The following is a 219,637-nucleotide window of genomic DNA, read 5'->3' as shown; positions in this document are numbered from 1 at the left end:
TTTCAATCGTGCCAATAGGCATAGCGTGAAATCTGAGCCCCTTGCCGCCTTAAGGGGTGAAGCGAGGGTGAGCAGGGTGAGCAGGGTGAGCAGGGTGAGCCGAGGGGTGAGCAAGGTTAGCAGGGTGAGGCGACGCGACGTTTTCGTGTCAATTTCGTGTCAGTCTCGCGACAATTTCGTAATAGTACCGGAGTGTGACCGTTTAGGTTACGTACCTGCCTTGCTCCTATTTTTAATGATCCATTTGCGAGCCACAAATCAGCCACGTAAAATGAGCCCCCAAAAAGGTGCCACATCAAAACCGCAGGAAGCTAAAGCGAGTGACTACTACATTATGACGTTCACGTGATTTCGAGATTTCGAGAAGGAACCAAATCTATGAAACTAACGACATTCGAACTTCTCACAGGGCATGGTAATTTTTTCTACTGGACAATCTTGATCTCATTATGCGCTGCACTACTGGGAGGTGAAAGCCATCGGAGGGTCTTGACATTTGTAGTATGTGCATCCTCCACTTGGTTCTGCCCGTACTGATAAGACTCCCGGCCCCTCACTATATTGAGGGGCCGCGATTCACGGATCCACCCAATATACGTACTATACAGTAACAGTCGAAAAGCAGAACCCTGATCTTTGGCATCACGTGAAGGTCGTTTTCGTTCCACTAGTCTGTCCACCGTAAACTTCAATCCCACCGCAAAACATTGCAAACCTTTAAAAACCTTGTTGTTATACCATGCCATTATCCCGAGTATGCGAAGATGCTCGATCGAATACCTGCCGAAGTCCTTAGGTTAATCGTAGAAAAAGTAAGAACACGTCGTCTGTTTGAGTAAAACACTAATATCACCACGCAGATTAGTACACAATCAGATCTGAAGAGTCTTTGCAAGGTGTCTAAATATGTTGCTGAATTCGCGACACCGTGTCTGTATGAATCAATCACCTTGCACGCGGACGAAATGCTGGACTTGGATGATTTAAAACACAAGATCGAGCTTTGTTCCAACGACAATGTAAAGTTCACAAAGAACATTTGCTTTAAGGCTCCGCTGCATTATAATTTAAGAAAACGGTGTCTACACTACGATTCGGAGTTGCCAGAGCATTTAGCTGATGTCATTAATATGGACTATGGAAGTGAAGTATGCCTTTAACGCGTTCCTCTCTTCTAATAAACTCAGGAGGACACTAAAGCAACATGTTAGGTAGACATGAGTCTCGATCCATTTTGGGACTTATCTATGGCACTTATTGACTGGATGTGCACTTTTGGCGACAATAACCTCCAGAGCTTGAGGTATGTACCACACACTTAATTCTAGGACCTGGTACTAACATGGCGCAGTTTGAACTTGGGATGCTGTGTTCCAAATGAGATCTTAAACTATCCTGGAAACTATTGGACGGGGAAACAGAAGCGCATCCAGTCAATATCGCTTCTCATCGATGGTGAATGTCCGACCTTTGCGTGTGTGGAATATCTCGATCTCAAATCATTTACCAGCATACAGTCACTTTCCTAGAAAGGATTAAGTAGAGGCGATCATTTTGACTGTCTTGAAGATTTCATTAAGAGCCAGACTGGGGCTCGAGGGCTAAGATCGTTGACATTAGATCTAGTTGAGTGGAACAGGGCAGAAAAGGGGTGGTACGATCACTAAAAAGCAACTCTGGGAGGGTTTCCTCCCTTTCCTCCCTGCCTAGACAACTTTTTTGCGACTAGAGTTGTCGGAATTGAATCGGACTAGAACAAAGTCCTGTTTCAGTCTTTAAAAACGTTGCTACTTGTAGGCGTCGCCTTTGCTCCTTTCGAATACGAATTCGGCCACTCCTTCAACATGATGAACTTGAGCACGCTGCAACTACGGAACTGCCCTTCTTCCCTGGAACTGTTAGGAGCTCTTCTTGAGCAAGGGATAACTCCCAAACTAAAGTCGTTTGAGTTAATCATTGACTGGGACTGTCTTCATCATTACAGTAACTTTGACGAGGTGCAGACCGAGGTAATTTTTCGGTTTTTGGCCTCTTTCTAAGGCCTGGAAGACCTTTTCCTACTACTCACCCAGCCTCTCGAGTGGTATCTTATAGCTAATAGCATCGCGCACCATCAGTCGACCCTAAAGCGCCTAGTCCTTCACGAGAGGATTATTTCAAATGGCGAGGTTGTGGATAGTGGTATCCCGTGGCACAATTCAGGAGAACTTTTGTTTCACAACTCAAGACTTAGCTGCTTTAGCACAAGTGGCCCAATTTCTGAAATGGTTAGACCTGGCCCCTGTATGGATTCTGCATTGCTAACATTACCCTCTTTAGAAATCGTCTTTCGCTGAACTTCCCGTGAAGCCTAGATGCCACATCTTACACATCAAAATGTCCTGGATAGATCATCACAAGAAGTTCAAAGAAGAGTTCTATAACCCTAACCCAGAACACAGTGGTTTTAATTTTGAGGATTTCGAACTCGTATATGAGAAGGGCGGGAAGTTTCTTTCATATCCGCAGGCAGAAACATTCAACGAGACTGTTGACACCGCCCAAACCTAGCCGTCGAACCGCTCCCCATCTTCTGAGCCCCTGGTGCTCACAATGCAAGAGCCACAGGTCTGTTACTTAGCCCACGGGTGCTCGAATGTGTTGGCTGATTCAGCAATAGATCTCCACGAGAACAAGGAAGATTGAAAACAGGTCGGACTTCACTGGTCCTGCTCAAGCATTGCTGAAATTTGCACGTTGGGCTTTTAGTTCAGAAGGAATACCCGAACTTCGAATTCTTGCTTGGGGAGACTTTTCTAACGACGGTCGTTGGGGCGAGTCTAATGTTATGCTGTGCAGAGATCAGAGCCTCGAGCCGACAGGAACCAACTTTAGAACTCTGAGAGACTCGGACTTTAATTATTGGGATCTAATCGATGAGAATATGGATATGCTATCTGCTTGTTCCCCAGACCATCTTTTGTGGGCGAAAGAGGCCGTATTCTAACACTAGGCGCATCAAAATATGGCAACTGTGCTGAATCCCTTCGGAACTATGGAAGTGGCGAAGATGATACTGATTTGGTATGAATTCACAAACTACCTAAACTTTGAAAGGGTAGGGGTCACTCAGTGGCTATCGGTGGGGGACCATCGAGTGGGAGCTCATCAGGACCATCGGGTGAGGGATCATCGGGACCATCGGGTGTAGATCCCCTCTTGATCTGCCTTAGGTTACGTGACATATTAAGTAGAAATCAGATCGGGACCATCCAATAGGGTCATGTCACACATACATGCCTTACCAAAGTATTTGTGCACCAAGTGTGATAAAGTAGCGGGGTGGGGGCGACCAACAGGGCTGACCGCCTTTATTCCGCCATCTCAATCCTCCGTCCAGATTCCCCCTACTGAATGAGAAATCGAAAAGAGGAGAGCAGAATCAACAGAATGCTTGGCCACACTAATTCCGAAGTGAGAGAACGTGAAATGTGACGCATAGTCGGTATCTATTTACTACTTCCATGTTTGATCTCCTGCAATTATAGTACAATTAAGTTTGGTGCATCTAATCTGCCACATTTGGATCCTTCTGCGCTTCCTGAAGAATCTCCATCATCCGAGCATAGAGGTCCCTATCTTCTTCCTTCCACTTTCTACCGCCTGGAAAAACGGCCCTCCGTAATCTGTTGACCCAGGGGATCAGCCGTTCATGATATGGCGTGAAGTAATCTGTTGCCGTCTGACGGAATATCTCTTCGTCTGCCACAGTGCCTAACTTCAACTTTGCCAGCTCTTCCATATGCACATAGTTCCACTTATCAAATTGCGGAACAACCAACTTCTCGTCTGGTCCGTTGTAATGGATGCATATCCAGAAGAGTACCCAGAAGAAAGACTCTAAATCATGCATGAAAGAGTGTTTCTCATTGTCATGCAGTACGCCAATTGCCATGAATGCTCTTGTGCCTGTCTTGCCCCGTGCTCCCGATGGCCCTTCTCGTTTGTCTCTAACTGCAAGGTCAAGATCTATTAAAAATGCTTGCCACGAAGGGTTGCCATCTTCTTGGTTTATCATGAGATTGCCTGTGGATATATCGCACTAAAGCATCCCTGCCTTTGTGTACAAAGACTCGTGCCCTTCAATGCAACTAGCTAGCGCAGCAAGCATGGCGACGACAGAGCGTGCCTTGTATATTGGTGTGCCATAGTCGCAGACGATGACACGACGGCGAATCCGGTTATGCGTATCAATAATGTGCTCTCGTTTTGTTGGAGAGCTCGAATAAGTGCGTTTCGCAGGTGGCAGGGGTGCGTTGAGTGAGCTAGATGATCTCTTTCTGTGGATAGTATCCGCACTTGATCGGCCCCTTCGGATGGCATCGTCTTTGCTAAATGGTTTGGGAGGCAACATCGAGCTGTCTGCTTTTTTACGTTGAACAAAATAATTAGTCGCTTTCGAAATATCCAAAGCCTTCCGTACGTTGTTTTGGTCGTCGTCACGCTGGCCAGCTACGTGAACCGTCTCATGGCAATAATGTCTCGCAACATTGACCACTCCCTTCTCTGTTGCTTCTTGTAACAGGTCCCTTTCTTCTTCCCGTTCCGGATACTGCCATGAGTCCTTTATGACCAGAGGCGCCTTTGCATCATCGTCAGCGCGATGGGCTTTCCAGCAGGTTGTCGCTCTGCCGGCAACACAATCTACCCGTTTCATCACTTTGTCAAGTACAAGTCGCTCTTTTCGTCCATCGCGCATGATTTCTATGTAACGTTCTCCGTCTGCCTCCAGTATCGTGGGGTCGAATCCCAGCTGTGTTCTTTCCATCAAGAGATATCCTAGTACCGCGGACACGAACTGTAAGCCGTCCTGGTTGACGTCGAAAGGTGAGGATGCGATTCCGCCCAGCCGGTCGAACTCCCAGAGTCGCATGACGGACCCGCAGAGCGTGAAGCCCAGTACGAAGCGGCGAGTGTCCTGAGTGACGAAGACCTCTCCAGCTTCCGCTCTGCTGTCGAACCTTTCAAGGGTTGGTTGGGCTGCGCCAATGGTCTTCGTGGAACATTTCCATGATCTTTTGCAAAGCCCAAGAATTGATCAATTTGCTCTTCGAACCACGTCAAGACGTCAGGCTCTTTTGCTTCGTTTGGCCAGTCACGCCAGCCGCGCCCCTCTGTGAAAAGCGGATTACCTCCCTGCTGGCACTTTGCAAACACTGCCTTGGATATCGAGTCCAGCTCTGCCATACCTCCAAAAAAAGCGTCGACAAACCCAGGCACCCCAATATAGAGCGACGATCCTAGTTCTTCCTTCAAAGCCTCATTCGCATATTTCCTGTGTTCCGAGGAGTTGACAATACTGCTTGTAGCGTTGGACCAAGGGGTTTGATTCAGGAATGGCAGTGGTCGAGGCGGTGTGGATTCAGTTACAGCGGCGTATGCTTTGTCCCAGATGATATCGTCGGATTCGTTATTGATTACTGCTTTCAAGAGAGGTGTGACCCGTTCGATGTCGAAGTCGTCGCTATTGACTGCCGAGTTAAGTCTTGAAAGGTCACCGAAGATATTTTTATTGCCATATTGGAAGGTAATATCCGAGAGACAGGGAGGACTAGCAAGGCTAATATAAGATCAAGTGCTAGATTTTGGAGACCTACGTGAGTTAGAGAGAAAACCATATACAGTCCACTGTACATACCTTCATGACCAATGCGCTGCAACCCGTCCACAGAAGTAGATACCCCAAGTCCCTCACAAAGAATTGAATGAATCGCGAAACACATTCAGCCCGTCCGCAATTGGTTTGTTCCTGATAACCTCTGATCTGGAGAGGCTGGCCATGGCAGGAGGGCGTTGAGCTACTTGCGCTCTGGTAACGACGAAAGCAGGGGAGTATGCGGAATTGAAGTTGACTCCATTTAGTAGGTTGTAGGGAAAGAAAGAAAGATTTCAGATGCCAATGTGGCCTTGACACGGTTGGGGGTGCTGACTGTTGGAGAATCGAAGTAGTGGACCGTGACCGCGACGGGATTTGAGGCTCTGTTGTGGAGCGTCACTCAGCCACAGATAAGCACCATTTGGATGGCACAAGGCTGCAGGCGAGGCTGAGGGTAGGCAGGACTACACGTGTACCTCGGTCAGCAACAACAACAACAACCACCAGTATAATACAAAGCTATACTATGCTGTAGTAGCACTATTATACTTGCAGTATGATATATTGGAGTAACTTTATCGCCATACAATGCCACTGTAGCCAACACTGGCCACTCTACCTTGCCATTTCAATTATCTTCAATCCCCTCACTGATGGTATCTCCGCCTAGACATCTCTCCGATTGACTTCACACTGCTGTGAAATTGACTGTCTTCGATGAAATAGCTGAGAATACAAGTGACGAACGAGTGGAAGGAGCGCGTTCTCGACGCAACTGATGAAACTGCTGCATTTGTCGCCTGTTCGCGGCCAGGACGGGAAGCTAAAGTTGTTGACTGGTTTGAAGGCTCCTTCAACTTCTGCCTCAAAATCACGTTCAACGATAGCGGCCCGGATGCCATTGTTCGGTTCCCAGGGCAAGGACATACAACTTTTTTCGGGACGAAAAGGTCGCGAATGAGGTCCAAATCATCAAATTGCTCCGCGAGCAGACCACGATTCCTGTCCCACGCTTGATAAGCTGGGGCTTCACTGAGAAAAACCCGCAGCAATTTGGACCGTTCATTATCTCAGATTTCGTTGAGGGAGTTCACCTGTCGTTTACACAAAAGATGGCTTCGCCTATAAGCTTAACCAAGGACGAATTCCGCCTTCTTACCTGGTCACGCCCTGAATTGACGCGAATGACGATTCAGCCTCAATCTCTCCAAAGACTTTGTCCACTCGACAATGGCCTATTCCAGCCACGCGCTGATTACAAAGCGAATAACGCTACCTCTTTTTCCAACATAGGGGATTTAGATGCCCTTCCACTCGAGATCATCCATTCGATTTTCAGCATACTTGACTTGCGAAGTCTGACGGACTTCAGAGCTCTCAGCTGGCGCGCCCGTGCACTTGTTGATAGCTTCCCACCTTACAACGAAATAGTCCATCATTCTCCCGATGCATTACGCGCTTTACTCTCCACGCACATGGCTGTCCACTTTACCGCCCAAGATATTTTCGACGCACTCTGCACGCAAGCCTGTTTCGGTTGTGGACAATTTGGACCATTCCTCGACATGTTTACTGGTCATCGACGCTGCATTACATGCGTGGCCTATTCTGATAGACTGTTATCCATGACAGCATCTTCGGCAAAGAGGGAATTCAATCTGAACTCGAAGACGCTGCGCACGTTACCGACCTTATTAAGTCTGCCAGGGCAATATACTGAGAGTGAAAGAATATATCGAAGACGAATATCACTAGTGCGCATGCTCTCAGCTACTGCTGCTAGATCTATGCAGCACGACGACTCGAAAGCCTCACATCGAAGATCAAGGCCATTGCGTAGGCGTCTTCCGCAACCGCCACATTTTCACCCACCTCCCATTTCGAATCAAATGCTGCAACAATTCGATAGTCATGGGCAGAATCCATATCGTTTTATGGCAATGGTTAGATTCCCTACTCTAGATAGAAGGACAGGAAACCTTGACTGGGGAGTGTCTTGCCAAGCATGTCGCCTCGGACCTCGAGATGAGAGACGTGGATATTCAAATTGGAATACTGTCTACTCTGCTGCTGGATATATGGAGCACTTTCAAAAGTGCCAGGTGTCTCAGATAGGGAGAAGGGTGGTGCCAGACTATATTCTTCCTGCTGGGAGGGATCAGTGTAGCTCCGATGCCAGATTTTTGGGATTTCTCAGCAACTTCAAATTTTGAGCCGATTATACCTTGATGACTGTATCCAAGATCCATTTTTAGACCAAATGCGTGATTGCTTGTATATTCTGCTCTATTTATCAACCGGACCAGCCAGCATTCCTTTCCTGGACATCCAGCAACTTAGTACAACTGTCTTGCTCGGCTTTAGAATATAATTCATCAACCGCAATGCATCTTAACGGTGCATCTCATCTTTGCCAGGGTTCGTCATGTGCGTCTTACACATATGAGCTGAGTCCTTCTCCTTCTGCCTTCGTACCGGCTTGCATTTGACGTTGGTGCCAAGGCGTTCCTCGCATTGCTTAAATTCGGAATTTTTCTCGCAGCCGCAAGTGTGCATGACAAACATCTGTACACACATGGTCGATACTGAGACTTGCTTAAGCAGAGTACCGAAAAAGTTTGCTTGGAAGAAATACCTATTCTTAGAAGTGAAGATGTATAATGTAACTTGAGTGAAGAACGAGACGCGAGTTTGCCTATGAAATCCTATGAAAGTCAGCCTTCTTCGGGATACTGTGACGCGATTCAAAAGCACGCACCAGTTGCCAAATCTTATTCAATGCAAGAGAAATTCTTACTTGTCTGGGTATATTTTGTAGGTGCTAATGATCAGATTTTAAGGTGCAGAAGAGCTATTATATACTTGGAACGGTCCAGGTCGGACTTCGAGAAGCTCATGGACAGCGCATATCTACAGGTCGCGCGCGATTGAAATTTCAGCGCGCGCGTGCAGGCAGAGAGAAACTGCATTTAGATTCTAACACGTTAGGTTAGTCGAAACTTAGGATAGATCAATTGGCTACTATCGCACCAAAGGGATGATCGTAAGAAGGGATGTATCATTTCGCGCCGTTGATGCACAATAAGCGCCCGGAGTCCGTGAACCTCAGCTAGATACTCCCGTTTAAATGTTCTGCAAAGTGCTGAGGCAGATTGTGTGTACAGTATTAACAATGATCTTATTCGTTAACTAAACCGCTGTCGAACTTGCAATTCTTTTCAACGCGATACTCATGTTCTGCAACAACATCTCCAATAAAGGTTCGCGCCAATCTACCACAGACCTCGATATCAACACCGAATCGAGGAAACCAAGTGAAGTCTTGTTATTAAACGCGTTCTTTATTGTGTACCCGAGGGCCTCACGCCCGCCAAAGCTATGCATCTTACCAAGGTCGAGATCTTGAATCAAGATATAGATCCCGAGGGCAACACACCCAGTTATTACAGAATGCTGGTGAACAAAAAGCACTTCAAGTACATCACCATCGATCCAGGAATCTACGAAGTCGACGACCTATGTTTCCCACCAATCCTCCTAGAAAAGTTGCCGCCATTTCCCGAAGGCGACTGGAACTGTGGTCGCATCTCGCAAACGGCGGGAAGTCCAACGCCATTCTTCGCAGAGACCTTCAAGGAAAATCTCCCTTCAATCAATCCACTGTGGCACTCAAAGTTCTACCCATACCTATCCTTTGAAATCGGAGAAAGACTCAGGTCGAACGTCTACATGGCATCTTCCCCACAATTCGAGAAACCAATAGTCGCCAAATTTGCGAGATTCCACTGGGAGATCGGGTACTACATCGCCGAGACTCAAGCGTATTCATGGATAGAGGGCCACAATATCGGGCCGGAGTTCTTAGGGTACTTAACTGAAGATGGACGGGTTATCGGATTCCTCATCGAATATGTTGAAGGTCACCACGCTACGATCTCGGACCTTCCTGCCTGTGAGGCCGTTGTCAGACGATTGCATGGATTGGGAGTCCTTCATGGCGATTTAAACAAGCACAACTTCTTGATTTCGGAAAGGGGCGCAATTCTCATTGATTTTGAGACGGCAAAGCAGTCGGAGAATAACGAGGTTATGGAAAGGGAAGTGGAGGGATTAAAAGGGCAGTTGTTGGACGAGTCTGGTAATGGTGGAGTGGTTCTGGAGGCTTAAGAAGTGGTGATGAGGAACCGATTCTCCGCCACTATGGCCTGTAAATGTAGCAGAAAGCCTATAATGATCAACTTACAGTTTGTAACGATTGCTCTCGCGTCCTGAAAACGGATAATGCCACCATCTTCGCTCTCGAATCAACGACGCAGTGGTCTCGGACATTCTTCCACGGTTGGCCCAGGCGCTCTTATGGGGAGCGCCAACTACCACGGTCGCATTCGTTTCCACGATGGCTCTCCTTCATGGCTATTTCGAGTTCCAGGTATTGCCAGCTTTGCAGTTGGTCTTCCATCTTCGCTGGTTGTGTACCTTATTCTCAGCGAATATGCAACTCTGACGTTTCTTGAAACCACCGACCGCAGTACGAGCAACTCGAGTATTCAGTTACGGTACTGGCGTCAGCTTCATCCTCATGGAAGAACTACCAGGGAACCCATGGACAGGCCAAGGAGTTGGCGCTATGCGCTGCTGCCCAACTTGTTCAGGTATGGCCGAAACCAATCACCAACCAATCGCCATATTACTATTCAGGCTTCCATTTTCAACCCCTCATAGATGAGTTAATACCATTGTTAAGAAAAGTCTTCCACTCATCCAGCCTTTTGCAGCAGAAGAATATGCTCCTTTGCGAGTTTCATCACGAAGTTGCAGACCATCGGTGCCGATTATGCTAGAATCACTTATCTTCACGTGACTATTACACTAGTAAAGTCCCCGCCGAGTGAAGTTATCGCGAAAGGGCCCCCACACACGAACAATCGATCATGGCGGTCCCAATCGGCCTTCCATTAACCCATGATACGGCACCAGACATCGGTAGAACGAAGTCTGTCAATTGCTGGAAGCATAGAGCGAGACTTTACGCAGTTTTTTTTTTTCACAAAAGAATATGTAGGTTAAAATCGGAAGCAGGTATGGGACGTAGCGTCTTTACAGGAAAAATTTAGCTTTGTGGGCGTTATACCAAGCTGGTAGCATTTCGAGTCCGTCATTCTTCTGATCAGGCCGACATCAACCTTAGATTCAACAGATTATACCATCGACGTATAAGTGCGTTCCCAAAACCTATCGACTGGTTCATTGAGAAACAAAAGCTAACGCCAAATTTGGGCAGCCGAATCATAAAAGCACTGCAGGGCCACGACAATCGGATTGCAGCTGCCAACTCCAGCGTAAAAGGGATATCCCAATCAGCTCGCCAGGGAACCTAAAACGGCCCCTTGTTGCTCGGACTAGAACGCGACGCAAGAAGCTTCGCTTGGCTCGAGGGAATGGAGACTAATGCCTCAAGGGCAGCATTCCATAGGAGTACAGAGCACTACCGGCCTCGAAAATCGAGATTTTTTAGAAGCTGGCAATAGGGCTGGCTGGTAGAGGCATAAGAATTAATTTCCTTATACTATAAAGACTGCTAAAATGAGAGACCAAATCATAATCAATAAGTTGTTCCGCATTGTCACTCTAACTGAGCTAAAAGACTACAATGTTCCAGCCAAGCCGGAATACGCGTGCGAGAGAGAGCAACAGCACAGACTCCCTCCTGGCTGGGGACCAGACACCACTAATGTGCAGATTGTGCTACATTAAAGCTGTGCGTTATACACATGTGCCTACCTAGGAACGGCTTTACCCCATTTAGGCTGGCCGTTGTGCTTTTGCAGACCAGGCCTTTGAGATCTGTGCTTCTTGGGTTTGATTTTCCATTAGTAGTTGAGAAAACGCGTGTTAAAGTTGGTAGGTAGTAAGGTGGGAGAAAATGATCGACTCGGTGATAAACCACGTTAAATTTTTTTTTAGAAGTGATGAATATTGCGAATAGTACACTGCACTGTACGTCGATCCCGAGACCACGATGTTGCTTGCAGCAAGCGCAAACATTTCCGCGCACGGCAAGTCTAGGTATAGACATAGTCTGTCAAGGAATTGAACTGGATGCCTGGTTCGGACATCGGCGTGTCCTTCAAAAATTCCAGAGGCATCCACACGAGATGCCCTTTAACTAGGTCTAGCTTGCGGAGTATGTCTTTACGTGGCAGGGTCCGATCGTATACATGTCCTGCCTTAGTACCCTTTGCAGGGAGGTATTTGTCGTAATCTTTGAAGGTTTTGACTTCGAGCGCAGGTCGTTAACTGTGAGACACATGAAAGGGAGAGGATATGCTTACCGGAGTTGTCGGGGTCAGCGTGGAATAGCTCGCTGAAAACGTTGGTGTTCTGAGTGGCGCGCGACGTCCACATATGCCAGACCTCGTTACCGAGAGGATCACCCACGAATTCATAGGTGTCGCCTTGGTGAGGATCGTTTGGTATGCCCGGCGGTTGCGCATTTGCCTCTCTTCTGGCGTCTAAATCTTGCGGTGGCAGGAGACCTAGGTGTTCTCTCCACAAATACCGTCGGAGTGTGGCAGCATGGCGCCCCGCTACAAACTCCTGTCCGTTCATTTTCGATTCGAGCGGCTCCGTATCCGTCATGACAATAGAAAGCTCGCTGTCACGAGATCCTAGTTGGGATCTATCGTTTAAATTTGAGCTGCCACAAATGACAGTCCTGTCATCAGCGATCAGGAGCTTTGCGTGGATATACAACTCTTCCTGGACCCAGCTATCTACTTCCCCTATCGTGTTGCATCCCTGGAGCTCATCTTCGAGCTTTGGCATTTGGTACATCGCGTTCTTGGCGACGCTCTGTGTCCTCTCTGTTGCGCGATTAGAGCCAACTGGCTCTTCTGCTGTCTCATGCCTGCGCTTTGCGTTTGTCCTCTTTTCTTCGTCGTAGTCCCCATAATTAGGTATATGCCTACCCAGGTCTCCTCCTTGGTCTCCTGCACTGTGAATCCCTGAATCCGTAGTTTGCTGTGCCTCGGCCATTTGAACTTCCCGGTTTTTGACACCATGCTTTCCCCCATGCGGTTCAAGAGCCGTTGTAGCCCTTAGGCGATCGTAGGAGCGAAGGTTGAAGAAGAAAATGTGCTGAGCAGGGTCCACGCCCTGGGCTCTAATTTGCTCGAAAATAGATTGCTCTCCCCGACAGATGGACTGGTATTGATAATTCATGATTGCTCTCGTTCCCACCTCAGGACCACGTCTTGTTCCCACCGCCACACCATGTCGGAGATCACCTGTGAATCCGGGTATGGCCGGGATAACTGCAATGACACGAAATTTCCGACCTTCTCGCCCGGCTCGCACCACTGCCTCCACGATCGCTTTCCCTATAGTATTTTTGATAGGCGCCTGCTTATCCCCGGTGGCAGTGATAAAAAACTGATTCTCAATGTAGATGTAGTGCTGTGCGTTGCGGATCACTTCACTGTATGCATTCTGAATGCTGTGTTCGGTCAAGATACCACTGGACCAATCGGAGCTACTTCGAACAACTTGAGCATGAACAGTGCCTCGGTTACCCAGAGCCTTGCTGCTCAGTGGAGATAGCGGATGAGAGACGTATTCCCCAACAGGAAAATTCGGTCTCTGAACTCCAATTAGGTCCTCATCACGCCCATCTCGACCTTCCATAATCAACCAATTGTACCTGCCGTCCCGTTTGTACTTATCCCTCTTGATGAGATTCCATCGTAGAACAAAATGTTCTGCAATATCGACCACACAGGGTCCTAGGACCCCCATAGCAACGTCATGCCATGGCATACGTCCATACTCAGCTTTAGACAGCGCGTTAGATTTCCACTCCTCGACATTCTGAAAATCCATCACGCGATTGTTGTTAAAGTCCTGACCTGGCCAGATTTCGTTGAAAATTCCTCCTAGGTGCACATCAACAAGCGGATGTTGATGAGTATCCCATCTCCCAAAGCAGAGATCAAGACCGCCAATAAAGGCTGTGTGATAGTCAATAACCACGAATTTCTCGTGGTGAGCCCAATATAAGGTCCTGTCTGCAGCGTTCTCGAAACGGTTGTGGTCTGGGTGGCGCATGACCACGATATTGCCGTATCCCTTGCTTCCTACAGGGCAGATTCCTTGAAGGACTTGCTTTGTGTGTTTGGAGTTGCATGTAAGAGCAGCCTGGCGCAATGTTAGCAATGTAGGGCATGCCACATCTTGACCTGTATAATAACCTCGACCTCGCGGTAGACTATCACGTATATCTTGACGCCCGCTTCTGCTCTACGCTTTAGAATCTGGTCCAGCCGCCATTCTTGGTTGAAGCATGGAGGTCTTCGCATGAATAACTCGGGAGAAAGCCACCAATCCTCAATATATATGGTCTCTTTCGCGCGCTCTAGAGCAATTGAGACTGCCTGCTACAATCAGATTCACGATCCCGTGTGTGATATTTGAGCTGTACACACCCAGTAATAGTCCCGTCCATCGACATACCACTTGACATCGTTCCCAGGGCGCTCGGGTGCAAAAGATTGAAATGGATGACCGCTGCTAATCCTTGTTCTCTTGTCGTCGGTGATTTTCTCGTGTTTTTCGTCATGACGATGGTTGGGATTGAACTAATCTATTAGGAGAGGCGGAGTAATGTGTGTCTGGTCAAGCATACTGTATTCCCCAACTTTCCAAGCTCGTGTCTGGGCCACGCTAAGCCATGCACAAATTGGGTGCTACTCTGGCGTGCTCACCTTTTGTGACTGAAAGCAACTTTAACATTGTTGATTTTTGGCTGAAGCTTCTCGTGTAGAAATTTGAAAGGATGCTTGAAGTTACTCTTAAGGCCCACAGGGTGAGATGCACAATGAGCCGTGGTTGTGGCTGACATTTTTCTAGGATTAGATACGGCAAAGTGGGTAGATGGGGAGTGTTCGGTTGCTGAGCTTCTTATCAAGAGTATGAACGGGCGGATTGAGAAGAGAATAAGAAGCCAACTAGCCTATAAGGAAGATAGGGGAAACGAAATGAAATGCTGCTTGCACGCGCTATGTGACTTATCGCATAGTGCTGTTTATCTCGCCGTAACGATATGCTAATGTTCCGATGGCAGTGACGTAGAGGCACTAGACGACCACTAACTTAATAATACCGGCTTCCGTCACCATTACGGCTGTGCAACCCCGCTAAACTTTGTTTTACGTCCGGCCATTCGATGGCGCAGTGTGTGAAACTTGAAAGTGTATTGCTATAGCCCGTATAGATGAAAACTATCTATCTTTCCAGCTAGTTATTGCCTTTTGTATGTCTTCTTCAGAATGTGCTTTAATAGTTAACTTACAGGGTGACAATTCTGATATTTTCGACAGTTTAGGTGGCAACTCTAATATTAACCGATTATTCTAGCTTGCAGCACGTGAGAGTACCCTAAGAACTGCAACTTGATTCTAATTTAACCCATACCATTGTTAAGTAATTTAAGTTCTCAGTTAACTGTGGTTAAGATTTAAAGGTATCACGCCACTAGCAGCGTTACGCCACAACTTACGTTGCACCTAGCTAGCCCATATAAAAATCTCTTGCCTTAAATAGTACCGTATTATGCATTTTCTATGAGTTGCAGAGCTGTAACGCATTGCGACTGGATACCAAAATGGGTAAACAGAGCATTTGCGTCTTTTAGGAAATTAAAAGCTCTTTTATATGCACAGGAGATTCAATGATCTCTTTCAAGGACTCACTTAGAGAATAACGAGATATTTAAGGCGTTTAGCATTGCAGCTTGAAGGCGCATCGTAGGATTGTCGATAATGTCCTCAGGCGAAACCTGGAAGTTGAAAGTGCAGAAAGCCATCGATAATTGGGTAGCAGCGATGAGGTCCCCGCGCAATTCGAAATAAGGTGTGTCTATGGTGACACTGACGGGTAATTTATCGTTTTCGTCACCAAAGACGCTACCACAGACCTTCTCCACAATTGATTCCAACGGCCCGCCTGAGATGTATTCTGGATGGAAGAAGTTCCCAGCCCGATCGGCTTTCTCGTTGGCAAGCGACGATGGAAACTTCGGTTGAATTTTTGAGAGGACCGAAAAGATAGAAGCCTCCGGATTCTTAGTAATTTTCAGGATTGTGTCACAGAGTTTATCGAGCATTCCTTGGGCCAAGGACTCAGACACAGCTTCACTTGAGTAGGTGAAATCGATCGAAAACCCATCATCAGATGGGCCCGTCCAGATCCAGATATCAGACACATCATGATCAGGGGTAAAGCTGCCTAGTTTCATTTCAATATTATCCCATATGTCGACGTCACCCATGCCGCTGTTGAAGTTTGTGTGCTGGAGTATGGAGCTGAATCGGGTCCATTTTGGCCAGCTCGTGCATTTTTCAATAATATGTTGGAAGCCGAGAGTTTCGTATGGCGACATATCTAGATGCTGACTTTGAACTTGCCGGAGAAGATCTCTGAAGGTTGACGCTGAGTCTATTTTGACTCTAACAGGAAGAAGGTTCATGCAAGGTCCCACTACCTGATCAATACCTTGGATTGGAGCATTTCTCCCGGTGGAGATCTGCCCAAAGACCACATCCGAGCTGGCAGAGAATTGTGCCAGAACCAGGGACCATGCAGCCTTGAAGATGGTGGCGAAAGTGATGCCTCCTGAAAGTGCGGAATTGACCTGAATAACCTGTTTGAGAGATGTATTGACAGGGTTGCGATAGGCTGGCTTTGTATGGGATAAGATATTGGTCATTGTCGAATCTTTTAACTCTTTTCGCCAAAAGGCTTCCGCATCGGACACCTTCATCACACGTGATGAACCATGAATAAACCTAGAGTATGGCAAACTACTCGAGAAGCTCTCTCCGAGGTAAGCAGCCTTTAGATCTCGTAACAATATTGGTAGTGATATGCCATCGTATTGGGAATGGGACGCTCGCATCATCAATCGGTACTCATCCGGGCCTTGTTTTACTAGAAGAAATCGAATACTGGGATTATTAAGATCCACAGGTCGCCGCATATCGCTCTCCAAAACCGACTGTAAAAACCCCAAGATGTCTAGGGCCTCGTACTGTGTGAACTCAGCTTGGACATGCTTCAAAACGACCTGGAAAAGTTGGTGCTTGTGAGTAACAAACACAGTACGTAAGACAGGATGATGGTCGATGAGCTGCTGACAGGCGGACTGAATTCGTTGCGGATCCGCAGGACCTCTCATATGGAAAATGAAGTAATTGTTATACCCTCTGGTTTTCAGTTGCCCGCATCCTAAGGTCCAGCGTTGATAGTCGGTCGCGGGGAGTACGTCTTCGATTTCGTCAAATTCGCCCACGCTTGGAAGTTGGGGATGAATGATCTTTTCAAGGAATGCAGCGGCATCAGGAACTCTTAGCGATGAGAAGGGGGTGTAAGTTGTTTCTGATCCCTGAACCGATGAGATCGGGGTGGTATTCTTGCCCATGTCATCCAGCTTTGGCGACGTGAAGATCGCTTTCACCGTCAACAGTAGCCCGTTTTCTCGCGCGATGGCAGACAATCTCATTGCAGCAATCGAATCGCCTCCGATCCGCAAAAAGTTAGAGTCCAACCCAATCGAGTCCTCGCTCATATTTAACACCTTAGCCCATAGTTTTTGAAGTCTTCTTTCTGTCTCGGTTGACGGAGCCCGCAAGGCCCCTTGACCAGCTAGCAAATATGGAAGCAGCTGATGGTCGGTCAAGCTTTCACCGATCTTTCGCAGCGCCATCCTATCTACCTTTCCACCGGCTGTAAGTGGTACTTGCCGGACTAGAATATAGGCAGCCGGGATCATGTGGGTTGGCAAAACTTGCTCAAGTTCCGACCGTAACTGGTTCAGAGCAGTGTTCATGGTCTCCGTCACAGGAAGAGTTATCTCGCCCGAAGTTGGGTTATCATTTGAGACTTTCCGGACCTGAATAAACGCAGATATAGCGGCGTCTCTCTCACCCTCAGAGAAGCGAAGTATGTCGACGACTGGAAACCAGCCCGGTGGACTGTATCTCATCACATGGTGTTCAATCTCGCCGAGTTCGATTCGCTGTCCGTGGAGTTTGACCTGGGTATCTCTGCGGCCAACGAAGAGGATGTTCCCATTAGATCCATATCGCACGAGATCACCTGTCCTGTACATCCGTCTGCGCCTTCCTAATCCATCATTTGACCACTCTGGATTCTCTATAAAGGCCGCTGCAGTCTTCTTCACATCGTTGAGATACTCACGTGCGAGGGTTGGCCCTTCGACAAGAAGCTCGCCAACACAGCCGATAGGAGCCAGTTTGTTAGGATCAGTGGCATCGGTAATCCAGATAGATGCACCCACGGACTTGCCAAGGCTCGCTGGGTCCGCATCCAAGCTCAGGCCTGTTGTACACGCGCACCAGATTGCACACTCAGCCGGACCATAACTATTAATGAGATGGAGCACTTCTGACCATGTTTTAATGTTATCCGCCGTGGCATGTTCTCCTCCAAGTACTAGAACCTTCAACCCAGGAACCTCGTCAGGCTGAAGGAACCCAGCAACGGTTGGCGTCAAGAAGATCCAATTGGCTTTAAGTGCATTTATGGACGTTGCCAGTCTGCTCATCCGATCTTCTTCCGATGGGACGCATACACAACCACCTTGCATCAGCGTTGTGAGGATTTCTCCCATGCTGACATCGTAGCTGTATGCTGCAAATTGCATTACCCTGGACTCTGAGTTGATGAGCAACGCTTTGGAATGCTCCCGAGAGCTGCTACAGAATGCTCCGTGCTCCATTACAATTCCTTTGGGTTCGCCGGTAGACCCTGAAGCTGAATGTTGTTAGCTTTGATGCTGAAACGTGGTGGTAAAAGGGGGCTGGGTTACTGAAGACTATGAAAGCCGCATTATTTGGGCTTCTAAAATTAGACTGTTTAGCTTTCGGGTCCGAGAGACTCTCGATAAACTCCCGATCGACAACCAGAACATAATATGCTGACGGGTCAAATAGTTTTTGATGCTGACTTCCTGTAAGAATAACCTTGGCCTCGACATCTTGAATGATATGGTTATTTCGATTTATAGGATACTTAGGATCCAATGACAAGTATGCACCACCTGCTTTCAATACAGCCAAAATCGCTACGATGGTCCATGCTGACTTGTCGAAGCACAATGGAACGAATTGGTTAGGGCCGAGACCTAAAGCACTCAGATGATGGGCTAGCTTGTCCGACAGTTTGTTGAGCTGAGCATATGTAAAACTCGTATCCCAAGAGTCTACGGCCTGTGCGTGTGGTCGTTGGATCGCTTGACGTTCGATGGTGTGATGGATACAGTCCTTGGAGTTGGAAAGCACCGATGTTTCCTTATTCCACTCTAAAACTTCGTCCATGTCATTCTTGCTGAAGACCTCAATACTGTTAACTGTTCGGACACCTGGGATTGCGTCGTTGAGTTTGTGCATGACTTGCTCGAATTGATGGACCATTCGCTGCATCTGACTGGTGGTAATGATATTATCTCGGTACTGGGCAGTGATTCTGACTTTATCCTTATATAGTCTACACTCCAGGATCAAAGCGTACGTGAGTGTCACCATTTCTCCTTTCGCAAACAAGGCACTTTCTTTCCAGAGGTTGCTCTTAATATCTTCGGAGCCTTCCGGTTGGATTACAAGGAGGTTCTGGAAATTGCATGCTTTTTCTGCCTCTGGCCCAATGCGTTTGATATTTTGAAGTCCTGTATGCTCGAACGGAATCATCTCTGTCGCCTGGTTTTGAACTTGGTCCAAGAATTTATCGATGGTTTGGGACCCGTCAATTGACACGCAAACCGGTACAGTGGTAATTGTCGGTCCAGTCATTCTCTCGATGTTGGGTAAAGAAGCGTTCCGGCCCATGAGAGTGGCTCCAAAGAAGACATCATCTGTACTGGCGTATCTAGCCACCAGAAGAGCCCACGCTGCTCTCATTACGGTAGACAAAGTAATATCAGATCCGGCCGGTCTGGTTATTTCCGTAAGTTTGACGATTGATGTTTCTGCAGTAGCTTGAGTGACAGATCTTGGTTCAGGGAAGCTAGAGAGGGATTTGTTTGAAAATTGAGCCTGCCAGAAAGACTTTGCCTCATCTAGATCGATGTTTCTTAAGTGCTTGATGAAGGTAGCATAGGGAGGCGCAGCTGGCTTCACAGGTCCACCTGTAAACAAGTGGTCGAGTTCCTCCATGATAAGCATCAAAGACCAGCCATCATACAGGGAGTGGTGTGCGGTCAAAACGAAGTATCTCTCATCGCCACCTGCATCGATAATCGCATGCCGAGTTAGGGGCTTTCCAAGTTCCATCTGAACTTTCTTGTCGCGGAGTCGGTACGTCTCCAAATCTGATCCTGTTCGCCAGTCAATACTTTCTTCCATCACAAGTTGAATTGTCTGGGATCCAGTATGTGCAAATCGAGACCTGAGAACGGAGTTCCTCTCTGCTGTTCTTTGCCATGCGGCTTTGAAATGGTTGATGTCGACATCTGGTCGTAAACTCAAGGTTATCTGACTCATGTAAGATCCTGGTTGCTTGATCGACAACAACATAAGTCCTTCCTGGAGTGGAGTCACTGGGAAAGCGTCCTCGATGACCTCCTTTGTGATTTGGTATTGTCTTTGTATCTTTCGCAATAGCTCATCCACATTTGCAGATTCTCGAAGTAATACGAAGGGCTCCATCTTTGTATCTTCATTTCCACTCAGTGATAGACTGCTTGCAGCCATGTCCTCTAGACGAGGATTCTTGAATATTTCGGCTACAGTGAGCAATATCTTTTTTTCGCGGGCGAGGGACGTCAAACGCATCGCGGCTATGGAATCTCCACCAAGTCTGAAAAAGCTATCATCGAGACCAATCTTTGTTTCCTGGCTAACTTGAAAAATCGAGGCCCAAAGCTTAACCAGCGCTATCTCCCTCTCAGTATTAGGCGCTCGCTTTTGCCCATCTGCGAGGGAATATTGACTAATCTGAGCCTCTGATAATTGAGCGGCAATTTGACGCAGTTCTCGTCGATTTGTCTTACCTGAAGATAATAGAGGCATTCTTAAAAGGGGCACATAGAATGTCGGAATCATATAGGAAGGCAGAGTCTCCCCAAGCCTTGCTTCTACAGCCACGATCGAAGCCTTTAAATCACGTGACATAGACATGGGGAGCTGTCTCTCTCTTCCTCGTGTGGGTGGTAGAGCTTGGCCCTCCAAAGAGAAGAATGCTGCCAGGTAGCGATTCTCACGTCCTTCTAGTCCAACTTGCTCGACAGCGACATGCTGGATACTCTTCAGGTTCGATTTCATATGGTGTTCGATGTCTCCAAGCTCCATGCGTTGGCCACGAACTTTGACTTGCGTATCCTTCCTTCCAACAAATCTGATGGAACCATCTGCATTGCCCGAAGTATCGTAACATACAAGATCTCCTGTCTTGTACATCCGCCGCCCAGTTGATTGACCATTCAAAGCCGTGTGGCCTGCTGTGCCCTTTGTCGATCGGTTCGTCAATTTCCCATTGATGTATCCGTCAGGATGACCATTCGCTTTTGCTCCATTGGTCCTTCCTCCGTGGATCTCTAGGCCTCGAGACAGCAATTCGGGATTTTCAACGAATACTTGGTTAGTCCGGTCTGGATCGTTGAGATAACCACGAGCTAGGGTGGGGCCTTCGATTAACAGTTCTCCAACACATCCCAGTGGCACCAATTTACGATGATCTTCGGGGTCCACAATCCAACATGCTCCTGCAACAGAGCTGCCAATCAAGTCTGGTGTGTCGCCTCGACGCACATTGTTATTGATTACAGAGAAGACACAAGTCTCCGAAGGGCCGTACCCATTCACCAAGTAGCAATGGTCGACCCAAACCTCTATGTTGTCTGCTCCTAAAGCTTCACCACCTAAGACTAGCGTCTTCAGATCGGGTACTTGGTCAGGGCGAATTGTGCGAATGAACGACGGCGTAAAGAACGCCCAGTTGACATGGAGATCTCTCATAGTCTTGGCAATGCCTTCCAAGCGTTCGGATTCTGGTGCGACACAGACGCAGCCTCCATTGAAGAGAGCTGTCAATACCTCCAGGATGCAGGCCTCAAACGCGTAGGATGAGAAATGTATGACACGAGACTCAGAGTTCAGATTGGTACGCTTTCCATGCTCGGTCGCAGCGATACAGAATGCTCCGTGGTCCATTACGATTCCTTTTGGAGTGCCAGTAGAGCCGCTTGTAAATATTATGTAGGCCACATTGTTCGGTTTGACAGTGGTGCATGCTGCGCCCTCGGATGCTTTGCAGTAGCTCAGGGTCTTTCGGCTGACTATAAATGAGTTTCCAGCTAAGGATCGACTGAGAGCCTCGTATTGAGGTGAGCAAAGAATGACTGAAGCTCGCGTTGCTTCAACGATTTCTTGCAGACGTGAAGTGGGATGGGAAGGATCCATAGGAACATATCCTCCTCCAGCTTTTAGCACCGCAATCATAGCAACCACAGCCCATGCAGATTTAGCGAAACACAGCGGCACCAGCGATTCAGGACCAATATTGAATGCCGTCACCAGGTGATGTGCAAGGGTTGTTGAAAGCTCGTCAAGCTCATGGTAACTCAGGTTTTCATCCCACGAACATACTGCCATTGCACCTGGACGTAGAGCTGCATGCTTAGCGATGACATCATGAACACAAGTATCTTGCAACGGTGGAAGTGATTGATTCCACGAATGCATGTCCTTCGCGTCTTGAGGGCTGTAGAACTGGATTTCCCTCAGCTGCTTAGTACTTGCGTCTTCGGCCAACAATTGTTTGATCACGTGTTCGAGCTGGTGCAAGATCCTCTGCATCTGCGAGTCTGATGTAATCTTTTGATCATATTGTGCCGTAATATCCACTCCATTCTCTTTCAATTGGCATTCCAAGAGAAGTAGGTATGTCGAAGACGCATCTCGTGTGGTAACATAATCGCTCAGCAGGGTGGGATGATTTTCACCCTCTTTGCGCAAGGGCTGGATAGCTAGCAAGCTTTGAAAGTCACAGGCTTTTGCGGCATCAGGACTGAGCGCCCTGATATTCTGCAAACCAAAATGCTGGAATGGTCTCATAGCATCAGCCTGAGCTTGGGTTTCTTCTAGGAAGTCTCCAATTGTGTGTTTGGTGTTGATGAATATTCTGACGGGGACCGTTGCTATGGTGGGACCTAAGACTGTGGCAATGCCAGGCACTGACTGAGAATCATCCCGACCATCTAAAGTCATGCCGAACACAACATTTTCTGGGGAATCGGAATACTGCGCTAAAAGCAATGCCCAAGCCGCGCGAATAATCATTGAAACAGAACTTCCGAGCTCATTGACAGATCTTGGGAGCTTCATGGAGTAGTCCAAAGTATGGTCCGCCAATGGATGTTGATTTGCCAGCAGTTTGGGAAAAGTCGAAAAATTTAGACCAGAAAACTGGTCCTTCCAGAATGACTCGGCCGCCGAGATATCAGCATTGAAAATGTGCTCGACGAATGTTTTGTAAGGTGTGGTGTCTGAGGCGGTCAATTCTCGTAGAGAGACAAGTGATTCGTACGCCTTTGTGACTTCGGAGAAAAGCGTCGAAAGAGACTGGCTGTCAAAAGCGGAGTGATGTGCTGTGAAAACGAAGAATCGCTTTCCTTCATGGTCATCCACCATGGCGTATCTCGTTAACGGCTCCCCATAATCTATGGGACTTGATTTGTCTTCCTTTAAATAAGCTTCCAAAGATCTCGCTGAACGCCACCGAATACTTCCATCTATAACAACCTGCATGGAGCCGATAGTCTTTTCCACATGGATGATTCGAGTGCGAAGAATTGCGTGTTGTTTGTAGATGGCCTCCCAAGCTGCATGAAACTTCTCCACATCCGTCTCGAATGATAATCTGAATGCGCGCTGGATCACATATGTGTCCGCTTGCCTGCTTGATAGTATGATAAGGCCCTCTTGAAGTGGGGAACATGGATAAATATGCTGGACCATATCCCTCCTAACTTTGTACCGTGCCTCGAGCTCTTGAAAGGTCCTCTCGCTCAGCGGCTTCGCGATCGCTGCCATTTCGGAAAGCTTGGGATATTGGAATATGCTCGCAACCGGGATGGTGATTCCAGCCTCTCTGCCGGCAGCTGCCAGGCGCATTGCCACGACCGAATCTCCCCCGAGTCTAAAGAGGCTGTCATAAACTCCAATAGAGCTGCCATCGATATTGAGGACTTGGGCCCAAAGTGAATGCAGTGCCCTCTCCATTCTCGTTCGAGGCTTGCCTTTGTCTTCTTGGAATTCGGATAAGGAGTATAACTTCACTTGCTCGGTGGAAAGTTGAGTGACAATGCGTGAGAGTCGGCCTCTGTCAATCTTCCCGGCAGTTAGTAGTGGCATGGCGTTCAACGGTACATAAATGGATGGAACCATGTATGAAGGGAGAGCATCTGCGAGATGAACGTCCAACCTGACTAGAAGTGTTTTTAATTCCTGGGATATCTTGACCATGAGTTGATTCTGATCGACCTCAGATGCCTTTTGCTCGAATTCCAAGAAAGACGCCAGTAGCCCGCCACCTGGATGTTCCGGGGAATTCGCATATACGACGGCTAAATTCACAAGCTTTTGGTTCGAGAGGTTCAGTTTCAACTGATACTCAATCTCGCCCAACTCCACACGCTGTCCGTATAGCTTGACTTGAGTGTCCATTCGACCTAGGATTTGAATAGACCCATCCCCATTGTACCTTGCTATGTCCCCGCTTCTGTAGAATCGCCGAGGGGGACTCGTCTTTTCGCCTTGCAACCATGTTGGATTCTCAATGAAAGACGCCAACGTTCTGTCTTTGTCCTTTAAGTATTCGCGGGCAATATTGGGTCCTTCGAGGAGGATTTCACCTACTCCTCCGACAGGAACGAGACGGTTAGTATTCGAGGGTTCAACAAGCCATGTCAATAATCCAACAGCTCGCCCGATATTGTCCGGCCTGTCGTCCTTGACCAGCCCTACCCGTAGAGTAGTGGCAAGTGCGCACTCAGCGGGACCATAGAGATTCACCAATTCAAGTTTCTCAGCCCATTCTGTTATATTGACCTTCTTGAGCGGCTCCCCAGCAAGAGCCATGTGCTTTAAAGTAGGCACCTTTTCAGGGTTGAGGAGCGAGGCTACAGTCGGAGTAAGGTGCGCCCAGTTGGCACTCATGCGAACGATTGCTGATTCGAGGTTGTTCATCCTCTCGTCTTCAGAAGGAACGCAGAGAACGCCACCACGGGTAAGGGAGAGGAAGATCTCGGTGATACTGACATCGAAAACGAAGGCGGAAAATTGTAGGGTGCGAGAGTCAAGACCAACATGCATCGCATTTCCATGAGCATGCAATGATGACGCGATCGCTTGATGTTGATGCACTATTCCTTTGGGAATACCTGTGCTTCCTGAGGTAAATAACACAAATGCGGCGTTCTTAGGACCAACCGTAGGACACGCTTTTCCGGCAGGAACGGTTGCAAGTCGAGAAGAAGCGAAAAGGGATTCCTCCACAGTAACAACTTGAGGGACGAGATTAATTAGGCCTTCTCTGTCGAACACCCCTCTGTGCATGGGAGATACAAGGCAGGATAGAGGTCTGGTGTCATTGATAATTCGTTGTAATCGTTGTGTTGGATGTGCGGGGTCAACGGAGACACAGACACCACCGGCTTTCAGTACACTCAAAATTGCCACAATAGCCAGCGCCGACTTCTCAAAACATAGGAATACATGAACTTCTGGGCCAACTCCAAGAGATACCAAATAATGAGCTAATCGATCGGCATATGCTTCGAGTTGGCTGAATGTCAAATCGCGATCCCATGAATGGACCGCAATCTCTTGAGGTCGCTTCAGTGCTTGTTCTGTGACGAGGTCGTGAAGGCAGGCATGGATTGTGTCCGGATATCTCGCATTCCAATCCCACACTTGCTCCCTATGGTGTTCGCTAAAAAGATCCAGCTGTCCGACTCTTTGATCTGGCTCGTCCGTGATGGCATCTAGCGCTTGGCTAAACGTGGAAGCAATGTTCCGCGCATGCTCATTGGAAATCCACTCGGTTCTGTACCAAAGCTCCATTTTCACGGTCTTACTTGAAACCCATACTTGTACGTCAAGATCATACTATAGATTTTGTCAGAAAATGCAATACATGAAATACGGTCGAGAAATAAAATTCACCTCATTTGGCGACCATTGATGAATGGTATTGAAGTCGACGCTAGGATTTTCCCCCGAACTCAGAGGAACTTCCTTGAGAATTGTCATGGAAGTATTGAACAAGCGCTGACCATAAAGACCAAGCACGTGCTGGATCTGCGCCAGCGAGGCATGTTGGTGGGGGAGACTGCTCAAGTAATCTGTCTGTGCTGTCGCAATTATATCCTTCAAGAGACTCGTCTCGGTCAGATTCATACGACAGACCAGCATGTTGATGAATGTGCCGACTATATCCTCGATGCCTGCGACGGGAAGGTCTCTCCCAGAAGTAATGAATCCGAAGCAAACCTCATCTGAGCTAGTAAAAGCTCGAAGAATCAATCCCCAAACGGTGCGAAAGAGGGCAGACAACGTCATTTCTTGACTTTGACAGAACTTGAGCAGGTGATGCGGATTTTTGATCTCCACACTGAGTGATCGTGACTCGCGTCTTTGGGGTTCCCGTGACAAGCTGTAGCTGAGGTTCGGGAGCAGGCAAGGGTTCATTCCATCCAGGTATGTTTTCCAGTATTTGTTATCAATACTGCAGACAATTTGCTGGAGGCTGGCGACGTATGAGGAGTATAAATGTGTGGGTTGAAGTCGGAGATTTCCATCGTACGCTGTGATCAAGTCACGTACAAGGATGGCAATTGACATGCCGTCCACAAGAGTGTGCTCGACGTTCATTCTGAAGAAGAGCCTACCAGTCGTCGTGTGGAGTATTGTAAAATGATGTGGTGGCTGATGACTGGCGTATGCTTCCGGTTGATGGCCATCGAACATGCGGATAGCATGCTCAGTCCGGTCGATATTAGCACGGTCCCAGATTACTACACTCGCTGCCGTATTGTAATTTCGGAGTACGACCTGATCGAATGACCCACTCTGCGACACGCTTTCCACAAAGAAAGTCCGCAAACTTGAGTGACGATCAACAACCTGCTGCCATGCATCTTTAAGCCTTTCGGCACTTAATGCAACGACAGACCGAGGCCTAACTTCAAAGACGGTAGATGTGTTGTAGTTCCCGGTCGATCTGGCCTTGCTCAGGAGCATTCCTTGTTGCATCGGGGAACAAGGATACGCATCTTCAACGTTGGCGATATCCATGACGCCTACTTGATGCAACTTGTCCTTGGTGGAGCCGCGTAGGCTGTCGAACTGGGTAGCTAGAACAAGCTCGTCACGCGTCGTGTCTTCGACTGGAGTAGTGTGCAATGCAACCTCAGCAATTGTTCCGAATCTCAAGATATCTTGCGCACGCAACAGGAGCATGTTATTCCTGCATCGGGCTCCAACAGTCATGGCCAAGATGGAGTCACCTCCAAGACTGATGAAAGATTGATTCCGTCCAACCTTTTCCAACGGGAGGCCCAAAATCTCTGCCCATATTTTTTGAAGACGGATCTCCATTGGCGTAGTTGGGGCCTCTCGCTCAACTCCCAACGTGCAGATCTCCTCGTATGTTTCGACATCCATTTTCTCCACAAACCGCTTCAATGCGACTCTGTCAATCTTTCCAGTAATAGTGAGTGGAACGCTTTTCACCATAATCCATACGCTCGGTACCATGTAAGATGGGATGCGTTTCGCTAAGATCTCTTGAAACTTTGACACCCACGAAGCTGCTTTCCGCAATTCTGACCCCTTTAGAATAGTAATTTCATCCTTACCCTCGTCTGGTTTTGGCGTAAAATCATGCAGCGCAATTACAGCTACTAGGCGTTGCTTGCAAACTCCCACTTTGGGTAGAATTGGCAGGGAATTTCGAATGTGGTCGTCAACTGCCAGGTTTCGCTCAACTTCAGACATGTCAAATCGTTGTCCTCTAATCTTGACCATGTTATCACCTCGGCCAGCGAGTATCAAGCTTCCGTCCGAATTTTGGCGGACCAAATCACCAACCTTGTACCACCGAGAGCCATAACTTGAAGGCTTACCATTCAACCAATCTGGGCGATCTAGAAAAGTTGCCGCAGTTTTTTCTGGGTCATTGAGGTAACCTGCTGCTATCCAGGGTGCGTGGACAACTATATCTCCCACTGCGCCAACAGGTACCTGACGCTCATGATTGCCCACTTCCACCACTCTGCAAACTGCCTTGCAAGGACCAAGGTTCTGTACGTCTGAGTTTGCCGTGAAATTGTCAGGCCTTGCAAGAGCAGGACATTCCGTTGCCGCCCAGCCCACCCACACTTTTGTTTTTTCTGAAGTCCATTTTGAAACAACTTCTAGTGATACAGGCTCTCCGCATAGTATCAGCGTCCTCAAATATTTAACAGACTCTGCTTGGACAGTTTTGATGACGGAGGGTGATAACATGGCCCACGTGATCTGCATGTCGTTGAAAACTGCAGTGAAATCATCATGCTTAGAATAATCACTCGGGATACATAAACATGCTCCCTGCCACAGAGAACATATGGTTTCGATGATGCACACTGACCAAGCATAAGAACTCGCTTGGAGTGCCATCGTGCCTGGACCGAGGGATGTATTCTCGATCCAATGGAGTAACGCCGGAAGATACCCTCCATGCTGTAATAAAGCTCCCTTCGGGTGTCCGGTCGAACCACTCGTGTACTATAAGACAGTTAGGCCACAGCCAGGCAATTAGAGCACGAGAGGTTGAGGAAATGTCTGAAAAAGTAAGAGGAATTGAGTTTGCTGCTGAAACACGTACCATGACATACGCCACATCTTTAGAAGAAACCTTGGGTAAGGGTATAGGTGACCTGGTCTTCGAAGACAATTCCTCCAAAGCAGCTCGGGATACCACAACTGTGGTCTCAACCGAGTCTACTAACAACCCAGAATATTGGCTCGAAGATAACAAGAATTGTGGCTCGATGTCCTGAAGGATTTCTTTCAGCCGAAGCACAGGCTGTGTGGGATCTACCGGAACAAAAGCGCCACCAGCTTTTGAAACTGCCAGTAGGGCGATCACCCACCAACCCGACCTCTCGAATACCAATGGTATTCTCATACCCGTCTTGACACCAATTTGGACCAAATGTCGAGCAAGTCTTGACGACAACTCGTCCATCTCGTGGTAAGTCCATTCCTCGTCCCAGGCACGGATAGCTGGTGCATCTGGCTGCGATCTAACCCGAGTTGCGATCGCTTCGTGCAAAGTTAAATCTATCCATTCCGGGCGATCTCGATTCCATTCATTCACCTGCCGCTGGTGATGCTCACTGAACAGATGTTGTTCTCCCACCGTTTCTTGTGCGCCGCTTAAGACACACGACAAAGCCTTTTCTAATGAGCTGGCAACATTTGCTGCCTGTCCTTTCGACAAATCGGACAGTCGGTAACTCAAGCTCATCCATATGAATTTCGGGGATAACTTGATATCGACTGCAATCATATACTGCGACTCTGGCGTGTCATCCTCGTGATTCCCATTGTCGCTGTCACCATGGACTACGTGGCAGTGCATTTTCTGGTCATTCCTCTGACCATTGCAGGTCGATGACCCAAACGGTCCTAAAGTATTCCGATAGTTGACAATCGTGTTAAAAATTCCTGTTCGCCCCAGCTTGAGAACATCTTCCATATCCTTTACAGAGCAAGTCCTATGATTTGAATCACGTGTGAACGTCGTTTCCACCGTGTCCAAAGCATGCTTAAGGCCACTTTCCCGTGTGAGGCTCATTTGGCAAGGCAAAATTTCTGATGGATCTTCCCTGAATCCAAAACAGACATCGTCAACTCCAGTATAGCTTCGAAGTACCAGGCCCCACGCCGTTTGGAATACTGTCGATAGTTTCAAATCATGGTTTTGACAGAACTCATTCAAGGGGCCCAGGCCAGGAGTTCTGACATCTACTCGTTGTCTCCCATTAAGTTCCTTCACACCATCATTGAGAGTTGGGAAAATGCATTGGTCCTTGTCGTGAAGGCGATCTATCCAGTAATCCAGATCTGGAGAAGAGTCTTGTGGCATGGTTAGCGGAAGGGGATAAGGAATAATTTTGTGTTTCTGGACGAGTTCTGGTACCTTTGGACTTTGGGTGCTCTCGAGTCAACATCACGGGTTGAGCAGTATCAGACTATCCGTCAGGCATTCCTTGTGGATTGCCTTTGCAATCCGCTGGCCGGATTCCAAGCTGCAATCGTGGTGCCGCCATTTGTAACTTTTTTGATGTTACCGTACTTACGGTATTAGGCAGGTCTCTATGATCTTAGTTGCTCGGGTAAGAGAAATGGCATGATGACGCCGCGGAATGTGGCTTCTGAAATCAGTCTTTCTACAGGTTTTAATACGGAAGCCACCTTCTCGGCATGCTTAGTTGCATCATGATGCGCATCCCCTAATCTGACGCCCCGCCCGTGACAAATGAGGGTAACCACGCGGACAATACGCTCAGACCTTGGACTCGGGTTTCCTACGCGATGTTTAAATGTGGTTAGAGTGCATGGTAGAATTTAACCGAAGTCACGGAATCTGAGATGAATGCGAGTGCGTCAAAAGATGTTCAAATTCTCAAGCGGTTTTACTCGCAGCCTGCCGTAAAATTGTCCGAAACGGGAAAATCCGAACATGATCCCAATCCCAGATCCCTTCCTTGACAAAAATGTCTTTTTGAAGTGTTTCCTTCACTATTTCGCGACTTGGTGCGTTCACCACCATGATGGAGCCTATGAATGGCCGAGTTCCTTCAATAACGTGCTCCTCGAATACTGGGCCTGGATACTGTTAGCGCCAAGACAAAGGAGCTAACAGGGGACAAAAGCATGAGGGCGGAAAGAGCCCGAGTCCATACCTGCCCATGATACGAAGCCGCTTTCATGAAGTCGAACAAAGTTTTTGGAGTGTACAGGGCGGATCTGAAGTCGACGTTCAAGCTGTTGTTGTTAGCCCGCCCTTCAAGAAATTGAGACTCCTTTACTTACAACTCCAGGCTTGTCTGCAAGCAAAACAAGCCATTCTGATGTCTTTCCTGCTGCAATTGATGGCGAAGATATTGTACTTAGGACAGCAGTGCGTACAGCTTGCGCCATGGTGAAATCTGTGAGGCCGTCAACCCAAGAGCGGAAGAGTCGGTTGATACTGAGTTGAGGGCTCCCAAATTCACATTTAGTGTGACGTCTTCAAAGTGGAATTCGTCACTTAAATCATTCGAGAATCTCTTAAATAAGTCTGGTTACAGTTTAGAAATATTCCAGGACCCGGAAAAGCGCAATGGTGTAGTAGGACCCCGTATTTCTCCACTAGTGGCAATCCATGGACTTCTTGGCTCTCACACCGTTCCCCTTAATCCCTGTCTGCAGCTCAGTACTGGTCGGATTAAAATATCAAACATCTGCGACCATTATATCGACCTTCTTTATTGAGTATTGATGGGACCATTATAGTCACTGGACAGTGGATCAATGCTAGCTGGTAGCGTTGCTATCTTAAGTCGCCCGTAGGAACGGGCAACAAACAGAAAAGGGGGGATACCATGCTACAGAAATCTGCATCAGAGCATCGCTGCTTTGATTTACCTCCTGCAAAATTCCGAAGTCTTCCCGTATTCCAGAACTCTATTAAGATATCAGACGACAAAATGTCTTCGTACATTTCGCAATGGGAGAATACAGACCCAGCGCCATTCGTTCGAGAGTCCCTACTTGGTGTCTTAGACGGCAAAGTGGGATGCATTAAGGAATCTCAGTTCGTGTCTCGTGACATCGCCCAAAAGGTCGAGGACGAACTCTCTCCTAAATTATCACCATATCTCGACGTCCCGGGGCCAACACTTCTACGAGTAGGAGTTGCGCAATTCGAGTATCAAGCAATATCAGACGACCAGCTGAATCAGCGGTCCAGTGACGGTAATGGTAGGGTTCCCATCCTATCCCGCAAACCTTGACTAAGATTTGAACAGAAAAGGAGCAATACTTCCTGGAAACCAAGAAGCACGAGAAACTTCATGAGAATCTGAGGAAGGTTGTGGGGCAAAACATATGGCGCACAATCATCGACAAAATCGCCTCATTGCTGCCTGAGTACGATGTTGCCGTCGCCTCAGAAAGGACCGGCGAGCAGTACTTCTCAGGAATTTTTCGGGCAATCAACGACTCAACACCCATCCACTGCGACTGGTCACCTTACGACAGCCGGACTGAAGATTGGATCATCAATCAGGTGACTAAGCAGGCAGTTTTCAACCTTTACTTGACACAGGTAAAAGGTGGTAAGACCGAAGTACATGACTGTCAGTGGACTGAAGACGCGATGGAGTTTCGGGATCGTTCGTCTTATGGTTATCTGGAAAAGCTGGTGGAAGGACGAAAGAAGGTTACTATTCAACCACAGCCTGGTGACTTGTGCATTTTCAACTCAAGGAATATGCATCAAGTTTTTCCTGTCGAACCAGAGATTGGGGAGGATGGCAGGTCAGGGCAGCAGCGGGCGAGGTTGACGTTGAGCAGTTTTATGGGGCTGATTCCAGCGAAGTCTTCGGGTGAGCGGCCGAGATTGATTTTTTGGTCATAGATTTAGAAATAAGTTTGCTTTACGCCTCCTAAAAGCGTTTTATTAGACCCACAAAATGATCTAAACAATATAGGCACCAAATGCAAACAAAATACGCTTTGCAACGAGCATATCATCTTCCCTCAACCCAAGTAGCACATCTAATCCAGTACTCTTATCTTTTGTTGCGAGCACAGCACACGACCCATCCCACTGAGCCTTCAATGGTATTCTCATCTCCTCCACGAATCCGCCAGGCCACCATTCATGATCAAAGACGGGTAGGTCAGCACCACTGGTAATGAAAAAGTCCGTCCCTTGGTAGAAATCTGAGAATGATGGGACCAGTTTTGAGACATCTGAGAGAGAAGAAGCGAGTTCCATGGTAGACAAGATGTAGGGCTCCGTCACCGAGGCTACGGTGGCGTGGGTTTGACTGGCTAGATATGGAAGATTGAGCCTAGTTGAGAGATAAGTGATATCTGTCGATTTTTCACTTGGTATTGGGTCGCAGGGTAACGATAGTGGGCTTGAGAAAGCAGCGTAGAGGGTGAGATTTCCAGCGTAACCGGCCATGGGTGGCTTCAGACGGCGTCGCCCGTTTACTGCAATGCCCATGGTAGAAGGAACACTAGATCTCTGGTCACAGATTTTTGACAGGCGAAGTGACCTGGCATAAGAGACAGCACTATACAGTAGTGCAGTCAGGACATCATGGGAAGTGAAGTTGACAGAGCTGGTAATGCACGCAGCTTTGAGCTGCCGAAGTGAATTTGCCGAAAACTTGAAGATATGAGAGGTCATGGGTTCATATTCTTTAATGGCAGCAGTTTCGGTGCCCTTGGAACCCACCAAGATATTGAATCCCAGTTCATTGAGTCTAGGGTCCTTCAAGCCGTGGGGTAGTACGGAACGTTCCATAGACGGGAGACTAGGAGCTTCTCCTGGAATGTGAGGGTTCGCGTGGAGATAGCAATTCTGGGCTAAGAGTTTGATAACCAAACCCAAACCAGCTCCATCAATTACTGCATGATGACACTTGATGCAGAGTAGCAAGCCACCACGAATGAATGTTGCCTGGAGATCGAAAACTGGGGTCGATGGCGTATTGGCAGGAGCAAGAAGCTTATCTGGAAGTTCCGAAACGGGAAAATTGCCTTTCTTCAGACGCTCGTATGTTGGCATGGTCGGATCTTCCACCTCATCATAACTCTTAACTTGTAATTTGAAGTCTCGTTTAATCTCAGAGGTGGGGACCCGGACTTCGACCCGAGAGGGATCCGAGGATTTGGGAACCACATTGCCAGTCAGAATCGGAAGTGCCTCTAGAGTAGTCCTGACCCCAGACTTAATAATATCGATGATCCTCTCTTTTGATGGCGAATCTTTCAAAATAGGAAAGCAGAGTAACCACCGTACATACAGCCGTGGCATGATCTGATCCAGCTCAGAAAGCTCGATGTGCTTAAAGTATTCCATCTTCGATAAGATAAGGGATACCTAAGTCAGTTTGAGTTTTTTTATTCTGAATTGAATTTTATCAAGTATTGACTAGGTGTAAGTTTCGAGTGCAGTCACAATACGAAAGTGGAACGCTTCCTTTAGTAGAATAATTGCTCGCTTGATAAAGTGCCGATCCCGGTTAAGCTAATCATATCACTAAGCCTCTTTAAATGTGGTGCTAATTGGTCAATTCATGGGGCACTGGGAAGCGTTGAGAAAACGAACAATGAGTTGGCTGGAAACTTCTTGCTAAATGCCATATACTTCGAAATTGAGGTCAATTCTCTGTTCGCCACGTGCTTTCTCGCCAATGAAGATCCCTCTGATTTCTTCCACTTCATCCTTCCTCCTCTCTCTTTGCGAGCTTGATTCTCACTGGTAAGCTAGCAGCTGGACCAGCACTCGAATACATAACATTATATGCGGGGTCTCCCATAACCTCTGGAGAATCCTTTGGATACACTGCCTCAATATTAAATATGCGTATGGTGAGCGCTAGTGTGACTCGCATTTCCATCATTGAGAGTTCTTGTCCAGGACAGTCCCGTGACCCCTTTTCGAACGGTCTGTATGCATCCTTTGTCATGGTGGTTACTCTCGCTCCCAAGAAGCGCTCAGGGTCAAACAAATCTGGATCCGCAAAGTTTGCAGGATTCCGATGGATGGGAAAAGCTCGGACTAGAATAGGGAATGGCCCATCCCGGTAGGTTGGATACGCAGTGTTGGTGCTTGGATCTACTAGGCTGAATCCTTTGACCCCATTCCGCATTGTCCCTGCACCCACAAACAAGCGCAATGACTCTTTGATGACCGCTGTGGTGTAAGGCATCCTCTTCAAAAGAGTAGGTTCTGCTTGGATACGGGCGCTGGCATCATCCGGATTCACTCCGAGATACTCGTCATGTTCTTGACGAAGTCGAAGCATGACATCTGGGTTCCTGTATAGAACATAATACAAGTAACATAATGAAGCTGCAGTGGTCGCATGGCTAGATACATATATTAGCACCTTGCCAAACCCTCTACTCAACAACAGTTTACTTACCCAGCAAAGAAGAAGCCTCGAATATTGTGGATAGCATTTCTCTTGAAAACAGGATCCGTCACAAGATTAGCATCTCCAGTATCACCCATCTGTTCGTAGGTGTCTAGTGCCAGATGCACAAGAGACTTTTCAGAAGGTCCAACTTTTCCCGCTCTCCGTTCGCGAAATCGCTGATCAACAACTTCTCCAATCAGTCTATCTAGCTTTCTTTGATAGTGCCTTGCATTCCAGATTCTGGTCGGGCTCAAAAGTCTGATTGGATCAAAGCCCATAGGGGGAATATATTTAGGCATCAGCAAAAAAGCATCCACGATTTCATTGGACTGTTGTTGAGTATTAAAATCTGAAGCCATTGTAACACGTCCTATCACATCAATTGTGAGGCTCTTGGTCAAAGGCAACAAAGGGAATACATCCCCAGTTTCCACGTGAGCTTCCAGTTTCTTGATAAATACTTGAACTCGCTCCACAACCATCGGGGTAAGAGTAGCGAGATGCGTGCTTGAAAAACCTGGGTCAAAGACCTTTCGCCAGAACCTCCATTGCTGGCCCGTCGTCGTGATGATGCTTTGCGTCCCGACAGTATATTCCATCAACCTATACATAGGATGTTTTGGTAGGTTCTTGAGCTGTGTGGCTTGAGCAGCCAAAGCTGGATCAAGGACTATGACCATAGGATCGAACGAGGGCCACAGGTCAAGATAATAGATTGGTCCCAAGTTGTACTCGCGTGCCAGAGTAGCATGAAGCAGATTTATATGGGCGTCACTTGGAAGCTTTTCTTTAATTTTCTTAATGATCGGGAGATGGCCATATAACCAGTGGTGGGGAGGACCAGGCTGTCCGGGTAAGTAGATGAAAATTATTAGATGAAAATTATTTCATAGGGAAGACTCACTAGGCCTGCAAACCGTCGCCTTTCCCTCAGCAGTTTGAACAGAAACCAGAAGCATGTTGCTGTACCTAACGCAAGAACTGTCTTCATCCAAGAGTAGAGTATTGTCGACATTTTCGGGAAGTTCAAGCACGTGACACAGTCAGGCGTATCTCTGCACTTTGGTGAGATACACAATGCTTTGAAGAGGACGTCTGTTGAATTTCCTTGGACCTAGGACGGCAAGAGTTCACAGGTCGCTTTTCGTATTCCCAATGACGTGTCACGCACGGTGGTGTTGTGAGTTGGCCGTATGGATCCACATTGCTACAAAACCCACACAACTCCATGTTCTCGATCGGTAGGCCCGAGCCGTACCGAAATGCCCTTGAAAAGGCTCGTATTCCTATTCCCTCAGATTATTGTTTTGTACCCGTTCTCTTGGCGCTGCGACGACACAAAGGGGAAGGTGAAAGTCTGCCAAATCAAGTATTGAGTACATGACTCCGTCACGCTTAGCCTATCGTACCTGTAACGTAACTGTGGCCTTTGTAGGGACCTACCCCATGCATAAGTCTGGGGGGACTAAGAATATTTGATGCTGTGAAGTCAAATTTGCCCCTCAACTCTATCGGAATGATTCCGGATATTTTAATGGGGAAATTCAAAGATAAGATGGGCAGCATGGTATGCCAAGTGTCACTTGAATTTTCAGAGGGCTACGGGCGCTGCTTCCTATTTTAGATTCGCCGCCTTCGTTAATTTTTTAAGAAGCACTTGGTGATTTTGAATACGGAGACGAAGGAAACGCCAGCAATCTGTCAGCCCAATTCGCGAAGTTATGGAGTCACGTGATATTGTTAATTTGGGTAACTACTCGTTCTATCTCATACAGACTTCGTGGCTGATTTGGCCCATCAAAGGTGTCCTAGGACGATTCTATTCGTGCCGAAATGTTTTGGGGTTTTACCGCTGCACCTCGGCCCTTGCAGTATGCACCTATTCTACAGCTGGGCTTCCTCATCCAGACACTTCCTTCATGGAGCGGTTCGATCGTGCATTGTATCAGACCGTGCAATATCACCCTTCTCTATGCTATGGAATCGTGGACAAGACTCCGGATAGAGAGGCCCACTTCCTGAGATTGAAAGTTGTCTATAAGGAAGATGTCGCAGAATTCTGTGGACAAACTCCGGAAGAAGCAAGACAGAACGATGATGACACTTCAACCATCAAGCTCTTAGAAAAGTCACACGCCCGGATTTTGTCAGAAGGACATTGCAAGCCAGCATGGAGAGTTGTCGTGTTCAAACATGGTGGTCAATGGGGATCTGAATCTCAGCAGCTAGGCCAATCAGTTCAGAAACTCAGCATTGCTTTCCTCGCGAGCCATGCCATTGCCGATGGTCTCAGCCATACAAACTTCCACAAGACTTTTTTTCATTTTTTCAACAGTTCCCAACCGGAAGAATTGGTCTGGCCATATCAGGTACCCAGGGATCTTCGTTGTCCCATACTCTTGGAAGAAGTTGTCGATTTGCAGGCCAGGGACGAAAACGACAACACTCATATAAATTACGACTCCACAAATATATGGTCGGGTGCCAATATGTTTTTGTCATCTATAGAGGAGTATGAGTCAGGTCTCCGCCTAGTCAATCTTCCCCTAGCACAATTGGGCAAAGTCCTGCAATTCTGCAAGTCATGCAAAATTACTTTGACTGGACTGATACATGGCCTTCTGGTCACCTACCTCTCTAGAGCCATTGCTCCTGGGCACATGTTTCGGGCAGTCATTCCATATTCCATGCGACATATAACAAAAGTTGCCGACGATGAGATTTGCAATCATGCCTCAGCTTTAGTGGTTGATTCACCAGACGAGTTGGCCAGCGCAATCCGCACCACTCCCACAAACTCAAGTCAGGAACTTGAACTAATCATCGGCATCGCGACGGACTATCGACGACACATGGCTGCTGAGTTGGCTAGAAGTCCCAAAAACAACGTTTGGGCTGGAATGTTCGGCATTGACGATTGGTATGGACCGTCACTGAGTCAATTGGGGAAGAAGCGAGCGTTGACCTATGAATTGTCAAATTTCGGCAATGTCGAGGTGGTTGAGAGTGACAAATTGCAAGGCGCACCTTTGAGTTTGGAAAAGGTAGTGGTCTCTCAGTGTGGATCAGTGACTGGTCCAGTTTTTTGTTGCAACTGCATAAGTATTCCGGGGGGGCCAATGACGATTACATTGACTTGGCAGAAAGGCAGCGTTGAGGAGGATATCATAAATAACTTTGCAGAATACCTGACGGAACGCCTACGGGCTGGTTTTGACTCCGTGTCCCAGAAGGAATAGATTGGAGCTTTGATATGTGGTTTAAATGTTAATCACTTGACGAGACGTTTTGCATCATTTGAGAGAAAGAATGAAGAAAAATGATGGCTCATAAATAATGGCCAACTTTAGATAATCATTTCGATAGCTAATTCCTCATACCGACCAAGCTGTCTCTTTAGACTCCTGTAAGTTACTTGTGTGAACTGTTTGAAGCGGCAGAATCGTCACGGTCGACAAGTCACATGAGCTCTAAGATCACAATCAGCATTCAAAAACAGTCCGTTGGAAGCATCGAATATTGAATTGAATTTCAACCATACATTTTTCTCCATTGCCTTCTTTACAGCCTCAACACTGGCAGCTTGACAAGCAAACACTGTCCTTGGGGCTTTGGTCTCCTCCGATAGCACCCTTCCAGCGAAAGTGGGCTTCAAACCCAGATCTTGGATATCCCTGGAATCCCTCACTATCACCAAGCTATGAAAGTCAATCTTTTGTCTTGTAATTTTCCTTAGACACAGAAATTCTTAAAATTGACCTGAAAGAGCACCTTACAATTCATGAAGTTGTCTTCTTGAACCAAGGTTCGGAGTTGATCGAGATTGAGTTGCTAGCAGAGAGAAAAGTAGCCCTGAACTTCGTTGAATCTTAGATGACATCTTGACCTCCTGGTAACTTTATTGAATCGATGGGAAAGCAATCCTAAAAGTCCATCAGTTATCTCTTCCCACGGCTGGTACCTCGTAATTTGCAATTTCGCCTTTATTTCGCCATGCAACTAGTGTGTTTCTCCTAGTCCAAAAAAGGTAGCAATGAAGGAAGGAAGGCCCCGCTGCTGTCACACTAAGCCATCTAAACTTAACGCCAACGGATCCTTGTTTCCCCTAACCCCTTGAGGCAGGTGGCCTCATGATGACTTAGGGATAATTACGAGTACATGTGGAGAGTAGTTCTCGTAACGAGCTTACAGAGACATACGGCGCTAAACAAAACTTGGCACAAGATGGCCCACCAAGGCTCGCTACTTCTCCGACGATAATGATAGACTTGTATAGCTCATCAAAATTTAATCAAGGCAGTGAAGGTCAGCTTCAGATCATTACCAAGGCGGCTACTTACAACTATTTGCTCTAAACAGCCTTGTATTGTTGCAAGTTTGTCAGACAAAATGTCCCTAAGCCGAGCACGAAATGAAGACACATTCTGGAGGAGTGACTCCTTGGCTCAAATATCTGGACCTGTAGAAGTACGTAACTGCCACCGTGCCTCTTTCTGGCATAACACTGATTTATCAAAGCCAGCATTGTTGGAGGAAACCTTCAGTGAAAAATTCTCGGCCATATGCAATGCCTTCCCTGATCGAATTGCAATAAAGACTCCTAATTCTCAACTTTCGTACAAGGGGTTGGATGAGCAGAGTGAAGCTTTAGCAACAGGACTGTTGACTCTCAAGATCAAAACAGGGGATCGAGTCGTGATAAGCCTTGGAAACGGCATTCCATACGCTGTGGTCAGCTTTTCCCCTATATCGTGTGATGGTTTCTGGTGACTGATTTTGGTACTAGGTCTCGTATGCATGCTTCAAAATCGGGGCTATTGCTGTTCCTCTAAATCCTGCGTACACCCCCGATCAAGTGATTTCAGCCCTAAACCATATCTCAGCAAGCTGTCTTTTCTTGAGCACAGATATCACTTTACCATACAAACCACCAACATCAACAGCACCTCTTCTAGAATCTCTTCTGGGAAGCACTAGGGAACTGAATTCTTGTCCATTACCTGTCAACTCTCTCAGGCATGTCTTCCTAATAAAGAACTCTATAAATCAAGTTGAAAAGCCCATATTCAAATCTACTATAGATTATGATCAGCTCATTTCCGACAACCATGGTAGACAATTACCCAACCAAGGCCATCTGAGGAACAGCGATATTGCTACCATACAGTTTACATCTGGGACTACATCGGCTCCTAAAGCTGCTTGTTTGAGTCACAAGAGTATCTTGAATAATGGGTTTCTCGTTGGCAGAGGAATGGACTTAACTGAACGGGATATTGTGTGCTGTCCACCTCCACTGTATCATTGCTTTGGACTCGTCCTTGGCCTTTTGGCTGTAATGACACATGGTATTTGTTCCTCGTTCTACAAACGCCCAACCCACTCACTCAAAAAAATATTCGATTGTGAGTAGAGATACCAAGTACTGACAGTTCGAAAGGAGCATGCATCATATTGCCATCAGAAGCATTTGACGCAAGAGAGGTCCTTAGATCAATCGAAAACGATCGACCAACCGCCCTCTATGGTGTCCCGACAATGTTTCTCGCCGAGTTGGAATTGCTTTCCCAAGGGTTATTTTACCTCTACCCACCTCATGTTCATTCACTAACCAAGAGATTTTACAGATTCATTACAAAGAAAGATTTCTCCCATTTACGGACAGGTATCATAGGAGGCAGTCCAATCCCTTCTTCCTTGCGACTCACTCTCCACGAGAAGCTCAACCTTTCGGATTTAGCGAGCTGTTATGGCCTGACTGAGACCTCCCCTATTGTCTGTATGACAACCTCGTCTGACACCCTAGAGCAGAAGCTGAACACCGTGGGCGGAATGCTTCCCCACACCTTTGCCAAAATTGTCTCCCGTGACGACCCCACCCGTACATTACGATACGGAGAAAAAGGAGAGCTTCTGATCTCCGGTTACTGCGTGATGGCGGGGTATTGGAAAGATGAAAGTAGAACAAGTGAAGCTTTGAACGAGGAGAATTGTCCTGGCGAAAAAAAGGAGAGGAAGATTTGGTTTCGCACCGGAGACGAAGCTTTAATTCAGCCCGATGGATACATTCGAATCACAGGCCGCATTAAAGACATCATCATTCGTGGTGGTGAGAACATTTACCCACCTGAGATCGAGAATGTTCTCCTTCAGCACCCTCTGATTTTAAATGCCAGTATAGTGGGGCTACCGGATGTGATATATGGGGAAGTCGTTGCTGCATTTATCATTGTGAAGGGCGATGGGAATGAAGAACACGGTGCGGCTGCGGGATCACTGTCGAAGGATTCTGTAAGAGGTTGGGTGCAGGCGAGATTGAGTAAAATGCTAGTCCCAAAACACATTTTTTGGGTGCTGCAAATGCCGTTGACTGCCAGTGGAAAGATTGAAAAGTACAAGCTGAAGGACTTCGGAGTCCAGTGGTTGAGGGAAAAGGAGACCGGATATGTTGGATTGGAAACATAGATCAACAACTCCGGTCTACGCCGCTTTCTTTGTTTCTGAGCCCTTGGCACACCGTTTCTTCGGCTCCGCGATCAGGCTTTTTTTTTCGTATACTTTCCAGGGATCTGCGGACAGACCCTTAGGGGTAGGGGGCATGCTAGGGGAGCAGGTCCCGTGGCAGGCGCTACGGACCTCCTATAAGGGATATATAGCTAACTAGCCACCCACCTCCTCTCAATCAGACTTCATCACCATCACTCGGACCACCGTACTTTTGTGATCGTGAGCGTGAGCCTCTTATCCTTCTTCTGTAAGCCCTTTCTCTATCAGCCTCTTTTCCTTCTTCTGTGATCCCTTTCTCTGTCACAGCGACAGTGCACCAAGTCGGTACCAAAGTTTGCCTAGCTTACAGCGTCCTTCCTAACATTGAGTTTTTAAATTATTTCAATGCAGCTGCGCATCGAAAGATTGTCCTTCCTAATCTCCTTATTGCCTAACCTGGCAGCGTTTGTTCTCCTGCATCTAGCGTTAGTGTAAGAAGGAGAAGGCTTAACGTACATGCATAGCGAAAGCGACAGCATAGCGAAAGCGACACTTTTACACACCTACGCAACAAACTTCACAACAATTCTATCATAACAAAATATAACAATTGAAACTACTCGGAATCCTCTTGCATAGACATGTCTACATCCTCCTGACACGTGCGCGCATTATGTCCAGTTTGGGCACAGTTGCCACAGCGCCGTGCATGCATTTCCACCCGTGGCTTCCGACATGGTGTTTTGCGAAAATAGCCCGTCAAAGTCGGAATCGGTGCTGTCTGTAGAGCAATCCTCTGCAATGATTTGGCTTTGCCTACCCTCTAATGTCGGTGTTGACGGGGCCATGTTGATTGAGTAACAGATCTAAACGATGGATGGTGAGGAGGCAATTTGGAGGGATATTGCTCTTTACTAGTGGGAGACCGCCTTTTTATATGCTCCTCCATGCATCATGACTTGCGTTTCCAGTCACATCATCTGCGCTAGCCGTCCTGTGGCAGTGCCTCCGACCTGGCCATATGTACCTACAGGGCCGATGAGATGCGGAGCTATCTTGGCCTTGCCATCTAGTAAGAGTACTTAACTATTATCTCAAGAAAGCTAGCTTTACCATTTTTAAAGAGATACGAGCGGTTCAAAGGTATCTCCACCTCAAACACTTGGACAGCGCTAAGATCGAGTACAACGGCAGTGCAAACCCCTTTCCAACTGAACATAAAAGGGGACGGGGAGCATCTAATGACGGCTGAAGTCATTTCAAGCCGCTAGACTCAGAAGAGCTCTTGTAGCTGCGCCATTATCCGCTCGTTGTTATAAGAACATCGCTTCTGCTCTTTAGACTACCTCACTTCTAACTTTCCTCGATAACAACATCCCGCTATTTCTAGGACCTTCTTGACGATGTTAGCTACCGATTCTCACTCAGTGAAACACAGCGACAATGGATGTTCTTAGGTAAAGAATGAGCTAAATAAGCGTTGCATGTTGTTAATAGAGAAATAGACTGCTTAGTAATAGTCCACGGCACTGTCCCCTTAAAGCAAACCTCTGACGACAAGTCATAGAAGAGAAAGAGGGGTCGGACTAGCGATCCCTTATCTATACTAGAAAGACAAGGATTCGATTGCGGTGGTCCTTAGTATAATGCACTTAGAGACAAGAACTAGCTCTATAACGTCTAGCAGGCACATCTCCACGGACTCACGGATGCAAATGTTAAGCAACTTCTAGAGCAGTCCTAAGACTCTTTCTCTATTCCTACGGCAGATGTTAAAGAAGCTAGCGCTGTTCTTTCTAGAAACGGAATGTCCATTAGTCAACGGGCCTACCTTTGTGATATCGAATCCTGTATCTCGGCTCTTAGACTTACTTAGACAATCACTATCGAATGTGCTATAGAGAAGCTACTTGCAGAGAGAGATTGGGTTTTGATAAACCCTCCTTATTAAGATGCCTCGTTAGTTTCTCAGGAGATGACGGTCCTGGAGATTCGGGATTTAATGGCTGAGTCTAAATAGCTAAAATTTAATATAACCATAAACAGCGAAATTATTACTTGTAGCTTGCGCTACTCCGATTTAGTGTGCATAATGTTGTAAAAGTGAGTATTTCTCAAACACATAGGCCACTGAAAATACGCCTTTCGACCTCGGTTAATAAATCTCCGTTGTAACGAAAGGGAAGACGGTACAAATATATTTGCCTCCTACTATTCTAACCTGATGATTCGTTATATAAAAATTAAAGAAACGGAGAGCCCATCTAAATCCCTACCTACGCCTGGCTATTTAAACTTGCCCCTAACCCCTACACTCACGTGGATATCACTTCTAGCCATATCTCCACCCTTCTTTCCTCCATTCCCATCATTAGATAGAACCTTGTAGAGTATCGTCTTTAGAGCTTCATTCTTCTTGCGCAGTTTACTGATTTCAAATTCCGAAGCTCTTAATTTGTCTATAGGAAGTAAGAATGGAAGCGTTCTAGATGATTATAGGAATCTTATCATTAAGTCCTGTATTGTGAATGCAGAGTTGGTTATAGTCTGCACGGAGCGAATTCATCTGACCTATGAACAATTAGACAGCTACTTAGCATTTGCTGCATACCTATTTTGTAAATGAGCTTTTAATAAAGATCCTAGATTGTTTCTAGATGGTGTATTAGCTTTTTTTGGTTTATATTTCATAAAGAAACCAAGTTTCTTACCATGGAGTGCCGAATTTTCTTTCCTGAAGTGTGGATGGCGTGAAGAGGTGATGACTTGCCTTGCGTTTAGACGTCGGATGCTATTAGCTCGCTGGTTAATTCTATAGAGGAAGTTAGCTAGGAAAGTAGGACTCCTGTGGTGGAAGCTCTCACGAAGGCTGGCCTCTAGCCTACTCGCAGTTTGTCCAGCTAATTCGGCTGTTTCATTTTGGATTTCGCCGAAGCATAAATTGCGCTCTCTTTTTTGAAACATTGCGATTAATGCTGAATGCATTAGTGGTTGTTAGGCAATAAATTGAAGAATACCAACATTGTAGTATTATTACTATAACATAGTTTCTAGAAGCCTAGTAATTATTAATCTTTGATACCTTATAGCGTCACTGCTGTCAAGACTTACTGCCGCTTCGCTAGGGTCAATGGTGCTACTATTTACCGACTCTTCCTCTAGGTGTGGATTCAAATCAGATGTCGGTGATCGCTCTTGGTCTTGATTCAAGCCAAGTGTAGACCTTAGAGAGTTTTCTATAGTAGTCCTCGAACTAGACAAATCCACATCTTTTAGTTGTAGTGGCAACGACATGGCGTGAAGTAACCTTGTGTCTGATGAAAGTTAAAAGAGGATGTGAGCCGGACTCAACGTGGGGATTCATTGGTACTTATACTATCTAGCCTAGGGGTAGGGGTATTGAGGCTATGCCCGCATTTAATAAATCCTCGACTAGAGCTGAATAGAACTCCTACCTCCTAGCACCCACATATACACTTCAGCTGCGCTTGTTCAAACGATGACTCATTATGGGTAAAACTCCTTGAATGACTTATGTTTTCAATTCATCTTAGCTACATAGGCATCTAATATAAAACTTGTGACCTTTGAAATATAACAACTCTGTTGTGGTACGAAGTGAACGCCGAGATGATAGAAAAGTGTTGGCTTTCTTCTACATTTCCTAGCTAGACTTAATGACTGCTGTTCCTCAACAACTGTGTCCCATTTACCTAGGACATGTAGTATCGGTGTTTAAATCTGCAGTTGGTAGAATGCTGAATACTTAGGGTGTTCGAGGCTGAACCCGGAGTAGCATACTGCAAATTTCAATGGCGACTAGAGTACGTTGTGCTTGCCATCAGACTTGCCTTCTCGCAGAAAGCTATTTGGATAAGGCATTCCATTTTTAGATTCCCATTTTTCAAACGCCTGCTTTCTTCCCTCTTTGAGGAGCGAGGCGATTAACGCAGCAATGCAGGCACCTGAGCTGAAGCCTATGACTCCATCAAAAGGCCCATATTGTCGTATTATCTCTACAATTGAATCTAAGGCGTTATCTAAGTCAGAAATTGTTTTGTTTTCGTCGAAGAATTTGTTTCCCCCTGAACTATAATCCATACACCACGTCTACATATCTAGACTCTCAAGTTGTCCTCTAGTTGGTGATTCCTTAGGTTCACGTATACTTGGCACTAGGATTCTGCATGGAGCAGTAGGAAAACAGAACCGAACTTCGCATGTCCTGGTATGATTCGTAAATGCTTCCTGTAGCGCATGTTGGAGTCGAGACGTCTTTATGTCTAGAAGCGGTCCAGATTGCCTATAGCCTGAAAGTCAAGGTTAGTCTATGCCCGACCCAAATATTTCTGATTAGAGCAAGTACCATGAATCATGAGAATTTTTATAGTGATAGGTTTCTCCATATTAAACCTTTTAAGCAGCCACTTCAAAAGGTAAATAGATAGATATTGTTCCGCCAGCTGCTGCGACGATTCTTATAGAATTTAGGTCCCTAGAAAGTAACTTTTTCTAGGCTGTACAGAGTAATTCCGTGCTTGTACTTAAATATCGTTGAGGGTAAATTCATAATCAACTCCAGCTCAAGACAGCTATTATTGGGTGGTGTCCATTGGTATCATCGGATCATCGGATCATCGGATCATTAGCATCAAGATCTTGAGGCCATCTAATTGACGCGAGCCGCGAAAGTCGAAATCACTGGTTATATGTTAGGGCCAATCTTTAGATTCCATGCCTTCATCTTTATTTGAATATACAAATTATGAGCATTAATGATATGCTTGACAATGCTGCAGTTTCGGAGATTGGTGCCTGAGGCTAAAATGAAGGGCGTGGATCTCATTCGATGTGGATCTCATTATCGAGGGGGATTATTAGTATCATTCGGATCTCAATATTGAGGGGCATCATTGGTATCATTGGGGTCATTGTTTTGAGGCCACCAATCGTTAACTCAAGAAAATATTGTTTATTGCGCATGGCTGGAGGCCTAGGACTTCTATAAATACTACTACGCCACGCTGTATTGCTTTTCTTGTCTTTATCTCTAATTCTTTATTTACTGCCACTATGGGAGAAAGCACAAAGACAGTAGGGATGACTAGATTGCCCATTGCAGATTGTCTTGAAGAGTGTCCTATTGCTCGTCCTACTCGCCTATTGTCTCTAGGACATGCTCCCTCCTGCGAGAAAGAATTCTGGTCCGCAGGACTGACAGAGATTCCATCATTTGCTTGCAATCCGTAGGACTTATACGAGCCGTTTTTAAAGCTTAGCTTAGGGATGAGGCTAGTCCTCTGCAATGATAGAACGGCAGTGCGAGAGATTAGAGACTTTAACATTGCACCTCTAAACGAATCTCCATACATCTTAATACGGCATAAAAACTTTGTTAATATCTACGAGACATACTTGTTTAAAGGGGAATACTCTGCTATTGTTGAGTATGTAGGGCTTTCCCTCGAAGACCTACTGCAAAAATCCATTTGTTTCTCGGAGACTGAGATAGCATATATTATCAGCCAAGTAAGTCGAGCACTGTCTTCCTCCTATCCTACTAACGTAGTAGGTTTTGGCCGGCATAAGTTTTATCTAGTTAAGGAAACTTAGTCACGTCCGTATATCTACACGAAATATTCAGTTGTCTATAAACGGCGAGGTCAAGCTTAGTAAGCTTCTTAAACCGATGCAATTTCATTGACTGAATACTTGCAGATCATGTGACTTCTCCTAAAGACCACAGCTCGGCAGACATGGATTCTTTGAGGGTTCTCGTGTTACAATTGATGCGTGAGACGGTTGAGACTTTGAACTCTTAATTAGGGAAGTGGTCGGCTGAGGCAATCAGTTTTGTAGAGGCAATTCCTTGGGCCGCTCCTTATGAACTCTCCGATGTTAGTTTTGCAATCTATGCTTCTAATTCCTGCTAATGCTGACTAGCACGTCTTCATCGCCCACTATTCGAGCAGCGCAAAGATCCTAACGCCTCTTTGTATCTTGTCTCGTCTTGATATGTCCAAGGTAAAATTCGATAAAGAGTTTCATTAGAGAAGATCTAGTATATGCGAACAATGAGCTTGACTGGTTTATTTTGTATTCTCATGTCCGATGGAACGTAATCTTCCATATTGTTATAGATGCATAATCGTGAAAATTATTCGAGGTTGAACTTGTACATGGGATTGGGACATATGTAGGAGTTATTAACGGACCGTGCAAATAAATTAGACTTACATACACTAGTTATTCTCAAACATTATTATGGGTTCCTAATCTCAGATCACCTTTGGCAGGCATTTTTAATTAGCTATATTAAGGTTTCGGTGAACTTATCTTCTATCGAGCTAATCCATTATGATCTTTAATCCCCTCTATTGGCAAACATCGTAAGAGCTATCATTTCCAAAATAATGAAGGGTTAATTTCGCTTAAGGAGCACCATGTAACGGTTTGGGCTCGGATGGTTAGTAAATGTGATCTTGCTACCTGAATGGCGGATCGCAAGAGTGGAGAAAGCATAAGGAGGGGCGCCAGGCACTCTGGTGGGTAGACCTCTCTTCCCTATATATGTAGGCCCCCCTCCTCGCGTTTTTAGAAATGGGAGAAATCGGCTAATTTCACCAAATATACGAATCCACATACCGACCCTAATTGCCTGCTACTTCCAGCTCACGGGATACCAACATTAAGCCATTGGTACCAAAACCTTGTCTTATGCCTCAAAGCAGTCAGACTATGGCATCATTCAACTTCAAAATATATGGTTAAGGTGACAATTACCCTCACCCTAATCCGGCTAATGGCTGTTAAGGTAAGAATGCCTAGTATTCACTTCGGAAGTCTTGCTAAAATGAATAGAGAACCCTATTGAAATTGAAGATCACGAAGTAACCTGACACAAGCAGCCGACTTCTGTTAACATGAAAGAATCCTCCTCATCTTGTTCTACTCAATTGTCTAATCTGCCTACTGAATTGCTTTTCTAGATCATGTTCAATATTTCAGACCAACGAACGCTCTCGTATGTATCCTTGCTCTCTAAACAATTTCAAACGTTATTTAAGAGCAAAAGGTGGCCTTTAGTCCTTTACGCTTATACTAGGGAAGGTAGACAGGGTCAGCATACATTGGATATCGACACCATTTGCAACACTATTACTAGTCGCATAAACGAGCATCTAATATCTACTTTAAAACTTATTGAAAGTTATTAGAAGGGCCTATGCACTGCAAGGAGGTGGAAAGACGCCTTTGATTTCTTAGTTAAACTTGATTAAGAGTTACATAACAAGCATTACGATGTAGTGGAGCCACTCCGAAGGTTTTGTTAAAGGGCTCTTGTCGATAGGTTATAGGACGCTTAGGCAGCTACATTTACTGCAGCAGATTTCCTACAAGACGAATTTGGAATCATGATGCAACAATTGGTTCGAGACCGAGTAGCTGTCGGATGGCGAGACATAGTTGGCTAGAGTGTCTTTACATGCTAGTGGAAAGATGTCTACTTTGTGTCTAAGCAATTACAGATCTATCTAAGAAGAAACAGTGACGAACTAGCCGAAGTGGTTAAAGCGACGCTAGATCTTGCCGTACGGGAGCATGAATGGCAAGACGCTTTATGCTAGGCATCTAAACTCATAAGGCCGAATGCAAATACTCGACCGGTGGTACATATTCTGGAAATCATTTGCAGCTACGCTATTTTAGAGGGTTAGTGGGGCGAGGTTAACAGAGTAGTAAGTGTACTTGGGACCGTTAGAGATAACTCAAATGTTAACGAGGAATTTATGAGCACGCTTTAAAACATGTGGGATTATATTGCTCTGTAAGCCTTCCACAACTAGTGGCAGGTTGCCCTCAATCTAGCTAAACACCTTGCTAAATAACTCAAAATCAGAAACCATAACAGCGAAGTAGTACACATACTACAAACCCTCTGGGATGAGGCCGCCTAGAAATACGACTAGGACAGTGCTACCACAGCAACGAAGGAAATAGTACCACTACAAGGCAAACAGACAATTCCCATGTTAAAAAAGGCATGGCATGAGGAATATAGCAAAGGCTGATGGGAAGGTGCCTTCGCTGTGGCATGGAACATAGTTGAGAACGACTGTGATGGTGTAGTGCAAATGCTCAAGACTATGTGGGATATAGCGATCAAAATAGGCTTGTGGTTAGAGGCCTTTAGCATTGCGATACATTTGTAACGTGTACAACTGACGATGAGCCACAATGAGGTAGTAGTCATGCTCTAAGCAATGTGGGACTCGGCCGCGCATCACTAAGGGCTAGTCTCATACGAAGAACTTGCTGACTTAGGGGGTGAGCTAAAGAACATGATCAGCCATTTTGACTCGGAATGGGAGCAGTCCATGTGGAAACAGAGGTGGGGGGAGGTCTTCGCGAAGGGATATCATATTGCAAAGGCATTATGGAGGATGAAGACTAGAACTTGCAACGACTTATTGCTATGGATGATCCAACATTACGTCGGACAAGAACGCGAAGGGAAACGCAGGTCGTATCTTTGCGATTTATCGGCGAAGTGGGGATTAGTCAAATTTGGCAAGTTACCGCTGACTGAGTATTAGTAAGTAAATCAGGACTGTTAGGCACTTTGTCATCTTCTTCTCTATGCGTCTGTTAAGTCATGGAGATGAGAGTCAGTATATAGTCTAGTCCTACATTACATATTACATTTAACTCTTAGATTCAAACTCCTGATTCCACGGTACCTAAGACTGGTCCGAAAAGTCAGCCATACACTTGACCTGCCTAGGTGGCTTGTCATCCCACACAATCCGCAACGATGCTTTCACCACCTTAGAAACATCCATTATTGGGTGGTGTTCATGTATCATCGGATGATTGGATTATTCGGTGGAGGGTCATCAGAATCAACGCTAGCCGCGAAAGTCGAAGTATTGGTTATATGTTAGGGCCAATCTTCAGATTCCATGCCTTCATCTTTACAATGCTGCAGTTTCGATTTTCGGAGATTGGTGCCTGAGGCTAAAATGAAAGGCGTCGATGTGGATCTCATTATTAAGGGGGATCATCAGTATCATTCGGATCTCAATATTGAGGGGGATCATTGGTATCATTGGGGTCATTATTTTGAGGCCACCAATCGTCAACTCAAGAAAATATTGTTTATTGCGCATGGCTGGAGGCCTAGGACTTCTATAAATACTACTACACCACGCTGTATTGCTTTTCTTGTCTCTATCCCTATTTTTATATCTACCGCCACTATGGGAAAAAGTATATCATCGTACATTACGTCAGTATTCTATAGCTTACATATGAATGCTTCTAAATTATTAAATAGGGCAATGCAGAGTGATCGCATTACAATCCTCGTAGGACCTACCGAAAAGAGCTTTTCTATTCCAGAAGCTCTGTTAATGCAGTATTCCCCGCCATTAGGAAGGATGTGTCAATCTGAATTCAAGGAATCTCAGACGTGGATCATCAAACTGCTAGAGGTGAAAATATCGACTTTTGAAGACTTTTTCATTTGGATACATGTCCTCGAGCCGAGCGTAAATGTTGAATCTCTCGAATCTGTTCTTGATCTAGCTATATTCGCCGAGCTATATATAATATGTCATTTAAAGAACCAAACTTCAGATATTCTCCGCGCTGGATTTTTCAATGGCAGGTGGGAGCTTAAGCCACGCGACGTCTCTACGGTTTATAATAATGTACCATCTCGCTCAATTATCCGCGATCTATGCTCTGTGAGCCTGAGTTTGATCAGACGACACACTGACCCCTTAAAATGGAAAAAAGTCTTTGAAAAGCATGCTGAACTTGGCTGGGATTATTTCCGAGAAGTACAGACTGCCTAAGCGCAGTCCATGATCGGCTATGGTGGGCTATGTCGCTTCCACGACTACAGAGATATACACGATGCTAGAAGTCTAAGTATGGGTATGTGCCCATATCCGTATCCCATACTAGGAACCATGTTACGCACCGAATCAAAGCGTCATAACGATTGCGAAAGTCTGCTTAGGGAAGAGGAAGTGGCTCAGCCTGTGCGAGAGCAGCCTCTGGAAGAAGTGTCTGTGGAAGAGGCACTTTTTTAACTAAATTCCTAAATCGATTACGAAAGCTGGTATCTCTAAACGGCGGGAGATGGAGAAGGAAGATAGAGGCCTATATTCTCGGATGAAAGAGGTTCTCTGGGAAGCACGGAGGGACTTGAATGTAGCAGCAGAGATAGCATAATATATAAATGCTCTTGAATTGATTCCTTGTCTCTACCAGCATTATGATCTCGCAGTTTATATTGCGCTACGTGCCTAGCCGAGTTCTAACAGGAGTTGTGTCCAAATCTAAAGCATCACCCTAGAGAGGGTTATAGGAAGTAAATTAGTCATTAGGTTGCGTGGTGGGGCGAGCTGGGTACTTTACTATCATCTAGAAATGAATGTGCATCCGGCGGTTCTTCTAGAGAATTGTGTGTATGGCATGACTCCAGCTCAAGGCGGCCATTATTAGGTGGTGGTTCATTAGTATCATTAGATTATCGCATTATTAGTGGAGGGCCATCAGCATCAAGATGTTGACGCTAGCCGCGTATGTCGAAAGTATTAGTTATATATAGGGACAATCTCTAGTTCTATTCCTTCATCTTCATCTTTACTTAAATATACAAGTTATGAGCGTTAATGATATGCTTGACAATGCTGTAGGCAAGGCACATAAGAATCATGGCAAATCGCTACGCACCTTTTTGGCATCTCTCACAACCTCTAGAGCAATCTTTAGGTTTGGTATAACCGCTTACATACTACTTTAACTTAAATTCCCAGACTACTAGTACGTAGTGGTCCTATTTAGTAAGGAACCAAATGCTAATTAATAAAGCTACAGGCGAGCCTATAGAGTCTTTAATTCGAAATGGAAACTACGTCTGATGTCCCTACAAATGCTTCTTTCGCTAGTACTAGACCCCTATATAAAACACGCATCTAGGTTTAAAAACTACCTCTTTAACCGCTATTTGCATACCATTATGAGGATTTTCATTATATTGTGCTTGATTATAATGCCTATCCTCGTTCTATTAAATGTCGCTTATGGCAAGAACGCGTCTAGAGGTGTAAAGGGGTTAGATCTGCTAAGTATTTTAAACGTTAAGACTCTCGCACACAGACAAGTACTGGGCGCATCTTCTACTTGTAATATTAGTAGTTGTTTTGGTCTGCTATACCCTTCAACAGGAGCTCTAGGATTATTCTAGACTTCGAAGCATCTTTTAAGCATTAAAGAACATTAAAGAATCATCTCTCCTCATCGTTTTGAGATCAAAGGGGCAGCAGCTCTCTGTTGATGAAATTTAGCGGCACTTCCATAGCATTTCTAGTGGCATTAATAGTATACTGATAAATCGAGACTATAGTAGCTTACATTGCAAGCTACTACAACGAGATGCGTTTATAAGCAATCTAGAGGTTGCTGAGACGCGTCTTATATAAAAAGCAAATTGTCTAAAAAATCATTAGACGCTATATGGAAAGGACGAAAGTTACCCCCATTCCTTAGAGCTATGGATGAAATATCTATGTTGAAAGGATTGTCTATCAACACGACTTCTAGCCTTTTCATGGCTGCCTTCTCTGCCGTTTATTAGGGCTAAGGTCAATACAATCTATTACTTCTGTATAGAAGTTGCTCGGTATAACACTGAGATACAGCGGAGCCAACAGCATTTCGATGAGTTCCCTAAGGTGAATTCGGCCTTTGTTCGTTTCAACAAAGATCTCTCAACGCTATCTATAGCTCTTGCGATTAAAGCGCAAGCCCCTCCGTCCTAGACGTTTAAACAAGGGACAACTGCTGCAGATATTATATGGTCAAATGTCTCGATTAGCTGGTGGTAACAGATTATTTAGACAGCTTTCGTGTACTCCCTTGCTGCTTCGCTTACGCTTGGCTTCGCACTTCTAGTAGCAATCGCAGGCTCACTTTCTTAGATTGGATACCTAACTTATGTTGTCCCTTCGCTAAGACGGCTAGAATCGCTCCTAAGTTAGGCCCTAGCGACTATTTAAGGAGTCTTACCCCTTGCAATACTATCTCTCATCACTGCTATGGTTCTAAGCGTACTACGTCTTCTTGCAAATATGCAAGGACTACATTCTTGTTAGAGGGTAGAGAACTACGTTTAGATCTACTACTTCTCTTTCCTTTTTGTGTAGGTATTCCTTGCCGTCTCGTTGTCGGCTGGTATCACCACCATCATTGGACAGTTGCTAGATATAGTTGAAGCAATACTGACGCTGCTTGCCTAGAATTTGCCTAAGGCGTCTAATTATTTCTTCTCGTATATTATGATACACACTTTTATGACCTTCGCCTTCACTCTTATGTAGATTACTAGACTTATAAGCATGTTTGTTCTCTCTCCTTTGTTTGACAAATCTCTAAGGTAAAAGTAGATGAGAAGACAGAGCCTAGGACTTTAAAAATGGGGTACCTTTGTCCTAGTCTTCACAAATATAGCGTGTATAGGTATATTTTCTGTATTAGCTACTGTTGAGATAATACTAACTGCATAGGACTTATCTATTTAGTCATCGCTCCTCTTATTTTAGTCTTTAGCATGATCTACTTTAGGGCGCTTTGGGTTCTATACCGGTTCTACCCTCTAAAGCTCTCTGATTTGGATCTTAGTGCTACCGGCCTGTTTTACCTAACAGCAATTCGTTAGCTAATGACAGGCATATACTTTATGGAATTATGCCTTGCTGGCCTATTCTTTCTCCTCCGCGATGCTAACGGCAATGCCACATGCACTACACAAGCGATAATTATGATTGTTACTATGGCCTTTACTGCACTGTTTCATTTTTCGTTAGATCATAGAAGTGGATTACATTGGCTATCCTCGCGACCCATTTTCAAGCAGCTAACGGCTCAAACCGGAAGTAAAGGCAAAGATATGCGCGTTGCAACAAAGATATTTCAAGATCCTTGTCAAGACGAAACTCTTACTTCTGATCCTCTAGTCCTATGGATTCCAAGGGACGAGCTCGGAGTCGCGGAAGATGAGATTGTCTATACGAGAGAAACTTATAACAGCATTGGGATTAGCTGCGATGGTGCATCTCTCAGTGCACAAGGCAACCTGATACTGGGGGGCCAGCCACCCGATTGGCGTTTAAAGTGAGACGATAGGGCTTCAGCGTAGAGAGCTTTCCACTATAGTATTCAACAATATTTACAGGGGCTCTGAAGTCGGTATCTCTATACGTAACGCGAGTCCCAGGCACGTCATGTAAATAGTAAACTTTAGGAACTTCTGGGGCTTAGCTAGTACTTCGCTCGAACACTTCCGTATGAGATACCTTCGAAAATCAGTTCGAAGAATATTGACGCAGATTTGAATGTCATCTCTAGTATATAAGAGATTTTGTAGTAAGTTACTGCTTTCCTTTGGAATTTGTGACAGCAGTTGCCAGCTACAGCGTCAAAGGGATATCCCAATCAGCTTGCCGGAGAACTCAAAACAGCCCCTGGTTGCTCGGACTAGAACGCGAAGCAAGAAGATTTGCCTGCGAGAAACCAATTCCGAAGATAGTAAAGTTAGCCCTCCACTATGGTCTGAAAGGGGTGCTTGGTTATTGGAGTTATTTATGCAGTTATTTTGTGTAATACGGAAATGGCATTACACATTTCAATATCCGCAAGAGAAAGTTGACCCTTCGGAGATAAAGTGGTGGCATAGCCTTTCTTCTCTCAAAAGGTAGTGGTTCCGAACTGTATTCAATTGTGGTTCACCATGAGGTCTGACCGTGGCCTTCGTTCGTTTCAACTAAATTTACGACCAATTAAGTCGACTTTTCTAATTAATCATGACTTCGATAGCTAACTGCCACAGGTTCGGCCCCTCAGTTAGTATAGCATCTAATGACGTAATTCTTGTTTGGAATTGTCAGGAATTTCTACTGTAGACTGAGCAATAATAGACGGAGCAATAATCTATCAATCTTGCCTCTTCGGACACCAGCCGTCAAAATCCTCACTTCTAATACAGGCAGTCACCTAGTAGCTTGAGATGTCATATCCAGAAAGTGTTAGGGGGGACAGGCTCTTCTCGTTCAAACAATATGTCTGTGTAGTCACCGGCGGTAGAACTGGCATAGGACTCATGTACAACCAGCAGTAACCCCTCGCTCCGTACTGCTTCTAAAATCAGGCAGGGCAACCCAAGCACTCATCGCCAACGGCGCACGAGTCTACATCGTAAGCAGCAACCGCGAGGCGCTCGTACAGACAGCTGAGAGCCACCGGGCCTCCTAAGGCGGGTCAATTATACCGTCCGTCCTCCATTCGTGTCCCTGGTCCAACAGAACACTGACGTAGCCCAGCATTGTATGCGACGTAACCAACAAGGAGGATCTAATGCACCTCGTGGGACAGATCGAGAAACGTGAGCGCTACGGCGTCGACCTGCTAGTCACTGCGGCGGGGTCTGAAGGCGAGCGCAGCACAGCGCCCAAAATGGACGCCAAGGAGCTGCAGCAGATGCTGTTCGCCGAAGACCAGATGAAATGGATTTCGACATTTAACACCAACGTGTCCGCCATGTACTTCACAGTATGTCTTAATTCCCATCGTCCTGTCGCTTATTAAACTGATGCCGTTAGACGGTCGCCTTCCTGCCGCTGCTCCAGAAGTGCAGTAGCGACGGGCACGCGAAAGCCTCCGTTATCGTCGTTGCCTCCATGTCAGGCCTCAAATCCCACCTAAGTGGCTACTTCTCCAACAGCGCTTCCAAGGCCGCCACCGTCCACCTGTCCAAGATGATGGCGTACGAGTTCAAGGACTTCAATGTGCGTGTCAACTGTATTGCGCCTGGCTACTTCCCGTCCAATGACAAGGAAGAGGGTACCGCCCATAAGGGTAGGCCGTCGAAGGAACAAACTCTGTTGGACCCGGCTGGGGAAAAGAAATGGACTGAGAGCGAAATAGCGCAGGGCGTGCTATTCCTTGCAAAAAATCGGTCTGTCACCGGCGAGGTCCTCAATATTGACAATGGCGAGTTCTTGCGCAACCCTGTTCATTAAAACTCTTCGATTCCGACCTAGCAATAAGTATGATCCAGAAGGGAAGCTGGGGTAAGTGTCGGAGAAGGATATTATCTATGCATAGGGGGAATTAGGCCGCAGTTAGTAACTGTTTAGAGCGCCGGCCCAGTGCATTCTACTTCAAATTGCGGTTCTTGTTAGCGGCAGAACCAATGGGATAAAGTAAGTGACAGATCGAGACGAGGAGATTGATGAGAAGAGAGATTTCTCGGATGACGACCCACGTACGCTGTAGAACGATAACAAATCTCGTGGAATATGATCAATCACTGGTACATTTTTATATATTACAAGATCTCTACCTGCTACTACAAAGCCCTTGCGTTTTCTCCCAAGATTTAATGTACGGGTTATTTGCGAATGCATAAGTTGGACCATCAGGTAGCTCAATCCTGCGGATAAAATAAGCGCATTGCCCGTGAATTGGGCCATCTTTCTTTTGTATAAACCTTCATGTTTACGTGACTGGGTGGATGCTTACGAAATGGAAGAAATCAACGAGTGCTCATGATTTATGATGCCTCCAACGCTGGTTACCTCCTTTTTTATCCTTGTACGCATTACTTATTAGCGCCCTGTTTATAGGCAAACTGAATCGTTGGCGTAGGCATACAGCTGCTTGCCTGTGACTGTAGCTTCATCCGTAAACGTTATCTTGTTACAGTAAGTCTTTCTGGACACATCATACTATGAGGCAAAGCGACTTACGATATATGTCTCCGGCATCGCGTTAGCTAGAACCCATATTTTTTGCTATGTAGTCGTTGGATCATGAGACGGTGAAACAGTAAGAAAATACTAAAAATCACCCAGCAACACGATCTATTGTAGGTTTCGGATTGAGTGCAGTGGGAATAGGGCCACTAGTGGCATAGTACATAGCATAGCATACAATGAGACGTCTAAGGTGCTGAACGTCCAACACACACAGCATCAGCAGGCGGACATAGTACTACATTGACGGGATATTGGGAGTGTTGATGTAATCGGTTCGTGACGCAAGAGGTGTTTCGGCCTGAGCTACAAATGAAAGCGTGATGTAGAGGGCGAATTGCTTGTGCGACTTGCCGTTAGCGTGGCCTCATTCTTATCACCATGAGACCATTCACCATTTCTCGATTGACCAGAATCAATCGACCCAATCCGCACCATGCTTTCCGAAGTTTACGATTGATCAGCGTTAAACGGTCCCAACGGGTAATTTAGCATGGACAATTCAAGACAAGGACAGCTATCTGCTGTTTTCCATAAAGTCTTATTTGCCCCACATGAAAATAGAGACCTTGACCATCGTGAGTAGTGCCGTCCATTCGTACAATGCAACAAAATTCATCAAAGGGCAAATTATCAATCCATCAGAACTTATGGCGATACGCCAGCTCCTCGCCGATTTACAATGTGTCGGTCCGGCAACTTGCGGTACCATCTCACTTCTTACCTGAACAGTAGTCTCACGAGGATGGGAAGACGTCTCCTTGGAACATGTTCCCACGAGAAACGTTGATTACCTGTCACATGAGTGGGTAGAAGAAGATAGGCATTACCATTCGTAGAATAATCAAAGATGTTATCAACCACCTCCTGAGCAAGGTGTGACTCGGGCAACGGCTCATCCTTGTTAGAGCGGTTGACACCTGGGCTCTGATGTATCAATTAGCCTGTTTACGCCGTAACATCGGGTTGAAGGGCTTACGCAGCCATCCGACTCATGTATGAGGTTTGAGAGGCCGGGGTCGGCTTTCCATTCGGAGTTGACACGGGAGCTTTCGATTACTGGGTGGAATCGGTTTTTGTTGGCCATGTCATGGGCAGCATAATAAGTTTAACAAGATGGATATATTGGAGGATAGGATTTGCAGGTTTGTTATACTATAAAGCCCGTTGGTGCATCGCCTCGGCCTCCGCGTACTTCCCCTGCTCCTCAAGCGCTACTGCGAGGTTGTTCATGCTGCCGAGCGTGTCTGAGTGATCCTTCCCGAGCACCGTCTCCCTGAGCTTCAGCGTCTACAGATGCATCGCCTCGGCATCCGCGTACTTTCCCTGCTTCTCAAGCGTTACTGCGAGGTTGTTCATGCTGGTGAGAGTATCTGGGTGATCCTTCCCGAGCGCCGCCTCTATGAGATGCATCGTCTGCAGGTGCATCGCTTCGGCCTCTGTGTACTTTCCCTGCTTCTCAAGCGTTACTGCGAGGTTGTTCATGCTGTCGAGCGTGTCTGGGTGATCCTTTCCGAGCACTGTCTCCCTGAGCTGCAGCGTCTGCCGGTGCATCGCTTCAGCCTCCGCGTACTTTCCCTGCAGGCGAAGCAATATTGCGAGGTTGTTCATACTGGTGAGCGTGTCTGGGTGATCCTTCCCTAGCACTGTCTCCCTGAGCTTCAGCGTCTGCTGGTGCATCGCCTCGGCCTCCGCGTACTTTTCCTGCTTCTCAAGCGCTACTGTGAGGTTGTTCATGCCGCCGAGCGTGTCTGGGTGATCCTTCCCGAGCATCATCTCCCTAAGCTGCATCGTCTTCAGGTGCATCGCTGCGGCCTCGGCGTACTTTCCCTGCTCCTTAAGCGCGATTGCGAGGTTGTTCATGCTGGTGAGCGTGTCTAAGTGATCCTTCCCAAGCACCGTCTCCTTGAGCTTAATCGTCTGGCCTCAGCTTCTACGTACTTACCGTGCAGAAGCCTCGTTGCACTGCTGGAAACGCCATCTTTGCATGTTCCTATTAAATGACGTAATATGATTATACATGGGTCGCCGCTTCTTTGAATTGGCCCATATGTATTCTAAAGGATACAGTACGGTAGCGGCTACAGTACTATGTGTACCGTTTGAAATGAAGCCTTGCAATTGATGATGATGGGATTATGTCATCCTTGGCGTGGCAATATCATTTTGCCACCATCCCATCACGGCAATATCACTTGAAGTCGCAGGGCACAGTCCATACTAGCATCTCCTCGTTTACTACTGAAGCCATGCCAGTACGTAGGCTTCCTAACGAAACTGTACTTGACCACGTAACAACAACTTCTACTTTATAAAAACATTCCGCAACGGTCGTTTGGACCAAACAATTCCTTTTCTCACCCTTTGTCGAAATCACTCAAAACAGCTCATAATGGGAGAAACGAATTTTTCACAAGACGTCTGCCTCGGTTGTGACAGGCAGACAGATGGCAAAGCCTACTGTGGAGAAGGCTGTCGTCGCGCCGAGCTCAACTATTCATTTCCCTCATTCCCTGAAGCGCCCCCGCGAGAAGCTGCGCATAGCACAAACCCTTGACGCCTGAATCAGCCTGCCTACCATCTTCGAAGGGCTTGATGAGTGCCTCTCATGTCGCGGCACATAACCTGATTCAAGTTACTTTCATTCCCCTTGATAGCAACATACACACATTGAAGATGTCTCCAATTCTACAAAGCCAGGATGAAACTCAGATTAGCCCCGGCCCTTTCAGCGAACACTATTGTCCGTCCAATCCAACCACAAAATATTCGCTTACTATCTGCATCCACTGTTAAGATGTCTAGAATTAGCGATGCTATGAAGAAGGATCACCGAGAGCTTGAGCAATATCATAACATATTATCAACGCTAAGGACAGCGACGAGGCCACTCGCTGGCAGAATCAGTTTATATAGGAGCTTGCCCGCCACTCCATTAGTGAAGAACTGGTTGTATATCCTGGTTTTGAAAAGCAATTAGGTCAACAACGAAAGCAGATAAAGACCGCGCTGACCATCAAACCGTATGCCCTCACCTTATCTCTAAAGGAATCACCTTTAATTTGCTGATATTAACACGTGACAGGTTAATGAAGAGCTCAAGAAGTTCCAAATCTCAAGGTCGGGTCCCCAGAGTTTCTACCTACCATCAAAGCCATCATGAGCAACCTTTCAGACCACGTCAAAGAGGAAGAAGAGCAGGATTTACCCGCCTTGGACAGGAAACTGAACTCAGAAGACTCAGCAAGCATGGCGAAGAGCTTTGGTCGCAGCAAGGCCATTGTTCCGAGTAGAAGCCGTCCGGTCTGCGCCTGACAAGCCGCCATGGTGATTGCTGTCTATCTGAGTTGTGTGATGCACTATTCGCTGTACTGAATTGATTTGGCGTGACAAGCGTCGTCTTTAAAATGCAGGCTGTCGTCCTGCGTCTCTTTGGGAACTGGCTCTCGTTCTGGACGAGGTCTACCTACGCCGCCGGCTCTTGCCGTATTGCACGATCTCTCCACACAATTGGTAGAACGTCCTCGAAATTAACATGAAGCAATATGAATGCCCATGCCCTCAAGTCCGACGGTCTTGCCACAACTCCTCGCTTCTCCCATGACCATCTATTAAATAACTTCGTTCCGGCAATTCCTCAGCACTGCTGGTTTGCGTGAACCATGTCTTCTGCACCCGAATAGCCTTTCCTTGCCTATCCTTCGCCTCATCGTTCTGGCTATGCAGTTCATACCCCTTGACACCGGCTCCCAACTTGCTTGCCAACTTTGAATTCCCTCTCGCTTGGGCCTAGGCTTGACTCCCAGGGTTTTTGCTTTCGCTCAAGCTGGTGGTTGGCAACATTGAGGGCAGAAATCTAATAACTAGTGGCCGGAAACACATGAGGCCGGCACAGATGATTGCCACATAATCTTCGAGCACGCTCCATAAAACAATGTCGACATTGCGGTCTATTGAACGGGTTAGCATTCTAGGCCAAGTCGCTTTATGAACGAATTTGAATTACATGTTACATCGACAGATGTCCCGTACGCGATGATATATTTAAGTCGGATCATACTTGTGATACAAGCGCTATAATACCAACATTAGTAAGAACGCAATAACAAAGCCAGCCAGATGATTGCACTTACAAAGATCTAAGAGCAAACAGAAAGATCAACGCAATTTTCTTCCTCAAGTTCAAGTTCAAGTCTTTTAGCTCCCAAACAGGGAGCATCATGATGATAAAGTCCTCAAAAATGCTAAACCCAGCAGCCGCGTAGACGAACGCCTGAGAATTGGTGCACCTTCTACGCACTGTAAGATCCCAGACTAATTCGACAGGTACGCACTGGAAGGATACGACCATCCCAAATGCGAGAGTATGGCAAATCATCCACCCTATCGCTATCTTTACAATAAGGCGAAATCGCTTGCTGGGAAAGATGCGAAGGTAGAGGAGTAGGATGGAGAATTTCGCTAGGCTTTGTACGATAACATATAATATTTGGGAGATATAGTAGAGCTATTCTAAGTAAGTATTTGTTAGTAGAAAGGAATGCACTCTAGATCGTACCTTTTAGAGTAGAACTAGGTTTTGAGGTAGAACATTCTAGAAGTGTTTCCCAAAGCTGCGTGTTGCATCTAAAATACGTTAGTATCGCGGCATAGGGGATACTTTAGTAACGAGGCTCTTACTAAATATCAGAATGATAGTCATGGGAATCATGAGGAGCTGTTTAGCATTGTTAACAGCTGTACTACTAAGACTACAATGTACTCGAGAACTCATAGCTGCAAGGGCAATGGCCCAATCATCCCACCACATCTCGCTCGTTACAAGAGCCCTTGAATAAAATCGCAATCCGATGATCACGTAGGTAAAGGCTGAGATGATGATAACATCTCGTATAATCTCTGCGCTTCGTGATGGTATTAGGACACCCTTGCAGATCTCATTTTGAAGGACGGTCGAAGACACTGTCAAGGTCAGGTTTGAACCTTAGCGGGTGGCAAATATGTGTGCAAACATACCGAATTAGTCGGCGAGGTCGCACGACTCTAGGACGCAGAGCGCAAATTCTAACTGCAAGGTGCAATTCGTGCAAAGACAGTTTGACAGGTCGGCCAATTAACACTGCGCGGGTACCAGCAAGTTGACACCGCATTCTTGCTACGGAGGCGTAAATAAAAGATGCCGAGGCACAAGCGGAGGCGGGAACTTACAGTGCACGTAGGAATCTGCGCAAGCGCCTATGATAGATTGACATCTGCGATAGCAGCACCGAAGAGAAGGGCAACAGTCGCGATTATTCCCCGAACACGCATCGTGCATGCATGTTGTCAATTCTGGATACAGAGACAGGGGACACACGCTGGTCATATAAAATTGATGTCGACCAAGCTAATCGCGGACATGTTTGACGAATGGTCAAGGCTGGATAATAGGGACACGGAGGCTAGGCCATTTCAATTGTTCGGACCGAAATGAACGGCATCTACATGTACCATTGCGGTCCATTGCGGCCCATTTAGCTCCATATTTCCCCCATACTATTGTATTTGTAGGGACGGGACAGTGGGAGAATTGGGGAAGATGGGCGAAGATAGACCTATTAGTGAAGACAGTACGTATTCCGCATGAACCAGCACTAGGACTCACGGCCCACCCACGCACAACTGACTCGACTAGTCGCGCCACACCACCTTTCCCCTCACTTTAAGCAACACCGTGAGTCTGGTTAATACCGAGTCATCGTCGGTTTGCTTGCAGGTCCCTCTTTAAACTCGCCTTTGTAGATTAATCCCTGAAACCTGTCAGACAGACATAGTAGTAAGCTTCTTACTTGTAAAGCTTACGAGAAATTACTAGGATTAGTGATATTTGACATACGAGTATCCTGGCAAAAGGGAAGATATTGTAGGGTGCCATAAGCTATCGACCTGTACGTGCACGCCTGGCCAATTATATCTTTAGAAGTCGCTCGATGCTACTACATCTCCTATCACTTGTGAAAAATGAGTAAAATAAATTTTCGCCGTCCTCAAATAAAGAGCCAAACCTTTGACCGAGGTTCCTTACCCCTAGTGAGCATTTTAAAGCCGAGAATTTGTGAATATGACGAGACCTTATAGCCCCCGCAGCCTCTAATGTCTTCTCATTATCCCCTTCTACCTCCTGCATAATCGCTCTCAATGACTATAGTATTTATTATTTGCTGGAATTGCGGGCAGAGGCTTTCGTATTATATCCCAAGGCTTTATACTCTCTACAGCGAGCAGCTCGACTGTGAGGTTATTACTACCTAGATGCGTCGAGGAGAGTCTGTGGTTTACGCAATGGCTTGACGAATGAGTATTATGACTATGAAAGTAGCGCCTGAAGGTAGGTTTGAGTGTTGGTGCCGAGGCACAGATAAGTGCAACGTCGACTTCAAGGGCTACCAAGATCCAGAGTATGAAACCCTCCCCTATAAAGTCTCGTAATAGTATGATATTTCGAAAGTTGGTGATAAGATGGAAAAATAACTCACAGGTGGTATCATAGGTCACGTTCACAATAATATTGACCCAATACGCGCGTATTGTTGATACTAAGATGACACTGAATAGTCCAGTGCGTCAGCTGTTGCCATCATGGACCTATAGACTAAGTATGGTGGCCATACAAAAACCCTAACATGAAAACCCCGCTAAGCGCCCACCTCTGCCTCCTCGGCAACTTCAATCTCCATACTGTTGGAAGCGGAAGAAGGATTACAACAAGATCTACTATGATGTTGACGACGGCAGCGGCCATTTCAAATTTTCGTTGCTCATCACAGTGATGTGGGATTGTGATGTCCCAAAAACCTCTCACGGGGCTAGAGCATTGGCCAACTCCGTCAGCAGTCGTTGCAAGAGGAAAGTACACGGAATCTTCGACTTACTTGCACGCGGTGATGACGCTGATTGAAAATGAGATGATGTACAAGATGACGAAAACAATCGTGCCCCACACAGCGTAGTCGAATGGTGTTCGGATACCAACAGTTGACAAGCGTGTATAAAAGAGGAGAATCGACAGTTTTGTGAAATTTGTGGCTGCTACGAAGATTAACTGAGCCACCCAAGTGACCTGTAGTCAAGGTCAGTTCTGGGATTACTAACTCTAGGGAGGTAGAAGCATACTATACGACCTGGAATGATATCTGCCTCTGGAACGTCCCAAATATGCAGGTCCCATCCGTATTGAGATGCAGCTTCATGATTGATCGTCAGCAGGTCATCACTTAGTGACTCAAAGGACTTACCAAGACATACTGCTATAGTCAAACCAACAGCTGCAATCAAGAAAGGTGTAAGCTATTGATTCAATGTAGCGTGACAATGGAGAATTTACTGAAGCAAATACTATGAACACATCATCCAATCCAGCGGAGTGCACAATTATCAATCGAGTGTACAATCTCATCCCAACTACTACCATCGCAAGCGGTAACAAGAAGCAGTTGACAATCAATAATGCAGGGCCACGCCGATCAGGATCTGTGTAGTTCGGTTTTGGCCAGCTGAGGATCACATCCGGTGGCACCGGTTTGATGTCTGAGAAGGCATCCATAGCGACATGAGTAGAGTATCGTGATGCCTGTGGCCAAATGAATATTGCTCTGCGGAAAGGCAAGTAAAGTGGATGCGAAATAGAAGCATGGGAAAGCTGTCCTGTATCTATATTCCTTTTGGACAGGACACCATACAATTGGTCAAACCCGTCCCTTCCGAATTGCAATTTCAAAACTCCTGTAAACGTTTTGCGTCCGCGTTTTCCATGCACACTCGAGCATACAAGGGCAATCATCCACGCTTTCCGACAACACAGAAAGGGATGGTAGGCTCGTGGCTCGTAGCTTTGGATGAATGATGCAATGTGATTTGGTACGCACTGACCTGCTTCTGTACTCCTCCCCTGTCAAACCTCCACACACTTGATCTACATTGCGGGGAAATTCCTTCCCGAAATACCTAAATGAGGGGTGGGGCAGGCTGCGGGCGGTAACGTTACTCTTGTCAATATGGCCTGCGCCTAGCAGCCAGAGTATTTGTTAATGTGCTAGATGTGTTGCATTAAATTAAGCGGTTTTTGCTGGAATTCGTGCACAGACCTGGTACGAAGAGTTATGGCGTAAGACGGGACGGAGGTTGTTGGTCCGTGTTGATTTGCATACGGTGCCTGTCCGTGCGCAAAGATAAGAGCGGCAGTTACAAGCAATCGTGCGTGACATGATAGTTGCAGCCTATAAGGTTAAAGATTCATTTGCAAACGATGATTGCTGTAGACTCTTGCAATAAATGATACTAGTCATTTGTTGAACGACTTATTCCAATTCTCTGATTGGCTATAAAGCACCCTACACAAACTTTGCGGCCAACATGGCTGGCCCGCGTCCACTTCGGCCGGCCAACTCTGCGTCGCAAAGTGTGTTCAACGAAAGTGCCTGGAATACCAACAAGCCGCTTGCCGTGTCCTTGTCACATGCCACGTGAATTATCGCATTATACGGGACGGGACAGCCTCGGCTACACCATGCGGGCATTAGTCTTGGTTAGAACAGGGGAAACTCAGGTGCTGTCTGATTCGACAGCCAACCACCTCAAACGCGGCAAACTCGATATGCGGTGGTTTCACCATCATGCCGCGTCCCGTCACAGAGCGACTCAAGGCTCCTTTCTTAGCCAGAGCGCCACATCTTTCTGCACTTATATGGCTGTTTCCTGCGATGCCGTTCCTAATCGTTCTTATTAGATATGGCTCTCATCCAAGATCATTTGCCTCCACCAGACTACGCGTCGCGGGCACTACCTCTGATTGCCTTGCAGGTGGTTTTGGTGGTTTTTGCCTCAGTTTTCTATGGCCTTCGAATATACACACGCGCTCGTATTCTCGATACGATAGGCACTGATGACTGGCTCATGGGCGCTGCGCTAGTTAGTTTGCCCCTTCCATTGCTAATCTAGAGCGCTCGTGAGGATGGTAACCTACACTTCGGACCGTGAACTCACTTCTCTGTGTAGTTTTTCAGTTTTGCACTGGCTGTTAATACCTGTGTCGGTACTAAATTCGGCTGGGCCAGACACCTCTCTGCAATCCCGCGGGAAAACCTAAGCCCTATTCTTCAAAACATCTTTGCTTCCGAGATTTTGTTTACTCTCACGACATCACTCGTGAAGATCTCCATCCTCTTCCTTTACCTCCGTATCGCGGTCACTAAGCCCTGGAAAAGAGTGATATACGGCAGCATTGCATTTATTGTCATCTGGACTATCGCGTTTTGCGCTCTTATCATCTTTGTACGTATTAAACGGTAGCGGGTTCATTTAAAGCCAATAAGGGGGATCTAACTGGGTTGTAGCAATGTAATCCAGTGAGCGATTACTGGGATCCGAGTTCTAAGAATTGTTACCCTGCTGAAATAGCTCTTTTCTTGCATGGACTTACCAATACAATTACGGACATTTACGTCTATGTCTTGCCCATGAGACTGGTCTGGAAAACAAACTTACCAAAACGCAAGAGACTTGAACTGGTTGGCATCTTTGGAGCTGGGTTCTTGTAAGTCTTATGCCAACCCTATATATCGCGCTTTTGTTCTTGAATCAAGGATCAAGCTTAGATATGATGCAAACGAACGCAAATGCTAGGGGCTTTAAGTACATTACTACGTTGCTGACTCTTTTATCACTAGGGTCTGCGTTGCTGGTGGGATACGGTTATATTACACGATTGCCACCCAGACGTCTGACGATAGCACTTGGGTGGGCTACTACATGTATACCTGGGAAGCCATAGAGGTGAACCTAGGTATAGTCTGTGCATCCGCACCTCCTCTTAAGGCGCTCACCCAACGCATCCTCCAAAAGCACTTCTCGCCTTGCACGGATAGCACTCCTAGTGTGGGCAATTACCAAATGAGCTCAAGACAGAACCGCCACCGCAATACTTTTAGAGCAAAAACAAAAGGCCCTATTGGGGATGATGTTAATAGTGCAAGAGAGATGGATTGGGTAGATAACGAGAGTCAGGAAAACCTAGCAAAAGTACATCTGTACAAGGTTGATGCGACTCAGCGTGTCTAACATAAACGAAACGAACATTTAATTAGTTGTGAAGAGATATTATTTTAGCTTGGGCCTCGTCTTGATGAATGGATAAACAAGACATCCATAGACTGGAAAATGAGCCAAATGAGGCTTCTCGGTCCAGTTAGTAACCTTTGATAGACGCTGGAGATGTCCAATTAGAGTTTCCCAATCTAACCCTCGGTTTGGAGATCTATTTAGCAGATATCCTGCCGCACTGAAGATTTCAGGTCAGAGATATCTTGGCAATGAGCCACTCATTGCAGTAGGGCGGTTTATGAGCGTCTTTCCTAAACGCCCGCTTGCAATATTCGATTCATGTGTATGAGGGCATCAATCAACTCTTAGTCCCCTTTTCTTATGCCATTTGCTAAAGTCTCCATCTAATGGCAATGAACGATCATTATCCATGCGGATATTTCGAATTCTAAACTCATACTGGATGTAGGTGTAGTTGTAGAAGTCTTGAAAGTTTGCAAGAACTGATTCTTAGAATATATAACGTTTTCAACCCCCCCGCTTTCCGCCCGTCCCAGCCTCCCGTGTCTCACATTCATGTCTCTTCCTCCCAAACACCAATGTGATACATAACCTTAACCCTATAATGCCTCTTCTCTCCGGGGGTGGCCGCTCTGATGGGTGCTATTCCCCAATCTTGTCCATAACCCTCACCCTGACATCCAATCGAACCTGAACCCTGTCATCTCAGTTAGAATCTCACCCTTCCATGAAATTATGACCATTCTCTGCTGACCCCCCCCCCCCCCAAAACACGACTGTGCTGACTTCATACCGCTGACTTGCAACGTGCTGACAAAACCCGTCCTCACTGTTCCAGAACCCTTACAGCGGGATAACAAAAGCCGTAGCATAATTCAAGCCGAGGGATAGGTATTAGGGATCAATAAGTGTGGATAGACGGTTGATCGAAGATGGAACCTGCGATTCATCGTTAGTTATAAGAAGATAAGTTGTGCAGGTATATGGAAGAAGTCTAGTACCTTAAAACCCTCCTTGAATATTGCTTTTAGTCATTGCAATATAAACGCAGCGTAGAAGGGAGGAAAGAAGTCGTTCTTAGTAATGTGAATATTATGAGCCCGCATCATATCATCAATTTGCTGACCAAAGTTGCGCGAACTCTTCGAAAAACCCCACGTCCCCGGGTTTGAAACCCTCGTTCCTTGAAATCCAGATAGTGGCATCTGCTTCCTGCTCCTCCATCGCCGGAGGAGCAACAAATCTTGCTCCTTTCTCTTGAGCCACAAACTCTGCAAACCTGTCAAGGAACGACGCACATTTGTGTCATTGCTTTCAATTGATTAACAAAGACTGTCCTCGCGACTAGGCGCGCCCTGCTAGAAGTGACCGGCGTGCGCGATGACGTCGGGCCTGGCTGTTCTCGGATGAGGAGAGAATATCGGCTTCCTAGCTCAGCGGGTGGGACAGGGTTGGTTGCTCGTGGTGTTCTGGGCACTGCACGAGGTTCGGCGGAAGGGCGGGCTGTATCACAGCTATGGCCGCTAGAAATAGACCTTGCGCTCCAGAAGCTAGGACACAATATTAACCTTGGCTTTTTTCTCGTGAAACATTGACGGGTGGCGTTTATATAGATGCCTACACCCTATCCTTGCCGGAGTCCTTGGGCTACTTTGCTTCAAGAATTTGGGGTGTGTCACTTCACCCTAAACAAATCACCTCATACCCAGCCTACTTTCTCTCAAAACGGACTACTACTGGTCGGCGTGCATGTTCGCAAAAGGGATGGAGTGGAGTCAGTCACGGGGGAAGTTGAAGTTTGATAGCCTTTGTAGTTGTGTTGCTATTTAGCTGAGCATCAGGGCGAGTCAGCCAAGTATATTTCTGCTCCTAAATATAATTTATATCAGATAATCAGAATACTTCCATCATAAAGTGATATTGAACAAGGCTTTTATCCTCCCTGCCCCGCAATGTCAGTATCCGACATCGATCAGCCAGCTCGTAACCAATGATAGGGTTACCACAGAAAAACACGCCGACTTTTCTCTTTTTGTTCTGAAATCCATCACCACTGACAAGTAGCTTTCTCATCCTTTCATAATGATCATCCATAACCTGTGCCAAATCCGGCCGCCCGAAGTTTGTTGGGTTCAGCAAGCCAGTTAGTCGAGATTCAGGATGTTCCTCTGTCCGATGTATTTCTAGGAGGAAGCGAAAAACATGAGTCGAAATGTTCTTTCGCTTTTGTGTTACGTGAGTTATAATTTGAATATCTACCTGGGGATTGTGATGGAGCTGAGAGGACAAGGGACAGCAAATGCTATTCAAAAGGTCCGAAAACCACAATAGCGAGTTCCATTCCTTCACAATCCAGTGAAAGTCGACAGTCCGATTGTTTACGGGTCGCAAACCAGGCGTGTTCTGACCTGTATCGATTGTGGAAACCGTGGCTTGGTTTATATAAGCATCGGGGAGACCCTCAGTCGATGCTAATGGCATCGCGGATGACAGTAGTAACTTGTCCGCTTTAGTTTGCATATCTTTTAATATTCCAGAAAAAGGAGTAATTCCGATGCCAGATCCGATGATGAGGCTATGGTCGAATTCATAGAAGCGCTGAGCTGGAGCACCGAAAGGACCGTCAATACCTACGCAGCGGAGGCTTTGCCCCGTTTCTTTCTGCAAATCTCGTAATCTTAAGCTCCAATTACCGTCTGTTTTAATGTGGATTTGGATAGTATTGCCTTCACAGATGGCGATGGTGAAAGGGTGCCATTGAAAGCATGATAGTTGCGGAACTTGAAGTAGAACGTACTGGCCGGCTTGATATGGCCAAAGTCGGCGTTCTGGGATTGTGGCTTTGATGCAAACCGTCTCGGCATCCAAAACGTTCATCTCTGCTCGAATGCGGTGGAAGCCAACTAGCAGACGGTGGGCTCTTTCTAGGAAGACAAGAAGGGTAGGGAATGCGAGCCAGTATCCAAGCATGGGGAACTGCAGTAAGGCTTCCAGACCATGTGCTATGAGAAACCCAATCATTGGAAACATTAGCAAGTGGACTAGCTGGAAGACCTCAAAGTTCCATTTCCTAACAGGTGGTATGCTGAAGAGCGTTATTATCCAGAATATTCCCAGGGCAGCAATTCCGGTCCATCCTGGAAGGGAGGAAGCGTAGTCACGGTAGGAACGAGGCACGGCATCTTCACCGAAGATAGCGGCAACTTTATCCTGCTGTGCTGGCCTGCTCCCGTACAGAAAGGTGCCCGTTAGATGACCAATGGCGTGCAGAGTGGCCAGGGCCAATGCAACAATAGAAATCTTTATGTGAAACGCGTGAGTTTTGTCCCAATTAATAAAATGCGAGATGGCCGATGATCGTCTTGCGAAAGTAGGGAGATACTTTGACATGGAGACTATGAGGAAAAACATAGTTGGATACACTGAATTCCAATATCAGCACTCTCATTATTTCAGGGGTGATAGATCAGGTTCCAACATACAAGCGCCGGCTGTCGTCTTAGACAACACAACTCCCCATCCCAAAGCGGCGCGCCATTGCGTCTCAATAATGTATTTGACCATTTGCCACGTCCCAAAGGCAACCTGTGTTGACACAACAAATGTGATGAACAAAATTTCAGGACCTTTAACCGCCCAATAGGCTCGGAGTCTTCGCGCCAGAGGGACTGATTTCATATAATTTCTATTGCTTTGCTCGGCTCTCCTATCCGGCTTTAAAGAAGGGACTTTCCATCCCTTAACTACTTCTGCGAGGTCGGATCGAGAGATTGGATATGTGCTCGATCCAATCACACTGCGTAGAAAATGGTGGCGATGCTCATCATCCAGGTCTTTGTGGTGTAGATGATGCGATTTTGCGTCTGGCGCGATCTCGTTGTGGACTTGATCCAGTTTCGATTCAATCTCTTCATAGTCAACAAACCCATCGTTATTTTTATCCAAGTCACTAACGAACTCTTCAACCTCTCCGTCCGTTAAATACTGGGCAGAATCCATTAGCTTAGCAGTGCCGCCGTAATAAATATAAGTTGCAAGCTGCCAAATATAGGATTATACTACTTGCGCCTAACAATGGGTTATATACTCCAAGTTCGTGCCAATACATGCGCATTCCTTATTTCTACGACTTATCTCCTTAACCTTTAAGGACCGGTTGTGGTTAGTGTGTACAGTGTCATGATTTTAATTCGTTGGCAACTCTCCCATACTTGAATGCGTCGGCGTCATCATGAAGTAACTGAACGTTTGACAATTACTGAAGGAATGTTGGATTAAGGTTCTCACGACACGGTAATCATTACCACGAATAGTCGGATCCGAGAATTCCGAGGGAGAGTACTCTGAGATAACTGATATGATCCCACCACCAACGGCGTCACTGCATGACGTCACACCACCACAAACTGCGTTCTGCAATGGTTTACTGATAAAAGCTTCAGCATTGTCGATGTAGACGGAAACAAGTATTTGGATGTGTAGGTGCTGAGAATATGGATTGGCAATTGGGATGGCTCACGTTTATCAGTTACGCTCAAATCGCATCTATCCCCGTTGGCTACAACAATGAGACTCTCATCAAGGCCGCAAGGTCACCAGAGATGATCTCCTCTCTTGTTAACCGTAGTTAATCCTAACGGATCACAGCTTCATACTTCTCGCTTTTCTTTAGCTACGCTGTCTCTAATTTACTTCCACAACTAGTGCAAAACTTATCGCTCGCCCTGCAACCACCTCCACAACGTCTGCAATACTTCTCAGCGTTAACAGCTCCTTTAACACTGCTATATACTGGCGGAGACTCAACACGTCCGGTCTGTGTCCCACTTTCTCCTCCTTGAACTTGCTCAACGCGCTGCCTCTCCTTTGCGATAGCTTCATCGATAGCGGCTTGCGTACGCCTCTCTCTATCTTCTTCGTCGCGCCTTCTTAGCTCGTTTGCCATCTGGTTGTTCTGATGATACTGTTCTTGGCGTGCCACTTCGTGTCTGGCCGACGATCGTGATGCCCCCATGATTATTGCTGTGCCTAGCAGCGGGCTAGCCATCATTGGTCTTCTGCGACGCCCAAACATTTCGAATCCGATAGGGCTATTAGCTCGTCTGTTTTAAGCTCGAGATTCTTATTCAGTAGATTGTAGTAGGAAATCTCAAGAATGCAGTACAAGTTTGTCTTTAATCGCTCGTTTGCTAGAAGCTTACACTAGAGGAAGTAAAGATTCATGCTTAGATCACGTGAAGCAAATTATGACGATTCTTATATAGATATGTTAGTAGCATATGGTAACCTATTGCGTAATGTGAAAGCTGATGCCCATACTTTAGGTAGAATTATCAAGCTGTGAGAATCCGTTGGAATTGACTATACTTACGAATGATGCTTCTTGTCACTCTAAAGAATTCTCAGACGCCATTTAATTTAACCGTGCTTATGATTGGGCCTTCAGTATAAAAGGATGACCTATCTTAGCCCGCATTTACGGTTTACGTTAGCGGCGCGGCATCTTGTAATATTCCCTCATTAGTTGATCTCTCCAGACTGTATGAGGGCGCAGACACTTTCGCTTACACAATTGCCGATTTCTAGTGATTCTGCATCGGTGACTCGACCCGCCACCTACGACACTCCAGACATCTCGAGCTCAAATCGCTCTAGTCAACTTGCTAAGTTAGGCTCAACCATTGCCTAGTTTTGGCCATTTTTGCTTTACGGTAGAGGATTCTTGAGTCTGGCCCTTGGGAATATGGAAATACTGGGTTCACACCCGAACGAAAATACCTGTTGGCATCCATGTAGGTAACGAGTCCCATGTGTATAACTTGACAGCAGACCCATTCTACGGCTTTAAACGTCGACTACTAAGTCCCAATATCACTTCAACTTTTAATGTTAAAACTCCACTATTCAAACGGATAAATTTAGATCATTAGCCATGGGTTCTGGATCAAGAGTTATTTCCGTGGCTTTTCGGCTTATGCAGCTTGTCTCCGCCGCTGTTGTCGCCGGCACCCTAGGACATTATCTACATAACATCCACGAAGCAGGTGTTGGCAGTAACCGTCGAGTCGTGTATGCGATCGCCATCGCAGGCATCTCCATATTCTTCGCCTTGGTCTTAACGCCACCTCTAACCTACTCATTTTATGCCTTTCCCCTAGACTTCGCAATCTTTGTCTGCTGGATGGTCGCCTTCGGACTTCTTGTCAATGTAAGAATTTTTTTTACTCTAATACTGAATATTATATCCTTTCACTAAACTAACATGTTAATAGCTTGTTGGAAGCCGAGGCTGCAATTCAACTTGGTTTAGGACCAACTGGGGCTGGGCTTGGGGTAGATGGTATCGAGTAGGTACAGCAGAACAGGTTGGACATCCTGGATGTAGCAGCTGGAGAGCAGCTATCGCATGGGCTTTTATCGGGGGGATCTTCTGGCTTCTTAGTTTCGTACTGGTGAGATTTCCTATTTTGGGATTCCCACGTTGCCCATTTTCACAAATGACTAATAACCTCGAAGGGCATTATCGTTTTAAGTCGAGTTCGCGGTCGAAAGCACGAAGATTCTACGCATATTAAAAGACAAGAGAAGAGCCACATGGCTAGTGGCATGACGCCCGTATACCCTCATGAGACCGTCAATCGCACGGAAGAAGTTACTCAAAATCAAGAAAGTTTAGGTGGGCAGAGAACATTTGTCCAACCGCAACAAGGGCTTGCTTGTAGCCAGTGCGGAACTCTAGGCAGGTTAGGGACTAGGTTCTGCAGCAACTGCTGTTTCGAGCAAACTGCAACGGAGGCTGTCTAGATGGGAAGTGCGCATGAGACCTCCGAACGCTTCATCTTTCGAAGAGGATCATACCGTCTAGCGGTGTCTGCATCGTACTAGGCGTTTTGACACCAGCCAATTCTAACGTCCTTGCTTCTGTCCTCAGCGTTTCTATATGTAGCTTTTTGCCTCTTAGCCTAAAAAGCCCCATATTTCGCGTTGTTATTTTATTTTAGCTATAACAAATGGTACATCTAGCTCCCGCGGCAGAGAGGTTTTCATGCACGGAGGATCTCGAGGTGAAAAAGGAGCCAATGCAAAGCGTTCTTATCACTTTGACCACTTCACCTAAGTTAAAGGGCCTATCACCAGCTTACACATTTTCACGGCCCTGTGTCTACAACTTTTACCTATTTTCTTTCAAGGTATCTACTACAATGGGACGGCAAACATTTGCCCTGGAAGAGTGCTAATCTAAATTCGGCTGTCTTTCGTCCCAAGCCCCCTTTGTACTTAGCCAAACACCGGTCCCTACTTTCCTTGTGATCCACTATCCGCTTCGGGTACCCGCTCTTGTTGGCCTCCACCCCCTTTCCCCTATCATACGGATCATGAATTGCCTTACCCGTGATACCCCTCAGCTCGGGAACCCATCTCTTGATATATTCTCCCTCGGGGTCCAATTTTTCGCTCTGCAAGAGGGGGTTGAAGATTCTAAAATATGGCTAAGGATCGACTCCTGTAGAGGCACTAAATCCCCAGCCACCGTTGTTCGAGGCAAAATCTCCATCGATTAAGTGCTCAATGAAATACCTCTCAGCAATGCCAATAAATTTACAGAACAGAAATCGATACGGATCATTACAAAGGTTTCCGCTGGGGATGAAAATTCACATACTCTTCTCGCAGAAGTCGTCGATACAGGTATTGGAGTTCCGTCGCACGCAGCAAGCAGTATGGCTATTCCGCCAATTAGCGAACCACCGCCTCCAACTCCTAGAGCATAGAACATATATTGTATAATAGTGGAGCAGATGCACCCGCAGCTGATTTACAGATGGTGTTAGCTGCAACCGCACTTGCTGCACTTGCTGCATACATCAGATACGTATCTTTGAGGTAGTTCAAGGACGCGACAAAGACCAGAAGGATCGGTGCGACCAGGAAGACTATGGCAATTGTCGGCACGATCTAGTGAACACTATTGTATTCCCCACTCCACGCGAACCAAAAGCACAGAAGACCTGTGGTTGTGCTGGACGTAAGGGTTCTGACTACCTATGAGCGTTGTCGGACTCTCTGACATTGTTCGCTTTCGAACTGCCACTGTTAATGTTTGCTGCCAACGGATGACTGGTTCAAGGCTTCCTCAATCCTAACCCCAACTTCCAACCCATCTTCTTCGAATCACTCTCACCTGCTCTACTGACTTTCGAACTCGATTCGCTTGTGTCGGTGAACGAATTATAGGTTGGGGGTATTATCAGTGGAATCATGAACTCGCCAAGAGAACTGGATGATCCGGCGCTAATGGTGTATTTGATGAGGGAATCGTTATTTTCCTTGGCACTATTCGACGAAGGTGACGGGTAAATAAATTTCACGCCGCGCTTCAGCGCGGCAGCAAGATGAGAACGCTGCACGGGTTGATGCGAGTGTGCGGAGTTAGAAGTTTGCGCGTCACGGCTCGGGCCACTACTTGAGGTGGAGCCATAGCCTATCCGGGTTGACGCTGCGGGAGGCATAGGTGGAGAATCCGGTGTAGGTATAACCGATGTATCTTCTACTGATGTCCAAGGACCAGTATAGTTGCTGAAACCTCGGGAAACGGAGTTCAGAAATGAGACCAGAACACTCTCATCCATCAGCTCGTACACAACCATTATCGCACTATCGAGCTGCAGCGGACTCGGCGGTCTAAAATGATTTGGGGATGATAGGAGACGATCTCGGACGTCACCGGGAATATTGACTTCGCGGGGGCCATTTGGCGTGATGTAGGCATCTAACAGCTTCTGCCATAGCATGCGAACATACTCGCACCCCTCGGTCGAAGCCATTATCGTCTCCTCTCCGCAGTTTGCAAGTAGCGCCTCATATTGCTTCCGATACAGCGTAGCATCCATTGTAAACTCCAGATTCTCTAAGCAGTGGTTTTGTGAAAGGTAGGCCGTAAAGGCGCTTAGAGTCCATGGCGGTGGTGCTGAGTTTGCGAGGATTTCTTGTAGTGTCGGTCTTCGAGGACTATATCGTTTCACGGGTATGGCAAGGCTCAAAGGCCTCGATGGCAGGTGCTTCTTAGGTGGCATGAGTTCGTCCTGTAGGACCGTGGAGCACCGCGGCGATGAAAGCGATGTGGCTGTTTCTAGGTGGACCAAATGTTCTTTCTGTCTTTTCGATTTTCTCGTTGTGATCTGTGAAACTTCGCAAATTCCTAGCCAATGTCCTCGATACCTGAACCCCTATCAACTAAGCAACACACGGAGAGTTGAGAGCAATGGAGGCTAACAAGTATGTAAGCGTGGCTCAGCCAGGTCCTATATACATCTCACAGTCGAGGCAGACGACTTGGACCAGCACTTTTCTCCCATTCTGAGCTGCTTTGAGTGACTTCAACAAGGGGACTTGAAGGGAATTGTTTCCGTCAAAACCGACTGTCGAAGAAGGGCTTTCTTAAGTAGAAGTTGTTGTAAGGTAAGAAGCCAAGGCATTAGCATGGCTTAACAGGAGATGCTGGTATGGACTAGGTTCTACGATTCGAGTTTAAGCCGAGGATGACGCGATCCTTGCATCATCAATTGTAAAGCTTCATTCCACACGATAGACTACAGTACTATATCATCTGCCGTATGATAGACACGCCACACTATCCTCTATCGCACTGAAAGACTAGACGTTAAGACCTGAAAAAGCCGCGCCCAGACTCACGGTGGCGCTCAAAGTCGGTGTTATGGGGCAGCCAGGCCTACATCCCCACTCAATATGGCTGGACGGCCCACTCACAGCTCACGCTTCCTCCTTTCTCCTTATCTTTGCCACCTTGCTACCACCACTAACACTACCATCACCATCAGCACCTCTACTTTCTTCCATCACCTCATACACCAACCCCCTTCACCGTTTCTCCTGGCTCTCCCCCTTCTTGTCCCTCGCCGTCCCTTCTGGCGGCGCCTCACGGCTGACGTTGGCAACCTTGTTCTTTCCCCTTCACTCCGAGCGCCACCGTGGGTGATCTGCTATAGTCTCACATTGGTCTAGGATCTGAATTGCATGTAAGGCGCACTAACTCTTAGGCGTTCGTCTACTCAGCTGCTAGGTTCGGGATGTTGTCATCACTACGTTTTGGGAGCTGAAAGACTTGAGTCTGAACTCATAGAAGATAATTGCTCTGATCTTTCTGTTTGCTCTTAGGTCCTTGTAAGTCTGTCTGCTGGTCCTGTTGGCTCTCGTCATGGTTTTTTTGCTAAAGTTTGCACTACAGCGCTTGTATTATCGGTGTGATCCGACTCAAATATATCGCCTCCTGCGGTACCTCTATCGATCTAATATGCAAGTCAAATTCGTTCGTGAAGCGCCAAGAACGGTATCATTTAGGTCCTACTACTTGAGCTACTTGATTAGAATCCATCGAGGAATCTATTTCGGGCGAGACTAAATACATGGATTTCTTCCCAGCTTTAGGGAAGTTGTGGCGTGTGTAATCTTCTGCGAGTCTTCAGATGCCTTTAATGCTCGTTCTTGAAGTATGCGCGATGTTATCAGCAGAACCTCCCGTGCTTTTTTAAGTTCTTGGATCAGCATTGCTTCTTCTTCGCGAAGGGCTTTCATCTCACTTAGCAGTTCCCCATTCTCTCCTTTAATACCCATCATCTCGATCTTAAGAGCCTCTCTTATAGCCACTTCTGCGTTAAATCTCTCACGCCATTCTTTAGCGCTTAGTTGAAAGGAAATTGCATCGCTAGAAGGGTGTTCTCTACTCTTCTCTAGTGCGTCAAAACCTATGCTTGTTGTGACGAGTTGCTTTTCCTGTTCGTAGTCTGCGGCGCCTTCTCCTAGCACAGCCTTAAAATGTACTCCTACTCCGTTACACAGGTCGATATAGGCCCCTATCGAGTGCTTGCTTAGTTGTTTATTGAACAATGCAGCCTTTCTAGCTGTCAAATAACTCCATTGATACAGGTCCTCTAGTTTTGTTATGAGCTTGACATTAGTTAGGAGAATAGTAAGCCTAAGTTGGGAGTCTGGTCATATGACACAATTAGATATGGCTTGAGTACACTTACGAATGTGATTGGCTAACTTCTCCCTGCATTCAGTTCGCCATTTGGCCCTTTCCTGGTTGCTGGTTCGAGGGCAGTTCATTGTAAACTAATTACATATTTCACTGCTGCTATAGCACCATGTTATATTTGCGTGGTCGTAGTGGTTTACTTACGCGTGGTGGCACCTTGCAGCAGAAAATTGAAGTGTGGCCACTGTGATCACGGTATCATCCGGTGGTAACCAGCAGTTTGCTACTATTACCAAACTCATCGTTGTTTTTGAGCGGAGTTTCTCCATGGGAAACGTCTGCCGGACAATGTGATCTTAAACTAAGCATATTACACTGTTAGCTTCTACCCGGGACCCAACAGACAACCTGCTAATTCTCTGAGGATCTGCGCTTTATTAATTGGCCGGGTATTCAAAACAGTCAAGACCAGCAGGTGGATGAAGATTGCCTCGCAATTTAGCCTCTTGTTGGTTGATGTGTAGACGTATGCTCACAAATGGCGAATTACCTGGAAAATAAGAGCAAGGGGTGAGGCGACGCATCGTTTTCGTGTCAATCTCGTGTCAGTTCTCGCGTCAAATTCGTAATAGTACCGGAGTGTGGCCGCTTTAGCTTACGTACCTGGCTTGTCGGTGCTTTCGAGATCATGTATTGGATCTCCAGAGTAGACATTCTCAGCTTTCGCTTGCCAATGCAAGAGCATGCGAGCTGCTGTTGATAACTTCGATATTGAACAGCGACAGACTAGTATACTTGCTGATAGTGCGAGGGGCAAAAGTAAGCAGTATCGCGTGACCAGACCCGGAAGTGCAGCAGAAACGCGGCATTTCAAAAGCTTTGGGGAAATGTCATGATGTCGTCATAAAAAACCGACTCCCTATACATACAGGTACAGACCCGACAACCTCGATACAGATGCATGCAGGCGACAGATCAAGCTCCCCAGAGACCTTCAGTCATCGAATTGGCAGACGCGAGGCCTGGTCGTGACTCGCAAATGATTCCCGCCAAGTTTCCAAGCCGCGGCCTCGCCGTTGAGGTCGTGGCGTTGACCACTTTAGGTGTCGCGACGCTGTTCGTTGTAGCCCGGCTGGTCACTCGTCTCGGTCTTGCCAAGAAATCCACATGGGATGACTTGGTGATTGTCGTTGGCTGGATCTTGGCGCTCGGTGTGACACTTTCGATTGTGTTTGGCGTTGCGAATGGTTTGGGGAGGCATGATGCGGATATTCCACACGAGTCGCGGGACGACTTTAGGAAGTGCGTGTATTCGTTTTCTGTGCTTTATGTGCGTATAATGCCATGTTCCTCTCGTCGTGGGAAGAGGGGGGGAGTGGAGGAAACTGCAAGAAGTGATAGAAGAGAGTCGTGACTAACGATTCATAGAACCCGGCGCTCATGGCGACAAAGACAAGCATATTACTGTTCTATCTACGTCTATCAAAGAATAAGAAATATTTCCGGCTCGCCACATATTTAACGTTGGCGGTGGTCAATATAGCCGGTACAATTCTGACGTTTTTCAGCATCTTCCTGTGTGATCCGATCACCAAGACTTTCAGCGACAGCTCAGGACAAAAGTGTATACGTCTCGTCACTCTTTACTTTGCAGCCTCGCCTACAAACGTCGCAACTGACATTGTCATTCTGATGCTGCCTATACCCATCCTCACTGGCACGCAGCTGCCTCGGAAGCAGAAGATTATCCTAGTTTTGACATTCGCGCTGTGGCTTTTTGTGATGATTGTCGATGTGATTCGGATTAATGTTCTGCAAAATACCATATTAATCATCACAGCTGGGGGCCGAGTGCCAACCTTGACAGATTCTTTCGAAGACACCGCGGATTTTGCATACCTCGTTGCGCCTGCGCTAATGTGGTCCGCTGTGGAAATTAATGCTGGGATCGTCTGCGCTTGCATCCCAACACTGAGGCCGTTATTGAGAAGAGTGGTGCCTTGGCTTACTAAGCGAGTCGGAAGTCATAGCAGTGGCGGGTCGCCAAAGCCGAAGACGAAGCCGACATCTAGGAATCATACTTCAGATGTTCAAAGTACCACAGATGAAACTTCAGGGGCTACGGCGCCCACTGAGAACAGACCGATCCACTCGAATGCTCGTGATTTGGATATCCAGATGGACCAGATGGAGTTTCTTACTCAACCTCGTACGGAGAACAATATCACCGCTAGAAATCAAACGCTGCTCCAAGTTCAATCAGCCGGCAGCGCTGTTTACTTCGGCTTTTTCAACCTTCAACCCCCAAAATGCATGCTGAGGATGTCTGTAGGTGACTCGTGGAAATATTGCAGCGTAGTCACCATCCTGTTCTTCATGGTGGGGTTCTCCTTCGGGCTGCTCAATGCCCTAAACGATCAAATCTCGATTGTCTCACAATATACCACTAAGCAATCCATATCATTACATACAGCGTTTTTCGGCGCCTACCTTATAGGTCCATTCACCGTTGGATGGTACGCCTTAAAAAAAGGAGGGTTCAAAATAATCTTTATCGTCAGCCTCTGCCTCTATGGCATCGGTATCCTAATGCTTTGGCCCTCAGCATCGTTCGTCTCCTTACCCGGCTTCCTCATCTCAAACGTCATCACCGGCATTGGCATCTCGTCCCTGGAGCTGGCTGCGAACCCTTTCATCACTCTCTGCGGGCCCCCGCAGTATGGCGAAATTCGGCTGCTCTTCGCGCAGGCCATGCAAGCAGGCGGGGTAGCCGTCAGCGAGTTGATCGCCAACAAAGGTTTCGCCCCGCTCATACAGAAGAAGATGAACTTAATCCCTGTACAGTGGACTTACTTTAGCGTCGCGCTCTTCGCCATCGTCATCGCTCTTTTCTTCTACTACATGCCGCTCCCCGAAGCAGGCGATGAAGATCTGCAAAAGGAGCTCCAGCCGCACCTCCTGCCGATGAACAGAGCCGTGAGGTCGGCCTCGTCGACGCACATCGGTGGTATTAGAACTGTGTTTTTGACCCTTGCCCTTGGTGTTATGGTGCAATCTATCTACCTTCTCTCGCTGGAAGCCCTTAATATTTGGTACATCGAGGTACTCGCCCCGCCGCCCGCGGAACAAAAGATCCACGGCCTCAGTCTCTCGCCTAGAAACTACCTCCTCTTGGCCTACAGCTTGATGTTCTTCTCGCGCGTTGTAGCCGGCTTGTTATGTCTTATTATGCGGCCGCGGCTCATTCTTCTGCTCTTCCTCGCGGGCAGCCTAGCATTCACGATCGCCTTCGTTGCTCTCCCAGAGGGCAAGTCAGCTAAAGACCCGAACTTGGTCGCCGTGCTTGGAATAATGATATTCCTCTTTCTAGCACCTGTTTTTCCCCTTGTCTATGCTATAACGTTAAGGGGAATGGGGAGGAATACGAGGATCGCGGCAGCAATGCTGACGGCTTCGAGGTGTATAGGGACGGTGGGCCCGTGGATTATATTTGGGGCGATGAGAAATCGGAGTCTGAGGAGGTCATTTTGGGTCATAATTCTTTTGCTTGGCGTCGCGCTGGTGTTTCCGGTATATCTTTCTGTCGTGAGGAAGGCAAGGTTTGTAGTGGATTGGAACTTCAGGGATAGAGAGGGGGAAGAGCGGCCCGAGTCGCAGAGACGGCAGAGCGGAATTCCTGATATAATGAGGCAGAGTGAAGAAGATGAGGACCGAGGCTGGGAAAGGTGGGGACGTTGGGGTAGCTGGGGAGAAGAGAAGATCAGGAGGGCAAGTGCGGTAGGTACGGAAAAGGTGAAAAAAGTTGTGGTTGTGCTGAGAGAGTGGGCTGATTGGTAGCGGATATGTTGCGTCGACGATGACAACAATTATAATTGGTGCCTCCCCAGTCACCACAGGAAATTGTAAATGCCTATTATTACAAGCGGATATAGAGCAATATACAAGAGTAGAGGCACGGAGTATAACTGATGGGCTAGATATAGGTAGGGGTGTGTATTTTTATGTCATAGTTTAATATTTCGTGTGACGTAGTCCATATGCGAGTGAAATGCCCAGGCGAGTGAAACACCACATTTTATAGAATCTAAATAGCTATGTTAAGGTCTAGGTGACAATAAATCAAGTAAAAGAGACTCATATAAGGTAGTGGTTCAAGGTAAAGAGAACACCATTTTGGCGAAAATTAACAAACACGAAGATCCTTCACATACAATTTGCTAGTGATGGTACCTGAGCGCCGTCTGTTTCCACGAACGCTGTTCGCTTACCCCGACCTCGAGTGAAACGAAAGGTTGGCTCCGACGATTATTAGGATAGCAAAAGGATTAGATAGAGAACTCGTATGCCGTCACTACATTTCAGTTTAGGAGCCAGGTTGATGGTCTCCTGCCCTCAATCCACATATTTTATCACTTTGCTGCACAATGTCAACATGTGCCGTGATGGATGTCGGTTTTCAAGGGTTCTCCCCCTTCCTGATTTGCTGCGGTCGCCACGCTAATGCCGACCCTTGCATCTTCACTCATCCGTCAGGTTCGCGTTCACCCTGATTCAGAAATACGAGAGACGCGTCTAGACACGTTCACTTATTTTAAACTGCGACTTTTAAATATCAATCAGCTTTTGTTAGTTGGATACATGTTACGTGCTCGGGTATATATGAGACATTCTAAGATGAGTATGTTCATTTAGTCTAGCACCTACTTCCTGGGCTCACAGGAGAACTCAGCGAATAGCCACAGATGGATTAGTAGATAATATAGTACGTTTGTTTAGACTGCTACTGTTTGACGTTGCTGTCGAAGAGCTTCATCAAGTGTAGCAATAAGCCATCCAACAGCTTTAGCTACTTTTAAGCTGCTCAGTCTTTGTTTATCAATTGAAAGCGATGGGCTAAGTGTTCGTCGTCAACCCACTAAGAGCGGTGACTACATCATGAAGCTCACGTGATTTGGAGATTTGGAGAACGAACCAAATCTCTAAAATCAATGACGTTCGACGGGCATGCAAACTCGTCCTACCTCGCCAAAATTGATCTCATTATTTCTTCTACACTGTAGCAGATGCTATCCGGACTAGGAAATTATAGAGCCTGGAACAGACAGGAGCTTCCTTCCTATTAAAGCTACTTGCTAGTGGGACTACTACAAATTGCTACGGTGTTGCAGGAAATCTGACATCCCTCGGTGTTTCTGTTTCTCTGCTGGCAGAAGCCACTATGGCACTCGACGCTGCGAGCAGGTCATTGTCACCACTCCCTGCTGTCCTTTCTCATGGATTGATACCGGTGTCGACGTTCGGTTTATTGTCTTTGATCTGCTCGACTTCATTATTCCTATGGCTAATGTTCCGTTTGATATCATGGCGGTGCAAATCTGCAGCGAAGGGGCCTATGAATCAGTTCCTGTTCCTTATCTACAACCTCCTCTTCGCTAGTTAGAACTCCATGCCGATTTAAAGCCACTTGCTAAATGTTATTTGCAGATATCCAGCAAGCGCTTGCCTTCGTCCTCAACATTCATGCTTTAAGGCACAATGCAATTGAAGTAGGAACATCGATGTGTTTTGCGCAAGGATGGTTCGTTTTGTAAAGTGATTAGACGAAGTTGAAACTAACGGTAGCTTAGGTTTGTTTCCACTGGAGATCTCGCAAGTAGCGTATTCATATGCGCAATTGCCGTCCACACATTCTTCGGCGTTGTAAAGGACTATAGATTGCCCACCGTGGCTTTCTATTGCTACAGCGCCGGCCTTTAGACATTCGTATACGTGATGGCACTCATCGGACCCCTCGTCCATCGGCATGACTTCTACGTCCGAGCTAGCGCATAGGTATTTCCTTGACCTCCCTTCTCCTACTTCCCAACTGACTCGGCCGAAAGTGCTAGATCAATGATGCCTACCAAAACGAGCGTCTTTGGCTTCACTATTTCTGGATCTTTGTCTGCATGTTTAGCAGCGTCCTGATCTACGCCACCATCTTCATCTACCTGCGCGCTCGCTCCTAGGGGGAGGATATGTCCGGCCAGATGATCCACCGTGTGACACCTCTTATGATCCTCTACCCCGTCGTCTATATCGTCTGTACTGCGCCACTCGCTATCGGTCGGATAGTAGCGTTGGCTGGGAACAAGGCCTCATTGGCGTATTTCTGCGTAGCGGGGTCGATGATCGCCTGCAACGGCTGGCTTGACGTCTTGCTATATTCGACTACAAGGGCGGACATTGTGTTGACGGCATACCCGCCGTCAGATGATATCGGGCTGGAGACTTTCGCATTCATGGGAAAGGGGCACACCTTTGGGACGGTTACCACGGTCGAGGCGGGGCCCGGAGGCGCCAGTAGGCTAGGCGGCGGTCAGTGGAGTCAGGGCAGAGACAGCGTGGAGAACCTGTATGGACTGGATAAGATCAAGGTTAAGGGAGAGGTCACAGTTAGTGTGGATGATGGGAGAGGGATGAGGCACAGGACTAGTACGGCAGAGACGGAGAACAGCTGGGATCGGCCGAGCAGGAAAAGCTCGCAGACCTGAAGATAGAGATTGCATGTAGGTTTACGGAGCATCAAAAACGTAGAGGACATAATCGGATGACTGAATATAATCACATTGCTGGCTTTAGCTGTGTTGGATCCCTCCTGAAAAGGCGCCTTTCCTCTTCCCTCGGGATGAATGTTTTAGCGCCGACAATCTGGATTGCACAGCGTGGGCGGTTACGGCCTGATGGCTATTACAGAAGGACAAACATGCGACTGCTAACTGAGCGTCGGGTACAGGTCTGGTTCAAAGCGAAGCTATCTATCTGTTCGGCGTTACTCAAGATGCACTGCATCAGAGGCCTAAGTCCGCAAGACGTTTTATGAGTCCATCAGTAGCAATATCTGATATGGTTGCAACAGGCTCCCCCTCAGCCTTCACTTTCAAAACACAGCCCAGAGGAACTGGTACCTCTTCCAGCTGGCAGACTTCTTGAGTCTACAAATCATAGCTGAATGATTTCGCTCCTTCTAGAACCTGTTTTGGAAGAGCCATGCTGGCCCCATACGCAGAGACATGCACTTGTTTTAGTCGTCCGCCTCCTCCCGAATCATCAATTGTAAGACAACTCATGCTGACAAGCACCTTGAGACTGGCGCAGAAAAGGAATGTCCACATCCCTCATGTCACGTACCACTCAAGAACGCTTCAGACTCCCGGGCCCATTTTCAGGTTGCTCATTATATTAAAGAGCCACGTTCAAACTGTGTGAGCAGGAAACGAAAGAGCGAAGATGATGAGGAATATGTGCAAGACACGAAGAGAGAGGCTCTGAAGTATGTGAGCAAGAAGGCAAAGACTGAGGATGAGAAGGTGGAGGTGGAGGGGAGAAATGGAGGACCTACGGCATCATAACATAGACAATACTATTGTCGTTCTCTAAGTGCAAATTAAACCGTGACTCGAACTGCAGGTGCGGTTGCCAATTGTGGCTGGCGATGTTGTGAGGAGAGCCATTGATGCGTTGGCGTGGTGTTAATCGTCATCACTCTGAAACTAAGATTACGTCTCAGTTGCGGACGTGAGTGAGAGCGGTAACAAGTTGGCGGCTCACAATTCGAAAGAGCAGCGATCTGCTGTCACCACCCGATGATACCAGCTGTTGACCACACACCCCAGTTTCTGCTGCAAAGTGCCACACGCATAAGTAAACCACCATGGCCACGTAAATATAACATGGCGCTATAGCGGCAGTGAAAAGTGTACTTGATTCAGAATGAATTGCCCTCGAACCAGCAACCAGGAGCCCTCCAACGTTTTCATAATGAGCATTGACACTCCAGAATTAACGCACCTTGAGACGCTCCCGACGGAGATTTTCCACGCCGTTGTCGACCACCTTCCAGTTTGGGAGATCAAAGATCTTTCCCGCGCCAGCAAACGGCTCAGACAAGCCTGTCTGTCGACCCTCTTTCGTCACGTGAAGTTTGAGTTCTCTCAGGCCGGGATTGAAGGACTCAACGACCTCTTGAAGTCAAATGTTTGTGGCTATATTACCTCCTTTACCTACGAAATCACTGAACTGCTAAAGACTGGTATGCATCTCCAGTCGCTCGCTGAGTTTAAGCTAATACTAATCCTGAAATCGAGTAGAAATACTAGATTTTGACCGTTTTAGGTCTGATATTCTAACTCCCGACAGCCACGTAGATCAAGCGAAGATTTTTACGATGTGGGGTATGAAGCAGATGAGTTCCATTCGTACATGGCCATATACAAAACTGTCCACGGCATTGTATAGAGCAGCGCAGCATTGTCGATGAGGGTGCTGACCTGATTTTATCATCTGTCTTCTGTGCACTTCCTTTGTTGCAGGAGGTGAGATTGTCTTTCTCTGAGGTGCTGGAAGATGACGGCTGGCTGTTGATCCCAGACATGGTCATAAAAAATGAGTTTTACAAACACCATCTACAAGTCGTTTCGAGCGCCATTCAGCGTGCTAGAAGGCAGGCGTTGCCATTCATACCATTAGCTTGTTGCACTTCGAGCTTCCATTCTACGATTCATAGTGGGAAGAACCAAATCTAGGCCCTCTATCGGAGTCTCTAAGACAGCTGCTGAAGAACGTCAAGGTCCTGCGCGTGCGTGGGGTCTCCGAACGTGTTCTGGAACTGCTGTCTCACTGCGCATTTGATCTGCATCAGCTTGACATGTGTGGAGTGGTGGCTCCTAAAAAGGTCACCAAGGATTTTTTCGAGACCAACAAGAAATCCATTCGTTCTATTGGCTTTCATGACGTTGGAATTCTTGGGTTGAACCGCCTATATAGCAATACTCCGCTGTCGGCAAGCATGCTTTGCCGTATGCTAGGTGTGCCACAGTCCACGCTATGCCGAGCGGCTGATTGCGGCTGTCTTCTCTGGCGGAAAGAGGGATGGCGGCTGATGTTTGGCGACGACTGCTCGCAGCTTTCCACAGGAACTTCTGCTAAGAGAAAATATGATGAGCTGCAACGAGCTGGACTTGGAAGCCACAGACTCTTGCCAAGCTAGCGTCCCCTTGCCAAATTGGTGTGAAGTGTGGATACTAGGGGTCCTCGGTCTATTATCCATATGAGGTTAACCACAGTGGCGTGGGCGTAGGCGGGAAGCAAATGGGCTCGCGGATTCTAGAGAGTGAACAGAAAGGGGAGACTGTCCGAATCTCTGACGAGAGCACCCATGAAAGCACTTTAACGCACGAAGGTAACCCGCTCTCCAGAATGGCACCGAACCTCCCAGAGTCATCGCATTAGATTTCATGCTGGAAACTGCAAATTTGGAATATGCACTCTACAACTTCGGAGATGGGTTGTTTCGGGATGAGTACGGAGTATGGGTTGTCATCTCAAGGCAGATTGCTTTTCAGACATCTACAAAGGGTTAGCGCTGTGCAAGGGTCCATTAACATTATAAGAGGCCATCAATTCCCTAGCGAGACTTCTTCACTTCACCTCTCATATACTACCTCCGATACCATCAGTAAAACAACTCGCCAACTAAATGGCATTCGAAGGCTATAAAATGCCTACCTTTCGCAATGACAAACAACGTCTCCACTACCTCAGAATCATATCTTCTAGACCTATTATTCCTCAGGATCCTCGCAACGACGACATCTCTAACACTTCTACCGGTGATTTAGAGTCACTAGAAAAGGAGATGGAACGCCTACGTCTCCAAGCTCAAGTTACTCCCAAAGCCACGGCAACTGCCTTGGCTCGTCGTCGGTTCGTAATCTTCCCAGTTTATCGAAGTTATTACTGAGGTCCGGCTAGCATGCTGCTATCACATCGTGGGTGTACCTACTTGATGTATTTATACTCCGGTAGTTCGATATCTGTCCCAAACGGGTCTGTTGAGACATAAGATAGTGGGTGGAGGTCTAGAGTTCTTAGGCAGCTGTAGTGTGTAATTCACTGTGCTTGCTCAAACTCTTGAATGGCCCCGGTTTCTTGAGTTCCGTTTATATGTGTTTTTTGTGCGGAAGTAGCTATTATCGCTTATAGTAGTTACTGAAAAATAATAATAGTGTTTCAATTTTTGTACCAGTCGGAGGACACGAAATACTAATTAGTACATATCAAACAGGCCAAGGTGAGAGGTAGGGAACGAGCAAAGACGAGCAGCGATCTGCTGGCTACCACCTGATGATACCGGTGAACACGGCCCTCAATTTTCTGCTACAAAGTGCCACCACGTATAGGTATGGGTCATGTGGCTGAGTTCAAATTCTATTCTTAATTCAAGTATAGTGTAGCGCTCTTTTACGCTCTTCTAGGACTTTCCATGAGCGACCAATGTCTACCGCTCTGTGCTGTAGGAGCCACATTTGGAGTCATCCATTCGTTCCAGGGTCCATCTAGTGGTCCATCCGGTTGGCGGTGCGCTCTAGCTAGTTAAGCCAGATTCGAACGCACCAAAATGAGCTTAGATTAACACATCCAGCTGTTCTGTGTTAGCTTTTGGTGGATTTCTTCCTACACCCGTCTCACCTAGTGAATCTCGTGGCTAATACGAGTGCAGGAAGCGACCACAATCATCTGATTCTGACATACGACTGAAATCAAGCTGTTCTCTCTCTTTTAGCGGGCGACTGAGTTTAAAGCTGGAAAATGGTCTAGGGTCACAAGTAACATTCCACCCATATAGTGCTGATAAATCAAACTCAGTCATTTGCCCTGTGCCTTGAGGATAATTAGACGCTATGAATGCATCTGGGTATTAGATTGATTATGCTTACAGCCTAACCCTGACCAGCTTTTAAGAACAATTGGAGAATTGGTATCCGTTTGGGCCTTATTCGCAGTTGAAGATGTTAAGTTGCAATGTGAGTGGTGGCTGAAGAATTGGTGTAAAATGGGTTTGCAGTTGAACCTGAGGCGAGACAGGCAAAAGCGATAAGCGGGTAGACTAGATTCATCATAGAGATATCTAATATATAAAATATTGAAGGCGAGAGAATAGCGGCAGTGAAATATGTAATTAGATTCAGAATGAATTGCCCTCAAACCAGCAACTAGGAAAGGGCTAAATGGCGAACTGAGTGCAGGGAGAAGTTAGCCAGTCACATTCGTGAGTGTACTTAGTATATAATAAGCTATGTCTAATTATGTCATTTAGCTAGACTCCCAACTTAGGCTTATAATTCTCCTAACTAATGTCAAGCTCATAACAAAACTAGAGGACTTGTATCAATAGAGTATTTTAACAGCTAGAAAGGCTGTACTGTTTAATAAACAACTAAGCAAGCACTCGACTAGGGCCTATATCGACCTATGTAATAGAGTTAGAGTTCATTTTAAGGCTATGCTCGGAAAAGGTACTGTAGACTATGATCTAGAAATGCGACTCGTTACAACAAGCGCAACTTTTGACGCACTAGAGAAAAGTAGAGAACATCCTTCTAGAGATATAATTACCTTTTAATATAGTGCTAAGGAATGGCGTGAGAAATTTAATGCAGAAGTGGCTATAAGAGAGGCTCTAGAGATCAAGATGATAGGAATTAAAGGAGAGAATGTAGAACTGCTGACTAAGATGAAAGCCCTTTGCGAAGAAGAAGCAACGCAGATCTAAGAACATGAAAAAGCACGGGAGGTTCTACTGATAACATCGCGCATACTTCAAGAACGAGCATTAAAGGCATCTGAAGACTCACAGAGGGTTACACACGCTGCAACTTCCCTAAAGCTAGGAAGCAACCCATGTATGTAGTCTCGTCCGAAATAGATTCCTCGATGGATTCTGATCAAGTAGCTCAAGTAGTAGGACCTGAATGATGCCGCTAGGGAAGTGAGATGTCTTTGTTGGCTCCAAGGTCCCACGGCTTGTTAGTAATAAAATCCAATACGGTCAGGTGCATCCATGTTTTTCATGACTGACTTCCAATCCTCTACAGATTACTGAGTGAAGTCTGTTCTACTCAAAGCGTCTGCCTGAATCTTCCAGACTGGTCTAGCAAGCGTAGTAAACCTATCGCTGAAAGAGTCAATGATTGCCTGTGCATATTTATCATCCTTATCGAGTCTCTGTGCACCTACACCCTGCTCCCCACCAAAGGTTGCATTCCACCAAGCCTTCTTCCAAGCAATGACTGCCACTCTTGCAGATTCTACACTCGGCTGAACATTCTTCGCAATGAGATAGAACGTCGATGCTTCCTTAAGGGTTTGAATACTTCGATGTCGGAAAACTGGGAGAATAGATATAGAAGCTCCATGGTATCCAACGCCTCGATCTTGTGCAATAGTATGACTAATGTCCCTCCATGTCGGATGCGCTGCAACGCTAAAATTAGCTGTGAGCTTGTGAGTCGGCTTGCTTCGGTTCGCTCCCGGTATTTAGGTCGCTTGTGTGTTCGTAAGACTTGGCCATCGCAGATGACGAAATCGAATCTCTGGTTGATGAACGGCCTTTCCAAGCTGAAAGAATCGTGTCCTGGATGTGTGCCAGGGACTTCATCGACGCCAAACTCCTTGGCGAACATCGTGATGTCGTGGTAAAGAACAGATACATGTCAGGTTTCTCTACAACGGGCTCTTTCCGAGATATGAACGAACCTTTTCATTCAGCTCCATATGCACGGCATACACTGACTCTGCCTGGCGAAGGTGCTGGTGGAAGATTGTGATGGGTGAAGGCGTTATAACTGGGCTAGTCTCGATGACTTCAATAGGGCTTTCATCTCGATTACGTGGACTGCACCCTTGTCGATGTCGAAGCTGCGAGAAATAATTAGCTTGGCAAGTCGAGATAAAGAGGATGTTTAACTTACCAGCTTTTCTGGCTCATTTTACTGAAGCAGCGTTCAGGTGAAGGTGGAATCCTAAGGAGTAGGGAACGAAAACATAGAATTTGAACAAGAAACAGGATCTCAGCAACGTGCTGTTTTGATCTTCTCGAAAGAGACGACTCATAATTTGCTCTCAGCTTTGTCCCCATTTGCAAAGAGGTGCACTAGTTAGATGCGATTGTCTCTGTCTCATTTAGGCCATCCAGGGCTGGGATGACCCCAGGTATCTGGATCAGACTCTCGAAGATAATCCAACGCTGTAGAGAAATCACCAGGGGATAATTTAATGCGTCCGCCTTCAATCGGTTCGGTTTGAATCCGTCGTACGGATGCCTCGAGACGGCTGCGGGAGAGTGCATGGGCGCTCCTCCCTGTGCTTGGAGGGGAGGGTGGCAGCTCGATCAGACTCCCAGGGGGTCTGACTTTAGGCGACGGTGACACGCCTCTCATGCCATCCCTTGCAGACATGAAAAACGAGACGATAATGTATATACTTTGTGTGCTCGGAAAGAGTCAATCTGGAGACCGGTTGTGTTGTTATGACGCTTGATACGCGACCGGCAAATTCCGCGTCACACTCTTGGAGTGGAAAGCCTGGCGGTTTCTTGGCCAATCGGCAAACATCTTTCACTTGCACCGGTCCTCTCGAAACAATATAGCAGCATCATTTACAACGGTAACATATGTTGATATAGGAGAATCTTTGAAATTATTACTATCTTTCGTCTCAACGACTTGTTCACTGCGCGGTCAAAACCAGCACACGATACGACATCTATGGACACTAAAGATGATGACCCCATTCCACATTTTAACGCTAAAGTTGTGCCTTTTTCTAAACTCCATCTATTTTCGGGGTACGTACCCCTGTCGCGGCCCCGTTCGCTTTTGGGACCCAGGTCTGTGAGTGTGTGTTTATGCGTAGCGGCGCATATAAACACTCTCTTCTGGTCCAACACTTCAAAACTTCTGATTCTTTTCATCCACGATATCAACGTCGCTTTGAATCTACATCCTTTACGGATGCGCCTTCACGATGGATCACCGACCATTGTACACCGTCACCCAATTTCGGACCCATTATGGGACGAAAAAGTCCGATATAACGGTGATGTGTAACGGCACATGTTTTCACGTTACCTAGTTGAACAGAAAACTTCCAGGAAGCACCTAATATCAAGGACCAGTATCTCCAATACCTGGACGCTTTGGAGGCTGATGATCTCAACGTTACTGTGGAGGACTTGTACGATTAGTCTTTAGACCCTCTTTCACCTGTGTTCCGACGGATTGACTCGAATCCGACGAACGAACAGACATTTACCCTTCACGATTACTTCAATCCAGTCACGTTGAAGTATAAGCTCCACGTTGCTGATGGGATATTGGCTGCGAGCCCAGATGACGATAATAATGCGAGGCCGCGTCATCAAGGGGTGGACCTGGCTCCCTCCGATCTCTCTTTCTCATGGCCACCATTTCGTCCATCAGAGATATCGATATGCAATAAGGATCCAAAGGACGCGCTCACCCAATTTCCTAGAATGGTGCTTGCAAATAACGAGACTATCTGCTACTTCAAAGCGGATGTTAGCGAGAAGCTCTTCATGAACTCAACGCCAATCTACGTATTGATCAGTTAAATGTGGAGGATGGTTTACGTGTTCCACGTATTTTGGGCCTTGTCCAAGGGGAAGACGGCTCTTCTTACATGGGATTACTGCTCTCGTATATCGACTGTGATGGCAGGACGCTGGAAGGCGCCGTCCGTGCTGACACCCCGAAGCACTTGCGACAGCGCTGGGCGGATCAAGTCATTAGCACTTTGAAGCATCTTCATGAAGCTGGCATTGTGTGGGGAGATGCAAAGGCAGCAAACGTTTTGGTTGACAGAAACATGGATGCATGGATCATTGACTTTGGAGGTGGTTTCACAGAAGGCTGGTTTGATAGGGAGAAAGCAGGGACTGTTGAAGGTGACATTCAAGGATTGGGGAGGATAGTAGATTATATTTTTGGCAGAACTAAACACTAATTAGAGCGAAGCTCTGGACAAATGTTGATTGGTCGACTCAAAAAGTGCCAGAAGGTTATTGCTAACTGTTTGGAATTTGTTAAGCTCATTTTTCAATCCTTCAAACTCGTCTTTGAACCCCTCAGACTTCTCGGACTGTTCAAGCTCCTTTTCAAGATCGAGAGGTGGAAGGCATCCGATAGTCCTCAAAAGCGACATGCTAGACTGGCGGGCGCGATTGGCGGGGTCGGCTGGACTCATAACCTCATTCCATTCTATCAATCTTTTCGCGAAGGTATGTGGTCCGTTAGTAGGTGGTGCCGAAATTGGATAGTACGAACGTTGAAGGACATTCCTACAGTTCACTCTCGCCACGAGCGGATAACCTGGGGTAGTTACTTACCCCGCATTACTCATGCCATACAAACTGGCTGACGACAGCCATTCGCCCAGGATACAGCCCAGCGACACTTCGTCACTTCGTCAGCGGACTGGGGTTGCTACAGAACCATCTTAAAGCTCTTAATCCCTTCCCCGTTCAACCTCTGATGTCCCACGGCTGCCGCGATATTAATAAGGGCATGGAAGTTTCGAAAATGAACCTGAACGAAGATTCCCTCCTCACCCAATCAGGCGCCTGCGATATCCCTCCTAGGTTCTTAGCGCGCGCGTTGTTAATTCCATCCCAGAAGCCCTGTATAATCACCACCTCCCTTCAACTGTCCAGTCCCCCTAACTCATATAACCGTATCGCTATGCAGATATTGACATGTTGCTCTTCCCGCTTGAAAAGGAGACTGCCAGGGTCAATCACAAGCAGGGGAGAGATCAAAAGACTGATTTCAATTCGTTCCCTAGAATACATTGTGGTGATCTGATCTGTAACTAGTAAAAGTACACTAAATCTTGATAAACAACCAGAAAGAAAAATCGCAACAAGCACGAAAGCCTATGAACTGCAGACAGTCTGAGCAGTGAGGGAGTTGTTGATCAAAGTAACAGCTCCATTGAGTGCACAGAGAGTACCTTTATTACTCGCAGCATTGGTCAGACCAATAGAAGTATGCGCCAGAATATTTCCGGTCATTGCACTTGACTCTCCAATAGTAGCAGATGAGCCAACAATAAAATAAACATTGCAAGCTTGTGCGCCGTTGATCAACACGACCTTGGAGCTACCGGCAGTTGTTAAGGTTGTGTCGATGAGGAAGATGAATTGCCCCATGGTGTTCTTAGCTCCGTTAAGTGTCAGAGTGGCCGAATTAGTGGCTGCCGCCGTGGGGAATTTGTAGACGCCTGGAGCCAATGCTAAGCCTGCGAGGTCCGATGATGGGAGAGCTGTAGCGGTAGAGGCAAGACCTCTAGCATTGTTGTATGCGGAAAGACAAGCGGCTTCTGCGGCGCAAGCTGCTTTCCCACCCGCTGATGTGGTTCCGGTACACACTCCAGGGAGGAAGCCGGTGATTGATGTTCCAGGGCAGGTTCCGCAGTCGCCGGTGATGCGAGTGTTGCCTGTGCTAGTGAGAGTCGTGGCTGCGATTGCTCCGTATGTTTTGGCAGCTCCCAGGGCAATGGGGGAACCGCGCTCGACTATGGAAGGGTGGGCTAGGATGGGGCTGAATTGTGTGATGGCGAGAGCAAAAAGGGCGAGCCTGCCATTGCTGAAAATGGTACACTTCATACTAGGAAATGGCTTTGAAGTGTTGGTGATGATAGGTGGATGTGGATGGAAGAAGAAGACCGATGAGGAAGAGCAATTGTGATCGTAAAGTGAGAATGGCTTGAGGTAGACTGCTGTAGATAACTTGAATTTCATTAAAGGGACAAATCTATATATACCAAATTGCTAAAAAAAATATCTCGATACCATAAATCAATTCTCCATCTTTGAAAATTATCAAAATGTAATGGGCATTGCTCTGACCCTGATAATCAGAGGACCACGTCGCTACTCCACCCCGCCTTGCAGATGATGATTTCCCGCTAGGGACGGCCGCATCCGAGTATATGCACGGTTAACGCCTCCAATCCACCCAGAGACGATATTGTTCCACACTAGGGCGTGTTGAGCTACATGAAAGCTTTTTTTCGGTGATCAGCTTCGATATAACCATACTCACGACCTGCGTTGGGCTTTCGTTCTGCCTCGGCCAGCACATATTGATGGGAGTGATATTCTGAGACATACATGAATATGACGCATCATTATGGTAAATGGACGGTGATGGTGAGCATCTCCAAATAACCTGCTTCGGAATTATATTATTACCAGTGCGGAGGTGAAGATGATAACCCACAAAGCACATTGACTCGTCACAACAGCCTTGAAGGCATTTACGTATGTTTGCGTTACCAACATATTGTCCATGTTAAAACGTCTTTTCTCTACTGGCAGCCTTACTACGGTTTCGAGGGAGCGGTTTGGATAGTATTGCCGTAATTGTCACGACTTTTCGAATTTGTGTAGAGGTAAGGAAGGAGTAGTTGTGAGGTAGTAGCAGGAAGTTGTGAATGCGCCCGAGTTTCATGAAGTCTCGCATTGTTATGTCCCAAGGCACCACTAGATAATGCAGATCATCCCGTTGTCACAAACACTAGACCCACTGTACTGCAGGGGGTCAAGATAGACCGCTCCTTTACCTGGTAGACTTGAGTTGGTATATGTCCAGGGTGGAAAGGCTTAAAATGCTTTGACGATCGATAATAGTTTAAGCCGCAGAAACCAAGCCGCCTAAGCCATCCGGGTGGCAACAATCCATGCACGAAAGCAGGCAGTTGCGGACGGGCTGGATGTATTTCGCGATTCATTCAATTATCTGTGCGCATCGCCTCCTTTCGACATTAACCAGGACGGATTACGATTTGTGTCGGCGATACTAGGATATCTCTGCGTTGACAAAATACAGCGGTATTTCGACCCCACCATAATCGAAGGCACTTATGGTCATAAAGACTCAAGGCAGTATCCGGAACGGAGGAAAGGCTGTTGCAAGAAGCAACGGAGAAGGGAGTGTAGTACACGGCATGGGGAAAAAAGTAGACAGATTGTCCTTGAAATTGAAACTGTAATAGTCCAGTTACTATGCTTCATTCCGCGTATTCCTGCAGCACCTCCACAGAAACCTGCTGAAACTTAATGGAGGTTGAAAGCAGGTTGATCGGCTCTTCGGTTGGTGTGGATGTTATTGAAATGGGACGTTGCAGCAATAGAATATATCTGTGAGCGAGGGTTGAAACATCTTATGTAGAGGCGAGTAGCATTTGTCAAGCTGAGCTCAAGAGGCGGAAGGTAGTGGTTGTCACCCATCAATGTGATATGTCCCTCCCCCGTATCACGAAATCCTCAAGAGCGCGTTGAGCAGTGATGATCTGATTATTTCAAATGCTGTAGTAGGAAACCCTTACAAGATGTCCTCTTATCTCCAACCTCCCTTCCAGAGCCTCCCAGGCGAGCTCGGCTGTCGCGTTAAGGCGCATATCAACCGAATCTTGGCAGACCAACATTCGTCCGCCGGTTAAATAAGAAGTTCTCGAAAGCCGCAATTGGAACAAATGTTGAACACAGCTCCTACAGAAGACAGTATCTCGACAGTTGTGCAATGCAAGCCCCTTAGCCGAGATAGGGAGTGTGAAGTATGGATAAGGATGGGCGGGACGGTGGAGAGTAAGACTGGTCGAGCTGTAGCCAAGATGATTTCTATGATAATTTTAGACTCTGGTAGTTCGGTGTCTGTCTCAAATGGGTCTGTCGAGACATGAGATAGGTGGGGAGGTCTAGAGTTCGTAGGCAGCTGTAGTGTGCAATTCACTGTGCTTGCTCAAACTCTTGAATGGCCCGGCTTCTTAAGTTTCGTTTATATGTGTCTTTGGTGCGGAAATAGCTAGCTATCAATGGTGAACTCAATTTATTGCTCCAAAGTACCATCACGAACAGATGAATATCCTATAGCAAAGGTTGCTTACTTATAAAATCGAGACGCTTTACAGTATGGATCACTGACAAAATGGCAGCGCTCTTGTAGATTTTAAAGCCCATTAAGTTATTCGGCATTAGATATATTTCACAGGTGAACCATCAGTAGCAATATCTGATATGGTTGCAACGGGCTCCCCTTCAGCCGTTCCTTTCATAACACGGCCAAGAGGAACTGGTAGCTCCTCCAGATAGCAGACTTCTTTAGTCTTCGAATCAGAGATACGAACTTGTTGTAGTCGTCGGTCTCCTTTCGAATCATCAATTGTGAGACAGCTCATGCCTCGATCGCAATCACCAGTCTCCAAGCTTCGTTCAATAGCTACCCCAGTCTCAGGGTCCCAATAATAACCCTCTTTTGCCCACCTCCATATTAAGTAGAATCTTAGCTCTTTGTCCTTTGGCTTGACGATCTTCCACTCGCTTTCCATCACTTTCATGCCTGCTTTTTCGTACATATTATCCTTGCAAAAAATCCTCCAAGCATCGCTGGCATATAGCCCTACACCTTTAAGGTGCGGGACTTCTGATCAGCTTGTATGGATCCCCCCCACATCTTCTTTCTTATCTTCCCTGCTTAAGGAAGATCTATGAGCCATTTTTTGGGTAATTCGATGAGCCACCACGCACGACGCAGAAGTCTGAGGTCCCTAAAGTACATTTTGATTTCGTCGTAGCTGGCATTCGCAAGTATTTCTGGCTTGGGGTATTCCTTTGCTTGTAATTGTTCGACTTCACATCAACGTCAACCGCCTCGCCCATTGAATAAGGCTTCGATCATCTGTCTTAGGGCAGATCCATCTAATTAAATTTTTCTCCTAGTCAAAGCAATAACCCTCCTCCCAAATCTTCCCAGAAGCGATGGACACGAAACTCCACCGACCCCGAAGCAGCCGCCGGAGATCCGCCTAACCCAAGAGGAAAGGATGGCAGAGGACGGGCGAAGACTACAACGCCGGCTCGAGCAAGATGCCGCAATCACAATTCTCCTACAGCCGTCCCCGCCAATACATATGAGACGAGCACATTGCCGGGCAAAGAATGTTTCATCACAAATGCGTTGCCAAGAGGAGATAGCCTGATCATGGCTGATTACCGAATTGCCCTTGTGAGCCATAACCTCGAGTATTTCCACATATCGTGCCTAGAGAATATGATCGATCTTCCATTGCTAGCGCCGTCTCAATTTAAGCTCGACAAGGGTGGTTATCGGTGGAATAGCGGCCGGCCTTGGACATGGGGCCTGATGTTGCGGAAATGGTTCCAGCATAGCGGGTGCGTCGACCTCGCCAGGATTGCAGAATACATTGACGCGTACGACAGGTTCAAGGCAGAGCTCAAAGCTTTTAGTACACCTCATACCAAATGGCAGCTAACTCACTTAAACCAGTGTACTGCCGATAGAGGATCTTGCGGCTGTCCGCCCGAGCCGGAAGGGCCAGGATCACCGCCAACGCTGGAGGACTACAAAACGGGAGACACCAAGGCATGCTCCATCAGTGAGGTCCTTAAACATCCATATGTGGGAATACTATCCACGAAGATCGTTATCCACGGTCCCCTGTGTCCTAGCTTCTTGGTGGTCCCAGAGCAGGAATCAAAGGAGGCTGAGCCTGATAACGACGATGGCTCGCACCTCCGGCTGAGGTCCGTAAGCGATACCCCTCGCGAATGACGACGAGAAAAGTAGAATGTTGCTTTTCTCGTCGTCATTCGCGAGGGGTACAGCGCCCGCAGGTGACGACGTATAAGCAATGAGCCCACCTCCAGGCTTTCGGTGGCGTACATTTTAACCTGAAGCTCAGACTCGCAAGCTTATCTCAGAGCGTCCGCCGCTAGTCCTCTCGGTGGTTTAGTCTCCCGAAGTCTGCTTGGTTCTCGATCAAGTAACAGATATCAACATGCGAAGCAGGCTATCCTAGCCCCTAGAGCTAGAGTGCCATAGCTGAGCAGGGTTTATATGGTATGTATCTTCCGATAAGCAAGTAATTATCACATACGACCATAGACTCAACAGAACTGGGCATCCCGTCCGCTCTGCCATTCAGTGGGTTAATACTCTTAATCGTGCCAATAGGCATAGCGTGGAATTGCCAGGGCCGAAATGTATGGCCTTCTTGTGACCGCCATCTTTCATGCTGATGCTCAGGTTCTCAATATTGAGTTACGGAATGCAATAAAAGTGATAAAATCCGAGAGTCAAATGATCATGCGAAGACTCATAAAAAATAGCGTCTGGTGTGATTCGGTAAAATCGTGGGAAGAGGAGGGAGGGAGCGTATATGATCTGGTGGGGGGAGGTTAAATATGGACCTTAGCGGATTTAGGTAGATGGTGGTGCGTATCAGTAACAAGCGTCGTAATTTGTACTCTGAGATTGACAAGGGTCAACCAGCAAGGGTACGTCGGTGCTGTTCAGTAAGTAGTAAGTTATGAGTTCTCCTAGTCAAGAGCGAACAATCCAGCTCAGCAAGGTCTAACAGCGCCGAAGATTTAACAATCCGAAGCTTGGTAGACTTGGTATTCGTGCTCTCTGAAACAATAGTTGAGTGTGCTGATGTGCCGAGCCTTGTCTGCGCGTCAGGGACAGCTGTGGTTGCACCGCGGCGCGTGGTGGCGCTCTCGTAGTAGCAATGGGGATGGTGATGGCCAGACTTGTGCTCCCCCCACATGGTTCGGGACTTTAGAGGGGCAAAGATAGTGATACTCGAGTACAGCATATCCGTCTCCCTTCTCTCCGCCTCCCAATTCCCATTATGCCGGCGCAGCCAATCTCGCGCGCCCATACATGTCTCGGAGCTATACGACGTCCGATATCCGAGTAACGTACCAACACCAAGGGAAGGGATCGCGTCGCGTGCAGGGCGGACAGTATGCGAAGACGGAGGCGTAGCACAGAGTCCTGCTGAGGAGAGTAATGATTGTTAGTCCAACAGCTACAATGTGAATACTTTGTTCGTATGCTCAGAGGAGCTTTGATAGGTGGTGTGCCGTATTTGAGGGAAAGAAAAGATGAGGAACCTGATGTGAGAGGACCCTGTCTCGGATGATCGCTCTATATCGAGACTAGCGACGGCAAAGTGGCGTGTAGTGGCGTGTAGAGCCCACAAAGCATTTGACAACGAGCTATGTCTCACCTCGAGATCGTTCAATATCATGCCCATGAACGAAATTCGCATAAAACCAATAGACTTATTTGCTGCACCAGCTAAACCGAAATTATTTCACCGGTCAAGCTGCCGATCAGGCAAATGCTGTTACACCAATTGCTTATTATCTTTGATTTGCTTGAAGGAGTGTGCGACATATCGCGTAGAAATCAGGTCGGGACCTCTGTTGAATTCTCACCCCGTGCCCTTCACGAAACCAGCGACGCAGCCAAGCGGAAAAAGAGAATATAGCGGTGGTTTTCTTCTCTCGTATCCGTTTCGTTGACAAGATCTGGGGAACGCAAATTGATATTGCAGTGGCGGTATAGTTCATGTATTCGTTGATGTGTTTCATGGGAAGCGCGGATCGCATTCCGAGCAAGGATCAAGACAGTTCAAATCGGCGGCACTTGCAGAAGTAAGCACCCAAGGCAATGCATTGAACGAGTTGAACACTCATGGGTATGGTACTTACCTATATGGAGTTAACTCCGCCCGCAGGGACTCATAGTGTCTTTTTCAATTAGCGGATTTCATACTCCTGAATCGGGGTATTGCCTTGTCTCTCTTTGATACAGGGCAGTGGATCGTTTCTGCACTGGGCTCCAAGCCCCGCATTATTGTCTCTCAGAAATCGATAACCACAGATCAACCAAGCAGATGCCAGATGCAGAAGTGTCAACAGGGATCTGGTCCATGTATGTTATGCAGGAGACGACAAAGCTTGGGAATCTCCCAACAGGGTAGGGCATCTGCCGATTGTCGTACGATCCTCACATGGGCCAGAACCTGGGAGAACAATTAGTCTAGGTTGTCTGGTCCTAAAGAAGAATGAAGATGCCAAGCTACGAATATGAGGCTAGCCGATGTGCACAGTGCTGCCTCATTTGCGATATTTGAAGGAAGGGCCATGCACCACTCGGCCTGCAAGGCGATCTATTCTCACTGCATGCAACGGCGACCATTATTGCCTTCCAATTGCACGTCGTCAGCCTCGGAGCTTCAAGAGAGACAGATGGAGTATATACACGTAGGGAATACTCGCCCCTGGAATATAAAGTACTTGTTCAACAATTCAAACTTTCCATATCGAAGAGCAGATGCACATCACTGTCGAACTGTTGTTTGGTTCCTTTCGTCGCTCACGTCGCCAGTGATCATCTGTTGCCTTGGCCTTCCTTCGTGCTCTAGAATAAGTGAATAGACTCCAGTCTCTCGCGGGAGATGTTTCAGCCGCAAGCGATCCCTTTCTCGTCCCTTGCTTATGCCGCGTCAGTATCAGGCAATAGCCTACCCAGCGACTATAATTTCCAGGCTGCGACGTTGAATCTAGGATTAAATTTTACTGATCTTGGCTCCTTCGGGAGTCAGATACAGCGCTACAACAGCACCTTGGATAACCCACCAACCGCGGACGATATGGCCACCCTAGAGGCGCCGGCGAGAGGGTATCAACCAGACTTGAAAGTAAGGCTGCAGCTATTCGCTTTGGCGTGGAGTTGTGCTAATTGAATTACAGGGACCTTTGGTGGGGGGGGAGAAGAGCACTCACGATATCAGAGACGAACACGCAAAGGCCGATCCAGGCTATATGGCCAAAGCTTCAGTAGGCCGTCCCAGCTGTACATAAAAATCACTACTGACTACTTAGCAGCAGTTATGTCAGACCTACAGTCACTATCGACCGTTGCTCGACGATGCCAACTGTCGATGGCGATGTCCGTATTCTCAAACCTACATCAACCTGCTTTTCTCCATTTTAGAATCGTAGCTTTTGATATTGGGCCCGGTAAACTCAGATGATGGTAGGACCACGCGCTAACTGCTTTAGCTATGAACTTCCCCTACCTCGGGACTTTCCACAATCTTGGGAGCAAGGACCGGATAGACGAAGAGTATGGGAGCATGAACCTAACAGGCTCTATTGAAATGTGGTGCGACCATCGGAAATGGATCTTTGAGGATATTAGGGGTGAAGTAATCAACCTATTGACGGATCTCGCTGCCATACACGTGGGGCCACAATCAGATGCAAACTCACTGATCCTTCGGCGCTTCAACGACGAGGAGGTTTCTAGCGCCATAATGTACTACTTCAGACTTTTTGCCAGTGCTTTTTTGAAGGCTATCTCTGTCACTAACCAAGGCTTCATTCCAGACGGGGTCGGCAACTTCTGCAAGGACATGCTAGAGCCTCTGAACATAGAGGTTGAGAATCTAGGGGTGACCATTTTGATTGACGTCCTCATGAATCCAATGAGTATCGCCGTCGAGATTGTCTACCAGGACAGGAGTGGCACACACGTTAATAGTCATCTTATCCGGGCCGAGGATGATAATGGCATTCCAATCAACCCTGCTGGACCCACCGTTCACTTTCTTTACCAACCTGGCCACTATGACATCTTATGCAAGTATACCAACGCTTCCCAATCTCTACGACAGCATCAGATCATCGATAGCGCGTCCGCTGCTAGTAATATCCGGTTTAACCGTGGTGGCGTCTTCAATCGTGCTATGGATCCATCGCCGATACCCAACTTGAACTCGTTTTACCTGCCCGGTACAGTGAACATACCTGGCCTGTCTCTGGCAGCTCTGAGTAATCATGGCTTTCCCTCGACATATACCCCCCTCGGCGACTACGAGCCTATCTTGACACCCACCTATCCATTCGATACATCAGTGTCGACACCAAACATGCAGTATGTCCCACCTATATCAGCGGTATCTCCCCACGACTCTGGCACGCCAATCGTCCCGGCTGCTGCTCCTTCAGTCCATAGCGCACCATCACAACCACAACGCACTCGCAATCTTCATGTTGAAGTTCCTCTGTCTAGTTTGGGCAACCAGTTTCGGCACTCCAAGTACGAGTACGAGAGCGACTGGAACGACCCATCGGCACCGATCTTCCAGACAAGCATGTTCAAAAATAGTCACTATAATACTGCACATTACAGTAACCCTAATTTCCAGCCGGAAGAATGGAGTCCGGATGACGAGGAGACGAGCCATGCATCGAGGAGATTTGACGAATCACAAGTCGACGTCCACGTGACACTAAAGTAATCGAAGCGCCTATAGTGGGCTTTCATTACTTATGGGGAATCAAAACGTCCACACCCTATGTGTCACGCACATCTCAAGTCCCCATCAGATTTTAGAGCTCATTTTGAAGATGTGCATTGTATTGGAGAACCGCGTTCAAACTGTGTGTCTAGAAAACGGAAGAGCGAAGACGATGAGGAAAATATGCAAGACACGAAGGGCGAGGCTTTACTATGTGAGCAAAAAGGCAAAGAATGAGGATGAGAAGGTGGAGGGGAGAAATAAGGGATCTATGACGTCATAAGATAGATAATACTATTGTCGTTTTCAAATTGCGATTTAAACTGTGGCTCAAATTGCGGGTGCGGCTGCCAATTGTGGCTAACAATGTTGTGAGGGAAACCATTGACGATGTTGGCGTTGTAGTTGGCGTTTTACAAATCGTCGTCACTCTGAAACTAAGATTACGTCTCAGTTGCGGATTCAATTGTGGCTCAAATCCCACGTGCGGTTGCCCTCTATGCCCGTGAGTAACAGTGTTAATAAGTTGACGGAAATAATGGCTCACAATTTGAAAGAGTAGCGATCTGCTGGCCACCACCCGGTGATACCAGATGTTGACCACACACCTCAATTTTCTGCTGCAAGGTGCCACCACGTGTAAGTAAACCACTAAGACCACGTAAATATAACATCGTGCTATAGCGGTATTGAAATATGTAATTAAAATAAATTGCCCTCAAACTAGCAACTAGGAGAGGGCCAAATGGCGAACTAAGTGCAGGGAGAAGTTAGCCAATCACATTCGTGAGTGTAATTAGTATATAATAAGCCATAACGTAACGTATTTCACATGCGAGTTTCCTCGACGGAGTGTCTTGGTAATGCACTGAATTATAGGTATGCAACCTGTGCGTCTGGGAATGCGGATGTAGAGGCAGACTGACCTTAGGCCCTCACAGATCTACGCCAGCTCACGAGTCACGACAATATTGATGCGGTTCATTGTTGCCTCCATAGTAAAATATTGAGAAAATCCTTGAAACTATACTGTATACATTCAATCCAGTGCATTCAAGCCGTATCTGAGAATGGATATCGAGCAGCGTCCAGTTGCTGAGAAACACTTTCTCAATACCACTGTACACAAAATCTCGTGGAGCGGATTGACTGTCGCCATCAAGGATCGCAGGACCGGACAAACCAGAAATATTCTTGATAATGTAGAAGGTCTTGTAAATTCTGGTATGCATCGCCCTGATGTCCATATGCACCCACGAACTGACCCATCTTTAGGTGATTGCTGCGCCGTCATGGGGCCATCGGGTTGTGGCAAGACAACGCTCTTGAATGCTCTTGCTAGGCGACCTATTAATGCTACTGTTGACGGCCGAGTCTGTATCAACAGTACACAACTACCAGATGCTGCGTTCCGTCATGTCACGTCATTTGTGGAGGACCATGATACCTTTATTGGGTCATTGACTGTTCGTGAAACACTGCAATTCGCCTCAAAGCTGGCAGGCATAACGTGAGTAAGCTCTCGATGACCATGAAATATACTTATGGCGAATAGATCTTTCAGACATGAATCTCAAGCCCGCATCGATACACTTCTCAAATCCTTTGGTCTTGTTGACCAAGCCAGTGCGCTTGTTGAGAAGGGGATTTCAAAAGGCCAGAAGCGACGGCTGGCAGTTGCTGAACGGCTCGTCACTGGTCCAAAGATTCTTTTCCTCGATGAGCCCACCAGCGGGCTCGACTCAGTGCCAGTTTTCACATTATCAGCTACCTACGCGACCTTGCAAAGCGCAACAATCTCATCATTATCTGTTCTATTCACCAACCGTCCACGTCAACGTTTAATCTTTTCAACAAGTTGCTACTACTATCGGCGGGGAAAACACAGTACTTTGGCGCTAGGAGCGCTGTGATTGACTACTGCGAGGGCATCGGTGTAACAATCCCTCAACGAGTCAATCCTGCAGATTTTCTGCTTGAGTTAGTCAATATTGACTTTTCACAAGACATAACCGCAGCTTCTCAACGCATTGCGGACCTGCAGTCTCTCTGGCAAGCATCTAACAGCGCTCAGCTTCTTTGCGAGTCAATACTGGCTACTGATCGTTCGTCCGAGGGTTTGAGCATCCAAGCCGACGACAAGCCCGGTATAGGCGGCCAGCTGATGACCTTGTTGCAGCGAAGCTTTCTCAAGGCATACCGCGATATCATGGCATACACGTTTCGGCTCGTCATGTATATGGGCTTGGCTATCCTGATGGGAACACTCTGGCTGCAGTTGGACCGCAACCAAGACTCCATCCAGCTTCTGATTAACGCGCTCCTTGTTAGCTGCGGATTCATGGCGTTCATGGCAGTGACATACGTCCCCGCTTTCATTGAAGACCACTAACAGTACATCCATGAGCAACGCAACGGTTTATACGGGGCCACCCTGTTTTCAGTGTCCAATTTCTTGGTTGGCATGCCGCACCTGTTTCTCTTCTCCATCATGTTTTCCATCATCTTCTATTGGCTCTCTAACTGTCAAAATTCATTAACGGCCTTCCTTACCTGGGTCACTTGGCTTTTTTTCGACTGACTAGCCGCCGAAGCCGTGGTGGTTCTTGCTATCTCGATTGTTCCGAATTTGGTTGGTGCTCTTGTACTAGTTGCGTTCATTAACGTTTTGTGGTTTGCGACTGCAGGCGCCTTGGTGCCGCCTGAGAAACTGAATTCATTCTACAAGTATGGGTTTTATTACTGGAACTTCCAGAACTACGTCTTCCAGGGCATGATGGTCACCCAGTTCGACGGAGAGACATACGACTGTGGCAGTGGATGTCACTGTAGATATGACCCAATACCGACAAGCCAGTGTCATATTGCCGGGGAAACTGTTTTGAATCAGTTTGGGTATAAGACGGAAAATCAGAAGCAGAATATCGGAATTGTGATTGTAATCATACTGGGACATAGACTGGCATCCTGGGCCATACTCAAACTCAAGCATTGAGACATTATATGATAGACTGATTACAGAAGAAAGTAAATTCTCAAAGTGTGTCCCAATAACGGCATAGGACCGCTGTCAGATTACATTAACAATCAAATATATCAGTCAATCCAATCAATTCAAATCAGACTCGGTATTTTTAACAGATTAATCAATTCAGACTCGAGCCTCAAAAGATCTGATTGATCTGACAGCAGCGCTGTAACTGCATGGAATGGACCCTGTAACATCTAATCCTTTTATGTTCCAGTTCGTCAACGGAGCTTAAAAAACCCCCGGAATCATTCGCCACCTCACAATGCGACAATACTCGTCCCACGTCCCCCGTACTTTTCTCTGCATCTCGCCTCATCACGTAGACACCGATGTATGTACCTATCCTGGATACACCTGACCGTCTTTGCTTCCCCAGCGGTATCATTCAGGTCCTACTACTTCGGCTGTTTGATCAGAATGCATTGAGGAATATATTTCGGACGAAACTACATACATGGGTTGCTTCCCAGCTTTAGGGAAGTTGCGGCGTGTGTAACCCTCTATGAGTCTTCAGATGCCTTTAATGCTCGTTCTTAAAGTATGCGCGATGTTATCAGCAGAACCTCCCGTGCTTTTTTATGTTCTTGGATCCACGTTGCTTCTTCTTCGCGAAGGGCTTTCATCTCAGTCAGCAGTTCCGCATTCTCTCCTTTAATTCCTATCATCTCGATCTCTAGAGCCTCTCTTATAGCCACTTCTGCATTAAATTTCTCACGCTATTCTTTAGCGTTAAGTTGAAAGGTAATTATATCGCTAGAAGGATGTTCTCTGCTCTTCTCTAGTACGTTAGAAGCTGTGCTTGTTGTAACGAGTCGCGTTTCTTGTTTATAGTATGCAGCGCCTTCTGCTAGCACAGCCTTAAAATGTACTCCTACTCTACTACATAGGTCGATATAGGCCCTAGTCGAGTGCTTGCTTAGTTGTTTATTAAACAATAGAGCCCTTACAGGTGTTAAAATACTCTATTAATACAGGTCCTCTAGTTTTGTTATGAGCTTGACACTAATTAAGAGAATAGAAAGCCTAAGTTAGGAGTCTGGCTAAATGACACAATTAGACATGGCTTATTATGTACCGAGTACACTTACGAATGTGACTGGCTAACTTCTCCCTGCACTCAGTTCGCCATTTGGCCCTTTCCTAGTTGCTAGTTCGAGGGCAGTTCATTATAAACTAATTACATATTTCACTGCTGCCATAGCGCTACGTTATATTTATGTGGCCATAGTGGCTTGCTTACGCGTGGTGGCACTGCACCATAAAATTGAGGTGTGTGGTCAACATCTGGTATCACCAGGTGGTGACCAGCAGAAAATTGAGGGCCGTGTTCACCGGTATCATCGGGTAGTAGCCAGCAGATCGCTGTTCGTCTTTGCTCATTCCCTACCTCTCACCTTGGGCTATTTGATATGTACCAATTAGTATTTCGTGTCCTCCAGCTCGTGCAAATATGAAGCAGTTTTATTATTTTTCAGTAAATCGCCATTTTGAAGAGCCCTGCCCATCCTTCAGTTTCAAATTCGTCAACTATTTCTACGAAAGGAGCTTTCCTGAGAGCTCCATTAACTTCCGCCTAACCTAGATCCACTGATAGTCCGATAGGCCCTCAGCTGATGATCTGCCCACCATCATATCTGACTGCGTTCGCCTTCACAGGCCGGCCCAAGGTTGCTGACGCTAGTGAGTGTACTCCAGGCACCTCCTGCCTCCCCACAACTGCAGTCCGCCCAATCTTCTCAACGACTGGCATTCTAATCATGCACTTCCTGGATTATTCTGGGATTTCTCGACGGGGATAAACTCGAAGAGAAAATCCGTAACGGGATTGTCGCTTCTGGAGACATTGGTCGACCACTCGATGAGAGGGTAATGCGGAGGCACCAGAGGACCCGCGGCGAGGATGGCTAAGGAGAATCTGGAGGCGGTGGTTTGCATCAGCGTTTTGGCTCAGTTATTTTGTGATTTCCGAGCGCGAACCAAACTTGTAGAATTCTATGGGGCCACGGCCTTTACTTATGCCGTGGCCCGTAGGCTACTCTACCGTACGAAACTACACCCGTACACTACACGTCTCAGAATGTGGGTGCCTTATATGCCTGATTCTGCAGGCCAGAATTACAATTTGGAAGAAGTGTGTCACGTGATAAGGCAAAGAACAGCATCATATTGTTGCACGACTTAAAAGAGGGTCGGAAATATGAAAACATGTACATACGCCATACTAGAACCTGCATTGCCTGAGTTATTAACTCCTCCATTTTCATTATTTTGCTGCTGCGGCGACATTGTCGTGGTGGTGGAGAGCAGAGGACACAGTGGATGAAATGTGAGAATGGCGATGGTGATAAGTAGCAACCACTGGAGGAGACGGAGATGTGACACCAAATAAATAATTCGAGTGAGCATGAAGGAAAATGGGGAGGAAAGGTTGTATCTTATGTTTTCCATGGTGAGGACGGGAGGTAAGGAGGTTGTGCAACGAGGCGGGAGTGTGCATATGATTTGAATTGACTGTCGTGACTTGAGAAGTCAGGAGCAAACAGACTTGAACGTAGCACGCTTAGTTGCTTCTGTCAATAAGACCTATCGCCCTTTGCCCACCTGATATTAACTGGTTTTGGTCCACCCCGCGGAATGTATCTAATGCCGAGTCTAGAAATGTTCAAGCACCACCGTCGTACAAGGACTCAGCCACAGCAACCACCCGCAATTTGAGTCACGGTTTAAATCGCAACTTAAAAAGAACAATAGTATTATTTATCTTATGATGTCGTAGATCTCGCATATTCCTCCTCTACCCTCTCATGCTCACCCTTTGCCTTCTTGCTCATACAGCTCAAAGCCTCGCCCTTCGGGTCTTGCACATTTTCCTCGTCATCTTCGCTCTTCCGTTTCATAGTGACACAGTTTGAACGTGGTTCTTCAATACAGTGAGCATCCTGAAAATGGGCCTAGGAGTCTGAAGCGTTCATGAGTGCTACGCAACATAAGGGATGTGGACATTCCTTTTTTGCGCTAGTCTCAAGGTGCTTGTCAATATGATTGATTAGCGTAGGCTTCGTCATCCATTGCAGCATCCTTCGTGATGGAAGAAGGCTCTCATCGGCTATACAGAATGGACAGTAACCTGCGATTGCAAGCGTATAGCGAAAAGTAAGGAGCCCGCATCTTATTGTTAGATTTTCAAGATGCCATTTGCAATGATTGCTCCAGTTATCCTTACTGTGGCTCCATTTGCAACATGCATAGCAGTACTCTGCAAATGGGAGCTTTTGGTTCCGAAGCTGGCGGGAGTAGGAGCTAGGCTGTTGACTCAGGGTATCTCGCTGCTCGCGTTAGCGGCAATTATGTATGTGCTTTGAGTGTATGGGAAGACTCAACCTAAATCAGTTAGCTTTGATTAACTTGGAATTGCATTTTATGCTTACTCTGCAATAACCTTCGGATAGTTGTTAGAAGGGCATGCTCCATTAACAGGCCATTCATTAGGTCGATATGCCACTTGGTTATCATTACTGCATAAGCTGTAGACATCTTGTAAAACAGCTTGCCCTGCTTTGCTTTGTAGGCCTTTGGCAACAAACAATGTATTAGCAATACGATCGCGTTCTAGCATAAGGTGGTGGGTCAAAGGAAATGTGCCTCTTAGTTTTGGTAAAGTTTCATCATCCTCTTGTTCCAATTGCCTTTGAGCCTCTTCATCGAAACTACTAGAGAACCACTTCTCTCTATTTGATGCGCGAGCTGATCGGTATAGCATACTTTTTTGAGTGTATAGCTTCTGTCGCTCTTTGAACTAGGCTGAGCCTTTGTCCGGATTTAGAGGCATCTTTGCCGTCGCCTCCTTAATGTGCATATTGAGCTCTTAGACTTTAGCGCTTTAATGAAGCTCATCTTTCTCTTTGCGAGTAAGGTCTCTAGGGGCGTTCTCGTTACGTTGATGACCTATGCTGCATAACACCTCGATGTGCTTAGTAGTTTCTATAGATTTATCTTTGTTAGAGTACAAAGAAAATATATCTTCTTTTACAAGCTTTGATCTGTAGTATTCATTATATACAGCATCGCTTTTCTAACCTAGAACCTGTTTTCGTACCTATGGATCTTAGCACAATTAGAAGACTCTAGGTATTGTATAGATTAAGCTTACCTTTAATCTTATTTGCAACCCTAGCGCAAATTGCATGGATCTTCACAGTGTCCCTATAGCTAGCACGTTTTCCAAGAGAGACGATTTGATCTTAGAGAGTTGCAAAGGTCAGTGCCCTACTTTCGTGTACGCCATTTAAAGATGCCATCCGAAGTACAGGACGGTCAAGGGCTTCTTCTTTCCATCCTAGAGTCTACGAATCTCTCCCTACTGGCAAGCGAGCCTTCAAAAGTTTTTCTAGAGTGTCGTAGAATTTAAATGCATTATTAGCCATTGCTATAGCAAAAAAAAACATTACTCCGTTATGTTGCAAATCGTCTACTGACTCCATGACCATTTCGAGGCTATGTCTAGTAAGCATTGCTCAATAACTACTAAGAACTTACGTACTTGTCATTCTCATCATGACGCCTTCCTTTTAAATATCGCTGAACTACTTCAAGTTTAAGAGTAAAACTGCCATTGGCGCATCGCAACAAATGAACTCGGCAATCCTAATTAGTTAGTAAAGTAGCGCTCTATATATAGACTCGAGACATACCTTATAAACAATTGCTTCATTTGTCCCCCTATAGCAACTTGATTCTACACAGGCACCACCTCTTGCGCCAGTATTAGCAAAGAAAATCAAAGCAAAAGATATCTAGACTCTATAGCGCTCCTGTAGATAGTCATGATCATCATAACACCACAGATGTGTTATTAATACTGTTAGGTCTTTGTTAGTGACTAAGTATTTGTCACGTTTCTTTGTGCTCAGACCAATCTTAGCCTTTAAAGAACCCTTAATATACTAGATAAATGTTAATTAATTCTCGATAGGGGCGTGTAGATCATACATTAGCAACATTACGAGAGATGTTCTTGTCAATCTTAGATTTTGTAATGCGAGCATAGCTAACATATCGGTGCTACATATTAACAATACTGTGGACTGTTAGAAGTTCCTCAATTCGACCATATCGTGATAAAGCATAGTATTTAACAAAGTTTTTATACAGAGCCCTGTTATGTTGTAGCACTGACTCAATCTGTATACCCTTTGCAGCAAGAAAACTAATATCTCTGTTAGCACTATACACAGTGTGATTAAGTCTAACATACTTTTGGAATAACTCCCCCACGTCTACGTGCTTAGCTTTAGTAGCGCTAGAGAGATAACGTTGTTCAACTTAACTTAATACGTTCTGTTCTTTAGATGTTTTCTCCTCAAAACAGCCTCGCGACTGTGCTAGAGCAGCTTGTCCTTCTTTAGAGAGGGTTTTCCGTCCCATAGTACTAGTGAAGTCCTTGAAATTGAATGAAGAATGTTGTAGATGGTAGACTGCAGAATGTAGACATGGCGGGAGGGTGCCTTTTATACCATTTTCAAGCTCACCCTCGCTCACCCTCGCTCACCCTCGCTCACCCCCGCTCACCTTCGTTCACCCAGGTACCAGATTATCCATGGCCATCCAAAGTCGCGGTGCATCGCGTTCATCGCGTCTTAATACGAGACCCACTTCGTGCGTGTTGACGTGGTCGCCATCAGGTAGCTGAGGGGGACAACCGGATCATCGTGAGGCATCAAAAACTTAAGGGCGGCGACGCTCACCCGCTAGTCCAAATGGCACCGTCCAGAGTATCAATCCACTTCAAGCTTGAGATCGGTGGATTAGTAGTTGGGTGGGTGACCACCAGCGAATACCCACTGTTGTATGTTTTTTTTTTTTTTTTTGCTGTTTTGATATGTTAGAAAACCCCCCTGCCCCTCCCCCCACAGCAGTCCCTAAACCACCCAGCGCGCGAGTCTTGAAAGAAAACCTCTTTTTAGAACCCCTCTAGGAGGAGCAGATTATAAAAGCAGTCGACGGGCGGTAGAGGTGAACCAAGGCAAGGGGTTGAAATAACTTGAGGAAAACTGAGAGTTGCATCTGTTCGTTGATTGTGGGATATGTGAGTACCGGGTGGTGCGTGGATGTGGATATTGGAGGAGGAATTCTTTTGTTTTTACTACTATCTTCTTACCGTCTCCTATTCTCACCGTCTCCTAGTCTCACCGTCTCCTATTCTCACCGTATCCTATTCTCACCGTCCCCTATTCTCACCACCTTCTCACCACCATCTCCCATTTTCAGCCCCACCCCTTCCCTCGCTCGCAATCCACCCCCCGCGCCCCCCCCTCAAACCCATCCCTCCATCCCACCGCAACGTTCCCCCAAACTTCTCCCCGTAGTTTGTTTGAAACCAAAAAGATTCGGTTATCCGCAAGGGACCGACCTGTGGAGGGAAGTCCGAGAAGAATGGAGAGTGGGATGGGGTGGTGCTTATATAATTTTTTTCTTTTCTTTTGATGGTGCGAGGTCTGGGTTATCGAGAGATGAGATCCTATCTATTCATCCTTTTGATATCGCCATCTCTTCTATGTCTTACGTCTCTATCTCTACCTCCCCCCCGACCTCCATCTGCATCTTCCCCCATCTCCCCATCTCCATCCCCCTCTCACGATCCAGACCCAGACCCCCTTCCTTGGCAACGGCGCGGTACCTCCCGCCCTCACCCCCCAGTCTAGTCCCAGCACGCCATCTCCCACCATCTCCCACTACCGAAGCCGATCCCCGATCAGCGCGCCGATCACCATTTCTTGCCGGGGCGGGTTATTTCTTGTTTCTTAGTCTCTGTACGTACCGACTCTCGCAATCTAGCTGGGAGGAGGGAAGGGAAGGGGAGGGGATGATCGTTGCGTGATGGGAAGGGATGGGTGTGCACGGTAGAGGAAAGTGCTATCTGTGAGCACGGGCAAGGTGTTGGAGGTGGTTGGTGGGGAGGGGGAAGTTGAGGCTCAAAAGGGAATATGAGATGGTAGTAGATACTTACTGATAATAGTGTGGTAGTAGGAACATCCGTGGTTTTGTTATTGTTAAACTACTTGTAGTATGCCAGCCATGAAATCTAAACGCCCTTGCTACGAGTTTCTTTCTCAGCATCCGACGACTTATCTGCGAGGAGCAATGCCCAGTCGAACAGGAAGATGGATGTGAGAAAGCGGGTGCTGCGTGGACTGGTGAGGGGGAAGAGAGGCAGGTGAGGAGATATTGGAGTGGTGAGAATGGGCGGTGGTGAGAATAGGAGGTGGTGAGAACACAACAACAGTAACAAAACCCACCCCACCAACAGCCGCTCCCCCTCCCTCACCCATCACCCCCGCCCGCACCACCAAGTCCCCTAGGTTATGGCAATTGCGTTCTACTCCCTCCTTGCTTAATTGCGTTCTACCGGCCTACGGGCGCTGTTTTTATATGTTGATTGATACTGCTGCAGGGGCGGGTTCTGGTTTTCTCCCGTTTCGCGGCGGGGAGGGGGGAGTGGGATGGGGATGGGGAATGCGTTCCTTTTCACGGGGGATTTTTTTTGGGGAAAAAAGCTACAGCGACGGCGGTGGTGGTGGTGGTAATTGTGTCCATGGGAGTGTTTAGTATAGTATATAGACTTCATTACTTCCTTCCCTCCATCTATCTTTCCCATGGTAAACTATCTCACTTCACTTACTCCCCGTCTTCCCCATCCCCCCCATACCCCGCCCGAAAAATAATACAAAAGTAGAAAAAAATGGCAAAAAAAGAAGTGTTCGTTAATCGAGGTGATCCCCGATTCGCAGTAAGTTTGCGGCTTCTGTGGATCGAACACAGTGCCTCCAGATATCGAACCGAAGTTAACTTCAGTCTGGCGCTCTCCCAAGTGAGCTAAAGCCGCTTGAGAATTATTGGGGTAGTGATGTGTATTCCGCACTATAATTAACCGGTAGGCCATTTCCGTCAGGTCATGCATTTTTTGGCCAGTGGTATGGCGATGGTGCGCGGTAACTTCGGAGAAACGCTTTGGTGGTCGTGGTTGGAGAGACGTGACTGGTCAATTACCCGAGCCCACTCCACGGCCCTACTTTTCTCACCCACCAGCTCGCGCACGCACTCACCACCACTACCACCACCACCCCAAAAGTCCAGACACACACACACACACACACACCACTTCTGGGCGCTCACGCCTGTCTTGGCAGTAAACTTGGCAACCGCCTTTTACTGCCGAAGTGGATCCGGTGGTTGTTTGTTTCGTGGGTGGATCGGCTTCTTCTTCGTGGGTGGAGAGTGGGAGTGGGATGGGAATGGAGGCGTCGTCGTGGTGTGGGGTTGTGGGTATTGAGTGAGATGGACCGCAGGCGTCCACGTACTTAGTTGGGCGGTGCTTGCGGAGTATCGGTCGGCTTATCGCACTGTTAGCTGGGGGTTGGGGGTAGGGGGAGGAGGGGGGGGAAGTGAGTGCGTGAGTTGAGTGTGCTGGATGGAAGTGATAGAAGTGAGGGACACGAGGGGTGTGCAAGGTAGACGCGAACAGCACAGCACAGCACAGGGTTTACACGAAGATACGAGGGGGGATGGGATGCTACTGTACTTCCAACTGTACGTACATCTGACAGTGTAAGTAAGTACAGTAAGTGCGAGTACAGCAAGTGCGAGTACAGTACTGCCAGCACAGTGGAATGGGCCGAGGCGCTCCCTCGCTGGCACTGAGTGATTGATTGATGCGCTGGTAGTGGTGGTGGTGTGGACTCTCTCGCTGGCAGTGATTGATCGATGCGCTGGTAGTGGGTGCTCGTGGCAGTGGTGGTGGTGTGGGATCAAACTTCGCTGGTGGAAGAGATAGAAGTTGTGGACTCGGTGGATAGAACTTGTGGACCAGAACAAAAGACATGAAACAACCGCACGCTTCACTCCTCTCCAATCGACGCCATCGCGATGGAGTCGACTGACGGGGCTGGCTATGAAGTGGACGCGCGGGTTGGGTGGAGGGGGTGGAGTTTTGTGTGCCGCGCGGCACGGGGGGGGACCCTTGGTGTCTTACTGGGAGTGGGAGTTGGATGGGTGGCTGGTAGGGCGTGGTGATTGTGCGGTTGTGGGGAGGGGGGATGTTTGAGGTGCATGCATGCATGGTTAAAAACCGAAAATTTCTTCTTTTCTTTGCAGTAGTGAGTTTTTCGTGAGTGAGTGAGTTTTTTAGGAGGGGAGGGGGGTTGGTTGAATGTACCGTTGTCGTGGGAGACGTGGTCGTGGTCGTGGTCGTGGCGTGGTCGTGGAGTGAGTGAGGGTATTCGCGGAATTATCCGTGGAGTGAGTTGCGTGGTTGGCGGTAGACGACGACGGCATGGCATGGTCAGTCAGTGGTGGCCAGTTAGGAGTATCAGTCGCAATTGCCAGTCACTAACCAGTCAGCTGTACGGGGTGTGGTTGACAGGAGCATTGTCAGTCCCAATTGCTAGTCCCAATTGCCAGTCAGTGGCCAGTCAGTCACCGGTATCAGTGTGGTCGACAGCAGCATTGCCAGTCAGTAGCCGCCAGTCAGCAGTACCAGTCTTTACATGTCAGTTGTCAGTCGTCCGGACCAGACGGATAGACCAAAGAAACACTGACCATGCCATGCTGTCAAAGGGTAGAAAGAAGCTTCTAGACTAGAACAAAGAAGAATTTTCCCTCGAGTAAGAAGACCCAGAGGACTTGTCAGTATGGTTATATGGTAAGGTAGACCCTTGGTACGGGAGGTTATATGGTGGTTGGCAGTGGTCAGTGGTTGAGGTTGGTTGAGATCGGTTTATATGGATGGGCGGTGATGGACATGAACCAGTCCACTTGCACTACTCTCGAGTATGCTCAGTATAGGGTTAGAGTATGGAATGTCCCGCCTCTCCACTTCTTTGATCTCTACCACTTGCAACAAAGGATGAAGGATGAAGGAAGCACTTTTTTTATAGAGGGTACTGATTGAGTACTTTGCTGACTGTACGCTTCCTTTGATACTGATTCCTCACTATTCACTGTTCATGCCTCTCATTCCTCCCCCATGGATCCCTTGATGATCCCTCGATCCCACACCATGCCCTATGTCGACTAGTTCTCGTATTTAATACTGCACCTGTTGATGCTCATATCTTGTTTCTCTGTATCACCTGCTTTGAACAGGGCTTCGTACAAGACTAAATTACAGCTTGATTACACTTGCTAGATGTAGTTGTGATTCGCTGGGGATCAACGACAATCATTCGTACGCGCAGGGCCTGTATACCGCCCATCCTATCCAAATTCCCCCCATCCCATCCAATCCCATCCATCTCACTCACCTCCCTCCCATCCCCCCTTGTTCAACCTTGGCACCATGCCTCACGCGTACCTGACGCGTACCTGACGCTAACATGCACTACCATGCACTAACACATGCACTAAACCTCTTCAATACCCACACCCGGTCGACACCTGGTCAAACACCCCGACCACTCACGGAAGTTCCTTTTCTTGTACTTTCCACACAACTCACAGTGCATAATGCACACTGTAATGCATACAACTAGTACTTTGCTTACTCACATTTGACAAAGTAACTCGCTCATTTCACCCACGCTATCCATGTTTCAGGGTCGCCCTCTCTTTCGCTTCCCCTCCAATCACAGCCCATCCTACTCAGGCACAGACCCACTTAAACACCACTCCTACACTAATCTCCCGTTTAATCTTGCACGAACTGCTAATCTGGCCCATCACCGCCCATCGCGCTCATCTCGACCATCTCGACCGTCCAGCCCCTTCCACCGTCACTCATTCTACCCATTCAGCCATTTCACCCATACCCATACCCATGCCCTTGCACGGTCCAGAGTCAGTTTGCTAAGGTTACATGGTCTATGATCCCAAGGACACAAGGACCACCCACACAAGCCAACACGAACCACTCATCCACACCACACTGCACCTACAATGCCACTTTCCACTTGAGTAAGGACTGTCTTTAAATACTACCCTCCCCAACCCCCCCCAGTCCACTTCCCTTCTTCACCTTTCATCACCTCTACGGAAACAAAGGATTCAAAAAGTTGCGAAACGAGACCGCCAACTGATATTCACTCATTTGAAGCAATAAGACAAATCCCGCTGGACGAAGCACAAGTTCCAAATCCACACTCCTTACCACCCACGAAATTTAACGATCAATCAATCCTATATCACGAAAACAACTACCCCTAAACCACATCTCAAAATGCATTTCACCATGCGCATCGCCTCTCTCATCCTGGCCTTCGCTGCCTCCTCCGCCGTCGCCGACCAGTGCGCCTCCGGCTCCACCCTCGACGGCGGCAACTACTTCTGCCAGCTCGTCGACGCCATCCAGTACTCCAACGTCGGCCACGCCGGCGCCTACAACAAGGTGACCTCCATGGGTTCCGACGGCAAGTGCGCCACAACCCCCGTCTCCTACTCCGGCTCCCTCGCCCCCCTCGACGAGGAGGTCTCCCTCCACTTCCGTGGCCCCATCACCCTCAAGCAGGTCGCCGTCTACACCAAGACCTCCGGTTCCTCCAAGAAGCGCGACACCCACTCCCACAGCCGCCACGGCCACAAGGCCTTCCACGCGCGCGCCCTGAAGGAGACCGTCGAGAAGCGCGCTGACATCGTCACCGCAACCATCGACGGCGTCGTCCAGACCTGGGAGAACAACTACTTCGGCCCCGGCGGCGCAAAGGCCACTGACGCCCCCGTCGCCGCTGTTGTCAACGCCGCCGCAGCCGCCGTCCCCACCCCTGAGGTCGCCTCCTCCGCCGCAGCAGCCGGCGCCCCCGTCGTCGCAGCCGTCAAGCAGAAGCAGGCCGCTGACCCCAACGCCGCCTACACGCGCAGCGGATACTACGACGCCGCATCGCAGACCCTGGACGGCCTGACCTTCCTGGGCAACTACGGCGGTTCGGGATCCGGCGTCTTCGACAACGTCTTCGGCAACTCGCTCTCCTACCTCAACTCCGCCGGCACCGGCGGCGCCGCCTCCGCCTCCGTCCTCGCCGACGCCCTGATCGGCAGCAACAAGGAATTCGCCATCTTCACCGACAACGAGTGCGTTGAGGGTGACAGCTGCGGCTACACGCGCCCGGGCTCCGTCGCGTACCACGGCTTCGATGGCGCGGATAAGGTCTTCCTCCTCGAGTTCGGCATGCCCGCCGATGGGTCCTCGGGTTTCAACGCTGATATGCCCGCCGTCTGGATGCTCAATGCGCAGATTCCCCGTACCCTCCAGTACGGTGAGGCGAGCTGCTCGTGCTGGACTACTGGATGCGGAGAGTTTGATATTGCTGAGGTCTTGATGTCGGGCGATAACAGGTGCAAGTCTACTCTGCACACCAACGCTCCTGGTGGAAGCTCGGATTACTTCGCTCGCCCTACCAGCGGAACCATGAAGTTGGCTGTCATCTTCAATGGTGCTGATGGAACTGCCAACATCCAGAAGCTGAGCGATGACGCTACCTTCCCTGCCAGCTTGACCTCGGACCAGGTCACCACCTTCCTCAACTCGGTGACGGGGAGCTTGTTGAGCACTTTCAGCGTTGCTGCTTAAATCACTTCTTTGAAGAGTGATGGGTAGCTGGTGATGCCTGTTCTTGCTTTTGCTTTTGATATTTTACTTGCATGCGACAACTTGCCTTTTTGCCGGGGAACGCGGGAATGGTGGCGGAACGGGCCTGGTGTCTTGATACCCCCCTCACCGTTTTTTTTTTGAAATTTTCTCCGCGCGCGTTCTATCCACGGTGTCTATCCGGGATGGGTTTTGGATACAAACAGGACGGATTGTATGTAGGAGGTGGAAAGTTGATGATGATATAGGCCCGGGGAAAGGGATATGGGGGATGGGGATGAAAGGAGGTGGAGAGATGGTGGTGGTGATCTGTGAAAGCTTCTTCTCGACACGTGCGAGACATGTGGACTTGTTTATATCCCCATGAGGAGGGGCTGCAGATTTTTACACTATAGTTGTTGAGAGTTGAGGGAATGAGATGAGATAAGAATTGAAGAAAAGTTGCAAAAAATATATAAAAAAAACACCCATGTCTCTTCTTCGTGCATGCATGCAATGTAATTGTGAAGTCCCCATATACATGAACAGAACCCTCATGCGTCAACATCAACACCAATTACTCACCCGATCCCTCCCTCCCATGGCCCCCGGAGTCATCATTCCCCCCCTCTTGCAACCCACCTATCTACTAACCCCATTAATCACTCACCTCTATATCAACCAACTCCCCTCTTCCCCCCCGGCGGCGTCCCATCATCATCATCATCATCATCATCACTATCCCTTGTAATGTTAAGCGGTGTTGTATGACCTTGGAAAAGGCGTAGTCACCGCGATTCTAGAATGGTAGTGCGATGTCAATGTTCCTTCCCCCGCATCACCTCGCATCACATCCATCACATCCCACAAGCACGTAGCGGTGCGGAAATCTATCCCCGCCATCCCCCATTCCCCATCCCACCCAACCGACGACAGGTAACCCCCCCCCAACCAGCCAACTATTTAAAATACCAGCAGTGCGAATGACGAACACCCCTTGCAGAGCATATTCAAATTCGTCGGCATGAAGGATAGGGAGTTCTGTGACTGGGTGGATGCGGGGTTGAGGGTTCTGCGACGGTGGTTGGAGAGGAGAGGGTTATAGGGGCGGTGGTTCTTCTCACCACAATCAGCAGTTCTCGTCACCGTATACCCCATCCTTCCCACGGCCAACATGTCACGACATCAACTAATCAGTGTACAGTTCAGCACTTCCCATCTCGTAGTCAGCGCGGTGCGAGGTTCAAGCCCAACGACACAAGTAGCTGTGGCGTTCGCTGCCGTCAGGTTTGTGTGGAGACTTGTCTTATCCTTCTCATGCTCGATGATGCTTGTTTTCGCCTCGTTATTCTCATCATCATCCCCTATGGAACTTTCTTCTCGGCCCGACGCTTCTTACCCGCCTAGCGACATGGGCGGAGGGTGCGGTGGGGGTTTCGTTCGGTTTTTTTTTGGGTCACTTTTTGTGTTGGTCTGCGATTTTTTATCTAGCTGTTTATCCCATCCCCCACCCCTTTTTCTCCATCTCCCACGACCCAAACGCCTCGCCATCAGCGCATTACATCGGCAACCCTGAGAGAGCCGCTGCAAGGCGTCATTACCGGACACTTTGGCTTTTCTTGGTGACGCCGAGGATATGAAGAGCGTGTGCACGATGCACTTGTTGATGAATATGCTATCTTAGATTAGCTATATGTCCACAGGACTTCGTCAATACATTATTATCGTTTCCGTCAGCAAACGGGTGGTTACGTGGATACACTCCCGTTGTGAGACGAGGTGGTTGAAGGGGTGTGGGAAGGGGTGGGGTAGTGGTGAGAAGACGTGTGTGGTGAGAAGAGGAGGTGGGTGGTGAGAATGAGAGATGGGTGAGAAGGCGTCGTGGTGAGAATGAGCTGTGCTGAGGACAGGAGATACCGGCACCATTAGCACAAGGTAGATGAATTACCTTAGCCCGCGTTCTGCTTATCTGTTTTGAGGAAATTGATGACGATGACGATCTTTTATGCCTTAATCTTTGAAAGAGCATCGGTCAGAGCCTTTCTTTTTGGTTTTATCTAAGTTTTGCGAGCTCGGCGATGATGTCTACATTTCTCATGTCTGCGAACGGGATAGAGGAATGTCATACACATTGTCGTCATTCTCCTTATCGTGATTGTCGGTGGGGTTGTCATCGCTTTTAGTCGGACTTGATGGGTTGCTTGCCGACGATGGCCGGCGAGGTAGCGTTTACTCATTTCTCTCGAATCTACGCTGCAGGAGGAGAGTGGCCATCCTTCCCATCATATCGCCGTTCTTTCTATCCATCTCATTCACTCTCCGCTACCTCACACAGCCTTAAAGGTCATCGTTAGGGGAAAAGAATATCATCATCATCATCACCCGACTCCGAATAAAGGTAAGTAGAACCCCCACAACAAAGACTTAAGATCATGGTAAGAAGGGAAAGGGGATTCGCGACCAAAGAGAGATGAAGGGGCGTCTCGATCGCACACAGCCCAAAAGCTCCACCAGACATGGGATAATCAAAAAATGAATTCTGGTACGAGACATGATAAATGATGACGACGCGCACCCCTGACCTGGGCCTGGATAGGAAAACCAAGAAAGACGTCGAAGACGCATTCGAATAGATGGACGAACACACGGAGAAGAGAAGCATGCGTCCTTATCGTTTCTCGATGAGATACTACGGGGAGGGGCGGCTGGGATGAGAAGTTGGTTTGTGGGGAAGGGGTGGGTGGGAATGGGTGGTGGTGAGAATGGGCGGCGGTGGTGAGAGTCATGTCTCTCACCACCACTACTTCTCCTGTCGCCTCTTGCTGTCGCTGTACTCATCAACCTTACCAAACTAATCGTCGGGAGATATCTTGAGTTTTGGAACCAACTCCGACTACGAGGACGTTATGTCATAATCGACGATTTTCTTGAAATGTTGGTAAAGGTTGTTTGAGGATAGAATAACTCTCGGTAAGTAAGCATATGGTGCCCGAGGAATATCATTCCCACGCCGCATTATGGAAAGAACGCAATGAATACCAAATTAATATGTTATAAAATGTAATTAGACCCTGCACTACCTGTATACATGTACCTTACGTCAAAAGATTAGCTCGACTTAGCTCGAGGTTATAACCATTTAGACTGAATCTAAATAGCGTGGAACCATGTGATAAATCCCACCTTCCCAGAAACTGGCGTGAACACCTTCCTTCCTCCTCCCATCACCATCTCACCGAACTCCCATCGCCAAAATGGACGCCTCTTCGCCCGCCTCCACGTGTACGATCAGCGAGGAAATTCATGAGATGGAAACCAAACCTGGAGGAGAGACAAGCACCATCACCGCGCCCAACACCGCCGCCGAAGGAACCATCGACCATGTTCTTGACATCCTGGACAAATACTCCCACCCATTCATCCTCGTCGGCCATGTCGCACTCCGCTGGATGGGCTGCTCCTCCAGCGTCGACGCTGGCTTCGACCTCGTCCTGCGCACGTCCCAACTCCCCGCCATCGTCACCTCGCTCGTTGAAACTGGTTTCTGGACCATCTTCGACGGCGTCAAAACGCTCGAGGTCTTCAAGTCCGACGCGGCATGGCAGGATCTCGAAAACATTGAGGAGAAGATGCTAATCGAGTATCTTTGCGACGCAGACACTGTCCTGAAGTGGGAAGGCATCGAAGGCATCGGATTCTCGTACATGCGGTTATGGACCGAGGAGGCCTATCACATCAACATCGATGCATGCCCGCTCGTCGAAGTCCCCGAGCTGTATCCGTGGAACCCGTTTCTGGTGGAGGAGGAATTCCACCCCGCCCTCCGCCGCGACGACGGATGGTTCTATGGCCCCCGCATCCTCGACGATGCAGCCGCCAATAGCGGCGCCGACGGCATATTCAACACGATATACCAGCGCACCAAGGGCGCCGGAAACACTTCTCCCATCAACATCCTCAGTATCCCCGCCTACCTCGACGCGCTTGTGTATCACACGACACACTACACCACCTTCAAACTCGGTCTCGCCTCCGTCGCCGACGTGCAGATCAACAATCTCACGAAGGACCTCTTCCTCGAGCTGCCTCACCAGATGAACCCGCTCTTATTCCAGGTCGACACAGAGACGGAAAACTACCTGCATCCCTACTTCGCAGGATGGAAAAGGATGCCGCGTTATGTCATGTCGCTCTCGAAGGGGCGCGTGCCGGTGAATGCTTGGGATCCGAAGAGCTACCCCTAGGACCTCATTTCGCCGTTCGTCCGGATGGGTAGGGCGTCGCGCGATTCGCGTCAAGCACTCGGATCATCCTCAACTTGCGCGGCTCCGGAGTAGGCACATGCGTCCCCGAGCTGAAGCACAGAACAATCATGTCTCGTCACGTCCTCTGAATGACTCGGATCCAGTCACCCCTTGAACTTCATCCACCCCCCATACTTCGGAAGGGCGTCATGTCGGAAGACCTGCCCCAAGCATCGACACATCTCTCAAGATCATGAGTCCGAAGCAGTTACTTACGTTCTCGCATGCTGACAAAATAAAACAAAACACTTACTCTGTCTGCCGCGTGCCCCTCGCAACAAGACGCTGGAAATCCACTCGTCGCTATATTATGCTGCCCGTAAGCATCACTCAGAGAAGAAGCTGCCTGGGGAAGGACGGAAAGGCTGGCAATGGAGAACTACCTCAGAAATAGTGACCTCAGAAAGGATGACCTTCGAAGGAATGATCTGGAGAAGATTGACCCTTGGCAATGATGGTCTTGGAAGGAATGATCTCGAAAGGAAACACACTTGGAAGGATGGCCTCGGAGAGGATAGCTTCCGAAACGATTGACTGGAAATGGAAATGGAAACAAATTGTATTGTTTGTTTTTATAATAATAAATAAACAATAACGAATAACAATGAACTCACCTGAAATGTTCCACCTTCCATACATCCACGTCCCAAGTATCTAAAACACACAAGCACATCCTTCTATTTCCTCCCCATCCCCCCACCCTACAGAAGCATTAAAGGCTTCACCACGGCACAGCATAGAGTATATCAACGCACCTCTAATAAAAGCATCACTGTCACCACAAAACCATGTAATTACCTCCCACAAAGCGACATCGGTGCTCTCCAAACGTGTGTGTGGACCCAACCTTCTGTCATAGTACGTACTACCCCCACGGCGACGGCGCTAACAGCTGCAGGATCTGATAATTTTTTCTTATCAGATGGCGTATACCCGACCGGATCGCCTAATAAGCACTCCACACAGCCAATTATGAGACACCCCCATCCATGAAAGCCCTATTCAAGCTGTCAACCGGATGTATGATCCTGGTTTTCTCGTGCGTGGTTAATCTCTGGGGAGGCTAATGTTACAGCTACCGTAATGTAGCTACTATACGAAATGCGATCCGATGCTGCTTTAAGATCCTCAGACCTCCCTCCCAAAGCCAGTCCAGGAAGGCACATGTCATGGAGGTGCAATTCCAACCCCCGCCGCTGACCGGGACAGAGCCAAGACGGACGACGGCTCGAGGGGCGTGCAGCTAATCCAATCTAATCAGATGCGACCCATCCCTGCGTAGCTGATCCAATCTAATCAGATCTTTCGCGACATGCCCCCCTATCATCAGCAGGGAAAGGTGCTCAGTTTGGCCTGGCTGGGGAGCTAGTGACCATGGCCAAGGGGAGGTAATAACCAGCTCGAGAATGTGTCGGGAGCTCGAGGAGGTGGGTCGAAGTGTGTGTGTGTGTGCCGTGGTGCCGCCAGGCTGTTCGAAAGCCGAACGTACTTGCGTTTGGGAATAAAAATTCGAGGGATTTTCAGTTTCGTGTCTTTCTTTCAACTAGAGATAGATTTCTTGAGTCTGTTCGTTGTTTCTTATTTGAGTGTGCTTGTTCACTGTCTTTCCTACAAGTGCGCGCATCATGTCTTCTAATACAACTACCATCCGCCGCCTCCAACAGACCACGCACCACCTCAACGATGTCGCCGAGCCAACCACCCTCTCCCTCGTACACGGCGGCGCCGAACCAACCCTCGTCGACCTGACTCTCGGCGAGCTTCTAGACGAGCAATGCGCGCTGCGCGGTGACAAGGAATGTCTCGTCGTTCCCTGGACCGGCGCGCGATGGTCATACACCCAGTTGCAGCATAAGAGCAGGAGTCTCGCGAAAGCCATGCTGGCACTGGGAGTGCGGGGGGGTGATCGTGTCGGGATTCTCGCGGGCAATTGCGAGGAATATGTCAGTGTGTTTTTTGCGGCGGGGTATGTGGGGTGTGTGCTGGTGGTGTTGAACAGTACTTATACGGCTACGGAAGCACAGTATGCGCTGGACCATTCTGGTGAGTTTGGCAGAGACGTGTTGGAGGACATTGGTTAATTGGTGATTAGGTTGCAAGCTTCTGTTTGCACAGGAGGAGTATGGCAAATTCAATAACACACAGCTCCTTTCTGAGGTCACCTCGAATCTCTCGAACAGAAATAATCTCGGTAGTCTCAAGAGCCTCGTCATGATAAAGGGACCCCTGAACGGCTTCCCGACTTACGACGAACTAATCGATGCTGGGGCCCTTATCCCGAGTGAAGTCCTCAAAGCAGCAAGCATAATGGTCTCTCCCCATGACATTTGCAACCTTCAATACACCAGTGGCTCAACCGGACAACCTAAAGCCGCAATGCTGACGCACCAGTAAGTCAATCTCCCCATCGCCCATCAAACCAAGTTAACACCCCCAGCAACATGATCAACAACGCCCACTCTATCGGCCACCGCATGTCCTTCACCCCCGCCGACATTCTCTGCTGTCCTCCCCCCCTCTTCCACTGCTTCGGCCTCGTCCTCGGCCTCCTCGTCTGCATCACCCATGGCAGCACCATCGTCCTCCCTAGCCCCTCCTTTTCCGCCCCCGCCGTGCTCGCTGCGGTCGCTGCGGAAAACTGCACAGCGCTTCATGGCGTTCCCGCCATGTTCGAGGAACTTCTTTCCCTCCCGCGGCCGGCGTCCTGGTCGTGTCCCAATTTACGCACCGGGATAGTGGCAGGTGCACCGGTGCCGGTGGAGTTGATGGAGCGAATGGTGGGGGAGTTAAATATGAAGGAGTTCACCAGTAGTTACGGCCTTACTGAAGCTTCACCAACCTGCTTCAATGCTCATGCGGGTGATTCCATCCACCGCAAACTCACAACCGTAGGCCGTGTCTTGCCGCACCTGAGATCAAAGATCATTGATCGCCACGGCGCCATTGTCCCAGTCGGCACGCCCGGCGAACTCTGCATGGCCGGTTACTCACTACAGAAGGGGTACTGGAACAACCCCGACAAGACGCGGGAAGTCATGATCCGGGATGAGCAGGGTGTAGTGTGGTTGCATACGGGTGATGAGGCCGTATTTGATGCGGAAGGGTACTGTACCATCACCGGAAGATTTAAAGATATTATAATAAGAGGTATGTCGCTCGTTCAACTCCATTCCATCCGATCAAACACTAACCATCACGAAGGAGGCGAGAACATATACCCCCTAGAAGTGGAATCCCGCCTCGTCGCGCACCCCTCGGGGCTCATCACCCGCGCGGCAGTGGTGGGGATCCCGCACCCTAAGTATGGGGAAGTGGTAGGAGCCTTCCTTCTCCCCGCACCTCCGTCTTCCCCATCGTCGTCATCGCAAGAGGAGGAAAGACCGACCGACGATGACCTCCGCGCGTGGGTCCGCGAGGTGCTGGGGAGGCACAAAGCGCCAGCGCATATTTTCTGGTTCGGGGATGCGGAGACGGGGATGAGTGAGGTGCCGCAGACGGGGAGTGGGAAAGTGAAGAAGCATGTGCTGAGGGATGTTGCGGGGAGGATTGTTGGGGGGCGGTAGGGGCTGGGGAAGGGGGATGAGTGCGAGGTTTGATATTTATAGAGGTGGGGATTTGGAGATGGGCGACGGGATTGTGGCTACGGTTTATATGATGATACATGTTGATACATAGACGGGGTTGGGTACGAAAAGTGGCACGTATTCAAATTTCATTCATTCTATCTGCCTCCCCTCACATGTCTAAATCATCCCCTACCTGACCCCGCCGTCACCAAGCGTACTGCCTACCAATCATCCTCATCTCTCCCCCCGTGCCCCGCATTCATAGCACTCTGCCTCGCTCTCAACGCCTCCGCCAACCCACCCGCCAAACTTGGCGTGCTCCTGCCACTTCCTCCTCCCTCATTCCCACTCGCCATCCCTCCCGAATCCCTCTGCCCGGGTAGCGCCGCGGCCTTGCGTCCTCCAGCAGCGGGACGCTTGGCTGGAGGAGCAGGAGGCTTGGGTTTCCCGTTTGCGGCCGAGGGCCGGGCAGATGGTGGGGGAGGTGGAGGAGGGGTTTCTTCCTTGAGATAGGCGGACGGAGCCCAGCCTTCGCGGCCGTTAATTTTCGCTAACCACCAACCTGGGGGTCATGTTAGTTTGTCTGTTCGAGGAGAGGGATGGGAAAGACATACCATTATTCTCCTTCTGCACAATATCCACCACCTCATCCTTCTTGAAGCTCAACTCATTCGCACTCTGTCCTTCAAAGTCATACATCGCTCGGAAAATCGGGCCCGCAGGCGTCGCAGCCGGGGGCGGTGGTGGCGGAGGCGGCGGTACCGCACGTGCCGCAGGCGCCGGCGCCGCATGGGATGCAGCTGCAATAGCACCATATTGCGACAGCGAGATCTCCTGCGGCTGCTGCGGGAGCGCGCGCGTACGCGACGCGAGCTGCTGCGCCAACGGGTTATGCGCAGCGACAGGCGCGTGAGCGATAGGGTTCTGCGCGACAGGCTGATGTGGTACGGGGTGTGCCACGGGCTTGGTGCTGCGCGCTACGTTTGCGAATTTCGACGGCCGGCCGTCTGGACCACCGGGGCGGATGAGGCGGCCCTTGGTGAAGGGCTTGGCGGGGATGGGCTTCCCCTTGGGGAGAGGGCGGGAGACGGAGTTCGGGGGCTCGCCAGACTGGGTGTGGATAGCGCCGCTCTTGTAGAAGTCCTCGCGCTGCTGGGAGTCGCGTAGGACCTTGATGTCTGTCATCTTGCCGGGCTTCTTGGCGTATGCAATGTGGTCAGAGATCTTGAGGAGGGCGGAGCCGCTGCCGGGTGAGGCGCGCGTGAGGTGCGTGAAGAACTCGGTTTTGAAGACGCAGCTGAGTAAGGGGTCTGCTTCTTGTGGGGACCCGATGCCTAGGGAGAACCAGTCGTCGCGGCTTGTCGATAGGCCGATGAATTTAATCGAGCCCAGGGGAATGGCGCGCTCAGCGGAGATTTGGACCTGCTTGTTGACAACAGCCTGCAAGACGACGTAGAACCGGCTCTTGGTTAGGACGAAGATGCGCGGGCTAGGCTTACTAGAGCGTCCGAACTTGGACTCGAGGACCTCGCCACGACACGAAAAGAGGATGACTTCGTTGCCGGGGATGTTGATCGCGTTGCGGATGCGCGCGCCAGGCCCGCTCCCAGCGTTGCAGCCCAAATAATCGCCCATGAAGCGTCTCGAGCCGAGCAGACTCATGCGACGCCTCTCCTTGCGGCCCTGCAGAAGTTTGTGGCCCCTCTCGCGCATCTCGAGGAATTCCGCCCCGACACGCTTCTTGCGCCATACCCTCTGGATGCGAGTTGCGGCTTCGGAGCGGATGCGTAGGTATGCTCGCCATACTCTCTGAATGCGGATGGCCATGTTGTGCCAGTATCGGTCGCGCATGTGCTCTAAAGCGAAGAGCGTCTCTGGCGCCTTGATGAACGCCTTTGTTACACCAAATTGATACTCTTCGGCGGGGATGCTGGTGTCCTTCAGGATCTGCTTGGCGCCGGACTTTGAGTCGCCTGTCCAAGTATACTCACCAGCATATGAGCACTGTGGCGACAGGAGGTAAAAGCGCTCGACAAACTTGTCGTAAGTCTGACGATAGGCGAATCCAGCACGTCTGATACGGACGTTCTCCTGCAGACCAAGGTACTTGATCTGATGCATGACGTTTGGCACATTATATTCAGAGAACGACTTATTTTCGTTGGGCTTGATCGTACGGATGTAAGACGGTGTGGCTTTCATGAGCGTGGCGACAAGTTCGTTGGCTGACGTCTTGATCTTGTCTCCAGCCGCTGGGGGCTGTCGCCTGTCATCCTGGTTGACTTCGTTGGGGAACAATGTATGCACAAACTCGTTCTGGCTTTGCGCGAAGAGGTTCAACAGGCCCTTGAGAAGCTGGTCCTTGTTCTTATCGGTAATACCTTCAACTGTGTAGCTCACATCACCAGCATAATGCTTGACGATGAAGTTGCCCTGGCGAGGAGTGAGATGGGGGTTCGACATTCCGTTGATGCTCTGCATGAACGTCCTATCCGAAGCTGCGGGGTCCGCATGTGCAGTTCTGGTCGCATCCTTCATGGCGGAGAAGATTCCTGGTGGCCTCGTACCCTCAATCAAGTCGCAGACAATCTTGTTGTCAAAGTATTGGATAGGCGTCCACTTAATCTGCTCGCGGGCATATTCCTCTTGCTCCGTCTTCAAGGTAAGCTGGATAAAGATCTGTTGCAGCTTCTCGTTGACATAGTTGATACAGAGCTGCTCAAAACTGTTCTTCTCAAAAATCTCGAAGCCGTAGATATCCAGAATACCAATTGAGTTCGAGGTTGCGCCGCGAGCCTTCAACGACACGTTGACACGCTCGACAATCCAGTCAAACAGATTGTTATAGAGAGCTTTCGCCAGTCCATCTCTGGTAGCTGCTGCCTGTGCGGGGTTGGCGGGAGACTCAATAACCTCGCCATTTCTTGGCGTCAAGATGCGGATCGTGATGGCGGAAACGACATGCGCTGCGTCAACTTCCAATAGATAAGCCAAGAAATCTACCACAGATTGGTCTGCAATAGCAGCATATCCATCCTTATCCTCGACAAAGTGGATATTACCCGTCCATAAGATCGCCGCTAGGATGCGGAAGATCTCGTCCTGCTCTGCCTGAGACAGCCCGATAATCTTCATCGCATTCAGCGTATCTTGGAATTCTGCCAGGTCATCAATACCATCAACGTCAAAGCATTTCGACTTGCTAGTATACACGTATGTCTCCGGCTTCTGCACTCCGAATGTCTCGCGATACTTTTGTGATGCTCCTTTCGTAAATTGGTAAAAGATGTGGAAGTTGCGCTCGTTCATAATTTGCCCAACCACTCTGGATTTCTCCAAAAGATAATTCGTAATATCCGCTCCGACGGGCTCGCCGGCAGAGTTGAACTGGAGCTGGAGGTACTTTCCGAATCTCGACGAATTGTTGTTTCGCAGTGTTTTCGCATTTCCAAACGATTCCAGCAGAGGGTTTGTTGCCAGCACCATATCCTTAATCTCCTGGATCGACGAGTCCTTACCTCCTGACACGTTGGCGATATACTGCATAATGCGCTTTGCCGCCTCTGTCTTCCCCGCACCAGACTCTCCGGAAATAATGACACACTGATTATCTTTGTAGGCGTTCATGTTATAATATGAGGACTCGGCAACTGCGTATACGTGGGGTGGCATCTGCAGTGGTCAGCGGCGCATTTCAAAATTCGGAGATCTGGCCCACCTCCAATCGATTCTTCCCCTTATAGCTATCCAACACGGCATCTGTATAAATACCCACTTCGGAAGCTTGTCAGCACCCTGTGTAAATAGCTGTTGGCGCAATACTCACAGTCTCGAAAGGGATTGACTGATACCAGCACATGGCCGATGTAAGTCTGTTGGGCGCGTAGGTCAGAATTCAAACGTCCGCTCAGGGAGGATGCTTAAACGAACGTAAATCTCTCCATTCTCAAAGCGCTTCTTCAAATTCTCGTTGATAGCTTCGTTCGACACTTTGCTCAGTAGCGTCAAGTCCGAGACTCCGACCTCCTTCTTCTTGGTCGTATCGAATGCCGCCTTCTTGATGTTGGGCTTCCCTCCCCCTGCCCCACGGCCGCCTGACGGCGCATTGCCTGCGGATTTATCCTTTGGTCGCCTACTTATCCCCTAATAAAACAGGCGTGTCAGAAAGAAATGTCCGCATCGAGACCGGATCGGGGGTTGGGGGGCCAATCTCACCATGGTGTAGCCTGGGAGGCCTCAAGTCTGTCGCGAAGTTCCGTGAAGTTGCAAAGCCAGAAGATTAAATGAGGGTATCGAAAGAGTGAATGGGAATAATCTGAAAGAGTAACAATAGACAAGAAAGACGAAAGTGCGACCAAAGCGAGTCGAGTCAAGAATCAATAATATTTTTCAATGTATGGGGGGGTTCAGTCGTCATTGTCTTCGAGTTGCTTATCGGTTATTTCCGTGCGCGGTTTGGTGGTTTGGTTAACGGAGGAAGGTACGCAATGGTGCGTATGTAAGCAAGGCTCCGCCACACTTTGGATTTTGGGGATAGGCACAGCCGCATCCACGTCGGTCATAGTATCTCCACAATATATCATCGCCATTGCCACATCTAGAGATTATATAGTGCCAGGTACACTAGGCAAGCATCTCAGCACAGAAAAAGTCACGAAAGGCCATCTATTTTTTGGGGGGGGGGCAGGGGCGTGATTTAAAGGTCCTGAGGACACAGCTCTCTTTAATAACGTCTCACAGTAAGGCATAGTCACATGAGAGGCTATCTATTTGTTGGGCGATTTGAAGTTCTAAGGACACAACTCTCTCGTAGCTTCCCACCACAGGGAAAGTCGAATGAGAGGCCATCTAGTAATCAAGTGATAGAAAGTTCTGATAACACAATTCTCTCTCATAGCGTCTCTCTTGGATTCTTACTTAATCCCCTACTAACTCTCATAAATCTGTGGCAAGCCTTCGCATCAGGATATGTAGTTTATGATATAACGAAGTTGCTAGCCTTTTTTCTGTTACATATCTCACGTGAACCGGAGGAGAGAGAAGCTGTGTTGAGTCTCGCATTGGAGGCCCAATATTGCAGGGGTTATATGGGCTACTGGTCTCCCAGCCTCACCAGCTACCCTCTTCAAATATGGCCTACCGCGAGGATATGAGTATTTGTCTTATGTCATATTCCTCATATGCTACCTATATACTATGGGGACCTTGGATCCGCAGTTGATAGGCTCAAACAAAAATGAAGCTAATGCCGCATACCGGGTTACGGGAATCCCTATAGACTACAAGCAGAAGCAAGTCAAGTCCCTACTCCAAACGGTCTTGCAACTTGACAAGGCTGGGAACTCGGTCAAACTCAGGTCGATCGCTATCAGTCCGAACCGGAGGACCAGGGTGGCTACAGTATGCTTTAGCTGCCTGCCGATACTCCTCCCCCCAAGGGCCGATGGAGAATGGCATTTTCCTATACCCACTGAAAATAATAGTGAAAATAGTAGCACTGATGATGACGACGATATAATTCCCCAAGAGCAAATCATTACAGTTGATTCACATTTCAAAGGCATCACAGTACTTCGATCTTTCAGTAAGTTAGATGAACACAAGATAGAGTACGTATAAGTCAATATTCAGATATATATCGCAAATATCTAACAACGCGTAGCATTATTGCAATCTCAGGACTTAGGGGACATGCATTTGGGTCATTTAAAGCGCGAGATGGGCAACATATGTGGTTGTGTGACTCACTACCCCGAGGTCTTCTAGGTGCCCAAATCATGATATACGGCTACGACACTCAACTTCATGGCAGTGCTTCTTTTCAAGATATTAAATCATTAGCGAGCTCGTTCCGAGCAAGCATCGCTGCTCAGAGGGCACCAGGCTCGACCAATTCCCAAATGAAAACAGTGCCCTTGATATTTATAGCCCATAGCCTTGGGGGATTAATCGTTAAAGAGGCAATGATACAAATGAAGAACGATAAGAAACACCAGGACGGCGGTCTTTTCTTTAGCGTCCCAAGCCAAGGCATGGAGGTAGCTTCTCTTGTACCAATGGTTGCAGGTCAGCCAAACCAAGCTCTACTTCACACTCTCGGAAAGGAGTCACATTTCCTTCGAAATCAGTCTCGAGACTTCCCTAAGGCATTTGACAGAAAAGATTCAGAAATATTCTGCTACTACGAAACCGAGATGTTGCAAACAGCAAAATTTGTAAGCTCAGTACGCTGTTTTTACTTTCACGCACTAACATTCAGAAGATAGAAAACAATGTATGGAATATGGGGGGACCGCTTTGCATCTTAGTTGATAGCTCTTCCGCAAGACATACCCGCCCGTGGGAGAACGAAGCCCATAATTGCATAGGAATGAAGAGAGATCATTCAACGTTGGTTAAATTCACTCCGAACGATAGCGACTATGACGAAGTTCTTGCGAAGCTAAATTGCATGACGTTAACTGCTATGAGCACTATCCCTCGTGGTATCAAAGGGCAGCTGAATCTAAAAAAGTTAACTGAAAAGGAGAAAAAGGCTATCGAAGACTCATTGAAGTTCAATTAGAAGAAGACGCGGTTCTTTAATATCGAGACAGCAACTAGCACAACGTGCGATTGGCTGTTTTCCACACCTGAATACGACTAGTGGCTTGACAGTAATCTTGTCTCCGAACATAATGGTTTCATCTAGATTAAAGGGAAGCCAGGATCTGGAAAGTCGACGATTATGAAGCTCGCTGTCGAAGCCGCTACTAATGCGGCGTTGCCATCTACAGTTATCACGTTCTTCTTCAACGCGCGAGGAGCTGAACTTGAAAGGTCAATACTAGGAATGTACCGCTCAGTCTTACTCCAATTAATCTCGAAAACCCCAACTATCCTAGATGACCTCTCACATCTACTCTCCTTCAAGATAAAGCATAGCGAGGTCTATGAGTGGAATATTGGCGAGCTCTAGGCGATTCTAATTACAATTATGAAGACACCTCAAGAGTATCCAGTTATGTGGTTTATCGACGCACTTGACGAATGCAAGGACGATGAGGTGCTTAAATTAGTCAAATTCTTCGAGAACATCGGGCATACTGCAGTGTCATTAGGATCACCTCTGCACATATGCCTATCGACGCGCCACTATCTAAATATCCTGATTCGGTGGGGTGTTAAATTAACCCTCGAGAAGCAATATAGCCATAATCAAGACATTATGACATACATCGACAGCGAATTCAGAGTGCCCTACAGCCCACACGTAGCTCTTATTAAGTGTGAATTGTGCAGCAGATCATCGGGGGTATTTATATGGGTTAGGTTGGTAGTAGAACTCTTAAACATGGCATTCCGTCGTGGCGAAGGCAAGCCTGCCCAATTACAACAACTACTAGACAGTGTCCCCAAGGAGCTCGACGACCTGTTTACCAACATCCTAAAATCAGACCCCAACTCGAAGTACAAATCAATTCTGTGCTTTCAATGGGTCTTGTTCGCTAAGAGGCCACTGAACCCAGAGGAGCTATACTTTGCCGTTCTAGCAGGAACAGAGCCAACAGCAATAGAAAAATGGGATGCTGACGAAATTAATTCCGAGGGCATTGAAAATTTTATCCTCAATATCTCGAAGGGGCTCGTAGAAGTAACCAAGATGGATAGAACTGTCCAGTTCATCTATGAGTCCGTATGCGACTTTCTTCTTCTTCATGATGGCTTCACCAAGCTCGAACCCAACTTTGCGATCAATGTTAGGGGATTCAGCGAGGAACGACTAAAACATTGCTGCTATCAGTACATGACACTGGGCGTGTTTAAGGATAACCGTTGGAGCCCTACGCAGCCAAGACTGACCCCACTACTTAATGGACTGAGGACAAAGCCGAACCTAAAGGATGATATTTTGCGCCACTTTCCATTCGCGTGGTATGCTGTTCGGTACGTCTTCGCTCACGCTGAAGTCGCCCAAAGCTGCGATATAGACCAGGGAGGGTTTCTCACTGATTTCGAAGCCCCTGATAGGACATCAATTCAAAAATGGATGATGGTGTATAATGACTTCAGTTATAACCCCAGAGGTAGCCCTACAGTCTATCATCCAAACGACAGTCTAATCTACATACTATCGAACGAAAATCTACCTGACCTCCTCCTGAACTTAATACAAATCAAGGGAAATGTCAATGATGTAGGAAGACAACACGGCAGTCCCCTGCAACTAGCAGCAGGCAAGGGATACCTCGCAGTTGCCCGGCATCTCATCGCCGCAGGCGCAGATATCGATTTTCCTGGAGACAAACCTAGGTTAGCTCCACTCCTTTCAGCTATAGATTCTGGTCACATAGACGTTGCACTGCTACTACTCGAAAATGGTGCCCGCCATGATATTGTATCCTACTGTTGCGGCAATAATGATAGGTGCACCCAGACACCACTCATTATGGCCGCAACAGTAGGATTGACGGCCGTCGTACAAAAACTACTACATTTAGGGGGTGATGTAGACATAGAAGGTGGCAGAGCACTGCAGCAGGCGGCTTCTAGTAAAGGGAACTGGCAGATAGTTCGTCTGCTTCTCCAGTTCCGGGCTGATGTAAACTTCGTGTGTGAGATCGATGGGATCGCACTACAGGCTGCTGCATTTGCTGGAAAATATGAGATTGTTCAGCTGCTTCTACAATCAGGGGCCGATGCAAATAGCGGAGGTGGCCATGATTATAGCAACGCACTGTATGCAGCAGCTGTCGGTGGGAGTGTGCAGGTTGTAAAGCTCCTTCTTCAGTGGGGAGCTAATGTGAATAGCGGGAACAGAAAGCTCGGCAGCGCACTGGAGGCGGCAGCTCAGCATGGGAATGCTTTGGCAGTGCAGATGCTTCTTGACACAGGAGCTGATGTGAATAGCATAGGTGGGACTTACAGCAGCGCATTGCAGGAGGCAGCTTACCATGGGCATGAGAAAATAGTCCGGATGCTTCTTCAAGCAGGAGCTGATATAAATAGAGGAGGCGGCAGATATTATGGAAACGCACTCTCGGCGGCAGCTAGCTGCGGGAAAAAGCACATAGTGGAGCTGCTTCTTCAAGCAAGAGCTAATGCTAATTACATGCGCGAGGGTTTTGGCAGCGCATTGCAGGAGGCTAATAATCGCGGCTACTCAGATATCGCTCAACTTTTACGGCAACATGGCGCGAAAGAGGCGGAAATTTAGTATATGTCAAAGTTGATCAGGTGCCTTTAGTAGAAATAGTCACATCTCATCCAACTCATGTCTATTCCGCGAATGTGTTTGCGTGAAGCAGTTGCCTCCTGCTACGATAAAAAATTCTCGATATGAACCAGCAGCAATGGTGCTGTATCGAATCAAACTAAGAATGAGTAGAATTATGAACCGACATAGGTTATCTACAACTAGTCGCCCCATCTTAATTCCCTGTCAAAACTTAACAGCCCACCGTTTCTGCTCACTATCTTCCCCTAGCTCTAGAGTACGGGACTCTTGAACGTGGCAGCAAGGTTCAACTTCCGCCGATATCGATATCTCTAGCCCAGAGCTTTCGTCCACAGTATGGGACAAGGACATTCCTTCTTCGAGCACCGATCATTCGGAGATGAAGATATTTGCGCTGAGGGCGGTGTTACGCTGCGGGCGGAACTAGGATCTCGATCCTTTTCCAAGATGACGCACCACGTCGTTAATTTGGGCCAATCTAAACTATGATCTATTCAAGTAACTGCAACCCCGCGTTGGATTAAAGAGACGTCGTAATCCCGATAATAAGCACAGCCTGAAATAAAACCCATTAATATTCTTCCTCAAAGTGAACACTCAATTTGGTCTCATTACAAAGATGGCTCAAAATTTCCAAACCAAGCTTTTTATCAACAACGAGGTCAGTGCATACTCGCCATTACCATTGCTTGCATATAGTCTAATACCTACAATTTCTCTAGTATGTGTCTGCTAAATCTGGCACTTACGTGGTTGTTCGTAATCCCGTTGATGACTCGATCGTCACGGATGCGGTACACTCTGGTGGCGAAGAGGACGTAAACGATGCTGTCGCTGCAGCACAAGCAGCCTTCAAAGGCCCATGGAGCATAATGCCCGGTTCTGAGAGGGCCAAATGCATGCTAAAACTTGCTGACCTTTTGGATGAAAATTTCGAGAGTCTGATGAAGCTAGAAACTATTGCAATGGGCCAACCGGTAGCACTGGCCGCTCCCTTGGGCAGTCTCATGGGTTCTACCTGGCGCCATTATGCTGGGTATTGCGATAAGATTCCCGGAGAACTAGTTCCCGAGGGCGATGACAAGACGTACAAGCTGATCCGGTACGACCCTCTCGGAGTATGCGCTGGTATTGCGGCATGGAATGCTACACTCTACATGCTTTGTATGAAAATCGCACCAGCGGTTGCTGCTGGGAATACATTCATCTTCAAATCCTCGGAAAAATCACCTCTGGGCTCACTTCCGGTTGGGGAATTGATTGTCCAAGCTGGGTTTCCTCCTGGCGTTATCAACCTGCTGAGTGGTGATGGTTCTACAGGAGCCCTCATGGCATCGCACATGGGCATCAAGAAGATTAGTTACACCGGATCCGTCTCATCCGGCAGGAAAGTACAAATCGCGGCAACGAATAGTAATCTCAAGCGCGTTACTCTAGAACTTGGTGGTAAATCCCCGTCAATCATTTTCAAAGACGCCGATCTCGAGAATGCACTTGTTCACTCCTCCCAAAACTTCCTTTTCAACTCCGGTCAAGTCTGCATTGCTGCAACACGGATTTTGGTTCAGGAAGAGATTGCCGAGGAGTTTACTAAGGGCTTGAAGGCCCGATTCGACATGTTCAAAGGGGCACTTGGAGACCCTGCGCTTCCGTCAACGTTTCTAGGTCCCTTAGCAGACACTGCACAAAAGGACCGAGTTGTGTCATTCTTTGAGCAAGCGAAGAAGGACGGTGTTGAGTTTCTCGCTGGCGGAAAGTCGAAGGGGAATTACATCGAGCCAACAATCATGAATAACCCTCCTCTTGAATCTTCGGTTTGGAGGGATGAAATATTCGGCCCGGCTCTAGCAATTCGAACCTTTAAAACCGTGGAGGAAGCAATTGAACTCGCGAACGATACAACTTATGGACTAGCTGCTTACTTGTTCACGAGGGATATCCCGCTAGCTCTAAGGGTCAGCAAGTTGATTGAGGCTGGGACTGTATCAATCAACGCGAGCATTGGGGGAAACATCGACATGCCTTTCGGAGGGTGGAAAGAGAGTGGGAATGGAGGAAGAGAAGGTGGCCGTGCTGGTCTAATGAGTTATCTGGAAGCAAAGTCCATTACCATCAACATGCAAGGTGGTACAGGTTAAGAAAATAGTCAGGCAAATGTTATTTGTTGAGATTCTATAATGGAATCGGATACAATGCTACACAAAAGGAGTTTAAAGTTACATAGCTAAATTAGTATGCAGGAGTTTTGAACAGTAGTTTCATGATTGTATAAGTTACTGAAAAGAGAAAGGGGACTAAAGTATCTCAGTTCGTAATCGAGATCCTACGAGGATAGTCCCCTCCTTATTCTCAATCCGAAGACCTTTGGCTATTCCGCTTGCATTCACACTTACAACAAGCCCATTTAGGTCCCATGTGAAGTCGACTAGTCCACCACCTCTCAGTCGCAGTCCTTTAACAGACCCACCGCCCCATCTCGTAGGAATAGCTGGTCCCAATACCACTGTCCGATTCTCCACTGCATTGCCATTCGGCAAATCCACAACCAGCATGCTTAGCATTGCTCCCACAATCCCGAAGTTGGCATCGATTTGGAAAGGCGGATTCTGTCCGCTGTACATACTCAAGCCATTCGAGGCAAAATTCTCATCAATCGCATATCTGAGCTCAAAATAAGCCTCATCGGTATTATTCAATCTGGCCCAGCAAGCTGATCGCCAGACTTTCTCCCAACCTGCGTTTGCGTCGGCATATCCTGGTCCTCTTGAGTAAAGGGTTGTAGCCACAGCATCCTGAATAGTTGTGTTCGTGTATCCCCCAAGGAAGGAGGACATACTATAACCAGGGTACCATCCGACGAGATTAGAGAGGTGGCGATGGGTATCGTTCTCAAAGTCATAACCAAAAGAATCCGGGATCTTCCACTCTTTGACTTGGCCCCAGGTACCGATATGCAGGCCATTATCGAGAGTTTTCAGGGCGGTTGTGACGTTAGCAATGAACTCCTCCTCGGTATCTGGAAGCAAAGCCTCCGTTGACCTGATATCGGTCAAGAGCTGGTGAATTAGTTGCTGATAGTGCGTGCATGCGAATGTAGTAGGACCATGTTCCGCTGAGTTGCATGGGTTCACCACAAGGCTGCCGTCATTAAAGTATTTGTCTGGTTGAAGCTGGGAAAGCCAGAACTGGGCGACGCCTTTGAGGAGCGGGTATCCTTGATCTCGATACCAGGTAACGTTTTGCGAATAGGAGAAATGATCGGAGACATGCTGCATCATCCATGCGGCAGCGACTGGATAATTGGCCCATTGAGCATCCTCCTTCATGCCTGTGTGCCCGAAGATGTTCATTTCATCGTGCGTAACCCATCCTGGAGCCCCATATAGAAGCTGTGCGGTTTCGGTCCCTCGAGGCACCCAAGTATTCTGGATGTAGTTCCAGGTCGAGGCTTGGAGACGCCCCAGTCCAGTCTGATCAGCGCCCCAATGATTCATTTGGAAGTTGATATTGGAGTGATAGTCTGCACTCCATGCAGCTCCAATTGTCTCACTCCATCTCCCTGCTAGATTTGTAGGGAGGGAATTATCTCTCGAAGAGGAGATAAAGAGATGGCGTCCCAGCGCAAATATTGTAGATTCGAGATATGGGTCGCCTAGGCCGGAAGAGTTATACTGGCTAATAAGAACTGATGTTTCTAGACCGGATGACCCTGCAGAATCTGGAAGCTCCAAGGTGAATTGGCCCACCAAGTCATGGTAGTCTGTAATGTGGGCTCGTCGGAGTGTGCTTTCTGCCTTTGACGCTGCCGGTGACGTGACTGCTGAGATAATTGGATCAAGCAAAGAATGAGTGTCAATTGTATCGGATCCTGGAATTGCAAATGAGAAGTTGCTTTCGGCGTTGCCAGCCAGTTGGTCATAATTCGTAGCAGCACCAATTACGAGACTAAGTGTCCGAGTTTTAGAATCGGATGGTATAATTAGCGATGAGCCACTGCACAGAGGTCTCGTGTGAGCGCCGCGATGAAGCATGGATTTTCCTGTTCCAGTTATTAATTGGGCTTTCCCTTCGTACTGCATTCCTTGAGGAGGACCGGCCTGGGTAACGCCTGACAGAATAACAGAGGTGTCATTTCGTTCGCAAGATGCAGAATAGGGCGCAGATGTAAGCTGATTCTCCAGATAAATGGTAATATTGGGAAGAGCAGCGTTAGATGAAAGGCTGTAGACACAAATCTGATCGGGATAGGAACAATACACAGTTGATTTATAATCGTTCCCATTGTCTGCAGTATAGGCCGTAGTGTGGATGCCCGTGTTGAAATCGAGAGACCGATTGTAGCTGGTTGCAGAGCTCACGCCATTGATGACAACTGATAAATTGGCAAACACCTGGTAGCTTCCATAATTGTCTCCATTTCCAAGAAGCTGATCGACGTCTGGAATCTGTCAGCGCAGGCTACATAAAGACTAATAATGGAAGGCAAGGTTTCAGAATGGAGAGCTTACTTCCTGTGCCTTTCTGGAAGATTGAATCTCTAATTCCCGGAAGGTACTCATTAAGAGGGGATGTTGGGTTTCCGCCAGTGTATGTCTCATGGCAAATATTAGTTTGATCCTTATAAAGTGTTCATCACACTCACAGATGATTCGAATGGGCCACCGGACCAAAGCGAGTCAATGTTGAGAACCACTTTTTCTGCTCCGGGAGGACCAAATGGCATAGCTTGAATTCGTCAAAAATCTGAAAAACTGCCAAATTATTGACTCTCATACCTCCTAGCCTGCCATTTCCAACGGGGTACGTTTCTTTGATAAGATGTTGAAATGTGGCTGGAGTACTCGACCAGAACCCCTTGCCCGCAACCATTGGCAACGCAGCCGGGGAGAGCACAACCAGCCATGAAAATGACTTCATCATTACAGTAGTATTTCAGGCAGCGTGTAGAAGAGTAGCACGAAACGAACAAACAAGGCTACAGCGCAACCGAGTCAACTACAGCTCAGAAACCGACGCCTGGAGTTAAGGAAAATCTCAGCTCTTAGCTACATTACTAAAGATAAGCCCGAGGTGGAATCTACGAGTCTTTTATATTTCCACTTGAAGATCGTCGTCCGATACTACATACAGGACGACGTTGCATGTTGTGGGGGAAACGCGGGGCAGAGGAGACGGCGGCGGGGTTGTTCCGAAGCTTGTTATCATTGTTCCGAAATGGAAGGTGGGATAATTCTTCCGCCTGCTTTTTAAACATGTTGCATGCCCAGCGCGCGGCTATATCGGCATCTGTAGAGACTGTTTGGGGGGGTATATTAGCAGCATGGGCGTTGGTCAGAGTATAGTATGCATGAATTATTATTGCATGTTTCAATAAATAGTATAAAGCAGTGCAAAGCTGCTGGATTCAGCAGCCTAAACACCACCACTACTACTTGAAAAGTATAATATAATGTAGTACAAGTCAAAGTCGATCCGATGCCTTTAGTTGAAATACTCACACCTCATCCAAGTTATATCTACTCTAGCAATTGTGCTCGCGCGAAGCAATTGCCACCTGCTAGAGTATATTTTCCTCAGGATGATCCACCTGCAACGGTCCTAGCCGGAAGTGTGGTGACGACGAGGCAAGGGTGAGCGGGGAACTAAGGGCTTTATATCCTGTTAGCCACGCGCATTCTGATATACCCCGCACTAGAAAGTACCATACTATAGCTTCCAAAAAAGGTAACTCGCCATTAAACGCTCGAATGCTCTACGTGCTCTTTGTCCGTCTTGTTCGCAATCACCTCTGCTTCGACCTGCTGTGGGCTGTCACGTATGTGTCCAATACCTGCCTCCCTAGACAACTTCTTGAAATGTCGAGGTGCAACCTTTAAGCTGTAAAGTTCATCGAGTTTCTCAAATGAGATGCCCTTTCTAGTTGTTAGTTTCGAAAGACTTCATGTCCTGCGAATGGATATTAGAGACCGAATGACTTACTTTCGTCTCAGGGTACAGGTACCACCCTCCAATAGCTGCTATCAGTCCAGTCCCAAGGAAAATGAAGCCCACTTTTCCTCCAAGATTCCCTGCGTCTGGGTTTATCTTTAAGGTCGCAGTTAGCACCCAAGAACGGCTGCTCTAATAAGGCCAAGAAGTCTGTGGACTTACCATATAAGGGACAGTAAACTGCATGATCAATCCCCAACACGCGTTGGTGATCGTGATCAGACCTTGAGTTGCCCCGCGAAGCCGCATAGTTGCAATTTCAGATGCAAGGACGAACCCAGTAGCACCAATTGAAAGTTGGTAGATGATGGCCCACAGATAGATGAAAGCCACAATGCCATAACCTGCTTGGACCTGATTAGGCACACACCCCATAATTCCAATCATCAGTAACATGAAACATAGAACAAATTGAGGCCAAACTAGCAATACACGTCGTCCAAAGATCTCGGTAAGTGGGAACGCAGCCATGCTCGCTATAAGCATGACTACATACAGCGCAACCGAAGCATTGAAATAATTAGTAATCCCGATGAGTTCTAGGAAATATGTGGCATAACCAATCACGAAAGTCGCTCCAATCATTTGCTGTGCGCTGGCAGCAAAAATTGCAGTTAACGTGCGCTTGCGGTTTATGCCACGGAAGCATTCGGCTTCGGCGGATACATTAACACCTAAGATAGTGTTACGTTTAGCAGCAACACCGCCTTGCAACTCAGTTGTAATTCGTATCTCCTCTTCCATGCGGAGGACTTCTATGTCATAAAATGCTGAGTCGGCACCCTTGAAGCCATAGGCGCGGCGGAGGGCATTCTTGGCATCGGTGGTGCGATTCTGGCGAACGAGCCAGTATGGTGATTCAGGAAAAAAAGGCCAGACGACAGTAAGGATAACTATGAGTTTTGTTGTTAGTTTGATTATACTAATGGAAAGGAGCGAGCGCCGTAGGGGAATGTTCGGGGCTCCTCGATGTTGGATGACTTACGTGGGAATATATACATGGCAACGACAGGAAGCCACCACTGCCTTCAAAGTTAAAGTCAGCGTCATCCCTCAATCGTGTGCAACAGAGGCCTACCATTTACCGTCTATGCCGCTGCTTCCTTTCGATACCACGACGCTGAAGTCAATTAGCATTTTAGCAAAGTTCTTCGGTCTCGAGGAACGTACATGGCAAATTGTCCAAACACAATACTAGTGTTGAAGAAACAAAGAAAGAAGCCACGGAGTTCAGGACGACAGGTCTCGCCAATCCATAAAGGAGCTATAGTGAACATAATACCAATGGCAATACCTAGGCAGACTTGTTAATAATAGCTCGTCAATCGGTATGATGCACGAAGAGTAACCTACCATTAACACCACGTCCAGCTAAATGTACCTTCCAATCCTTAGATAGTTATTGAAGCAGGACACCGGCGACGGATATAATGGACGCAGCAAGGATCCCAGGTTTGCGTCCAAACTTCTCTAGCATAGGTGCAAAGATAAAAGTAGCCACGATTTCACACGCAGGAGCAATGGAGTTCCAGGCTGAAAGGTAATAAGCTGGGATCAAATGGCTCCCATCTGGTTGAAGAGTTCCGAACTGCTCTCGAAAAGCAGGCAGAGCAGCTAGCTGACCACCGGCTACGATATCAAAACCTTGCATTATGACACCAGTGGAAATCCAAAAAGCTATGTATAAGGTTAGTTATCAAACACGGGACTTGTAGTAACCATGTACACTCACCCCAGAAAGCGAAGCGTGATTGCGACCTGAGAATTTTCCATTTTTGCTCCGGATTGACGACTGAGTAGTCGACACTGCAATGAGACGGCGTTAATATTGTCACATAAAGGGGTTCGTTTTATGCGCACCCTTGAACCAGAGTCATCGCAACGAGGTTGAGTAATGTCTGATTTAGTTGTCTTAGTATCAGCAAGTTAGGAGTTTGAAGTTATGAGAGGATGGTCGCTGTCCGAGACTTAATAATTCAAGCATTAGAAGCTGATGATAGCGTTATTATAGGTAAATCATAGGACTTACTTGTTCCTGAGGAGTCCATGTATCATATTGTTTCCCCATGAACCCCAGACTTGGTCAAGTTAGCCATGCAGTCGGGTCTGGTAAGGTCAGCCAGTTCGCTGGGAAGAACGCGGGGTAAAAATTGGCTAAAGAAATGTGGGGTTGGCTATGACCTGGCGTAACGCCTAGAACGGCCCCATCGCCACAGTTCATTCATAGAATCCTGGGCCAGTGCGGAGATCTCGCGGAGAGAGATAAATCCTCCGCGAGGGCCCATAATTTTGAAAACGCGAGTCATCTTGACCTGTCCCATCGCGGAGCAACAGACGGCCACCGCGATGCAATTTCCAGTAGTAGCTTCTAGCTGAGTCGATTGAATACTCACGCACATTAGTTGATGCAGCAATACCAGCATCACGTGTATTGAGCTCAAGCCACTTACAATAGCTAGTCGAGTTCTAAATATTCACTATAAGCACCTACGTCTCTCCTTGAAGACTTCAGAGTAGATTAAGTTTAAAGGTCGAGGGGGCAGTTAGAGTATACTTCATTTTCAAGCGGCCGACATTTCATAGTGCTTTAAAAACGAGTCCTGGAAGGCGAGCCACTATGCCCCAGATACAGATCGAAGCAAAGACAGCAAATCGCATCTTGACAAACCTCCAAACCGTCCACTACAGCCGGCCAACGATCCATATTACCGCGCCCTGTTGGATAAACGATCCGTGTGCCCCAGGATATGATCCAGGTACTGGGCTATATCACGTCTTCTTCCAATGTAAGTGTCTCTACGCAATGCTTTGTCGCAACGAGTTATTCGTAGCTAATACAATTACTTTATTGCCATAGGTAATCCTTATGGCACTGAATGGGGAAACATGTCGTGGGTTCATGTAACTAGCAAAGACCTTCTAACCTGGAATAACATGCCAACCCAGCCCGCACTAAGTCCAGGTAAAGGGTATGATCAAGATGGGGTCTTTACGGGTTGCTTTGCTCCTGTTGCGAATGCAAATAACAAGCAACTGACGGTTTTCTATTCCTCCGTGTTCAAGTTGCCTTTTCATTGGAGCACGCTGCCATACCCACGGAATGCAGCAGGGTTGGGCATAGCAACATCGGATGATGGCGGATCAACATGGGCAAAATCACCCGATAATCCAATACTAAATGGGGAACCTCAAGATGTTGACGTGACAGGTTTTCGCGACCCGTATATTGCAAATTGGCCTGCTTTGGATCGACTTCGTGGGAAGAATGGGAAATCGCTTTATGGTCTTGTCTCTGGCGGTATCGCGGGTTTAGGTCCGACTACATTTCTGTATGAGATCCAGCCAGAAGCCTTAGGGCAATGGGACTATCTTGGTTCTTTGGTGGATTTATCAATCAGTTACCAGCCCTCTGAGAAGTGGGGTGGTAATTATGGTATCAATTGGGAATGCACTAATTTCATGACACTCGAATCCAACTCGGTATCGCGGGAGTTTCTCATCATTGGCGCAGAAGGGGAAGTTGAGCGTGATCACATTAACAATTCCATTTTCCCTGCGGCTACTTCCCCGAGGACAGTAAGGCAGCAGGTCTGGATGTCCGGCAACTTGGTTAAGAAAGGAGACAATATCAAGCTCCAATTCAAATTCGGCGGCATTCTCGACCATGGAAGTTACTATGCGGCAAACTCTTTCCTCGACCCTCTGTCGAATAAGCAGATAGTGCATGGTTGGATCCCCGAAGAGGATTGCACGGATGAACATGCTCGAAGAAAGGGATGGAATGGTGCTTTATCCATCCCACGCGAAGTGTTCCTTCTCTCGATCCCAAACGTCATTAGCGCACTCAGCAGCCAAATTTCTGAGATTACCTGCGTGGAACGTCAGTTAGAACCGAACGATTCCACAACATTACACACGCTAGGCATCAGACCCATCTCAGAAATGAGCCGTCTGCGCGATAATTGTTTCTGGTCCTATGAGAAGAATGAGACTTTCCTGCCTCGACCAAACTCAATACAGCATGAACATCTAGCCGTTACCTCGACCCCAACATGGGAGCTCCAAGCTACAATATCAGTAGCGACAGGTTGTGAAACTGTAGGATTTCACCTGCGCTACAGCAAAGACTTATCGATTCGCACCACTGTGTTTTTCTCTCTCCTCGCCGAAACGATCACCGTAGATCGCAGCGCCTCAACATCATACAAAGACATCAATAGATTCCCAGAGAAGGGACCCTTTACTCTCTTTAAAACCCGAGACCCATCTACGGGTGAGGAGGAACAAGAGCGACTTCGGATCCGTATCATCTCGGATGGAGACATTCTCGAAGTCTATGCCAATGATCGCTTTGCACTTGCAACAATGGTGTATACTTGTGATTATGAGGGCAATAATGGTATCGCTGCATTTGCAACGGGGTTGGACAACAGTGCAATATTCGAGAAGATTAGCCTCTGGGACGGATTAAATGGCATGGAACCGTTGGGCCAAGTACAGCTTAAAAATTAGAGTTTTAGAATAAATAATTAAGATATACCAAATCCCGTAGCTTTTCCTAGCAGCAGATTTTCATGGTGCCTTTCTTCCTACTACCCGGCTACAAGTTTCTCCATCAAATCGTTCCTTAGCAAAGACAAAGATGCGCTTCTCTCAATGACACGCTCATCAACATTTCTTATTAAGGCAAAACACTGGTATAGCTCCGGAGAACTACTGGCATACAAACAACTAGTGCTTGCAGCTTTCATAGCAGCCATAGTGTTCGTAAATATGCTATTATAAGGTTATTTTTATTTTTGGTAATAGATATTTGAGACTGCTGCGAAGGGATAACATCTCTTACCTTGCAAATATTGTCCACCTATTCACGATGCAGCCGTGGAAAGCGGCTATGATACTTGGCATGAGTTGAACATACGACGCAAAGAATTTTTGGCAATGATCAAGGAGTTGTCCATTCGCAATCCCATCTTCCATCACCTGGTATACTGCAGGCCAGTATATTGCAACCTTGCAGCAGTAATACTGCACGCGCAGGAAGTTACGGAGCGGACATTCATCTAGCGGAACTTCAAACGTCGTAGTGGCGAAATCTAGATGGAATCGAATTACTTCCGGTAGGTAGTTATACCACTCATCCAACTGTAATTCAAGCTCGACTGCGATTCCTGGCGCATAGCATATTGTTCCGTTTGCACCTCGTCCAATCGCAGTGTTACATCTGCGTAACATGCGTCTCATAGAAATCTCCGCGAGGAAATACGATTGGACTTTATTTATGTCTGCACTAGCTGTTGATGATACGCTTGAAGGAGACAATACTGCGAGAGGGGACCCAACCCCAATGTCATATTGGCATGTGTCGCTGCAGTCTGGAAGTCCGACGTGTTCATCTAGGGTCCATATGCCGCTATTTGCAACATCAAAATTCACGCCAAGCTCACTAAACGTTTTAGAAAACTGCAAGATTAGGTAGGAGTGACCAAGCTCACCTTTCGAGCAATAAAACAGCCCAATAAACTCGAACTGCCTGTTCGTGGGTCTCCGGAGTGCATTGCTCTATGCTAGCACAACTATAGTTTCAACATTAGTCCATACTAAGCGTCATCTATGCAGTATAAATGCACCTACCTTTTGAGAAGATTTTGTATCTTGGAGGACGCAATAAGGCAGTAGTTATGTGCCTGATAAGGCTTGAGAAGACAGCAGTGGTAGATGCTGATTAGAACTAAACATTTTACGCTAGTTAACTCGCAGTCTGACACGACTATTGGCAACATTGTCATTGCAGCCTCAAAGTACGAGCTGTGTGTGCTTTCGATGAGCTCGCCATTGGAAACAATTTCCTGGGCCAAGAGTCCAACTGCAGCCACTAGTAGGACAAGACATGAATTGGGAGATGGTGTCAACGGCCCGGATATGATGCTAAGGTACTGTTTAGAAAATCCAGGGCTTAGGATTGGATACCAGATATGGACGTTCTCAAAGAAAGCCGCTAGGGCGCTATAAACATGGGTATTAGGCCACATTATAAGTAAATATTCTAGAAAACGTAGTAGCTTACCTAGCAGCTTGGTGATGCTGGACAAAGCATAACCGAGAAGCGCCAGTAGCGCCCAGGGATGCCAAAGGAATCCTTTCTAGCCTAGTAAGCTCATCGACAATATCCTCTCCTAGGCCTAAGGCAGCCATCATGCGTCGCGTGTTGAGCAGTTTATATGGGGTATTTCCAAAATCAGTTAATTGTTCTCTTGTCGTCGTGGAATCCACTGCTCCGCTAGTTTCAGGTAGGGGCCTCGGCGAGGAGCTACCCTCAAGAATACTAGTTAGGTGATCGAGACGTTGACGGATGGTAGAAAGCTCAACTTCATATCTGCTAGCGTTACGTTAGCACTTGTTCTACTCGTGGAAGAAAGACACTAGTATTAAGCATATTTGCAAGAAGAGATTGGCAACCTAAGGGCTTTCATACCTAGTTTCTGGAGCTGCTACAGGCTGTGGGTAGTGGCAGTTGACGTTACGAGACTGGCAGTACGAGCATGAGGGCCTCTGGCTGTCACATTTTGTCCGTCTAGCACGGCATGTATTACACGCAATGGCTGATTTCTTTCTTGTCCTTGTTCGGAGGGTCGGTCGAGATCGTGGGGCCACAGGTTGCGACAGTGGTGGAGAAGAACAGCCTCGGGGACTAGTTGTATTGCTCCGCTGGCCATCATATTCATGGGGTGTATCCTGCTCCATCATTTTCATACTGAGGACTATCGGGGTTTGCTTCCGAGGTGAAGGGACAAATATTCTGCAGGACGAGAAGGCATCAGCGGGTAAAGGCAGGATGTCCGCGAGAAGTTAAATATACTGGTGTGGTAGACGACTGCCAAGCGGGGTTAATGTCTCCGAGCAGGGTTACCCCGCAGTGCCCCAAGTTTTGGATGTGGGGAAATGCCCCACCCACTCCTCACTTCGCGGAAATAGGGATGGTTGCTCCGATAACGATGAGATGTCCGGACGCTGTCGCGCTTCTCCCCCCTTCCAAGACGCCGGCTACAGAATTAGAATCCCCACACCAGCGCTGGTATGACTTCAAATCGGCTGCACTCGCGTCTTTCGTTGCGGTATCATGGAGTGGATTCACAGGATCCTCGTCTTTGCAACTTGCATCAGCGAAGTGCATGTGGTCATGTAAGTCAATGGCGGGCGACTCTCAGCCCACTTTCTGAAAAGTATAACTATCATCATTGAACTCCCCTTTCGACTTTCCTCTCCCATTCATATTCTCTCACACATCGAGTAAATTATCATCGAGTCCTCGCTGCTCTACAATTTACCATTCACCAAGAGACAACTCCTCTATTTACAAACATGTCAACCTCCGCCTTTCTTGATGGCGACTTGATGTCGGCTGCAGCGCAACGCAAGGTTGCGCGCAGTGCTCGAATTTCCAGCTGGGATCAATCCGGGCTGAACGAGGACGCCTTTATCGTCCAACCAGGCGAGACTGCCATTTTGTGTGATATTGAAGGCCCGGGCAAAATTACTCACTTGTGGTTTGTTCAGGCCTGTCGCCGCATTCTTGGTCCCGGACTGATCCCATACTCGAAATCGGGCGTTGCCATGATGGAGATCCACAATGCTCTGGGTCTGAACTACGAAGACAATGATCCAGATTATTACCGAAAAATTATCATCAAGATGTACTGGGATGACTCCGAGACGCCTAATGTCATAGCACCCATCGGAGATTTCTTCTGTTTGGGTCATTCTATGGCCGCCAATTTCCAGTCTACGCCATTTACCGTCAGTGTTAAGCCGTCGGAAGAGAAGAAATTCGGTGGAAATGCCGCGTTCAACTGCTATGTCCCTATGCCGTTCAACAAGCGTGCAAGAATCGAGATTGAAAACCAAGGCGAGAACGCCTACATCCAATACTTTTACATCGACTACGAGCTTCGTCCAGCTCCGTTCAATCCCTCAGAGATCCTCTACTTTCACGCACACTGGCGACGAGAGAACCCAACGAAAGGGTGGGCTGCACAAAACACACAAACGAACAGCCTCGAAACCCAAGTGCCTAACTTGGACGGCAAAGGCAACTATACCATTCTCGAAACCGAAGGAGCAGGCGCCTTCATCGGATGTAATCACTCTGTGCTGCATTTCCAAGGGACGTGGTGGGGCGAGGGCGATGACATGATCTTTATCGATGATGACACTTGGCCCCCAAGCATGCACGGCACCGGTGGTGAAGACTACTTTAGTCAGGGATGGGGCATGCAGAAGAATGCGTTCCCATTCGGCCGGATGAGGATATGACCCTTCAACCTCGTGGATCTCATGAGTCTCTACCTCATAAGTAGGCTTTATCACATCGTCGCCATGGAGCTCTGCTTTCTCATACTGTAAACCCGACTCATTATGCGTGATAGTTGTTTTTTGACCCCTTTTCCGAATGTAAAGAAGAAAGATGAGGATGAGCGCCAACACGGCAATGGAACCGACGACTGGGCCAGCTATCCAGGCTTTGCTCGTTGTTGATGAATGGGGTGTGTCGGGGTTATCGTTGGGGATACCATCGGGGATATCGTCGGGGATGCCATCGAGGATGTCATCGAGGGTGTCGTCGAGGATGTAGTCGAGGAGGAGGTGGTGGCGGTGGCGGTTGATGCGCGCTCTGGCGGTGAAGATGCTGAGCCTGTAGTTGATACGGATGCCGTTTCTGGAACGATATAAACAATTGTCGTTATTTTGCCATCTGTCATGGTGAGGGTGACCGTGGAAGTAGCAAGTGCTAAGTTGCAGTAACTAAGAACCTCTCCAAATTGTGGGAGAGGGGAGCTTTCATCCGATTTAAATCTATTTTCCGCAATACATTTCGTGCAGGCGTTATAACTTGTTATGAAAGCAGAATCCGGGCCGCAAAGTGCAGGCGACCTTACCATGGTCTGGGCCACAATACTAGCATTATCTAGCCATTATGTGAGAGATAATCGACAATTTGAGACTGGGGACTCATTGCAAATAGCATAGCAGACAGCTGGGGCGGTAACACCATCAGCAGGGAGCCCACCAGCAGCGGGGTTCTGGATAGTACCACCACCACTACCAGGGAGCTGGATGGTAACATCACCACTAAGAGGGCGCTTGGCGACAACATCACCACTATCAGGGAGCTGGGTCGTAACATCACCACCACCAGGGAGAGCACCAGGGAGGGGCTGAGACATCAGAGGTGAGTACAACTACACACCTATATCAGGGGATGACTATGAAGAGTGACCAGAAGAAGAAAATCTCCTAGTAGGTGACAACAGTAACCAAACTACTTGAATACGTGTCGTGGCTATTTCCTCAATATTTGGCAGTATATAGATAGATATTAGTTCCTCGGAGAAGGGTGGATATAGTTGATCTTTAAAGCTTGGAGAATCACAGCTGAATAGCCTTGCCGTAAATCCTATATATATCTTAAAATTCAATCCAACTATGTCTTAGGTAGGGTGCTTCGAGTGGTGTCAACTCGCATATTGTGGCTACACTAGTTATTGCCATAAACCTCACCGGTCGTAGCAATGCACCAGCCACAATTGCTGTGTATGGTGATAACTGGTTTAGTCACAATATGGGAGGTGCAACCCTACGAAATATTAGACATGTCTGCATAATGTTTAGTCCCAGAAAGGGAGTAGTAGACAATGATTGAGTGCCAAATGAAGAGTCGTGGGCTCAGAATGCGCGCCCAGCAATGTGGCAGACAGTTCTGAAAGGTATGGTATGACAAAGCGACGCACTCGTTGGCGGCCAGATGGCGATAGCGACGGCCATGGGGATTGCACGCGTCCGCCACGGGGGTTGTAGCGGCGACGGTACCCCTTTTACGGCAAGCAACCTATTATTTTCATGAGATAAACTCTTGAGAGCCAATGGGTTGTAAGATGCTAGGAACAACCGACAGGAGCGGCCTGGTACCTGCCACGACGGATCACGGCACTTAATAAGGTGAGCGACGAAAAACCGTGAGATCTATCCCGGTTCTCGTGCGAGCCTTTGGGAGCCTTGCACAATCAAACTTTATCCTTGCTGTACCTGTCAAGCAATCTATCTCGTGATAGCCGTCATCGTGCAGCGCAAACACTGCTGTGGGTTCAAAGCGGGCCACTAGGGAGCATCCGTCTCACCTCCCACGGCAGCGTTTCATGGCATTCGGATCGGATAGATCACGACGATGTTTATGCGACGAAACGAATAGAGTTTGCGCTGGGCGGCAAGATAATCTCAAATAGATCAGTCATCAGACTTCCGACATCAGACGTCAGACTTGCCAGGAACTTCACACGTGGAGAACCAGGCACCGGCCGAAGCCACGACCTCATTGGGGAAACAAGACGCTATTTCGTCTAACAAGGCCCCAATGAGCAAACCAACAACTCCCAACAATTCCCAAAATAACCAAATACCAAATAACCAAAGAACCAAAATAACACCAGCAATTCCCCTTACTCCATTCAGTACCGTCCTCAAGGAGTGGGTTTGAATATTGGCCCTTGGCTTGTCTCGTTGCTACCCTAGTGGTCGTGATTGACCGTGATACAGCGGTCTCGCGAATTCAACTGGACCGCGAAGCGCCCATCCCAAGCCACGAGTGGACTGACCCATGCAACATCAGATCCTCGTCCCACCAGGGACCATTCTCCTCGTCCCATATAGTTCATGTACTCTTGAACCTCCTCTGCTCTTCTCTTGACATGACATGACCCCATTGATGATTTATTTCTTGCTCTCGACGATATCGATTCCGTATCTTTCGGCTCCCGCTATTCGAACAACAATCGCCTTCCCCTTTCGTGCGCATTGACAGCATCTTCGAGACCCCAGCTGCCGCTGCAACCCCAAACACTCGGCACGCTGCCAGACCGAACTTCTCATACACTCCACGTCTCATCGCCTGGCGCACACACCCCTTCACGACCTTGATGAACCACGATCTATACCCACATACAGAATTTTTCGATTGATCTCTTGCGAATGCTACAGCGCGAAACCTTGGCTTAGGAACATCCGAGTAAACGGCCAGTCACGGCGTTGCGCCAGGGTCGCAAGACGGGACAAGCCTGTCAGGAAGAGCAGCAAAGAGGGTTTCCGAGGAACCCCATGCGCGGACCCCTCCATCGCCGTAGACTATACCATATCCCGTGTCTCAAGATAGTATTGGTCCTGATTTAGCCCCGTAACCAACTGGCCGCGGTCCCGAAACTTGTGACAGGAACCTTTATTATCAGACGCCCTCCCCGTTGGTCGCATCTTTCTTGAATCTTGGTGATACCGGCGATATTTTGGGTTTCGTGGGCCAGTGTTTACATTCTTTGTCCTTTACTTCGTCGACCCCAGTGGTCTTATTCTTAATCGCCAAGGAGTGCCTTGATAGTCGCTCTCTAGGTCGATTCTGATTTCTCAACTATACTTTTTGGATACCCTGAACATACTCAGGGAGCAGTCGCTGGACGACATTAATACGAAACGACAGAGCAAGATATAGAACGCAGTAATTATGGGGTTTTTGGAAGCTGTGAAGAATCAGCTGTGGGGGACGAAGTTGGTCTTCAACGTCTTGTTCCATGGCGGTCACATCGGCTTATTCGCCTTGGGATGGTGAGTAGTTTTCCTCTGGCGTGGGAGTTGAGTAGCATCTAACGTTTTACAGGTACAAGCAATCAATGGACGAAAGGTTAGCGGGGCTGAATACATTGACATACTCGGTGTGGTTATCACGAGGCGCGGGTCTCGTTCTATCGGTCGATGGGGCCATGATTCTGTTACCGATGTGCAGGAACATATTACGATGGGTCAGACCAAAGGTCCGGTTCCTGCCTCTCGACGAGTCGCAATGGTTCCATCGCCAGGTCGCATACTCGATGCTGGTATACACGGTCATCCACGTCTCGGCCCATTACGTGAACTTCTTCAACGTCGAAAAGACACAGATTCGTCCCGTTACCGCAATCCAGATCCATTACGCTCAAGCCGGTGGTATCACAGGACATATCATGCTCCTCTGCATGCTTCTTATGTACACAACTGCACATGCGAAGATTCGCCAACAATCTTTTGAGACCTTTTGGTATACGCACCATCTATTTATCCCGTTTTTGCTTGGATTATATACGCATGCGACTGGATGCTTTGTGCGAGACACCGCGGATCCTTTCTCTCCATTTGCCGGAAAAGACTTCTGGGACCACTGCGTTGGGTACGAAGGATGGAGATGGGAGCTTTGGGGAGGCGGCCTCTACTTCGCTGAGCGCCTCTACCGTGAGATTCGTGCGAGAAGAGAGACGGAGATCATCCGCGTCATTCGCCATCCATATGGTAAGTAATACAATCGTTCATTACCAAGTTCCTACTAACGCCTTATCAGACGCCATGGAGATCCAATTCAAGAAGCCATCGATGAAGTACAAGGCAGGCCAATGGCTCTTCCTTCAAGTTCCTTCAGTGTCCCGCCAGCAATGGCATCCCTTTACCATCACCTCCTGCCCATTCGACCCCTACATCTCCGTCCACGTCCGCCAAGTCGGTGATTTCACCCGCGCCCTCGGAGACGCCCTCGGCGCCGGTCCCGCCCAAGCCAAACTCTACGACGGCGTCGATCCCAACGGCATGTACGAAGTCGCCCTCCAAAACGGACAACAGATGCCGAAGCTCCGCATCGACGGCCCCTACGGTGCTCCCGCCGAAGATGTCTTCGACAACGAAATCGCCGTCCTCATCGGAACCGGTATCGGTGTCACCCCCTGGGCTGCCATCCTCAAGAACATCTGGCATCTCCGCAACAGCCCAAACCCGCCAAAGCGTCTGCGCCGTGTCGAGTTCATCTGGGTCTGCAAAGACACCACTAGTTTCGAGTGGTTCCAAACCCTGCTGTCCTCGCTCGAGGCTCAGTCCTTCGAGGCTGCTAGCATCCCAGGCTCCTCTGGCACCGAGTTCCTGCGCATCCACACCTACCTTACACAGCGCCTCGACGCAGATACCGCACAGAACATCGTGCTTAACAGTGTTGGCTCTGACGTTGACCCGCTCACTGAGCTCAAGACACGCACGAACTTCGGGCGTCCCGACTTTCACCGCCTGTTGACGGGGATGCGTGAGGGTATTATGGACCGCACGTATATGAGTGGGCTGGAGGGCACGATGAGGACGGATGTCGGGGTGTACTTCTGCGGACCGAGTGCGGCGGCTAGGGGGATCAAGAAGGCGTGTAAGGAGGTTACGACGCCGGATGTTAACTTCTCGTTTTGGAAGGAGCATTTTTAAGCGATCTATTTTGTTATTGTCGAGCGTGCTCTATGCGTGCGAGCTATTTAGCACGGTATATGAAATAAAGCTACGTCCAATCATGAAATTTGACTGTTTTTGACATTTTGATTGGTATTATGTATAACTATGTATGTTCGTTTATCTCCATCAGCAATAGCAATGCTTCATCAAAGCATGTAGCTGTAATATATCGACACCGTCCTGGCCTTTTGATGTTGGATGCGCCAATTCAAAAGCAAAGCAACCAAGCCAATACGCCCGCACCTAGCTGGACGGTCCTCTGAAGCGACTCTTATTTCCTCCAAGAAGTCTTCTCGTCTTCCCCAGCTCTGTCAAAGAGCTGAGCCATCCACGCTTCTGTCCCCTGACCTTGGTAGCATACTTCACATCACAACCTCTCCAGCCATCCATTCACCCCCAGCTCTTGCGCATTTCATTGCATCCATTAACAGAACCCACTCAATTAGTGTGGTGCATAAGCGCCATCACGGATTTAAGCGCCTTAACCACCTCCTCATCTGCAAAGTAGTCAGCATATATACCCACACAACGCCAAAGATCGCCACTTACGGTGTTCTTTTTTCTTCGAAAACTTGTCTTCCGAGTGAAACACATGCTCCTGCCTCGTCCTGAACCGTTTCACAGCCCTCTCCTCGTCTTTTGCAAGCGACATATTGGACCATTGAGCGAAGAACTATGAGATTTGTCAGAAAAGTGCAATGGCAGATAAGACGTAACGAAGTCCTCACATTAGCAAGCGCCTTGAACTCCTCGTTGAGATTTGCCTCAACATCGTTCGCCCTGCTCAAAGCGGCGTAGTACTCCGTTTCCAACCCCTCCCAGTCAAACTGGGGAAGCACGTGCGGATCAACCTTTTCCTTTTCACGGTGCGCCTCCTTAGGTCCATCATCTGAATTCTCAGAGCTGCCATCGTCGCTCTCCTGGCTTGGGCTCTGCGGCACTGGGTATTGAGATGGCAGGCTGGGCGCGGGGCCGAGGGGAGGAGTTTGAGCAGACTCCGCCCTGGTGCGAGGGGTGGCTGGTGTCATCAGTTGGCCTGGGGTTTTGGGTTTCTGGGCGGTTGGAGGGGATTCTTTGTTCTTGGGATCGGGTTGGGATGCTTGGACATATGGCTCCTTGTTGGCATCGTACTGCGTTTCCTCTACTTGGATTGTGGGGCTCTCATCCTGGGCCATTGTGATGTGGGTTGGGGTTTGTTTTTCTGGAGTTGAGAAAGTAGCAAAGCTGATACCGGCTTGGAAGACCAGGTAATTGGTTGGTAGCTTCACATTCAGAATTATTTATTCTCAAGTCTTGATCTTATGGTGATATGTCGTGGTGATTGACCTTGCAGTTCTATTTATATGTGAGCCTCGCAGCGAGGCTATTGATAGGCAGGTACACACGCCGTATCACGTGCAGATAAGATAAGATTAATCGACCCAGGTTACCATCGTGACTACCTTCAGACGATGCGTGAACGACCCATAGTCTCCGAATCTCCAAGCAACTGAAAGACACACCTCAAAGCCGAATATATCAGCTCCGAAACACCATATATAACGATGCTATCTCCTCGCTGAAACTCAATCACATCGCAGGCTGTGCCTATCGACATACCTACAAGGCCCGACACCGCCTATCTCCTCATCCCACCTCGAGCACATCCCAAGGCTTCACATCCGCAAACCTACAAAATGGACGGCAAAATTCACTGCGACATCTGCTTCCGCCCCGGCAGCCGCAAACTCCCCTTCCTCTGCGCCACCGACGCCCGAAACCAACTCTACGAGTCCCGCCTCCGCCACGCCGAAGTGCTCCTCCAAAACGACGCCCTAAGCCAGAAAATCGCAGCCCTCACCACCGAAGACCCCTCGTCCTCCTCCCCCTCCGAGGGGAAAGAACACACCTATAACCCCCCCTCCACCGAACCCCCCACAGATGACCGCACCCCCGAACAACTCGCACTCGCCCTCTCCGTCACCCTCTCCGAGCGCGACGCCTCCGCAGCACGCACAGCTGAAATAATCCTCAAAGCCGACACCCTGCGCCTCTCCCTCACGCATGCGCGCGCCTCCATCGCAGCCCGCAAAGCCGCCCTAGCAGCACGGCAGCGGGCTCTCGAAAAAGCGCGGAACGGCCTCGCAGCCCGGCAACAAAGAGCTTTGGACGACCTTGCTAAGGCGTCGAAGATGAGTACCTATCGCTGGAACCACGCGCATGCTTTGACGGTGCAAGCAAGGGCGTTTCTGTGTTACCAGGCTGCGGAACTTTATGGACTGCAGAGGGTGAGGGTTAGGGGCGGGGCGGGGGCGGACGAGTATACAATTGGAGGGGTGAGAATTGTGGATTTGAGATATATGAATAATGCGTCGGCGACGCTGATTAGCACAAGCCTTGGACATGTGGCGAATCTTCTCGTGCTGGTGAGTCGGTATCTCTCTGTCCGGTTACCGGCCGAGATCACGCTGCCGCACGCGGATTACCCGCTCCCTACTATCTTTTCGGTAGCCTCGTCTTACACCGATAAACCGGTTCCGTTTCCTGGCACCCCAGCCCAGACACCTTCACCGAGCGCGAGTCGTCTACTAACAGCCCATGGACGCTCGCGCACACCGCCGCCGCTGGATAGGAATATGCCCCGCCCGCGACCGCTGTTCGTCAAGACCCCGCTGCCGAGGCTAGCAAAGGAGGATCCGGGGGCTTATACGACGTTTGTAGAAGCCACGGCACTGTTAGCGTACGACGTGGCTTGGTTATGCAAGTCTCAGGGCATAGAACTCGGCTCCGGGGCAGTGAGTAAAGAAAAAGGCGTCCCCTTCGAAGACATGACAGCCATAGGGAAAAACCTCTATAACCTCCTCATTGGAGGCAGGGCGCCGCCGGCGGCGCCCTCGGCGGCGGGGGTGCCTACCGTGGCGAGCGGGGATAGTGGGAGTGAGGGGCTTGGGTTGGGGAGGTATAGTCATGGGGCTAGGCATTCGAATTTGGTGGGGAAGGGGGGGGAGGAGCTGGTGAGGGGGTTTAGGTTGTTGGGGCCGGTGAAGATGGCGGATAGGCTGAGGAGGGATTTGTTGGCTGAGGTTGTGGGGGCGGGGTGGGAGATGGTGGAGGGGGAGGTGGACGAGGAGCAAGCGGATAAGGGTGGTAAGGGGGACAAGGGGGGTAACGAGGGAGAGAGGGGCGCTGGCGGGAGCACCAGCAATGTTGGTAGCTCTAGAGATGGTGAGGGTGAAGGGGAGGGGGAAGCTCGTGGTCCGGGCCTTTTGGGGGAGAGCTTTGCTAGCCTTGAGCGCTCACCTGAAGCTTCTACACGCACCGACGCGAAGCGCGGCTCTAACGGGTGGATGAAGCTTAAACCGCGACCATCGACCTAGAACCAGCTCAGGAGAAGGTGCGGTCGCTCGTGATAGCGGGCGCGCATATATCTCTACTGGATGTACCATACATCCGTTTATACATACCATTTTACCACCCCCTTCCTCTACATCTTTTATTACACCTTAATCAGCCCCCCCGCCTTTTTTCTATCCCCAGCCCTACGGAACCTTACATCTTCCCCCGCGGGCAACCGCATCTAGATGCGTTCTCGTGCGCTGGATGAAGATTATCCAGGCTTTGAGCAGTGTTTGTACGTGATATCGAGAGGGTGCGGTGAGGAAGAGAGGTGTAGTGGGATAGGTAGGTACAGGTGCGGGATCGAGGTGCGTGCGGGAAGGAGGTGCAGTATGCAGCAGCTGCGTCTGGGAGTGTGTTACAGCGGTGGTCGTGATGGAGGGGCTTGAGGGTTCTCGACGCGTCGGTGGACAAACCGGTGAGTGAGTGAATCGCATCGCAACACGAGGAAGCGAAACAGCTACCCGGAGAGCTATGCCAAGCTCCTCCTCCTTCTACACAAACACCGGCTATCGACGTGAGATCGCCAGGAGCTCTCTCTCTCTCTCTCTCCTGTATCTCCCCGGGTCCAAACGCGCACCCGAGGCTGGAGGCTGGGAAGGGCGTGCGTCACTGAGTGGACGAGAGAGGGATGCGTGGTGGAGGGGAGGTTGGAGGTACCTGGGTGGATGCGGGTGTGTGGTGGGGGGGTGGGGTGGGGGGACGGTGATAGGGGGGTGGGATGTGAGAGGCTCGATGGGATGGATGGGCTTGGAGCTTGGAGGGTAGGAAGCTGGGCGAGAGTTCCAAGATGGGCTGGGCTGGGCTTGTTTGGGAGGTGTACATATTAGAGGGATATGGATATGGATATGGTATAGGATGGACGCGATAGATGATGGTATGCGTAAATCACGTAGCTTGCTTGATTATATGTATACTTCTCTTGGTTCTACATACGCTTGTCTTGATACCTGTCTTGATACCTGTCTTGATACCTGTCTTGATACCTGTCTTGATATCCTCTACCACACCTCCAGCCCCACCTCCCTGCTTCGGCCTACTCTGCGCTGCTGCGATAGATGCGGTACTTAGACATGCAGGGCTTGGACGCGCAGTAGCTCACCCGAACTTGGCCTGGTCGGGGCGAGAGCGAGGTAGGGAGAGGAAGGTGGGAAGGTGGTGGGTGATGGCGTTTTTGTGATACGTGCTGGGTGGAGGGGATTGTGTACTGGAGACTGGCCGGTGAGGGAGGTGAGATGTTGATGTGGTGGTGAGTGGCGGTGGTGGTGTTGCACTTATCTGTGAGACTTGATGGGGATGGAACTAGAGGGGATTTCATGTGAAATGGGTGCGAGGACCCGCCGAGGGGTATATTATACGTTACAGTATATATATAGAAATGCGGGTATGCGCGAATAGAGTAGAGTAGACATGGAAGAAAGGGGCGAGGGAGTATGACTCTGAGTATTCACGGATATGGATAAAGGCGAGGTCGGAGGAGTGATTTCTATTTCTATATATAAGATCTGCTGTATGTAGAGTAGGATACTTTCTGTATCAGAGGTGTGAGGTGTAAGGTGTGTTAGGGATAGAGAGAAGAAAATAGAGTAGAGAGGGTACCTACCTCCTTGTATCCCCTCTAACTATCGGACGTCTGACTGTATGTATACAGAGCAGACAGGGTACTTACGTTAGAGTACTCCTTCTACAGACAATATGTGATATATGACAGAACTTGTTTGCTTCCTAGTTAGATATACACACACACCAATATAAGTTATACGATGGTGGTTATACGATGGTTATACGATGGTTATACGAAAGTGCAGGAGAGTGTATAGGATAATTATATAAATATACATTTCGCCATACATACACCACCTTACCCTTACATACAAGACACGCCTTACATCTTACATACAAAACACGCCTTACATCACCGCGGCTTCCTCATTGCAGCTGCCTACAGTTACTCGAGTATAACCCCACTATCCATACATTTTCCTATTCCCTAGCACAGTACAATGCGGTAGAGTACATACATCTCCTTACAGGTGGGGGTTTATTATGGTGCGATAGGACGACGGGGTGAGTGTGCTAAGTATGTGCTATAGGGCGTAGTAATCTAGTAGGGAGGGGCAATAGAAAGGGACCTCCCACCACCCCACCACCCTCTTCCCACCCCTACACCCCTCTACCACCACGCTACGGCACAACGGCCGGAATTCCTTTTTTCATCCCACCTGAAAACTACCTCTACCCCCCCTCCCCTCCAACCACACCCTCTCCCCTCCACCGCCATCTCACACACCACACACACGCATCCCACGCACACAAAACCCCCCAACAAACCTCCCTTACCTCACCCTCCACCTCCCCTTCCTCTCCCACGATGCCCTCATCCCTCTCCACCACCACCGCCGCTGCAACAACCGTCGCCGCCGTCGAAACCCCCAACAATGCCGCGGGACGCCTCCCCCTCGCCGCCCCCGATGCCACCCGCGCCGCCGAACTCGCCAGTGCAAAGCTAACTCTGCACTCTGCGCTCCGCCATTTCCCCGACTTCCCAATCCCAGGCATCGACTTCGTTGATATCCTGCCGCTGTTCGCGACCGCCGCGCGCCAGGAGACCCTGCTCGCTGCTCTGGAGGCGGAGGTCCTGGTCGGCTTTGGGGGCGTGCCGGATGTGATTGTGGCGCTTGATGCGAGGGGGTTCTTGTTTGGGCCGGGACTGGCGCTGAGGTTGGGATGTGGGTTTGCGCCTGTGAGGAAGAGTGGGAAGATTCCGGGTCCGACGGTTGAGGTGGGGTTTAAGAAGGAGTATGGGGAGGATTTCTTTCAGATGCAGGGGGATGCTGTTGAGAAGGGACAGAAGGTGTTGGTGGTGGATGATATTATCGCTACTGGTATGTCTCATTTTTTTTTACTCATCTCTCATATGGGGGGTTTTTTTCCCAGGTCGGGAGCTGTCATCAGTTGTGAGGGATTGATCGAGAAAATGCAGTGTGCTGACTTTTTCACCCGCAGGCGGCTCCGCAAAGGCAGCTGGCGACCTCGTCGAGAAGCTCGGAGGTGAAGTCATGGGCTACCTCTTTATCCTCGAGCTCGACTTCCTTAAGGGCCGCGACCTGCTCAACGCCCCTGTGCGCACCCTTCTCGCGCAGGAGGAGAAGCAGTAGACGACATCCCATCTCACACACCCGATATTACACGACGAACTTTAAAACACAAATATACTCCGTCCGATCTTGCGCTGCGACGTATGTGATACAGATACCAAAAAAATTACAATACTTTTTCACAGCTCTAGACCTGTTCGAATGGGAGGCAAGGACTTTGTTGCATGGATTTTTGTTAGGGATTGAACAGATGGATGGGCGGATGGATGGATTAGACAGGGAGCGGCGATGCGGATTTCGGAAGATCAAGGATACAGAAACGGCGACGGACGGCGGGCTACTTCACCTCTCTTCTCTCTACACTCACCCCTCCACTCCGCCACTTGAAAGCTGGGCTACTTAATAATGTTATGTTTGAATCGCGGGGAAAAGAAGCCATGGTGCGGATCATTTCCATGGCGATGGATGGATTAGACAGGGAGCGGCTGGATGATCCCCCGGACTGAAACAGTGGACAAATATTGGGAGTTTCGTTAGGCATTACACAAAATCAGGCACACACTGTTCCCGGAAAACACACGAGCTCACAAATTGTCGTGTTTTGTTTCGTTGTTTTGTCATTTTGGTTCACAGTTACACCTCTCCCCCTCCTTCCCCAGAAGCACGTAAGTGAGTAGCTTCTATATGCGGCCAGCCCGCGCTGAGACACTGCACTTCCCCATCTCCCCGCGCGAATCACGCTTCTGCGGTGTTCGAGTAGCCTTATCCCTTCACCGACTTTGTAGAAGATGTGCGTATAGCGAACCCCGGATCGCGTCACAGATTCGCTTTAGTGGCGGTTTCTGGCTGCATTTTTTGTACGCCGCTCACTCACGACCTACCGATTCCTCTTTTTACATTGTGTTGGCTGAGCTGAGGCCCTATCGGGGTGAGGAGTAGTTCCCCCCGCCCGTTCTTGTCTCGTTCACTTCTTACGTTCCCCGCGGATTATGCCCACACACACACCACACTGTATGTATGTAGAGAGCTGCAAACAGCAAGAGGGCTGCATCAGACAGACAGCCACAATACGATATGATAAGCTCAGCTTTGAATTCCCTTATCAGTAAAAAAAAACCATAATTTTCGAATAAAAAAATTTATAAAAATTATTTTTTTAGCGCCGACCATTTTTCCAAGGTGGGGGTGATGATGGGATGCCAGAACGGGAAGTTCGGCCTCGGCTCGCTCCCGCAGGGGTGCGTACCCCTGTCCCCTTAGACATCAAATCATCATACCAAGACCCAAATCAGAAGCTATCCTATCTCAACCTACGATTGCGATCTCCGACCATCGCCCGAAACGGCTGCGTTTGCTACTGCTACGACTGCTGCTGCTGCACGACGAGACAACCACACGACACACGGAGGGTCACGATTACACTGCATAGGAGAGGATATGATAGGATAGTGCAGGCGGTACGACAGGATCGATCGATCGCGAGGTTGACAGGCGCGAGATTCGCTGGGGGGCGAGAGCACACGATATTTCACCCTGGACGACCAAACACACGCGATACCACCACCACCCACAACCACAACCACGACCACCACGACCACCACACCTCCTCCATACCAGCAGCACCCAGCACCCCTCCCCCACACCATGTAAATGCCCCCCCTCTTCTCCTTCAGCGAGGGCCGCGAGCCCGCCGGCCCAGACAGCACACCCCTCCTCGGCCGCTTCAGGGCCGTCCCCGGTCCCAGTCTGGGGAAGAAAAAGAGTAAAGGGGAGTTCTTTGGGAGTGTGGGGTATGGGTCGTTGTTTCGGTCGAGGAGCGAGGAGGAGGGTGTTGGAAGGGGGGATGGGGGGAGGGGTGATGGGGGACGGGGGGGTGCGGAGGGCGATGGGGGGTGGAAACTTTGGGAGGGGGTGAGGGATGTTTGGGTGCAGCCGAAGGGGGAGGTTGTGGGATGGGTGTTGGGGTGGTGGATTGCGAGGTGGGTTGTTGTGGTGGGGTTGCCGGCGGGGATTGTGAGTTTGCCTTCTTCCTGGATTGGGGTGGTGGTGGCGGAATGGTTGGAGTGAAGTGAAGCTGACGATGATTTGTTTAGGCTGTGGCGTGGTGTGCGATTCCGTTTCCGCAGTATGCGTTGCCGGGAAATGGAGGGGAGGAGGATGGAGATGCAGATGGACATCGGGTGCCGGGCCATGGACAGGCGAGGGTGCTGGTTAATTTCTGGTTCTTCCTGTTTGTGTATTATGGGTTCTATAACTTCACGGCCTTGATGTGGATCACAAAGGTGTTTAACATCTACAGTCTAAACTGGTACGCCCCCTTACCCCTTACCCCTTACCCCCTATCAAAGAACTTCCACTAACCCCCTACCCCCAGGTGGCCCCAATCCCTCGGCTTCCCCCTAACCGTCTCCACCATCGCCGCCCTCTCCATCGCCGCCCCCATCCCACTCTACTACATCCCCACCGCCCGCGCCTACCTCCACTACAACACCGTCTGGATCCTCTGGACCTTCATCACAATGGCCATGCCCGTCGCCGTGGCCTTCGCCATCCTCACCTCCCACGAGCGCCACCTCTCCCTCCGCAACTCTCTCTCCGACACCCAGCGCCTCTTCACCACCTCCTGGTGGGCCGGGGACGTCGAATCCGACACCCTCGCTAGACGGGACCGGCGGCGTCCCCAGGCGCTGCTTGCGAATTTCGATCCGGATGCGCCGCTGGCGATTGATAATGCGGAGGCGATGCCGCCGAGGGCGGGGTTAGGGATGAGGAAGTTGTGGATCCCGGCGAGTTTTGTGAGGTTTATGTGGTTTTGTGCTACATTGTCTATTGCGCTGTTGGCGTATGTGTTGGGGGAGACGTATGCCGAGATTTATTTGCGGACGCTGCCGCATGACAGTATGGAGACGATTGTGTATGTGTATAGTTGGGTTGTTACGATTCACCTACTTGACGGGCTGACAGGGTGGATACTCGGAAGCGACGACGGGGAACGCGTGAGTAGCTACCCCTTGGGATGGGTATTCAAACTGTATGTCCCCCTATCCATATCAACCAAACAAACCCCAACTAACCAACTCATCTAGCTACTTCTCCCTAACCTACCAAACCTACGTGCGCGCCCTATACGCGCGCCTCCGCTCCCCCCAACAATTCATGCTCCTCCAACTCCTCAGCTCCACAACCCTCATCATCATCCATCCCCTCACCATGTCCAGCACCTACCACTCCCTCCTCGGCCTCCTGCGCCTAAACACGCAATCCTACACCACCTACGCGCGCTTCTGCCGTCGGACCCTGTTCATCCGGTCCCTCGCCGAGAACGCCAGCATGGCGGCCTTCCTGGGCCAGATCCTCGTCCTGCACTACGGCGCTAATAGAGACGCGTACCCGTACTTCGCGTTTGATGGCGCGGAGGGCGGGGATGCGGAGGGTCTGTACGATTTTGATCGTACGCTGTGGCTGGCGGCGGTGACGTGGGGGTGTGAGATTGTGGCGGCGTGGGTGGTGAGGAGGGTGGTGAAAGGGTTGTTTGGGAAGGAGGTTGCGGGGGAGGGGTGGAGGGATTTGAGGAGGTGGCCGGAGTTGTTGCCGACTAGTGCGGTGGTTATGGTGCATGTTTTGCAGAATATGTTGTTTGGGATTATTAGGATTAGGTTTAAGGAGCCTTAGTTGGGCGGGGGGGAAGCGTTGGGGATGGAGGGAGAGGGGAGATGTGGAGGGAGAGGACGGAGGATGTCGAGGGGGATGCGGGCCGCGGGATGGGGAATATCATCGATGGACGATTTGGACTGTGGGTCCGACGGGAACTAAGACGGGATGAAGCTTTAACGGGGAGCAAACCCGTAATGGTGGACTCGGGGACTTGGAAAGGAGGAGAAAACCCGAGCTGGAGGAAATCAATTGAGGGGGGAAGCTAAGAATGAAGAAAGACTAGCAAGGCAGCAAATGCAGCAAGGGGCGGGGAATCCTTCAAGGGACGAAACCAAGCAAGGGAAGAAAACCAAGGATTGAGGAATTCAGCAAGGAGCGAGACGGGGAAAATTCAACACGGGAACGGACGAAGTAAGGGAAGAAGCTAGCATGAGGAGTGGAATTCAGCAAGGGGAGAGGGGGGATAATCAGCACGGGAAGTGAAGAAGTAAGGGAGGAAACTAGCCAGGGGGAAGGGAAACTAGGGACTGAGGAATTCAGCTAAGGGAGGGGAGGTGGTCCATCAATATGCGGGGGGGAGACGGGGTCCATCGACGGAAGGGGGATTCAGTAATGGCGGGAGGTAAAGGCGGGGATATGGCGGAAAGGAGGATCCCCCGACGGCGGAGCGATTTGTGTTTTTCTTTTCGGCGGAGACTTATATACCCCTGACAGTACATACATTTTCCCTTTTCCTGTTTCCATTCCATACACACATCCAGCATAGCACAGCAAAGCGCGCATTAGAAATCAATCTTAGAAATTTACAACCCCATCCAGCCCAACAGTCCGACGACCGCAAAACCGGGTCGCAGGGTGCATGCGGGGTTGGTTCCGATAATGGGGCATTAGGACCGATGTTTTTCTCGAACGGAGAGTTTAATCCTTTAGTCCTTTAATCAGCAAGCAATAAGAACCCTAATTCCCAAAACTAATCGGGCACCAACACCCGTTCCTAGGTCCCCCTTCCCTATCAATCCAAGCTCCGAGCTTATCAATCCGGAGCAGAATACACCCCCCCCCGCCACCAATCTTCCCAAAACCAAATCCCCATGTTCGGGAACTCCGCAGACTAGACGGTGACGTTTTGCCCCTGCATCTGAACTGACGAACGGGACCGTTTCTAATGCCAATACTACCTACTGCCCTACCCTGCGCAACTAGAAATCGGCTGCTGTACCGTTGAAGAATATACCCCGTCCCTTGTAACTAGAAATCGGCAGCTGTACCGTTGAAGAGTATATCCCGTCCCATGTCCGTCGCATCACATTAGCTTCCTCCTACTAGTGTTGTAGATGTGGTGTAGGAAGAAGGGGGGAGGAAGGTAAGAAGGAAGGAAGGAAAGAAGGAAGGAAGGAAGGAAAGAAGGAAGGAAGGAAGGAAGGAAGGCGGGTTCAACCACGAGGTAGGGCATGGACATGGACATATCAACCTACTACGTAGCTCGCACCAGGCACCCGTAGATCAACGATCGACACACCCCGATATCTGGCCGTCCCGCCACTGTCAGCGTGCGGGCAGCTATCTCCCCCCTCTCCCCTCCGCGCGCCTGCCATCGTAACGCTGCCGCCTATCTGCCTCCCTACAAACCCCTCACAACCCCCTCTTCATCCAACCTGTTTTCACCGACAACCCCCAAATCTGCCTCGCAATCTGCCACCACAAACGGTCGCATCTCCGGCCGCGTCGTTTGGGGGCCAAACCCCCTCATCGGCTCTTCCGAACGGATTTTCCGCTTTTGGCTTGCTTTTCCCGACAAGGGAGGGGGAGCGGGGAGGGGCACGCACGCACGCCAGGCACCCGGTTCCTCGACAGGGGTGTGCGTTTACGGCGAGAATGATGTAGCTGTGTAGCTGTAAGTGGATCGGAGATACGCCCTAACGTCCGCCAGCGCGCAGCGCACACACCCTACGTGTCCCAGGCGATTGAGACGGAAGCCGCAAATTAGCAGATTCTACTCCACCGACTGCGTGGTTGCATAACCGATGTTGAAATTTCGCAACCTTGCCCCCATGCGGCGCAGGGTACCAGGACCGGCGCACGCTCCGTAAGCGTACCCTACTTACCGCACTCTATGCGCAGGACAGAGTGTGGTGCAGCGCGGCGGGCGGGCGGTGCTCGGATCAGGCGGCGCATTCGGGTCCGAGTGCGTGGTGCGGCGGCTAAAGGTCGCCCGGGGGACGCTACGGCGTGGCTGCTGCGGTGTGCTGTGCTGTGCCACATTTGATCTCCGACGGCGGGCGGGCGGTGCTGGAGCTACAGGGGGCGGAGGTAGGTGCTTAGCAACCATTGACGCTGTAATGGGTTGTCATCGGTGGAGCAGCACCCCGGAAGGTTAGCTGAGGGAAGGTAGGCGTAGAAGGCTAGAACGGGGCCCTGCCGCCGGGGAACGGGGGGGTGTGCAGGCCGGGGGCCGGCTTTTTTAGGGCATGAGGTGTGTAGGGATAGGGAGTTGTGTACGGGAAGTGGTTTACAGTGTGGAGTAGAGGAGAGGAGGGAGTTGAAAAAGATTCTTGGTTCATTAGGTGTAAAATAGATACAGAAGAAGTGAAGTAAATGCGCTGGAAATAAATCAAATGAGTGTTTGGTTTCACACTGCCGCCCAACCTGTCCCCCCCCCCAACTCCCCTCCCGTCCGTCCCTCAGTCGTCTTCCCGTTTGGTATTGCTCAACTCCAATGCTCGGCCTCTGTATCGAGGCGCGCCCCCTATCGTCCCTAATGTCTCTCTTCTGATGATGCGCACGTACTTGCTTGCTGACACCGCTGAAAAGCACGAAATGTAAATGCCGTTGTATGGCCTCTTGTGAATCTCTATTGCCGTCGCCGTTGCTGTTATCTGGTAATCTCAGTCTTTGCTCTGAGGATGTCTTTGTGTTCGTCGTCGTGCCAATTGTCTCTTGTAGTCACCCCGCCTTGATGCCGTCTTGAGTGAAGGGGTGTAGTTCTTCTTATTGTTGCCCGCCCATGCCCCAGTGTTGCTGCTGCTCCTGTTGCTGTTGCCCAAGCTGCATCCGCTTTGATAAAAGTTGCTGTTGCTGTTGCTGCCGCAGGAGTTGTAGTTGATTGTTTGCATCCACCTGGATATTCTTGTAGTTCTCCACTCTCACATCCGCGCTCTGCTCTCTACTACTCTTCCCCTCCGGCGTCACCCTCTGCCTCTGCTGCTGCGGGTGTTGCTGTTGATGATGATGGCCCTGCCTAGCCATCCCATACTCCTGCACCCCAATATTCACATAGCTATTATGCCTCCCCACCTCACTATACGCCTCCGGATCCGGACTCAGCTCCAGCGGCGCCTCATCCAGCTCCTCCGGGTTCAACTCCGCATACTTCTGCTGACAAGCCCTCGCCGACCACTTGACCTCACAGTCATACTTCATCATCCCATTCGCGACACTCTCCCACTTCGACTTCTCAAACTCGGCCTTGGAGCGGGTCAGGGCGTTGATCTGATGGTATTTCGTTAGTTCACGTAGACCTGGAAGTCGTCGTCGTGGCCCCAAGCAACGACATCCTCAGAGTGTTGAGCGGCACTCACGTCCTTAGCAGACCACACGCGCAGCCTCTCGTTGAGCCTCGAGTAGCGCATCTGCAGCGCCGGGATGCGGAACTCTTTGCCCGTGTGCGCTTTGAATTCCTCCACCGTCGTCTTCCAGTCGGGCTTGGGCTCGCGGTCTTTGCGGAGGTGGATCAGGAATTCTTCTTCCTCGGTCATCACGGGCTGGGGGGACTGGGTGTTGCCCGCCAATGGCTTGAAGCGGGATTGGCTTCCGTGGAACTCAACGGCTGATGCGTCGCTTGAGGGCATTCGATGGGGTTGGTTGAAGACAGGAGTCATTGGGTCGGATTGCTTCCGGCGCTTCTGGGATGACAGTGACAGCGGAGGAGACTCGCGCTTTATGGGCGGGTTGAAGTGGTTTGGGGACTGCTCGTGCTGCTGCAGAGGTCGGCTGTGGTATGGCATCCCGTGGTGCTGTTGCTCAGTCTTGATGGGGGAATCGTGAGAGCGCTTGCTTGGACGGAGTTGTCCTGGAGTAGGAGCAATGAGGATGGGAGCGTTGTTTTGGCCGAGCGGGATGCTGTGGTGCATTGAAGGCGTGCTCGCACTGCTGAGCTGGGATGCTGAGTGGACGTTGGAGGGTAGGGATGGTGTCGGAGATGCTACCTGGGCACCGGAGACGCCGAAGGAGCCAAAGTACGGAGTTGGAGGGCAGGGGATTTGAGGAGAGTCAAACATGTTGTAAGTAGGGAAGCCGAGTCCGTGGTCTCCGTTTAAACTCTGGGGAACTTGGAGAGACAATGTCGAGTCTTTGGCATTTGATTTCATGCGGTTGTTGTTCTGGTTGTGGCTGAAGATTGCACGATTGTCCCGCATGGGATAGTTCATTTGGGACTGTTCGCGGCCCCAGTGGATAGTAGAGGAGGCAGGCTTGGACGCGAGGACGGGAGAGTCTGCGCCGAGCGATACGGGTGTTGTTAAAGTCGAGTCGTAGATGAGTGGTAGGTTGAAAGATGAGACCTGGTCGTACTGTGAGTACAGTATGCCCAAACCGTCGCGACCCTGAGAGTGATAGAGATCACATACTGCGCTTTGCGGGGTGAATCCCTCGTAGTTTGGTATGCGCTCATATTGAGAGGGGTATAATGGATCACCCATGGCAACAAACATGAGTTGAGGTTATTGGTCTAAAGATCTGAGAAGAATATGATCTGTCGAGTAGATTCTTGGTGGTTGGAGGAAGTTTTTGGAGTGATTTTGCGACTTGCCAGCACCGTGAAGATAGCAGTAGCATATGACGCATATGTGTGGGACGGAAAGTATATATCATAAGATGCAATGATTCGAGATATAGTACTAGAGGGCAATCCACACAGGCACATTTAAGAATTCTGCCTGACGAAACACTGGATAAGAAGAATATCAAGGAGGAAGCCTCGCCAGGTGTGGCGATGGCCACGACTTTGACGGAGTGAAGAAACGATTGCCTATGATTTCGGACGGACTGTAGGGCACAGCACTACTGAGCCTCGGCCGCTGGTTAACTAGCCAAATGTGGCAGGGAGTACAGCACCATTCTGTTTGCCGGGTCGCTTTGGAATCGACCTCCATGGGTGCGGTTGGGGTGGATGGATGAATTTTTGCATTGATTAAGCGCCCTGGTCATACAGTGCAGGAGGGGGGTTGAGTGACAGGAAAAGGCAACCAGGAATTAGTGCCAAGGAGCCGAAAAGAGATCAGTCGGGGGGGTAGGGAATAGGTTAGGTTAGGGGGGGGGGTTGTAGGGAAGGGGGGGGGAGTTAGGAGTGGGATGGGGGGGGATCTCATCGACAATCTGCACAAGAGAAAAGACGGGGCGATTTGTCGAGTCGATCGCCTGTTTGACGACAGGGAGACAAGTGGGAATAGTGGGAGTGGACTAGGGAGGAAGTAGTGGGAGGAAAGACTCCAGAACATGCACCCTTCTGCAGACGTTTAAGCGCTCGGGACACGGTTTCAGGGCCGCTGGAGCGACTTAGCATCACATGTTCGCCCCTGCCTGCAGGAGTTGCGGAGTGACAAGTAGAAATAAAATAAGCCGATCTCCGGCAAGAAATTTTGCATACGATAGGATAGGAATAGATACATAGGACAAAAGAAAGGTTGGGGGGGGGAAGGGAGGGAGGGGCCGCGGATAAATGCCGCGATCAGAGCGTAGTAGAGTGGTAGGCGTAGCGTGGCATAGTAAGGATAGATAGAGGTCGGTTAGAGTAGGCAGAGCTGAGTAGAGTAGAGTAGAGTGTAGGCAGAGCAGAGTAGAGTAGTGCAGTATGGCAGAATAGAATATTGTAGAAAGCAGGGAATAGTTAGGGGGGGTATGGGAGAGTATGGGAAGTATGAAATGGTATGAAAGTTGTCAATAGGGAAGGGACATACGACAAGCATTAGACAAGGGGGTGTGGAGCGAAGTAACAAACTAACGCCACGAACATGGGGCCCCGGGTGTCGTCTCCAGACTGTCGGGATTGATCGATGGAGCACGTCGGACCAATTGTGAATCATTCTCAAACGCATCCACACAGGCTGTGCTCTGGGAGTCGACCACCACCCTTTCCCCCCATCCCCGATCCCCCCCCCTTTCCTGCGAAGTATAGTAAATACGGTAAGGACAATACGGTATGGGGGGGGGTGTGGACGGGGAGACGCGGGAGGGACGGTCCTCCCTTCTCCCCTCAGTCAGCTCATGATCGCCCCCAAAGCGAAGTGTGCCACAGACAACCAACCGCACACAGAAAAGCAGCAGATCTCACAGCACAGCGGCTTGACCCGGCCGTTGCAGCCAACAACAGGCGCAAATAATCGATCGGTCATGCTGTGTGTTGCAGCAGCAGCAGCAGTGACCCCCTCCCCATGTTGGACCCCTTCTTTTCTTGTGCCCTGTTTTGGCCATAGCCGTAAAGCAAAGGGGGGAACGAGGGGAGGTAGCAGAACAAAGAGACAGGGAGTCAGGGTGTGCGGATGGAAAAAAGCCTCGCGGCCATGGGGGGGGGGGGTGGACTTAAGCGCGCGGGCGTAAATTGTATATTGTATATGGGCCCCATTGTATATTGTTTGTTGTATGTATTGTGTGACGAGCTGGCCAAAAGGTCACGGAACGGCACAGCACACATCACATCACATCGGTGGACATCATCGAGATTTAGCAAATGGCAAGGCGACGTTGTGAAGGCTACTTGCGGAGGCCAACCCCTAAATTGTCATAGTTGGTAGTATGTTTGCTAGGGGGTCAGGGGTCCTCATTAGCGATGGTCATGGCTTGGATGCTAGCGGCCTTTAGTGGATTTAGTCGCTAATCTTGGCCGACGTGGTGGATGTATCGACGAAGACACTAGTGAATGAAGCTCCTCCGACGTCTCCGTTCCTTCCTTGTATAATGTGCAAACGAGATATGATGTACACATACGCGATGTACAAAAAAGACACGACTAGGGCGCGGACGGGGCGCAAACGGGGCTGTCGCTGGCTGTCACTGTCTGTCAGAAGGTAGCATCGCAACGTAAACGAAAAGGTCGCTTGCCGGCTGCAGCCCAGCGCTTCGAAAGCCCTTCTTACTCGTACCAACACACAACCAACACATGGGACGGCGCCTTCAGGCGGCACTTGCATATACTCGACCAACCATTTCACCTGCCACCCGACGTCGTACATGCCACTACGCGTTTCTCCCGCCCCAAGACCGCCTGCGTTGGGTCGTACGGTGTCGTCCGAAATGGGTGTCATCCGCCGTTGACGCAGCGGGCGTGCAGCGCTGTTGGATGGGATGGGGTCTTATGTAGAGTACCACCGACGGACGGGAGGGCGATCAAGGTTGCAGAAAGTAAGTAATAGAGTAGTAGGTATAGGTGGAGGTAGGTGAGGTAGGGTAGGTGGGGTTGGGAGCTGTGCGTGCCCGCATAAGCTTGGAAGGGGGACAGTGGTGGTTGAATAACAAAAGACGGCTGCCTGAAATATGATTGATATGGAAGGGGGTCCTTGTTCGGACGTGAAATGCGCTCATGCACCTATTTGTCTAGTTCACCCAATGACACCAGCGGGGCTGCATACTTGTCCGCATATCTTGCGTCGGTGAGCAAACATTCCAGTTTTATTTAAAGAAAAGAGAGAAAGATATGCGACAGGAAGGCAACGACGTCCGAGACCCTTCCATTCTGCGCCTTCCCCCGGCTGAAACCTCAAATTAACTCCAAGTACTCCCAGTGAACAAAGGGAGAGCATGTTGCCCATAGCCTATTAAGCGTATTTGTCATTTGTCGCAAGCATTTAATTCCCCATGGCCTTGCTTTCCCATCCCTCCCCCGTTTCACGCCCCCATCCCCCCCTCCCGCACGCCGATTTGAGCACACCGTTTTTTGTGAAAAAAATACAACATCATACCGCATTTGTCATTTACGACCGAGCTGCGCCCTACTCAGCTCATTCCTTGAGTCTCCAATCCTTGCACCGCTGCATATGAATAAGGGAAGTCGACCAATCCATCCAGCATCCAATTCAGCGGATCGAAGACCTCATAATTACTCTCCCCATAGCCACTCATTCCCCCGAGCCCAGATAAAGAAGTCGCCATATGATTCGGCAGGCCCTGGTGCAGTGTATGTGGAGGGGGGGCTAGGGTGCTGTCGAGGGGAGTGGATGATGCCCGAGAATCTTCGGCAGATTCGGGGTTTGTCGGGTTTTTCAAGGCGGCTGCATCCCAGTCTCGGTTAGCATCAAGCCAGGAGGAAGAAGTCGTGCCGGCCGATTGACGAGGTATCCGCAAGGACGTACCTTCGATGCTCCCGCGGCCCTGAGCTTGATATTCTTCGCGCCAGCGCCAGATCGTATCATATACCAAGCTCATGCTGTGACGGCACCTTACTTTCAGCTGCATTGATCCATCCAGCTCACTACTGCCGTGCTCCGTCCTCTTCTCCGCCCGCAGCCCGTTCCACATCTGCGCCATCAGTTCGGCAAGTCGCCACAGAAGATCGTTGTTGGTGACACTCATACTACGAATGGCCTGGATCGTCTTGTGGAACAGCAGCCTCCCTCGGTCGAAATCGATTTCCGCCGAGAAGAAGCTGCTCAAGAGCTTCAGCAGCGCAAACCCGGCAGCTACAATCATTTGGGACATATAGTTTGTACCATACTGAAGGATGTTGCCCGAGTGTGTGCCCGAAGGTGTCTCGAGGCTGAATACCGTCGTAAGAAACCCCGTCGTCGCCCGCCATAATCCAAGTAGATCATCCATGTAATTCGGGGTAGATCGAGAATCGAAGAACGCGGCTAGTCGTAAATGCAGGCCAGCAGCTTTGAGAAATACGGTTATAAATGGGGAGAGATTTTGGTCTGAAAGAATAGATGCCTCTAAATCGGCATACTCACGCCTGAAGATGCGCGTCAGCATCGCCCGGAGCTCATCTCCGGAAACACCTTGGGGATCGCTGGCGTTGCTGAACATCTCCTTGGACACCTTGTCTGTGAATCGTTCAATTCGTAGCCTCGCCTCCAGCTCTGCCGATAGCTGGAATGGCCCCGCATCGCCGGGTCGGATCGCTAGAGTCCAGTCGTATAGTGTCGTTGCCGGCTGGCCATACCCTGTGCCAATAGTCTGCGAGACAATATTGCAAACTGCCCACGTAGTCACTCGGTCATGTAACTCGTCCTTGTTGAATTCGACAGAGACTCGAGAGAAGTCTTGTGCATGGCTGGGCCTATGAAGCCCGATGCCTGTGGCAGCCTTCATCAATACTCCGCTGAGTATGTGGGTCGGGTCTGTAGCTGTTGTGCTTGTAGGTAATGACCATGTGCAGAGCAGGCACAGTGCCTTGATGGCGTAGTGGCTGCCAGGAACGCCACCAATGGTTGTCCAGAGTAACCTTGAGAGAGGGCCAGCTAGCGACGTGAGGAGGTTATCCATTACATTGGTACGCCGAGCCGAGACCGAGATGATGGCCCAGAAGAGAAGCGGGCATTGTGTGAAGTATTGCTCTGGCGGTTGCGAGGGGTTGAGAAACGGAAGAAATGGATGGTAGAAAGTGAAGTAGTCGCTGAAGAGCTGATTGACTTGATCTTCCGTCAAGCGTACATCTTCCAGCTGGTGCGCTACTCGAGGTATATTGTAGGTGCCGCTTTGTTTTAGGTGGAGGAGCGACGATACCGCCTCATCAGAGTTGCGCAGGAACGACGAATTGTTCATCGAGTTGCTGTACATGCCGTTACCCATAGGGCTTTCGATATCCTCCTCTTCCTCGACCGCATATCCCTGTGCTTGCGCCCGTTGCAGACTCCGTCGCAATGACTCAATTTGCTTTTCCATCTCGGCATGTTTACTGCGCTTCCCCACACGCTTGAAGTTTGACTCGATCTTGCATTCCAGCTTCAATCGCATGCACCTCGAGCAGGTGGTAAAAGGATCCTGGACGACATCGCATCGTAACTAGAACAATCGCATTAGCCAATCGAACCCTCATCCGAGACATTGTTGAAGAATGCCCGCCCGACGTCGCCATTGCGACGGGGCTCTCTCGGTTTTTTTGACTCATCGCACCTTCTGTTGACGACACTCATTGCAAGCCCTTTTCACGCCGGGCTGTCGCCTCCTCTCGGCCTCATCCTCTTCATTCTCCGCGATATCAACGCTCCCGGGACTGCTCTCGAAGCCCGCGCCGCTGCGTTTCCGTTTTGCATTGGCGGTGCCGTTGCGAATAGAGGTTGGCGAAGAGGCTCCGCCGTGACCACCGCCAATCACCCCCACGCCGCCTTGAGCGTCCATGCAGTAAAACACGCGCGATGGCGCGTGGTTTCCTAAATAATTAAAAAATGTCTCCGATATGGCCCGGTATCGGTTCACGTTAGGGGTCCGGTGTCGCTCTCAGGGAGGATAATTACAGTAGTAAAAATCGGGGTCTTGAATATGGCGGGGTGTGGTGTATGGTTGGGCGGTGCAGACTGGACATTTGACTGGCGAAATTGACTTGCGACTCTTTTGGTTGCTTATCGCTATTCAGTATGCGGAAGGCAGTTAGCAGCTAGGCTAAGTTGCTTGGTGCAGTAGTTTTTGGGAGCTACGACTTTAGCACGCCAGTGGGTAGGAGTACGGGGTCCACAGCCAAGATTAGTATGGACAAGGAAGTATAGGTACCGAAATCAACGACTCGCGGATGCTCATCACTGGACCGCCAGCGAGCCGACGACAGCAAATTCACTCACGCCTCCAATATACCCGTCAAACCATACCGCACTACCATCGAAACTACCACCAATACTACCACCGAGGGTATGAGGGCACGAGGGTAAACAACCAGCGGATATTCACCGACACGATTTTCATATCCAGCAAACCGCAGACAGAATATACGCCCGCAGACGGAATATCCACGTACAAAGAGCGCTACACAAACATCACCAACACAGTATCACAAAAAGGCACAACCGCTGCTACACGAACCACATGCCCCAGTCACCAGCATCCTCACAAACCATATCCCAGTCACCACCATCACACCATCCCCTCCCTCACAAACATGTCCACCACCACCTCCCAACCCCCTCACCAGCTCATCCCTAAGCGCCCCCTCCTCCCCCCAAAGACACCACCAGCCACACACAAATCCTACACCATCCCCCTCCCCTCCCGGCTCGAGCTCCAACCCAGTACAACCAGCACTACCACCAGCACCACCACCACCCCTCGTAAGTACCTCCCCCCCCCCCCTCCCCAACAACCCTCTAACCCCCTCCCCAAGCAACCACCTTCCACGCCGCCCACCCCCCCCAACCCTTCCTCGACCCCTCCCTCCTCCCCAAGCGCCGCGCAGCAGCCCTAGAAGCGCAAGCCGCCCAGGAACGCCTCTCTAGAGCCGGTGGTGCTGGGGTGTGAACTAAGAGCACCAACACCAAGTAGCTAGCTAGCGACCGAGCAAGCAAGCGCCGTGCAGGAGGGAGGTCTCAGATCAATCGCCGCCCAGGACGCCGTGCAGCGGACCGATGAGGTTCCTCCCCTGTTTTTGGATTTGTCCGGATGTTGGTGGTGGTGGTGGTGGTGGTGCCAACTGATGGAAGCGCCGTGCAGCGGGACCGACGCGATGCCCTGGTTGATGGATGGGTGGGTGTTGGGGCTAATGGCGGGGAAGCGCCGTGCATTCGCCACTCACATGATCGTGCCCCGGTGAGAACGTTGGAGTTGGATTTGATGGAAGCGCTGTGCAGATGTTGACGAGGGTGTATGTTGGCACTTCCAAGCCCCGTTGAGGCCGTTGATGGTGGGGGCTGGGGATAACGTCGCGAAGCGCTGTGCGTCAGATCAGAAGATCGTAGAGTCTGGAGCCGGGGTCAGGATGAAAGGCCGAGGGGGCCGCTGTGTAGTTATGACGAGGGTGTTGCCACTCATCGCAGCCACTATGAGGGTGTTGGGGGTGGCTAACTTCGTGGAAACGCTGTGGAGCATGTCGTAGAGCCTTGAGGGCCGGGGTGGGAAGGCCTCAGATGATGAGGTTGTCGTCACCCTCCAGCCACATCGAAGACGTTGGGGCTGTGGCTAATATCACGGAAGCGCCGTGCATCAGATCGTGAGGCCTCACGAAGGGCAGGGGCAGGAAGTAAGACCTTCTAGAAGAACTATACAGGAGAAAGCCTGACGGGCCGGGCTAAACAGGACCAGAGCGGCCATTAATCCAACCTCCTCGAGATACTGAGCTCAGGGTCACAAGGGAAAATTATCACATGATTAGAGTAGAATACAGACACACAGTCATGAATCGAAACCTCCTCAATTCCTGTGAAAACTATCTGATACTATGTAGAGAGCAAAAGAGAAAAAGGCACCGCAACTCGTAGTCTAAACAAACAGTAGCTCTCCTTATTAAGCAGCAAAAACCAAAACCAAAAAGTAGCCGACAACAACAAAACCATTCGTGTGAAGGAAGAAGCGAGTTAACAAAAACTGTTAGAAAGAGAAAAAAACGCCTCGTCCTGATTCTTTGGAGACACCACCGTCCGTCCGTACCCAGAAACACATGGGAAGCGCCAGTAGTTTGTTCAAACCCTCGATGCCTCAAGGTGGGAAAAGAGGCTTGACGCAGTCCGATCGATGTCTTCCCCATTCTGCCTTTTGGCCTCCCTCAAGTATACAAATAAGCCTCCGTACAGCCAGCCCATCGTATATCATCCCAACCCGCATAAAAGAATCCGCAAACGCCTTATGAAGCTTACACAGATCCACGAAAACCCAATAAATAGACCAACTCGAACCCCTAGCTCCGCTCGCTCACTCCGCAGCAGCCGGGCCCTCACTAATCCACTTCTTAAAGTCCTCATTCGTCTTCTGCACCTCCTGCTGGCTCTTATTCTCCATCCACCTACTATTCATCTCAAACTTCTCCCTAAACCTCTGATTGCGCTTCTCCGTCGTCTGCCGCGCCGCGACCTCATCCTGCACGCCATCAGAGTACACGAACCACTCCGACGTGCCCGTCTTGTAGGTGAGGCGGTACGTGTTGACGCAGATGCGGAGAGTCAGGTCTTCGGCCCAGAGGAGGGGCTTGCGCGATTGAGAGAGCAGGCCGGAGTCGGAGTCGGTTTCGTGGGGGGAGAGGTTGCGGGTGAGGACGGAGCGGCGGATGCGGTCGAGGGGGACGCCCTCGGTGGGCTCGATGCGCACGAAGGAGGAGGTGTAGTATTTCCAGCGGTCTTTGCGCTCCATGTCAGTGAGGTCGAAGGTGGATTCGTCTTTGGTGATGAGTTGGGTTGTGGCCTGGCGGCGTTTGGGGGACTGTAGGGGGTTAGCTTGTAACTAGAAAATAGTCTTAGGATGCTACTTACGTATCTGATTAGGTACATGTCAGCATCTCCGACGATCTTCTCAACCTTCTTGCGGAGGTCAATCTCCTGGTTGAAAGTCGTCTCGTCTTTGGTGCGGTTGGTCAAGAAGCTGTTGATGATCAATGGCGTCTTCTCCTTGCTATCGGTTGAAGAACAAGTAGTAGCGTATCGGCAAATGTTCTTCAGAAGATCACTGATCGTGTACAGCGCCCATCCCCTCTGGAGGTAATAGGTACGAAGGAAGTCCTGGTATTTGACCTCCTCAACGTCACCAAGTACAAACTCCTCCATAACCATAAGAGCCCGATTGTAGTAAGTCTCAGAAGAATCCTGAGAAAACCAATCATTGCGCTCCTCAAGCAGGCCAATCTCCTTCGCGGGCTTAGGAGCCTTGATGCGGCGCACCTCCTCCGCGACAGCCGCCTCACCATCCTTGAGAGCCTTCAAGCGACGATACAGCACCTCGAAGATGCTGAAGAACTGGAAGATAGTCTGGTTGGCATACAAGCTGTACCACTCGCGATAGAACGGCTGATCAGCCTTCAACTCGAAATCAGACGCCTCAAGCGGTGCGCCTTGGAGTGCCGCGGCACTCGGGGGACGGCCTAGCCAGCGCTCATTCTGGGCCTCGCCGGAACCAGACTCATCCATAGGGTCTCCAGCAGTTTCCTCATCCTCGGCAATCGACCCAGTGTCAGGAGTCGACTCCTTGCTTCCGGAGGCAATGCTGCTCTCCTTCTGGCCACGGCCCCTGGTGCCGTTTCTGCCGCGCTCGAGAACGCCGCGTAGAAGGTTGTGGTCCGTCTTGCCATTTGCGCGGCGGCTGCTGCGGCCGTTGGACAGTTCCGCGGGGGTCGTGTCCTCCATTTCCTCATCTGGTGAGACTCTCGAGATATCCTTGACGCGGTCACGAACGGTGTCAACAGAGATGCCAAAGAAAGTAGGAACGAAATCTTCCAAGAAATCCGCGATCCTATCTCTTTCAGCAGGACTATGCTGGTTTGCGTTCATGACGTAGAGAATCGCAAACCGGACAACATCGATGATTACATCGTCGTCATCCAGAGTGTACAGGAACTGATAGCGCGGGACATTGGATGTCAGGCTTCGTTGGCGCTTCTGCTCTTCATGCTTGTTGCGGATAAGCTCTGTCATGGCTCTGGGTGCCAGGAGCTTCTTGTCGGCTCCCTTCACGGAAATCCCCATGTGGTCGAGACTCTTGAGGTACATCGCCTGGGTCTGGACGTGCCAAACCTTGTCCCACTCACGCTGCGTGAATCTCCACTCCTCATCCTTCTGCTTGAGACGAGCAAGGACAACTGGAACAACTGCGATCGGATCCTTGAACAAGTCTGCAGCAACCTCGTTGCCCTTCTCAGTCCCGTAAATCTTCTTGAAGATTCTCTTGTAGATAGACTGACTCTGGCCACCAAATCCAGATGGCATCCTGAAAGTAGGCATCTCATGTGCCTGAAGGTTGAGGATCTGGTGAGCAATAGGCTCAAGTAGTTGGATGACCTTGGCATTTGCTTCAATGTTGAAGTCGTAATCGTGTCGCTCCTCCTCAATTCTGTGGAGGCCTTCTTCGAAGTGATTCTTGCGATGAGCGACAAATCCAGAATCTTCAGACGCCCAAGTTGGATGGGATGCCCAGTCATCGTTGAGAACAGAGTAGCACATCTCATCACGACCGCTGCATGCCTTAAGGCGCTCCCGTTTGGGGAGCAGACGATAGCTAGGCCCTAGGCCACGGCAGTTGCTCAAAGAGACCTTCCCAGTTGGAGCTCTGGGGCGGTTCTCAATAACCTCCTCAGGTCCGCTATAGTTGACAAAGCGTTTGAAGAAGTCCATCAACTCAGCATTCTGGCCAATGAAGTTGCTGACCTTGTGCACGAGCACGTTCTTGTCAATGAGGTCTTGTGAAAAGAGGTTGCAGAGTTTCAAGAACTCAGCAAAGATCTGTTTGTTGCTCAGATACTTCTTCACCTTATCGAAGAAGGCCACCTCAGATTGTTGCGTAGCAATCGACATGAGTGGCGACATGGGCTGGGGTTTTTGAGGAGTAAGTGTTGGAGAGACAGCAGGTGCACCTTCAACCATTCTTGTACCATGCGAGGTCTTCATCCTCTGTGGGTGGAGTTTTGTTAGTTATAAAGCTTAAGCGGGCAGTGAATTCGCTAGGATACAACTTACTTTGTTTGCACTCCCTGCTTGCCCAATAGACGCCCGGCTAGCGGCTGCGTCTCCCAGAGCACCCATCGGGACCGGCGCTGGTGCATTCGGCGGACGTGGCCGCTTCTTACCCTCTTTGCTGGTGCTTGGAGGCAAGAAATTCCCGACGGGAGGTAACTTCTGTTCCCCACGGGCAACATGAAGAGGCTGTGGTGCCTGCGATACTCCAGCAAGACCAATGGCTGCAGCGTCCTCGGCAGCCTTCGCAGCAGCAGCCTTAGCCTGGGCAGCAGACTCAGGCAAGAACTGCTTGAAGTCCTCTAGAAGGTCAGGCGCAGTGCCGAACAATGTAGTGACTTGAGCATAGACGTCCTGGATTGGCTTCGACTCCCGCTGATATGTCTGTAAAATCTCAAGGAATTGCTTATAGATCTCTGGCTTATCTTGGAAGCGGTTCTGTACACTATTAATAACTTTTTTTGAATGACACTGGGCAGCTACAAACCTTTATCTTGTTCACATAGCTTATTGCGTGGTTGAATTCGACAGGACCACGCTTCTCAACACCAGGTTGCTGGGCTGCAGCTCCGTTCATGCCGGCACCTTGGGCAGTTGGCGTAGGAGTCAACGCGTTCCTCGCGACAGGGTGGCCGGTGGCGGTTGCAATGGCACTCTGAAGCTGAGATACACCCCGCTGTTCTTGCTGATGAGCATTCACAGCCGCCTGTTGTGATTCGTACACGGCGTTCGGCGCCTGGGCTTGGGCATACGGTGGCACGCCGTTGCGAGCTTGTGGGCTGAACACAGCTTCAGGACTCTCGATGGAGTGTTGTGGTTGTTGCCAGTTATTGCCATTTCCTCTTTGTGCTGGGTAGTATCCGCCGTTGGCACCGGCCTGGGGCCCATCAGGAAGGGCACGGCCAGCTCCAGTGATGGACTGGACGGTTGTCCCCATGGGTGTCGTTACACGGATGGTATTTGGGTCGTTGCCAGCGCCGCATTCAATTCGGTACCCCGGTGGCAGGAAAGTATTGAATCCTTGGATAAGGTTCGGATGCCCTGCAAACAGATCCGATACTCGGTTGATGACGCCAGGAGTGTCGATACTGTTTTCCATGATGTTAGCTATGAAATGGAGGCCGAGGGGGCATTGGTGGGGTTGGCGAGAAGACCTACGCTTGGCTCTTAAAATCTTTCATGATATCGAGAAACCTATTGTATACATCCGGCTGGTCGACGAACTGAACCTTGACTTGATCAAGGTAACTTAACGCGTCCTGAAGAATATAATGTCAGTGTCTTCTGCAGTAATGATGGCGATTGTTGCCCCATGAAGCGGGACAGTGTCTGGGCGATCGGAGTCATGACGAAAGGCCACCATGTAGCCACTACAGCTCCACGCAAACGCCAAAACGCGATAGACTTCGGAACTGGTAATTGTCGCTGTTTGCAACAAAGGAAACTCACATTTAAAATCGGCTGCTGTCCCTGTCCCAACGCCGGGGCACCCTGTGCAGGATGCGCAGCTCCACCAGGGCCACCAAACGGCATCTGCTGCATCGAGCGAGCAGCAGCTTCAGGCTGGAGGGGACCTCCAAACCCAGGCGCAGCGGCCTGATTGACTCCGATAGGAGCCGCCTGCCCAACGACGTGATTTATGATATTTGGTCCAAAGATCTGATGTTGCTGCTGGGCCGCGGGATTCTGCTGCTGATTGTGCGGCTGGATTGATCGGTTTGCCTCGGCGTGCAAAGGACCGCCGAACGCATTCCCAGGACCCGTCGGCGCACCCAATGGACCAGGCTGAGATGAGCCGTTATGGTTGGCGAGAAGCCCACCAGGACTGTGGATGGCGCCGGCGAGACGCGATGCGACCGGCTGATGGATTGGGATCGTGCCGGTGTTGTTCTGGTGTTGAGGCACCGATTGGTATTGTTGTTGTTGTTGATCCCGACGATGTCTTTCGCGGTCCTCGTGGTCGCGACGCTGCGCCATCTCCTCTTGTTGCCTCATGATATGCTGCTGCTCGCGCAGATGCTGTTCTTCGAGCTCCCGCTCGCGATCGAGCCCCGAGGGGGGTTGTGGTGGTTGGTTGTTCATGTCAGCGAATGTTGAGCATGAGCAGTTGATAACTTATAGAGGGTCGGAAGAGATACTGCCGACGCAATATAAGAGACACTGAAGTGTTCTCCCTGAGTGAATCAGCGGCTCACTGTTGCGTCAGGAGAGCTGATTTTTGTATCGTGAATGCTGAGCCGAAGAGACTACTTCGCAGCGATCGATCGGAGGTGCCTGAGCAAACCCGGTAAAAGATCTAAGATATGCCGATGGCGCTCATGCAGCGAGAACCATGGCCTTAAAGGAGTCTGTTGTATGATGATTCTTTTGAAGCTTGAGTTCCCGGTGAGGGTTGTCTCTTGAGTAGGGAGATCTCAAACCCGCTGGCCAGCGGAAAATACCGCTCTTAGCGTGGTGCAAGTCGTGCAAACCGCAGCCTCCCCGGAGAGTACCTGTGACGCAAATACACGTTGAGGGTCTCTGAGAACCGTAAATCAGTGCTTTGGACTCTGGGTACAGTTTATTATAGCAGAGTTTATGTCTTAATCATACAAATAATTTACAGAGAGATGTCGACGCGGCTGTTTTCCTTCCCTACCCTATTTCCGAATAGTCTGCCCTGACGCTGGGGAAGAGAGTTTCGCAGCCTCGCGGGCGGAGACTAAGCGAGCCGAAACGTCGTCATACTCTTCCCATATCGGAGTTATGGTTCCGGTTACGTGTGGATCGATCACCAAGGCCTCTTCGATACTCAACCAACTTGACAACAACGAAATGCGGTCGACAGGAGCCCTTACACTACTTATTGGAGCTATTTCGATATACTCTGTTTCTGCAAAATACGTACAGAATCCTTTCATGGACAATATCGGGCCGGTGATGCCTCCAGCGGCGTCGGATCCGTCCGCCTCAACCCCGCCAGAAGGCGGTTCCGTCATCCTCTGCGACGTGCTTGGTCGCGATCGGTCTATCAATATTTTCGCTGGATTCACACGGGATATTGAGGCTATCAGTAAGCGTCTGTCCGACGGACAACAGAATACGACAGTTCTGGCACCTTTGAATAGCGCTATCACCGGGCTTCCGCGAAAGCCATGGGAGTCAAACGAGGACTACAACAGATTAGGCGCAGACGCATATGAGGGCAAGCCTGGGGAGGACAGGGCCCATGCCAACCTTAGGCAATTTGTCGAAGAGCATATTGTGCCTGAAAGCCCTTGGCCAGAGGGAGCCAAAATGAAGACTCTTGGTGGCACAGAGGTGTGGTGGGAGACGAAGGATGGCAAAAGGATTGTAAGTCATAGCATCGCCATACCCTTATCCAGCAGGGCATCAACTAACTATCCTCCTCAACAGGTTCAGCCAGGGAACATCGAAGTTACAAGCGTTGCGAGCAAGGTGGCAAATGGGCAAGTCTGGATCTTGAAGGGCGCTCGAAACTACGCGTAAAGGCTCGCAAAGAATGTGATGATGAATTTTACGATTAGCAATATGGGATATATCTGGTTCTGGCGTTTGGGGGGATATTTAGCGGGCTATGGGCGTGGGAATAATCGCGGCCATATCAATTTGTACGATACGAATACTGACGTGACGTAACTGACTCAGCGGGGAGTGAATGGCTGGATGGCTGAATGGCTGGGGAAGGGAATGCAAGATTTTAAAGGGCGACAATAAGATAGAATTATTGAACTATAATTGTTGAAATCATCTTGTTGCAGAATGGGTGACTGGAATATCACTCATGGTTTCCAAATACTGACGTGACGTAGCTGACTCCAAGTGCCTGAATGGAGCTCGTCTGAATGACTGGAAAAGGAAGAACTTGCGAGATATGGGACAAACCCGATAATATAATATAACTGTTGCAATCACTCTGCTGCAGCTTATGATGGGTGACTTCAAATATCATACATGATTCTCAGATGTTACATTACACATACATTAATGAGCCTCCTTTCACATGCCAGCTGCGGTTGTGTTGTGTTGTGTTGTGCTGCATGACTGTATGAGGCTGGTGGTAACGGTAGCAGGCGGCGGTACCTAACACCGATACATGATGTGCGATTCAAGGTGGTGTGGTGTCCGGTGGTGCTTGCCGGTGCGTGCTCCCTCCTGCCAAACTCCACCACCAAACCTGGAGAAAATGGGGGAGCCGGAGATTGGTTGGGGCAAAAATACTGGTGAGTGCGTTGAGCCTACTACTACGGGGTAGTTAATGTGTAGGTAGTATGTGTACTTCTTTGCTACTTGTGGGACAAGTACGACCGAAGCAAGCAGGGGTGTAAGGGGTAACCAAGGAGTAACGTGTGCGGGGAGGTGCGGGCTCCGGTCTTTTTCTCTCTTTCTCCAACATTTCGCTCTTTCTTCACATGCGTGATACTTGGCGTCCCCGCAAAATGTGGGAGGGGGCAATGTCACTATTATGGGCACCTATTACTCGTACGATTATGTGGTAGGTGGGTGTAAAGGTGGGTGTAGGGTGGGTGAGGGTGAGAGGTGGGCGTTAGGTTAGGTGGGCGTTTGCGGGTGAGGGTGGGTGTAGGCCTGGGAAAGAATACCCCGAAGGCATAAAGGGCTTGCATAGTATGAGCAAGTCAGGGTGAGTGTACACCGATGAAAGAAATATTATAAATATCATGCAAAATAACGGCAAATGAATATACAAAATTTATTTTACCATTAACCGTTTGCATGTGGCTTATTAGCTGTATTATTGTTTATTGTAGATATTTGTAGACCATTAATCCCATTGATCCCATGTATAGCATGTGTATAACATGTGTATATACCTTGCTCTGCTTGCGTCCGGCTAGTCACCTGATCTGCTGACAGAAATCGGCACGGCCATTCGCTCCCCCAGCCGCGCTTACCCCAGTGGGGGAGGGAACTTATGGAGTGCCTCGGTAGTCCCACGGTGGAGATACCCAAACGCTTGTGGGGGAAGAGAGGTAGGTCGGGCGAACAAAACCCATCCACATTCCTCTTGACTCTCTTTTCCCCTCCACCTCCCAAATATCATACCCATTTCCCATTTTCTCCTATCTCGTACATTATACCCAAAATCACAACAATGGCACCAAGAATCATTGTCGTTGGCGGAGGACGTAAGTGCTTCTTTACAACATCTCCGCTCGGCTCGGCTTTGAGCTCCCGCTGATGTCATTACAGTGTCCGGTCTCAGTGCCGCGCATACCATCTACCTCAATGGCGGAAACGTCGTTGTCCTCGATAAGCAGGGCTTCTTCGGTGGAAACTCGACAAAGGTAAGTTCTATTGCTTCAATTAACCTCATACCAAGTTACTAATTCCGCCCCGTAGGCCACTTCCGGCATCAACGGTGCCCTCACCAGGACACAGGTCGACCAGAAGATCCCAGATTCCGTCAAGCTCTTCTACAACGATACCCTCAAGTCCGCGAGAGATAAGGCCAGGCCAGATCTCATCAAGGTCCTCACATACAAGTCCGCTGCGGCTGTTGAGTGGCTGCAAGACGAGTTCAACCTGGACCTGACTCTCGTCTCCCGTCTTGGGTCCGTATTCTCAGCCTCATATTAGCATGTGACTCTTACTAACATTTCATCACAGAGGACACTCCGAGCCAAGAACTCACAGAGGTCACGATGCCAAGTTCCCCGGCATGGCCATCACCTACGCCTTGATGGTGCGTCTCGAGGAGCTCGCCGAGAAGGAGCCTGAGCGCGTCCAAATCATCAAGAAGGCCCGCGTCACCGCCGTCAACAAGGAGGGCAACAAGATCACCGGTGTCACATACGAGTTCGAAGGCAAGCCCGCCGTGCTCGATGGCCCCGTCGTCCTCGCGACCGGTGGCTACGCCGCCGATTTCACCGAGACCTCCCTCCTCAAGAAGCACAGGCCCGACACCTTCAACCTCTCCTCCACCAACGGCGTGCACGCCACCGGTGACGGACAGAAGATGGTCATGGCCATCGGCGGCAACGGCATCGACATGGACAAGGTCCAGGTCCACCCCACCGGCCTGGTCGACCCCAAGGACCCCAACTCGAAGTGGAAGTTCCTCGCCGCCGAGGCCCTCCGCGGCGAAGGTGGTCTCCTCCTCAACGGCGACGGCAACCGCTTCTGCGACGAGCTCGGCCACCGTGACTACGTCTCCGGCGAGATGTGGAAGGAGAAGGAGAAGGGCAAGTTCCCCGTCCGCCTCGTCCTCAACTCCAAAGCCTCCAACGTCCTCGACTTCCACACCCGCCACTACGCCGGCCGTGGCCTAATGAAGAAGATGACCGGCGAGGAACTCGCCAAGGAAATCGGCTGCACCCCCCAGCACCTCCAGAGCACCTTCACCGCCTACAACTCCATCGCCGACGGCAAGGACAAGGACCCCTACGGCAAGAAGTTCTTCCACAACGGCCCCGTAAATGTAGACGACTACTTCTACGTCTCCGTCATGGAGCCCGTCCTCCACTTCACCATGGGCGGAATCGAGATCAACGACCAGGCCCAGATCCTCAACTCCGAGGGCAAGCCCTTCGAGGGCCTCTACGCCTGCGGTGAGCTCGCCGGTGGCGTCCACGGCGCTAACCGCCTCGGTGGCTCCTCCCTCCTCGGCTGCGTCGTCTACGGTCGCGTCGCTGGTGATACCGCTGCAAACTACCTCTTCCAGGAGACTCTTAAGAGCGCTGGAGGCGCAAACCAGCGTCTTGGCCAGATCTCCCTGCACATTGACCCCTCGCAGCCCGGCCGCGTCTCCGTCACCTGGGACGGCGCATCCGGTGCCGGCGCGCCTGTTGCATCCGCTCAAGCCGCTGCTGCCCCCGCCCCCGCCGCCGCTGCCGCACCAGCGAAATTCTCCATCCCAGAGAAGGAGTACACCCTCGAGGAGGTGGCTAAGCACAACACCAAGGGCGACCTCTGGGTCGTCGTCAAGGGCGTCGTGATGGATCTCTCTGATTGGCTTGATGAGCACCCCGGTGGACCGCAGGCGATTATGAATTTCATGGGGAAGGATGCTACTGAGGAGTTTGAGATGTTGCATGATGATGAGGTGATCCCTAAGTATGCGCCTAGTCAGGTTATTGGGAGGGTTAAGGGACAGAAGGTTACGTTGGAGATCTAGATGGTTAGATATGATGATGATAGGAGGAAAAGAAGGGGGGTGTTTGTTGGATTAAATTGTATTGATAGCAGGCCTTTTATTTGAATGCGATATGCCACTTCTTACAGTACACAAACGTTTTCTGATCTACTCTACCACCACCCTATAAACTGTGATAATTATACAACTACATCCACCGAACCAAGCCACGATACCACCAAAACCACCACCCGCCAAGCCCCCTCCTCCACATCACCACAGCTCCATACCTCTCAATCATAGATAGCCCCGCTCCACAACCGGTTCTCACGGCCCCATGCATAGCCTCGGCTGGCCCCGGCGATCGGTCCTCGCAACAGGCGGCCAAACACACAAGACTCAAAAACCCCAACCTTAAAAAAAGGTACCCGCGGAATAATAACGATATCCTAGTAAATCAAGCTCATTTATCGACTTTCTAATAACCTAGCAATTGTGTGTGTGCCGTTTATCCCCGTTCGCCGCGGCTCCTTCCCACCCGCGAACCCGCTCTGTATAATAAATGCCGAGGCCGCCTTCCGTGTAATGCAGATAACCGCCCAGATATCATCTATTTATGCTAGCCCCATTCTCAATCCCAAGCCCCATTTCAAGCCCCTTCTATATAAAAAATGCACATTCATGATTCCCTCTCCGCCGCCTCCCACGCCGCCCTCAGCACAGCAACTAACCCCCCCTGCGTCTCCACCGTCCTCCCTCTCCCCCTCTCATTCGCATCCTTTACCATCCTCCCCGCAACCTTCTCCCCCATCTTCGCACCCTCCACCACCCTTCCATACCTCCAAACCCCATCCCTCGGAACGCCCAAATTCCTATAATCCACCGCCCCCTCCGGCACCTCTCCTCCCCCCTCCCCGTTCGCGCCCCACGCACTCGCAAGATGCGCACCCCACCACATCCCGGCTCTCCCCTCCGAATCCAGCGTCTCCTTCGCTGCTGCTGCATTTCTCCGGACCCACGCCCCGTAGCCTCTGCATTTCTGTACGTGCCAAGCTTTCAATTTTTCTAGTGTCGGTATATCGACTGTCTCCCCGGGCTTGATGACGTAGGGAGGCAAAGGCTGGCAGAATAGAGCGAAGTGGTGGAAGAATATCCCTTTGAAGGTCTGCGCGTCTTGGCTGCAGGAGCCGTAGGCGTCGCATGCTTCCTCTAGGATCCCGTGGCGGCCGATGCCGTGCCATTTTCCTAGGCAGGGGTGAGTGGAGTTGGTGGTCACGGCGGCTTCGGTGTATACGCTCTGGGTGTCGAGGTCAAAGCCTGTGGCGTTGATGACGCTGAATATCAGAGCGTGGCCATCTTCGAGGTACCCTCTCGACCCTGTCGCTTCCCAGAGTCCGCGTTGGCCGGAGAGAAGGACGCCTTGGTTGTAGGTGTATACCATTTCATTACGGATATCGCATTTCATGTGCCGGTCTCCGGAATGTCCATGGTGTCTGTTATGGCTGATGTGGAAGCCATCAATGTATAATCCCTTTGCGTTTCTCATATTTGACGAGGCGAGCCATTCGTACCCTACTATCGCTGCGTCCAGGAATTTTTGATCTTTCTTTCCCATTGGCGCTAGCGAGGCGCTGCTGTTTTCTCCAGCTTGGAAGGGGGATGCGTTGTCGTCGCCGGGGAAGTGGAGGTACATAGATATGGAAGCCGTAATGAAAAGCTGGTTCGTGATTGCATTCTTGTAAGGCAGCAGGTAAGGAGACCAGACCATCCCCCCTCCACAAGCTGATACATCCCAACCACTCGAAGCCAGGTCCCAGAAAATCCTAGCACGGTGCGCGAAGCCGGGGATCCATTCTTCGCCGTACCAAGATGGCAGACCCTCGGCGTAGAGAAGTTCAGTTGAGTGGGAGTCGACGAATTTGATGGCCTCTAACCACTCCAGTACCACCCACAGCATGTCGTCGTATGCTTCGCTCCTGAGAGTCAATGCATCTTGGCCGAAGTAGAAGCCCATCAGATGTGACATGAATCTGTTGATGAGTGACTCGGTGCCCAGTATCAGAGCATAGTCTCCGAATCTGGGCTGTAGTACGTAGTTCGTCGCTGATGAGACTGTACTCATGGCGGCTGCTATATGGGTCGCGGTGACGGCTGATGTCCAGTCGATTGCTGTTGGCCAGAGTCCTGCCCAGACCTGGAAGTAGTGGGTTTGCATAACGTCGACTGCATTAATAAGTGGCTCCAAGGTATTTCCATCTTTTTTGCTTCCAGGTATCATTGTTAGGTTTGTGCCATGTTGTGCTCCATCCTCTTTCTCAAGCACGATGTTCGCCTTGGCGAACAGATCGTCCGATCCAATCTTGGATTCAAAAGCGGGGATTGAAGCCGTGTACGAAAAACAGATCAGAATGACAAGTAGCAGAATAACTGCATCTCGCCACTGAAAGCGCCATCTGCTCGGAAGCCTCAATGAGTGAGAAGTGAGTTTCCCCATGGTGACAGAGGCTGGTGTGTGTAAAGGCGTTACGCTCGATTCCATGTACAGAACTAAGGCGGGGAGAGGTCGATATCCCGGGCCATGACTCAAGGGCTTCGGCGAGAATACATCTCGTTCATTACAAGCAATTCGATTATCGACGGAAGGAGCAACTGTGCAACGTCTTGGTGTTGATGCAAGGAAGTTGGAGAGGCTCGTCAAGATATCGTTCAGGTACAGCGCTTATCGGACCACGATTGTGCCTGCCTTTCTTATCTCGAATATGACGTCAAAGAGGGGGGGGATTTCGACTTCGCATACTTGCGCAGAATAAGGGTCTTGGGGATTGATGTTTACATTTGAGGCTGGTTGAAGTTATCCCTATATATTAATTTATGGGTGTCTAGTTAGTAATGTAATAATTTTAGTCCATGTGAATATTTTTATACTAACAATATAATTTTTCCTTTGGGATAAGAACTTAGGTGACCAAACCATTATATAACACAACAGCTACTATTAACAAGCATTGCTGCGATAAGATCTGCGAGCTGTTGATACCCCGCAAGAAACCGAATCGACATATCCGATTCAATGGTAGCCAATCCAAGCATATATAAATACAAGTTTCCATCCAGTCTAGCAGCCGCATTAAACCATCTGCAGCCTCATAGCGCCGCTGAATACGAATGCACAACATCAACGCTACGAACCGAGCAACCCGAGTAACCAATCCCGATATCACACCTAAAGCTGCACAGGAACGAATGCGGTTGAAGCCACTGCGGACTACTGATATGCTCGTATTGTGTGATCTGTAGCTTATGTTCTATCTACCTCATGGGTTGCCAACTAAAGCCACAACTGGGCATATAGCGCACTCTCCCATATTCCGCCGCCGCCTTTCTAAATCCCCATATTCCGTATTATCCGTGATTCCGTTATGCGTCCATTGTTCCCCCTCCATGTTGCCCTGCCTCCTTTCCATGTAAAATATCCAGTAAAAACTCCGCTGACTGAATACATGCTGTTGATTTCGTAACGCCTCCCTCCAAGCCAATAATTTGACGCCATTATAATGCTGATTTTGTGATGTGTATTTGTTTTCGTATTTTATTTATATTTCATTCTCTTGACGGGGCTATTTTCAGCCACCGGAGACGTTCACGTCGCCGACGCAGGAGCCGTAGGAGCAGCAGGCGTTTTTGGGCAGGCGGCCGAGGAGGATGCCATCGAGGGTTTTCTGTGTCGATTGTTAGTAACGAATATTGCTGTATTGTAGGAGAAGTAGACATACCTCTGCACAAATGACTGGGCGTGCTGCCACCATTGATACCATGCCGACGAGGGCGAGTGTAATGAGGCTGGAGAATTGCATTTTGAGAATGTCGAGTTGGTGTCTGTCCACAGATTTTTGCAGAAAATGTCTTCAGTTCTTTGAAGTCCCCGAGTCAGGTCCGAATCCTTCCAACGATGGTGTTTTGAGAAGAGAACTTTGTTAAATCCTCTTATTTATTTATTTTTCCTCTGGGGTTTTGGAGTAGCGAATGTTTTTAACGGAAGGCACGACCTGATCAAGACAATATCATCACACAAGCCAGCACACCCAAAGCCCTCCAGCGTCTATCTTATACCGTATCCCAGCAACCCCGCCCTGACATTTTCTTTCTCCCGCTGCACACAGTTCACTCGTCATAGCGGGGTCCCGGTACGAGGAAGTCCGTTACCATGCCAGCAATCGCCGATAGCCTGCCAAATCGCATCTCTTGGCAGATACGAGGCTGGGGTTTCGCTCTTGGCGACGACTGATTGGCTGTCCAGTGCTGAATTTAGAAACACTGGTGGGGAGGGGGTTGGCGAAACTGGTATGGGATTGGACCGTGCGGAGCTAACGTAGTGCCGATTCCGCGCCGCCCACTTACGTCGCTGTTCCTTGGAGGTTGTAGCGAATGTTGCTCGTGTTTCGGGGCTGTGAGAGATGTGATGTTCGCGGTGGCTGGGAGGCTCGGATCACGTCTGCTATACAGTATAAACCTGAGGATTGGCTTAGAGGATTGTTTAGTCGAGGCAGGAGGGGACTATGACATGGTAGGTTCTATGATCTTTGCTTATCTTTACGATGGGAGCTGGTTTTTGAGGGTTTACTAGTAAGACATGGTTCCTCGTTTGGTGGCCGGAAACAGGAATCCGCTAGGCAAAACCCGTCTAAAAAAACATTGTAAACAGATTTTTGCTCCACTTTGCAGCCAAACCGGGATCGTCATGTGCCGTGCTTAGGATGGGAATCTCTTTCCTTGTTTACTTTGCCACTTATCATGTATCCACCTCTTCAGCCCTACTCCTGCCACCCAAAATGTTTGAAGAGAGACTGTGCGCAATAGAGGCGTTTCCAGTAATCATGGTTAAAATAATGGCGTCCAATCACTCACGGCTACAATTAATGAGCTAGTTACTCAGAAGTAGAGACAAAGAAACAGATTCCATGATATTACATTGCTATTATGAAGCCTCAGCTACACGGCCACGCCGTCTTCTCAGTAGCTCGCCAAGAGGAATATCGTCGTCCTCTTCCCAATCAACCAATTCCGCTTCCTCATCCACTCCGTAGTCTCTCAGTCTATCTCTATCAGAATTGAACCATCCGTCACTCCCACCCGCGTCTTCATCCTGGCCTTCGTATTCACTACCCTCCTCCTCCCCATCCAGCTCAAGCCAGTCATAGCTCCCTGGCGCCCCACTAACCTGTCTGTTACGCCCCTCCAGACCCCTCCCAACCAGTCCCCTCTTCTCATAATCCAGCTGCTGCCGCCTCCTAAACTCCTGCACCTCGTCCCCTCCATCCCCGTGCAAGAACCCCTCCTTCCTCTCCCCCTCTCCCCTCGTCCACGGCTCTTGCGCCATACGATCCGGATCCGGCGGCGGCCATGTCACATCCGGGTCCTCGAACCCGTTAACCGGGAACTCCCACCCGGTCTCATTACCCGGGTCGCCCGCAAACGGCAGGAACCAGGCCAGGACGTTCGGGGTCCCCATCCCTTGGACCAGGTTCTGCCAGATGCCGATGTCATAGGGGAACTCCTGCTTCCTGATGCGGATCCTGCGCCCGCCGGGGCCGTGCACGAAGCCGCCGTGGTAGCGCGCTTTGTTGGCGAGGGACTCGTGGCGCTCGATCACCCAGGATTCGATCATGGTGGTGTTCATGGCGAGGGAGTTGCCGGCGCTGACGAGAAGGACGAGGAGGATGAAGAGGGCGAGGGAGTTAGTTGCGAAGAGGATGACTAGGTGAGCTAGGGCGTAGGGGGAGGGCCCGAGGTAGGATGGCAGGTTGCGGTTTTGGTAGACGATGTAGCCGCGGTTGAAGAGGTGGTACTCCAGGACTCCCATAGATACTACCGCATAGAATACAAAACGAATGAAGTGAGGGAAGGTGGTGTGCGAGACGCAATTGGATGTCCATGGACAGTGATGGTCCATCTTTGGAATGCAGCTGCGTGGCGCATTAGTATCTAGTTTATCTTTGGCAGTAGCCTCATCGCGACAGGACAGGTACTTACCGATTACACTGACGACAGTGATGGGCCCTAGGAGGCTTCACAGCATCGCATTTTTTGCACCACTTGCCGGCACGTTGGACATTCGCCGGTGCATCCGCGTCCTTCGCCGTTTCTGCCCCATCTTGCGCACCACCCTCTGTCAAACTCTTTGGCAGTCTCCCGGGATCAACGCGGCAAGCTCTTGCATATGTATACCATATGCAAAAGACGAGAGAGTTGAACCATGCTGCTTCTGTTGCCGTCAGTGGCCCCGGCTCGAGGTGGTAGAACAGATATTGCGAGCTGAGTGACAGAAACGCGATGAGACCGCAAACAAATGGCACCGCAAGCTTCTTGAGGGCCGGCACGGTAATACCTAATATCGCCATATGATCATTATCGAGGAAGGCCGTTGGTGTTGCCTTTCTGCTTTCCCTGGCAATCTCGGTGTTCTCGAACCCCGTCAGCCTTTCAGCCTTGCGACCTTCAGGAACCGTCGGAGCTAGCTTGCTTAGCTAATGATCGACCCTGTCTTTAAATAGAACACGGCATTCAGTTCTCAGAAGCTCAGGAAGTTCTACCATCTATAACATACTACATATATTTCACTATCTGATATCTCCAACATTATTTGCAATTCAAACCCCCCAAAAATTATTCCGCTCCTACCGTTCTTGGACCCCATCAGTGCGCGAGCCAATCCGGACCCCAAACTGATCACCTGGAATACAGCCAGGTATCAATGGTAAGAAACGCTCACAAGTAATTAACCCAGACCAAACTCCAGCCAACTATAATAGCAGCTGCCATCCACGTTGTAGTATGAAGGCTTACACCCAGGTCCTCGTCAGTTTGAGTCACATTTTGGTCCTCATTTAGCGCCGCAGCACAGAAATTGGTAACATTCGACTTCTTCGGATCCTCCACCCAGGAAATATTGTTTCCTGGCCCTAGCACCATCTGATGGCTGTTCTCAGCATCGACGTTGCCCTTGAATTTCATGGTGAAAGTGCCAGTTTGCGAGAATCTATCCTCGCAGTAGTATGTAGAACGCTGTTTGAGAGAATCCGTTGTGAAACAGCCATAAAACCTTGAGATCCATTCAAAGTCTGCAGACTTCTCATTAAAGGTTCCGCGCAGGGTATCCGTATTGCCATAAAGGTTCATGCCGTTCATTGCTACAAAGGGTGCGATGTTCGAGTGGTTGCAGGTGCTAATTGGAAGGGAGAACTGGCCGGAGTCAAATAGATCTCCCCGACAGCGGCAGATAAAGTTGTAGCCAGAAGCCGTACTTATATTTGTGTTGACGACTTCGCAGGTAGGCCAGAGGAGGTCAGGCTGTAGGTCCCAGGGTAGGAAATCGGCGCTTTGTTCTCGGAAATTCATTACACTCTCCATTTCAAGTTTGACAGCCGGTGGGAGATATGCTGGACGGGTGAGGTTGGCTAAGAGGCTAGTCTGCGTTGTATCGGGAGCCCAGCCATCTAACAAAAAAATGAATGGATTAACAAAGATTATCCCGTAGTCATGGTCAGGATTTGGCCCAACATCGAGGAGGGACAAAACACCGGTGTAAGTCTCGTAGAAATGAGTACGCTGATTCCCACAAAGGCCGTCACTTGGGACATCTACTGTGACTTCCTGCAGTTACAGTAGATGTTAGCAAAAGGTACTATATATCTGCCTTATATCGAGCGTCATACTTCGGACGCAATCGAATCTCGAATATGAGCGTGCAATAGAACATCTACATACGATAGTGCCATTGTAGTAAGTGCCAATCCACCGATGAAGCCAAAAAGGGCTTGTTATTTTTGCTTCAAGTCGGCAGGTCCTGTTCGCATCGCTGTACCATAGTGGGTCTGCATTCTGGAAAGGTTTATGCGCAAAGACAGTGGTTGCTAGAAGCGCTATTGTATTGAACGCTCTCATCTTTTACGACGAACTGAGACGAGATTTATCGTATCAAATAGCAACAAATGCAGAGCCATAGCGAAAGAGGACCCCTATAACGTTACATACATAACCTCGAAGGCGGTGCCTAACCGACGAAAGACAGGGGGTTATGCTCTAACATAGCCATTTCGCGCGTGACTGCTCCTTCGATCTTTGACACCCTTTCGGTGAGGCCGGCTAGACGCGAAGGAAGCAACTCGGTTGGTTGCGATGCTTTAATCTCAGCCTTCCCTGGTCCAAAACTCGTTTAAAGTTCAGCCCTACAGGAATCCCTGCTCTTCCGCAACTGACAGCGACAATCTGTGTCACCTATGGGATGGCTACTGGTCAAGTAGATTCAGCATCATCACACTATTAAATATGACAGCAGCGCCGATGATAAGTCGTAGTTGGCGCCAAGTATGAAGGATCCGAGCTAACTCTCTTGTATTGTGGAAAGTGATAATGTACATGTCTTCCATAAACACATATTATTTCCTGTGCAAATATATTTAATCCAGCACAAGTAGCTTAGTTCTATTTCGAAACAATAAAGCTGATGTAGTGTACATCAACTATATCTCTCTGACATAAGGCCTGCCTGCCGACAATGACCTTTAACACTTTGCTCCCTAATACTCGCAACATCAACGCACCATTCGAGAAAATTATTGAAACCTTAGCCCGGGTCTTCCTCATATGATTGCCAATTCCTCTTTATAGATCAGTGTGGGCTCCTTTCGTTCTGATAAACACAAGTCAATACTTACATTGTGCATTTCGTTTTGCTCTAAATAGTACCACATTTGCTCTGATCTTCTTTGGCACAGGAGGCACGGGGTCCATAATGGCAGCAACCTCTGTCTAAGGCACACTCATACACATCGAACCGGTCTTCAGGCTTAATATTACTTATTTGCGGACATCAACCACAGTATTGGAGTTGAATCCCTAGGCGGCTACATTCGCAACCGCTGGTGTAGTCGCATGCTGAATGCACCTTGTAGGCGCCGAGGGTGCCGAAAATCGCGAGAATAAAGAGAACAGAACGCATCGCTTGAGATTTGACTGGAAGTATAGCCTTTTGAAGAGGTTGTATTGGCGTTTTATGTTGGACGGCTGATTAGGTTGAATTAAAATGCAATAGACTGTTGTTGGCGTGCTGGGAGGCCAGGGGAGGTGGTGTGATAGACTGGATTTATATATTTTTTCATAATGTCTGAAAAGACTGACACATGCCAGCACATATATTGTATTCTAGCCTCAGCCTCAGCGTCTTTCTCTCTTTGCGATTATTTTGCTAATATACTAAGATTATTCGTTTGGGTGTCCAAATGTTTCCACGACAAGTACTTATTTCAATACGGAGGCATACAGCAAGTGAGGACGAATGTGCGAGAAGAGGTCGATACAGACTACAATAAAGTCAATCTCATAATTGAGAGTCTATTACTCGTTCTTAAAATTCGGCATTCTTTTTGGTTTCTTGTTCAGGACGACGAGGCGACGTTAATTTACAAACATATACCCCACATAGACACCTGGGCGGTCCCTTCTCCGCACCACCACGAAAGCTTGCCTCACCAACACATCTTAGTCGACATGAAAACAAAACAAACCCCAACTACGATCAAACGAGCAATCAGTCATCCAGGAGAAAAATTGACATGAAGTGGGCTCATTGTGACACAGTATTTCCCCTGGACCCAGTCCTACAGGGCGCCATGACAGCACGGCTCCGAGATCGGAAGCCACCTCGACCTCAGAGGGCGATTGATAACCAACATGTGCCAGCCAACTGAGCTTCCTATGTAGGTAAGACGGCAATACTGGGATGAAGAAGTGCATATAAAGCCTTATGTATTTCCCTCATCTGTTCATTATTTTACAATCTCATATTATTTTCCTCTGCCCATCAGACGGCTTGTCCTGTGATATCATACTTTAAGACCCATCTTATCATAACCTGATCATACAAATCCACTATCAATACACCCCCAACTCCCATCACATCCCTACTCAACCACAATGGCCACCAACGCCCCAGCAGCGGACAACTGGTCCTCCACCGCCTACCAAAACGCCGCCGCCTTCGTCCCCAAACTAGCCACCAAAGTAGTCCAATGGCTCGACATCCAACCAACCGACAAAGTCCTCGACATAGGCTGTGGTGGTGCGTCCCCTCTCCCTCCTAACTTTCCTCCCTCAACTAACTCCCCCAGATGGCATCCTCACCAACGACCTCGCCAAAACCCTCACCACCGGCACCCTCCACGGCATTGACTCCTCCGCCTCCATGATCAGCACTGCTACAGCCGCCGCCCCCGCAAACACAACCTACGCCGTTTTGGACGCACGCTCTCTCTCCTCCACTCCATCTCTTCAAACGGGGGCTTTCACAAAGGTCTTCTCTAACGCGGCGTTGCACTGGATTCTTCGCGATGAGGCATCGCGCGTAGACGTCTTCCGCGGTGCTCACGCCGCCCTCGCGCCGGGTGGAACCCTCGTGTTTGAGATGGGCGGACAGGGTAACGTGGCAGAGATGGAAGCTACGCTCCTTGCAGTTGTGGCGCGGAGAATTGGGATGAAGCGTGCACGTGAGGTTGATCCGTGGTTTTTCCCGGATGAGAGGTGGATGAGGAATGTACTGGGGGAAGTGGGGTTTGCAGTTGAGGATGTGGAGTTGGAGTATCGGCCGACGAAGTGTGAGGAGGGTGCTGGAGGTGGAGTGGAGGGGTGGGTGAGATTGATGGGGAAGTTGTTTTTGGATGCGGTAGCGGAGGGTGAGAGGGATGAGTGCGTGAAAGAGGTTGTGGAGGCGTTGGAGACGGTGGTGGGGTCTGCGGCTGGGGGGTACTATTTGGGGTATGTGAGGTTGAGGGTTAAGGCGAGGAAGATCTGAGCGGGGTTGTAGATTGTGATATTGATATATTTGGCTTCATTATGCTAATTGATACTATACGCCGGCCAACATGCTGTCAAAGGACCATTACAATACCACCTAGTCAAGCGCTAATAATTGGTACTTATCATCTCCCAGAGCGTCCTCGAGCCTTTCCATGGCTGCTAGGACCTTCTCCTCTTCCAATCTCCGGCCTACTACTTGCACGGCGACGGGGAGGCCGTGCATCGCATCGGCGTCGTAGTGCATATACGCGCCTCTTGCCACACCATTCAGCTTGCGCAGACTGAAACTTGCAGGCAGGGCATCAAGCGTCCGGTCAACGTGGGTGATCGGGACGATACCGGCGGTATAATCGATCTAAATAAAGAAGTCAGCTGTGTTCCTAACAGGGCAAATAATGACCTTCTTACCAAGTTCCACAAGAATGTGTAGCCGCAGCTCGAGCACGCATCCCCCATAGCATCATGCGGCACCGCAGGCGTCGCATTCGGCGGCGTAAGAATGAAATCAACCTTCGCCTCCTTCTCCCACCACTCATGCCAGCGCGCTTTGTACGCCTCGCGCCGCGCAACCAACTTCCATTGTTCGAACGCCGACTTCGGACCCCAGCCCTCCAGGATACCAGCCCACACAGGGTCACGACGCACGTACCTAACATATACCGCGTACAGCCACTTGATCGGCCGTGGGAGCCAGGCGTAGTAGCTCATTTGCGCTGCGCCACGGTCTACCCACTCGCCGGGACGACGGAAGGACTCGAATGTCTGGCAGCCGTCCGAGTTCAGCAGCTTTGAGGCGAGCTCCAGAGCTTCGTACATGTCTGGCATGCCGGAGAGCTCGGTGACTTCGTGGCCTTGGGCACGGAGTGCGTCGGCGGCTTTGTCTAGGGCGCGGACACAGGCTGGGGATGGGTCAATGACGCCGTCGGAGCGAAGGATCCCGACTTTGAGGACCTTCCGGTTCTTGATCTCCTCCGATATGTCTTTGCGCCATGGAATTGGATGGACTGAGTGATCGTATTTCCATGGCTTCATGCCAATAATCGACTCGGTAAAATACGACAGGTCACCCATTGTCCTGGTCATGGGGCTAAAGATACTGGGGACTCCTTCCTGGCCTGGCATCGACGTGTCGGCGCCTGCCTTTGGCCAGCGACCGATCGAGCAACGTAAACTGTAAATTCCCGAGAAGTGAGCGGGTGCGCGCACGCTTCCCGCTACATCGGAGCCGATACCGATCCTGCCACCGCCAAAGGCGAGTAGTGCACCTTCGCCACCCGTGGAACCTCCGGGCGAATACTTTGAGTTATGTGGGTTCGTGGTGCGGCCCCATACATCGTTGGCCGATTCGAAGCTCAGTAGGGTGATTGGGAGATTTGTCTTGACGTATGGTACAGCGCCAGCATCCTTCAGCAGGCGCACCAACGGGCCGTCAACCGTCTTCTTGTTTCCAACCTTGCTAGAGTAGCCAACCGTCGTGTCGAAGCCAGCGACGCCATTCGAGTCCTTCAAGCTCACGGGAATACCTGCCAGAGGCCCCTTGAAGTTTATAGAGCCATCGGCCAACCAGCCTTCACAGGCACCTATCATAATCTCTGTTAAGCAGTTGGTCTTCTCCTGCGCCTTCAGTGCCGCCTTTCCGTATGCGCGGAGCACATCTATGGGCTGGACGACTTCCTTCTGGACATCTTGGACGAGCTCCTCGACCGACTTATCTAGGACCTGGCGTTCCGAGGCAGTGAATGCACCATGATACTTTGTAAGTGCAGCGATCCTCTCGGTACGTTCGTTTTGTTTCAGTTTGCTATCATGCGGTGCTCATCAGCTACTTTCCCCGCACTCCAATAGAATTGGAGAAACGTACCAATCCCTGCGGTGCTGCAGATAGCCAGTTATAAACACCATATCGCAGGGATATTGATCAAAGGTATTTGGAAGGTACAAGTTAAAATTAGAAGAATAAGGAATGGTGGATTTTTTTGAGGGCCAAGGAGAGTAAATAGAAGAGTAAGTTAGAAATCGAGGGGTCCAGCCATTCTTATACTACCGCATTTCCCCAAAACTGATAGGTCCAGCCGAAGGTATGCGATAGCCAGAAGGCGCGTTTATCCTTATTGGGACTAGACCGCCGGTTCTGCTCCGTCGTTTTGGAGCCAAGAATGCGGGGTAGCTCCGCGGCCCAGGGTTTGCCTTATCGTTATCGTTGATGGCCTGACCATGGCTATACCACCATCATCATCATCATCAGCGTCAACATCAAACATACAAACATATACCTTTACATACAAACATATACCTTTACATATATAACATATATTCATATACTTTCTGTCTTTATTCTTTACTATTTCCTCACATATCCACAAAACACCACCCAGCCCAATAACACAATGGCGACCACCACAGACAACGACATCCTGTACTCCCGCGACGATCTTCTCATCTGCGCAACATGCGGCACCCAATACGGCACCTCTAATGCAGCTCTCCTAACAAGCTGTCGCATCTGCGATGATCGTAAGCTCCCTCCTTGCGCAAATCTCACCCTCCCCCACCTTCCACATCTCAAATACCAAATCTCAGATCTCACCCCATCATGCACTCTTCCGCCTCGATCGATCATGCATGAAGCCTCTCTCAGAGGTCACCGCATAGAACCCCTCCTACCCTACCCCTCTCAATTCCAACACTGCTTACGCTTGTTCTGACAACTGCTAACCCCTTTTAGCCCGCCAATACGTCCCCCCAACCGGTCAATCCTTCACCACCCTCCGTTCCCTCCGCCTCAACCACACCAGCTTCCTCTCCCCACACCCCACCGCCGCCTCCCTCTCCATAGTCCACTCCTCACCCCGCCTCGCCATTGGCCAACGCGCCCTCCTTGTCCACACACCCGCCGGCAACATCCTCTGGGACTGCATCACCCTCCTCACGCCCTCCCTCGTCAGCTCCATACGCGATCTGGGCGGTCTGGTCGGGATTGTGATTTCCCACCCCCATTTTTATAGCACCCATTTATTGTGGGCTGCGGTATTTAAATGCCCAGTTTATCTGGCTAGTGACGATAAGGAATGGCTTGTTGAAGAAGAGCCGAACCCGAAAGAGCCGGTGAGGAGGTTCATTGACGGGGAGGGTGGGGAATTGGAGATTCCTGGCAAAGATGGACGGGAAACGGGAGCAAAGGCTATAAAAGTAGGCGGCCATTTCCCCGGATCCATGGTCCTGCTGCACGACTCCCGACTCCTAGTGGGAGACACGATTATGCCTACCCCCTCCGGGGTTGGTGACTGGAGACCACACGAGAGACCGAAGGGGATGAATAGTTTTGCGTTTATGTGGAGTTATCCGAATGTATGTTATTTCTCTCCCCCCCTTCCCATTTCTCCCACTCTCACCTTCAAAAACTTGCGACTCGGGATATAAGTAAACTAACGACTCAAACAGATGATTCCCCTCCCCCCACGCGCACTCGCATCCATGTGGCGCGTTCTCTCGCGGTACAGCTTCACCGCCGTGCACGCCGGCTTCCCAGGCCTCGATATCGAGGACGATGATGTGAAGAAGAGGGTGTGGGAGAGTATGGGGATACAGGTTGGGGCCGAGGGGGGGGATGGTGGGGTGGCGTTTGCGGAAGCGTTTGGGTTGATGGCGCCGCTGTAGAGGTGGAATGGGAGGGTGGGGGATGAAAGAATAGCATGAAAGACTCCCAAGGTCGATTGGGTCTTGGAAGCTTTGAGGGGTTCTGAAAGAGGGAGGGCAGTTTTGATAGATTCGTACGTAGCGGTGGATCATCTGTTTGAAAAAGGATGTCCGAGAACAAGGGAATATCTACGCGAGTGCTAACAGTAATATCTGGACAGTGTCATAGTACAGTTTGCTATGTATCATAGCCTAAATATAGTCTCTTTCGTCCTTGACAGTTGCTTCCTCGTCAGTATCTACAAGTAAGCTCGTTTATACGGTATATTTAGCACAACCACGTCCTTTCAGTATCCGCACATAGGCTCTAACGAACAATATCATAAATACAGTACCCCTAACATAGAGCACAAAGCACAATATCTATTCATTCGTTTATTGTTCCCGAACTTTCATTCGCCATAGACAAAGCAATTATACATTAATCCAGAACAACAGCCATTGAATCCGCCCTGGACGGAGACCAATTCGTCCACAACAGATGAATGATTCAAACAAACACCCCCTCTATATTAAGTTTCATCTCATACCCGCACCAGAATAATTGTTATGGCCGCGTCTATATAAGACGACGTGAACCTCCCTCCCGTCTCTTCTCCTAACCAGACAGAAACACCAAAACACACCAAACCCCCTTTAGCAAACCCAAAAGAACACAAATACCACAGTCTCACCCACAAACCAACGCGACAATCTAAAAGGTAGGACCATCACCCCCCCTCTTTTTTCAAGATGCCGGCCCCATCCCTCCCCCCGGCCCCTCCCACACAACTAACCTCCCGTCCCAACTTCTCCGACCTCCCCATGGAGATCCAATTGATGATCTGGCAGTTCGCCGTCGCCTCCGACCCCGCGCCCGCCCTAATCCTCCGCTCCTACACTCTCAACCAGCAAACACAGATGCTGAGCGGGCGCGCCGACATCCCCCCGCTGCTGCATGTGTGCTATCTCTCGCGCCTGCTGGCAAGCCAACGCTGGACGCTGGTGTTTCCGTATGGAGTTACGGCAATATTGGAGAGTGAGTGGAAGGAGAAGGTCCGTAGAGAGTGGGGCGGGGCAGTGAAGTTTCAGGGGGACTGGTATGATGATAGTAGGTAGCTCTGTCTCTTAGAGGCTTGACGCGGTGGTCTTTAGTATATATATATTGGCATACTTGAGCGGCTGCGGCGGCGATATAGCAGGAGAGCGGCGATGGTGGTAGAACCAATAGTAGGGAAATAGTAGGTAGGTCATAACAAGCAGGTCTTTTATCAGCTTAAGACAGTGGTCTTCAATATATACTATATTCTAGCATCCCGCGGTATCTTGGATGCTACCGTCCCTATACCATGCTCGTGTATCCGCCCCCTTTTTTTTACTTTGAGCAGTGAGGGATGTGAGAAGTACACGAAGGACTACTAAGGCCGATTGTGTCTTAGAAATTTCAAGTTGTCTTCAAAGAGGGAAGGTCGTTTGGATAGATCCATATATGGATTATCTGCTTGACGACAAAGGAAGGATATCTAAGAATAATGCAATTTCCCAGTACTGTTTGCTACGTAATATCATGTATTTAGCACAGCCACCTCCCTTTAGCATATGCAACAATTAGCTCCTACGAACAGTATCATAAGTAGAATATCCTTTATACAAAGCACTCTGCACAAAGAATAATATCTATTCATTGGTCTATTGTTCTCGAATTCTCGTTCATCATGAATCCGCTCCGGACAAAGACGGCAGCTGCTGCACCCACAAACGACGAATCATTCGAACGAACAACCTTCTCTCGAGTTTCATCTCATATTCGCGTTAAAATAAACAGCTGATTAGGTCTATATAAGACCACTGGAACCTCCCTCCCACTCCTCTTCTAACCAGACAGAACCACCAAAACACACCTAAAGCCCTTCAGTAACCCCAAGAAGAACACCACACCACATTCTCACTTTACAAAACAGCGCAACAACCCAAAAGTAGGACACGATCAAGATTTCCCCCACCCCCTTTCCTTTTTTCAAGATGCCGGCCCCTTCCCCCCCCACACAACTAACCTCCTTCCCCAGTTTCCCCGATCTCCCCATCGAGATCCAAGCGATGATCTGGCAGCACGCCATCCATTCTGTCCCAGGCCGTGACTTCATCATCCGCTACTCCTCGATTCCCCAAGCTCTGCAGATAGGCCCAGCTCAAATGCGGTGGACCGAGATCATTTCTCCTACATGGACCACGATCCCGGCGCTCCTGCATACATGCCAGCTCTCGCGGCTGCTGGCGCAGGACCGATGGACGCTAGACATGCCTAGTGATCCGGAGGATGGGAGGATGGTGTTTGTTGATTCGAAGACGAATTGGGTTGACTATTTGGGGTAGATGTTGTCGGTGGTATCATGATAGTATGTATTACTATACTGAAGTGGCTACGGCGGCGAGACAGCAGGAGAATAGCAGTGGCAGTAGAATCAGTGGTAGAAAATAATAGGTAGGTCATCTCATTTGCTTAGTCTGGTCTCTTTACACTATATATATATATATATTAGCATCCTGTAGCGGCTGAGGTTCCGTGTGAATTTCAGATACTATATCTCTATCCCATGCTCGTGTATTCGTTCTCTTTCTTACTTTGAGCTGTGCCTCCACTGACTTTGGCGGTGGGGATGACGCGTGTTTGGATGGGAAGATGAGTAATGGGAGAATAATGGTGGGGGTTAACAGGAGGGTAAAAACGGAGGGAGAGGAGAGGTGTACTGAATAATTTGATATAGTCCGATATATTTCAGCACATACATACACATGCCCATACTTCCCCCTACTCCAAACAGACATAGCATATACAACACATCAATCACAACCTCTTTGCCTACGTTTAGTATCTTTGTATAATAACCTTCATGGAAAACCCAAAGCATGAGACTGAGCCGACTGTTCTGCGCCCTTGTTGTTTGCCATAAACTTAACAACCGCAGATAAAACCAGAAGGGCGCAGAGTGCACCCGTTCTACCCATTCAAGACAAAGACAGGGTAAACCTGGCACAACGACTAATAATTCCAAAAGAATCCTTTCTTTAATTCCATCCTATATTCTACCAGAACAAGCAAGTGAACGAGCATATATAAAACGTATTAACCCCTGCTAGCCCCTTCCCCAACCACCAACACAGAAACCACCCACATCCCCCAGAAGAACACTGCCAACATGCCGAAGCCAAAGAAGACCCCGGCAATCCACAAGAAAAAGATCAAACAGCTAAAAGCCCGTCTCCGCACAGCAATAATAAAGATCCGCAAGCTAAAGCGAAGGAACTGCGCACTCCAGCGCATCAGACCTCCTCCCCGGACCTTCAGATACTACCCCCGAATCATCAGGATCCTTGACGTCAAGACCGTCCACCGCTTCTCCCGCCGCCCTCTCGAGATCCGACTTAAATCTCATCCCCGTCCTCTCACCCTCAACCCCCTGAACCCTCTCCCCCTCGACCACTTCTCCAACATCCACTTCCAGATCCGGCTGAAATCTCGTCCGCCCCCGCAGATCACGAAGCCGCCGGAACTGACAGAATTCCACTACTTCCCCTACCTCCCCTTCGAGATCCGCGTCCCGGTCTGGAAGTTGGCCGTCGACACTGCGCCGGACCGACGCGTAATCCTGCGCGTCGACCCTCCAGAATATAGCGAACCAAACAGGCCAAATGCACTCCCCTGGGCTCAAATCAGTTCATCGGCCCGGATACCTGCGTTGCTGCACACATGCCATCTCTCTCGTCATCAGGCGCGGGAGCGATGGGAACTCTCTATGGCGGTGTACCCAGAGCATGTGAGGAGGGTTTATATCGATGTAGCGACGGATTCGATTTTTTTTCCTAGCTTGACTTTGTTATGGCTATGGCAAGAGAGGGGGGACCAGAGGGAGGTTTTGAGGATTGCGGCGGAGTCGAAAGTGTTTGTGTTGTGTGAGGGGAAAATATCAAGGAGGTGTTATACTGGTAGTATTATTGACTTGGAGGAGTTCAACCCTGCGTCCAACGATGATGGAAATTATTACTGAGGCATTATGCCGGGATACGAGAGCTAAGGCTTGGGCATGACAAATAGGAGATATTTATTTGGAGAGGAGGTTTATGGGATATGCCCCAAGGCAATTCGTTCGGGCATAGGGGATAGAGAATAGATGTAGTCCCAAGTCACCAGTGAACAGCAAATGATCAGTTGAGAAAGCTCGGGACATAGGCATCCCCTGAATTGAACTTCGTTCTGATCTGGGAAAAAATTGAGAAATGTAGTGAAAAAGATTCGAGATATAACATTCTGGATTGACAAAAGAATTGAACCCACAGGGAGAGATCATCAAAGCAAAGCTTCTGGATTAAGAAAAGAAAATTGAGAGAGTTACTGAAGTGAAACACGAAGTAAACTCTAGCAGCCACAAGTGAATCTCGAGAAAATAGTTCAAGAACTCCCAGACACAATGCCTAAACCGAGCTGCTGTATTGAAAATAAAATAGAGAGACCACACATACTTTTGCCATTGCAAGCCAAAACACCCCACTAGACAAAGCACCTCTCCCAAATTGAACAAGCAGCGAAGGTAACAAGAGTAGATATCAACCCCAAAAAACTCACAAACCCAAACCTTCTCAGGGGCAAAATAACCACCATCTCAAACCCTTCACCCTCCATCCTCACCGGATGCCGCGGACATATCCGACGGACATATCCCACGCCCAATTCTCCGCGAACCGTGCACGACACGGCCACGCAAAGCACACACCTACCTTGCCATGTGGCGCCTGTATAACACCTCTGCTATACACCCACCACCCGGCCCGGACGGGACGGACGGACATCAGTCGTCCGCGCGCGGCGTTTGTGCGTAGCGAGTGCATGGTACCAGTGTCATTGCCCCTTTTCACTTGTAGGAGGAATTACTCCACCTCATCTCAACACCAGCGCAGTGGGCTGTCACCCCACGTGGCCCGAAACGTGATACTTGAAACACCAAATCTCTGGAATTCCCCCCTAAGATGGGGCTGGTGGTGGGACTCCCCTGCGCGGATCCTGCACTGCGAGATAGAAGAGGTGCGAAAGGGGATGGTGGTATCACCTATCCCCGCGGACTTACCTACGCCAAGTGTGTGGATGTGCATATAACTCTCTGTCTCTGACATCCTAACCGCCCACCCGCCCGCGCGAGCCGCGCGATCCGCCTCCCCATCCATCCCACCTCGCCCACTCCATCCCTGCACCCGCAACGCAAGAGAGAAAAAATCTTATAAAATTCGGAAGAAGGCCCGATGACCAGAAATGCCGCGCCCATGAGTGGCCATATCCCTGGTCCGCTGCGCGGCTGGGCAGCGGTCCTGCCAAGACGGGTAATTGGCAAAAAGGTTATTGCATGTTTGTTGGAGGCTTGGTATTTTAGGTGTATCATTTTTTTGGGATAATTATGCACCGTAGTGGTGTGGTGTGCTGTGTGCATGTATGTATGTAGGGTATCTATCTATAGTTCGCGTGCCTGTGGTGCTGTGGAAGACGGGGTTGTGTATGCTGGTGGTGACTGCTTGACGTCCAGAACGGGATGTCAGCTTACGGCTTGCGGTTGCTGTTACGTAGATCCATGCCCAGTTTTTGATCCTTCCTTGGCGACACGAGGTCATATAGGTAGATCGGCTCACTCAGCTTAACCTCATCCGCCGAATGCGGCGCTGATGCACTGCGGTATGCCCTTTTACACCGGTGAGCGCCGTACCTCCCGTAGAGAGTACGGCATCGTCAATCCCACTCTCTCTCTTCCCCATCCCCAGATTCTCACCACCCTTGGCTTCCCCGTGCAGTACCACTGCATCCCGCACCTCCACCAGCAATCCTTCCTCCTTCCTCCTCCCATCCTAATTTAACCCTCCCTATGCACAAGTCTCCAGCATCGTCATCAAAACCTTCAAAAGCGTCGCATTCTCCAATGCAGCCGCCACCCGCTCCTTATCCGCCAATTGCTTATTCACCTGCTCATCCTGACTATGCGTGCCCGGCTTAATTCTAACATCGACTCTGTAACGCGGCGGTAAGGCTTGCTCGAGGCGCACTCGGACCCCGAGACCGATGACGGTGGCGAGGGAGCAGTGTGTGATGGTGGGGGTGATGAGGACGGTGACTGTGACGAGTTCGGTGGGGGTGGGGGAGGAGGGGGTGATGAAGACGTCGGCGAGGTTGACGACGGCGAGGGAGCCGAGGGAGAGGGGGTGTTCGGGGTCGGAGATGGTGGAGATGAGGTCTGGGGGGGTGTTAGTTGAGGCTCATCTATCAGGTGGTGGATATGTAAGGTGAGGCGGATTGGAGAAGGCGGGGAAGGGGGTTATGGACGAACCGTAGATTTCCTGTTCATCTATAGGTTCCTCAGCCAGCTCCTCTTCGGCGTCAGAGAGCGGCTCTTCGCCATCGAGGTAGATCTGCAGGGCTGGATTGGGGGTAGGCGCGAGAAGGGAGAGGATGCTGTGGTCGTCCTTGGTCAGGGTCTTTGGCTTACCCCGCCGTGTGGGCAGCTCGTCGACGTTGATGATTGTGGGGTTTGCGTTTTCGATTGCCATTATTGCGGTTGTTTGTCCGATTAAGACGATAGTGGGCTTAAGAAGAATGGAGGTAGGTTGGTGTAATGGTTTCCCAATAGACTCAAGACTCGCCGCTGCAGATACGCCGATATCGATGGTCCAACCCTTCAACGCCGATTTCTAATCGATAAGCGAAACCACACACCCCGCGCTAAACCACCCATCGGGTGGAAATAAGGTTCACAACCAACGTCACGTGGGTCCCAAGTTGTGATGTGCTGCAACCCAAGCACCAACAAACCAACAATTCCCAAGAAAGTAAAGTTTCCAGGCCCCCAAAGTTTATGACCTTGTACCACCAACAAGAAACCAACAAACCAACAACAACCCAGACGTTTGGCGGGTGTTGCCCCCGATTTAGGCATCCTGTCCGCATCGAGAGGCTAACCGCGAAAGAGGGTGCCATCCCGACGGTGCAAGCCCTGCAGATATGCAAGATCGTAAGGCTTGATCGGTGTGTTACTGCCGTGGCGCGGTGCCGAAGCTGACAACTAAACGATGACACTGAAACGAACCGAAACGAAACGAAACGGATGAACGACACTCATCTGCTAATGTGGCCGTTTGGCACCCCTAAGATCAACGGCGGCGGTCAACGGTCTCTGTCTGAGAAGCGCTTTCCCCCTCTCCCCCTTCTTCTTATCGGAGCAGCGGATCTCGGTTGCGCCTATCTCTTTGGGGAGGACGATGAGGCTTAGGTAGCTGATCTTCCTCTCTTTGTTGGAGTGCTACTGCTACGGAGTACACTACTACGGCTTCGTAACTACTTGATCTCACTGAACTCTATCTGCCGGCTACTGTTACTGGACTGGATAGGGACGGCATGTCTCACACCCCGCATTGTTTACTGTTTGCAGGGACATGAGGATCTACAGCCTCATCAACCCACCATGGAGGCAGTGCGGTATAGTGCGATGGGGCTTCGGGCTCGATGTGTATGTGGTAACGTGAATCGCGTGCTGAGCGGTATAGTGGTGGATTGTCATTGTCTAGCCGGGTATCTCCCAAGGCCACTGAAGGGGCGCATGTGACGGACTAACTCAGGACTAAGGCTTGATAGACTTCATAGTTAAGCACTCTGTACTTCCTAGGGGGATGCTCTATCGGGTACTACTGATTTGACTGTTGTAGATTAGTAGTTAGCTGGGCCATCGACAGCCCTCTTTTGCCACTCTTTGCGAGCAGTCAGTTCTTGTTCAGGCCGCCATGGCATGACCACGACAGCCAGCCACACACGTCCATTGGCTAGGTCTCGCCCTGCCCTCTGCCCCTACAGTACCATGTCTCTCATCTCAGGTGCCCATCTTCCCATCATCGTCCCATTATTATCTCCATGAAAGGGGGAAAAGAGGGAAAAGGAAGGGAATAGAGCGGAGATGCCGCTTCACAATCTGGGCCCAAGGAGCAGCAGTAGCAACAGCAGCGCGGAGATGCGGAATTAGGAGGATTGGGAGACATGTCAAATCCACTGCTGTGGTACTACCAACAACAGCGCAAGGCTGGTGTGAGACGCTGCCCACCCCGTGACTGGTGATGGTTTTCAGCCAAATGACATGCTGGAGGACGAATCCGTATGTCGCCGCATCGAAACATCATACTACCGATTTCCTGTGCTTGCCTTGCTTATGCAGCAGCAGCCTCATCTCATAATCCCCATCCGCACAAAATTTTAAAATTGTGCAAAAGTCCATGCAAGCTTACAGCATAAGCCCGCCCGCCGCCGCCGCGCCAAATTCAACCCCCATCCAATCCATCCCAATTCTGAATTTATGCTCATTCCGGAAGTGGGAACCGCACCCCCGGTCAAGTGGTGTGTGTGTGGTGTGGTTGTTTCCTTTCGGGTAACAGGGCGTCAGTCAGTCAGTCAGACATGCGAAAGCCCCCTCCCCTCTCGTCTCGCTCATCTCTGTCTCTTCCTCCTCCTTCTTTCGATCGCGCATGGGTGGGCCTCGGTGATTTGCTGACGCAGATTAGGGCCGCGGGAAAGTGCATGTGATAAGCGACGAAACCATGCGGTCTGCTGTCTGTGGGGGGGAGATGGCAAGTGGGAGTGGGAAGTGAGTGAGCGAGACAGGTGTCTTGTCCCTGTTCCAGAGCCATGATTATTGATGGTGCAGGCTGGATGTGAAAGGAGTGGATGGGAAGCAAGAGAGACACGAATGTGATGGGTGGTGGGTGGTGTCATATCTGACGGTGGCGTTTTCCGATGGCGCTGATGAATTATAACGTTTATGGGGAATTTATTGGATGGGTGTGAGATATCTTGGTAAAGTACAGTCGTGGTTCTTGTACTGTTACTGGAAGTACTGTTTTGACTTCTTCTTCGCCTTCTCTCTCTCCCTTCTAACCTCTGTTACGGTAGTTGATGAAGGCGGGAAACAATCACCCACTCAGTCACCTTTCCTTTACTGTGCCCCTCCCCAGTTTAAGTGGCGCTGTGGGTAGGCTGGTGGGACTTGTACTCTATTGGGGCGATCAGTCACGACGATAGCGTGTGGCCGCCCACGACTCTCCCACGTCTTCCCACGTCTTTTCTTTACGACACACGCCATCCTCTGGAGTCCCCATAGGATACATACAAACAGCCCAGTAGTACATAATCTCAGTACTACATGGTACATCCCACACCACAGCATCGTGCTCTGGGATGTTTCTCAGCACCCCCCGCATATGCCATCCCCAGGTTGTGATTGGCGGGGGAGTAACTCGTGGGGCTCTTTTTGTGTTTCAGTCTGTTCCCCGTTTTGGAGGGAGTTGTACCCCTTTGTAGCCCCCTTGTACCTGGCTGGGTGGTGGTGGGGTTTGCTTTTGGCGTTCGACTCTGCTACTAGGGGGGATTAGGGAATTGAGGGATTGAGGGGTACAAGGGAATGAAGGCGGATTGGCTGGGGAGGGGAGGTACCGATTTTACTCGACTCGACTTACTCTCAGATTTTGATGTTTGGGTTGCCACGATGGGACGTTTTAACGCAAGTAATTGCTGCATTTTTCTATCATCAAGGTACGTACGGACGGGGATGATATTTTAGTCGCATACTATATATACATAACCCTTACTACTGCAAGCTAACTACCCTATACGAATCACAAAAAAATCATTTTCTAATCTCACCAGGGCGGAAATCCAGATCGCATTTCGCGAAAGTGAAACAAGAGGCTAGGCTCCACGGAGCCCAGACAGTGGGATGGCCCAGACACAGCCAAGAGTTTGGGGAGATGGGGCCAAGACTTGGTGGGTTGGGCGGGATGTTTTTGCCATGTTGTATCACACATCATGGTACAGGAGAGATGCAGTAGATAGGAGAGGTATTACTATAATTACTATAGTTTGTGCAGGAGAGGTTGAAGCAGTATGAGACGAAAGTGGAAGAAGGGACAGGAGACGATCCATGGATGTTAAGGAGTGTTAGGAGTGTTAGGAGTGTTAGAAGTATAGTTGGTCGTACATACGCATCTCACCCGCATCAAAACTCAACTCGTAACTTGCGATCGCATGTATGTATGGATGGTACGGTCGTCCTTGCCTTGACAGACTTTACTTTACTTTCAAGCATAGCACACCAAGACTGGCTGGGGCATTGCTTGTACTGCACAGTACTGACTACTGTACCAATCGACTGCCTTATGAGGGGGGTTCTGTGCTTATTTTGCTCGTGGTCTACGCCCGATGACTATGGTACTGTGTACTCTTCTCTAACTCTGCATTAAACTGACAGACTGACAGACGCCTGACTAACAGACCGGTTGGGATGTCTGACTTGATCTGACTGTTTCCTGTCCCTGTCGTACTGTTAAAATCGTGGCTCCTCCGTGCTAATGCCACACACAATGTCTTGAATAGTCACTGTGGCACGAGTAAGGTAGGGAGGGGCATGGGGTGGCTATATGCATAACATGCTATAGTGTACATGCTAAGGGAGAGAGAGAGTCGACATAAACCTGCCACTTACTCTATCCGCCATCTATCCTGGTGTGTATGTACCCTCACTGCGTATGTCCACTATTCGGTACTTTGATTGATGCATCGAGGCTGCTGCAATGTGCTGCAACTGGACGTCATCTTCGTGTACTGATGGCTGGATAGGTTAGGAGGGGTACTTAGGTATAACTTGCTCTTAGATGCATAACTGCGGCTTTTATCCAGGATCACGACTACCATGCCCATGACTTGACTGCTCTCTGCTCCTCTACTACTCTACTACTCTAATTACTGTACATAGGCTACAACGTTCTAACCTTTCGTACTGAATACCGCCGCAGTGCCGAAGTGGGGCCTTAAATCGCTCTTTCCATCATCCCTCATCGCTCATCATTCTTCAACAGAATGACTAGAGTAGAGCCAGATGGAACTAAGAACACCGGCTGGCACCTTTCCCTCTCCTGTCTAGAGGCGAAGAATGAACCAGCGGCGCCGATGAACCAGAGCCAGAGACCAGCCATAAGGATAGATAGTGCTACTACTACTTACTTACTACTGCTACAATACTACCTACACTACCATACTACCGTCCGTATAGTGCTATATGCAAGCTATACTAGACCACACCTATTACTAGAGTAGACCAGGCTGGCAAATCAATCCTAGACCGGTCTGACTAGAGGAGGCGTTGCTGCTCTTCCCGCTTCTAGCCTCGTGTCTGCCTCTCCCACACTCCTACACGACCATAACCCCCATCTCTATCCTGGATTTACAGTCTTCTACCCTTACTCTTACTACCCTACTACTTTACTACCCTACTACTTTACTACCCTACGACCCTATTATACCCTACTTTTGCTGCCTTACTACTACTGTTTTACCACTACTATAACCACTACTATGACCACTACTACACCTACTACTACACCACTACTATCCCACTACTACACCACTACTCTACTCTAACTCTACCCTCCTCTACCCCCCTCCCTCCTCCTCCTCCCTCTACCTCACTCCTCCCCCACATCCTCTCTTTCCCAATCAATTGATCCTTTGTACTCAACGGTACTCATCTCAGAATCCCTCAATCCCTCAATCCCTCACCTACCACCACCCATAACCACCCACAACAACCACCCACCACCCACCACACTCTCCACCCACCATCCCGGCCGCCCCTCACTCCCCCTTGACAATACTCCCCCACGGTGATATCGATCCTCCCCTCCAACCGTCTTTGATCCAGAAAGAAGGGAGAGAAGAGTGCCACACTCGCCCAATATTACCACTACCAGCCCGCACTCACGCCCTGATCCTCTCTCCTTGCCTCCCTGAGGCCCCGAGATTAAGGTCGACCCGTCTCATTCTGCGCGTGAGGACCCTGAGGACGCCCTCCTTGCTTAGGACGGGATCTCCTTGGAGACACAAGAGACGGGATACAGACTCGCACAGACGAAGCTGCCAGGCAGAACAAGCCAACTCCAAGACGAGAGAGAGAACGACGAGAGGAAAACCATATTCTTCCATTCGCTGGTAAAGGGAATCAGCTCATACATAGCCATTGAAAAAAACAATAGTACTACTGTACGAAGAGTACCAGTATAAGTACATGTGAAATATACATCGGCCGCAAATCTGCCTACCGCAACTTTCCGTCCACCCGCCATCGAAACCCCGAGTATCTCGCAAAGCCCAAAATCCGAACCTCTTGATTACTCTTACTCAATAACTACCCTTCACTCAACCACAATCAATCGCCAGCTTTTAATTCGACCACAGAGGGCATGTATGAGCATCGTGTCCCACGAGTCCCACCAAGTCAGAGCTGTTAAGAGCGGGTTCCGCGCAAGCTAGCCCCGTCAATCACTCTCCAGGCCCCCTGCTACAACTTCGCGAACAAGGAAAATCCACCACCTGCCTCGCGCCCACCGAATCGACTCCTTCCTGCGGCCCACCGACAAACAACTCGACGTCTGACATACCCGGCACGATCCTAGGCGGCGACCTGCGTGGAACGGCCACCTCCTTGCGCTGTCCTGCCTCGGAGCGACACTCCTCGAAACACATCCCACACACCCACCACCACCACCACCACCGCACGCGTTCCTGTGCTGTGGGCGAGCCTCGGTGCCACCGTCTTGTTCATGATAGACTCGCTTGTTGACGACGGCGCTCTCTTCCTCGACGGCAGCGACACCTTCCAGACGCCGCTGGATCCCTACCATACTGCCTACTCGTCCTCGCCGCCGGTGCTCCAACCCCGCTCGATGTCGGGCGACCCAGCGGGCGTGCGACGCCTGCTTCCTCAGAGCTCGCAGCCGCAGACCTTTACCTTTGCGCCGAACAACTTTGCTCCGCGCGAGGCGCAGAAGAGTAAGCCGCCGAGAAGATGGGCACTTGGCCGACGACGAGCGAATTGCTAACGGTATCAAGTAGATTATGTGTTCGTGGACGAACACAATCGCCATAAGCGGCTGAAGGGTTAGTTCTGAATCATTGGTGGCTGTTTTTGGACCGGGAACTTGTTACTGATGTATGTCGTGCCAGTGATGCGAGCCTGCGAAGGATGCCGACGACGCAAGATCAAGTGCGATGCCGCTACGACGAACACCTGGCCCTGCTCGGCCTGTATACGCCTCAAGCTGCACTGCATCCCGCCGACGGCCAACTATGACGGCGGCCAGAGCCACGGCTTCGAGCCCGAGAAGGGAGAGTATGAGAGCGGCAGCGGCGACGAGGATTACACCTCGTTGGAGCAGCATATGCAGGCGATAGATAAGAATGGACAGCCGCAGGGATATGTGCAGCAGATCTCATATTCGACTCAGAATAATGGTTATCAGCAGCCAATGGCTTATCCCCAGCAAACCTCGAGTCAGCAGCAGCAGATGCAATATGCCGCTGTGATGAACCCGCCGGCCCTTATGGACAACAATTACCCCCCGCAGCCTTCTTTTACGTCTATGCCGGCGGCAATCCAGCAGCAGCCGTTACAGCAGCCTTTGCAGCAGCAGTTGCAGCAGCCGCTGCAACAACCTATGCAGCAACCTATGCAGCAGAATATACACCAACCTCTGCAACACCAACCTCAACGGCAGATGTCACAATCGCAGCTGTCGCAAACCCACTCACCGGAAATGTACCAGACTGATCCGTACGGCACGCAAGACCTTGCGGAGTATCTAGGAGCTCTAAAGATGGATGAATCGGGGACTGGTTAGTTTGGTTAGTTCTTTTGGGATAGGAAGGGCGCTAACCATGATGACAGCACCGTACCTGAGTAACAGGAAAAAGGAGTCCGCGGCGGTTGAGGAGGCTGTGTTTGAGGATTCTGATAATTTCGCTATTACACAAATAATCGCAGGGCCAGGTTCGAAGATACGGATACCCCCTGAGCTAATGCCGGACGAGGAAACGGCGTTGCGCTACTTCGATGTTTACTTCAACAACATACACCCTTACGTTCCGGTGCTGAACAAGACATTGTTTTACCAGCAGTGGCATGGTGATAGGGAAGCTATCTCGCCGCTAATTCTAGAGGCTATGTTTGCGCATGCGGGGAAACTTGAGGATGAGCCATCGCAGGGGCAACAATGGCTCGCCTTAGCTACCCGTGAGTTTTGCCGTCCCGTGAAGAGTTCAAAAATTATGCTAACGATCACAGGGCATGCTACTTCATTTATGGATGACCCCCGATTAAGTACGCTACAGGCCATGCTTATCATATTAAAGGCAAGAGAAGCCGTACCCAAACGAGGCTACTACTACCGGTCGTGGATGACAGTTGTGCAATGCGTCACTATGGCGCGGGATATGGGACTTGATGAACATTACGAGGATCACAAGGCAGGGAGGCCGTGTGGGAATACTAACATTGACTGTGCTATTAAGACACGAATATGGCTTGTCATCTTCGTTGTCGAGCTGATGGTTGGCTCGCCTCAGGGCAGGACGCACCTGCTTTCCGTGGATGCGGATACCGTCGACTTTAGCATCCCCAAACCGATGCCAGGGGTGGACGACTCAGACTACCACATCCAACGGCAGTTCACGTACTTTGCGCGATGCGTCGGGCATATAAGGAACGTGGCCGTCGTGTACAGCAAGCTGAAGAAGAAAAAGGTGGAGGTGGGCATGGACCCGAAGTTCCTGCAGCTCAACCCCTCATTCGACAAATGGATGGCCGAACTCCCGCAAGATCTCCAGGTCACCTTCCCCCCCGACGGATCCCCGCCATGGCTCCCAACCCATGCTCTAGGGAACATACACATACAATTCTGCCTCGGCGTAGTCATGTTGCATCGCCCGCAACTAGCGAGTCTCGACCCCAGCAACCCTGACGGAAAATGGAAGCGCCACATGCTGATCGCCTACACGAACGCCAAACTGCTCTGTCGTCTCCAGGAAGCAGTCCTGGATACCTTCGGCATGAATGGACTCCTCTGCATGGTGCGCGGCGTCAACTACGTCGTCTATAGTATCCTCACCTGCACCGTTCTCCACCTCGTCGCGCTCACATCCCCGGACCCGGACCTTAATATGGACGCCCGCGAGTACTTCACCCGCCACATGCAACTCCTCGAGCGCTGCACAACCGCTTGCCCCATGCCAGATATGCAGCAGCAAATCGACGCCCTCCGCGAGGCCTTCTCAGCAGACACACGCAAGCCATTCGATCTCAAGCCCAGCTTCCCCTACGGCAGCCCTACCTCGAGCAACCAAAGCTCGCCCCCTACCTTACAATACCAGCAATCCACCCTATCACCGACATCCTCGGTCGACCACCCGCATCAGAGCCTGAACCAGCATGCGAGCCAGCACCATGTCACGTACACCAGTCCGCCGGAGCAGAGCCCAGTGTCGGCGGGGGGCATGACGAAGGTGGAGAGCGCGGGGGCGGTGGGGTTAGTTATGATGGCGGGCGGGAGGATGGCGGAGCAGCAGCAGGGGATGCAGACGGCGATGTCGATGCCGGATCCGTCGGCGTGGAATCCGGCGAGGATTTTTGAGTGCGTACCCCCTTTCCCCTTTCTTTTTCCTCTTTTTCACTTTTTGTCGGCTGTGAAAATAACTTGCTAATGCAACTACAGCCAATGGAACACCACCTTCGAAACTCCCTCCGCGGCATCCATGTCCGTCGGTCCACCGCAACAGAATACGATACGCCATATGTCTAACGCTGGCGGGGAACTGAGCGCCATGCCAGATATGTTGGGTACGTCGTCGTTGATTCCGCTGCCGCCGATGGGATCAGCGGCCGCGGCGCAGCAGCATCTCCTCGCGCAACAGCAGTTTGTGGCGCCACCGACGACGACGTTTGTCAGCCCGAGTATGTGGCAGGAGAGCGTGGCGAGTGTGTATGAGGGGGGTCTGAAGAGGGGGTGGGGGTATGATGGGGGAATGGAGGGGGGAAAGAGAAGGTAGTTGTTGATGCTTTTACCGCTTGTGGGTGGGTAGACGACGATTATCTAGTTTTTAGTTGGGGGGGGGAGGGGGAAAGGGGATTTGTATATATTCTGGACGGGGTATGGCGACGGTTACAGAGGGCTAAGAAGGATACAACACTGGCTTGGAATCGGGTTGGGGGCTGGGTGGTATGCAATGGGTTTAGAGATGAAGTTGAGAGGATACGACCGTGATGAGCTGGGATGGAAGCGGGATCACCTTTACGACGGGGCAACAAACAACACGAGGGATGAGAGATGCACGAGGGATACCAGAGACGGAACGAACGAACTTGGATTTTGGGTTCAACCAACTAACTACTCTCAACGATCTAATCAATTCGACAACACACCAAACGAATGGGGCGGGGGGACATTTTTTTATACAGATTTTTCACGGACGGGATATATATACCAGCCTATTTAATGCGGGGGGGAGGAGGGGCAAAAAAGCTTGGGGCAGGGGGGAGGGGAGGCGGGGGTGGGTTTTTGGATTTGTGGGGAGATGGATGTGTTTATGGGAGAGATATAATGGACTGGCTGGATAGATAGGGCAAGGGGTGGGAGGGTTGTATATAGGTGAATGGTGAATGGGATGGGATGGAGAGACGGGAGAGAGAAGGAGGGTGTGGGGGAATGGAAGGGGGAATGGGTTGGGGAAGTGGCCATTATCTTATCTAGCTCTGCTGTGCGCGCGGAGGGGGGAATATCATGTATTTTCTCCAACTTTTGATGCAGCCCCGGAGGGTAGGATATATTGTGTGATGGCTGTTCGGATGTGCGTTCGGATGTGCGTGTGCGGATGTGCTGAGCAACCCAAATCGAATCTAAAACGATATATGAAAGCATTCACGCTGGAGAAATGATAACGTATTTCCCGTACGAGTGGCCCACCCGAACGAGTGGCCCACCAAAACACCAAAACGCGTCAATGTGACTATAGTCAACAATGCCACGACCAACACAAGCCAAATCCTCTAATCAAGAGGATAGAATACTATTAGCTATGCAAGCAATTAAACAAGGCCAGTTTCAAAGTGTCCGAGTAG

At 49.2% G+C, this 219,637-nt stretch overlaps 69 protein-coding genes and 1 non-coding gene across 70 annotated transcripts; 38 read left to right on the top strand and 32 right to left on the bottom strand.

Annotated features, from left to right (window-relative positions):
* Window positions 1–764: 764 nt before the first annotated feature.
* VE01_09250 (uncharacterized protein) lies at window positions 765–2,550 on the top strand (the record flags this gene model as incomplete). The annotated part of the gene is made up of 7 exons (XM_018278665.1): window positions 765–812; window positions 861–1,148; window positions 1,212–1,303; window positions 1,352–1,455; window positions 1,798–2,009; window positions 2,118–2,267; window positions 2,320–2,550. The coding sequence occupies 7 exons, from the start codon at window positions 765–767 to the stop codon at window positions 2,548–2,550; spliced, it is 1,125 nt and encodes a 374-aa protein (XP_018126888.1).
* A 997-nt stretch (window positions 2,551–3,547) lies between these two features.
* VE01_09249 (uncharacterized protein) lies at window positions 3,548–4,057 on the bottom strand (the record flags this gene model as incomplete). Its single annotated transcript, XM_018278664.1, has 1 exon — window positions 3,548–4,057. One exon carries the CDS (start codon window positions 4,055–4,057, stop codon window positions 3,548–3,550), a length of 510 nt encoding a protein of 169 aa, XP_018126865.1.
* Window positions 4,058–4,081: 24 nt separating this feature from the next.
* VE01_09248 (uncharacterized protein) lies at window positions 4,082–6,537 on the bottom strand (the record flags this gene model as incomplete). Its single annotated transcript, XM_018278663.1, has 3 exons — window positions 4,082–5,000; window positions 5,096–5,503; window positions 6,383–6,537. The coding sequence occupies 3 exons, from the start codon at window positions 6,535–6,537 to the stop codon at window positions 4,082–4,084; spliced, it is 1,482 nt and encodes a 493-aa protein (XP_018126864.1).
* VE01_09247 (uncharacterized protein) lies at window positions 6,139–8,153 on the top strand. Its single transcript, XM_059464045.1, has one exon. The coding sequence runs from the start codon at window positions 6,748–6,750 to the stop codon at window positions 7,846–7,848; it is 1,101 nt and encodes a 366-aa protein (XP_059319382.1). The 5' UTR covers window positions 6,139–6,747; the 3' UTR covers window positions 7,849–8,153.
* Window positions 8,154–8,800: 647 nt separating this feature from the next.
* Window positions 8,801–9,889, top strand: VE01_09246 (uncharacterized protein). Its single transcript, XM_018278661.2, has one exon. It carries the CDS (start codon window positions 9,014–9,016, stop codon window positions 9,800–9,802), a length of 789 nt encoding a protein of 262 aa, XP_018126862.1. The 5' UTR covers window positions 8,801–9,013; the 3' UTR covers window positions 9,803–9,889.
* Window positions 9,890–9,916: 27 nt separating this feature from the next.
* On the top strand, window positions 9,917–10,357 carry VE01_09245 (uncharacterized protein; the record flags this gene model as incomplete). The annotated part of the gene is made up of 1 exon (XM_018278660.1): window positions 9,917–10,357. One exon carries the CDS (start codon window positions 9,917–9,919, stop codon window positions 10,355–10,357), a length of 441 nt encoding a protein of 146 aa, XP_018126861.1.
* Window positions 10,358–11,697: 1,340 nt separating this feature from the next.
* Window positions 11,698–14,531, bottom strand: VE01_09244 (uncharacterized protein; the record flags this gene model as incomplete). The annotated part of the gene is made up of 6 exons (XM_018278659.1): window positions 11,698–11,912; window positions 11,968–13,828; window positions 13,882–14,064; window positions 14,116–14,268; window positions 14,316–14,343; window positions 14,395–14,531. The coding sequence occupies 6 exons, from the start codon at window positions 14,529–14,531 to the stop codon at window positions 11,698–11,700; spliced, it is 2,577 nt and encodes an 858-aa protein (XP_018126860.1).
* An 846-nt stretch (window positions 14,532–15,377) lies between these two features.
* Window positions 15,378–30,237, bottom strand: VE01_09243 (Nonribosomal Peptide Synthase (NRPS); the record flags this gene model as incomplete). Its single annotated transcript, XM_018278658.2, has 5 exons — window positions 29,894–30,237; window positions 28,574–29,829; window positions 25,870–28,473; window positions 18,519–25,812; window positions 15,378–18,463 (listed from the first exon to the last, which is right to left on the bottom strand). Exons 1-5 carry the CDS (start codon window positions 29,922–29,924, stop codon window positions 15,378–15,380), a joined length of 14,271 nt encoding a protein of 4,756 aa, XP_018126915.2. The 5' UTR covers window positions 29,925–30,237.
* A 122-nt stretch (window positions 30,238–30,359) lies between these two features.
* VE01_09242 (uncharacterized protein) lies at window positions 30,360–31,042 on the bottom strand. Its single transcript, XM_018278657.2, has 3 exons — window positions 30,790–31,042; window positions 30,660–30,741; window positions 30,360–30,582 (listed from the first exon to the last, which is right to left on the bottom strand). Exons 1-3 carry the CDS (start codon window positions 30,895–30,897, stop codon window positions 30,380–30,382), a joined length of 393 nt encoding a protein of 130 aa, XP_018126914.1. The 5' UTR covers window positions 30,898–31,042; the 3' UTR covers window positions 30,360–30,379.
* VE01_09241 (uncharacterized protein) lies at window positions 30,393–32,377 on the top strand (the record flags this gene model as incomplete). Its single annotated transcript, XM_059464044.1, has 3 exons — window positions 30,393–30,746; window positions 30,798–31,719; window positions 31,767–32,377. The coding sequence occupies exons 2-3, from the start codon at window positions 31,341–31,343 to the stop codon at window positions 32,375–32,377; spliced, it is 990 nt and encodes a 329-aa protein (XP_059319388.1). The 5' UTR covers window positions 30,393–30,746; window positions 30,798–31,340.
* On the bottom strand, window positions 32,352–33,918 carry VE01_09240 (uncharacterized protein). Its single transcript, XM_018278655.2, has one exon. The coding sequence runs from the start codon at window positions 33,833–33,835 to the stop codon at window positions 32,438–32,440; it is 1,398 nt and encodes a 465-aa protein (XP_018126913.1). The 5' UTR covers window positions 33,836–33,918; the 3' UTR covers window positions 32,352–32,437.
* Window positions 33,919–33,992: 74 nt separating this feature from the next.
* Window positions 33,993–36,536, bottom strand: VE01_09239 (uncharacterized protein). The gene is made up of 3 exons (XM_059464043.1): window positions 35,803–36,536; window positions 34,905–35,743; window positions 33,993–34,848 (listed from the first exon to the last, which is right to left on the bottom strand). The coding sequence occupies exons 1-3, from the start codon at window positions 35,911–35,913 to the stop codon at window positions 34,197–34,199; spliced, it is 1,602 nt and encodes a 533-aa protein (XP_059319386.1). The 5' UTR covers window positions 35,914–36,536; the 3' UTR covers window positions 33,993–34,196.
* Window positions 36,301–38,592, top strand: VE01_09238 (uncharacterized protein). Its single transcript, XM_018278653.2, has 2 exons — window positions 36,301–36,647; window positions 36,702–38,592. Exons 1-2 carry the CDS (start codon window positions 36,620–36,622, stop codon window positions 38,135–38,137), a joined length of 1,464 nt encoding a protein of 487 aa, XP_018126899.2. The 5' UTR covers window positions 36,301–36,619; the 3' UTR covers window positions 38,138–38,592.
* A 1,023-nt stretch (window positions 38,593–39,615) lies between these two features.
* Window positions 39,616–41,592, top strand: VE01_09237 (putative NRPS-like protein biosynthetic cluster). The gene is made up of 4 exons (XM_059464042.1): window positions 39,616–39,629; window positions 39,685–40,246; window positions 40,339–40,471; window positions 40,526–41,592. The coding sequence occupies exons 2-4, from the start codon at window positions 40,153–40,155 to the stop codon at window positions 41,361–41,363; spliced, it is 1,065 nt and encodes a 354-aa protein (XP_059319385.1). The 5' UTR covers window positions 39,616–39,629; window positions 39,685–40,152; the 3' UTR covers window positions 41,364–41,592.
* A 9,133-nt stretch (window positions 41,593–50,725) lies between these two features.
* VE01_09236 (uncharacterized protein) lies at window positions 50,726–51,244 on the top strand (the record flags this gene model as incomplete). Its single annotated transcript, XM_018278651.1, has 1 exon — window positions 50,726–51,244. The coding sequence occupies one exon, from the start codon at window positions 50,726–50,728 to the stop codon at window positions 51,242–51,244; it is 519 nt and encodes a 172-aa protein (XP_018126898.1).
* Window positions 51,245–55,461: 4,217 nt separating this feature from the next.
* Window positions 55,462–56,473, top strand: VE01_09235 (uncharacterized protein; the record flags this gene model as incomplete). The annotated part of the gene is made up of 4 exons (XM_018278650.1): window positions 55,462–55,556; window positions 55,607–55,649; window positions 55,770–56,003; window positions 56,054–56,473. 4 exons carry the CDS (start codon window positions 55,462–55,464, stop codon window positions 56,471–56,473), a joined length of 792 nt encoding a protein of 263 aa, XP_018126896.1.
* A 1,211-nt stretch (window positions 56,474–57,684) lies between these two features.
* On the bottom strand, window positions 57,685–58,295 carry VE01_09234 (uncharacterized protein; the record flags this gene model as incomplete). The annotated part of the gene is made up of 2 exons (XM_018278649.2): window positions 57,685–58,135; window positions 58,188–58,295. 2 exons carry the CDS (start codon window positions 58,293–58,295, stop codon window positions 57,929–57,931), a joined length of 315 nt encoding a protein of 104 aa, XP_018126897.1. The 3' UTR covers window positions 57,685–57,928.
* Window positions 58,296–58,363: 68 nt separating this feature from the next.
* VE01_09233 (uncharacterized protein) lies at window positions 58,364–59,189 on the bottom strand (the record flags this gene model as incomplete). The annotated part of the gene is made up of 3 exons (XM_018278648.1): window positions 58,364–58,484; window positions 58,530–59,128; window positions 59,154–59,189. 3 exons carry the CDS (start codon window positions 59,187–59,189, stop codon window positions 58,364–58,366), a joined length of 756 nt encoding a protein of 251 aa, XP_018126902.1.
* Window positions 59,190–60,997: 1,808 nt separating this feature from the next.
* Window positions 60,998–64,790, bottom strand: VE01_09232 (uncharacterized protein; the record flags this gene model as incomplete). The annotated part of the gene is made up of 7 exons (XM_018278647.1): window positions 60,998–61,158; window positions 61,215–61,282; window positions 61,342–61,500; window positions 64,120–64,307; window positions 64,361–64,431; window positions 64,483–64,534; window positions 64,584–64,790. 7 exons carry the CDS (start codon window positions 64,788–64,790, stop codon window positions 60,998–61,000), a joined length of 906 nt encoding a protein of 301 aa, XP_018126895.1.
* Window positions 64,791–65,462: 672 nt separating this feature from the next.
* VE01_09231 (uncharacterized protein) lies at window positions 65,463–67,746 on the top strand. Its single transcript, XM_018278646.2, has 5 exons — window positions 65,463–66,154; window positions 66,242–66,517; window positions 66,580–66,779; window positions 66,913–67,429; window positions 67,498–67,746. Exons 1-4 carry the CDS (start codon window positions 65,975–65,977, stop codon window positions 67,301–67,303), a joined length of 1,047 nt encoding a protein of 348 aa, XP_018126893.1. The 5' UTR covers window positions 65,463–65,974; the 3' UTR covers window positions 67,304–67,429; window positions 67,498–67,746.
* Window positions 67,747–68,419: 673 nt separating this feature from the next.
* Window positions 68,420–71,461, bottom strand: VE01_09230 (uncharacterized protein; the record flags this gene model as incomplete). Its single annotated transcript, XM_018278645.2, has 3 exons — window positions 70,789–71,461; window positions 69,700–70,728; window positions 68,420–68,577 (listed from the first exon to the last, which is right to left on the bottom strand). The coding sequence occupies exons 1-3, from the start codon at window positions 71,303–71,305 to the stop codon at window positions 68,420–68,422; spliced, it is 1,704 nt and encodes a 567-aa protein (XP_018126894.2). The 5' UTR covers window positions 71,306–71,461.
* Window positions 71,462–73,238: 1,777 nt separating this feature from the next.
* On the top strand, window positions 73,239–74,239 carry VE01_09229 (uncharacterized protein; the record flags this gene model as incomplete). Its single annotated transcript, XM_018278644.2, has 3 exons — window positions 73,239–73,514; window positions 73,579–73,758; window positions 73,823–74,239. 3 exons carry the CDS (start codon window positions 73,239–73,241, stop codon window positions 74,108–74,110), a joined length of 744 nt encoding a protein of 247 aa, XP_018126901.1. The 3' UTR covers window positions 74,111–74,239.
* A 660-nt stretch (window positions 74,240–74,899) lies between these two features.
* On the bottom strand, window positions 74,900–76,850 carry VE01_09228 (uncharacterized protein). The gene has a single exon (XM_018278643.2). It carries the CDS (start codon window positions 76,378–76,380, stop codon window positions 75,430–75,432), a length of 951 nt encoding a protein of 316 aa, XP_018126900.1. The 5' UTR covers window positions 76,381–76,850; the 3' UTR covers window positions 74,900–75,429.
* An 833-nt stretch (window positions 76,851–77,683) lies between these two features.
* On the bottom strand, window positions 77,684–78,613 carry VE01_10827 (uncharacterized protein). The gene is made up of 2 exons (XM_059464277.1): window positions 78,355–78,613; window positions 77,684–78,255 (listed from the first exon to the last, which is right to left on the bottom strand). The coding sequence occupies exons 1-2, from the start codon at window positions 78,431–78,433 to the stop codon at window positions 77,723–77,725; spliced, it is 612 nt and encodes a 203-aa protein (XP_059320260.1). The 5' UTR covers window positions 78,434–78,613; the 3' UTR covers window positions 77,684–77,722.
* Window positions 78,614–79,017: 404 nt separating this feature from the next.
* On the top strand, window positions 79,018–82,312 carry VE01_09227 (uncharacterized protein). The gene is made up of 2 exons (XM_018278642.2): window positions 79,018–79,632; window positions 79,731–82,312. The coding sequence occupies exons 1-2, from the start codon at window positions 79,264–79,266 to the stop codon at window positions 82,137–82,139; spliced, it is 2,778 nt and encodes a 925-aa protein (XP_018126877.1). The 5' UTR covers window positions 79,018–79,263; the 3' UTR covers window positions 82,140–82,312.
* Window positions 82,313–83,380: 1,068 nt separating this feature from the next.
* VE01_09226 (uncharacterized protein) lies at window positions 83,381–84,059 on the top strand (the record flags this gene model as incomplete). Its single annotated transcript, XM_018278641.2, has 3 exons — window positions 83,381–83,737; window positions 83,787–83,880; window positions 83,930–84,059. Exons 1-3 carry the CDS (start codon window positions 83,521–83,523, stop codon window positions 84,057–84,059), a joined length of 441 nt encoding a protein of 146 aa, XP_018126873.1. The 5' UTR covers window positions 83,381–83,520.
* On the top strand, window positions 83,986–84,855 carry VE01_09225 (uncharacterized protein). Its single transcript, XM_059464041.1, has 2 exons — window positions 83,986–84,134; window positions 84,185–84,855. The coding sequence occupies exon 2, from the start codon at window positions 84,320–84,322 to the stop codon at window positions 84,833–84,835; it is 516 nt and encodes a 171-aa protein (XP_059319383.1). The 5' UTR covers window positions 83,986–84,134; window positions 84,185–84,319; the 3' UTR covers window positions 84,836–84,855.
* A 1,199-nt stretch (window positions 84,856–86,054) lies between these two features.
* On the top strand, window positions 86,055–86,488 carry VE01_09224 (uncharacterized protein; the record flags this gene model as incomplete). The annotated part of the gene is made up of 2 exons (XM_018278639.1): window positions 86,055–86,373; window positions 86,481–86,488. 2 exons carry the CDS (start codon window positions 86,055–86,057, stop codon window positions 86,486–86,488), a joined length of 327 nt encoding a protein of 108 aa, XP_018126874.1.
* A 3,730-nt stretch (window positions 86,489–90,218) lies between these two features.
* On the bottom strand, window positions 90,219–90,805 carry VE01_09223 (uncharacterized protein; the record flags this gene model as incomplete). Its single annotated transcript, XM_018278638.1, has 2 exons — window positions 90,219–90,449; window positions 90,497–90,805. The coding sequence occupies 2 exons, from the start codon at window positions 90,803–90,805 to the stop codon at window positions 90,219–90,221; spliced, it is 540 nt and encodes a 179-aa protein (XP_018126876.1).
* Window positions 90,806–92,655: 1,850 nt separating this feature from the next.
* Window positions 92,656–93,893, top strand: VE01_09222 (uncharacterized protein; the record flags this gene model as incomplete). Its single annotated transcript, XM_018278637.1, has 5 exons — window positions 92,656–92,700; window positions 92,751–93,087; window positions 93,151–93,420; window positions 93,567–93,780; window positions 93,887–93,893. The coding sequence occupies 5 exons, from the start codon at window positions 92,656–92,658 to the stop codon at window positions 93,891–93,893; spliced, it is 873 nt and encodes a 290-aa protein (XP_018126870.1).
* Window positions 93,894–94,074: 181 nt separating this feature from the next.
* VE01_09221 (uncharacterized protein) lies at window positions 94,075–94,806 on the bottom strand (the record flags this gene model as incomplete). Its single annotated transcript, XM_018278636.1, has 1 exon — window positions 94,075–94,806. One exon carries the CDS (start codon window positions 94,804–94,806, stop codon window positions 94,075–94,077), a length of 732 nt encoding a protein of 243 aa, XP_018126872.1.
* A 2,369-nt stretch (window positions 94,807–97,175) lies between these two features.
* VE01_09220 (uncharacterized protein) lies at window positions 97,176–97,538 on the bottom strand (the record flags this gene model as incomplete). Its single annotated transcript, XM_018278635.1, has 1 exon — window positions 97,176–97,538. The coding sequence occupies one exon, from the start codon at window positions 97,536–97,538 to the stop codon at window positions 97,176–97,178; it is 363 nt and encodes a 120-aa protein (XP_018126871.1).
* A 644-nt stretch (window positions 97,539–98,182) lies between these two features.
* On the top strand, window positions 98,183–98,773 carry VE01_09219 (uncharacterized protein; the record flags this gene model as incomplete). Its single annotated transcript, XM_018278634.1, has 1 exon — window positions 98,183–98,773. One exon carries the CDS (start codon window positions 98,183–98,185, stop codon window positions 98,771–98,773), a length of 591 nt encoding a protein of 196 aa, XP_018126889.1.
* A 2,698-nt stretch (window positions 98,774–101,471) lies between these two features.
* VE01_09218 (uncharacterized protein) lies at window positions 101,472–103,319 on the top strand (the record flags this gene model as incomplete). Its single annotated transcript, XM_018278633.1, has 4 exons — window positions 101,472–101,714; window positions 101,767–101,853; window positions 101,902–101,965; window positions 102,079–103,319. 4 exons carry the CDS (start codon window positions 101,472–101,474, stop codon window positions 103,317–103,319), a joined length of 1,635 nt encoding a protein of 544 aa, XP_018126890.1.
* A 1,070-nt stretch (window positions 103,320–104,389) lies between these two features.
* Window positions 104,390–105,711, top strand: VE01_09217 (uncharacterized protein; the record flags this gene model as incomplete). Its single annotated transcript, XM_018278632.1, has 4 exons — window positions 104,390–104,543; window positions 104,595–104,829; window positions 104,875–105,130; window positions 105,178–105,711. 4 exons carry the CDS (start codon window positions 104,390–104,392, stop codon window positions 105,709–105,711), a joined length of 1,179 nt encoding a protein of 392 aa, XP_018126857.1.
* Window positions 105,712–108,105: 2,394 nt separating this feature from the next.
* On the bottom strand, window positions 108,106–109,247 carry VE01_09216 (uncharacterized protein; the record flags this gene model as incomplete). The annotated part of the gene is made up of 2 exons (XM_018278631.1): window positions 108,106–108,254; window positions 109,163–109,247. 2 exons carry the CDS (start codon window positions 109,245–109,247, stop codon window positions 108,106–108,108), a joined length of 234 nt encoding a protein of 77 aa, XP_018126858.1.
* A 4,896-nt stretch (window positions 109,248–114,143) lies between these two features.
* On the bottom strand, window positions 114,144–114,233 carry VE01_09215 (the record flags this gene model as incomplete). The annotated part of the gene is made up of 1 exon: window positions 114,144–114,233. It is a non-coding gene; the product is annotated as a tRNA-Phe (tRNA).
* Window positions 114,234–117,073: 2,840 nt separating this feature from the next.
* On the top strand, window positions 117,074–119,394 carry TOS1 (target of Sbf). The gene is made up of 2 exons (XM_018278630.2): window positions 117,074–117,297; window positions 117,437–119,394. Exon 2 carries the CDS (start codon window positions 117,560–117,562, stop codon window positions 118,904–118,906), a length of 1,347 nt encoding a protein of 448 aa, XP_018126859.2. The 5' UTR covers window positions 117,074–117,297; window positions 117,437–117,559; the 3' UTR covers window positions 118,907–119,394.
* Window positions 119,395–122,157: 2,763 nt separating this feature from the next.
* VE01_09213 (uncharacterized protein) lies at window positions 122,158–123,147 on the top strand (the record flags this gene model as incomplete). Its single annotated transcript, XM_018278629.1, has 1 exon — window positions 122,158–123,147. The coding sequence occupies one exon, from the start codon at window positions 122,158–122,160 to the stop codon at window positions 123,145–123,147; it is 990 nt and encodes a 329-aa protein (XP_018126891.1).
* A 1,085-nt stretch (window positions 123,148–124,232) lies between these two features.
* On the top strand, window positions 124,233–126,770 carry VE01_09212 (uncharacterized protein; the record flags this gene model as incomplete). The annotated part of the gene is made up of 4 exons (XM_018278628.2): window positions 124,233–125,250; window positions 125,300–125,597; window positions 125,645–126,354; window positions 126,409–126,770. The coding sequence occupies exons 1-4, from the start codon at window positions 124,833–124,835 to the stop codon at window positions 126,768–126,770; spliced, it is 1,788 nt and encodes a 595-aa protein (XP_018126892.1). The 5' UTR covers window positions 124,233–124,832.
* Window positions 126,771–126,903: 133 nt separating this feature from the next.
* Window positions 126,904–131,211, bottom strand: MYO1 (class II myosin). The gene is made up of 6 exons (XM_018278627.2): window positions 130,989–131,211; window positions 130,704–130,916; window positions 130,600–130,645; window positions 130,492–130,547; window positions 127,388–130,445; window positions 126,904–127,335 (listed from the first exon to the last, which is right to left on the bottom strand). Exons 1-6 carry the CDS (start codon window positions 130,989–130,991, stop codon window positions 126,995–126,997), a joined length of 3,717 nt encoding a protein of 1,238 aa, XP_018126855.1. The 5' UTR covers window positions 130,992–131,211; the 3' UTR covers window positions 126,904–126,994.
* Window positions 131,212–131,365: 154 nt separating this feature from the next.
* On the top strand, window positions 131,366–134,068 carry VE01_09210 (uncharacterized protein). Its single transcript, XM_018278626.2, has 3 exons — window positions 131,366–132,382; window positions 132,436–132,988; window positions 133,036–134,068. The coding sequence occupies exons 1-3, from the start codon at window positions 131,970–131,972 to the stop codon at window positions 133,336–133,338; spliced, it is 1,269 nt and encodes a 422-aa protein (XP_018126856.2). The 5' UTR covers window positions 131,366–131,969; the 3' UTR covers window positions 133,339–134,068.
* Window positions 133,501–135,969, top strand: VE01_09209 (uncharacterized protein; the record flags this gene model as incomplete). Its single annotated transcript, XM_018278625.1, has 2 exons — window positions 133,501–133,701; window positions 133,756–135,969. 2 exons carry the CDS (start codon window positions 133,501–133,503, stop codon window positions 135,967–135,969), a joined length of 2,415 nt encoding a protein of 804 aa, XP_018126869.1.
* A 596-nt stretch (window positions 135,970–136,565) lies between these two features.
* On the top strand, window positions 136,566–138,199 carry VE01_09208 (uncharacterized protein). The gene is made up of 2 exons (XM_018278624.2): window positions 136,566–136,651; window positions 136,713–138,199. The coding sequence occupies exons 1-2, from the start codon at window positions 136,610–136,612 to the stop codon at window positions 138,126–138,128; spliced, it is 1,458 nt and encodes a 485-aa protein (XP_018126868.1). The 5' UTR covers window positions 136,566–136,609; the 3' UTR covers window positions 138,129–138,199.
* An 85-nt stretch (window positions 138,200–138,284) lies between these two features.
* VE01_09207 (uncharacterized protein) lies at window positions 138,285–140,907 on the bottom strand (the record flags this gene model as incomplete). Its single annotated transcript, XM_018278623.1, has 4 exons — window positions 138,285–140,428; window positions 140,499–140,583; window positions 140,633–140,715; window positions 140,766–140,907. 4 exons carry the CDS (start codon window positions 140,905–140,907, stop codon window positions 138,285–138,287), a joined length of 2,454 nt encoding a protein of 817 aa, XP_018126852.1.
* An 818-nt stretch (window positions 140,908–141,725) lies between these two features.
* VE01_09206 (uncharacterized protein) lies at window positions 141,726–143,855 on the bottom strand (the record flags this gene model as incomplete). Its single annotated transcript, XM_018278622.1, has 9 exons — window positions 141,726–141,902; window positions 141,970–142,074; window positions 142,141–142,871; window positions 142,964–143,004; window positions 143,057–143,098; window positions 143,149–143,272; window positions 143,395–143,655; window positions 143,711–143,784; window positions 143,839–143,855. 9 exons carry the CDS (start codon window positions 143,853–143,855, stop codon window positions 141,726–141,728), a joined length of 1,572 nt encoding a protein of 523 aa, XP_018126851.1.
* A 429-nt stretch (window positions 143,856–144,284) lies between these two features.
* Window positions 144,285–146,525, top strand: VE01_09205 (uncharacterized protein). Its single transcript, XM_018278621.2, has 2 exons — window positions 144,285–144,764; window positions 144,836–146,525. Exons 1-2 carry the CDS (start codon window positions 144,596–144,598, stop codon window positions 146,488–146,490), a joined length of 1,824 nt encoding a protein of 607 aa, XP_018126850.1. The 5' UTR covers window positions 144,285–144,595; the 3' UTR covers window positions 146,491–146,525.
* Window positions 146,523–148,854, bottom strand: VE01_09204 (uncharacterized protein). The gene is made up of 6 exons (XM_018278620.2): window positions 148,454–148,854; window positions 148,046–148,354; window positions 147,613–147,984; window positions 147,474–147,554; window positions 146,825–147,424; window positions 146,523–146,754 (listed from the first exon to the last, which is right to left on the bottom strand). The coding sequence occupies exons 1-6, from the start codon at window positions 148,729–148,731 to the stop codon at window positions 146,571–146,573; spliced, it is 1,824 nt and encodes a 607-aa protein (XP_018126849.2). The 5' UTR covers window positions 148,732–148,854; the 3' UTR covers window positions 146,523–146,570.
* A 136-nt stretch (window positions 148,855–148,990) lies between these two features.
* Window positions 148,991–151,148, top strand: VE01_09203 (uncharacterized protein). The gene has a single exon (XM_018278619.2). It carries the CDS (start codon window positions 149,341–149,343, stop codon window positions 150,289–150,291), a length of 951 nt encoding a protein of 316 aa, XP_018126867.1. The 5' UTR covers window positions 148,991–149,340; the 3' UTR covers window positions 150,292–151,148.
* On the bottom strand, window positions 150,321–151,202 carry VE01_09202 (uncharacterized protein; the record flags this gene model as incomplete). The annotated part of the gene is made up of 3 exons (XM_018278618.1): window positions 150,321–150,336; window positions 150,377–150,694; window positions 150,988–151,202. The coding sequence occupies 3 exons, from the start codon at window positions 151,200–151,202 to the stop codon at window positions 150,321–150,323; spliced, it is 549 nt and encodes a 182-aa protein (XP_018126866.1).
* Window positions 151,203–152,491: 1,289 nt separating this feature from the next.
* Window positions 152,492–155,374, top strand: VE01_09201 (uncharacterized protein). Its single transcript, XM_018278617.2, has 3 exons — window positions 152,492–153,624; window positions 153,677–154,341; window positions 154,391–155,374. The coding sequence occupies exons 1-3, from the start codon at window positions 153,524–153,526 to the stop codon at window positions 155,284–155,286; spliced, it is 1,662 nt and encodes a 553-aa protein (XP_018126854.1). The 5' UTR covers window positions 152,492–153,523; the 3' UTR covers window positions 155,287–155,374.
* A 5-nt stretch (window positions 155,375–155,379) lies between these two features.
* Window positions 155,380–156,641, bottom strand: VE01_09200 (uncharacterized protein). The gene is made up of 3 exons (XM_018278616.2): window positions 156,039–156,641; window positions 155,860–155,983; window positions 155,380–155,807 (listed from the first exon to the last, which is right to left on the bottom strand). The coding sequence occupies exons 1-3, from the start codon at window positions 156,483–156,485 to the stop codon at window positions 155,749–155,751; spliced, it is 630 nt and encodes a 209-aa protein (XP_018126853.1). The 5' UTR covers window positions 156,486–156,641; the 3' UTR covers window positions 155,380–155,748.
* A 140-nt stretch (window positions 156,642–156,781) lies between these two features.
* VE01_09199 (uncharacterized protein) lies at window positions 156,782–159,360 on the top strand. The gene has a single exon (XM_018278615.2). The coding sequence runs from the start codon at window positions 156,987–156,989 to the stop codon at window positions 158,664–158,666; it is 1,680 nt and encodes a 559-aa protein (XP_018126912.1). The 5' UTR covers window positions 156,782–156,986; the 3' UTR covers window positions 158,667–159,360.
* A 1,488-nt stretch (window positions 159,361–160,848) lies between these two features.
* On the top strand, window positions 160,849–162,068 carry APT1 (adenine phosphoribosyltransferase). Its single transcript, XM_018278614.2, has 2 exons — window positions 160,849–161,570; window positions 161,692–162,068. Exons 1-2 carry the CDS (start codon window positions 161,057–161,059, stop codon window positions 161,841–161,843), a joined length of 666 nt encoding a protein of 221 aa, XP_018126911.1. The 5' UTR covers window positions 160,849–161,056; the 3' UTR covers window positions 161,844–162,068.
* A 968-nt stretch (window positions 162,069–163,036) lies between these two features.
* Window positions 163,037–165,455, top strand: VE01_09197 (uncharacterized protein; the record flags this gene model as incomplete). Its single annotated transcript, XM_018278613.2, has 4 exons — window positions 163,037–163,796; window positions 163,877–164,091; window positions 164,158–164,814; window positions 164,870–165,455. Exons 1-4 carry the CDS (start codon window positions 163,434–163,436, stop codon window positions 165,453–165,455), a joined length of 1,821 nt encoding a protein of 606 aa, XP_018126910.1. The 5' UTR covers window positions 163,037–163,433.
* Window positions 165,456–168,109: 2,654 nt separating this feature from the next.
* VE01_09196 (uncharacterized protein) lies at window positions 168,110–170,462 on the bottom strand. The gene has a single exon (XM_059464040.1). It carries the CDS (start codon window positions 170,144–170,146, stop codon window positions 168,941–168,943), a length of 1,206 nt encoding a protein of 401 aa, XP_059319387.1. The 5' UTR covers window positions 170,147–170,462; the 3' UTR covers window positions 168,110–168,940.
* A 2,871-nt stretch (window positions 170,463–173,333) lies between these two features.
* VE01_09195 (uncharacterized protein) lies at window positions 173,334–176,068 on the bottom strand. Its single transcript, XM_018278611.2, has 2 exons — window positions 175,542–176,068; window positions 173,334–175,430 (listed from the first exon to the last, which is right to left on the bottom strand). The coding sequence occupies exons 1-2, from the start codon at window positions 175,764–175,766 to the stop codon at window positions 173,424–173,426; spliced, it is 2,232 nt and encodes a 743-aa protein (XP_018126908.1). The 5' UTR covers window positions 175,767–176,068; the 3' UTR covers window positions 173,334–173,423.
* Window positions 176,069–177,757: 1,689 nt separating this feature from the next.
* Window positions 177,758–183,397, bottom strand: SIN3 (Transcriptional regulatory protein sin3). The gene is made up of 6 exons (XM_018278610.2): window positions 182,453–183,397; window positions 182,162–182,262; window positions 181,491–182,091; window positions 181,007–181,441; window positions 178,814–180,940; window positions 177,758–178,763 (listed from the first exon to the last, which is right to left on the bottom strand). The coding sequence occupies exons 1-6, from the start codon at window positions 183,083–183,085 to the stop codon at window positions 178,260–178,262; spliced, it is 4,401 nt and encodes a 1,466-aa protein (XP_018126907.1). The 5' UTR covers window positions 183,086–183,397; the 3' UTR covers window positions 177,758–178,259.
* Window positions 183,398–183,747: 350 nt separating this feature from the next.
* VE01_09193 (uncharacterized protein) lies at window positions 183,748–184,747 on the top strand. Its single transcript, XM_018278609.2, has 2 exons — window positions 183,748–184,336; window positions 184,400–184,747. Exons 1-2 carry the CDS (start codon window positions 183,749–183,751, stop codon window positions 184,490–184,492), a joined length of 681 nt encoding a protein of 226 aa, XP_018126906.1. The 5' UTR covers window position 183,748; the 3' UTR covers window positions 184,493–184,747.
* Window positions 184,748–185,989: 1,242 nt separating this feature from the next.
* Window positions 185,990–188,247, top strand: VE01_09192 (uncharacterized protein). Its single transcript, XM_018278608.2, has 4 exons — window positions 185,990–186,150; window positions 186,215–186,309; window positions 186,365–186,576; window positions 186,632–188,247. Exons 1-4 carry the CDS (start codon window positions 186,117–186,119, stop codon window positions 188,136–188,138), a joined length of 1,848 nt encoding a protein of 615 aa, XP_018126905.1. The 5' UTR covers window positions 185,990–186,116; the 3' UTR covers window positions 188,139–188,247.
* Window positions 188,248–188,362: 115 nt separating this feature from the next.
* On the bottom strand, window positions 188,363–191,145 carry VE01_09191 (uncharacterized protein). Its single transcript, XM_018278607.2, has 2 exons — window positions 191,026–191,145; window positions 188,363–190,953 (listed from the first exon to the last, which is right to left on the bottom strand). Exon 2 carries the CDS (start codon window positions 190,633–190,635, stop codon window positions 188,776–188,778), a length of 1,860 nt encoding a protein of 619 aa, XP_018126904.2. The 5' UTR covers window positions 190,636–190,953; window positions 191,026–191,145; the 3' UTR covers window positions 188,363–188,775.
* A 212-nt stretch (window positions 191,146–191,357) lies between these two features.
* VE01_09190 (uncharacterized protein) lies at window positions 191,358–192,667 on the bottom strand. Its single transcript, XM_018278606.2, has 2 exons — window positions 191,870–192,667; window positions 191,358–191,815 (listed from the first exon to the last, which is right to left on the bottom strand). Exons 1-2 carry the CDS (start codon window positions 191,948–191,950, stop codon window positions 191,720–191,722), a joined length of 177 nt encoding a protein of 58 aa, XP_018126903.1. The 5' UTR covers window positions 191,951–192,667; the 3' UTR covers window positions 191,358–191,719.
* Window positions 192,668–192,990: 323 nt separating this feature from the next.
* On the bottom strand, window positions 192,991–195,871 carry PFA4 (Palmitoyltransferase; the record flags this gene model as incomplete). The annotated part of the gene is made up of 4 exons (XM_018278605.2): window positions 192,991–194,059; window positions 194,127–194,557; window positions 194,940–195,746; window positions 195,809–195,871. 4 exons carry the CDS (start codon window positions 195,869–195,871, stop codon window positions 193,072–193,074), a joined length of 2,289 nt encoding a protein of 762 aa, XP_018126884.1. The 3' UTR covers window positions 192,991–193,071.
* A 2,037-nt stretch (window positions 195,872–197,908) lies between these two features.
* VE01_09188 (uncharacterized protein) lies at window positions 197,909–198,942 on the top strand (the record flags this gene model as incomplete). The annotated part of the gene is made up of 2 exons (XM_018278604.2): window positions 197,909–198,213; window positions 198,263–198,942. The coding sequence occupies exons 1-2, from the start codon at window positions 198,069–198,071 to the stop codon at window positions 198,940–198,942; spliced, it is 825 nt and encodes a 274-aa protein (XP_018126885.1). The 5' UTR covers window positions 197,909–198,068.
* A 3-nt stretch (window positions 198,943–198,945) lies between these two features.
* Window positions 198,946–200,938, bottom strand: VE01_09187 (uncharacterized protein). The gene is made up of 3 exons (XM_018278603.2): window positions 200,809–200,938; window positions 199,356–200,748; window positions 198,946–199,302 (listed from the first exon to the last, which is right to left on the bottom strand). The coding sequence occupies exons 1-3, from the start codon at window positions 200,847–200,849 to the stop codon at window positions 199,042–199,044; spliced, it is 1,695 nt and encodes a 564-aa protein (XP_018126878.1). The 5' UTR covers window positions 200,850–200,938; the 3' UTR covers window positions 198,946–199,041.
* A 266-nt stretch (window positions 200,939–201,204) lies between these two features.
* On the top strand, window positions 201,205–202,801 carry VE01_09186 (uncharacterized protein). The gene is made up of 3 exons (XM_018278602.2): window positions 201,205–201,461; window positions 201,673–202,295; window positions 202,389–202,801. Exons 1-3 carry the CDS (start codon window positions 201,335–201,337, stop codon window positions 202,602–202,604), a joined length of 966 nt encoding a protein of 321 aa, XP_018126879.1. The 5' UTR covers window positions 201,205–201,334; the 3' UTR covers window positions 202,605–202,801.
* Window positions 202,802–203,375: 574 nt separating this feature from the next.
* Window positions 203,376–204,995, top strand: VE01_09185 (uncharacterized protein; the record flags this gene model as incomplete). Its single annotated transcript, XM_018278601.1, has 2 exons — window positions 203,376–203,722; window positions 204,689–204,995. 2 exons carry the CDS (start codon window positions 203,376–203,378, stop codon window positions 204,993–204,995), a joined length of 654 nt encoding a protein of 217 aa, XP_018126880.1.
* Window positions 204,996–205,819: 824 nt separating this feature from the next.
* VE01_09184 (uncharacterized protein) lies at window positions 205,820–206,706 on the top strand (the record flags this gene model as incomplete). Its single annotated transcript, XM_018278600.2, has 1 exon — window positions 205,820–206,706. The coding sequence occupies one exon, from the start codon at window positions 205,820–205,822 to the stop codon at window positions 206,666–206,668; it is 849 nt and encodes a 282-aa protein (XP_018126881.1). The 3' UTR covers window positions 206,669–206,706.
* Window positions 206,707–208,523: 1,817 nt separating this feature from the next.
* On the bottom strand, window positions 208,524–209,204 carry VE01_09183 (uncharacterized protein; the record flags this gene model as incomplete). Its single annotated transcript, XM_018278599.1, has 2 exons — window positions 208,524–208,891; window positions 208,985–209,204. 2 exons carry the CDS (start codon window positions 209,202–209,204, stop codon window positions 208,524–208,526), a joined length of 588 nt encoding a protein of 195 aa, XP_018126882.1.
* A 4,721-nt stretch (window positions 209,205–213,925) lies between these two features.
* On the top strand, window positions 213,926–218,531 carry VE01_09182 (uncharacterized protein; the record flags this gene model as incomplete). Its single annotated transcript, XM_059464039.1, has 4 exons — window positions 213,926–216,360; window positions 216,413–216,757; window positions 216,809–218,153; window positions 218,235–218,531. Coding segments are annotated over exons 1-4 (2,672 nt in total), but the record flags the coding sequence as incomplete, so codon positions are not given.
* Between the last annotated feature and the right edge of the window lie 1,106 nt (window positions 218,532–219,637).

The sequence above is a fragment of the Pseudogymnoascus verrucosus genome, assembly GCF_001662655.1.
Source record: "Pseudogymnoascus verrucosus strain UAMH 10579 unplaced genomic scaffold scaffold_52, whole genome shotgun sequence".
Lineage (NCBI taxonomy): Eukaryota > Fungi > Ascomycota > Leotiomycetes > Thelebolales > Thelebolaceae > Pseudogymnoascus > Pseudogymnoascus verrucosus.
The sequence above is the reverse complement of the archived record's forward strand: the minus strand, read 5'-3'. Positions and strand labels throughout refer to the sequence as shown.

Excerpts from the sequence above, each read along its gene's own strand:
- VE01_09240 (XM_018278655.2), bottom strand. The coding sequence starts at position 33,835 with ATGGAATACTTTAAGCACATCGAGCTTTCTGAGCTGGATCAGATCATG.
- VE01_09190 (XM_018278606.2), bottom strand. The coding sequence starts at position 191,950 with ATGCAATTCTCCAGCCTCATTACACTCGCCCTCGTCGGCATGGTATCA. Across the intron at positions 191,816-191,869 it reads GCCCAGTCATTTGTGCAGAG|AAAACCCTCGATGGCATCCT; the intron begins GTATGTCTACTT and ends CAATCGACACAG.
- VE01_09239 (XM_059464043.1), bottom strand. The coding sequence starts at position 35,913 with ATGTCGACAATACTCTACTCTTGGATGAAGACAGTTCTTGCGTTAGGT. Across the intron at positions 35,744-35,802 it reads GGCGACGGTTTGCAGGCCTA|CCTGGTCCTCCCCACCACTG; the intron begins GTGAGTCTTCCC and ends TTACCCGGACAG. Across the intron at positions 34,849-34,904 it reads CGAGGCTTCTTCTTTGCTGG|CCATGCGACCACTGCAGCTT; the intron begins GTAAGTAAACTG and ends ATATGTATCTAG.
- VE01_09228 (XM_018278643.2), bottom strand. The coding sequence starts at position 76,380 with ATGCCACCTAAGAAGCACCTGCCATCGAGGCCTTTGAGCCTTGCCATA.
- TOS1 (XM_018278630.2), top strand. The coding sequence starts at position 117,560 with ATGCATTTCACCATGCGCATCGCCTCTCTCATCCTGGCCTTCGCTGCC.
- VE01_09247 (XM_059464045.1), top strand. The coding sequence starts at position 6,748 with ATGGCTTCGCCTATAAGCTTAACCAAGGACGAATTCCGCCTTCTTACC.
- SIN3 (XM_018278610.2), bottom strand. The coding sequence starts at position 183,085 with ATGAACAACCAACCACCACAACCCCCCTCGGGGCTCGATCGCGAGCGG. Across the intron at positions 182,263-182,452 it reads GACAGCAGCCGATTTTAAAT|GACGCGTTAAGTTACCTTGA; the intron begins GTGAGTTTCCTT and ends TATATTCTTCAG. Across the intron at positions 180,941-181,006 it reads AAGCAGGGAGTGCAAACAAA|AGGATGAAGACCTCGCATGG; the intron begins GTAAGTTGTATC and ends CTCCACCCACAG.
- VE01_09191 (XM_018278607.2), bottom strand. The coding sequence starts at position 190,635 with ATGGAATCGAGCGTAACGCCTTTACACACACCAGCCTCTGTCACCATG.
- VE01_09195 (XM_018278611.2), bottom strand. The coding sequence starts at position 175,766 with ATGGACGCTCAAGGCGGCGTGGGGGTGATTGGCGGTGGTCACGGCGGA. Across the intron at positions 175,431-175,541 it reads ATGAGTGTCGTCAACAGAAG|TTACGATGCGATGTCGTCCA; the intron begins GTGCGATGAGTC and ends CGATTGTTCTAG.
- VE01_09196 (XM_059464040.1), bottom strand. The coding sequence starts at position 170,146 with ATGTTTGTTGCCATGGGTGATCCATTATACCCCTCTCAATATGAGCGC.
- VE01_09192 (XM_018278608.2), top strand. The coding sequence starts at position 186,117 with ATGGCACCAAGAATCATTGTCGTTGGCGGAGGAC. Across the intron at positions 186,151-186,214 it reads CATTGTCGTTGGCGGAGGAC|TGTCCGGTCTCAGTGCCGCG; the intron begins GTAAGTGCTTCT and ends ATGTCATTACAG. Across the intron at positions 186,577-186,631 it reads ACTCTCGTCTCCCGTCTTGG|AGGACACTCCGAGCCAAGAA; the intron begins GTCCGTATTCTC and ends ATTTCATCACAG.
- VE01_09186 (XM_018278602.2), top strand. The coding sequence starts at position 201,335 with ATGGCGACCACCACAGACAACGACATCCTGTACTCCCGCGACGATCTT. Across the intron at positions 201,462-201,672 it reads CTGTCGCATCTGCGATGATC|CCCGCCAATACGTCCCCCCA; the intron begins GTAAGCTCCCTC and ends AACCCCTTTTAG. Across the intron at positions 202,296-202,388 it reads TTATGTGGAGTTATCCGAAT|ATGATTCCCCTCCCCCCACG; the intron begins GTATGTTATTTC and ends CGACTCAAACAG.
- VE01_09200 (XM_018278616.2), bottom strand. The coding sequence starts at position 156,485 with ATGGCCCAGGATGAGAGCCCCACAATCCAAGTAGAGGAAACGCAGTAC. Across the intron at positions 155,984-156,038 it reads AGTTCAAGGCGCTTGCTAAT|TTCTTCGCTCAATGGTCCAA; the intron begins GTGAGGACTTCG and ends CAAATCTCATAG. Across the intron at positions 155,808-155,859 it reads TTCGAAGAAAAAAGAACACC|ATGAGGAGGTGGTTAAGGCG; the intron begins GTAAGTGGCGAT and ends ACTACTTTGCAG.
- VE01_09210 (XM_018278626.2), top strand. The coding sequence starts at position 131,970 with ATGGGGACCTTGGATCCGCAGTTGATAGGCTCAAACAAAAATGAAGCT. Across the intron at positions 132,383-132,435 it reads TTAGATGAACACAAGATAGA|CATTATTGCAATCTCAGGAC; the intron begins GTACGTATAAGT and ends AACAACGCGTAG. Across the intron at positions 132,989-133,035 it reads TGTTGCAAACAGCAAAATTT|ATAGAAAACAATGTATGGAA; the intron begins GTAAGCTCAGTA and ends AACATTCAGAAG.
- VE01_10827 (XM_059464277.1), bottom strand. The coding sequence starts at position 78,433 with ATGAACTGCCCTCGAACCAGCAACCAGGAAAGGGCCAAATGGCGAACT. Across the intron at positions 78,256-78,354 it reads GAAGTTAGCCAATCACATTC|AGGACCTGTATCAATGGAGT; the intron begins GTAAGTGTACTC and ends TAACAAAACTAG.
- VE01_09193 (XM_018278609.2), top strand. The coding sequence starts at position 183,749 with ATGGTTCCGGTTACGTGTGGATCGATCACCAAGGCCTCTTCGATACTC. Across the intron at positions 184,337-184,399 it reads CGAAGGATGGCAAAAGGATT|GTTCAGCCAGGGAACATCGA; the intron begins GTAAGTCATAGC and ends CCTCCTCAACAG.
- VE01_09238 (XM_018278653.2), top strand. The coding sequence starts at position 36,620 with ATGGAGTCACGTGATATTGTTAATTTGG. Across the intron at positions 36,648-36,701 it reads ACGTGATATTGTTAATTTGG|GTGTCCTAGGACGATTCTAT; the intron begins GTAACTACTCGT and ends GGCCCATCAAAG.
- VE01_09208 (XM_018278624.2), top strand. The coding sequence starts at position 136,610 with ATGGCTCAAAATTTCCAAACCAAGCTTTTTATCAACAACGAG. Across the intron at positions 136,652-136,712 it reads AGCTTTTTATCAACAACGAG|TATGTGTCTGCTAAATCTGG; the intron begins GTCAGTGCATAC and ends CAATTTCTCTAG.
- VE01_09199 (XM_018278615.2), top strand. The coding sequence starts at position 156,987 with ATGGACGGCAAAATTCACTGCGACATCTGCTTCCGCCCCGGCAGCCGC.
- APT1 (XM_018278614.2), top strand. The coding sequence starts at position 161,057 with ATGCCCTCATCCCTCTCCACCACCACCGCCGCTGCAACAACCGTCGCC. Across the intron at positions 161,571-161,691 it reads GGATGATATTATCGCTACTG|GCGGCTCCGCAAAGGCAGCT; the intron begins GTATGTCTCATT and ends TTTCACCCGCAG.
- VE01_09204 (XM_018278620.2), bottom strand. The coding sequence starts at position 148,731 with ATGAAAATGATGGAGCAGGATACACCCCATGAATATGATGGCCAGCGG. Across the intron at positions 147,425-147,473 it reads GCTGTTTTATTGCTCGAAAG|TGAGCTTGGCGTGAATTTTG; the intron begins GTGAGCTTGGTC and ends TAAAACGTTTAG. Across the intron at positions 146,755-146,824 it reads AGGTGGACAATATTTGCAAG|CATATTTACGAACACTATGG; the intron begins GTAAGAGATGTT and ends ACCTTATAATAG.
- MYO1 (XM_018278627.2), bottom strand. Across the intron at positions 130,646-130,703 it reads TTGAGAATGGAGAGATTTAC|ACTTACATCGGCCATGTGCT; the intron begins GTTCGTTTAAGC and ends CGCGCCCAACAG. Across the intron at positions 127,336-127,387 it reads TGTGCAGAAGGAGAATAATG|GTTGGTGGTTAGCGAAAATT; the intron begins GTATGTCTTTCC and ends CATGACCCCCAG.
- VE01_09203 (XM_018278619.2), top strand. The coding sequence starts at position 149,341 with ATGTCAACCTCCGCCTTTCTTGATGGCGACTTGATGTCGGCTGCAGCG.
- VE01_09231 (XM_018278646.2), top strand. The coding sequence starts at position 65,975 with ATGGCTCTCATCCAAGATCATTTGCCTCCACCAGACTACGCGTCGCGG. Across the intron at positions 66,155-66,241 it reads GGCTCATGGGCGCTGCGCTA|TTTTTCAGTTTTGCACTGGC; the intron begins GTTAGTTTGCCC and ends TTCTCTGTGTAG. Across the intron at positions 66,780-66,912 it reads ATCTTTGGAGCTGGGTTCTT|GGTCTGCGTTGCTGGTGGGA; the intron begins GTAAGTCTTATG and ends TTTTATCACTAG.
- VE01_09227 (XM_018278642.2), top strand. The coding sequence starts at position 79,264 with ATGCAGGCGACAGATCAAGCTCCCCAGAGACCTTCAGTCATCGAATTG. Across the intron at positions 79,633-79,730 it reads ATTCGTTTTCTGTGCTTTAT|AACCCGGCGCTCATGGCGAC; the intron begins GTGCGTATAATG and ends AACGATTCATAG.
- VE01_09242 (XM_018278657.2), bottom strand. The coding sequence starts at position 30,897 with ATGGCGCAAGCTGTACGCACTGCTGTCCTAAGTACAATATCTTCGCCA. Across the intron at positions 30,742-30,789 it reads TTGCAGACAAGCCTGGAGTT|CTTGAACGTCGACTTCAGAT; the intron begins GTAAGTAAAGGA and ends TAACAACAACAG. Across the intron at positions 30,583-30,659 it reads CGGCTTCGTATCATGGGCAG|GCCCAGTATTCGAGGAGCAC; the intron begins GTATGGACTCGG and ends AACAGTATCCAG.
- VE01_09201 (XM_018278617.2), top strand. The coding sequence starts at position 153,524 with ATGGGGTTTTTGGAAGCTGTGAAGAATCAGCTGTGGGGGACGAAGTTG. Across the intron at positions 153,625-153,676 it reads GGCTTATTCGCCTTGGGATG|GTACAAGCAATCAATGGACG; the intron begins GTGAGTAGTTTT and ends AACGTTTTACAG. Across the intron at positions 154,342-154,390 it reads CGTCATTCGCCATCCATATG|ACGCCATGGAGATCCAATTC; the intron begins GTAAGTAATACA and ends ACGCCTTATCAG.
- VE01_09246 (XM_018278661.2), top strand. The coding sequence starts at position 9,014 with ATGCATCTTACCAAGGTCGAGATCTTGAATCAAGATATAGATCCCGAG.
- VE01_09225 (XM_059464041.1), top strand. The coding sequence starts at position 84,320 with ATGTCCGGCCAGATGATCCACCGTGTGACACCTCTTATGATCCTCTAC.
- VE01_09187 (XM_018278603.2), bottom strand. The coding sequence starts at position 200,849 with ATGGTGTTTATAACTGGCTATCTGCAGCACCGCAGGGATTG. Across the intron at positions 200,749-200,808 it reads CTGCAGCACCGCAGGGATTG|CAAACTGAAACAAAACGAAC; the intron begins GTACGTTTCTCC and ends ACCGCATGATAG. Across the intron at positions 199,303-199,355 it reads ACACATTCTTGTGGAACTTG|ATCGATTATACCGCCGGTAT; the intron begins GTAAGAAGGTCA and ends TTCTTTATTTAG.
- VE01_09205 (XM_018278621.2), top strand. The coding sequence starts at position 144,596 with ATGCCCCAGATACAGATCGAAGCAAAGACAGCAAATCGCATCTTGACA. Across the intron at positions 144,765-144,835 it reads ATATCACGTCTTCTTCCAAT|GTAATCCTTATGGCACTGAA; the intron begins GTAAGTGTCTCT and ends TTATTGCCATAG.
- VE01_09237 (XM_059464042.1), top strand. The coding sequence starts at position 40,153 with ATGGACTTAACTGAACGGGATATTGTGTGCTGTCCACCTCCACTGTAT. Across the intron at positions 40,247-40,338 it reads TTTGGCTGTAATGACACATG|GAGCATGCATCATATTGCCA; the intron begins GTATTTGTTCCT and ends ACAGTTCGAAAG. Across the intron at positions 40,472-40,525 it reads TTGGAATTGCTTTCCCAAGG|ATTCATTACAAAGAAAGATT; the intron begins GTTATTTTACCT and ends GAGATTTTACAG.